The sequence below is a fragment of the Fulvia fulva genome, chromosome 10 (genome assembly GCF_020509005.1).
Source record: "Fulvia fulva chromosome 10, complete sequence".
Classification (NCBI taxonomy): Eukaryota; Fungi; Ascomycota; class Dothideomycetes; order Mycosphaerellales; family Mycosphaerellaceae; genus Fulvia; species Fulvia fulva.
The window spans coordinates 287,047-563,798 of record NC_063021.1 but is presented as its reverse complement, the minus strand read 5'-3'; the positions used below and the strand labels follow the sequence as shown (position 1 = coordinate 563,798).

Below are 276,752 nucleotides of genomic sequence, written 5' to 3'. Positions count from 1 at the left end.
CTTCTAGTAGCTCTACTAGTAGTACTTCCTCGTATCGTATCTTCTCCTCTTCGTGTCTACTACTTATTACGCTTAAATAGCGGACTAGGCATTTTCCGCCGGAAGTATAACGGTAGTACCACTAGCGTTAGTACTAGGTCGTACTAGTATCTCGTATTTAAAGAGTTCGTAAGTCCGGTACTATAGACGGTAACCGGGCTTACGACATTTCTTATAGAGGTTCTTACGTATATAACGAGTATTCTTAGCTTCGTCTATAGTCTCGCCGAGATTACTCTTAAAAGGTTTAGGACGGGTAGACTAGGCCTTACGGGTTAGCTTATTAGAGCCTAAGCCCGAGCCTAGGCCTACTAGCTTATCGTCCTTATCCTTACCGTCCTTATTCTTATTATCCTTCTTATCGTTCTTTAGCTTCTCGGAGCGCGGGTATAGGGCGTCGAGGATCTTAAAGTCTTCGTCTACTTAATAGAGGTTATTAATTATCTTAGTTATTATTAAGGGTCGGAAGTTAAGATACTTATTAAGGTAGCGGATAGTTAGCTTACGTTATAGATTATCTATTACATCTTTACCCTTAAGGCCTAGGATGTTAGTATCCTAGCGCTACTTAGGGAAGAAGGCCTAGAAGCTGTCCTTATTATCTATCTTAAGATTGTTTAGGTAGTTACGAGCCCTACCGACTAGGTTACGGTCTCTATATCGCTTACCGAGTTCCTTAATTAGGACGTTAAGGCCCTTATACGTCTTCTTACTACTAGCTAGGCTACCTAAGATAGTAGGGATCTTAGGTCTAACTAACTCCTAGGCGTTACCTAGCGAGGCTAGTAAGTCGTATACGAACTTAAGTACTACCTTCTTATCGCGGAAGACTATATAGTCGATAATAGTCTCTAACTCGGAGAAGAACTTCTCGAGAGAGGGTCTAGATAGCTTACTATTAATAGTACCGACAAACTTCTTAGGCTTGTCTATACTACACTACGTCTTAAAGGGCTAGCTAAGGTCTAGATTATACTTAACTAGAGACTCGAAGTCGTAGACTAGCTTCTTCTTAGAAGAGCGGCGATAAGTACGAGTATCGCTATCCGACTCCGAGGCCTCCTCTTACTTATTAGATAATAGATCGGAGTCATTACTATTATCTAGCTTACGTATAGACTTCTTAGCTTTCTTTCTAGTAGTACGGCGAGCTGCCTTATCCTCTACTTATTACCGCGGTCCTTATTACTAGCTCTACTATTATTATTCTTATCCTTAAATAGGGTTCGGCCGTTTTATAGGGCACGGCGCTATAATATAGCGCGAGATAGTAAGGATCGTACTCGAGAGCGGCCTCGGCGGTCGTCGAGTTACTTCTTAAGGTTATCTACCTAAGTTTACTACGACTTATTAAGCTAATCGATATCGCTCTAATAGGTCTAGGCTTCTATCTTATATATATTAAGGTCAAATTCGAGGGCCTTGATCTTCGAGTCGTTATTAGATAACTACTAAAGTGCCTCCTTCGCTTACTTCTTTAGGGTATCGTTCTTTATAGTAAGCGAGCTAATCTCGGTAGTCATTACTATACTTAAGGATATTCTAGGTTAGGCCTTTAGGTTATTAAGTTCCTACTAGACCTAAGTAAGCTATTACTTAGCCTAATCTATTTCTCCTTATACCGTACCTAGGTCCTTCTAGAAAGCGTTACGGTACTTAATAGTATCCTCCTTCTATATCTTCTATATATCGCGGTCCTTAACTAGTATGTCGTACTCGTTACGTATCTACTAATCGTGACTCTTCTATCTCCTAAGCTCTTACCCTACTTTGCCTAATTACTCGTAGAGTATAGTCGCTATTTATATTACATTCCTATACTCTTACTCGGTACGTCGTAGGGTAAAGTAGATAGCCGCGGCCCTCTCGGGCTCCTATACGAGCTTGACGAGTCGATCGGTATCAAGTTATAGGAGGTCGTTAACGGGGATTCGGAGGGTCTTCGCGACTTATTATTATATCTTGCCTTCCTCTCCTTCGCCTTCTTTAGTAGCGCCGTCGTCGTCGTAGTTAACTACCGCCGTAGCTATACTATTAATATTCTAGATCTCGTTATCGGAAAGAAGGTCGTATAGGTTAAACTTAGGCGGTAGGTCGGTAACTAGTCGCTATAAGCTCTTGAGTTTATACTATAAGGCGTCGTTAGTAGTTTACTACTACTACTATATCTATCCTTAAGTCTATATATTATATATAGACTCGCGCTATACTACTAGTCGTATAGCTAGTAGCGAGCCTCGCTATCCTTAAGGGCGTACTATATTAGGTACTACTTAGCCTAGGGTAGTAGTCTCTTATACCGAGTCGTACGTTTTTTCTAACGTACGCCGTAATGTCTTATTACTATTATTAATAATCGATACTCGATCGATCTCTACGCTAAAACACGACACATTCGAAAGCTCTTATTAAGGCTATTCTAACGATATAAAAAGCAGGCCACTGCCCCTAGGACTAAGGGAGTTCTACCTCATTTAATCTGGATAGCTTGAAGCTCTCTTCACCCTGTTTCTTCAGCTCTAAACGCCGCGGAGGTGCCTAGCTACATTAGGCAACTCCTAGGCAATAGTAGCCTAGGCTACGGCACTAACGGCGCCTACGGCCCTATAGGCGAAGCCCCCCTAAGACAACTAGTAGCAACTTATAGAGGACGCAAAAAGTATAGAAACTAACGATTAGCTCCCTTACCGGTCTCTATAGGTAATGATCACTTAGCTACGCACGGCGCTTATACTGTCGTATTACCGAGGGTAACAAGAAATAAGGACGACGTCCTAGGCGATTAGTAAGGCCACCCGGAATTAACACCCCTATAGCTAGGCATCGGTCGCGGTATCGATACTAGGCCCCCGCCTAACGTACGATATAGTTACGATCCGTATTATAGTAAAGGAAGACTAGGCCGAAGTTACGAAGCTATCGAACAAGGAGCTCGCCTAACGTATTAACTAACTAGGGGTAGTCGTAGTGAACTAATAGTCTAACGGCACTCTATAGATCTATACTAGCTCTACTACTGCTAGGAGGCACCTAGAGGCACAGCTATAGTAGGTATCTAAGGTTACGGCATTAGCGAAGGTCTTAACGAAACAATTTACGATCCTAGTCCACGATATGCCTAAGGAGTTTGACCTAACTAACTAGGGTCACCTACGCGCTCTCTAAGAGGACAACCCGGTCACTCTTAACTCTCTAATCTAGAAGGCGACTTGGCTCTATAGGAAATGGCTAGAAGGCAAGAAGGCCTCGGCGCTAATAGTATAGCTATAAGACGCGAAAGCGGCGGATCTAGCGATAGAACAAGGCCTAGTCTAGCAATATAGCCTCAAGACAGTAGAAAAGCACTCCTTATCCTTTCGTGTCCTCTAATGCTTCAAATGCTAACAGTATAGACACTAAACCTACACGTGTACAAACAAGTAGGCCTGCTCGAACTATATAGGAGACTATATATCTAGGGACTATATATCGACTACGAGACGGTACGCGAACTGTCCGGGGCACTACCTATCGTATAGTACGGAATGCCTATAGCGGAAACTAGCGAAAAACAAGGCAATTACAAACAGAACCGTCGCCCTAAGATTCTACGGCGACCGTAAGGCTAGCCTATACCGGAACTAACTAGCGGCGGTCGGGCATAAGCGCCCTAGGGCCGAGAACGATATAAAGGATACGTAGCCTAGGGCGTACGGGAGGCCACGTGCTCTGCTAGCTACGGCGAGGGAATCTAACTAGGCCCGGCTCCCCTTTAGTATATAGCCGATAGGCGTAGACTAGGACGTATAGGGTAGTAGGACATAGGACGATATAGAGGAAATGATTATCGATACCGATAACTAGCCTCGACACGCTTAGTATTATCTAGTATAACGTTAACTATAGCAAGGATATAGTCTAGAACCATTTCCTATACGAGGCGGACCCGCGCGTCTACTACGTCCTTATAATCTAGGAGCTATAGATTAACCCGTACTATAAGAGACTAACGACCTACAAGTCACTAGGCTATACGATATACCTACGAGGCGACGGTAGACCCCGTACGTGCTTCTATATTAGTAAGGACATACTAGAATCCGACTAGGAGGTAGTCTACTACGTAGACGAAGAAGGCGGGGGCGATATTACCTCCCTCTACGTAGGTAGCACCTCGATATACAACCTATATATATAACCGCTAGCCTCGAGGTCTAGCCGCGACCTAGGGGTCTATAGATACCTAGACAGTGCGCTTAAGAGACAAGGGTACCACATCGTAGTAGGAGACTTCAATATACACTACCGTTCCTAGGAAAGCCTTATATAGCCGCACCCTATAGCCGACGAAGTACTCGACTTAATAGCGAGTAACGTAATTGCCCTTAATACCCCGAAGGACCTAGGTACCTAGAAGAGAGGGGGACTCTAAGGCACGATCGACCTCTCCTAGATCTTAGATAGCTACTACTACACGGTAACCTACTATAGGATCGAACATAAACTCGAGGCGTCGTTAGACTATATACTAGTCAGGACCTCTATTACGACATAGATACAACGCACACTAGCGAGAACCCCTAAGCCAAACTAGGGAAAGGCCTACTAGGCTAACATCTAGGCGTACCTCGATGACTCTAAGAGGCTAGTCTAGATCGCGTAGTAGCAATACAACAGTAAAGACGAGATAGACGAAGCAGTCTAGGGGTTGATAGACGAAATAAGAAAAGCGACCTCACTTCACGTTCCGCTTGCCTAACTAACGATATAGTCCAAACTATACTAGACGCCGGAGTGCACTACGGTAGTAAGAGAAGCAAGGAGAGCCCGCCGGGTATAGACGAGCAGCTATAGCGAGGAGGCCTAGAACGTATATAGGGAGGTATACTAATAGAAGAAGGCTATAATACGGAGGGAGAAAGTAGTCGGCTAGAGGGCTATAGTAGAAGAAATTGCCGGCAAGCTAGCGAGGATATAGAAGCTAGCGAAATAGGCCCGATAGGACCCTATATAGGGCCCCTCCTTCTCTATCCTAGCGCTATAATCGCCTAGTAGCCCGGTTAGCAACCCCGACGCCAAGGCGCGTCTACTAGCTAGTAAGTTCTTCCCGTCCCTAGTCGAGGCTGATCTAAGCGACATAAACAGCTCTGCTCCCCTAGCCCCTAGTATCGCGGTCTAATAGGAGGTGTCCGAGGGAGAAGTTGCCGCTATACTAAGGAAGTTACCGGCGAAGAAAGCCCCGGGGCCGGATAGGATCCTAAACGAGCTACTAAAGAAGTATAGAGATTAACTAGCCCTAGTAGTTATAGCGATATTTAACGCCTGCCTATAGACCGGATACTACCCGATAGCTTTTAAACAATCGACGACAGTAGTCCTACGTAAGCCGTAAAAGGAAGACTATACGTAGGTGAAGTCGTACCGCCTAATTACGCTCCTTAGTACTCTTAGGAAGGCGCTTAAGAAGCTAGTTATAACGAGACTCTCCGAGGCGGTAGAGGAACACTCCCTACTCCCGGACACCTAGATAGGTACGCGCCTATAGCGATCGACGCTATCCGCGATAGAACTTATTACCTCTTAGGTAAAGGCTATCTAGTATAAGAATAGGGACAAGGTAGCTTCCTTACTTAGCCTAGACATATCGGGAGCCTTCGACTACGTGTTATACCCGCGGCTACTCTATATCCTAAGGTCGAAAGGACTCCCTAAGTAGCTTATTAACTTCGTACGGTCCTACCTCTAAAACCGTAGTACGTCGATCCTAGTCGGCTAGTATAGAAGCCTATTTCAAGCAGTCTATACTAGAATCCCGTAAGGCTTAACGCTAGTACCTATTCTGTTCCTCTTCTTTATAGCGACGCTACTCCTAGCCCTAGAATCCTAGAACACCGCTACGAGCGGCTTCGTAGACGACATAAACATCCTAGCGTAGTCTTCCTCGACTAAGGAGAACTATAGGCTACTAGAAGAGAAGTATAAGATCTACGAGGACTAGGCTAGGAGGCACGGGGCTCGGTTTGCCCTAGAAAAGTATAATCTAATACACCTTATACGCCGGCCACGGTTCTATAATATATAAGCTTCTATCTAGATATAGGGGCACACGACTAACCCTACAAATCAGCTCAGGATCCTCGGACTATAGGTGGACCCGGCGCTACGGTAGAGGAAGTACGTATAGGTAATATTACGGAAAGCTAAACAGAATATAGTATTATACTAGAGGCTCACTACGTCTATATAGGGGGCGGACTTCCGGTAGTCACGACTTCTATATACGGCTATTATACGGCCAGTCCTTACCTATAGTAGCTAAGTATAGTCCTTAGGCGAGAGGGCCTACCTATCGAAGGGACTCGTCGCGCCGCTAGCGAAGATCTAAAACTAATGCCTAAGGAAGATCACCGGGGTATATAAGTCGATACTAACGAGGATACTTAAGTACGAGACCGCTATACCGCCGATCGACCTATATATCTAGGGACTACGGACCTCCTACTTAGGCAAGTCGGTATAGTACCTAGTATAGAAGGTCATCGCTAGTATAGTCGTAAGGGCCCGCGAATTAGTACTAGCGTATAAGGGCATTCGACCCGGAAACGAGCCGAACTACCGGGTAAGGGACGAATAGCTAGTAATATAATAGGAAGGTAAGAAATCGTTTATAGAGCAACTATAGAAAGAGAGGTGGAACAACTAGGTTGTAGGGTATAGTAGACGCCCTTAGCTAGCGGGACAACCTAAGGAATAGTTAGCTATAAAATCCGCGGTCAAGTACCCCCCGAAGCTTATCTACTACCGCCTTACGAGGGTATAGAGTAGTATAGTAACCTAACTACGAAGCGAACATATCGGCCTCTAGGGGTACCTATTATAGAGGAAGGTTCTAGGATATACGAATACTAGCTACCCCTACGGCTATCGCTCCTAGAACGTACGGTACGCACTCCTCGTCTGTCCGAGGTAGTCGCTAGGAAGGGGGGAGTAGATAGTAAAGGCGAGGAACCGGACGATTAGGGCACTTCTTAATAACGCTAAGGACCTACGGCGTATTACGAACTAGATACTAGAGAAGGGCTAGCTAGAACAGTACCGCCTAGTAGGAGTAGTATAGGAAGAGAGGACACGACGTAGCGCGACGAGACCGGCTAGGAGCGGGGGCTAACGGGGTAGTGATATAGACTACGTACGTTTAGAGGGAAAGCTAAACTAGATAAGGAGTAGTCGGGGGCGGGAAGGGTTTTCACCTATTCGGGTTTCCCTTTATATATAACAATAGATATATATCTATATAGGCCGGATAGGGTCCTAGAACAGGGGAATGACAAATCTATCTATATACTACTAGATCGATATATTTGTCTCCGCTAATCTAGATTTACCTACGATCCTTAGCCGCCCTTAGTATAGGAAGGTACGACTAATAGGCCGTAACTACGACGATAGATTATAGGAGAGAACAATCGCTAGGAGGAAAGGTAAAAGTATAATATTTACGGCTATTATAGGTACTAACAAGTACAAAACTCTTTAAGAACTTCTATAGTCCTTAGAAAAATACGAACGCGGGTTAATTTACGGTAGTTGACCCGCTATAAGCATTAGAAGTCCGGTTTTAAAACAAGTCCGCTTTTCGAGTCTAGTCGGGGAGACCTTAGTAAATATATTAGGGGCGGAGTGTTCTAACAATACGGCGTATCGACATCGATAAGAAGGCATAACGAAGCTAAAACCTAAGCCTATAGATACGACTGTCTTCGACTACTTAAGAACTACGGCGGCTCCGTATTATAACAAAGAGAAAATGTCCTCGACCTTAGCCCGTATTCGAAGAAATTACTAGAACTACTCGGGAACCGCTAATACTTAAGCGCTAAGGTCACTACTAACGCTCTAGGAGAGTAGGTCATTATAAATATATACTCCGTATAGGGCAACTAGTGTACGGAGATCCTGAAATAGGGCCAGATTAATAGGTAGGCTTAGAAACGAGACGTAGGGTTATATAGACCCGGTATTAGGATACCGTATATATTTACTATATATAAGCGAAAAGCTAACAAGAAAAGACCTATTAATACGAGCGTTTACGAGAGGCCTTAGTCGAAAGTAGATAGTAATATAGATTAGAAGCGGAAGGCCCTTTACTAGGAATCTCTAATACTAGTAGGGTAAGGCCCTTTCGATAGGAGGTGTCTTATTAAAAAGGTCTCTAGTATCGAGCGCGGCTCGAGGATTATACCTAAAAGGCTCGCTAGTATTAAGGTTAGTATCGCTCTCTCGGCTAAGGAAAGACAGCTATTTAATAAAATACTCTTTAACTAAGAAGGTGTCCTAGCGTAGGATTTTAGCTATATACGGTAGATTAGACATAATATTATACCTCCTTAGAAGATCACGACGATTACGTATAAACCGTAGTAGGCGCGGAACATTCGGTTATACCTAAGCTTACGAGCGATTATAGAATAGATAATCCGCGCTCGAATTAAGAATAGAATTCTTAAGTATAGTTAAGGTGCTTATACGAATACTTAGTTCTTAGTAGCGAAGAAGGTCGAGCTAAATAGCGAAGCTATACTATACAGGTTGATCGACTCCGCTATACTCTTAAACGAGGTAACGATAAGGGATACGAACATTCCCCTAGATACGGACGGGTTCTCGGAAGACTATACTAGGTATAGAGTAGCCTCTTTAGTAGACTTGTTTTCGGCGTACGACTAGATTACGCTTAACGAAAGTAGCCGGGATTTGACGGCCTTTATAACGCGTCTTAGGCTTATACGGTATATAACGTTACTATAGGGTACGACGAACTTAGTTACTTAGTTCGTACGGGCAGTAACTACGGTGTTAATAGACTATAATTCTTACTGAGCAAAACTATTTCTTAACGATATTAGCGTAAAAGGTCCTACTAAGGACTATAGTAACGCTAAGGTAGAGCCTAGCCTTCGACGATAGGTCGTAGAATATATTATATCCCTTAATCTTGTTCTTACGGACCTAGAGAGGGCCGTAGCGGTAGTCGTAGGGAAGAAGTCGTAGTGGCTTTATAAGACCCTAAAGAGCGTAGGCTATATTACTAGCCCGAGCGGCCGCTATCTAGATCCTAAGGTACTAGCTAAGATCTTAGACTAGCTAACCCTAAAGTACGTAAAGGACGTTCGAGTTTATATTAGGATCTATATTTACTTCCGGATTTAGGTCCCCTAGTTCGTAATCGTCGCTCGGCTAATATATAAGCTTTTAAGGAAGGACGTCGAGTTTGTCTAGACTAAGAATAAGTAGTTCTCGAAAGAGAACCTAGTAAGATTCTTAGTAATAGTACTATTGTTAGTGACTATCTCCTACGTCCTAGGAGCTAGTAGGATCTTCGTTTCTATTAACGCGAGTAGTATTAGGTAGGGTTATCTAATATCGTAGAAATTACTAGATAATACTCGACAAAGACACCTCGTAAGGTATAAGAGTAGTACCTAGAACGTAAACGAGGCTAAGTACGATATAGGAAAGCGGGAGTACCTCGGAGTACTAGAGGGCCTTAAGAAGGTATAGCGCTACCTCGTAGGAGTAGACTTTATCCTCAAAGTTAATACTAAAACGCTAGTATAGTAGTCAAATCGGCTAGTATCCGATATTCTAAACTCTATAATAGTAAGGTAGGTTACTTAGATCCGGCTATTTACCTTTAAAGTTAGGTATATCGATAGGAAGAAGTACTCCGGACCGGATATACTATCTCGTAAACTACCTATAGCTAAGGAGCTTACGGAACCTAACGATAATATTAATAAGATAATTAACGATAAATTCTTCCGTTACGCCGAGCTAGTTAATACTTTCCCCGTTATTCTAGAGCGTAAACGACTCCTCGAACTCTAGTATAGTAACAATTCCGAGCTTATAGCTTATATTCTAGTATATCGAACACGACCGGAAGGGGTTACCCGGGCTAAGTATCGAAACCTCGTTAAGAAGAGTCCTCGGTACTACTTAAGAGACAAGCTATTGTTTTATTAGCGGCGAAGGGGTACACCGATGTAGCTAGTAGTAGACAATAATAATGCTTAGAAAGAGATCGTAATACACTATTATAAAAAGTATAGTTATCGGAGTATAGAGCTAGTATATAATCTTATTACTAGCCGGTATTACTAGGAGGGCTACTTCTCCGACGTATCGAATTAGGTAAGGACTTGTACTCCTTATAACTTTCGCGAAGGTAACTAGAGAGTAGGAGAAATATACTTATCGACTTAGTAGGTTGTAGGAGAGAGGTAGTACTACGATCCCGTCTACGTATATAGAAACGGGTACTTACTTATCGCCCGAGAAGCTCTAAGTAGGTAGATTAAGGCGAAGGTCGTACGGAAGCCTCTAAATTCGCGGGCGATTACTAAATTTCTATACGAGATAGTGTTTAGCCGGTATAGATACTACTATAAGATTGTGCTTAATAACGCTAGTATTAACGAAGGGGAGGTAGAGAGGATACTTATTAGTATAGGTATTAAGTATATCCGGATCTTACCCTACTATCCGTAGTTAAATATAACTATAGAAGTAGGATATCGACCTATACTAGCTATATTAGCTAAGCTTACTAAGAACACCTATAAGTCCTAGGAACGATAGATTACTACGGTACTTTAGGCTAATAGAACTACGGTACCTAGAATTACGGGTATAACGCCGGCGGAGGTCCTATATAGCTATCGTACTATTCTCCTGATCAAGGTAGAATACCCGATACAGGCGAACTATAAATAGGGATCTATTAGATCAACGGAGGAGCTATTAGCTATTCGGGCGCGTTAATTATAGGTACGGGACATAAGTCTTTAGGAGTTATAGTTACGAAGAGTAAGGCTTCGTACCCTAAGTAAGAAATACTTCGATACTTAACGTAGTATTAACTTTATAGGGTTCTAGGTCGGGGATCTTATAGTTAAGTTTGACAAGCTGTATAAGGATGACCTGTCTAGAAAGATTAGTTACCGCTAGCTTAGGCCGTATTATATAGCTAAGGTATACTCGGGGTTTAGTATATACGTCCTCGAAGAGCTTAATAGTACGAGGTTAAAGGGTATATAAGCCCGAGAGAACCTAAAGCTAATCCTATAGTTAAGACCGGACCCGGCGCTTAATCTTCCTAAAGCTAAAGACATTATAGTACTAGAGGATAGGGTTAATATTACGAATGTCGAAAAAGGCGATCTTCCGAACGAGAACAGACCTACTACGTCTAAATCTAACGACAAAGAAGATGACGATATACTTCTAATAGGTATTAATAGAGCTACTATACTTTAGGAACTAGAATCTAAGCCGACGAGACTATAGGTACGGCCTTATAACCTTACTACGGAGGAGATAGCTAAATTTACTAGAATTTAGGTTAAAGGAGGGATAGGATTTCATTGTTTCTTTTTCTTAGGCGTAAGGAGTTTACTAACTTATAGTTCACTAGTACTTTAGATATATAATAGCCTTTAGAAAATGCTTAGAAGGAGGCTCTTACTTCCTAGTCGTACCTCCTTTACTAAGAAAATCACTTAGTAGTTTTAGTTTCTAACCTTGATTTGACTAGCTTCTAGTTCTAGTACCTAGTTTCTAGCGTACCTAACTAATTTCTAGGCTATATCCTTGATTTGAGAGCAAGCTTACTACGAAGACTAGACTTTAACTTAGCCTCCTTAGCCCCTTATAGAATAAGCTTACGATCTCCTTAATGTTTATAGACTAACTACTTAACTAGACGCCGGATCCGCCTTCCTTACGTATAACTTATAGGTATAGTTTCTTAGTTTATATTAGGCGTAGTAGAGGTGAAACTAGGGACAGTTTCGTAATAGAGGAGAATATATTAACGAGTCGAGGGCCCCTTTAGACCCTAAAATTTACGCGTCGAATCTCGTTAACCTTTAATAGTTAATTACGTAGTAGGGGTATATAGGGGTACTACTAAGACATATATAGCTAGGAGGCGACCTTAGTAGGAAGCTAGGATTTACGAAGAATCTCTCTATAAGGTAAAATACGGGGATCTAAAAATTTCAGATTTTATCTTTTTTTAGGATCACTATATATATTTTACGGCCCGGGGACCGACAAGTATATATACCTACGCGTAAGCTATCCTAGGGTCACTAGGCGCGCCCTTACTTACTAGGGTAGTTAGTTATCTATACTACGACTACCCCTAGTTAGTTGATTTGTTAGGCGAGCTCCTTATTTAATAGCTTCGTAACTTCGGCCTAGTCTTCCTTTACTATAATACGGATCGTAACTATATCGTACGTTAGGCGGGGGCCTAGTATCGATAACGCGACCGATACCTAGCTATAGGGGTATTAATTCCGGGTGGCCTTATTAATCGCCTAAGACGTCGTCCTTATTTCTTATTACCTATAAGGGCGTACGTACTACAGGGTCCGAGAGAGATAGTTATTGTTCTATAAAGCTACGAAAGAGGAGCGCGAGGCGCGGCGAAGTTATATAGTTATACTAAGCCGCGCTAACCCGATATAGAAGGTCCGCGGAATAGCCGGGCCGACGCTTCGGTAGTAAAGGGTCGCGAGTAGCCTATAATAGTACCCCCGCTCTTAAAAGTCGTCTTAGTCCTCTAAGCGTCTATATTCACTCGTACGCCTACCGTCTTATACGGCCACTTACTCGTTAAACTCTATACCCTTATAAAAGCCTAGTTATCCTCTAGATCTTACTCTATCTACCGTATAGCCTCCTTATCTTTAGCCTTTACCGTTTACAAAACACGTTACTTAGTTAGCTAGTACGCCCTAGGCCTAAGCCTATCTTCGGCGAACACTCGCGTATAATCCTTATAACTACGGTTAGGTATTATTATAGGCCCTATAGATCCTACTCAAGTATAGATATAACTGCCGTTACGGTCGTAGAGCTAAGGGCGGCGAGTTTTACTTATACCGGTAACCCTAGTTACGAGAGTAGGCTTTCCCGTAACCTGACTTATATAGCGGTACGTAGTAAATATATACGGATCAGATTCTATTAAAGGTAAGGCTCGAGTCGACTTATTCGTAACGGTGTCTCTATTAATCCTAATCGTATTAAGTCCGAGTACCTTAGCGTCTAGCGGTAACTAGTTAGATAGAGCTACGAAACCTATAGGCGTAGATAACTCCGGCCGGTTATAGTAAAAGTCTATAATAGCGGCGGCTACCCTCGTAAATAGGTCCTTAGTAGGTTACTAAGTTTTACTATCCTCTATATCCTAATATCCGACCTATCGCACCTTATACTATATGTCGACCTTACGCTTATACCCCTTCTTTACCTTCCTAGTACGCTTCCTCGTATATATATCTAAGATCTTATCTACCTCGTACTCGATCGCTACGGGTACCGCTATAATATCGGCCTCGGTATTAGCTTCCGTCGTATTAGGAACTATAATTACGGGTAGCGGCGGTATAAGGTACTGTCCCTCTAGCGGCGGTAGGTTAGTATCGTCGGCGCGCTATAGTAGCGACGTATAGAAATAGTTATCGAGTCTAGCTAACGTATCGGAGAGCTTTAGCTTATAGGAGAGCTTCGAGGGCATAAATTTTACGATCTAGTATAGTCTAGTATATCGTCGATCTAGTTTCTTAGAAGGGCGTGTCGTACGGATATTCTTCGTACTAAGGAATACCTAATCGCCTACCTTATAGTCGGGCGAGATACGGCGATATCGGTTAGCGGCCTTAGCTTATAAGGCTTAGGACATTCTTATGTTCTCTTAGAGGAACTAATATAGCTCGTAAAGGCGTCGGGCGAATACTTCGGCGGATTTGCTATCGAGTCGCTAAAGAGTCGTTATCTAGCGGCAATCCCCGCCTACCTATAAGTCGATACGTTCCGTAAACTCGGGGTTATATCTAAGGTTTACGTAGAAAGGTAAGACACCGGTAGTCTCTAATACGTAGTTATTAATAGCAAACTAAGCTAGGTATAGCTATTTAGCCTAGTCGCTCTATACCTTATTAACGTAGGCGCGTAAGTACTATTCTATATTCTAATTAGTACGCTTAGACTAACTATCCGTCTCGGGGTGATATAATAAACTTAGCTTACGTTAAATCCGTAGTATCTTATATAGCTACTTCTAGAAAGTTACGATGAACTATTTCCCTCTATTAGAGGTAATCGTATCCGGGAGCCTACGTCGACTAAATACGTGCTTTAAGAATAGGCGCGCTATATTCTTCGCCGTTATAGCTCTAATAGGAATAAGTTCTACTTCTTTTATTAGGCGGTCCGTAACGGTTATAATATTATTATAAGTCATGCCGTCGAGTTCGCTATCTAGTAAGTCTACTACAAAGTCGACTAATATATAGCGCTAAGGTCGTTCTAGTATAGAAAGTGGATGTAATAATCTAGGTGGCTAGGTATATAGAGATTTCGTCGTACGGTATACTCGGTAATTTACGGTATATCTACGTACTAATCTTACTAAGCTAGGCTAGTAGAATTCACGTACTACGAGCTTATATATACGGGCTCTACTAGGATGGCCTACTACTAGTACGTCGTAGTTTATCTTTACTATTCGAGTCCGTAGCTTCTAGTTATCCGGTACCTATAAGCTCTAGTCGCCGTACTAATTACGGACGTAGAGTATATCTCCTTCTACCTTATAGTATACTAGGTATACCTTCGCCTTTTAAAGAAGTAGCGGGATTACGTCACCTTTCTATAGCATCTTAATTGCTACCTTAAGCTCCTAGTCAACGGCGTACGCTATTACTATTCGATACTCGAGTTTAGCCTCGTAATTAGCCTCTATCGTAGGCTTTAATATAGTAGTAGCTTCTACCGGTATAGCGGCTTCGGCTAGTATAAATTCTATTACTTCTAGGTTTAGCGGAGTTTCCGTCTCTTTAGTAACATCTTCTATAGTTACGCGTATAGAGTCGATCTTAAGGAATCGCTTAGACGGTAGTAACGTCTAGTACTAATACTAATTACGCGGATCGTCTACCCCTACGGAAGGTCCTAGCTACGTCTCGTTAGACTATCTAGCTTTATACCTTAAATACCGGGCCTATAGACGATACGGAAGTTGAACTAAGAGAGGAACTTAGCCTACCTCGCCTAACGTTAATTGAGCTACTTCGTCGTTATAAAGTACTCTAGGTTCTTATAATCTATAAACACTTTAACCGGTTCGATAGTGTTATTATCTACTTCGTAGGCCAATTTAGGCCTCTACTCTTCAAACGCCTTAATAATAGCTAATAGCTCCTTATCGTAGATCTTATAGTTATACTCTTATAGACTTAACTTCTTAGAGTAAAACGCTACCGGGTATAGGACGCCTTCTTCGTTATATTAGGAGAGGACGCCGGTATTAACGAAATATAATAAGTCCGTCTTAACGACTATCTACCTTCCCGGTACGTAATATACTAATATGCCCGCTTTACTAAATACTACCTTTAATACGTTAAACGCCTTCTAGTACTCTAGTGTCTAATCGATTCTTCTGTTCTTATAGTTACTAGGGCCATCGGACTTGGTCAAGTTGGTTAGCGGCAATATAAGTCGCGAGAACGCTTCGATAAACCGTCTATAGAAGTTAGCGAAGCCTAGGAACGCTTATATATCCTTTAGGTTAGTTAGAGCCTCCTAGCTTTAGATATATTCTAGCTTATCGGGGTCTATTTTAATGCCTTCTAGTGTAATAATTAGGCCTAGGTATTTGACTCTCTACTAATAGAATTCGTATTTGTTAATATCTACGGTTAACCCGGTATCGCGTAGTTTTATTAAAACCTTCGTTATGTACTCGATATACTCTTCGAGTATATCGCTAAAAATTAGCATATTATCTAGGTATACCGACACGAAGTCGTTAAGGTGTTCCTATAGCATACTATTGATATATAACTAAAACGATACCGGGCCGTTATATAGACTAAACGGTAAGACTAGACATTCGTATACTCTGTACCGCGTAGCGAACGCTATTAGCTATTTATGCCCCTCGGTAATACGAAGCTTATTTAAGGCTACGACGATGTCTAGCTTCGTAAAGTACTTCTTACTATACATCCTATTAAGGGTTTCCTAGATTAAAGGTATAGGGTACCTGTTCTTAATAGTTATTATATTTAGCCCTCGATAGTTAATATATACTCGGAGTCCTCCTCCTAGCTTACGTACTACTAGAATAGGAGCTAGGGACTAGCTTGTCTTCTAACTAGCTTTACGGACTTTCCCTTCGCTCTCTTACTTAGTGACCTATTTCTTGACTACTTTATTCCCTTACGGTACAAGCCTATAGGGTTTGCGGTAAGGAGGCTCTTATAGGCCGTCGGGCTTAATATAGATTTTATAGTTAATGCCCGGCCTATAAGGCGGGAGCCCTTTATAGTCTTTAGCTAAGAACGCGTCCGTAATGTAGTAGTACTCGGGCGGAAGCTTCTCCTTCGGGTTGTAGTTAAATTGCTTGTTTAGGAACTGATTAAGGTCGTTAGCTAATATTACGCTTAGCTTTAACTCGCCGTTACTATCCGTTTCGCTAGACTCGTTACTAGTAGGTAGAATATAGAAGTACTTAGCCCTAGGCCGGTACGTATATATCTCCTAAGCGTAACGACTAACGCCTTAATAGTCTACTTTCTTATCGTCGTCTATATATAAGGACGAGACGTTCAACTCCGCCCCTCCTACCGTAAATCCCGGCGACTCCCCGGTAAAGGGCTCTAGTCCGTATTTCGTACGTTACCGGTATTAGTAGTTTAGGGACTGAACTGTTATCGAAGTCTTCCTACGAAGACAGTGACTAAAGTAGTAGTCTGATCTAAGGGCCACTTCGCCGGTTTCCTAGAAGATGTTAGGGTTATACTAGCTTGACTAAGGTAGGCCGAGGACGATCTCGTATTCGAGGTCGGTTACGTAGTATATTATTTGCTCGTAATAATGACCGCCGATAATAATGCCGACTAAGGCTACGTATATAATACGCCTAGTACTCGCCTTCCTATCGCCTAGTATCAAGTTCTTACTCTAAACTAGGGGTATTAGAGGGATATTATTTTTACGTATATATTTCTAATCGAGAAAGAGAGAGGTTAAAGTAGAATCTAGTAGGCCTCGTGCCTTTCTATTTTATATTATTATAGGTAGTACTATATAAGGGTATATATCTAGTAACTATAGTTCTAATATATAGGCCGATATCTTAAGTTCTCCGCTATAGTCCGTCTCTTACATTCTATACCTCTCGATCTTATACCCTTTCTAATTCTTATTCTAACTACTGTCTACTATACTTAGGCAGTAGCCCCGGCATTTCCCTACTCGGTAGCGAGGGCGCTTAAGTTCGGAGTTACGTTACGTAGTCGAGGTAGGCGGTAGTCGCCGTCGTAGCCGTATATCTCGTACTCGGGGTTACTAGTAATATATAGTCCGGTACGGTAACGGAAGTACTTACCCTACTTCTTTAGATCTTCGCGACCCTTACGGTTAAGCGGTAGTAGATTCTAAAGGTATACTAGCAAGTCTTCCTTCTTCTTAATGCCTAAGTACTATAGTAGGCGCTATACGATCGCGCCGGTCGCGCTAGCTACGGTAGCTATAGTAGTTATTACGTTACTAGTAGGGCCTAGGTTCTAGTTACCTTCTCCGCCGCTACTACGAGGGCGATTATTGTCCTACTAAGGGTATAGCTACTCGGTCTCGTAGAAGGTCTCGTCTAACTCGGTATACTCCTTAATGATATCCTATATACTATCTAGGCGACGGTTAACCTCTCGGTCGCCGAATATCTTAATAAAGTACTTACGGTTTAGGTAGTTACGGAAAAGTATTAGCTCGGTATTATCCCCCTAGTCTATCTAGGTACGTAACTTCGAGTAACGTACAAAGAATACGACAAAGGATTCCTTCTACTACTACTTATAGGTTATAATATCGACTATAGCCTTTATAGCTTCGTTCCGGGTACCGTAATACCGAGTTATCTAGTCTAGTAGCTCCTCGCCGGTACTAAACTCGTTATATAAGTAATGTCCTAGGATAGGAATACGTAGCTTAATAGTAGTCTAGATTTTACTATTAGTCTATCTATATAGGAAGCGGAGGGTATCCTACTCGGTACGGAAGGTCGCTACTATAAGCTTTAGTAGGATACTCGTATACTAACTATCGAAAGATAGGTCGGTATCGTTCTTAAACTTCTTAGGATCTAGTACTCCCTTGCCGATCTCTATACTACGCTCTAAGGTACGGTCGATATTAATAAGACGCTCGGCGAGGTCTACTAGCGGTATCTATATACGATTAGTACGTCCTCCTCTAGTACGTACCGTCTCTTAGCGCTCGTTACGGCGGCGATTATCGCGGCCTCGATCCTTATCCTTGTCGCTACGGCCTAGGCCGTCATTATTATCGTCATCTCTACTACTACCCCTACCGCCCCCGGTAGCGGCTTTACGATATATACGCTAAAGCTTCTTAAGGGAGGTCTCTCGCGAGTAAGAGCGCGAGCGTAACGGACTACGGCCTCGACGCCTATTACCGTTAGTAGTATTATCCTCTATAGCTTAGAGTCGAGTCTTTAAGTCATCGATCTCCTTCTATAACGCCTAGTTTATACTCTTAGTATCTTATGCCTTCTTCTTAGCCTCTTATACCTTCTTCTTCTCCTTTTCGCTAAGATCGTAAAATTGCTTATATAGATTATTAGCTTGCTTATACTTGTCCTAGACCTCCTTTATCTTAGCTAGGTCTAGTACGTTCTTAAGATCCTATACTATCTTCTATAAGGCGGACTTCTCGGTTCTAAGTATCTAATAGATACGGTCGTATTCGGCGTAGAGGTTACGGTACTAGCCGTTCTAGAGGGCGTTTATACGTTATAAGACGTCGACTTACTTAGTAGCGGTCTACGCGGTGTTAAATCCTCGTAGGATAAAGTCGTATAAAGTCTTAGGATAGTCTCGGACTAACTCGGCGAGGTCGTTCGCGTCGACGTTCTAGAAATCGCTAGCGGCGATATGTTCGGCTTCGTCGAGGGAGTAGTAAATAGGTAGTATGTCGTCGCTACCCTTCTCCTAGTACTCCTTTAGCTCGTAGAGTTCTATAAAGTTAATAGCGCCTCTCTATTCCCTATCGAGTACCTTCTCCTATACTATATCTAACTCTTACTAAAGAGCGACGCCGGTATTAATCGTGACACGCCGGTCGTTATCTTAAGTCTAGGACTATAGAAAAGATAAGAGATCTAGGAAAAGAGATATACGCTTGCCTAAGGGCTTTACCGGTAGTAGTATACCGTTCTAGGTCTATAAGTCCTACTAACTCGTTATAGTGTCGGTATTAACGCGACCTATCGCTATCGCTAAGGTCTTCGCGGTATTAACTTCTCTAGGTATCTACGTACTCGACGCCTTACCGTGTTCTACTACACGCTCGTAGTCGCGTATTCTTTAGTTCTATAAGTCTGTTCCTATTATTACGCGTCCCTTACCTAAATTTATAATCTAGGGAGGGAGGTAGAATAAACTATAAGGGCGCGCGTACTATAGGGTCCGAGAGAGATAGTTATTATTCTACGAAGCTACGAAAGAGGAGCGCGAGGCGCGGCGAAGTTATATAGTTATACTAAGCCGCGCTAACCCGATACGGAAGGTCCGCGGAATAGCCGGGCCGACGCTTCGGTAGTAAAGGGTCACGGGTAGCCCGTAATATTACCCTCGGTAATATAATAGTATAAGCGCCGTACGTAGCTAAGTAATCATTACCTATAGAGACCGGTATAGGAGCTAATCGTTAGTTTCTATACTTTTTACGTCCTCTATAAGTTACTACTAGTTATCTTAGGGGAGCTTCGTCTATAGAGCCGTAGACGCCGGTAGTACCGTAGCCTAGACTACTATTACCTAGGAGTTACCTAATATAGCTAGGCACCTCTACAGCGTTTAGAGCTAAAGAAATAAAGTAAAGAGAACTTTAAGCTATCTAAATTAAATAAGGTAGAACTCCCTTAATTCTAGGGGTAGTAGCCTACTTTATAGATCGTTAGAATAGCCTTAATAAGAGCTTTCGAATATATCGTATTTAGCGATATAAGGCGAAAATCTAATCTTTAAGGATATATTAGTAGTGTTATATACTAACTACTATATATTATCTTAGGATAGTAAACGTAATATTTGATATAGCGTAGCACTTTTAGTCTTATTTATAGGAATAGGAAGCTACGTTATATAAGGTCTGACCTACTATCCCCCGTAGATTCTAGAGGGGATTTTACGCGGCGGAATGTAGACGATATAGCGACGACGACGGTAGTAGACGACCGAGAGTAAGGGGGAGACGAGTAGAGGACGCTCTATAAGAAGGCGGAAGAGATAGTAGCGGTAGAAGAAGGGAGATTTCTAGAGAGAGTACTAAAAGGAGTAATAAGCGAACTACTCGGGAGACTAAACGATAAATAAGCACTACGATCAATAGGGCAATCGAGGTAGTAATACGAGACGCGAGAAACAACCCTTAAAGAGACCCGAGATAGACCTAGGGCCTAACGACCTAGGTAATAATCGCGAGCTAACCTACCCCCCCCTACAGTATAGTACTACGAGTCTATATTACGGACTAGAAAGAGAAGGAAGAGATAGGAAAGATAACCGGGAGGGAGATAGTCGAGAAGATCGGAGTAAAGGGCATAGTAGGAGTAAGGGTAGATAATAAAGGGGTCAAGCTGTTTATAGTATACGTATAGGATAAGAAGGCCCTCGAAATAAATAAGGAGTAGATACTAAATATCGGGAGTATAGCGAAAGTCTCCTATTAATAGTATATAGTAATTACGTATAGGGTCCTACGAACCTTGAATATATAAATAGATATACTAAACCTCTAGAGGCAAAACTAGGTAATAGTACTAGGACTATAGATCATAAAGATAGCGTAGGTTAAGAAGGAGCTAGAGGAGGGTAAGAGGGCCTCCTCGCTAATCTTATAGGTTATAATACTAGAGTAAGCGAACAAGGTCTTAGACTAAGGGTTATACTAGGACTTTAAGAGGCTAGATATAGAAATCTATTAGAGTAACTATAGAATTCTTTAATATTTTAACTATTAATAGTACGGACATATTGCCCTAAAGTATAGTAAAGCTATACTAGTCTACTCCTACTATAAGGGCGCGCGTATTATAGGGTCCGAACGAGATAGTTGTTGTTCTACGAAGCTACGAAAGAGGAGCGCGAGGCGCGGCGAAGTTATAAAGTAAAGCTAAGCCGCGCTAACCCGATACGGAAGGTCCGCGGTTTAGCCGGGCCGACGTAGCTATAGTAGGGGGTCGCGGGCTGCCCGTAATAGTATCCCCCCTCCTAAAACACGCCTTAGTCCTCTAAGCGTTATCTACCTTATAAGGCTACTTGCCTATCGAGCTCTATAATCGCGCGAACGCCTCATTATCCTCTAGTGCCCTATCGTCATCCGATAACATCGCATTCGCTCTATTAAGACTATCCTCGACCGGCTTCCTTCGAGAAACATATTGCCTAGTTAGCTAGCTTGCCCTAGACCTACGTCTGTCTTCGGCTAGCACTCGCGTATAATCCTTATAACCAAAGTTAGGTATTATTATAGGCTCTATAGGCTCTACTCGAGTATCGAATATGTACGGAGCAGATTCTATTAGAGGTAAGGCTCGAGGCGACTTATTCGTAACGGTGTCTTTCGGAATGACCCTAATCGTATTAAGCCCGAGCACCTTAGTAGCTAGTAGGGACTAGTTAGATAGAGCTACGAAGCCTATAGGCGTAGACAACTCCGGCCGGTTATAGTAAAAGTCTATAATAGCGGCGGCCGCGTGTTTAAGTATGTCCTCTATAGGTTACTAGGTCTCACTATCCTCCTCGTTCTAATATCTAGCCTATTTCACCTTATACTATATATCTACCTTACGCTTATGCCCCTTCTTTACCTTACCTACCCGCTTACGGGTATATATGTTAAGGATCTTTCCTACCTCGTATATATACGTAGGTGCTACTACTATATCGGCTACTATATTAGCCTCGGTAGTGTTAGGTTCGATAGTTATCGGTAGTAGCGGCGCTAGATACTACCCTTTAAGTAGTAGGAAATTAGGGTAGTCGGCTCGTTATAGTAGTAAAGTATAGAAGCAGTTATTAAGTCCTACTAGAGCGTCTAATAGTTTTAGTCGATAAGAGAGTCTAGCCGGCATAACTTCCGTAATCTAGTAAGGGCCGGCATATTTCCTATCTAGCTTCTTAGATAGTCGAGTCGTACGGATGTTCTTAGTACTAAGATATACCTAATTACCTACCTTATAGTCTAGAGGAATGCTTCGGTAGCGGTTTGCTACTTCTACTTAGAGAGCTTATAACATTCGTATATTCTCTTAAAGGTGCTTATAAAGCTCGTAAATTCGACGTATAAAGGTTTCTACTGATCGCGTATCTAGTCGCTAGAGAGTAGTTAGTCCTCCCTCCTTTCTAGCGTTTAGGTCAACTCGCTCTATAAACTTAGGGTTATAGCCTAAGGTAGCGTAGAACGGCGATATACTAGTAGCCTCGGATAGGTAATTATTGATCGCGAACTGAGCAAGGTATAGCCATTCTACCTAGTCATCCTATGCCTTATTAGTAATTATACGAAGATACTATTCTATCGCCTAGTTAGTACGTTCTGACTGTCTATTAGTTTCTAGGTAATACGAAGAACTTAGCTTACGATTTATACGGAGTATCTTATAGTGTTTCTTCTAGAAGGTAGTAACCTACTACTTACTACGGTCTGATATAATAGTGTTAGGAAACCCGCGCCGACAGAACATATATTTAAGGAAAAGCCTTGCCGTATTCTATACTGTTATTACGCTAATAGGGATCAGCTCGACTTCCTTAGTAAGCCTATTAGTAACGGTCATAATGTTGTTATAGACTATACCGTCAAGAGTACTATCTAGGAGTCCGATAACGAAGTCGACTACAATATGTTTCTAAGGCCGATCTAGAATAGGAAGTAGCTATAATAATCCTAGTAGCTAGGAGTGTAGAGATTTTGTTATATAGTAGGTACGGCAATTCGCGGTATATCTACGTACGGATCTCGCTAATCTAGGCTAGTAGAATTTACGTGCTACGAGTTTATAAGTACGAGCTCGTCCTAGATAGCCTACTACTAGAGCGTTATAGTTTATCTTAATTATCCTAGTCTATAAGGCTTGGTCATTTAGTACCTATAAGCTCTAGCCGTCGTATTAATTTCGAATATATAGTAGGTCGCTATCTACTTTATAGTGTACTAGGTAAATCTTCGCTCTCTATAGTAGTATAGGAGTACGGTCTTTCTATAGGTCCTTGATCGCGGTCTTAAGCTCGTTATCGGTTACGTACGCCGTCGACATTTAATACTCGAGTTCGGCTTCCCGTTAACTTTTACGCGTCGCCGGTTATTTAGTAGGCGTATCTCGTTCTATAGGTATAAACTCTTTAGCTTTAGGGTCTAGCTATACTAGTTCCTCTTCTTCCGGCATATCTTCTACTATTGCCTATAGTAAGGCGATCTTAAGGAATCGCTTAGGAGGTAGTAATGTCTAATGCTAATACTAGTTCCGAGGGTCGTTTACCCCCTACGGAAGGTCCTAGCTACGTCTCGTTAGGCTGTCTAGCTTTGTACCTTAAAGTCCTAGACGGTATATTATCTTAAAGTTAAACTATAACAAGAACCTAGCCTAACGCGCTTGTCGCCGATTTAGCTACTTTGTCTTTATAAAGTATTCTAGGTTCTTATAGTCGGTATAAATCTTGACTAGCTATAAGTCCTTATTATCTACTTCGTAGGCGAGCTCGGGTCTCTATTCCTTAAAAGCCTTAATAATAGCTAACAGTTCCTTGTTATAGATTTCATAATTACACTCCTATAGACTCAACTTCTTCGAGTAGAAGGCTACAGGATGTAGCACACCCTTCTCGTTATACTACGAAAGCACGCCGGCGTTTACAAAATCTAAAGAATCTGTCTCTACTACCGTTTCCCTACCTAGTACATAATGTACGAGCATACCGGCTTTACTAAACGTAGCTTTCAAATTGTCAAAGGCTCGTTAGCAATCTAGTGACTATTGAATCCTTCTGTTCTTATGATTACTTAGTCCGTCCGACTTGGTCAGGTTTGTAAGAGGAGTAGCTATACGCGAAAATGCTTCGATAAACCGCCTATAGAAGTTAGTAAATCTAAGGAAGGCCTAGACATCCTTCAGGTTCTTAGGAGCTTCCTATATCTAAATACATTCGAGTTTCTCGGGGTCTATCTCGATACCGTTAGGGGTTATAATTAGCCTAAGATACCTCACCTTCTATTAGTAGAATTCGCTTTTATCGATGTCTACTATAAGTCCTACATCGCGTAGCTTAGTAAGAACCTTCCGCACGTGTTCAATGTGCTCCTCTAAGGTGTTACTAAAGATAAGTACGTTATCTAGGTAGGCCGACACAAAGTCGTCTAGGTGTTCTTATAAGACCTTATTAATATATAATTAGAACGATGCTAGTCCGTTATATAAGCCGAATAGCAGCACTAGATACTCGTAGATGCCGTATCGTGTCGCAAACGCCGTTAACTACTCGTACCCTTTAGCTATCCGTAACTTGTTAAAGGCTACTATAATGTCTAGCTTCGTAAAGTACTTCTTACCGTATATACGGTTAAGCGTCTCTTATATTAAGGGAATCGGATACCGGTTCTTGATAGTAATCGCATTTAATCCTCTATAGTCGATATAAACACGTAGCCTACCTCTAGGCTTACGTACTACTAGTACTAGTATAGGAGACTAGCTCGTCTTTTGCCCTACTTTCCGTACCTTCCCTTTAGATGTTTACTCGTCTAGCCATTTCTTAACTGCCTCGTTCTCCTTCTTAGCTAGGCCGTAGGGCTTGCGGTATAGTAGCTCTTATAGACTATTAGGCTTAATATAAATCTTATAATCTACGCCTAGTCGGTAAGGTAGGAGTCCTTTATAATCCTTAGCTAAGAAAGCGTCCGTAATATCGTAGTATATCGGCGGTAACTTCTCCTTCGGGTTGTGATTAAACTGCTTGTTTAAGAATTGGTCCAGATCATTAGTAGCCATTACACTTAGCTTAAGCTCTCCGTCGTCGCTCTTACGCCTAGTAGGCATAATGTAGAAGCACTTAGCCCTAGGCCGGTGCGCGTACATTCCCTACGCGCGTTAAGAAACGCCCTAGTAGTCCACTTCTTCATCGTCTATGTCTTCTAGGTCATATAATAAGACGTTTAGCTCCGCCCCTCCTACTATAAAGCTCGCTACTTCTCTAGTAAAGGGCTCTAGTCCGTACCGTACCAGTGCCTACTTCTTCTTCTCGCGATAGTTTAGGGATTATACTATTATCGATGTCTTATTCTGTAGATAGTAACCAAAATAGTAATCCAATCTGAATACCACCTCGCCTATCTCCTAGAAGATGTTTAGGTTATACGCTATAAGCTACGGTAGGCTAAAGACGATATTATATTCGAGGTCGGTAACGTAGTATAACATTTACTCGTAATAATCGCCGATAACTACGTCTATAAGGGCCGCGTATATAATCTACCGTATAGTAGCCGTTCTATCTCCTAGTATTAGTCGTCGGCTTTACGTCAAAGGGATTAGGGTTGTTATATATTTACGTATAAATTTCTAGTCAAGAAAGAGAGAGGTAGAAGCAGAATCTATAAGGCCGCGAGCCTTTCTATATTATATTATTACGGGTAATAATATATAAGGGTGTATAGCTAGCTATTATTTATCTAGTACGTATACCGATATCTTAAGCTCCTTACTATAGTCTATTACCGTCTCTTACATTCCGTGTCTCTTAATCTTATACTCTTTCTGTCCTAGGAAGTTCGGGTGACCGCTATCTACTACGCTTAGGTAGCGGTCGTACTATTTCCCTACTACGGATCGGCGGCTAGGGAACTAAGGTTCGCGTTCGGATTCGGCGTAGTATTACGTAGACGCGGTAGGCGATAGTCGCTATCGTACCTATATATTAGGCATTTAGGGTTAGTCGATACGTAAGAACCTATACGGTAGCGGTAGTACTTACCCTACTTCTTAAGGTCTTCGCGCTACTTACGGTGAAGCGTAGGTAGGTTCTATAGATATAGCGGTAGATCCTCCTTCTTCTTAGTACTAGCGTACTATAGTAGGCGCTATACTAAGGCACCTACTATACCGGTAGCGGTACTAGTAACTACGTTACCGTTGTTCTAGTTATTCTAGCCGCTATTACCGTTCGAGTTACTATTACTACGGGGGCGCTCCTTCTACGGGTATAGTCGATCTGTCTCGTAGAAGCTCTCGTCTAGTACGGTATACTCCTCGATAACGTCTTATATACTATCTAGGCGGCGGTCGACTTCGCGGTCGCCGAAGGTCTTAATAAAGTACTTACGGTTTAGTCGGTTACGGAATAGTATAAGCTCGGTCTTATCGGTCTATAACATCTAGGCGCGTAACTTCGAGTAGCGTGTATAGAAGGCTATAAAGGTTTCGCCTTGTTCTTACTTATAGGTAGCAATGTTAACTATAGCCTTAGTTCCTTTATTACGTATACTATATTAGCGTATTATCTAATCTAATAACTCTTCTCTAGTCTTGAACTCGTTAAAGGACTACTATCTAGGCATAGGGATCCTCGGCTTAATACTTCGCTAAGGATCACCTTACGTCTACCTATATACGAAGCGTAGACTATCTACCTTAGTACGGAAGGTTACTATAGTTAGCTTTAGGAGAACACTACTATACTAGCTATCGAAATTAGGGTCATTATTGTTCTTAAAGTGCTTAGGGTCAGGCACACCCTTGCCGATCTCTATACCGCGAGTAAGGGTGCGGTCAATAGTAAAGAGACGTTCTAGAAGGTTAACTAGTAGTATCTAGGTACGGGTGTTACGTATTCTCGAGTTACGACTATTATTAGGTCCTAGTCGCGGACGGTCGTTATTACATCCTCGGCTATTATTACTACGGTTATAGTCGTCTCTATTATGATTACTACTACCGCTACCGCTACCTCTACTAGTAGCTTCGCGATACCTACGTAATAGCTACTCGAGTAAGGTCTCGCGTAGGCGGGAACGAGAGGGTCGGCGGCCTAAGCGGCCCCTACCTCCGTTCTATATAGTATCTCCTACCTTAAGCCGAGCCTTTAGGTTATCGACTTCTTGTTATAGGGCCTAGTTCTTCACCTTAGCATCTTGTGCCTTCTTCTTCTCCTTCTCGTAGATCTCGCTAAACTGCTTATATAGGTTATTAGCTTCCTTATATTTCTTCTCTAGCTCTTATAACTTAGCTAGGTCGTAATCCTTCTTACTCTTAAGATCTGCTACTATTTTCTATATAACAAGCTCTTTACTTCGTAGCATCTTATAGATGCGGTCGTATTCGGTATATAGCGTAGTGTACTAGGTGTTCTAGAGGTCGTTAGCTCGCTCTATTATATCGAGTTGTCTACCCTTAGTAATCGCCGTATTAACTACTTATAGTACGAAGTCGTAGGTAGTCTTCGGGTGTTAGGATATAAGGGTCGTAAGGTTATCTAGGGTAACATTCTAGTATTCGGATACGAGAATATGTTCTACCTCGTCGAGTAATAGATACACCTCGTCTAGGTCGCCGCCTAGGTTCTCTTCGAGCTTGAACTCGAATAGTTCTATAAAGTCAATCTTACTACCTTCTTCTCGCTCGAAGGCCTTCTAGTAAGCTTAATTAATCTCTTATTATAGCGCGACACCGGTGTCTACTATAACCCGCCGGTTATCGTCCTATGTCTAACTCTAAGAGAAAGAGGAGAGGTCGGGGAAAAGAGATATACGCTACTTGCTTTTGCCCTTAGGCTTAGGTAGCGGTAGTATGCCGCCGTTCGCTATTTATAAAGTCATGTTGTCTAGGTTCGGGGGAGGCGTAACGGTGCCTATATCCTAACTGTCTACAAGCGCGCGACTACCTACTAATAATGTCGCTACGTTACGTTCTCTAGGCATCTACGCGCTATACGCCTTACCGTGTTCTATATTATGATACGACTCTACGCGTTCTCGAGTTCTACGGTTCTGTCTATTCCTATTATTACGCGCCCCTTACCTAGATACGCGATCTAGGTAGGGTAGTAGAACAAACTATAAGGGCGCGCGTATTATAGGGTCCGAACGAGATAGTTATTGTTCTACGAAGCTACGAAAGAGGAGCGCGAGGCGCGGCAAAGTTATAAAGCAAAGCTAAGCCGCGCTAACCCGATACGGAAGGTCCGCGGTTTAGCCGGGCCGACGTAGCGATAGTAGGGGGTCGCGGGCTACCTATAACACCTACTATACTAGTAATTACGTAACCTAAGAGTACTAAAAACGGAAGGAGGACATAAGATACGTAGTATATAGAAGAAAACACCCGGTATAGTTAAATTAATGCCTAGTTAGACTATTAGCTTGGTAGAGAGCGCGAGAAGTAAGGGTAATAATAGATAGATAGATTTGTTATTCCCCTATTCTAGGGCCCTATTCGGCCTATATAGGTATATATCTATTGTTATATACAAAGGGAAACCCGAATAGGTAAAAACCCTTCCCGCCCCCGACTACTCCTTATCTAGATTAGCTTTCCCCCTAAACGTACGTAGTCTATATTACTACCCCGTTAGCCCCCGCTCCTAGCCGGTCTTCTCGCGCTACGTCGTACCCTCTCTTCCTACACTATTCCTACTAGGCGGTACTATTCTAGCTAGCCCTTCTCTAGTATCTAGTTCGTAATACGCCGTAGGTCCTTAGCGTTATTAAGAAGTACCCTAATCGTCCGGTTCCTCGCCTTTACTATCTACTCCCCCCTTCCTAGCGACTACCTCGGATAGACGAGCAGTACGTACCGTACGTTCTAGGAGCGATAGCCGTAGGGGTAGCTAGTATTCGTATATCCTAGAACCTTCCTCTATAATAGGTACCCCTAGAGGCCGATGTGTTCGCTTCGTAGTTAGGTTACTATACTACTCTATACCCTCGTAAGGCGGTAGTAGATAAGCTTAAGGGGGTGCTTAACCGCGGATTTTATAGCTAACTATCCCTTAGGTTGTCCCGCTAGCTAAGGGCGTCTACTATGCCCTACACCCTAGTTGTCCTACCTCTCTTTCTATAGTTACTCTATAAACGACTTCTTACCTTCCTACCGTATTACTAGCTATTCGTCCCTTACCCGGTAGTTCGGCTCGTTTCCGGGTCGAATGCCCTTATACGCTAGTACTAATTCGCGGGCTCTTACGACTATACTAGCGATGACCTTCTATACTAGGTACTATGCCGACTTACCTAAGTAGGAGGTCCGTAGTCCCTAGATATATAGGTCGATCGGCGGTATAGCGGTCTCGTACTTAAGTATCCTCGTTAGTATCGACTTATATACGCCGGTAACCTTCCTTAGGCATTGGTTTTAGATCTTCGCTAGCGGCGCGACGAGTCCCTTCGATAGGTAGGCCCTCTCGCCTAAGGACTATACTTAGCTACTATAGGTAAGGACTAGCCGTATAATAGCCGTATATAGAAGTCGTGACTACCGGAAGTCCGCCCCCTATATAGACGTAGTGAGCCTCTAGTATAATGCTATATTCTGTTTAGCTTTCCGTAATATTGCCTATACGTACTTCCTCTACCGTAGCGCCGGGTCTACCTATAGTCCGAGGATCCTAAGCTGATTTGCCGGGTTAGTCGTATACCCCTATATCTAGATAGAAGCTTATATATTATAGAACCGTAGCCGGCGCGTAAAGTGTATTAGATTGTACTTTTCTAGGGCAAACCGAGCCCCGTACCTCCTAGCCTAGTCCTCGTAGATCTTGTGCTTCTCTTCTAGTAGCCTATAGTTCTCCTTAGTCGAGGAAGACTACGCTAGGATATTCGTATCGTCTACGAAGCCGCTCGTAGCGGTGTTCTAGGATTCTAGGGCTAGGAGTAGCGTCGCTATAAAGAAGAGGAATAGAATAGGTACTAATTTTAAGCCTTATAGGATTCTAGTATAGACTGCTTAAAATGGGCTTCTATACTAGCCGACTAGGATCGACGTACTACGGTTTTAGAGGTAGGACCGTACGAAGTTAATAAGCTACTTAGGGAGTCCTTTCGACCTTAGGATATAGAGTAGCCGCGGGTATAACACGTAGTCGAAGGCTCCCGATATGTCTAGGCTAAGTAAGGAAGCTACCTTGTCCCTATTCTTATACTAGATAGCCTTTACCTAAGAGGTGATAAGTTCTATCGCGGATAGCGTCGATCGCTATAGGCGCGTACCTATCTGGGTGTCCGGGAGTAGGGAGTGTTCCTCTACCGCCTCGGAGAGTCTCGTTATAACTAGCTTCTTAAGCGCCTTCCTAAGAGTACTAAGGAGCGTAATTAGGCGGTACGACTTTACCTACGTATAGTCTTCCTTTTACGGCTTACGTAGGACCACTATCGTCGATTGTTTAAAAGCTATCGGGTAGTATCCGGTCTATAGGTAGGCGTTAAAGATCGCTATAACTACTAGGGCTAGTTGATCTCTACACTTCTTTAGTAGCTCGTTTAGGATCCTATCCGGCCCCGGGGCTTTCTTCGCCGGTAACTTCCTTAGTATAGCGGTAACTTCTCCCTCGGACACCTCCTATTAGACCGCGATACTAGGGGCTAGGGGAGTAGAGCTATTTATGTCGCTTAGATTAGCCTCGACTAGGGGCGGGAAGAACTTACTAGCTAGTAGACGCGCCTTAGCCTCGGGGTCGCTAACCGGGCTACTAGGCGATTATAGCGCTAGGATAGAGAAGGAGGGGCCCTATATAGGGTCCTATCGGGCCTGTTTCGCTAGCTTCTACATCCTCGCTAGCTTGCCGGCGATTTCTTCTACTATAGCCCTCTAGCCGACTACTTTCTCCCTCCGTATTATAGCTTTCTTCTATTAGTATACCTCCCTATATACGTTCTAGGCCTCCTCGCTATAGCTGCTCGTCTATACCCGGCGGGCTCTCCTTACTTCTCTTACTACCGTAGTACACTCCGGCGTCTAGTATAGTTTAGACTATATCATTAGTTAGGTAAGCGGAACGTAAAGTAAGGTCGCTTTTCTTATTTCGTCTATTAACTCCTAGACTGCTTCGTCTATCTCGTCTTTACTGTTATATTGCTACTACGCGATCTGGACTAGCCTCTTAGAGTCATCGAGGTACGCCTAGATGTTAGCCTAGTGGGCCTTTCCCTAGTTTAGCTTAGGGGTTCTCGCTAGTATACGTTATATCTATATCGTAATAGAGGTCCTAACTAGTATATAGTCTAACGACGCCTCGAGTTTATATTCGATCCTATAGTAGGTTACCGTATAGTAGTAGCTATCTAAGATCTAGGAGAGGCCGATCGTGCCTTAGAGTCCCCCTCTCTTCTAGGTACCTAGGTCCTTCGGGGTATTAAGGGCAATTACGTTACTCGCTATTAAGTCGAGTACTTCGTCGGCTATAGGGTACGGCTATATAAGGCTTTCCTAGGAAGGGTAGTATATATTAAAGTCTCCTACTACGATGTAGCACCCTTGTCTCTTAAGCGCACTGTCTAGGTGTCTATAGACCCCTAGGTCGCGGCTAGACCTCGAGGCTAGCGGTTATATATATAGGTTGTGTATCTAGGTACTACCTACGTAGAGGGAGGTAATATCGCCCCCGCCTTCTTCGTCTACGTAGTATACTACCTCCTAGTCGGATTCTAGTATGTCCTTACTAACATAGAAGCACGTACGGGGTCTACCGTCGCCTCGTAGGTATATCGTATAGCCTAGTAACTTGTAGGTCGTTTGTCTCTTATAGTACGGGTTAATCTATAGCTCCTAGATTATAAGGACGTAGTGGACGCGCGGGTCCGCCTCGTATAGGAAATGGTTCTAGACTATATCCTTACTATAGTTAACGTTATACTAGATAATACTAAGCGTGTCGAGGCTAGTTATCGGCATCGATAATCATTTCCTCTATATCGTCCTATGTCCTACTACCCTATACGTCCTAGTCTACGCCTATCGGCTATATACTAAAGGGGAGCCGGGCCTAGTTAGATTCCCTCGCCGTAGCTAGTAGAGTACGTAGCGTCCCGTACGCCCTAGGTTACGTATCCTTTATATCGTTCTCGGCCCTAGGGCGCTTATACCTAACCGCCGCTAGTTAGTTCCGGTATAGGCTAGCCTTACGATCGCCGTAGAATCTTAGGGCGACGGTTCTGTTTATAATTGCCTTGTTTTTCGCTAGTTTCCGCTATAGGCATTCCGTACTATACGATAGATAGTACCCCGGACAGTTCGCGTACCGTCTCGTGGTCGATATATAGTCCCTAGACATATAGTCTCCTATATAGTTCGAGTAGGCCTACTTGTTTATATACGTATAGGTTTAGTGTCTATACTATTAGCATTTGAAGCATTAGAGGACACAAAAGGATAAGGAGTACTTTTCTACTATCTTAAGGCTATATTACTAGACTAGGCCTTGTTCTATCGCTAGATCCGCCGCTTTCGCGTCTTATAGCTATACTATTAGCGCCGAGGCCTTCTTGCCTTCTAGCCATTTCCTATAGAGCCAAGTCGCCTTCTAGATTAGAGAGTTTAGGGTGACCGGGTTGTCCTCTTAGAGAGTACGTAGGTAACCTTAGTTAGTTAGGTCGAACTCCTTAGGTATATCGTAGTAAGGAAGGAATCGTATTTAGTAAGCTAGCTACAAGATAAGGTAACAAGTCTTAACCGCGCTTTCCTACTTATCTAGTACTACCGTATAGCCTCGTTTCGAGAGGTTAGCCCGGAGTAAAAGCTTCTCTCTACGCCCTCCCTCCCTATTTGCTCCTTAAGCTAATATCTACCTCTATAGGCCTAAGCCCTTTAGTACTCTCTATTGACCGACATACGTATCCGTCCTCTCGGGCTATATAGATAGTATTAGCCGTCGCTACTAGTATATACTACGCCCTAGGTTTTAACGCCCTTCGCGTTACCGTATCCTATCTCTAGAAAGCGGCCGTCTATACCTCGTAGGTTTGCTCGGGGCACACACTACGCCGGGCAGCGTACTCCTTACGTTTCTACCTACTAACCAATATAAAGTTCCTTATTACCCTGCCCTTGATCCTCCCTAATTACAGAACTAATCTACTTGTATTATACGTCTTTTCCCCGTCCTAATAGCCGTCTTTTCCTTACTTAGGCTATCGTCTTTTCCTCGTCGTAATCTACTATATTAGACTAGGTACGTTATGTAGCGGGATAGGTAGTACCTTAGGCAAAACCCTCGTTCCTATACCGGGTGTTTAATAGGCCCTTATAGGCTTCGTCGCGTATCTACCTACCTACCGTATTACCCGCTAGTAAACACTAGATTGTTTCGTAGTCCGCTCGACGCCGTCGTAAAGTCCGCTTAGTTATTGTTCTATAGTCCGCTCGTCTAATGTTCGTCGCTTAGCCCGCTCGGTTTATAGTCTCGGGAGGTGAAAATTCTATACTTATACTAGAGGTGTCCTATCGAGCGTATAGGCCACGGTTCCGCGCCCTTCTTATACGTAGAAAGAGGAGGGACTCGCTCCCGATACGAGTATACGCTCGTCAGATAGTTTCTATACCCGTTTTGCTAGTAGTCCTCTATTCGCCGCGGCTTCGCCTACGTTACGCGCCCGTCGCGCCTACGACGCTCTAGCGTAAGAATACTTAGCTCTCTCGTAGTAAGACGAGAGGTTCGTAGCCGACACTACGTATAGGTAATTCTCGTCGTCGACTATACGTAGTATATAGGAGAACATACCCGGTATAGTCAAACTAATGCCTAGTTAGACTATTAGCCTAGTAGAGAGCGCGGGAAGCAAGGGTAATAATACTAACTAGGTTCCTAGTAGGTAAATAGAAACAACTAGAAAGAACTACCTACCCGTATAAGAGACCCCGGCTATAAGAGGAGCTATAAATAGTGCTAGTAATAGGGAGACTAACGTTCTTATATAAGGTAGCGTAGAGCAATAGATAAATAAGAATTAACTAAATGATAGGGAGCTAACCCTAAAGGGAAGAATAGGAGGAGGGACGGGAAAACTAATAGTAAGACTAATAGTAAGACCAAACGGACCTAGACACAAACATATCCTAATGCCTCACACTAATAGACTATCAATAATTCAGTATAATATAAACAGAAGTAAAGACAAGGTCTAAAGGAGCTTTCTACAAGCCTTAGACCCGGAGGAATACTACATTATAGCAATATAGGAACTATAGATCAACCTATACTCTAGGATTCTATTAACTATACGAGACCCGAGATACTACGTAGTAATAAACAGAACTAAGGGAGTCCTACGAACATATATCTATATTAGTAAGAAGGTACTAGTAGAGGACTAGTAGGCCTAGCCGAGAACCGATAGGGATATCACTATAGTATAGCTTAAAACAACTCAAGACTAGGTCCTAATCTATAGCGTATATAACCTACCTCTAGAGTCTAGAAGTAGCACATGACTATATACGCTAGGAAGGCTCCCGGAAGTAATAGACTAACAAAACCATAATATCGTAATAGGAGATTTCAACCTCTACTACCTAAAGTAGGGATCGGACTTTACCCTAGTATACTACTTCTTAGTAGGGAGGCTTATTAGTTAGATAGAAACAGCCTAAATAGACTTGATCACGCTAAAGGGAACAGAAACTTAGGCTAGAAATAATAGTTCTAGCACACTAGACCTATACTTTATGTCCTACGCCTTAATACGACGGGTAGAAAGCTATATAGTTAATAACTAACTAGAGTCCTTATCAGACCACTATCTAATCCAAACCGACATCTAACTTATAGTTAAGGAGGAGAGGGAACCTAAGAGGAGGCTCTACTAGAAGTAGGCCGAGTGGACACTAGTATAGTAGCGGCTAGAAGGCGAACTAGAACAGGTGAATATTAACAATATATATATATAACGGAGGGGATCGACTAAGTAGTAGAGTAGCTAATAGAAGCTATATAAAGGGTAGCCTAGGCCTATATACCTAAGAAGAGATAGTCGCTATACTAAAAGCTATACTAGACACTAGAGTATATAGCTAAAGTCAAGGAGGTAAGGAGAGTAAGAAGGAGATAGGAGTAACGACGTACCTAAGCAAACTATAAAGCCTATAATAACGCGTATAAAGCAAAGAAGGCGTAGATTAGAAGAGACAAGACGTAGGAGTAGAGGTCAACTATAGGGGTGATTATAGAACACCCGGAACAAATCTAGAGACTAGTAAAATAGGCTAGGAAACTAGACGAGGAACGACACTCCCCGCCCTAGTTTCCCTTAATATAGGACTAAGACGGGGAAACGTAAACCACTCCGATAGGGAAAGCGAAAGCATTCGTAGAATACTTCTTCGGGACTTAGGTAGAGGTAGACCTAAGTAACATCCTAGGAACATATATTCCTCCGCTAAGGGAGGCTAACTAGTAAGTGTCTACTATAGAGATCGGAAACATTATTAAGAAACTAAAGGGCAATAAAGCCCTAGGCCTAGACAAGATCCCTAACTATTACCTAAAAGCTAGTAGTAGCCTCATTACTCTAGTGCTTACGCTAATCTTCACCTAGTATATAAAGTAGGGGTATTACCTAAAGGCCTTTAGGCAATTACTAACTTACGTCCTAAGGAAACCCTAAAAGGAAGACTATACTAAGTTGAAGTCATATAGACCAATTGCGTTACTAAACATACTAGGGAAGCTCCTAGAGAAGGTCGTAGCTATAAGGCTCACCGGAATAGTAGAAGAATATAACCTCCTCCCGGTAACGTAAATAGGGGGGAGACAAAAGAGATCTACCCTTTTAGTAGTCGAACTGATTATAGAGCAAATTAGACATATCTAGTACTATAGTAATAATAAGGTAGCCTTACTACTTTTACTAGACATATTAGGGGCTTTCAATAACGTGTCTTACGTAAGGCTCCTATATATCCTTGGAATAAAAAGTATCCTAGCCTAGATAGTATACTTTATATAGTTATTCCTTAAGGACAGAACAACCTAGATCCTCCTAGGGTCCTTTAAAGCCCCGTAGACCCTAATTACGAACACGGGTATCCTATAGGGCTCTATACTCTCCCTAATTCTGTTCCTCCTCTTTATAGCCGACCTGACCCTACTCCTAGAAATAGTAAATACCTTAGTATCGGGGTTTGTAGATAATATAAATATCCTAGCGTAGTCGGGATCTATAGAGGAAAACTGCGTACTCCTAGAGGAGAGATATAGATAATACGAAAAGTAGGTAAGAGAGTATAGGGCAAAATTCGTACCGGATAAGTACTAACTTATCTATTTTAGTAAGGTAAAGACAAAACATAACTTAGTAGCACTAGTAAATATCTAGGGGTTCGAGACCTATCCTATAAGGGAACTTAGAGTCCTTAGGATATAGCTAGACCCGAAACTTAGCTAGGGACTATAAGTAAAGAAGGCGTAAGCGAGAGCGGACACTAACAGACAATCAATCGAGAGACTTACTACGTTAACCTAGGGGGCGACCTTTATAAAGGCCTAGACTATATATAAGGCTATTATTAAGCCCGTAATATAATATAGAGTAGCAATTTAGGTAGCGGAAAAACATATCCTAAAGAGAATTAAGGACCCCCTTAATAGAGCGTAGGTAGCTTACCTAAAGAGAGTACTAGGGGTATATAAGTCAACCCCTTATAGGACAATAGAAATGGAATTAAGTACAGCCCCTATTAGGGAGTACCTCTAGGGCATAAGGTGTTAATACGTAGAGAAGACATTAGTATACCTAGCCTAGGAAACTATCTAAGTAGCTACTTAAAGGATAAGAACCTAGTAGGAGAGGGAGAGAAGACCTAACCGGCTATATATAATCCTATAGAAGGAAGCAGACCTAAAAACATTATAGGAAATTCTAGTAGCCCTTGAACAGAGAGAAGCTCTAAGGGAGTAAGCTAATATAGGGGACAAAGGGAAAAAGAAGCAAAGCTAAGTAGAAAGGATCGTAGGTTACCTATAGGAAACGTATTAGAACCAAAAACCAGGAAGACTAGGAGCCCTACTAGCGGCTAGGACCTTTAGGAGGTATAACTACCTTATCTATAAAGACCTAAAAAGAGCGGAAGCAAGTATAGCTATCTAGATTTACTCTAAGTACATTAGGCTAAGAGTATACTTATACTAAAGAAGAGTCCTAGGATACGATTCTAAACGTTATCCCTATAGCTACCTATCCTAAAGCCCGGAGTATATAGTGCTGAACTATACTTAGTAGGTAAAAGGGAGAAGCTAGTAGAGGGCGAAGGTAAGAGATAGGTAATACTAGGCTATTATCTAGAACAGACAAGATATAAGGAGAGTAATAAGATAGATCCTTAACGAGGGCTACCTAGAGCAATTCTCCCTAGTAGTAGAAACGGAAAGGTGGATAGAGAGGAGGGAGAGAGAGAGAAGAGCCGGGGAAATAGAAGGGAGAAAGGGAATCGAGAGGAGGACATTACTAGAGTTACGGGCAAGGTAGTTATAGGGTAATAACTATAACACTAGCGTACCCTAAAGGAAGGAGAATGAAAGGACAAGATAGGAAAGAACGAGGAGGGTAAAGACGAGGAGGTTTTTATCCGTTAATCGGGTTGCCTACCTATATAAATAGACCTAAATAGCGAGAGACCTATATAGACTATAGGGCACTAAAATAGGCGAATGAATAATCTATCTATTTATATACTATCTTAAGTTACGTAGTCTATTATATACTCGATTTGCTAGTCCGGGGACTAGTAAATATATATAGAGTTCTCTACGCTCTTATTAGCTACTAAGAACTCTACGGAGTTAACCTAGTCGTATAGACTAGTAGCTACTACTATATCTTTTATCGATAGCTAATTAGGTAGCCGGAAACTACTATTAGAAAGTTAAGGTTCACTAAACCCTATCTTAGAAATAGCTAGATTCTAGTTATATATTACTAACCGGTATTCCGGCTAGTATAGTTCTTACCTAAGGAGTTTCTAGTAGGCGTTACGAGGTTATTAGGTATACGGCTACTATTAAGCCTATTCTTCTACCCTCTCGGCCTATACTACATCTTACTCGTAATAAGTAATATATAGGTCGTAGTATTATTTAGGCTCTATAGCCGGTTCTACTATTACGATATTTTCGATAGGGGTCGTATACCCTACTACTAGTATAGACGACTAACTACCCTAGTAAGTAAGGGCGCGTCTAGTAACCTTAGAATAGCTTACGCGTAGATATATAGATAGATAGATAGATATTTTATTAAGCTGTTATAGTGCCCTATAGCCTATATAGCTATACTATCTTGTTTACTATATATAAAGGGGAAACTATATCGGTAAAAACCCCTACTCTCTCCTATAGGTCCTATCTCTCGTCCCTATACCTTACGCTTTTCTTATTAAGGGTACGCTAGTGTTATAGGCCTGCCCTAATAGCTACCCTATCTATAACCCCTCTAGCTTCCGCCTCTTATCTATCTACTCTTCTGTCTCCTTTACTAGGCTAAATTATTAGAAGAAACCTTATCGTAGTATCTACCGTATAATCCGGGGGATATTACCTTTATCTTCGATAAGGGACTTATAGTCCCTTCTCTCTACTTAATGTCTCTACGTATCCTTACCGCTTACCTACTATAGGTATCGTAGTAGTATATACTCCGGGCTTTATAATAGGTAGCTATATTAGTAAGCTAAGCTCTCGATATCTAGTATATGTCTCCTAAATAGGTAGGCCTTTAACCCGATATATTCGGACCTAATTTAGATTACTATACTTACTTCGGCCCTAGTAAGGCCCTTATATAGTTAGTAGTTATGTCTCTAGAAGGTTCGAAGTACTATTAGGCCTATTGTCTTAGGGTATCACGGTTTATAGTCGTGTTGATATAAAGTAGCTAGGTACGTAGGAAAGAGGAGCGCGAGGTACGCCGAGGCTATATATAAGCCGAGGTGCTACGCTAGTGCGCGCGGTCACGTGACCTACGTACTAGCTAGACATTCGCTAGGCCTAGGGCCGTAACACTACCCCCCCTCCCTTTAAAATCGCGCTTAGTCCCTTAAGCTCGTAATATAGCCGCTACAAACGCGGCGTTATCCTCTATATTATCCTCTATACCGTCGATCTTATCTATCTTCGTTAGTCTAGTATCGTATTTATTAATCTTAGTATTATCGTATCCTCCGCGGTAGCTAACCTAGCCTATACGAGTCGTAATTTCGTTTCTGTTATAGCGATATACAAACTCTACGAAGGAGTCCGTTATAGTAGCTATTACTTAAGTCGAGGAAGAGCTACGGTACCTATTACTAGCTTAAGCTAGCGGTATATCCGTAGTTACCGAGTTAAGGGAAGTATACTACTTATATTAACGTATATCCGGTACTTACCTACTAACGGTTATCTTTCTTAAAGTAGCCGCCTACGGGCTATTATAAGTACTAGTGTTAGGTTCGTAATACGTAACTACCGGAAGAGCTATAGGTACCTACGCGAATAACTTACGTAGCCTACCTATAGTTACCGGGTTAGACGTAACTATTAACAAAGCGTTTACGGCTAAAGCGTTTATTACTTCGCCGATTATAACGTCTTCGGGTATATCCTTATTAGGAATCTACCCTATTAGCGGCGTAAAGCTAGCTAGCCTATCCTTCGTAGGATAGTTATAGTAGAAGTCCGCGATAGAGGCGGTAGTAGTATCTATTAACTCCTTAGCGGGCTCCTAGGTAGGCTTACTATAACCTACCTATTATATAAGGTATTGATACCTTCGTTCCTTCCTCCTACCGCGTAGCGCTAGGCCTAGCGGTAATGTACTCTTTACGTTAAGTACTATATCTAGAAGCTAATACGTACTTATGTCTCCGTTATTATCTTCTACCTCGATCGGGGCCGGAGGTAGCTATACTTATCCTAGTATTAGTACGTATATAGGCATTAGTAAGTTAGCGTAAAAGCCGTTATAGAGGTTACTTAGGGACCGAGAAAGGTCTAGACGGTACGTATTATATAGTAGCACCTTAGTGACTACGTATAGTCTAGTATAGCGGTAATTAAGTTTCTTTAATAGGCGCTTAGTACGCTAGTTACGTATACTAAGGTATACTAGGTCTCCGACTTTATATCGTAGTATAATCGTTCTATACTTATTAGTATATTTAGCTTACGATACTTATACTATTACTATAGAGTCTCGTAGCTTATACCTAAGATCTATTATACGTTATACGAATTTATTTATAGACTCTACGTCTAATCGCTATTTATACGGAAGTAGTTATATAGGGAGATTAAGTTCAGTATCTAGATAATATAGGTTCTTACTAATGTTCGCTATAAAAGGACTTACGCTAGTCGTTTCGGAGACGTAGTCGTTTGTAGTAAACTCTATAAGTAGGAGCTAGTCGACGACGAGAATTACCTATACGTAGTGTCGGCTACGAACCTCTCGTCTAGCTACGAGAGAGCTAAGTATTCTTACGCTAGAGCGTCGTAGGCGCGACGGGCGCGTAACGTAGGCGAAGCCGCGGCGAATAGAGGACTACTAGCAAAACGGGTATAAAAACTATCCGACGAGCGTGTACTCGTGTCGGGAGCGAGTCCCTCTTCTTTCTACGTATAAGAAGGGCGCGGAACCGTAGCCTATACGCTCGATAGGACACCTCTAGTATAAGTATAGAATTTTCACCTCCGGAGACCGTAAACCGAGCGGGCTAAGCGACGAACATTAGACGAGCGGACTATAGAACAACAACTGAGCGGACTATGTAACGGCGTCGAGCGGACTACGAAACAATCTAGTGTTTACTAGCGGGCAATGCGGTGGGTAGGTAGACACGCGACGAAGCCTATAAGGGCCTATTAAACACCCGGTATAGGAACGAGGGTTTTGCCTTAGGCACTACCTATCCCGCTACACAACGTACCTAGTCTAACATAGTAGATTGCGACGAGGAAAAGACGATAGCCTGAGCAAGGAAAAGACGGCTATTAGGACGGGGAAAAGACGTATAATACAAGTAGATTAGTTCTGTGATCGGGGAGGATCAAGGGCAGGGTAATAAGGAACTTTATATTGGTTAGTAGGTAGAAACGTAAGGAGTACGCTGCCCGGCGTGGTGTGTGCCCCGAGCAAACCTACGAGGCATAGACGGCCGCTTTCTAGAGATAGGCTACGGTAACGCGAAGGGCGTCAAAACCTAGGGCGTGGTGTACACTAGTAGCGACGGCTGACACTGTCTATACAGCCCGAGAGGACGGATGCGCATGTCGGTCAATAGAGAGCACTAAAGGGCTTAGGCCTATAGAGGTGGATATTGGCTTAAGGAGCAAACAGGGAGGGAGGGCGTAGAGGGAAGCTTTTGCTCCGGGCTAACCTCTCGAAACGAGGCTACACGGTGGTGCTAGATGAGTGGGAAAGCGCGGTTAAGACTTGTCACCTTATCTCGTAGCTAGCTTGCTAAATACGATTCCTTCCTTGCCAACACCACTAGAGCAATCCTGCACAGTGGGAGAGGGAGAGATCAAGAGCATCATTAAGAGACTCTCAGGAAACAAGGCCCCAGGACCAGATGGGATTCCAAACTTGTTCATTAAGACATGCAAGGACCAGATCTCCCCTGCACTGTCAAACATCTTTTCACAGTGCATGGCCCAAGGACACTGCCCTAAACACTTCAAGGAGTCACTGACTGTGGTCTTGAGAAAACCACAGAAAGAGGACTACACAAAGCTAAAGGCATACAGACCTATTGCCTTGCTCAACACACTAGGCAAACTCCTGGAAAAGATCATAGCAGAAAGGCTGACAAACCTAGCTGAAGAATATAGAATCCTTCCTGAAGAACAGATAGGAGGCAGGAAACAAAGATCAACACTAACAGCTGTGGAACTTATTACAGAGCAGATCAAGACCCTGTGGCACTTTAGGAACAATAAAGCAGCCACACTCCTCTCACTAGACATATCAGGAGCCTTTGACAATGTCTCACACCAGAGGCTGATCCACATCCTGAAACAGAAGGCTATCCCTAACTGGACAGTCCAGTTTATCCAGTCCTTCCTCAGAGGCAGAACCACAAGACTACGACTGGGCAGATACAAATCTGACAGCATGCCTACAGAGACAGGAATCCCACAGGGATCAACAATGTCTCCAATCCTGTTTCTCCTCTTTATGGCAGACCTGCCAGCAAAGCTAAACTCCAGAAACACATCAGCCTCAGGGTTTGTAGATGACACAAACATCCTAGCCTGGTCAGACAGCACAGAAGAGAACTGCAGAATCTTGCAGAAGAAACACAAGGAATGTGAGGAATGGGCCAGGAAACATGGAGCCAGATTTGCCCCAGAGAAGTATCAACTCATCCACTTCAGTAGAGCCAGAAACAGACACAATATGCAAGCCCTAATCACCATTCAGGGACACACAACAGAACCCTCAAGTGAATTAAGGGTGCTAGGAATATGGATGGATCCAAAGCTCAGCTGGGGACCACAGGTCAAGAAAGCACAGGCAAGAGCAGACAACAACAGGCAATCAATCGACAGGCTTACAGCGTCCACATGGGGAGCCACATTTGCGAAAGCAAAGGTTATGTACAAGGCCATTGTGAAGCCAGCCATGCTATATGGAGCCCAGATCTGGTCAGCCCAAGACAAGATCCCAAAGAGAATTGCAGATCCCATCAGCAGAGCCCAAGCCTCCTGTCTGAAAAAGGTGCTTGGAGCATACAAGTCAACTCCAACAAGGGTGGTCGAAATGGAGTCTGGCTCCCCACCAGTCAAGCTCTACCTTCAAGGGTTGAGATACTAGTATGCAGGAAAGACGTCTGCATACCTAGCCTAGCTAGTAATCCAGAAGGTAGTCAACAACATGAGGAGCCAGTGCACAAGAAGGCACAGACAAGTAAGACCCAATCTAGCCCCACAGAAGCAGCAGGACCTACAGAAGTTCAAAGAACTAACAGAACAGCTGCACCTAGCCCAGCAGGAACAGGACAGAAGGGCTCAAGGGAGAGGATCAGCAGCCAGCCAAGGGAAGAAGCAACAGTCTCTAGCTGAAAGGATGGCAGGACTCCTCTGGAAGACTGAATGGACAAGAACCCCACAGAGGCCAGGAACCCCAAAGGCACTCCAACAGTTTGGTAGCCACAACTACCTACTGTACTCAGACCTGACCAGGTCAGAAGCAAGCATAGCAATACAAATCCGCTCTGAACACATCGGAGTCAGGGCATACCTGCATCAGAGAAAAGTCCCAGGTATATAAGACAAGAGTTGCCCATGCGGCTACCTGTCCTAGAATGTCGAACATAGACTTCTGGTTTGCAAAGAATGGAGTACAGGGAGAGGTGAATGGAGGGCAAGGGCAAGGAACAGAAACTTCCAAGCCATGATCAGCAATAAGGGAGACCCCCAGAGAATTACAAGGTGGATCATCCACCAAGGATTTTTGGAGCAGTTCTCTCTTACTAGGGAAACAGAGAGATGGATTGAGGAGAGAAAGAAGGAGGAGGAGAGCAGGAAGAGGGGGACAACTCTAGGGTTGCAGACAAGGTAGTCAGAGGCTAACCACCATGACACTAGTGCACCCTAATGGAAGGAAAACTGAGAACTCATGGCAAGGAAGCTATTAGAGAAGGAGAGGAGGTTTTTACCTAGGAATAGGTTTCCTACCTTATGTAGTAACATATATAGACATAAACCCGCATAGGCCGGAGGGCACTATAACGGGTAAATGAATCATCTATCTATCTATAAGTAGGAGCTAATCTAGCTAGTTATCCTAAGCGTAACTAGTAAACGTACGTAGGTACTATTCTATTATCTTATTAGTATTCTCGCTTTGACTATTAGTCTTAGGGTAATAGCCGGTTAAGATCTTACGCTTGATTTATAGCAACTCGTAGAGGCGTCCCTAGAAGGCTAATACCTATTAAGGACTACGATCCGACGTAATTATCTTTAGTAGACTATATCGGGAGAAGATATACTTTACGTAGATATATACGATATACTCCGCTATTATTTCTAATACTAGAATATAATGCCGCTCCTTACCTAAACGGTCTATAACTATAAGTACGTTCTTATAGTACTAACTATCTACCGTATACTTGGCCCTTAGTAGTTCGATAACGAAGTCTAAGGTAACGTCGTCCTACGTATCGAATAGGACTAGTAGTAGAGCAAGTAGTCTATATTAAGGTTCGTTAATACTACGGCTATTACGGTATATACGGTATACTCGTACGAAAGATCTAATAAACCGTGTTATTCGTAGCTATATATAGTAACGTAATACTAACCGGCTCGTAGTTGTCTTACCGGGGTGCCCTATAGCGGGTATATCGTAGAAGGCCTTAACGATATGTATACGTATAGTGTTTCCCTTATCTTCGGTAGGTAGGATAAAGAGACTATAACCGCTATATCTATTCTTAATATAGATTATCCTATCGACTAGTATCGCGTACTTATCCTTAATCTTGTTCTTTCGTAGCAGTTTAATAGGTTCGCCTACTACTAACTAGGTCGTAGCTTCGATTATATCGTCCTGTTCGTATAGCTTACTAATGTCGGCTAATAGCGCTTCGTCTATTACTACTCCTTCGACTTCGGATACGCTTAGCCGTAGGATTTGGCTAGCGCTAATAGATAAGACGTGTTCTAGTTTAAGTAGTATACGATCCTACTATACGTACCGCGGATCTGATTTGTTATATAGAATCGCGTCCTATAAACGTCTAGTAAGGCTGTCTAGTTTAGCTCCTTAAATACCTAGACGATATATAATCTTAAAGAAGAATTGTAAGAGGAACTCGGCCTATCTTACTTATCGTCTGTTTAGTTACTTAGAAGTTATAAAGTATTCGAGGTTCTTATAGTTGCTATATACTAGTACTAGGTAGCCGCTTAGATTAGTAAAGTTCTTAAAGACTAGTTCGTCGATATCGCTAGCTATAAGTTCGGGCTTCTACTCTTTAAATGCTTTGACGATAGTAAGTAGTTCCTTGTTATAAATGTCGTAATTATACTCCTACGGGCTTATCTTCTTAGACAGGTATACGATTGGCCTTAGGATGTTGTCCTTATCGTATTACGATAGGACCGTAGCCGTAATAAAGTCACTCGTATCCGTTTTAAGTACTATTCTACGTCCTAGGACAAACATCGCTAATATAGTGCCTTTAGTATCGGTAAAAGCTTACTTTAGTCCGTCGAATGCCTTCTAACATTACTCTATCTATTGCCAAGGGCATTCCTTCTTAGTTAGCTTTACTATAGGTAATACTATCTTACTATAGTCCTTAATAAAGCGCCGATAGAACCCGGAGAACCTATTAAACGCAAGGACATCTTTTACGTTTACTAGTATTCCCTATTCCCTTATAGCTTATACCTTAGCTAGGTCTATTAAGACTCCGTCCTTACCGATAATAAGGCCTAGGTATTTAGTAGATTAGGTATAAAACTTATATTTAGTAATGTCGAGTTATAGGCCGGCTTTACTATATTTACGAAGTACCTTCTTAATATGCTCTATATACTCCTTAAGAGTGTCGCTAAAGATGAGTATATTATCTAGGTATGCCGACGCAAAGTCGTTAAGGAACTCTCGTAGTATATTGTTAATATAAGACTAGAAAGTACTAGGGGCATTACATAACCCGAATAGTATTACTAGGCATTCAAACTGTCTATATCGTATTATAAATGCGGTTAGCCATTCGGAGCCCTCTACTATTCTAATACGATTGAAAGCGGTAATGATATCTAGCTTAGTAAAGTACTTCTTACTAGTAATACGATTAAGTATGTCTTATATCAAGGGTATAGGATACCTAGACTTGATCGTGCGTTCGTTAACTTGTCTATAGTCAATATAGACTCTCAATCCACCTCCTAGTTTCTTAATAATAAGCACGGGTAATGAAGTATCTACTATACCTTCGTATCTACGAATGCCCTTCTAGGCTAACTACTCTTAGACCTAGTACGCGATAACTTCGTCCTCCTGGTTTAATATCCGGTAGGGCCTACTAAAAGGCGGTGTAGTTCCTAGCTTTAGCTTGATCTCGTAGTTAATACTAGGCCTATATAGTAGAAGCTCCTTCGTATCTTATTTAGAGAAGTAATATACGAATTCGTGATATATAGGGAGAAGGTGGTCCTTTAGATCGATAGTCTCCTCCTTCTTACGTATAAATTTGTCTATATCGGCTTATATATATATCTTATAGGTAGAGAGAGTCGGACTAACGCGTTACGCTACTAGTACGAACGCCGCTACACGTATATTAAGTCGCTCGATAGTCTTGTTATTAGAAAGTATCCTATAGCCGGTATTAGGTAAGTATATTGCTATATTGCGTATATTACGGGCGCTTATAGCGTAGGTAGTAAGTAGGTCTATAGTACGTATATCGCTAGGTTACTATAGCTCGTTCTTATTAAAGATAAACATTATATATACCTCTACTCCTTTCCGCCTTACTATCTTCTTAATTGCCTCCGCGCTAACTTCCTAGATATTGACATCCGGTAGTATCGACGTAGCTAGTTTCTTTTCGAATAATAGATAGATAGATAGATTATTCATTCGCCTGTTTTAGTGCCCTATAGCCTATGTAGGTCTCTCGCTATTTAGGTCTATTTGTGTAGGTAGGAAACCCGATTAACGGATGAAAACCTCCTCGTCTTTGCCCTCCTCGTTCTTTCCTGTCTTGTCCTTTCGTTCTCCTTCCTTTAGGGTACGCTAGTGTTATGGTTGTTACCCTATAACTACCTTGCCCGTAACCCTAGTGATGTCCTCCTCTCGATTCCCTTTCTCCCTTCTGTTTCCCCGGCTCTTCTCTCTCTCTCCCTCCTCTCTATCCACCTTTCCGTTTCTACTACTAGGGAGAATTGCTCTAGGTAGCCCTCGTTAAGGATCTATCTTGTCACTCTCCTTATATCTTGTCTGTCCTAGATGATGGCCTAGTATTGCCTGTCTCTTGCCTTCGCCCTCCACTAGCTTCTCCCTTTTACCTACTTAGTACAGTTCAGCACCATGTGCTCCGGGTTTTAGGATAGGTAGCTATAGGGGCAACGTTTAGAATCGTATCCTAGGACTCTTCTTTAGTACAAGTATGCTCTTAGCCTAATGTACTCAGAGCGAATCTGGATAGCTATGCTTACTTCCGCCCTCTTCAGGTCTTTGTAGATAAGGTAGTTATACCTCCCGAAGGTCCTGGCCGCTAGTAGGGCTCCTAGTCTCACCGGTTTTTGGTTCTAACGCGTTTCCTATAGGTGACCTACGATCCTTTCTACTTGGCTTTGCTTCTTTTTCCCTTTGTCCCCTATGTTAGCTTGCTCCCTTAGAGCTTCTCTCTGTTTAAGGGCTACTAGGATTTCCTATGATGTTTTTAGGTCTACTTCCTTCTGTAGGATCATATATAGCCGGTTAGGTCTTCTCCTCCTCTGCTACTAGGTTCTTATCCTTTGAGTAGCTGCTTAGATAGTTCCCTAGGCTGGGTATACTAATGTCTTCTCTACGTATTGACACCTCATGCCCTAGAGGTACTCCCTAATAGGGGCTGTACCTGATTCCATTTCTATTGTCCTATAAGGGGTTGACTTGTATGCCCCTAGTACTCTCTTTAGGTAGGCTGCCTACGCTCTGTTAAGGGGGTCCTCAATTCTCTTCGGGATGTGTTTTTCCGCTGCCCAAATTGCTGCTCTATATAGCATTACGGGCTTGACAATGGCCTTGTACATAGTCTAGGCCTTTATAAAGGTCGCCCCCTAGGTTAACGTAGTAAGTCTCTCGATTGATTGTCTGTTAGTGTCCGCTCTCGCTTACGCCTTCTTTACTTATAGTCCCTAGCTAAGTTTCGGGTCTAGCTATATCCTAAGGACTCTAAGTTCCCTTATAGGATAGGTCTCGAACCCCTAGATTTTTACTAGTACTACTAAGTTGTGTTTTGTCTTTGCCTTACTAAAATGGATAAGTTAGTACTTGTCCGGTGCGAATTTTGCCCTATACTCTCTTACCTACTTTTCGCATTGTCTATGTCTCTCCTCTAGGAGTGCGTAGTTTTCCTCTATAGACCCCGACTACGGTAGGATATTTATGTTATCTACGAACCCCGATACTAAGGTGTTTACTATTTCTAGGAGTAGGGTCAGGTCGGCTATAAAGAGGAGGAACAGAATTAGGGAGAGTGTAGAGCCCTATAGGATGCCCGTGTTTGTAATTAGGGTCTACGGGGCTTTGAAGGACCCTAGGAGGATCTAGGTTGTTCTGTCCTTAAGGAATGACTATACAAAGTGTACTATCTAGGCTAGGATACTTTTCATTCTAAGGATATATAGGAGCCTTACGTAGGACACATTGTCGAAAGCCCCTAATATGTCTAGTGAAAGCAGTAAGGCTACCTTGTTGTTACTATAGTACTAGATATGTCTGATTTGCTCTATGATCAGTTCGACTGCTATGAGGGTAGATCTCTTTTGTCTCCCCCCTATTTACGTTACCGGGAGGAGGTTGTGTTCTTCTACTATTCCGGTGAGCCTTATAGCTACGACCTTCTCTAGGAGCTTCCCTAGTATGTTCAGCAACGCAATTGGTCTATATGACTTCAACTTAGTATAGTCTTCCTTTTAGGGTTTCCTTAGGACGTAAGTTAGTGATTGCCTAAAGGCCTTTAGGCAATACCCCTACTTTATACACTAGGTAAAGATTAGCGTAAGTACTAGAGTGATAAGGCTACTACTAGCTTTTAGGTAATAGTTAGGGATCTTGTCTAGGCCTAGGGCTTTGTTGCCCTTTAGTTTCTTGATAATGTTTCCGATCTCTATAGTAGATACTTACTAGTTAGCCTCCCTTAGCGGAGAAATGTGTGTTCCTAGGATGTTGCTTAGGTCTGCCTCTACCTAAGTCCCGAAGAAGTAGTCTACGAATGCTTTCGCTTTCCCTATCGGAGTGGTTTACGTTTCCCCGTCTTGGTCCTATATTAAGGGAAACTAGGGCGGGGAGTTTCGTTCCTCGTCTAGTTTCCTAGCCCATTCTACTAGTCTCTAGATTTGTTCCGGGTGTTCTGTGATCATCCCTATAGTTAACCTCTACTCCTACGTCTTGTCTCTTCTGATCTACGCCTTCTTTGCTTTGTACGCGTTGTTATAGGCTTCCTAGTTTGCTTAGGTGCGTCGTTACTCCTATCTCCTTCTTGCTCTCCTTACCTCCTTGACTTTGGCTATGTACTCTAGTGTCTAGTATAGCTTCTAGTATAGCGACCATCTCTTCTTAGGTATATAGGCCTAGGCTGCCCTTTGTATAGCTTCTATTAGCTGCTCCACTACTTGGTCAATCCCCTCCGTTATATATATATTGTTAATGTTCACCTGTTCTAGTTCGCCTTCTAGCCGCTGCTATACTAGTGTCCACTCGGCCTGCTTCTAGTAGAGCCTCCTCTTAGGTTCCCTCTCCTCCTTAACTATAAGTTAGATGTCGGTTTGGATTGGATAGTAGTCTAATAAGGACTCTAGTTAGTCATTGACTATATAGCTTTCTACCCGTCGTGTTAAGGCGTAGGACATAAAGCATAGGTCTAGCGTGCTAGAACTGTTGTTTCTAGCCCAAGTTTCTGTTCCCTTTAGCGTGATCAAGTCCATTTAGGCTGTTTCTATCTAACTAATGAGCCTCCCTACTAAGAAGTAGTGTGCTAGGGTGAAGTCCGATCCCTACTTTAGGTAGTAGAGGTTGAAATCTCCTATTACGATGTTGTGGTTTTGTTGGTCTATTACTTCCGGGAGCCTTCCTAGCGTATATAGTCGTGTGCTGCTTCTGGACTCTAGAGGTAGGTTATATACGCTATAGATTAGGACTTGGCCTTGAGTTATTTTAAGCTATACTATAGTGATATCCCTATCGGTTCTCGGCTAGGCCTACTAGTCCTCTACTAGTACCTTCTTACTAATATAGATATATGTTCGTAGGACTCCCTCGGTTCTGTTTATTACTACGTAGTATCTCGGGTCTCGCATAGTTAATAGAATCCTAGAGTATAGGTTGATCTATAGTTCCTATATTGCTATAATATAGTGTTCCTCCGGGTCTAAGGCTTATAGAAAGCTCCTTTGGACCTTGTCTTTGCTTCTGTTCACATTATACTAAATGATTAATAGTCTATTAGTGTAAGGCATTAGGACATGTTTGTGTCTAGGTCCGTTTAGTCTTGCTGTTGGTCTTACTATTAGTTTTCCCGTCCCTCCTCTTGTTCTTCCCTTTAGGGTTAGCTCCCTATCATTTGGTTGATTCTTATTTGTCTATTGCTCTACGCTGCCTTGTATAAGAACGTTGGTCTCCCTATTACTAGTACTATTTGTGGCTCCTCTTATGGCCGGGGTCTCTTATTTAGGTAGGTGGTTCTCTCTAGTTGTTTCTGTTCACCTACTAGGAACCTAGTTAGTGTTGTTACCCTTACTTCCCGCGCTCTCTACTAGGCTAATAGTCTAACTAGGCATTAGTTTGACCATGCCGGGTGTTTTCTCCTATATACTACGCATCTTATGTCCTCCTTCCGTTTTTGGCACTCTTAGGTCGCGTGATCACTAGTACAGTATAAGCAGACTAGTGTGGCTTTGCTACACTTTAGGGCAATATGTCCGTACTGTTAACAGTTGAAACATTAAAGGATTCTATAGTTGCTCTAATAGATTTCTACATCCAGCCTCTTAAAGTCCTAGTATAACCCTTAGTCTAAGACCTTGTTCGCTTGCTCTAGTGTTACAACCTATAAGATTAGCGAGGAGGCCCTCTTACCCTCCTCTATCTTCTTCTTGACCTACGCTGTCTTTGTGATCTATAGTCCTAGTACTATTACCTAGTTTTGCCTCTAGAGGTTTAGTGTATCCCTTTGTATATCAAAGGTTCGTAGGACCCTATACGTAATTACTATATACTATTGATAGGAGACTTTCGCTATACTCCCGATCTTTAGTGTCCACTCCTTATTTATTTCGAGGGCCTTCTTATCCTATACGTGTGCTATAAACAGCTTGACCCCTTTGTTGTCTACCCTTACCCCTACTATTCCCTTTACTCCGATCTTCTCGACTATCTCCCTCCCGGTCATCTTTCCTATCTCTTCCTTCTCTTTCTAGTCCGTAATATAGACTCGTAGTACTATACTTTAAGGGGGGGTAGGTTGGCTCACGATTGTTACCTAGGTCGTTAGGCCCTAGGTCTGTCTCGGGTCTCTTTAAGGGTTGTTTCTTGCGTTTCGTGTTGCTGCCTCGATTGCTATGTTGATCGTAGTGCTTGTTTGTCGTTTGAGCGCCTTTAGTCCCCCGAGTAGTTCGCTTATTACTCCTTTTAGTGCTCTCTCCGGAAACCTCCCTTCTTCTGCCGCTACCATCTCTTCCGCCTTCTTATAGAGCGTCCTCCACTCGTCTCCCCCTTACTCTCGGTCGTCTACTGCCGTCGTCGTCGCCATTTTTCAATCCGTTAAGTCCTTTTTGAATAATAGTTTAGCGGTTCGCGGGCGTTCCTTTATAATTATATTAGAGGTTATAGTCTAGACAAAATCTCTATCGTCGTCTTCTTCGACAGTGGCTTAATACGCTAGTCGGGTCTTTAGGGTAGGTTCGAAGGTCTACTTAGTAATTACCGGTTCCTACTTATTGTTAACACTCTATACCTAGACTAGCTCGCTATCCTATAGGCAATACTCCTTATAGTGCTCCGAGTCGAGGGTTATAGTACCTAACGTAAAGTAGATACCTAGCTAGTGTTTATTATACTAGGGCCTACCTAGTACGATGTTATACTCTAGATATATAACCTAGAAGGTTCTAGTCTCCTTGTGACTATTGCCGAGTGTAAGTTCTAGGCTTATACGGTATTCTATTATTTCCGCGGCTATCGAGCCGTTTACTAATCTAAGGGCTAGTAGGTTATTAAGCTTAATTAAGGGTAGATTATGTTTTTACGTATAGGAGAAGTCGATATACTTAGAATTAGCACCGTTATTAAGGAAAGTAAATGCATTTTGCCTATTAGCTATTCCTAGTATTACGAGGTATAAGCCGATAATAGGGTTATGTTATATTTCTACTATCCTAAGAATATATAACGATAGCTTAAGCCCTTCGGGTAGCTTTACTAGTAGTACCTCTTTGTTATGTCTTATATTCTCCTTTTTATGTCTACTAGTTATTACGCTTAAGTAGTAGACTAGGCATTTTCCGCCGGTAGTATAACGGTAGTACCGCTAGCGTTAGTACCTAGACGTACTAGTATCTCGTACTCGAACAGCTCGTAAGTACGCTACTATAGGCGGTGACTAGGCTTACGACACTTCTTATAGAGGCTCTTACGTATATAGCGAGTGTTCTTAGCTTCGTCTATAGTCTTACTAAGGCTACTCTTAAATAGTTTAGGTCGGGTAGACTAAGCCTTACGGGTCGGCTTATTAGAGCCTAAACCTACTAGCTTGTCGTCCTTATTATCCTTATTGCCGTCCTTCTTATCGTTCTTTAGCTTCTCGGAGCGTAGGTAGAGAGCGTCGAGGATCCTAAAGTCCTTATCTACCTAATAGAGATTGTCGATTATTTCTTATAACGATTCGGGACGGAAGTTAAGATACTTATTAAGATAGCGGACAGTTAGCTTACGTTATAGGTTATTTATCGTATCTTTACCCTTAAGGCCTAGGATGTTAGCATTCTAGCGCTACTTAGGGAAGAAGGTCTAGAAGCTGTCCTTATTGTCTATCTTAAGGTTACTTAGGCGATTACGAGCCCTACTAATTAGGTTACGGTCTCCGTATCGCTTAGCGAGTTCCTTAATAAGGTCGTTAATGCCCTTATACGTCTTCTTACTACTAGTTAGGCTACCCGAGATAGTAGGGATCTTAGGTCTAACTAGTTCCTAAGTATTACCTAGTAAGGCTAGTAAGTCGTATACGAACTTAAGTACTACCTTCTTGCCGCGAAAGACCGTATAGTCGATAATAGTCTCTAACTCGGAGAAGAACTTCTTAAGGGAGGGTCTAGATAGCTTACTATCGATAGTACCGACGAACTTCTCTAGCTTATATATACTACACTAAGTCTTAAAGGGCTAGCTAAGGTCTAGATCGTACTTAACTAGAGACTCGAAGTCGTAGACTAGCTTCTTCTTCTTAGAAGAGCGGCGATAAGTACGAGCATCGCTATCCGACTCCGAGTCCTTCTCTAACTCCTTAGATAATAGATCGGAGTCGTTACTATTATCCTTACGTATAGACTTCTTAGCCTTCTTTCTAGTAGTACGGCGAGCTGCCTTGTCCTCCTCGTCCTTATTACTAGCTCTATTATTATCCTTATTGTTGTCCTTAGATAGGGTTCGGCCGTTCTATAGGGCACGACGCTATAATATAGCGCGAGATAGTAAGGATCGTACTCGAGAGCGGCCTCGGCGGTCTTCGAGTTACTTCTTAAGATTATCTACCTAAGTCTACTACGACTTGTTAAGATACTTAATGTCGTTCTAGTAGGTTTAAGCTTCTATCTTATACGTATCGAGATCGAATTCGAGGGTCTTAATCTTCGAGTTATTATTAGATAACTACTAAAGTACCTCCTTAGCTTACTTCTTTAGGGTGTCGTTCTTCGCGGTAAGTATACTAATCTCTACGGACATTACTATATTCGATAATACCTTAGGTCAGGCCTTTAGGTTATCGAGTTCCTTAACTAGGGTGTCGTATTTATTACGTATCTATTAGTCGTAACTCTTCTATCTCCTAAGCTCTTACCCTACTTTGCCTAACTACTCGTAGAGGATAGTCGCTATCTATATTACGTTCCTATACTCTTACTCGGCGCGTCGTAGGATAAAGTAGATAGCCGCGGCGGTCTCGGGCTCTACTAGGAGCTTGACGAGCTAGTCAATATCGAGTTAAAGGAGGTCGTTCGCGGGAATTCGGAGGGTTTTTACGACTTATTATATGTCCTCGCCCTTACCTTCCTCGGTCGCGCCGTCGTCGTCGTAGTCGACTACCGCTATAGTAACGCCGTTCTCGTCTTAGATCTCGTCGTCGTTTAGAAGGTCGTACAAGTTGAACTTACTAGGTAGGTTAGTGACTAGGCGCTATAAGTTCTCGAGTTTCTACTATATAGCGTCGTCGGTAGTCTACTACTACTCTTACGTTTGTCCTTAAGTCTATATATTAAATATAGACTCGCGCTATACTACTAGTCGTATAGCTAGTAGCGAGCCTCGCTGTCCTTAGGGTCGTACTATATTAGGTACTACTTAGCCTATAGTAGTCTCTTATACCGAGTCGCGCGTTTTTTATCGTACGCCGTAATCTCTTATTACGGTTATTATTAATAATCTACGCTCTTATAGATCCCGTCGTAGCTCTTCTACGGATATAGAGACCTAGCTAAGTATAACGGTTTATAGTCGTGTTGATATAAAGTAGCTAGGTACGTAGGAAAGAGGAGCGCGAGGTACGCCGAGGCTATATATAAGCCGAGGTACTACGCTAGTACGCGCGGTCACGTGACCCACGTACTAGCTAGACATTCGCTAGGCCTAGGGCCGTGACATAGGGGGTCTCTTTTTCTATTCCTACTTCTATAGGTAGCTCGCTACTTATTCTACGAGGCTCTAGGTCTTTACCTTACTTCTATAGGCCTAGCGGACTCTCTACTCCTCTAATTTCCGCTCCTACTATTTAGTACTTACCTATACGGCTACGAAGGTCTTAAGGTCGTCCTCCTTTTAGCTTATCTTATATCCGGGTCCTCTCTAGTAGCGGTTCGTAATCTTCCTCTTTACCTCTTAGATAGTAGTCTATACTAGATAGTTACTTATCTTCGCGGCGTACTAGATTCTTATTCCCCTTATATATTAGGCTATCGGGGGTGTTCCGGTCTCTATCTCTACCGTATCCGTCGGTATTGTCCTATAAGTCCCTAGTATCCGTCGTAGGTTACCCGCCTACGCGCGGTTAAGGGGTTACTCTATCCGCCTCGGGATTAGTTTACCTACTCCGCCCGTAGCCTATATCTACGCCCCGTAAAGTATTACCGGGTTTACTATTCCCTTATATATTACCTTCGCCTTCTCGAACGTCGCCCCCTAGGTAGATACTATTAGTCTCTTTACTAAAGCCTCGTTAGTCCGAGCTCGGTCTAGGGCCTTCTTAATCTATAGGTTCTAGCTTAGCTTTAGGTCGAGCTAGATCCCTAGAACCCTAAGCTCGCTAGAAGGTTTTGTCTCGTATTCCTAGTTATTTACTACTACCTCTATATTATAGTACGTCTTTGCCTTACTAAAGTAAATAAGCTAGTATTTCTCTAGAGCGAACCGGGCGCTATATTTCCTTACCTACTCCTCGTACTATTAGTATCTCTCCTCGAGTAGGCGGTAGTTCTCCTCTATAGAGTTAGACTAGGCGAGGATATTAGTATTATTAACAAATCCCGATACTAAGGTCTACGGGGAGGTTAGTAGTAGGATAAGGTCCGCTATAAAGGTAAGGAATAGGATAGGGGAGAGAGTAGATCCTTAAGGAATCCTAGTCGTTACTTTTACTGAATCGGATCTATACCTTCCGAGAAGGATAATCGTCGTCCGGTCTTAGAGGAAGGAGTAGATAAATTCTATAGCCTAGAGGGGGATACCTTTCTATTATAGGATATAGATAAGCCTTTAGTATAAGATATTATTAAACGCTCCTAAGATATCGAGAGAGAGTAGTAACGCTACCCGGTTCCTACCGTAGTACTAGAGGGTTTAGATCTATTCCGTAATTAGTTCTATCGCCGTTAGCGTTAACCGTTAGCTCCGTCCGCCTATCTATATTACTAGGAGTAGGTAGTTATTCTTAACTATTCGCGTAATCCTCTAGGCTACTATCTTCTCGAGGACCTTACTTATTATATTAAGGAGCATAATCGGTCGGTATAACTTAAGTCGAGTATAGTCCTCCTTCTATAGCTTCCTAAGTACTACTGTTATCGATTCTCTATACGGCTTCGGGTAGTATCCTTATCGTAGGTATACGGTAAAAAGGGCTACTAGGCTCGGGGCGATTTCCTTCTTATACTCTTTTAGTAGGAGGTTAGGTATCTTGTCTAGCCCCGGGGCTTTTCGTCCCTTAAGCTTACCTATAACTCCCTCTACTATCTCTAGGGTAACCGCCTAGTCTATTTCTGATAGCTCCGGGTACGTTATCGAGTCTATATCGGTAAGGTCCGCCTCTACGTATATCGAGAAGAAGTGATCGGCTAAGGCTCTAGCTTTATCTCTAGGCGTAGTCTAGGTAACCCCTTTACGGTTTATAATCGGGAGAGAAGTAGGGAGCCCTTTCTTCTCGGAGTGATCTTACCTATTTAGCGAGTCTCTATATTTACTCTAGGTACTCTATAACTATCCCTACTATCGCGTTCTGATCTTATAGTTTGTCGCGCCGTATCTATACCTTCTTATCCTATACCGCGCGGTAGTATCGATCCTATACTTCTTAAGTATATTCTTCTATCTATTATCTCCTTGCCTTCCTTACTTCCTTTACCTTCGTAGTACATTCCTAGGTCTAGTAAGGCTTCTAGTAGATCGAGGGTTCGAGTAGCGATATATATCGTTCTACTACTTACTAGATTATAGTAGTGACTTGTTCTACTATATAGTCTAACTAGGTTATTATCTCGAGGGTCTAGTTCTATAGTAGGTTTACTATAAGATATTACCGTATTTTATCCTATCGAGCTTTCTTCTAATTACGGCAGGGTTCTCCTATAGGCTCCTCTATAGCTTTTACGTCGAGCGTTATCTATATAGGGATATAGTTAGAGGATACTTCTAGTACGTAGTTTAGCCGGTAGTTAACTAGTCTTTCCTTAAGTTCCTATAATAGGAAGTATAGGTCGATTATACTCGTACTTATACGTAGCTTCTACGTCTCTATTCCCTATAGGGTTACTAGAGCTATTCCGTATCGTATAGTTATATCGAGTAGCTATCCTCCTAGGAACGTATATAGGGGAGTGAAGTCGAGCCCCTATTAGGGGTAGTAGAGGTTAAGGTCGCCTAAGAGTACGTATTATACTCCTTAGTATAGGGCCTTCTCTAGGTAGATAAGGGTCCCTATTTCCTTACTCGTACGGCTCTACGGTAGTAGGTAATAGACGCTATAGATCTAGATAGGTCCTTAGGATATAGCGATCTAGATTAATATTAAGTCGCCTCGTCTTCCTTACTATAATTATAGTATAGTCTCCTATATAGATAGATAGATGATTCATTTACCCGTTGTGGTGCCCTCCGGCCTATACGGGTTTATGTCTATATATGTTGCTACATAAGGTAGGAAACTTGTTCCTAGGTAAAAACCTCCTCTCCTTCTCTAATAGCTTCTTTGCCATGAGTTCTCAGTTTTCCTTCCATTAGGGTGCACTAGTGTCATGGTGGTTAGCCTCTGACTACCTTGTCTACAACCCTGGAGTTGTCCACCTCTTCCTGCTCTCCTCCTCCTTCTTTCTCTCCTCAATCCATCTCTCTGTTTCCCTAGTAAGAGAGAACTGCTCCAAAAATCCTTAGTAGATGATCCACCTTGTAATTCTCTAGAGGTCTCCCTTATTGCTGATCATGGCTTAGAAGTTTCTGTTCCTTGCCCTTGCCCTCCATTCACCTCTCCCTGTACTCCATTCTTTGCAAACCAGAAGTCTATGTTCGACATTCTGGGACAGGTAGCCGCATGGGCAACTCTTGTCTTATATACCTGGGACTTTTCTCTGATGCAGGTATGCCCTGACTCCGATGTGTTCAGAGCGGATTTGTATTGCTATGCTTGCTTCTGACCTGGTCAGGTCTGAGTACAGTAGGTAGTTGTGGCTACCAAACTGTTGGAGTGCCTTTAGGGTTCCTAGCCTCTATAGGGTTCTTGTCCATTCAGTCTTCTAGAGGAGTCCTGCCATCCTTTCAGCTAGAGACTGTTGCTTCTTCCCTTAGCTAGCTACTGATCCTCTCCCTTGAGCCCTTCTGTCCTGTTCCTGCTGGGCTAGGTGCAGCTGTTCTGTTAGTTCTTTGAACTTCTGTAGGTCCTGCTGCTTCTGTGGGGCTAGATTGGGTCTTGCTTGTCTGTGCCTTCTTGTGCACTGGCTCCTCATGTTGTTGACTACCTTCTGGATTACTAGCTAGGCTAGGTATGCAGACGTCTTTCCTGCATACTAGTATCTCAACCCTTGAAGGTAGAGCTTGGCTAGTGGGGAGCCAGACTCCATTTCGACCACCCTTGTTAGAGTTGACTTGTATGCTCTAAGCACCTTTTTTAGACAGGAGGCTTGGGCTCTGCTGATGGGATCTGCAATTCTCTTTAGGATCTTGTCTTGGGCTGACTAGATCTGGGCTCCATATAGCATGGCTGGCTTCACAATAGCCTTGTAAATAACCTTTGCTTTCGCAAATGTGGCTCCCTATATGGAGGCTGTAAGCCTGTCGATTGATTGCCTGTTGTTGTCTGCTCTTGCCTGTGCTTTCTTGACCTGTGGTCCCCAGCTGAGCTTTGGATCCATCCATATTCCTAGCACCCTTAATTCACTTGAGGGTTCTGTTGTGTGTCCCTGAATGGTGATTAGGGCTTGCATATTGTGTCTGTTTCTGGCTCTACTGAAGTGGATGACTTGATACTTCTCTGGGGCAAATCTGGCTCCATGTTTCCTGGCCCATTCCTCACATTCCTTGTGTTTCTTCTGCAAGATTCTGCAGTTCTCTTCTGTGCTGTCTGACCAGGCTAGGATGTTTGTGTCATCTACAAACCCTGAGGCTGATGTGTTTCTGGAGTTTAGCTTTGCTGGCAGGTCTGCCATAAAGAGGAGAAACAGGATTGGAGACATTGTTGATCCCTGTGGGATTCCTGTCTCTGTAGGCATGCTGTCAGATTTGTATCTGCCCAGTCGTAGTCTTGTGGTTCTGCCTCTGAGGAAGGACTGGATAAACTGGACTGTCCAGTTAGGGATAGCCTTCTGTTTCAGGATGTGGATCAGCCTCTGGTGTGAGACATTGTCAAAGGCTCCTGATATGTCTAGTGAGAGGAGTGTGGCTGCTTTATTGTTCCTAAAGTGCCACAGGGTCTTGATCTGCTCTGTAATAAGTTCCACAGCTGTTAGTGTTGATCTTTGTTTCCTGCCTCCTATCTGTTCTTCAGGAAGGATTCTATATTCTTCAGCTAGGTTTGTCAGCCTTTCTGCTATGATCTTTTCCAGGAGTTTGCCTAGTGTGTTGAGCAAGGCAATAGGTCTGTATGCCTTTAGCTTTGTGTAGTCCTCTTTCTGTGGTTTTCTCAAGACCACAGTCAGTGACTCCTTGAAGTGTTTAGGGCAGTGTCCTTAGGCCATACACTATGAAAAGATGTTTGACAGTGCAGGGGAGATCTGGTCCTTGCATGTCTTGATGAACAAGTTTGGAATCCCATCTGGTCCTGGGGCCTTGTTTCCTAAGAGTCTCTTAATGATGCTCTTGATCTCTCCCTCTCCCACTGTGCAGGATTGCTCTAGTGGTGTTGGATACACACTGCCCTCCAGATCCTGCAGGTCAGCTTCTACCTGTGTGCCAAAGAAATGTTTCCCCAATGCCTGTGCCTTTCCTGGGAGAGTGTGTTGGATTACTCCTTCCTGGTCTTCAATGTTTGGAAACTGGGGCAGCATGTTTCTGTCCTGTGTGGGTTGTCTTGCCCACTTTGCTAGTTTCCACATCTTCTCAGGATTCTGGGTAATGGATCCAACTGTTGACCTCCACTCCAGCATCTTGTCCCTCTTGATCTGGGCCTTCTTGTCTCTGGTTGCCTGGTTGTATCTGTCCTATGCTTCCTGGGAGTGACTCTGGGTAAGGGCTCTCCTGGCCTGCCTGGCTGCCTTGACCTTCTCTGAGCATTCCTTTGTCCAGAATGGCTTCTGGTACAGTGACTGTTTCTTTTCTCTGGTGTGGGCTGCCACAGTTTCCTGCATTGTTCTAACCAGTTCTGCCACTGCTTGGTCTATGTCTAAGGCTGTTTCCAGTCTCCTGGTCTCTAGTCCAGCTAGCTTCTGTTCCAGGTCTTGTCTGATCTGTTCCCAGTTGGCTGCCTTCCAGGCCAGCTGAGGTTCTAGGTCTCCTTCCTGCTGTGTCTGTGTTTCAAACTCCACCTGAATTGGGAGGTGATCTGATGAGGACTCCAAGTCCTGGTTAACCCAGCATCTGGTGACCTTCTGCTACAGGTCATGTGATGCAAAGCACAGGTCAATGGTGCTTGAGCTTGCTCTCTGTGACCAGGTAGTTAGGCCCTTTGGGGTAACTAGGTGCATGTTGTTGCTTTGGGTAGTAGAGAGGAGTCTGTTAGCTAGGAAGTGATGGGCAGGTGCAAAGTCTGATCCCCATGTAGGATGGTGCAAGTTGAAGTCTCCCAGCACGATGTGTTGGGAGTCACTCTGCAGGATGTCTGGCAGCTGTTGTAGTGTGCCCAGCTGGGTGCTGCTTCTGGAGCTGGGGGGTGGGTTGTATACACTGTGGATGTGGATGCTGCCTTGGTTGGTGTTGAGTCTGACTGAGGTGATGTCTCCCCCTTCCTGTTGGATTTGTTCCCAGCTGTCTGTTGCCATCTCTTTGCTGATGTACATGCATGTTCTAGGGGTGCCTTGTTTGGCTAGGAGTGTGTGATACCTTGGGTCGTTAGCAGTAGATGGTCTGTTAGATTTGCTGTTGATCCAAGGTTCCTGGACTGCAATAACTAGGTGTTTCTTTGGGTCCAGTGCTTGGAGAAAGCTTCTCTGGACCTTGTGCTGGCTTTTGTTGACGTTGTACTGGATAGTGGTAAGATTAGGTGTCTCGATCATGACTCATCCATGCTGGTCTCCTGCTGGTCTTCTCGTGCTTCCTGCTGCTGGCTGCTATTTGGGATTGTGGTAAGGTTGAGCCTGCTTTGTGACGGGTCTCTTCCTGCAACCACAATTGATTTTGGTCTACCCATAGCAGGGTGGCCTTGGGCCTGTGTGGTCTCTTCTGTTCTGCCTCTTTTCAGAGGGTTGTAGACAGTCCTTAGGGGTTCTTGGGTGATTGTCCCTGTCTGGAATCTGATAGGGGTGTTGATCCTGGCTTCTCTTGCCCTCCTCTTTGCCTTAATCCTAGCTGTGCAGTCTTAGGACCAGGAAGGGTGTTTCTTTCCACGGCATGCACATCTAGCTTCACTCTTTAGGGCTGTGCAATTCTGTACTTTGTGGCTACTAGCACAGTGGGAACAAGCGTCCTTTTGGCTTAGGTATCTAGTAGAGATATGACCATACTATTGGCACTTGAAACATTGCAGTAGTCTGTAGGTGCTTCTATAGATTTCTGTGTCCATTCTTTCACATTCCTAGATGATGCCCTTGTCAAGCACGGTGTTTGCCTGTTCTATAGTGCCTATCCAGAGCACTAGAGAAGACTCTCTCTTTGTGTCCTTTGTCTTTCTGTTGACCTATGCTGCTTTTGTGATCTGTAGCCCTAGGCATACAGCCTAGTTCTGGTCCTACAGCCTCTTAAGGTCTCCTTCAATGTCAAACTTTATGGTCATCCTATAGGCAATAACCATATTTTGTTGGTGTGAGACCTTAGCCGTCTTGCCTAGTTTGACTGTCCACTCCTTCTGTGTCTCTAGCCTCTTCCTATCTTGCTCCTGTGCTATGAACAGCTTAAGGACACCTCCCTTCTCTTTCCTAGCTCTAATGATGCCTTGTATCCCAATCTTCTGTATGATCTCCTTGCCTAACAGGCCCTCAATCTCTTTCTACTCTTGCTAGTCGGAAATGTAGACCTTGATAGCTGTTTTCTAGGGGGGAGGGTTTTGGGATGCAACTGCTGCCCAGGTTAGTTGGCTTAGTTTCTGGCCTTCCTGTGACCTCTTCTTTGCTACTACTGCTACTGTCCTGTTAATGATCTGTCCTGTTTGGCTCCTTAGTGCCTTTAGCCCTCTAAGGAGCTCCAAAATCATCCCCTTAAGTACTCTTTCTAGGTGCTCGCCATCTCCTGCCATTGCCATTGTTTCTGCCTTCCTATAGACCTCCTTCTACTCGTTAGTCTCCTGCTCCTGGTCGTTTCCTACGATCGCTATCATCGTGTCTTCAACCCTATGTCTCCTATATATCGAGGTCTATTGTCTTACTAACGTAGATATATATCCTTAGCGTTACTCCCCGTTCGCACGTAATAACTATATAGTATCTCTTCTTATTATACGTAGCTAGGGACTCTATATATAGGTTGATCTATAGTTCTTATATTACGATAACGTAGTACTATAGTAGGTCGAGCTCCTATAGGAAGTAGCGTTATACCTTATCCTTACTCTTATTTACGTTATACTATATAACGTGCTTTACTACCGAGCGGGCTATACTACCGAGCGGGCCACTTTTACTAAGAACTATACTACTTCTACTTTAATTACGACGGTATCTTAATACGACGACATCCTATAGAATTGTTACTAGGAGGACAATTCCTCTTTAGATTCTTCGCTATCTAGCGAGTCTACTTAATAGGTACGTACGTTATGCCCCGACTCGCTATATCGCTTATAGCGTCGTAGCCTTAGTACTAGCTAAACACTATCTAGCGACTCTCTACTTACTTCCTACCTTCTAGTATCCTCTAGAGGTATTAATTACGACGCCTTATCGAAGGTTAGAGAGCCTCTAGACTAAATATAGATAGATAGATAGATTTGTTATTCCCCTATTCTAGGACCCTATCCGGCCTATATAGGTATATATCTATTGTTATATACAAAGGGAAACCCGAATAGGTGAAAACCCTTCCCGCCCCCGACTACTCCTTATCTAGTTTAGCTTTCCCTCTGAACGTACGTAGTCTATATCACTACCCCGTTAGCCCCCGCTCCTAGCCGGTCTCGTCGCGCTATGTCGTGTCCTCTCTTCCTATACTACTCCTACTAGGCGGTACTGTTCTAGCTAGCCCTTCTCTAGTATCTAGTTCGTAATACGCCGTAGGTCCTTAGCGTTATTAAGAAGTGCCCTAATCGTCCGGTTCCTCGCCTTTACTATCTACTCCCCCCTTCCTAGCGACCACCTCGGATAGACGAGGAGTACGTGCCGTACGCTCTAGGAGCAATAGCCGTAGGGGTAGCTAGTATTCGTGTATCCTAGAACCTTCCTCTATAATAGGTACCCCTAGAGGCCGATATGTTCGCTTCGTAGTTAGGTTGCTATACTACTCTATACCCTCGTAAGGCGGTAGTAGATAAGCTTCGGGGGGTGCTTAACCGCGGATTTTATAGCTAACTATTCCTTAGGTTGTCCCGCTAGCTAAGGGCGTCTACTATACCCTATAACCTAGTTGTTCTACCTCTCTTTCTATAGTTACTCTATAAACGATTTCTTACCTTCCTATTATATTACTAGCTATTCGTCCCTTGCCCGGTAGTTCGGCTCGTTTCCGGGTCGAATGCCCTTATACGCTAGTACTAATTCGCGGGCCCTTACGACTATACTAGCGATGACCTTCTATACTAGGTACTATGCCGACTTGCCTAAGAAGGAGGTCCGTAGTCCCTAGATATATAGGTCGATCGGCGGTATAGCGGTCTCGTACTTAAGTATCCTCGTTAGTATCGACTTATATACCCCGGTGACCTTCCTTAGGCATTGGTTTTAGATCTTCGCTAGCGGCGCGACGAGTCCCTTCGATAGGTAGGCCCTCTCGCCTAAGGACTACACTTAGCTACTATAGGTAAGGACTAGCCGTATAATAGCCGTATATAGAAGTCGTAACTACCGGAAGTCCGCCCCCTATATAGACGTAGTAAGCCTCTAGTATAATGCTATATTCTGTTTAGCTTTCCGTAATATTGCCTATACGTACTTCCTCTACCGTAGCGCCGGGTCTACCTATAGTCCGAGGATCCTAAGCTGATTTGCCGGGTTAGTCGTATACCCCTATATCTAGATAGAAGCTTATATATTATAGAACCGTAGCCGGCGCGTAAAGTGTATTAGATTGTACTTTTCTAGGGCAAACCGAGCCCCGTACCTCCTAGCCTAGTCCTCGTAGATCTTGTGCTTCTCTTCTAGTAGCCTATAGTTCTCCTTAGTCGAGGAAGACTACGCTAGGATGTTTATGTCGTCTACGAAGCCGCTCGTAGCGGTGTTCTAGGATTCTAGGGCTAGGAGTAGCGTCGCTATAAAGAAGAGGAATAGAATAGGTACTAGCGTTAAGCCTTACGGGATTCTAGTATAGACTACTTGAAATAGACTTCTATACTAGCCGACTAGGATCGACGTACTACGGTTTTAGAGGTAGGACCGTACGAAGTTAATAAGCTACTTAGGGAGTCCTTTCGACCTTAGGATATAGAGTAGCCGCGGGTATAACACGTAGTCGAAGGCTCCCGATATATCTAGGCTAAGTAAGGAAGCTACCTTGTCCCTATTCTTATACTAGATAGCCTTTACCTAAGAGGTGATAAGTTCTATCGCGGATAGCGTCGATCGCTATAGGCGCGCACCTATCTAGGTGTCCGGGAGTAGGGAGTGTTCCTCTACCGCCTCGGAGAGTCTCGTTATAACTAGCTTCTTAAGCGCCTTCCTAAGAGTATTAAGGAGCGCAATTAGGCGGTACGACTTTACCTACGTATAGTCTTCCTTCTACGGCTTACGTAGGACCACTATCGTCGATTGTTTAAAAGCTATCGGGTAGTATCCGGTCTATAGGTAGGCGTTAAATATCGCTATAACTACTAGGGCTAGTTGATCTCTATACTTCTTTAGTAGCTCGTTTAGGATCCTATCCGGCCCCGGGGCTTTCTTCGCCGGTAACTTCCTTAGTATAGCGGTAACTTCTCCCTCGGACACCTCCTATTAGACCGCGATACTAGGGGCTAGGGGAGTAGAGCTATTTATGTCGCTTAGATTAGCCTCGACTAGGGGCGGGAAGAACTTACTAGCTAGTAGACGCGCCTTAGCCTCGGGGTCGCTAACCGGGCTACTAGGCGATTATAGCGCTAGGATAGAGAAGGAGGGGCCCTATATAGGGTCCTATCGGGCCCATTTTGCTAGCTTCTACATCCTCTCTAGCTTACCGGCGATTTCTTCTACTATAGCCCTCTAGCCGACTACTTTCTCCCTCCGTATTATAGCTTTCTTCTATTAGTATACCTCCCTATATACGTTCTAGGCCTCCTCGCTATAGCTGCTTATCTATACCCGGCGGGCTCTCCTTACTTCTCTTACTACCGTAGTATACTCCGGCGTCTAGTATAGTTTAGACTATATTGTTAGTTAGGTAAGCGGAACGTAAAGTAAGGTCGCTTTTCTTATTTCGTCTATTAACCCCTAGACTGCTTCGTCTATCTCGTCTTTACTGTTATATTGCTACTGCGCGATCTGGACTAGCCTCTTAGAGTCATCGAGGTACGCCTAGATATTGGCCTAGTGGGCCTTTCCCTAGTTTAGCTTAGGGGTTCTCGCTAGTGTGCGTTGTATCTATGTCGTAATAGAGGTCCTGACTAGTATATAGTCTAACGACGCCTCGAGTTTATATTCGATCCTATAGTAGGTTACCGTGTAGTAGTAGCTATCTAAGATCTAGGAGAGGTCGATCGTGCCTTAGAGTCCCCCTCTCTTCTAGGTACCTAGGTCCTTCGGGGTATTAAGGGCAATTACGTTACTCGCTATTAAGTCGAGTACTTCGTCGGCTATAGGGTGCGGCTATATAAGGCTTTCCTAGGAACGGTAGTGTATATTAAAGTCTCCTACTACGATATGGCACCCTTGTCTCTTAAGCGCACTGTCTAGGTATCTATAGACCCCTAGGTCGCGGCTAGACCTCGAGGCTAGCGGTTATATATATAGGTTGTATATCTAGGTGCTACCTACGTAGAGGGAGGTAATATCGCCCCCGCCTTCTTCGTCTACGTAGTAGACTACCTCCTAGTCGGATTCTAGTATGTCCTTGCTAATATAGAAGTACGTACGGGGTCTGCCGTCGCCTCGTAGGTATATCGTATAGCCTAGTAACTTGTAGGTCGTTAGTCTCTTATAGTACGGGTTAATCTATAGCTCCTAGATTACTAGGACGTAGTAGACGCGCGGGTCCGCCTCGTATAGGAAATGGTTCTAGACTATATCCTTGCTATAGTTGACGTTATACTAGATAATACTAAGCGTATCGAGGCTAGTTATTAGCATCGACAATTATTTCCTCTATATCGTCCTATGTCCTACTACCCTATACGTCCTAGTCTACGCCTATCGGCTATATACTAAAGGGGAGCCGGGCCTAGTTAGATTCCCTCGCCGTAGCTAGTAGAGCACGTAGCCTCCCGTACGCCCTAGGTTACGTATCCTTTATATCGTTCTCGGCCCTAGGGCGCTTATACCCGACCGCCGCTAGTTAGTTCCGGTATAGGCTAGCCTTACGGTCGCCGTAGAATCTTAGGGCGACGGTTCTATTTATAATTGCCTTGTTTTTCGCTAGTTTCCGCTATAGGCATTCCGTACTATACGATAGGTAGTACCCCGGACAGTTCGCGTACCGTCTCGTAGTCGATGTATAGTCTCTAGATATATAGTCTCCTATATAGTTCGAGTAGGCCTACTTGTTTATGTACGTGTAGGTTTGGTATCTATACTATTAGCATTTAAAGTATTAGAGGACACGAAAGGATAAGGAGTGCTTTTCTACTATCTTAAGGCTATATTACTAGACTAGGCCTTGTTCTATCGCTAGATCCGCCGCTTTCGCGTCTTATAGCTATACTATTAGCGCCGAGGCCTTCTTACCTTCTAGCTATTTCCTATAGAGCCAAGTCGCCTTCTAGATTAGAGAGTTCAGGGTGACCGGGTTATCCTCTTAGAGAGTACGTAGGTAACCTTAGTTAGTTAAGTCAAACTCCTTAGGTATATCGTAGACTAGGATCGTAAATTGTTTCGTTAAGACCTTCGCTAATACCGCAACCTTAGATACCTACTATAGCTATGCCTCTAGGTGCCTCCTAGTAGTAGCAGAGCTAGTATAGATCTATAGAGTGCCGTTAGACTATTAGTTCACTACGACTACCCCTAGTTAGTTAATTCGTTAGGCGAGCTCCTTGTTCGATAGCTTCGTAACTTCGGCCTAGTCTTCCTTTACTACAATACGGATCGTAACTACATCGTACGTTAGGCGGGGGCCTAGTATTAATGCCGCGACCGATACCTAGCTATAGGGGTGTTGATTCCGGGTGGCCTTACTAATTACCTAGGACGTCGTCCTCATTTCTTATTACCCTCGGTAATACGATAGTATAAGCGCCGTACGTAGCTAAGTAATTATTACCTATAGAGACCGGTAAGGGAGCTGATCGTTAGTTTCTATACTTTTTACGTCCTCTACAAGTTGCTACTAGTTGTCTTAGGGGGGCTTCGCCTATAGGGCCGTAGGCGCCGTTAGTGCCGTAGCCTAGGCTACTATTACCTAGGAGTTACCTAATGTAGCTAGGCACCTCCGCGGCGTTTGGAGCTGAAGAAACAGGGTGAAGAGAGCTTTAAGCTATCTAGATTAAATAAGGTAGAACTCCCTTAGTCCTAGGGGCAGTAGCCTGCTTTATATATCGTTAGAATAGCCTTAATAAGAGCTTTCGAATGTGTCGTGTTTTTCTAGACTAAATATACTTACGCTTTCGTGCTTTCTACTATATAAGGGCCTCGTTAGACTTACGTAGCTTACTAATCTCGCTTCGTATTAGAGCTATCTAATACGCTATCTCTCTACTCCCTCTCTATTACCCTATTAAACGACCTTCCTCTTTCTACTACGCCTTTCTGAGCCCGTAACGACGCTCTAAGACGTAATAACACCTATTATAAACCCTATCTCGTCGAAGTTATAGGTGTCCTAGTTAAGGATACTATACTTCTCCTTTATATTACGTATAAGTAAGAACTACTTCTCGATAACGTCTAGATCTTCTATTAGGGCTCGCTAACGATTATATCTACGTGTTATACAAACCTTTAGCTTACGATACCGCCTAATAAACCTGTCTATCTAATTAAGACTAGCGGGTTTAAGACCCTTCTCTTATAGTAATAAATTGGCTATTACTCGTATACTAGCCTTTAATAGCGGGAAACCTCTAAGATCTAGCTCGAGTATATACTTAAGTATCACCCTCTCTTCTAGCTCTATAAGCTTCTTCGAATTAGGCTCGTAGTTACCCCGAGGAGGTCGTCTATTCAATCGATACCCTAGTATAGTTCGAGACGCGTCGTATACCTTTATAGTAAGTCGATTTGTGATTGTCGCGTCGCGTTTCGTAGCCTAGATAGCGAAGGTCAGTTTGGCCTCGTTTAAAGATAATATACGCTATAATAGTAGTTATATAGCTATATCTATAGAAGTGGTATAGTTCTTAGTAAAAGTAGCCCGCTCGGTAGTATAGCCCGCTCGGTAGTAAAGTACGTTATAGTATATTAGTATATAAAGTACTACTACTAGACGAGTCGAATAGTATTACGCTCCTATTAGATAAGAACGATACGCTAGGGCTAGAGGCTAAATACTACGGCCTATAATCCTCGGTATACTATACTAGCGGTATTATACGCCTTCGAAACTACGCTATACGTATTACTAAATCTATATATAAGCGATACGACCTATTATTAGATACGAGAGTATATTAGTATAGCGACTACGTCGCCGACTTAAATATCTATAGCTAGGACTATCGATAGACCTTATACTCTAAACTACTAAGTAATACCTATAATACCTTATATCGGCCTTACTATATATCGGAAGGATCCTATAGGTTATCTAGTACGTCTAATAAGTCTAAATTTAACGTAGTATTACCCTTATTATCCGATTCTTTACGATTCTCTTCTACGGCTTCTTATATAGTAGCTATACGCGTATAACGCTACGACAATAGCCGTATACTATCTTCTAGGCCTCCTCTTCCTACTAGTTCTATTATATTCCTAGATATCGCGCGGAATTTACCTAATGTATACTACTATCGTTTGATTATAAGCTCTTAAAGGCGCTATCCTTACCTAAGCCTATATAGTATTACATAAATATCTCTTTATAGAGCAATAGCGCCGACCTGTACGCGTAGAACAGTATATTATTAGTCGTAAACGGGTACGTAGTCGTAGAGGAGTAGTCGCTATAGTCTATATACTAAAATAGGATATAGAAATATATCGTAGTAAGATCCCTAAGGCTTTTACTATAGTATAGCTATTAATAAGCGGTTTATAGAAGGTTATAGAGGGGACTTATGTATATAGAACTATATACTTATAACTTAGAAAATATATCTTAATACCGCTATCGTTGCGTATAAGTTAGAGTAATTAGATATTAACTATAAGCTATTATAGTATAAAATAGGCACGCGTCTACGTAGCGATAGCGCTTTTCGCGACTTACGCCCTTAGACCACCTACGCTTTAGTAGCCTAGACTTGTTTCTATTAGGTAACGAAGCGAGCTTGCGTTAGGGGTTCTGATAGGCTGAGATTAGTGTACGGTGTTGGACGTCGGGATCTCGCGAGCGGGCTGTTCCGTGTTTGGCCGTCTGAGGTCTCCAAAACAACATTGAACTGATGGCACTTGCGTCAGATCAACGCGCCCAACAAGTGAGAATCACCCACCGACGACAACTGCGACACGACGACTACTCGACGACAACACTGGCGACTTCTTGGACGATGCATAGCTAGCCCTCACCTACTGCATTGCAACTCTTGGACGCCATCTTGGCAGCATTGAATTGGAGTAAACAACGCGCATAATCAACACACCACACCCTTCGACCATGGCGACACGGACTAAGGCGCCGCCCGTCGGGTCGTCAGGATGGATCGAGAACGAGAGAGAACAGGCCGACGAGTTTGTCGGACAAGAGGTGGACGAGTTCAGCTTCAGTGTCAGGAACGAGCTGGAATGGCTGAACGAGCATATGCACGACATATTTACCCCATCACAAACGTATGTCGCCGCAAGTGAGGGGAAGTGGACGATGACACATACTGATATATCGTAGTAACTTCGCCGACATGTTCAAGACGCCCGGCAAGCTACGCGGAAAGACACCACGAACTGCGCGTAAGGTCAACGCTCTGCCACCCCGGCAACCACTAACCGACATCTTCGCACCCAATGCACAACCCGCGCCTGCATATGCGACTAAGACAGCGTTCTACGACAAAGTCGCGCAGTTCCAGATCGCCGAGGATGTCGAGAATCGCATACCCCTCAACAAGCCCGTCAGCCGGGCAACGAGTCCCAATCGTGCTGCCAAAGCGTATATCGACTCTGGCTACCATGGCATGATGACGGATGATGAAATGGAGCTCGACGCGCAAACCCAGCTGGAAAGCATTGCGACATCATCACAAGCCGGAGAGACTGTGAAGGTCCCGCTGCGAGACGACCAGCCACCTGCACAACGTGTAGTGAAAGACGGAAAGGAGGACGAGACTGGCGCTAGTGACGACTCTTTCGTGTCCGCCAAGGAGACAGAGAACGATGCGCCCGCTGTCACAGACGAAATTATGGCCGATGCGGATGGAGATGACCAGCCAGCGGAGATCGAAGAAGAAGTTCAGGACGAGAATGTCGCGCCCGTCCAGGAACAGGTGCTGCAGCGTGAAGAGGAGGTCAAGGTATCGGAGGCTGAGCCAGAACACGATGTGGATACTGACATGGAGAACGGCTCGCCCGAGTCTGACCATTCCAGCCCACAGAAGCTCCTTCAGCGAAAGAGCAGTTTCACATTCTCTGCACTTCCTGCGCGAGAGCCACTCGGTGCAAAGCGCAGCATGGGACCGCTCGATCGTGCGCGGAGCAGCTTTTTCAGCAAGTCGGTCAGCAAGCCGGCGGACGTCGATGACGATGAGGATGAGACCATGCAAGAGAAGGCGACGGAGGCACGAGCGCATAGCAAGACATCTACACAATTGCTGCACGAGCGACTGAACATGCTGGGCAAGACGAAGGAGCCCAGGCCATCGAAGAGCATCCACAACATCACACAGACTACTTCCCAGCCGTTTTATCCTCAGCTGCCAGGTGCTGAGCCTGCGGGTTCGCAAGCGACAGACGTGTTCGACCAACAGGCACTGGCAGATCAGTTGACTGCTGCACCTGTCGAGGACGAGGACGATGACTGGATAGCACCTACTAAGCCAGCGCAGGTGTTGAAGTCGAAAGCATCAGAGGCCACAATTCAGCAAGTGACGGTAGATGCTGTGTCTCCGGCACGACCAACGATGCACCAAAAGTCGCTCTCAACTATGACCATAATGTCACCAGAGAAGGCGAATGCCACTGCTGAATCGCGACACCAGAAAGCGACATCAGTCTCACATCCAAACCTGGCAGAAGCGCTGGACTCTACGACACCTGCTGGCTCGCCCATGGGCAAGAGCCAGCGAGATGGTCCATTGAGTGCCTCGAAGAACAGGCTCTGGTCTGCATTGAAGTCTGCTAAGAGTATCTTTGCTTCATCTGCTAGCGCCAGTGCTGCTGCCAAGTTGGAGGCACACAACAACTCGCCAGCACCACATCGATCACCAAAGCGGGACTCCGGCGACCACAAAATCTTCAATATGCCAGGTGCTCTGTTTTCGCAAAATGATGTCAGGGCGAGCCCAGCTAGGAACAACTCGATCATCTCGTTCAGTCCCAGCAGAAAGACGAGGAGCAGTACCGAGAGCGACAAGCGCAAGGAGAAGGAGCTCAAGGCACAGCAAAAGGCCGCAGATCAGCTCGAGAAGGAGCGTCACAAAGAGGCTCAGAAGGCTGCTAAGCAGCAGGCAGAAGAGCTGGCGAAAGCTGAGAAAGCCGAGAAGGCTGAAGCTGCTCGTTTGGAGAAAGAGAGAAAGCAAGCTGAAAAGCAGGCTGCTTCACAACCCGGGCGACCAGGGACCGCTGGAACCGAGACTGCTTCTGAGAACGAGATGCCACCTCCGCCACCACCGAAGGGTAGTATGCTTCCGTCTGGCAAGCTGAGGGCACCCGGGAGACTCGCCAGGCCAACACGAGAGCCCACAAAGCCGGCACCAATGTCGATCAAGGTTGCTTCCCAATCGCAGAGGCTCGGCTCTTCTGCTCTTGGCAAGTCGCAGTATGAGAGTTCTGCACCACCAACAGCATCGAAGATGCCACCACGGACGTCTTCTGCTCAAGGCCACCGACCTGGATCTGCCCAGCCAACGAACTCTCGTGTACGAGCACTCGAGGCTGCTCAGCGCAAGAAGGAAGCGGATGAGAGGGCAGCTGCCGAGAAGCTCGAGAAGAAGCGAGAACTTGAGCGTAAACGTGCTGCGAAGGCGGAAGAGGAGAAGCGTGCCGAAGAAGAGCGAAAAGCTGCTGAGCAACAGCGTGTGCACGAGATCAAGCTCGCAGCCCAACGCAGAGCCGCTGAAAAGCAGGCTGCGGAAGTGCGCAAGCGTGAGCAAGATCGACAAGACCTTCAGAGACGGGAGCACGAACACCAGGAGCAACGGCGACGTGAGCAGGAGCACATTGCTCAGCAACGCCGTGAGCAAGAGCAGCTTCGACAACAGGAAGATGCTCGCAAGGCGAGGGAAGCTCACGAGCTGGCTGAGGCCATCCGACGAGAGCGTGCTCAACAAGCACAAGCGCACCCACGAGGTGACCTTCCTGGCACGTTGAGACAACTCACGAAAAACACTGTTCCTCAGCCGAACCCTGCTAAGCCTGCGAAGAGAATGCTGCCCACCGATGAGGATGACAATCCCGCTGCTACAGCGCATCGACCGGGCATGATTCGTGGTCCTCCATCATACCAGCAAGCTGATGCCAAACGACGAAGGACCAACGAGGAGCAAGAAGAAAAGGGCGAGCGGCGATCAGTCATGGCTCCACCTAAGCGGCCATCAACTTTGCGCAAGGTATGTTGCATCCATCGGGCGGCGAATACAGTTACTAACATCTCACAGGAGACACTACCCAAGTTCTCAGGCTACAGCCATGCCCCACCCCCTGCAGCTCACCACAGCAATATCTACAAGGCCGCCGTCACGTCCCAGCACCACAATCAACACAAGCCCACACATCCCAGCCAGCTTGCACAGATGTCAAATGCCCGCATACCATTTGGCGAGAACCAGAATCCACCTGCAGCACACCACGCATCTAGTTCGCAGATGCACCCAGGGTACGAGAATGCTCACCCAAGCAAGTTCAAGACGCCATCACGACCCGCGCAGGCACCGAAGTCTGCCAAGTCAACACCACACTACCCACAAGGCGACAACATCGAGCTTCCAGACATCGCCACCGACTCCGAGGACGAGAGCGACGAGGAAGAGGCCGGCGGCGGCTTCCGTGCTCCGTCATGGGTGGCAAGTCCTGCTCTTCGGGACCTCCTCACACAACAACAACTCGTCGATCCCGAGACGGTGTTTGGACCTATCGGCGAGCTGAAAATGGACGAAGTCTTCAAGAACAGCAAGAACCAGGAACGTCTCAAGCGTTTCCGTGATCGCGGCAGCAGTGCTATGTGGCATGAGACTGGCGATGCCGTGACGAGTGCGGAGAAGAGGAGGGATATGGAGATGAGGGAGAGGGTTGTGAGGGATGGTGGCTGGAGGTATGAACCTGGTGCTTGAGAGTGCTGTTGGGTATGGATAGGGTAGGGTTGATGTTGAAGTATGATCATGATGACTTGGGTGGATGGGCTCTTCGGAGGCATTGGCGTTACTTTGGGTGTGAAGGGCTGTGGGTATAGTACCCGCCGATTTCTTGTTTGGAACCATTCTTGTTGCGGCTGAGCGAGCGACTTGTTGCTGCTTGGAGGCTTGCATATAAACTCTCTCGTACTTTTGGCAATGGTATTGTCACTGCTGGGTCCTTGACTTGTACGGCTCATGAGTAGTGAAAGATGCAAGGTCAATAGTGCGCTTCAGTAACGCAAAGCAAGCGTTGGGGTCTCAACTTAACGGAGATCTCTACGGTTCAAGGGAGTATTGACACATCTCGGCGTTGTAAAGTGCTGACCGCAGCACGAGGGTCAAGTCAAAGGCGTCTCGTGGCCTTAGGGTCTTGAGTTGGACGGTTTAGCTCGCCGTCGAAGTGTGTCAGCAAAAATGGTGTGCACACAGGGGAAGTTGATGGAGGAATGCTTCCAAAATTACAAACTCCAAAGTGTGGATCGTTCAGTGTATCGTAAGCCCTGAAGACTAAGCACACATTGTATGTAATCGGTAAAGACTGCATTCAGGTGTTTCTGTTGTTTTCAGTCCCAAGAGTGAGTGTGTTGCCGTCGTCCCATGACTTTACCCGGCACAAACCTAAGCGCTAGTTCTAACCTACAGCCTCAGGCATCAAAGCTCAGACGCGGCCTTTTCAACCAATCGCAACGCGCCAATGAGAACAACGACTCTCATCTCCTTCCTTCGCATCACATCAGAACAACACCGATACCCAAAACCACATCCACCGCAACAATGGCCAACTTCTTCGGCGCCGTCAACCGCTTCATCTCGCGTCTCGACTCTGACCCGAACGCAGCAGCCCAAAGCGGCGGCAACAAGCCCACCTCACAGAACCATTATGGCTTCCAGGTCCTGCGCAACACGAACCCGGACATCACTGTAGAGCCCTGGTTCGACTTCATCATCGGTATCAATGGCCATAATATCGACAATCCGGATCCGCAGTTGTTCATGACAGAGATCAAGAATTGTGCTGGTAATGTCGTCTCCCTCGGTGTGTACGGCGCGAAAGGAAGTCAGATTCGTGAGATTTATGTCAACGTCCCTACAGACGGAGGTAGTCTGGGTCTTGCACTGCAATGGAGTCCGCTAAATGTTGTGGACGATGTATGGCATATCTTGGACGTCATGCCGAACTCACCTGCCGATGTTGCTGGACTTCTGCCGTACAGCGACTATGTCATTGGCAGTCCGGAGGGCCCTTTGAGAGGTGACGCGGGGATTGGGGAGATTGTGGAGGCGTTCTTGAATCGGCCGTTGAGGTTGTTTGTGTATAATCAGGAGTATGATGTGACGAGGATGGTGACGATCACGCCGGCGAAGAATTGGGGTGGAGATGGAGCGTTGGGGTGCACGTTGGGCTATGGGGCGCTGCATCGGATTCCTGCGCCTTTGACGGAGCCGGCGCAGGCGCCTGGGGAGACGTTGTTCGAAGCTGGTGGGGGACAAGGCCAGGATATGCCAGTGTACCAGGCGCCTACTGCTGGGGAGACTTATGGCGCGCCACCGCCGCCGGCGGATTTCTTGGTGCCTGCGAATATGCCGATTGCTGGACAAGGGGCTACACCGCCTCCGCCATCTGGAGGTCCACCAAAGGGAGGGAAGACGAAGAAGGCACGGGCTCATCATGCACCCGCTGCGGCATTGGATGACTACTTTGCTGAAGGAGAGCAGAAGAGTCGTGAGCTGGAGGGAAATTCTACACCCAAGCCGTCAGGTGATGGGTTACCACCTCCACCACCCAAAGCAGGAGCTGGACCGCCAAAGGCCGCTTCTCCGGCACCGCCAGCAGAAGATGACGGTGAGAAGACCGAGGAAGGCTGATAATGGAGCGATTCAGGTCGAAATAAGCGTCTCGTATGGCAGAAGGGCGGGCTCATCGTTTTGATTGAAGCATGGAGCTCTTCAAGTCCGTACGAGTGCCGGTATTGAACGATCCAAGTCCGCGATCGATCTGCCATCCACGTCCAGAGTTGATCATACGAAGTCATCACGAAGCTGTGAAGTCACGTTCACGATCACGGTACAGTCGGCTTGTGGACCACTTGCAATTCTTTCTCAAGAACATCCCGAGCTCCAGCAAGAATGCTGCTAACAGATCTATTCTTGAAGTGTCACGCTGTACATCAACGCATCGCTTCGCCACGGTGCTATCTAGTAAACGCACTCTGAACCACACCGTCGCCGCTTTCCCGAAGATCTTTCAAAACTACACAATGACATCGTCGTCGATCCACACTCTACTCCACCAAAGCGCCCTAATTTTAGGGACCCTGCAGATCTGTGCGAAGTTCATCTAGAGGTCGGCGCAGCACCCTAAAGTGTTACTCTAACCTTGCATCACGAGGTGGGATCTACTTCCACTCTATACAAGTGCCTTTAGCCAGAGTTCTACACGGCAAGATCGCCGTTCGGAGGACATGGCCCGACCAGTATGCAGTTATGCTGCGCCAAGCCATGCCGACGGCTGCCGGCTACACAACGCTTGACCCGACGCCACTGTTCCCGCATCATGCCAAGGTCAATACGAGGTCGTCTATACAGCACAGCGCGCAGAGTATTGTGACAAGTCTCGTATCGTTCGGTCGAATGTTCCGAGAAAGCCCTTGTGCTACTTTACTCGACGTCATAGCGGTTGCTATTCACAGAAGCTATGGATATCAATATTGAAGATCTTCGTAGAGTGGTATCGAAGGTGGATGTCCAAGTGCAGTTGGGATGGAGATATAAGGACGAGGTAGGTGCCATGGGAATCCTTCTCATTATCACAACAACACAATACAAACACATCATCTCAACACCTCAAACACCAACAACCAAACTTCAATACCAACAACCACCACTCCCAACCATCAAAATGAAGTCCTTCATCGCCGCAGCATCCCTCGCCGCCCTCGCAGCCGCCTCCCCAGTTCCCCAAGCCGGCACAACAGAGCCCCTCCGCTTCGGCGGCCTGGCCCTCCGCTCCGCCTCCCCCATCCACTTCGGCTCCATCAACGCCAACAGCGGCGCCTTGTACATCGGCAAGAACACCACAACCTACTGCCCCGAAGACTCCGTCGCCGGCTCCACAGGCGCCTGCACATCCGCCAACACCAACCAGACCATCTTCTCCTACCTCAACGGCCAGGGAACCCTCTCGCTCTCCACGATGGTGCCAGGCGGTCAGCAGGTTTATGTCACTGTGGGAGACGAGGCGACGGGTCAGCTTGCCGGGCAGTTGAAGTTTACACCGGCGCACTCTGCGATGACATCCGGTCCAGCACTTACGGAGGGATTCGCGATCGCATACGACGCGAAGTTCCAGTTTGAGGGCCAGGATTGGTTTGCTTGCCCGGTGGATGAGTTCAACTCTGGGTACGGGATCTGGTCTGTTGCGAGAGTTGGGGGTAGCAACGCTGGCGAGGGCTGCTTGGGTTTTACCTGGAGAGTTGTGCAGGTTGGTGATGAGACTGCTTCGGCTTGGCAGTACCAGTAAGCGATTCGATCACAGATGACGAGATCGCCGAGAGAATGGACTGTACAGTACGAGAATCATATAGCATTGGCATTGGTATTGGTATAGCGAGATTGCGAGCATGGTTGTACATATCACATAACGGCCGAAAGAACGATTCCTGAGATTCAGATTAAGACTGCGCCTGACTTCAACTCACTGAGTTCTGTCATTACATGCTGTGTGAGGCATTTCCCAGTGCAACGTCGCTGGCTTCATGTGACGCGACGTAAACTGCGCGCTCGAGCGAGGGCAGGTGACAAAGTTGGTTGCTATCATTGAAGCTAAGGCCCTTGCTTGAACACGCTGGCGTGCAGCTAAGCAGCAAGGCCGTACCGATGTAGTCGAGCTTGCAGCGCGTCGCCGTATGTGTCTTTGGCGGCTATGCGCCCATTGAACAGCATTCCAAGAAGAAGTAAAGTCGAGACCCAAGCCGGCAACGTACTTTGTCACTAGCCCTTGGAGACTCTGAGCTCGGAGCTCGTGGGCGACCGGCATCACGACCAGCGCGAGACGTGCTTCACGATTACCAAAACGAAGTCGTGCTCTTATGAAATATAGAGGCCTCCATCAGGTTGAGGGACGAACATTTGCTTTGCGTTATTGAAGCGCACTGTTCAGTCTGCATCTTTCATTGCTCATACATCATCGTATATTTTCATTCAGATCTCAAATTCCCCCTTTGCTCTAACACTTTCATCATATATTCCACGAAGCCACGGTACTCTCACCCCTGCCAAAGCCACACAGATCGTCACGATTGGCTACTCCTCCCCCCATCAGTCACATTATCCGGACACAGCGTCTGCTCCGACACAATCACATGCAGCGGCACATTGATGACCTCTGCGCTACGTTCACGGAGTGCCTCACAATTTCCGGACCGTGGTTTCGTCTGGCCCACATCTCGAAACGAGACCTTCGCTTGTCTAATCCGCTCCGGCAATGGAACCCTACCATCAAGATCGTCGTCATCGAAATCGGTGTCGGTACTAGCTCCCCGAGACAGCCGGAAGATTGTCGAAAAGTTGTTGCTGAACGAGGCTTTGCGGACAATGACTGAGGCTAGCCCCAAGCCCACAATCATGGCAGAAGCACCTATGGCGACGCCATATGCCAATGCAAGCTTTTGTGGAGAGTATGCATAAATGTCGTTCCTCATTTCGAACTTTACCTGTGTCGGCGGCGGATAGAATGCAGAGGAAGTGTTGTACCTTAGTTCTGTCAGTATTTATGTATACCCGGGTCACCTGATATACTTGTACTCACTGCAACTCCGGAGAACTCATCAGACTGATGGTAATGTTGATAAACAGCCTTTCCATCGCATCCTTCAGTGATCGTCTCCTATGTTGTGACATTTGATGGACTATGCCAGCGAAGGGCCGCTCAGACCAAGTCTGCGCGAGGTCGAAAAGCGAATCAGGATGGCTTACAGTACGATAGTCCTCGAGAAAGTCCAGCTCCGGGGTGCTTGTGAGCACTGTGTTGGCGACGGACGAATTAGACGCAAAAACAAGGTCCCACTCGTTCCGGCGACAGACCAGACCTGATAGTAACTCCGATAGAGAGTCCATCATGGCCTGGTAGGAGAGCGTTCTCAGAAGAGAGGCGTCGAAGAAGCAGGGTGGTGCTGCTAGCATAGTACCGTTCTGTGTTGGTGGTTCGCATGCTGCACCGGGCGCGCTCTCTTGCGACTCTGAAAGTATCTGAACACCTGGCTGACCGATAACTGCTGCTTCGCTTATATGGGATGTGTGCACGGTTACCTGCTGCGTGCCATCAACGAATGAGAACTCCGTATGGTACGTTGCATTGTGCACTTCGCACTTCAGCATTGTTGAGGAATTGAAGTGATCGAGGATGCCTTCCACTGAACCTTGAGACCCATCATCTGGGCATAGCCGGTCGATCAGCGACCATCCAGTGGCAGCGATGAAGAGACCAGACTGCTCACTGCCACTTAAATAGCGTTGATCATTGTAGGGTCTATCATCGAAGAAGATAGTGCCATTGCCGTTCTGTCGCTTGAAAGGGAGTATGTCCTGAACACTTGACTCCGCGCTGAGATTGTAAGGATGCCATGCCATAAAGCCTGGCGTATGAGCACAGCCCATTTGATCTGGAGGGAGCATGTATTCCAGCATGCTCGCTCCAATGGCTCGCTTTGTTGTCGACGTAAGATCACGGCATTGCAAGACTGGCGCGGCAAACGTGAAGCTCCAAGAAGAGTTTGCAGCGGGTGCTTGGACGGGTAAGATTGCGCCCTGAGCAGCAGTGGCAAATACGATCCGCCTGACAGCACTGCTTGGGCCATTGTAATAGAAGAGCTGATTTTCCAGGGTCGAGTTGGCCACGCGGAACATGTCCGACAACATGTTCAGACTGGCGAGCCCGATGTGAGGCACATCGAGGAGTTGCGAAGGCGGAAATGCGGTACCGACTGACAGTGTTGCTGGCGTAATGATCGAAGCCAGGGGAAGGAACCTGTGCGGTCAGTCACAAAGTCGTGAAAATATCTGGAAGTGTACACACCAAGCTACAGCGGCTACAACGAAGAGTAGCGGACGTTGCCGCCACAAAGCAGGATGTCCAAGGGTAAAGATGTTTTCTAGCGCAGAGAAGAGGACATCAAGATGTCCGACTTTAGTTCGCGTGTCGCCCGATCCCATCATAGCCCGCATAACCAGCTGGAAGTAAGACAACGAAATTGCAAAGCCTAGAAGGGACCGGACGAGAAATGCAAAGGTCGTGCCGATCGCCGTATTGAACTGCTGATGGGAGACCTCCATCCCGGCGATCTTCATGTTGTCGAACAATGTTGGCGCGGGCCTGCCATCAAGGCTAAGGTAGAAGTAGTGATGCCCAACGGCGCAAAGAATGCCGAAAAGCAAACATCCGACCGTCAGTGTTGGAGCGAGATAGTGGAACCCCAACATGGCGTGTCCGTGAGCTCAGGAGCTTTGGCGACCTGAACGAGACGGTGTCCGTGGTGCCGGTTTATGCTTTCCGATCTATCTTCAGAGCTGGGCTAAAGCGCAACGTTGAGCCTCAATCCGGTGAGTCCGATGAGTAGAATATGTCGTTCATGCTGCCTTTGTTCTTGTGTAAAAGTTGGTGTCCATTCCGATCAGCGAAGCAGATCGTTATACGAGCCATCCGAAGCTCGGCGCAGTCGAATGTGGTGTGTTGCACAGGCGCAGCAAGTCTCCATGCGAAGCCTCTCGCGGCCATTTTTAGCCCCCACTGGGCTGCATCAGTCGAAAGTCCTGCGAAACGCAGATGAATCAAGCTCGGCAACTTTCTGGTTATAGCTCAGCTGACTCTTGACACCAAATGAGGGTGACGCTTCGGCTTCACCAAGCGAGATCATGAGCGCCCGGTCCATAGGCATTGCAGGCAAAGTTGGGGGTAGGGGTCAAGGCTTGGCCATGTGCCTGCTCAGATGGCCATGATCGGCTGATAGAATCTACTATCTTGACTATTGGCACCGCGACCTCATTGTGAACCATTTCTTATACACCGTTCGTCACGAGTGGATGCTGGAGCACTGGTCGTTGCGGAAGTCATGGCGTGGCAAGCGCGTCTCGGAAGCGAAGCATGGTATGTGAGCTCCACCGCGACTGGTGGCTACACTCCATTGGTTTAGGGCCGCATGTCCTGCTATGCGTTTCAAATAGTCGGGCTTGCGTGGGTCTGGTATGTGCGTGCCGCTGGAGACCCTTCCAAGGGCTGGTGACAAAGTATGTTGCCGGCCTAGGTGTCGACTGTGCTTCCGAAATGCTGTCCAAAGGGTGCGTAGTCGTGAATCAGACATATGACGACGCGGTTTAAGCTCGACCGTATATGTACGACCTCACTAACCAGCTACACGCCAGCGTGTTCAAGTAGAGGCCTTTGCTTCAATAATCAGTCGAAGCGCTCGGCGGCCATCAGCTTTGTCACCTGCCCTCGTTCCGATTCTTTGAGAATCGTTCTATGGCTCGGTGGAACCACCAGCAAGCAGTGTTCAGATGATGGGATGCAGGGCTCGGCCGATCATGATGACACCTCCAGCTTTGAGCACTGCAACATGGCTGCTGCAGTCATCAGGCTGCCATGCGATACCTATCTGCTGTGCGAGCCATCTGCCAAATGGTTCGGATCTTACTCGAACACCCAAAGCATCTGCTAGACAGCTTCCAAAACCCGAGACATCGTTGGCGAGTTGGTCCCAAGCGTGATGTAGATTTAGTGCCGTGTGCTGCCTCATCACCTCCAGCCACAGCTCTTCGACAGTCAAGGAGTAGTCCGCTTTCAGCCAAAGCGCTGGTCTGAGCGCAACGGTTCCAGGGTCGCTCAACATGGCAAAGACTCTGTCTCGAGGATCGGAGCAGGAGCTGGATTCGTAGGCTGTAATGACCACGTTGAGTTGGAACGGCGATGATAACGCAATCTTAGGCAAATCGGAGAAACGGCGAAGATGGGAGCATAGTAAGAGTTCGTGTCTGTTCCGTAGAGCGCTGGAGGTCATGCTTAGCCATGCTTGCATAGCTCGTTGAGGGAAGTACGAAGAGCCGCAAGCGAGGACAATCTTACGGGCCTGCATGATCTCGGGGATGACCCAGGTCCTGGTGAAGTACGGCCGAGAAAGGATAGCACCGATTCCTCTTTCGACAATTGCTTCGTCAACTTCAGTCGTCTCGTTTCCAGCCTTTGTCCAGGCATCGAACAAAGCCTTCGTGTCGTGGTCATCCGGTCCAAGCCATGAGACGACGCGAACAGCGCCGCTGAATATGCGCCACATCTGCTGGACCTGGGAGTTTCTCTCGTTGATGTCATGCTGATTGATGCAGATTGCGTCAATCCAATACGCATGCTTTGGTCCCAGCCAAGCTGAAAGCGCAGTCAAAGCCTCGAGCAGGCTTGAGGTCACCATGAATGATTGGTCATCGAGAGTAATTCGCTTCTGAACTCTCGCATCGCCCCAGCAGTAGGACAAGGCATAGTACGGGATTTCCATGCCCCTTGGCCTGTGCTCGGACAATAGACGCAGGTCATCTCGCGAGGCCTCTGTGTCGAACTTGACGATCCTGATGTCCTCTTCGTGGAGTGGCTTGTACTTGTACGATACATTATCAGGGCCGTGGCTGAAAGCCGTGTGCTGAGCAGATCCGGACATGTTGACACTCCAGAGAGGCAACAGATGGCGATGATCTTGTCCTGCAGTGAGCGGCGAGCTAAAGCTGGCCGTAAGTTAGGAAGGGCTGAAATCTAGCGCCAGCAGCTGCAGACAAGGCGAAGTTCGCGCCACAAGCAGTAGCACCCTGCGTGCGCCACCACCTCGGCCACAGCAGTTCGTCTGCTCACCAATCGATCGTACGTCGTACAGAGGCTTGGTCGTTGGACTGGCAACTGGCGTCATCTTGAGAGCCACACCGGCAAGGGGCAGACTTGGCGATGCGGACAGAGAGTCTACGCAAGCAGCAGGTGGTTATGGTCCGGTGTAGATCCTGCATCGTCGAGCTGATCATACAGTCGCTGAGAAAGTGGTCGAACGGACATCCAGCGCGGCACAAACAGTGTGGAAGGTGCAAGGGCAGCGGACAAAGTTCGTTGCCGCCGAGCGCATCGTCGTCTTCGCCCCAGACCTCGTTGCTTGAACCAGCCAGCGTGCTAGAGCGATGCGTAGATCGTGGCATCTGAACGAGGCGCTCGCGTACTGCCGCATTCTTATTGGATCTAAAGCCGTCTTACCTAGCAGATTTGGGTTGCAGAGACCACTCGTTGCAATGGCCCGGGCGGCATTAGAGTCTGGCAACTGCTTCTGATGGTCCACTGTGAAGTATGAGAAAGTTCGGATCGGCAGGAGCACACAGACACTCCCAAATGATCCTTCTGTCCGGCCTGTGAAGGCCATAGTAGTGCGAAGTCGTAGGTGCACCAAGTGGAATTGGGCTACCATGAAAAGCGCGTGCTCATACCGTGGTCTATGTCGTTCAGGCGCACACTATCCACCCGCAATTCGCTAACACGCTGCCAAGATACCAACAATTCCCAGGCTAGCCACTTCCTTACGCTTTCCTCCTTGTCCGCAGCGTCCTTTGCCCTTCTACCTGCACGCCTTTGCTGCCGTCCGCCAGTGTGACCCTCTGCGTGTTGATGTCCTCACTGCTCGCAATCGCCCCATCCATCGCTGCCTCAGCTCTTTGTCTTGCAGCCTTGACACTACCCTTGCCGCTCGAAGTGACGGGCTGGCTCGCGTTCGGGTCGAGTCTTTGCGCAGCGCTTGTGTTGTAGGCTTTCTCCTTCTTGACCTTCTCCTTTGGCTCATAACCAGAGTATTCTTCTCCTTTGCTTTTCGTGCCGAGTGGTGGGTCGAACCTCTTGCGAATCGTCTCGATCATCTTGCCGAACCAGAAGATGTTGAGGGAGTTCAGCGTCAGGTTGCTGGCGAGGTAGACCAAGCCGAGCCAGATTGGGACTTTGTAGCCTCCTGAAAATGCTAGCCTTTGTCCTTGCTCATCTCCATAGATAGTGAGCAGATCGTCAGCGGAGTAGTGCTTTGGTGCTCCGGTGTCGGTGTTCGTGATGCTCGTGCTGCCTTTTTGGATCGCGTGGAAGATATCGTAGAAGACCCAGAAAGAGCTGATGTTACCCCAGACCAGTCTGCAAGCGAAGAAGGTTCCCGTCAGGAAGACTCCGTTGATAGCCTGGTAGATCGATCCGGTGAGTTCGAGCTTATCACAGAACCAGTGGATGTTCAAGAACGGGCTACTGAGTTCGTACAGCAGGAAGATGGGCGCATAGAAGTGGATGAAAGGTCTGTACCCAAGGGCGAAGACACTGAAAGCTGAAATCGCGTGTGCCAACATTCCCCAGCCAAAGATCTCAACGTGCCAGGCGCATTTGTAGAAGTCCCACATGAAGTAGCCCAATGCGAAGGACTGGCAGAGGCCGGAGACGCCCGTGTATTCCCAGATTCGTTCCTCCCATCTTCCTCGTGGTCGAAGGGCTGCTCGCTCCTCGTCGTAGAAGATAACGTACAGTGACAGCGCGCTGATCAATACCGACTGGAAGAATGAGACGACATGCACATCCCAGTTGAGTCGAGTCCGCTTGTTAAGCTTGTTGTAGGTGCCCGGGCATAGTCTGCTGGATAAGATCGGCGAGACGACAGTATCGATGAATATGTACAGCCCGAACGCAAAGAGCACCTCGTGAGCGTGCAATGCCAGAGAGGGCAGACCCAAGGGATCGGCAATAGGCTTCACCAGCTCAATGAGAGCCGTCGGAGGTGCGATGGGGAACGGGTCTTTCATGGTGATTTGTGTAGATGTGAGGATATGGTCGTTGTTGAAGGTCACCGCATGGTAGGAGGTTATGTGTGAAGCGGTTCCAAAGGACAGCGTGGTCGTGTGGTGGCTTGTATGGGACAATATGTCACTAGGTCCTCGCCATCGTTATCGTATCATCCGGGCGATCATCCGGTCGAGAGGTCGGATAGTGTTGACGACCTTTGGCCGTGTCAGAAAGCTGTGCTCTGGTCGCGCCTGCTAAGCGAGAAACGCGAGCTTCTGGAAAAATAGCAAGGTGGGTAGGCACGACACCAAACAGGAAGCAGCGAACGCAACATACACACTTCTACGAGCAGGCACGATCAACAGCAGACGTCAGATACATCGATCCAGGCGTATTGAAGTTATATCCCCCATCAAAAGCGCAGTGAGCGCCGCAATACCGCAAAGATGCAGGCCCCAGTGGTGGTGATGAGTAGGCATGTCGAAACACTCGATGCATACAGCTACTAATATGTATAACAGACACAGCGACAGGTGATCGCAAGACGGGCAGACAAGCACAACTATCCAATATCACAGCAGCAAAGACAGTCGCCGACATCATCCGATCATGTTTGGGACCAAAGGCTATGCTGAAGATGCTCTTGGATCCCATGGGCGGCATCGTGCTCACCAACGACGGCCACGCAATCCTCCGAGAGATCGAAGTCGCACATCCCGCAGCCAAGAGCATGATTGAGCTGGCACGAACACAGGACGAGGAAGTGGGAGACGGAACCACGACTGTCATCATCCTCGCGGGAGAGATCCTTGCCCTGTCATTACCACAACTCGAGCGCAACATCCACCCGGTCGTCATCATCCAGGCCTTCAAGCGAGCCCTGAGTGACGCTCTCAACATTGTACAAGACGTCTCGATACCCGTCGACGTCAACGACAACGAAGTCATGCGCAACCTCATCTCCACATCAATCGGCACAAAGTTCACATCCCGCTACTCAGATCTCATGTGCGATCTCGCATTACAAGCAGTACGCACCGTCAGCCACGATGCGGGAGGCGGCAAGCAGGAGGTGGACATTAAGAGATATGCTCGTGTTGAGAAGGTGCCCGGTGGAGAGATCGAGGACAGCACAGTATTGGACGGTGTTATGCTGAACAAGGACATTACACACCCAAAGATGAGGCGGCGGATAGAGAACCCACGCATTGTCCTCCTCGACTGCACATTGGAGTACAAGAAGGGTGAATCGCAAACGAACATCGAAATCAGCAAAGAGGAAGACTGGAACCGCATTTTGCAGATCGAGGAGGAGCAGGTGAAGGCCATGTGTGACGCGATTCTTGCAGTCAAGCCAGACATTGTCATCACCGAGAAGGGTGTATCAGATCTGGCTCAGCACTTCCTTGTCAAGCACAACGTCACAGCACTGCGAAGAGTACGAAAGACCGACAACAACCGTATTGCACGAGCTACTGGTGCGACCATCGTCAACTCTGTCTACGACCTCACAGAGCGCGATGTCGGTACACAGTGCGGGCTGTTCGAGATTGAGAAGATCGGCGACGAGTACTTCACATTCCTGACCAAATGCAAGAACCCCAAGGCTTGCACCATCCTGCTTCGCGGACCCTCAAAAGACATCCTCAACGAGATCGACCGAAATCTGCTCGATGCGATGAGTGTTGCGAGGAACGTCTTCTTCCACCCCTACCTTTCACCTGGCGGTGGTGCTACAGAGATGGCAGTAGCAGTGCGGTTATCACAGAACGCCAAGGGTGTCGAGGGCGTGCAACAATGGCCATACAAGGCTATTGCGGATGCCATGGAGGTCATCCCACGAACGCTCGTCCAAAATGCCGGTGCATCGCCCATCAGAATCCTAACACAACTGCGAGCCAAGCACAGCGAGGGAGGCTCGACATTTGGTATTGATGGCGATGCTGGTAAGGTTGTCGATATGAAGGACTTTGGGATTTGGGAGCCACAGGCGATCAAGCTGCAAAGCATCAAGACTGCCATCGAGAGCGCTTGCTTGCTGCTGAGAGTCGACGATATCGTCGGTGCGAAGCAAGCGAAGACTGGTGGTGGCGGTATGGGTGGTGATGACTAGATGTACTCACGTCAATGACTGTGAAGAAAGTTATGCAGACTTGGTAGATGCACAAAAGACGTCTACAATTCTGGCCACTTGGCATGGCTTCGACTGACCAACGCGATTGCCCCTCCAAGCATATCAATTCTCTCTGAAGGCTCGGAAGTCTCCTCCAGAGGCCTGGCCGCTCGACCATGGTAGTATTGCTGCGCGCGGTCAAGTTCTCGGCTCCATCTGGATGTGCACATCCTGGCTGATCAGAGGATGATGGGTGAGAAGAAGCAGCGTTCACCGCCAGGCGCACGATTTTCTTGTGAATTGTGGAACCACAACAAAGTCTCCAGCAATGGCCATCTTTTTCGTGCAATGCCGATGTAGGTATTACTCGCAATCTGGATCTGTTCAGCCATGGCCTTTACAAGGACAATCTCCATTACCGGAATTCTGAAAAACGCAGCTCGGGTCTCGAGAAGCAAGACCGTCTTGCGATACACAAGTTGCTCCTTCTCCTCATCCTCACAAACCAGAATTTCGAATCCATATCCATCGGCTCACGGCCCGATCAGACGACTTCTCTCCCTGTCGGCAACTGCAAGCACGATATCGACCGGGGTCAGCTTGCCCGAGCCCACACGCTAACAGCCTTGGCCTCCATCACCAGATCCTTGTGCCTGACGATCGAACCTCCACCTTACTCGAAACATTTCTAGAGCTGTGCGGCTTCACGTCGGTGAGCTCGAGTCGAGGCGTTCGTACTCCAGTAACACCACACGGCTCCTACCGGACCATGTACAAACCCCACGGGGGAAGTCTTTAGGCGAGATGGTGTCAATCAGCCTGTTCCTGCAGCACAGCTCTATGGCGATGGCGCGAAGAGTAGTTCATGTATAAGTACTGCTGGTCCGCCGGCCTCTGCTAGAGATATCGAGTTTGTCATCCCGCCAAGACAGATCGAGCAAGATGAAGGCAATCGCAGCGAGCGCCGGAGCTCTGCTTTCGATAGCTTCAAGCGCAAATGCATTGAGCTACACAAACGCGTCTGAGGTGCATCTATATGGCCAGAGCCCGCCGGTGTACCCAACCCGTAAGTATAGAATAGGACCTGGGAAGTTACAGATCTGACAGAATATAGCCGAGGGCAATGGCGGCGTTGATGCTGCATGGCAGGATGCATACGACAAAGCCCGCGCTTTGGTCGAGCAGATGACCTTGATCGAGAAAGTGAACATGACACGAGGGCACACAGGCACCTGCGTTGGCAACACACCGGCCATCGACCGCCTCGGGATCAACGCACTCTGCTTCGCTGATGCTCCGGATGGCATTCGCGGACAAGAATCGTCTCGTCGTTCCCAGCACAGCTCACTGTCGGAGCGACCTTCGATCGAGACTTGATGCATCGTTATGGCGTTGCTCTTGGCGAGGAATACCGCGGCAAGGGAATCAACATTGCACTTCTCCCCGTCGCCGGTCCTCTCGGCCGCAAAGCCCGTGGTGGACGTAATTGGGAAGGTTTCGGAGCTGATCCATTCCTCTCCTCTATTGGTATGGGTGAGGTCACGACCGGTCTGCAAGAGCAAGGTGTCATAGCACAAATGAAGCACTGGCTGTTGAACGAGCAAGAGTGGCGACGGAATCCTGGTATTCCCCAGGACATTGGCGAGGCGATGTCTTCCAATGCGGATGATCGCACGATCCATGAGCTATATGCTTTCCCATTCATGGACTCGCTCAAAGCCGGTGCGGCTTCCGCTATGTGCTCGTATCAACGAGTGAACAACAGCTACGGATGCCAGAATTCGAAGTTGCTTAACGGGATTCTCAAGACTGAGCTCGGGTTTCAGGGCTTTGTAACTTCGGATTGGGCTGCTCAACACGCTGGTGTGGCCTCGGCGAACGCAGGTCTCGATCTGGTCATGCCTGACGGAGGCTACTGGGGTGACAACCTAACACAAGCTGTGACCAACGGATCTGTAGCAAAGAGCCGTCTCGATGACATGGTAACTCGCATTCTGGCTGCATGGTACCATCTCGGCCAGGATCAGGACTTCCCGGAAGTGGGTGTCTACAACTATGATCAGCAGCATGCTATCATCGACGTGCGTGGTGATCATGCCTCACTGATCCGTGAGATCGGTGCAGCCGGTGCCGTACTGGTCATGAACGAGAACAATGCTCTGCCACTGCAAAAGCCAAGATTTCTTAACATCTACGGTTATGATGCCAAGACTCCAGACTCACCTTGGACCACGCCAGCACGGTTTGGTGGTGGCTACGATGTCAACTTCGGCTGGGAGATTCTCAACGGCACTCTTGTCACAGGCGGTGGATCAGGCTCAAACACTCCATCATACCTCATCAGCCCCTTCGAAGCGATTCAGCGGAGAGTGATTGAAGATCGTGGAATGGTTCGCTGGGACTTCGCCAGTGTCAACCCGACTGTCTATGCCAATGCCGACGCCTGTCTCGTCTTCATCAACGCTTACGCCTCTGAGTCTTTTGACCGCACTTCTCTCACCCACGACTGGAGCGATCAGCTGGTCAAGAATATGGCAACGAACTGCTCCAACACAATCGTCGTGATCCACTCAGCCGGCATCAGAGTCGTGGACGAATGGATCGATCATCCGAACGTCACTGCTGTCATCTATGGCCTCCTCCCAGGCCAAGATACCGGCAACTCCATCGTCGACATCCTCTACGGTGACGTCTCCCCTTCAGGTCGACTTCCCTTCACAGTCGCCAAGAAGGAGAAAGATTACGGTGACCTCTTGAACTCCACCATCAGCTCTGGCCCCTTCCCACAAGATAACTTCACAGAAGGTCTCTACATCGACTACCGCCACTTCGACAAATACAACATCACACCACGCTACGAATTCGGCTTCGGTCTCAGTTACAGTGACTTCTCTTACTCCGACCTCGTCATCACAAAGACCAGCAACGCCACGTCCGAATACCCGGCTATCTCATCTCCAATCCCGCAAGGTGGTCACGCCGCTCTCTGGGACGTAATCATCGAGGTCTCCGTCAATATCACGAACACAGGCGCCGTCGCTGCCGCCGAGGTACCGCAATTATACGTTGAGATCCCAGACGCACCGAAGAACCAGCTGAGGGGGTTTGAGAGAGTCAAGCTAGAAGTTGCAGAGAGCAAGACTGCTACGTTCCAGCTCAAGAGGAGGGATCTGAGTATTTGGGAAGTTGTGGCTCAGGAGTGGAAGTTGCAGAGTGGGAGGTATCCGATTTGTGTGGGTGCTAGTAGTAGGGATGTTAAGTTGATGGGTCAGTTTGAGATTTAGGTATCGAATGGCCTTCCTTCGGGGTCTCATGATGATGGAGCTTTCGGTCACGGCCGAGTCGATTCAATGAGAAGACGCTGCAAGTGGATGGATGAGCGCACATCCTTTACTACCATACAGGACGACACGTCGAACACACGCCGACGGTGACTACACATCGAGGCGAGCTCCCAGTCTCTTCACCGCATGGAAGACAACTCCGCCGCTTCGGCACTGCTACGTGATCAAGTCTGCCCGAACAGGCGGAGTACTCGGTCGTTGGGTTGGACAGCGCGGGCCAGTTCGAAGCATGGTGGCGCTGAGGTCGCTGTACGCCTGCGCGAGCGTCATCTCATTTTCATCACTGCGGCATATGCACCTCGGCTGCGCCCGCGCCTAATGCCTGTTCGCGGTACGCACAGGCCAGCTGAAAAACATATACCTTCTTTCTTAACCTGTTCTACAACTTCATCCACCAAGCCTCCATTACCAAACTAGGACGCCAAAACGACCAAGTCAGCCATCAACCGCGCAACGATAGTCCTCCCGGCTCGAAGGAACTTTCCAGGGCCTCACTGTTGGCAATCACGGGAGCCTCTCTTGTTCTGCCTAATGCTTACAGGACAATATTCACTTATAACATCCTAGAGCCCACCCAGCTCTTAGTTGTTAGACTAGCATTGGAAAGAACTTTCCAGGACGACAGTCTTGAGCACTCGCTGCACCTACATCTAACCACGCGCACACTCTGGTAATGCCAACATCAACTGCGCCTTCGGTGAGTGACTCAAACTGGCTCGACATGGCCATCGACTGACTCAAGGCCTACAGCGTGCGTCGAGGCCGCCGACTCGTGCGATCTCGCCTGGCGATAGAGCAGATTTAAGTGGCTTCATGAACGAGACAGGGACCGAGATCCTCATTGCAGCATACTTAGGCTTCCAGACGACCGGCGAACTCCGCAAGTTCATTCTGTCGAGCCACTTCTTGCAGTACTTCCGGCTATACGATGAGGGAGGTGTCAATAGTGTCCACCAAAAGGCAACCCTGGCCAGTATTCGTAATTACTGGCTAGATCAGCGTGCGGCGCACATGCGCCCACTGGTTAACGACATCGAGCAAACCCACCCAGGAGAGAGGCCAGATGGCAGAGACAGACGAAAGATGGAGCAGCATAGACGAAAGCAAGCTACACATCTGGCTCGGATCGTCATTCTGATGGTTGAAGACGGAATGCAGAAGTCTGGAAAAGCGAGCGTCGACCTGCAGGATCAGCGAAGAGCCGTGGACAAGCTATGCTTGGCGAGACCTCATTGCGCCCCGATACCTGGGATCTACAAGGTCTCCGAGATCGTGATTCCCGGATTCTCGCCAGCAGGCGCAGACGAGAGTGACCTCGAACCATACAACCGTGGCCTTGTCTTACTCAAGGCCGCTCAGTATATACTGAGTCCATCGGCTGTACTAAGACGCTTCGCCAAGGCGGCCTGGGAAATCGGCGAGCCTGCGCAGGAGTTCGTACCACTGTGGATGCGGTCAGATCGCCAGCGCGCTGTCGCTGCTCCCGAAGAGGCCCCGTCGACTACTCGCATTCACGTTCCAAGATCGTCTCAGAGATCTTTACCACGAACAAGCAAACCTTCGAGGAATAGTCAGTCAGCGCGTTCAGATAGCGCGATGTACATGATGTCAGACGACGAAGACGACGAGGAAGCCTTGCCGGTGAAGGAGGAAATAGAGGTACCTCAGGTCGTCGAGCAGGAAGAAGTCCAGAAAGAGCCAGATGCCATGGACGTAGACACCAACAACCAGATCCCCACCGCAGTCGCGACCCAGGCACGCCCAGAGACCGAAAAACATGTGGTAGACCTCGTGTCTGATGACGAAGACAACGCCCAACCACAGGCTCCCAAAGCTAAGTCAATGAAACGAGAGCGACCGTCCGAAATGGAGGTAGAGGACGAGGATGACCAAGAGGAAGAAGAGGACCTCGAGCTAGAGCTTCGCAAGATCGAGATCCAGCAGCGACTGCGACAGCTACGCAAGAAGCGCAAGGCGGCCTAGCGGGGAAGGTCTCTACAGGGCTGCTGCTGCACGAGGAGCAATCTAAGGCTACAAAGCCTGATCCAAGGCTTGGGGTATTGGCGAGGGGTAGCTACTGGAAAGATGTTTCCAGGGGGTCTAGTATAGAGCTGGTATAGAGTAGGGCGCAGTGGCGTACAGAGCGCCTTGTCCAAGCATGCGGCAAACCACGCTGCTCGTGGGAGCGGAGCAGCTTCGAGGAGCCTGGTCGTGGTCTGTAACGTAGCATCAATTATGTCGTAACGAAGTTTCGCCTTTGGTAGGTTCTCCCGCAGCTCTATTCTCGTGGGATGCTATGTAGACGTGCCACGAGAAATACGCTGCACTACATGCATCGCACTATATCACCAACAAAAGAAAAGCGCTCCTTGACATTTCCAAAGGTCTTGCTCTCCACAGAGCGTGAAGCCAGAACATGATGTACTCTGCATTACACTAGCATTCATGCATCATCTATCTAATTAAGCTATATTCATAAGGTCGATTCCATGTCATGCATCGTCACCTTCAATTTCCTCCCATCATGTGACAGACGTTATCGTCCAAGAGATCGTCAAGAAAGTCATTATCTTCGTGTATTTAGAGCATCATCTGCCGTTACCACATTTTTCTTTGCCGTCTACGGGTATCAATCACAGCAAAAGCTTAGTTATACTGAGCCGGTGGAGCAGCGTACGGCTTAGGCTGCTCGTACGATGGTGGTTGCTCGTAAGTCGGGGGTGGGGCTGAGTAGGCTGGAGCGTGTGGTGGGTAGCTTGGTGCAGGGTGGTAGGGCTTGTTCTCGGTTGTTGTTGTTGTGGTGGTGGTGTAGGGCTTTGGCGTGTGGTACTCTGGAGGCGGCTGCGAGTAGACTGGATGAGTGTAGGCAGGTGGAGGTGGGCCGTAGCTCTTGGAATGAGTAGGGTAGCTCTGTGGTGGTGGTCCGTAGCTCTTGGGGTGAGTTGGGTATGACTTGGGTGGGTGCTCGTAGCTCTTGGACTGGGTAGGATAGCTCTGTGGTGGTGGTCCGTAGCTCTTGGGGTGAGTTGGGTATGACTTGGGTGGGTGCTCGTAGCTCTTGGACTGGGTAGGGTAGCTCTGTGGCGGAGGTCCGTAGCTCTTGGGGTGAGTTGGGTATGACTTGGGTGGTTGCGAGGGTTGCGAAGGGTGCGAAGGGTATGACTTTGGAGGATGCGATGGGTATGATTGAACTGGGTGCGACGGGTACGATGCTGGATGCGAGGGGTATGACGTCGCAGGCTTCGATTGTTGGTGCACAGGAGGCTTTGGGTATGTCGTTGGCATGCTGACCGGAGGCGCAGGGTGTGGGTAGGTCATTGGCTGACTAGGAGTTGGCTTGGAGACAGTAACCGGTGGTTGAGGGTGTGTCATCGGCTTGCTTGGCTGTTGCACTGGGACACTTGGCTGCTGCACTGGGACAGTGGGCTTGCCTGGCGAGCCTGGAGTCGTGTACGAGGATGGGGCCTTCGGTGGCGATGGTGGCGCGCTAGACGAAGGAGCCTTGGGTGGCAAAGGCGCGACTGGAGGAGTTCCAGGCTGTGTTGGCTCTGGTGGGACTGGAGCAGAGCTCTGTGGGGGTGGTACCATCGAGCCGTAAGTTGGGCAGTACGAAACTGGGGTCTGAGCACTGTAGTAGATGGTCGAGGTCGAGCATGCTGGGCAGACCTGGCTGTAGTGGACAGTCTCGGTCTTGGTCTCGTACTTGGTCTCGGTGTAGGTGACTGCAGGCGCTGCGGGCGGGCAAACAGCTGGAGCGGTGGGCATCGGTGGCGACCCAGGAGTGCTCTGCTTTGGCATCGATTGCTGTGGCATCGACGCTGGAGAGCTTGGCTTCGACTGCTGTGGCATCGATGCTGGAGAGCTTGGCTTCGTCAAGGTGATGACAGTCTCCGACGTGACAGTAGTCTTGTAAGACTTGTTGACCGTCTTGGTAGTCGGCTGCGAGGCATACGATCCAGGTTGGCTGGGCTTTGGCACATATGGCGGGGGCGCATAGCTTCCAGATGGTTTTGGCTTTGGCACGTATGGTGGAAGCGCATACGATGGGTGTGGTGCGTACGACCAGGATGCCGTTGGATGACTGGCCGGTGGGTGTGGTGCGTAGCTTGGCTTGTAAGAAGGAGCGGGCTTGTGCGATGGCTCAGGTTTGTATGAAGGCGCAGGCTTGCGCGATGGCTCCGGCTTGTATGATGGAGCTGGCTTGTGCGATGGGGCCGGCTTATATGATGGAGGTCCATAGCTCGGTGGCTCATGGTAAGCATGTGGCTGTCCCTCATCACCGTATCCGTTGCCATAACCCTCAGGTTGCTCACCTGGCACAGCATACGCCGTGCCGAGCAGTGCCAACAACGTGATCTTCGACAGCATCTTGTCCACTGGGAATGCTCAACAGCAAAAACGAAGGTAGGGGTGCCGCGGAAGATGGGTGGAGAGGCTGCACGACGGGTGTTATGCAAGAATCAAGATGTGGTCAAAGCGAATGTGGACCAACACAGCTAATAATGTAGGATCGAATCCTTGCAGGAAACGTTGAGAGACAGCCAGTCAACGGCGACGTTGATTTGTTTGGGAGAGTGGAAGAGGACTGTTGCTTTGGCTGGCGCCGGCAGGCTCATATAGAAAGTGAAGATCGTCGCCACTTTGACGCCATTTTCGGATCGTGGTATGCAAACGAGCTATGCTGGATGGGTCCTGGATACGAGGCTGTTCTTTCGATGTGGCAGACAAGACGGTCGTCGCTCCAGCCTACCGCGGTGCTGTGCTATCGCCCTGTGGCGATCGGGAACACAGTGCATGGCGAGGAAAGCTTGCTTCGCTTGCTACCCGGTCTGGTTGCTGACAGAGGATGTGCCCGAGTGCGCCGTCGACCAATTGGCGATTGCGGTGTCTGGCTGTGTCTCAATTCGAAAGGATCTCGCCGAATGGAAGCTTTCATAGTGCTGTGGCCCTAAGCTCCAAGCAGGCAAGGATGTCAGCAGAATTGCCCTTCTTGGTAGGAAGCCCAGGTGAAGTCCATCGATTGAGTCAAGGTTCGAAGCGATCCGCGGCGCGGCTAGCCACTTTGACCGCATCGCCCAACTAACCACTTCCTGCCCCTTTCGCCGTCCAACAAATTGTTGTTGAGAGACCAACGCGTGTCTGATGTCATATCGCTTTGGAGAAGCATAAACTAAGAGATCATTGGTGAGAAGGCTTGGCGGAACTGCCAGATACTGATGAGGATGGAGGGTATGATGTCTCGATCTGCCAGCTGCTGCCTTCGACTGTCTCTCAGCTTGTCTACTGCAACGGCAGGCATATCGCTTTTGGTGCGGCGACTTCCATGCGCCGCAATCATATCGTCTTCAAGCCCCGAGGCAGCGCAGTCAAAGTCCGACTACTTTGCGAGCCACGCGAGATGCCACACGTTTCAAAGGGTTGGTTCTGCCTGCAGGAAGAGGGGCTCAAGATCAGCCACAACCGACAGCCGAGGCACCGTTCCTGACGGTTTGGAGGCGGGAGCTCCATAACATCGCCTCCGCATATGCAGCGGGCCTGATGATCTGGGGAGAGCTTCGTCGAGCAACACGAGCACGGCGGCAGGTACATGTAAGAAACCAGGCTCATAGATGTCAGAAGTGCATTCAATGGCAGTTATGTCTGTCTGGCGATGCTTCTTGCGCAGTTGCGCACCTGATGAAAGACTGCATCGCACGGCCAGCTGCTTTCGTGCTGCGCCGAGCATGTGAAAGTGGTTGGCACGGCCCACCGTAGCTTCTCTGCCGTCTTGCTGAAGAGTCATCTTGGCGCAACAAGGCTCTTGGAGTCTTCGTAGTCGATAGATGCATGGATCTTTGCAGCATGTAGCAGCGCATCAGCTTTGGAGAGTGCAGAAAGGATGACACACCTTAGCTTCTCTCGAGAGCGTCTGTCTCAAGCTGAAGGTGTCGACGAAAGCAGCGCCCCAGTGAGGCAGCCGTTGACCGATGGGATGCTTGCTTAGTCGAGAGAGAAGGATGTGAAGTCAATTCGACAGGCCGGGAGGGAGCATCCAATCGGAACACTCGTCACTCGTCGATACATTGCTCGGCTAGCAAGACTTGCCGGTATTATCTCCAATGCTCATCGCGACTTCATTGAACTTCATCAGGCACAGCAATAGAACTATCGTCCTCCTGCAAGCAGACCATTCGATGGCGACTTCATTCTTCAGATGCAGTGCGAATAAGATAACCGTTGGACTCTCCCACAGCCACCGGGTAGTAGTGAGCACCGGCTTCTCAACCGACTTCTCAACCGGCAAGGATTTGGCCGAGCGCCTCTCGTATCCTTTGAGTTTCGACAACCCAACTATTCTGACTTTCACTTCACACCCACTGACACCATACCGACGCCCAGCAGTCGTCGCGTAACGTCCTCACAGCACCGCTGATCCTAAGGTGTGAAACGGCCACGACGTCGACAGCGTGGTCTATTTCAAGACTTCCACAAGACTCCCGCCACATGAACGACATCGAGGCACGCGAGGCCTCCATCAGTGCAGAATTGTTGTTGGAGCAGAGGAAGAAGCTGCTTGTTGGAGGTCTCTTTCTTTTGCGAGAGCTCCATCACCGCAAGAGAGATGTTCGACTGATAAGCATCACGGCTAACGGCATTGACGCTTACGTTGATCTGGTATCCGTTTTCAGTTGTACCTGTGTAACCGCAGGACATCTCCAACTGGCAGCCCGCGCCGTGTCTATCAATCTGACGCAGGCATGCCACTACAGCTGCAGAGACCGTGGAGACTTCAATAGATGGGTACGACTCTCCAGAAGTCGCTCAGTGCTCAGCGAATGGCCGCAGACACAGTGAGCGCGACATCAGCGATTGCATTGCAGCAATCGCAATGAAACGGCAACGCGGCTCTGATATGGAACAGCTGTGAGACTTTATTGTATTGGCCTTTCTGGCAGCAGTGATGCTTTGATCCGGAGCAAGGAAGCAGCCTGCTCTGAGAGCACCTCATCATGCATGTCTGACATTTGTCTCAATGTTGGGTCTCGGATGAGGTCGATGAAGCTTTGTGGCAGACATTGACGTTGCTGAGCCACGGTAACGTGTGACGGAGGTCTCATGTCAACGCAGACATTGGGGAGTCATGCTCATCGTCGGTGCTGCAAAGATGATCATCGTTCTTGCCTGATCTAATGTTGCATCTTGAAGTACTGTTGATGTCCATCGAGATGCTGTCCCAGCAGTAGTTTCGGCACGCAACCCCAAACCCTAGCATGGCCAAGCTTCCGGTCGCTCCTGCTTATCTCTATCTCGGCCACGACGTTCTTCCCGACATCGCGCCATCAACTTCACCACTGTCTTCCATCTTTCATGCACTGACAGTGAACAACACACGAGTCTCGACCCGGTCGGGCTGCGTTGGTGATTTCCAACTCCCCGATATTTACCCAGTCGATGACCTTCCTGTTCGGTCGGGCAGCGTCAACAGACATGTGGTATGTTGGGAAAGCGCGAAACCGGATTTTACTAAATCGCTGCTTTCCGTCAGCAAGTTTACTACAGAATGCTCTCGAGAGACTTTTTGCGACGGGAGTATCGTAGCAGTATCGCCTTTCTTCCCCACGAGATCCGACACCACAGAAGATCAACACCTCTCGACACCACACATCATGCGCATGGAACACCCGGCGGTCTGTCCTACAACGATGCCCGATCTGACCTTTCTGCCCAAACGAGTCTCAGCCTAAGAATGAAAAGCGAAAGATCCCTCCATGAAGACCAGCAGATCATCCTGTACCAACACCTGGACATGCGACCATCTTCCCCGAAAGGCATGTGGACTGAAGTAGCCACAATGGAGTCTTCGGAGGGCGCACGAATGCTTTCATTCATCCTCAAGACATGTCATGCGATTTTTCGAAGGCTAGTATCATGACAACAGGAACCTGCTACTTTTCCTCCGGTCATTGCCACGCGACGACTAACACTAGAGCAAAAATGAGGTTGAGTAACTTGTGAGTATAATTTCGTTCGCGAGTTACAATGGACAGTCGCTGACATCCCTTATTTCACGGAGTTTGAGTTATCCGCGCACGACCAAGGAGCTGTGCGGTCCGACGAGTTGATGATTCCAACGACTGCGCCGTATGTCCCAGCAATCATGACGAAAGTTCCAGCAGTGATGATGAAGACAACCCAGGCAAATTGGCCATACCACTTCGCGTCGCGTTCCGAGACACTGCGCTTGTAGTTGTCGTACAGCCACATGCAACCCATCGGCTGGAATGACATGAATGTGGCCAGCAGTGCACCGATAAGGGAGATCAGTCCATCGAAAACTGGAATACCACTGCCGATCAGATAGGCAACGATAACGACACCACCGGTGCAGCTCAACCAGGTCAACCAATGGACGGCAGTGTTCGCGGTCAAATGCTTGGAGCCGCGCATCACGCGCATGAAGATGCTCTTGGCAGGCAACTACTTATGGTCAGCTAACAGGTCAAGTATTGAACTGTGGAGAGGGAATGCTCACGTGGACGAAAAGCATGCAGCTTGCTATGAGACCGGGCAGCGCAATACCGTAGCACACGCGCTTCATCAACGGACCAGCTGAGCCAAGCGCGGGCGATGCGACGTAAGAACCACAGTAGTAGTACACCACGATTCCGATCACGAGGTACACAAGCGTGACACCTGCCTGGGCGATGATGAGCGACTTGGTGTAATCCTTTGGATTCCTCATCTCCGAGATAATCGAGAAGAAAGCCGGACTTCCTGCGAAAGCAAAAACGATTGTCGCGACAGCAGAGATAGCCTCTTCGAAAGTCGGGTCGCTAATCACGTTGAACCGGGAATCGCTCTTGTATGGGCCAGTTTGAGGAGCATCCGAAGGACGATCTTGCACACCGACCGCAATCGTGAGTGCGAATACTGCTTCGTGTTAGCGATGCCCATGGTCCAGTGAACGCCATATGTCTTACCTGCAGTCAGGATACCACCAACGCCAGCCCATGCGATCCAGGAGACCTTTCCGAGAGTTCGGATACTGCCGAAGAGCATACCGATTATGGCTGCGACTGCTACGAAGATAGCCGTGCAAGCACCATGGACTGACAAGGCGTTGAAGCCGATCGAAATACCAAGCATAGCTGAGGCAGAGAGGAAGAGGAAGTCTGCCGACTGTCAGTGGACGATTTCACCTGGCTGGATGCACTGGACTCACAGATGACAAAGCCAAACCACAGGATCTCCCGGCCGATGCGTCCACCAAAGATCGCACCAGCATCGTCGATACCATAGACGTGCGGATGTAACAGCTTGAATTTGCCAACCATGTAACCACTCCAAGTGGTCATACATGCAACAACAATCAGGATGATGACGCCCGGAACCATGCCAAGTGTATGCAGTGCTGATGGAATACCGAGCACACCCAGACCGATCTGTGTCTTCATCATGAGGATGACGGTACCCATCCAGCCAACGTCGCGGTAGTTGGGACCATCCTCATTGATCTCTCCGAAGACGGCATCGTGCGTGGCATCCGTCTTTGGGTAGTCCTGGACGTCGCCGAAGTCTGTTGTTGGCACTGGCGCCAGCTCTTCGCCCACTTTCTTCTCTTCGTACATCTTGGCGAGGGGTCGTCGTCGACTGCGTTCGAGATCGAGTGGCCTGTCTCGGGTCTTGTCGGATTGCCTGGTGGAGGTATGACCTTGTCCTGGCCTTGAAACTTTTCAAATGGCTTGTTTGTCCAACACAAAAACACAAGGCGAACTCCAACACCGCACGAGCAATGACAAGAGGCGAAAGAGCCGACTATTAATGAGTGACGACCGTTGAGTGGAGCTCTGCAAGGCCAAGCATACAGTGGGCTCTTCAACTGATCTGTTACTTAATAGTTATTACCAGCCCATGGGGTTCAAAGTCACGCACAAACCACTAAGATACGCAGGTACCAGCAAGAAAGAGGACCGCCTGGACCGCCTCTAGGACTACATGTTCCTGACCAACGAAACTCGTCGAGTTCCGGACCGGTTCTGTTGACCCACGCCTGGCGTCGCTATGCCGTGGTGAAACCGAGATCTTTGCGCACCTTTCTCCATAGTCGGCGTCGCAGGTAGCGAACCCGCGCTGATAAGAGGCACGTGAGCAGGTGAGACATTATCGACTCGTTCGAGAAGACGAGGATGTTCCTACAGTCTGCTTCCACGTCCGATCGTTACCCACTTTCAACCCTGTAACGTCCAGAAGTAGGCAAGAGGACGACAGAAACACCGTAAAAGCACTCTAATCCCCGGCTAAGCGCAGTTTCATGGCATCCGGAAGCACTATCGATGCTGGTTATGCTTCTTTCTTGACGTGGGTAACGATCGGAGGTGAACAGAGACTGTATCAGATTGGCATCCTTCTGGATGTTCTCATTGGAGTCTAGGCGACGGGTGGCGGCGGTCCTTCTGGAAGGTTTCTAGTGCGGTGCGCTCTTTTTTTGACGGCACTTGGTGTGCAGGGTAGGATGCAACCATGGGCGGACCGGGAGCCCTTCCTACGACTACTACTTGCGGACATTTGGTTGTTTTTGCTGGCGTTTGCAATTGCAAACCACCTATCATTGACTCTTGCGACGGCATGTCGCGGGTCAGGAAGGTTGCGGCATTCATCTGCTGATGAACACTGTCGCGACAGGACATGCGCCAAGCACACGCGAGGAATTCACGCCTCCAGAGACTCAGCATGATGCACACAGTCCAGACTGCTTCACTGTTCAGCGGAATTCGATCGGATCTTGGCTCGCTCTTGCCCAGCAGACACCGCCACAGCCGTCAGTCGGCGACCCGGCCGGCAGCTCAAGGCTGCCGAGACCAAGACACACCGAACGAGCACATCGTCCGGTCTGTATCACAAAGCATTTTCAGTCAACCTTTTGAGACGGCACTGAAAATAGCGCGGCAATGTCGCAGATATCGGGGTAATATCTGCTGTAGAGATTGGTTAGTGATACGACTCGACTCTGCGAGATAGGTAGGGTACGTTGGTGGTGGTGAGATGTGCGCGATTTTGTGAGGGCTTTGGGTTCAACTAGGTGAGTTTATTGGGTATTGGCACAGCATGCCACATGTTACAGAAATGGTGGTCAGAGTATGGGTCTTTCGTACGGTTGAGCGCGGTCTTGTACGTCTCGCGAGGTCGGAGAGAAGCTTTTGTTGCCCAGCGATGCGGCATATTGGCGGTGCGTGCATTCACCCTGGCTTGGCAGGAGAGGGATGAACAAAGTCAGAATGCATGTTGCGTCCATATGTGTACGCAGTACTGGTTCAAGTACACGAGCACTGCGCACTGAGTCACTCCCACAAACAGGTCCGAGCAGATATGGAATGCAATGCATCGCTCAACGCCGTCATCCATTACATCTTATCACATTATCACTACTGCTGCGTAACTATGCCTAAAGAATGTCCTCGCGAAGAAGAAATACATACACACACACACGCACAGACGTAACAACTCCTCCCACGAAAGCACGCATGCATGCAGACATTACGCCATAATAATCATTAGGGTATCTCATCTCATCTCACTTCACTCTTGCCAACGCTTCCTGAATCAGCATCACTGCGCATGACCCAAAAACCTCGACCCAGCCACATCCGCCAACGCATTCAACGAATCGCCCCCATCCCCCTCCTCCTTCACCACCGCGTCCTGTCCCGCGCCTCCGTAGGCTTGTCCTTCAGGTGGGCCGAGGGTGGGTTGGTAGGTGGGATCATAGCCAGCGTGGTAGCCCTCGAAGACGCCGGAGTCGTGCGCGTCGTTCGGGTAGGAGCTGGCGCCGGCTGAGAGTTGCGAGTCGAAGGTGGTGGTGTAGGAGTCGGTCCAGGGCTGCGTAAAGTCTTGCGTGTACCCTGGCTGTGTGTGAGGCTGAGGTTGTGTGTGGGAGTAGTCGGCGGCGGCGGGTTGGGAGAATTCTGGTTGAGAGTATTCCTGGCTTCCTTGTCCATACTCCTGCACAGTACTCGTTTGAGAGTATTCTCCCAATGCCGGGTCGGTGCCGAATTCCGCGCCTGTCGTTCCTGGGATGGAGTCTGAAACGGTGACATCGAAGGCTGTGCTGTCGAAGTTACCGAAATCCAAGGTTGGGTCGTAGGAGAGGTTGATGTTCCCACCGTCGAAGTCGAAAGCGTGGTCGGGGAAGTTGCCGTCGATGGCGCTGTGGGGTGCTGTGTTGGTTTCGTCCATAGAGGGCCAGGTAGCGGATGTGAGAGCTGAGCCACTGCCGGAGGTGCTGTCGTATTCGAAGGGTGATTGCAACGCAGGCTGAGATGTCGAGGCAGAGGCGTATGGAGTGGGATCAGTGTAGGTAAGGCTGTAATCGTAAACGGAGTCATTGCGGTTTGTTTTGGGCCGAGGATCCCCGTAATGTTGTTCTTCTTCTGACGACGTGGATGACGATGAGGATTGCGGCAGGATGAGACGCCTCCAATAAGCCCTCCCTCGCTCCGCATTCGAAAGTCGGAATTTCCAGTGGATAACGAGCAGACGCTCATGGCCCGTCTCAGTTCTCACCGCGACTTCCTGCGCCGCTGTGATGCCCGCTATGTGATCCCGTACTTCCTGTCTCGGATCTCTGGACGACGTGGCAGGTGCGTTTACAGACCCAGCGAGGGTCGCGAGCGTCTTGGCCCAAAAGTTACTACCGAATTTCAGCTGCGTCTCCACACTTGTCCGATCGGACGACTCCGTTAGCTGGACCTGCGCACGGCCGCTGTGGTCTTTGAGGTGGCGCATGTTGTGGTAGAAATTGGTTGAGCAGGTAATGTGGGCGTCGACGGGGAGGTGGCGGCTGTTGCATAAGAAGGAGATTCCCAGTTCGACGCCGGGGAGGGATTTGCCGTCTTCGCCTTTGAAGCTGCGGGTGGGGAAGGCTAGGGATGCTTCTGCGAGGAGGACGTTGCAGTCTAGAGGTCGGACGGCGTGGATTGAGGCCAGGAGGGGGGAGCGTTGGAGGGAGTGCCAGTCTGGGAGGTGCTCGTCGTCGGGTTGTTTGGGGTCGGAGATGGATTGGGTGTAGGTGTGTAGGCGGTTGACACTGTCGTCTTTGAATTTTTGCTGGACGAACATTTGGAATTCTAGTGGTTCGAAGACTTCGAGGAGCGATTTGGCCTTCTGGATCATGTGGGCGTCGATCGGTACTGTGGCTGCTGCGGAGGGGGCGTGCGGGATCATGCCAGGGTATGTTGACGTCCGTCTTGTGTCGTGGTGATAAGATGCCGCCCTTCCACCGCCGCGGTACAGCTGGCCGCCAGGTCCGCAGAGGTCTTCCTTTGATAGCATCCTCATGATGAAGGGATCGCCTTCGACGAATGGCTTCAACACCTGAATGTGACTTGACACCTGTTTCCTCGTTCGTGCTTCGCCCGTCACTTCTTCGATGTAATCAGCAATCAGCTCGTTGCGGCCTCGTTGCTTGTCCTTGTGCATCATCTTGCGACGACCCATTGGTGGCCAGCGGACAAGAGCTGAATGATATGATCAGTATGGGCTTCATGTCAACGGTGGTGTCTACACACCTTCAAAGAACGCGAGCTCGAGACGGTCTGGCCATTTCTGTTCTCCTTGGTTGCCCTTGTCGTCCTTGTGCTGTCGACCACGATACTTCATGTACTGTTCCGAGTTTCGAAAGCGATGATATAGAATAGCGGCGGCCTTCTTGATGCGTGTGATATCGTCCCCGCCCATGTAGTGTCGTCCATGGCCATGTCGATAGTGGTGCCTTTGCAGCGGCGTCTGTCGATAATGATGCAATGGTTGTGAGATCTGCTGACCAGTATAAACATTCTCCGTCAGTAGTGATGCTGGGTATTTCTGCTCAGAAGGGTTGCCATAAGAATAGTCGTGATGCTGTCTGTTGCCTGAGTGTTCCTGCAACACTCTTGACGAGTGACTATTCTCAGTATCGGCAAGAGGCGGCGCATTCGAGGGCAGTACCCGTGCCGGTTGGATCATTGAGTGTGAGTATGAGCAATCCAGCCAGCCTCGAGGCACGCAGCGAAAGAATGCTTCAGTGAAGAATGTCTAAGGGACCAGGTGGCGGAGAGGCCGTGATTCGTCGACAGACGAGATATGTTGTAAAGGAACGTAAGCAGTTGGAGAATGTTGTTGGGTGGTTTGCAAAGGAATGACTAGGTTGAATGACAAAAAGAGCGTCAGCACCCAGGTAGAAGGGACTGGGATATGCCGTCAATGCTAGTACATGAAGAGGGTATATACGCGGATCATCTTCGACAAACCTACAGTCTGGACAGGAAGGGTGTACTGCTGACTTAGCCTTGTGTGTCACCAACAGGGACCCAGGAGGAGAGCGTGCAATCTCGGCCCTGCCTGCTCAAGCAGTGTGGAAAGGTGGACCGGCTGGTCTGCCGATTGACTGCACCAGGCTGCACTGATAGCGCAGTAGTGACAGTCGAGGCGAACTCATCCAATCCAGTGCAAGGGCACGGCAGGTGACGTTACGGTGTCGGTTGCGAGGTTCGATTGAGGAAGGGATGCATCAATGCTTGGCGTGGTGGCAATCTCCAACTGTCTCAATTCCAATGGAAAGCAGGAATGCGGCAATGAGGGCGGCGGAATGTAAGCATTGTTGGACCGCGTCGTGAGGCCATATAGCCAGTGGCCTCAGCCGAGTTTCGTGCGTTTCTCTTTTGCAGACGACATCGTACTTTGAGGATCTGCAATCGTTACCAAGACGCAGGTCGGTCGCACGAGGCCGCAGGCCGCAAAGTGGTTGCATCAGATGAAGCAAGGAGGTAAAACTGTAACTTCAGCCCTCTTGAGTCATACACGTGATCATCTTCTTGAGATCAAAAGCGACTGATCTTTGAGCAACTGACGGCGCTCGCGAGTACAGATGTACGACAGCACGCACAACGCCAGACTGGTAGCACAGCAACAGGTCTTCTTGCGGGGATGCAAGTGCACGCGAGCTCAATCCACCTCTTCATCACCACCTGATGTTGTAAACTTCTTTCTCCCGCCACTGGTGAGCTTCTGCAGTGCAACCTTGTTGACTTGTGCGCCGACCTTCTGTTGCATCTTCTCGATGGCGGCCTCGGCATCTTCAGTCTCCTCGGCCGCAAAGTCAAGAACAAGTCGACGACCGAGCAAATGCGTATCGCGGAGCGCGTCCATGGCACTTTGCGCTTCTTTCGAAGTAGTAAACTCGGCAAACGCGAAGCCTCTTGCAGCGCGGTCGATCTTCTTGGGTACACGGACGCTTCGAAGTTGACCGTATGCGCCGAAAAGGGCGCGCACATCCTTCTTCGTCGTCTCGAAGGGCAAGTTCTTGATGATGATCTTGGTGCTTCGTGCTGCGGACCGCTTCGCCGCATCGGCCTTTCTGCGCTCTTCGGCGGCGTCAGCTCCTTTGTGACTGGCACGCACCTGAAGTTTGTGGCCCTCAAGAGTGTAGCCATCCATGGTCTCGAGAGCCGCCTGAGCTTCTTTGGTCGTTCGAAACTCCGCAAACCCAAAGCCCATGCTTAGGGTGCCACGCTTAGGATCCTCCCTCGTCTTGACACGAGCGGATAAGAAGCCAGCGAGCGGTGTGAACGCCTCAGTAAGCACCTTCGTCGTTGTACTGAAGTTCAGGTTTCGCACGAAAAGTGTGACTGTACCAGTCGTCTCCGGCACGGTCTGATCTGCGTCTTTCAAATCTGCTGTGTTGACCTTGCTTACACCTTGAGGTTCTTCTTCACCAGAGACCGGCTTGGCAGTGAAGAGATCCTTTGGTGCTTTCTCCAAGAACAGCATTGAGCTCTTAACACGGCGGTACGCGAGCGTGCCAAACGCAGCCTTGCATTGGGCTGCGTTATCGAATTCCACAATCGCGATAGTGCCGGCTGGAGGCATGAGAAATCTCTTGACATCTCCTTGCTCCTCAAAGAGGCGCTTTAGCTCGTCTTTGCTGCAATCAGCTGGAATGTTCTTGACCAGTATTGCTGTATCACCACGATGACTCTTCTTGAAGGAGTCCAGATCCACACCCTGTTGCCGGAAGTAGGCCTTCGTCTCTTGAATGATGTGAGTTTCGGCATGAGCCTGCTTCACCGCGGCATCGCTGCTTGTGGGATCAAGGACTTCGGACTAAGGAGCGCGTCTGTCAGTATGCTTCGAGGCGCAATGCGGCCAATCGCGCTTCGCAGCGCAAATGGTGGGTGGGGAGCGCTGAGCGTCGACATACCTTTGCGAGCCCAAGTCGACGAGCGACGCTCGAAATCACGGCATCAGTATTCATATAGAGTGCGTTCCAGTTGAAAACGGAGCTTGCTGCCTCTCTCTTGCGCTTGATTTCGTTCTGCTTCTTTAGAGGGAGCTTGGACACGTCGAAATCGTTCAATTTATCCTCGCGTTTAGCTGTTCCCGGTAGGATGTGGATAAGTCGACCTTGAAAAGTCTGTCCATCCCGGTCGATGAACGCTTGTTCCGCCGAGTCCGGGTCGCTGTATTGGATAAAAGCGAAACCTTTCGCCGTGCCAGTCTTCTTATCAAGAGCAATATGAACCTGAATCCCCACAGTCAGCCACTGGTCGCATAGCCACATCATTTACATTCAAGAGCGACCGTTCTTTTTGGTTTCAGACGACAGAAGCATCTACTACAATCTTCGTACCAGGTCGCATCAGATGCCGTAGCATAAGCTGTCCCTATCTGGATGTTCATCACGTAAAAGGTGTTGTTGGGAAGAGATGAAAAAAATGCTTGCTTACTTCTTCAAGATTGCCAAAACGCTCGAATTCGGTCTCCAGGTCCTCTTTCCGGGCGTCGTATGGTAGGTTTCGGACGAAGAGACGCATGCTTTTGCGGACTGCTTCCACGTCTGCGTCGACTGGCTCTGCTGCTGTAGCTTCGTCCTGTTGATTCGAATTGTCGTCGGCTGGGGGAGTGGGTATTGATGACACAGGCTCTTCGACAGGCTTTGAGCTCTTCGTGATCGTCTCTTCTCCCTCGTCTTCGTCGTCTGTACCACTGGGGCGGCTGTGAACAGCTTCCTCCTCCTCGTCGTCTAATAAACCGAGCAGCCTGCTAGTCCTTGAGCGTGCCCAATCTGCATCTGATACTGGTGCCGCTCCTTCCACAGCCGGTGATTCGTTTTGGTCATTGATCTCTTTGCTCACTTCCTCGGCCGTAGGTAATGCTGTGGAGAGCGTTTCGTCGACCTTCGGCGCGTCTACCTTGGCGTGCCTCGCCTTCTTTGGCACCTGTTCGTATTCGTCGTCGCTTTCCGCAGTAGGTATCTCGACAGTAGCCTCTTCGTGCACAGCACCATCTCCAACATCCTGCATCAAGGCATCTTCCGCTTCCTTCTTCTTGCTCTTGCTCTTGTAAGCCTCGAGGAACTCCTTCAGCTTCGGATCATCCTGCTTGTCAGTCGCTTCGCTCTCACGCTTGCGTTTGGCGAGTGCTGGAGGCGCTTCGGTGGCATGGACAGTGCCTCGCCTCGCAGTGGGTGGTGGCGCGCGCTCTTCGATGGGTCTGGCCAATTCCACACCAATGCGGCTCATTCGCACGTACGTCCTGTTGAAGTACTTGACAACCGCTTGAGCGTCTTCAGGTGTCTTGAATCCAACATATCCGAAGCGCCTGTCAGGGAAGTACTTAATGTCGGTGATGGCCCTTCCGTTCTGGGAGAAGTGCTTCCGTAGCTCAGCTTCGGAGAACTTGGGTGGGAGGCCCTTTACGAAAATGCGCGTCGAGCTGTCCATCCCCCGGTTTTGATCAAGCGCGTTGGGGGCCTGGCACGATGACTCGCAGGTGAAAGGTGCAACAGAAGTCGAAGCAAAACAGCAATTCCTGCAAGGTCGAAAATATCTCGCTGATGGCTCCACTTTCTGCTGCTCGCTTACTGCCGGAAGCTTAAAACAGAAACACGCGCCTCTTGCCAAACTTCTGCCGGATATCACAACACGTGCACTCTCTGTCTCTCTGTCTACCACAACACGCCACACCAAGCAATTCCACGCGCCTGAGCGAGAGTCTCTGCCGCTCAGTCTTCTCGACTTCTTCACGCCCTCTCAATTTCTCGTCTCTCCCAACACCCACCAGCTACAAACACCCGCAATGGCGGACCTCAAGGACAACTCGAGCATGAAGCCGGAGAAGCTTGACGGTAAAGACATCTTCTGCTCAGGCGCCACAAAGACGTGCACGGCTGATCACGACATAGCCCAGATCAAGTCTGTCGATATGGTATGTTCTTCTCGCCAGGGGACATGCAAAGTTCAGTGGACGGGAGTAGCCGCGTCTAACTTGGCCCGTAGAGTGAGGATATGCAGCAGGAGGCTATTGAAGTTGGTGAGTATTTGACATGACCAGTGGTGCAGCTTGATGCTGATAGTTTGTAGCACAAGAGGCAATGGACAAGTTCACGATCGAGAAGGTACGTTTTGGTGAGATGCGTAATGGCAAACGGCGGGCTGACAGCCATGATAGGAGATCGCACACCACATCAAGCGAACAGTATGTCTTGTTGTTTGCGAAGGTACATCGACTCGGAGACTCACACAGTACAGTTCGACGAGCGAAAGGGCGCGACCTGGCACTGCATTGTTGGCAGGAACTTTGGCAGCTTCGTCACCCATGGTCTGTCTACATCATCGCCACTCCGCCTCACCCCATAGCTAACCTCCCTACAGAGACGAAGCACTTCATCTACTTCTACCTCGGCCACTGCGCGATACTGCTGTTCAAGACCCAATAGACGCGCCTTCAAGCGTGCAGGGCTTTGTCCTGTTTCATCAGCTGTACGAATCACATGCGATATGTACAGCACAGTAGGGCAGGGGCCTCTACTACGGGCTCTCATAGCAGCCTTCTTACCTTCGATACCCTCTACACAAGCTCGTGCATTCCTTCTCTTCACGCACGCGAGCATATTGACTTCACCTGCAGCATCGATCCCCCCGGCCCGACACGACGGAACCTGACCAGCGTTACCCCGGATGGGGTAAGCGACAATTCCGCCGAGCATCCAAGCCCTCTCGCCGCGCAACGCCTGCATCTCGAATACGTCGACATTGCCATCTTCCTGGTGTAGTCTTTCCTTCACACTCAACACCACCTGAACACACCACCAGTTAGAAACCACATCCAAACCACGCGACCATGGCCTTCATCTTCACTTGCGGCACCCACACGTAAGTCCTGCCAGCCACGTGCGACTGCGCGCAAGCCCAGACGCGACCCAGATTATGAGCAAGCTCCGGCTAACGTCACGATAGCTTCCAATCCCTACTAGCCGGCTACGAGAATATCACAGTGCAATGTCAGAACTGCGGTAACTTCAGCGGCAAAGTCACGAAGCGATGGTGAGCTCCCATATAATAACCTTACCATCAAGGTCGACAAGCTAACGCGCTGCTCTTCAGGGAATGGTTCACCTTCTGCTTCGTACGCCCATCACGCTCCACCATGCGACTCACAACTAACACCGTCCTACCTAGGTCCCCATCATCCCCTTCTCCCTCAAGCCCTGGCACGAAGTCAACTGCCACATCTGTCGATTTCACCAAGACATCAAGCATCGACCCGACGTACAGCAGCAGATGAATAGCGGAGCAGGTGCAGGAGGTGGACAGCAGATACCGTTGCAGAACCAGTCGGGGCAGGCGCCGCCGCAGGGTTGGAATTCTGGGAACCCGTATCAGCAGCAGAGCCAGCCGCAGTATAAGTAGAGGGTAAAAGCGTGGGTGGCATTGAGGCGTTGGGGCAGGGGGCGTTTGTGATCCTGAGATACCATATTTGCTTCCTGGGGTTCCAGCGTAGGGGGCTGGGCAGTGATGCAATTTGAAGCTTTGCTTTCGTGGTCGCCTATGAGCACCGGCACGGCAATTCATCTTTGCTCGACATCTGTGAGATGATCGCTTCCCCGTATGCAAGCACACACCCACAGGCAAGACTGTGCTATCAGATCATGCCGCACACCGTCGCGCCAGCGCGGAGATGCTAATATGTTGACGCGCCACGTGCTAAAGGAGCATAGATTCATCTCGAGGAGTGGACGTGTATCGCAGCCCCAAAGGTCGCGACCAAGAGCAATCATACGACTCGAACCCCGTTGATGTGCCAGCCAAAATCGAGATTCACCACATACCGTTCAATCTACAGCTTCGCAGCAACCACTTTTTGGGCCCCCATTGGCCAGTATAGTCTCTGCTGGCCTTGCGTTCGTGCTCGCCAGCTTGTTGACGTACGATGACGCTGTCCCCACGATTCTGAGGGACGGTAGGACTGCTGTGGGAAGCGAGGTAAGCGCTGCAAGGTAAGTGCGAGGGCATAGGCCTTTGCCGAGGGAGCTCGCCAATTCCATTTTCGGCGAGTGATGGTATGCGGAAAAGGGTGAAGCGTGGTACGGAAGATGATGATGATGCGTCGAATGTGAATGACAGATCGAGAGATGGGCCTCGGGCGAAAGTGCTTTGATGGTCACATGGAGACGATATGGTCAGAGCATCGCCCGTCACCTCAGGATTGCTATGGGATTCGCTATGTCTTCAGCAGGACACTAAACAGTGGAGCTTACGGTAGTGTGCCATCACACTACCTACGAGGGCTTTGACCACCGAGCGCTCGGAGGTCACATCGACGCAAACGGGTTTGATTACGTCTGAGGAAGCGCGATTCCGTTGCAGCGACAGTGGCGCGCAGTGTGAAGGTGTACTCGCAGCATTGTATACACGCCACCATATGGTCGCTCGAGTTGACATCTCTCAAGTCCCGATTATGGCTAATACTCTGCTCGATTCCGGAGCTCTCTCACTTCCGGCCCTCCTCGACAATTCTACCCTCCCAAAGACGGGCTCCCTTCGCAAAGACTTCCAATACGTCAGTACTTCTCTAAACCTTCTTCTAGCGATATAAATATACCACTGCACAACCGTCCCAATAATCGAGAACAAGCAAGGCGTCGAGCCGTCACATTTACTCGAACAAGTACATGTATCGCCACAACGGGTGTGGCAGAGGTTGCTGCCGGTGTCGCATTGCTACCAACGTAATCAGTACGACTATGCAGCGGATCGGGGCCGGTGGAATTGGCGCACCCCTTGGCAGATGTACTGATTCATCTGGCGCTCTACGAGATTCTCATTCTCGGATCGGGTCGAAGGGCTGTAGGAAGATGGCGCAGCGGCTACGCAGGCTGCTAGGGCCGTGGAGAGGAGGAGTGTTAACTGCATCTTGATTATACGAGAGATATGAATACTGTAGCTTGCATCTGGGTCGAATTCAGTGGCAGGGACTTTGGTAGTCTTTATCGTGTACTCAAGCCTACATGAAGGAGCGATCTACTAGTACATGTAGCCGACCAACACAACAAGCATGCACCGGCCTGCATTGGTACGCACTCCCATGATGCTGGTGGCGTGCAATTGAAGTCACTAGACTACCCCTGGAATACCACGGTCGTTGGTGCCGTTGATTACTGTAAGCAAGATTATGAGCAACTTCGTAGACGAGATGACGAGTGGTATAGCATTTAGCTTGGCAATGGACAGAGAATGTTATTGAGGAGAAGTATACCGCTCGCATTCGCAAAGTTTAGGATGGAGCTTCGGGTTGCGTGGGTGGGTGGCAAGAACTGGAAAGATTGAAGTCTTCTTGTGAGGATCATGTGTACACTATCTTGGCTGTCCTTCGGTACCACATCATCCGCCTACACACCACAGCGCTCGAGCATGGCCGTAACTACTTGGCAAGGACAGACCACGGACTCTTCCATCATTACAAATTGTTGCTGATGGGGTGTCTTGGTATATCCGGTGAGCGAAGTAAGCCACCTCGCGAGTGAAGGTATAGAAAGGAGAGCAGGTATCGCCAGTTTGTCTCAACAACGTCAACACCAACCACTCACTCCACCTCCTCTATCCTCGCCCATCCTCTCTCCTGACGCCAGACCTCACCATGTTCAGCACCACCACCTTCTTCTCCCTCATAGCAGCAACAGCCTTGCTCCCAAGCGTACTAGCCATGCCTCAGGGCGAGAATGCAGTCGAGATTGGAACATGTACAACAACCGGCAACCCTTATGCAGGAGCGTGCAAACTTGGCAACGGCAGAGTGCTGTTGTGCGATTACGGGTCGGTGCGTGGAGACCTTGACCCAGCTTCTTCTCACCTACAGGATAAGGCCTTACAGAGTTCTACCACTAGTGCCTCGATGCTCAGCTCCAGCCCTTGCCGGGACAGTGCACGTATAATGATCTGGCAGCGGATGGGACGCAGGTTTCGTGTCCTTCTGCGGACGAGCGAGTGGCACATTGATGTAGTCGGGGTCGGGAGAGAATCGGTATGTTCCTGGGAAGATTCACGCACTGAAGCGTCTGGGGCTGCCACGGGCACGGCGATAGGGCTCGATGATGATAGGGGGATATGAAGTATGATGACACCTATACTGGCTGGACAGCCACGGTGAGCAGTGATGTGGACCGCAGGAGGGTGAACAAGCAGTGGAGTTGGGATGGTCTAGACAAGTGGTATCCAACTGTCATTACCTGAGAGATCAAACATACACGCACATCAACAACAACTCTCACCACCCTCTCCGCTTTCATAATGCTTGTGGCATGCCATTGATGGTTGCACGTGGAGGACTACGTGTCGTTGGTGCGGTTGCTTACTGTAAGCAAGATCGTAAGCAACGTCTTGAACGAAGACAGCGACGGGCTGTACAAAATTTCTGACCAGAGCGATTGCTAACCACGATCGGATGGTAAAAGAGCATCATGCTGACAATGGTCCAGCGTGTGATCCAAATTTGTGGCCCTTCGGGTGTCCTGGAAACATTGGGATGATTCCAGTGTCTAGGGACGATCATATGCAAGCCATCTTGGCTGTCATTCGAAGCTGCATGAGGGACATGTCCATGAGAGGAGTGGCGTTCGTTCGTAGCGGACTTGTTGGCAGGCATATCGTGGGCATTCTCATGCCTGTGATTGGCATATTGGTCATGCTGGATGAGGAGGTTCCATGACTAAGACTACGTTTCTGATGCGTTGTGATGCTTTGTGCTGGAATCCTTCAACATGAGGGGCTCGTTTGAAAGCTTAAATGGCGCTTCTTCTTGATTGCACTCCATGAATGCGGCGGTAAGCAACTGCTGCGACGAGGACATCAATATCGTGCATCGGCTTTGGCTTGGACATTAGTGCTCGAATCCTTAGCCTCAATTTTATCCGACAAGATTCAACATTCTCAGCTTCTGCCATCGCTTCTATCTGGGTCGAGATTGTCCTTAACGCTAGGCTCCAGGACTCCAGACCCAAGATGAAGCACGTTCTCCTTATTGCGGCCGCATTGTCCTTCCAGCAAGTCGCAGGTGCAGTGCATAGGCTGCCGGTCAAATACGTAGTCCAGCCGCAACAAAAGGTATGGGGCGGTGGTATGCTGGACGCAGCGCGATGCTGCCGGCGACAGTGTTCTAGCTGACCAGTGTGTAGGTCGACGGAGCCCAAAGTCACAATCGCTTCTTCAAGCAGACCGATCCAGACATTGCTTTCCAGCGCGACTCATCGGTACCCCTCATTGACTCCAAGACTGGCCATCTCTTCGTCAATATCACCATAGGAGATCCGCCGAAACAGTATGAAGTCGTTCTTGATACCAGAAGCTCCCTACTGTGGCTTCCAGACGTCGAGTGTAGTTCCTCTGCGGGACTGAGCTGCGAGGACACATTCCACATCGCAGATCTTCAGGTCAGAGATCAGAAGTTTGTGGGTGCTGGAGATATCCCTGCTCAACTCGGCTTCGATGGAGTACTTGGCCTTGGTTACAGTGATGCCTCCAACGATGAAGCCCTGAGTCCGTTGGAGAACATGATCGCGCAAGGACTCCTTGACGAGCCTCTCTTCAGCTTATATCTGGCCTCCGACGATGATGGCCAGAGTGAAGTGCTCCGAGGCGGCATAGATGAGACCAAGTTCTCGGAATCGCTGGTCAATCTGCCCGTGACTGGTAAGAACAGCTGGGAGGTGATAGTCGACACCGTCGAGCTCGGCTCGGGCTCATTCGATTCGAAGTCAATGTCAGCTATTCTCGACAGCGGCACACCCTTCATCGTCCTTCCAACAGAGATGGCTGAGACCATCAATAAGCAGATATATCACGTTGGCTGTGAGAAGCTGGGCCCGCTACCGGATCTGACATTCAAGTTAGCTGGTCGTGACTTTGAGATAAGTCCGCGAGACTACATCGACCAGGATGGCGATGAGTGCAAGGGCGGCATCGTGGGCATCGACTTCGACTGGTTTGATAATGCGATCATTTTGCTTGGTGATGTGTTCTTGAAGAGATGGTACTCGGTCTTTGATCACGGGAATGCTTCGGTCAGCCTCGCGAGAGCCAAGTGAGAGGTGCTCCGGACGATATCGCCATTCGGCACAGGCGTCACGGGAGAGGCGGTCCCTGAGCACCAGGTTCTGATGTACTTATTGACTTTGATATGTCCATGTTAGTGCGATGTCTGGAAATGGAGTACCGCGTGAGATGTTGTTGTTGATGCGTCGGGACGAGAAGCCGGTGGCAAAAGTGGCACCACGACTTTGTTCTTTCCACTTCACGTCCTTCTTTCTCATAGCACCGCGTCAATGTTCATCTTTTTACATCAATATATCGGGTTTCCAACGATCAGATACGATGGCAGCAACAACATCTGCTGCAAATGCCACTTCTGGTATAGTGATGGTTCGTTTCAGTCCCTTGCATGATGCAGAGCACGCAATGTGGAGGGACCTGGGTTGAACAGGGAAGCATCCTGTTGTTGAACCGGACGTGCATCTCGGACGACTCGGTGTTATGAATACCTCCAAGGTCAGATACAGTACATCATTGTGGTCCGCAGGAGCCTCTATCTACCTCGTTCGGCATCACTGAACAGTAGGTCTCTGTTCACATCAACGACAACATACCCATGATGTTCCCCCGTGGCCTTTGGACTGTAGTTGCTGCTCTAACGGCTCTCACCGCGGCGCAAGGCGCGACAGACAGTCCATCAGTGCTTCCCAATGGCAAATACGAGATCTCGAGCGAAGGCATCAGAGCGCAATTCATCCCATACGCAGCCTCGATCACGAACTTGTTCATCGAAGACGTTCATGGCGTAGAGCGCGACATTGTGCTTGGCTTCGATAACGCCACATACTACAGCATCTCGAAGCTGCATCCGCATCTGAATGGCGTGCCTGGACGATATGCGAACAGGATCAAGAACTCGACTTTCACCATCGACGGGATTACTCACCATACTGATCCCAACGACAATAAGGGTCTTGATACTCTCCACGGCGGCAGTAATGGCTGGGACTACCGGAACTGGACGCTTGTTACTCACACCTCGGACTCGGTCACTTTTTCCCTTGCTGATGGAGATGGCGAAATGGGCTTCCCTGGTGAGGTCGTTGCACATGTCACCTATACTGTCACGCCTCATCAATGGCATCTGAGGATGACGGCGCTGTCTACCACCAAGAAAACTCCGATTATGCTGAGTAGCCACGACTACTGGAACCTGGACGGCTACCAGAATCCTGAGACAGATCTCGTATTGAATCACACTCTACACATGCCGTATGGCGGTCAGCGTATTGCAATCGATGGCATCTCGATCCCTACTGGTGACATCTTAGCCAACGCAAAGTATGGTCTCAACGACTTCTGGTCAACGCCCAAGCAGCTGGGAGCCAACCTGACAAATCCTGAACTGCTTGGCAATTGTGGCACGAACTGCACCGGGTACGACAACTGCTACTTAACAAACCGTGATCAACTTGGACCATACGACTGGCGCGAGAAGCCTGTCGCCACACTCGCCAGCCCATTCTCCGGAATTCAAGTAGATGTATACACAGACCAGCAAGCTCTGCAGGTCTATACTTGCAACAACATGAATGGTACGTCTTCGACCAATCTATCTGTGCTTCGCTAACACCTTCTAGGCACCTTCGCCCTCAAAGAGACTCAGGGTCTGTACGATGACCCATCTCGCCCACGAGTGTCAAACAAGTACGGCTGCGTTGTCTTGGAAGTGCAAGACTGGATCGATGGCATGAATCATCCCGAATGGGGCAGGGAGAAGAGACAGATTTTCGGACCTGCTGATGATCCGTATGTCCTTCAAGCGACGTACGAGTTCTCGCTGAACCGTGAGCTGGCAGGGCCGAGCAATAGTACGACCACGGGATATGGTTGTTGATGAGAGTCGAAGGGAGCAACAGCATTATCAAACCCCAAAAACCCTGACCGCAGGTATTTCGATCAGCTCGGTCAAAATGAGACCTGCAAGGAGGATCAACCCCCGGCTACTGAATCTCTATGGCCCGCATCGATTTCTGCCGGGGACAGGTGGGTGTACAGTCGGTCAAGGTCTCGTGAACGAAAGCCATTCACGCTAGGTCCAGCCATCGCAAGCCGCATTGCCATCCATCCGTCCCACTTCGCCACACTCACGTCTATCTCGGTCCCTCCCTCACGCCGACCACAACCAGGGAGCAACATCCTGTGCTGATGCACCAGCTCGCTTACATCGCAATCGTCTAGGTTAAGAAGCACCGTAAGCTGCTCCTTCACGGTCGCGTGGCGGGCTGCGTCGTCAAGACGCTCCAGCACCCTGGATTTCACGGGGCATGAGTTAGTGCCGAGAACAATATGCACGGTACGGTGGCGGCGGATGCCTCGCAATTTATCTTACATTTTCCTCGTGTACCAAGTTGTGCATTCAAGCTTGATCTGTCCCAGGAAACTCCCAGCTAAGATTCCGAACGAGTCCTCTCGGTTGTGAGCTGAGTGCCTCTTGCTCCAACCCCCTCGGGCATCGATCAATTTGTAGGTAAGACGGTCTGGATTGGTAGGTCCCTGACCACGCTCGAGGGTGAGATTCGTGATATGAGCCAAGTCCTCATCGCGGAGATGGGTGATGGACCAGTCTTCTTTCTGCAGCTCGTCGGGACGGTTCAGCTCGAAGCGGGCTGAGGACCAGAAGTGGCGGAATGAGGTTCTGTAAAGGAAGGATGCTTCGCAGTGGAGTTGGTGGCATGTTTGAGTGATTGCTTTGGGAGTTGGGGAGCATTTGGCGAGGTGGTAGGTCTGGGTTTGGTCGAAGGCGAAGAGGTGGGTGTAGATGTTGTTGCGGAGTTCGGGTGGGAGTTTGTCGAGGAGGGGACAGGGTTGGGGAGATGGAGTGGACATGTCGTAGTGAGTTCGAGGGACGGCTGAACTTCTGGTGTATGTTGTACTCCAGATGATGGGGGTGGCGAGGTGAGTGTGTTGAAAGGGCTCTCTCGTGATAGCTGAGAGTCCCTGCAACTGATCATTGTTCATCGTTACACAAACTGAGGGCACAACGGGAGCTTACCCCATGTCATCTCCGTTCCTATCCCAACACCTGCATATGCAAGACACCATCTATCTGCAACCACCACGGAGCTCCCTCTGCCATACCCTTCTGCCACTCACCCCTTCACGGCAGTCTTTCCGATAACCTCCAAATACTGCTGCACCACATCCACAACCTGCTCCTCAAAACTCTGCAGTCTAAACCCAAAAGCCTTCTGCACCTTCTCGCTATCACACCTCAACTCAAAAGTCGGCGCATCCCCATCACTCGGCAACGCTTCCCCCTGCACTGCGATTGGAAAGTGCTTCGCCACAATATCCTTGACATCATTCCACTTCGTCCCATCGTGTCCAGAGCTGGATATGATGAAGCTCTGATTTCCAGTGATTTTCGGGTCTAGAGCTCGAACGTGCACCCAAGCGGCGTCGTGGACTGAGGCCGTGGTGCAGCAGTTTGGCCGTGCTTTTTCGCCCAAAGCGGGGCCTAGGATGAGCCAATTTGTCCCTTACCTGAGGTCTTCGACGGTCGTGGCGGCATCTTTGCGGCCTTCGATATAGGACGGGTGGATGTGGATCAGGTCGAAGCTTGGGGAGTGCTCTTTCATCCAGGCTTCGGCACGGTTCAGGGCTGTGACTTTAGATGCCCAGTAGGCGTGCAGACCCATGGAGTAGGGGCCGCTTGGCGTAGGGACACGATCTTCGGCTATGATGACGCCGTCGTAGTGGCCTGCGAGGAGTACGTCCCAGGGTGTGATGGATATGGAGGAGGAGGTGATCACGACACGCTTGACGGTGCCGCTCTTCTTGGCTGCTTCGAGGATTCTGAGAGTGCCTTGAACGGCCGGCTGGATGAATCCAGCTTCGTAGTCGTCGCCTTCGATGGACATTGCTAATGGTGATGCGATGTGGATGACATAGCTGACGTCTTTGATGGCTTCGCAGTATGCATCTGGAGCTGTGATGTCTGGCACCACGGCGAACGACAGTTCAGGGTTGGCTTTCAGCTCGACCAGGGCTGAATTCGAGAGCACGGATTTGGCCTGTCATCTGTCAATTTTGTTTGATGGTCGCTCAATCAATCTTCTTACCTTCGTCTCGCTCCTGACAGCAGCACGAACACGATAGCCATGCTCGAGCGCATAGCGAAGCGCACGGAAGCCAAGATGGCCTGTGACGCCAGTGATCAGGACAAGTTCGCCGGCCATGATGAGTCTGCTGTATGTGGTCGACTAAGACGGGGGTGGATGGAGGAACTGGGAGGAAGATGTGTATTTTTGGTAAGCACCATGTTGTTATATATCGATCTTCATCCTCTACAGTGAGATAGACAGAGTCGGCGTGATAGTTGACGCGATCCTGCTGTGTACCATCCGAGCTGAAAGTGTGAGTAATCATCTGGTTTCGCTAGCGTGCCCTCTTCGAGTCTTGGTTAAGCGTAGCGACCGAGCGCTAGCCCCACCGGAGTACGAGCTTGCGAGTACGTAGGTGAGGCGTCAGCGAGGTAGTGCAGCTCTATACCAGCCCCGGACGAGCCTTGGCGCCCGCTGTGATTGGTCAGCTTTCAAGTTTTAGGGTCACGTGATCTACCGCACTGTGCCTGTTGGCGAACTCGCAAACAATATACTCGTCGCTGACGCCTATGTCGTCGTATAATAAGCACTGTACGTCGGGTAGCGGTAGCGTGAGTCGCACGCTACTTTGCAGTCTAGAAGGGTTGGTAGAGAGCTCCACTCCGCTACGCTTACCTTTGGAGGTTCACAACCGCCAACAGCACATTTTTTGATAAGATTAGATTGTTATGCAGTGGCCCCCATGGTGCTAGTATCTCACCCACTGCATTATCTGCATACGAGAGCTCGCTTAAAACTTGGCTCGATAGAAGCAGACTTTATGCAGAGACACTCACATGGTTGCTTGGATGCTGCGTCATCACCGAGATGGATTACTGAACCATTTCCTCCCAGCCCGACAGTCGTGGTACCCGCCTCCGAGAGCTCCTGACGAAAGAGGTGAAGCGTTGCACGACGCGCCTCTCTCTACCACGTTGCTTAGGCCGGCACTGCCCGAAGCGACTCGCATAAGTTCCGATTTTGGTCGCCATTTGCAATGTTGTATGGCAACATCCTGCTTATACATCCTCCTGAGCAATCATGCTTTCCAATTCCTTCTTTAATTCTTGGTACTTGGCACACTTTTCCGCCATCTTGGTCGCCACATCTATATACGCCAATGCAGCATCAAAGGATACGGCCGCGATCGTGAGCACACGAATGTCCGTCAGTCGCTCTTCGGCACGAGGGTGTTTCTTATTGCGCATGATCAGAATGGCCAGCGCTTCTTCGATCAATCGATGCTTCTCCATCATCTCTCCTGATGAACCATTGGCGCCATGCCAATCGGATCCGCTCGTGCTCGTCGACGAGACTGCTTCCACTAGAAGGAGTGCGAGTCGTTTCCATCCCTCACAGGCAAAGTCGTGCACGTGGCTATCCCGTGATAGCTTCTCTGTTTTCCAACCCTCATAGGCAGAGCCTGGTATGAGGCGAACCGAGGATGACTTCTGTGAGTGTATCTTGGCAACCCACTGCGCTTCGTTGCACCCTCGTGCTACGCCGTTGATGCAAAGGACAAAGCCCTTGGACTCAGAGCTCGGGTAGTGGGTTATGTACTCAAGGCCGAGCAGAATTTCGCGGTATTTGGCGTGTCCGGTTGCCGGGAATGCAGCGTTCCAGACATGACTGCACTCGACTCGGGTAGATAGTTCTAGGGCGTCGGATCTTGGCGGGTGCACTGTCCTGCCAGAACGTGTCCCGAAGGTTGCTTTCAGGCTCAATCAAGCTATCGTGGCTGACCAAGTAATCGATATCTTCCCTGAGCTGGCGGCATACTCGGTGAAGGGAAGGCGGAGGGCATCGATAAGTGATGGCCTTTTTGCCCCTCATGCGCTGGACGTATGGCTGGTACGCATGCTCATAGATCATGTCGCGGATCTCTTGTGGTAAGGTCACGAAGCAAGGCTTTGCTTCCTGCGGTGCTGACACGGAGGCCATGTCGATGGCTTGGTCTGCTTTAAGGGAATGGGTAGCTGGAGGGAGTCCTGATGACTTTGAGGTGGCCTGAAGATCTCCTGAAGTTTTCGTCGATGTTGATGGTGGTCGTGGTGGAAGCTTGCTTTGAGAAAGATTCCAGACAGACTTGTGGTGATGTGAAAGATGCAAAATCTGCAAGGTAGAAGGGCGGATTATATCTGGTCTCGCTGTTGTCCTCATAGTCAAATCCGTAGAGCGGTATCCACCCTGTCCTCAAAGCTGACCAAAAGGTGCCCGAGAAGCGATCCTTTGTTTCAACAGTGCTTGGCAAAAGTGAGAACTTTCGATGGGATAGTGCACGGCTGCTGCTTGAGCTAGGTCATCACTATCATGCACCGTGTGCGATGGATATCTCGTAGAGTGGCAGTGCGTGACGCGAGGCCCTCAATCGCTGTTCGATGATCCATGCTAATTGCAGCGAATCGCAGACGTCGTTCTTGCTGTCGTTTCAGAGCGAAGGAGCGCTCATCTATTTCGAATGGAATCAAGATACTGCTCAAAAAGCTTCGCATCGTCCTCTGCCCTTGTTACCCTTACACAGTCCAGAACACCTGCCCGAGAGGATTTATCGAAATCGCACAAGATGCGAAGTGTCTCATGTAAGATTGCACGCTTGTCCCCCATGCTTTTGATCAACTCTCCTCCGTCCATACAATCTTTGAAAGTCATCATCCAGAGTCTGGCCACAAGGTCCTGGTATCGCTTGGTGGCGTTCCTCGTGTCGGCAACCAAGTTCTTGACTTGCCAATTCATGAAGCGAACATGACGTCTGATCCTGATAAGTGGCTGGACATCCAGACTCCCTGGAGCCCCGTTGGCTCCTGATATCAGCAAGCTGAAGTTTTCAGGACGATCGGCCTTTCCGCTGCGGCAACGATACGCTGCATGCACCTCCAACAAGGCGGTATGAAACCCTGGTGACCATACGATAGGGAGCGCTGTATGCCAGACCCGCAGCTCGGTGCGTTGAATCGATGGCAGAGCATTTGGCGCGAGTTCTGCAACGTATTCGCAAGAGAAGTCCTCCCAGAAATTTCGCCACGTGCTGTAGCACACTTCATCCCTTGCCTGGATTCTCCTGGGTCCGATGCGTATTTTGCTCGTCTCTGCGTACATTTGCCTGCACACTAGTTCCAAAGACGGAGGGAGAGTGTGATAGATCTGGAGAGCGCCACTGCGCCTATAGTGCGTGTGAGGTAGGTACGCATACTCGTAGATGATGTGCCGCAGTTCTTCTGGCAGGCCAAGGATTCCACTAGCGGCAGACATCTTGTTGTTGTGCTGGTAGTCTTGTGCAGTCTTTGCGATGAGTGTTGTTGGATTTTGTACTATTCTCGCAGACGGAAGGTTCTTATGGAAGAATATGTATGCTCGTCCTCAGTCGTCGAAAAGGATGCTCAGTCATCCGCTATCCATGGTCCCTCGTTGGTCAAATGTTTGTGGTCAGATTTGAGCAGAGTACTACTCATCAAGAGTCTACTGGGCGTTGTCTGCCAAAAGTGGATCATGATGCTGCGCACTTCGCTTCCACCGTATTTTCAGGTGCGATGGTACTGGTGGTACTTCACGGTGATCGAAACGGCTCCCATCAACTGGCGATTCGGTCAAGTCTGCTCCTGTGCTATCGATGTCTCTAGCTCCTCGATATTTCGGCAAAGCTCTGAACCTCTCCCTGGTACTCTCCGAGATGCCACAACTCACGTAGCTGACTCGTACCTGATAACACCTCAAACCACTGATAATCCGCGACGAGGTGTTCCCAGCCGGAGATCACATAAGCCTCTGCCCACCGTTTCCAATCGCCGAGCTTGAAGTCCAGGTCGGGAGCAGCTAATATCTTTGAATGCAATTCCAATACGTCTTCCATGTTGTCATCCACGAGTCCATGATGAATAGCTCTCCTCCGTGCATCGTTGAGGCCACGGAATTCGCCATTGACTGCCTCCTCCCTTCGCTCCAGTTTCCGGAGGTAACAGATGGCGGTCTCCAGCAACACCTCAATCATGCAATCAGTCCGCCACGATATGATCTTGTCCCGCGGGATAATATCGAATGTCGCGGGGCCCGACTTCAAGTCCTGATCCTGGCCAGTAAGGACGAGCAGAACGCTGCGCTGTTGTGTCATGTGGTCCCTGCCTAGCATGAAGACGGCACGGCGTGTAGGCGTAAAGGGAGCAAGCAACGGCTGCGATTTCTGCGAAAGCCTCTTGTCATACGCGAGGGATTTCATATGCTTGTGGTCTTCGTCCGTAACCGTCGCGTTAGCGCGAGCCTGTAGAAGATCGCAGTTGCGCAAGTGCCACGAGATCAACTGCTGCATATCCGACTCAGAAACTGAGTCTGGTTCCTTACCAAGACCAAGCCACTGATCGAAGCGCGCATCGTCCTGCCTGGACAAGCGCACGGGGGCGATCACAAAGCGAGCATCGTAGCGCTCGTGCTCGCGACACTGTCGAGTCCACATCTCCCAGATGTCGCCCATCCAGTCCGGGGGCCCGACCGGGAAGGTCTCAATATTGATGCGCCATGATTTGTTCCAGTCGCCGCCAAAGATGGTGTAGAAAGTCGTCGTCTTGCCAAGAAAGTGGTCGGCATAATATGTGTCTACTTTCTCAGGCAGCGCCAAGTCGCGTAGAGTGCCATCCATAGAGTATAGCCAGACATGTCGAGCCATCAAGAAATATGTAAGAAACCGGCGTGGCCACTCTTCCCGTTCAGCGTCGCTCGCGTATCGGACCAGATTTTCGCCAAAGCGCTCGTACCAGTCGCGCGGAAGCCGCTCAACAACCAGCGAGGAATTGACTTGGTCCATGTCTGGGACTCCTTACCTGCATGGTACATCCCAAGCCAATACCTTCCAGAACCTGGTAGCCTATCCATTGCGCACTGGTACTATTCTGGTCGAGGGTGTACATCAGGCCAGCGCCAATTGTGACCATTGTACAGCCAATGAGGACCAGTAGCTGGTAGTCGCGCGTGAGAGTTATGACCATGCCGACGACAATCGAGAAGACTCCAGCTCCGGCGACTAGCGGTATGGTTCGGACGCCTGAGTCGGCAGCATTCATTCCTGAGACTGACTGAAAGTAGATTGGCAGGTAGTATAGGAATGAAAAGAAGCATCCAGTTAGGTCTGTCTGGTATACCATCGCTAGTGCCACCGTCTTCTGCCTGACGATTCGTGGTATCAGCGCGGCTCGTTCACCCAGGTAGATTTCGAGCGCGGTAAAGGCCACAAGCAGAAGGCCAGATCCGGTGAGTGTGCCTATGACTGTAGAGTCTTGCCAAGATTTGGTTATGCCGCCCCACTGTAGTCCCAGTAAGAAGCATGTGACTGCCCCAGGGATGAGCGCTGCACCGCCGAGGTCCATCTGCAGGATCTTCTCTCCCAAAGAAGCCTCTGCTGACTTGGCGTGTGGTGGAGTTGTGTAGTAGAAGAATATGACGGCTGCTGCCACTCCGCCAATCGGCAAGTTGACTGAATGATTGTTAGTATGACTCAGTGTCACATGGAGGGAGTGTGACTTACTGTAGAGGCACCATCGCCAAGAGAGATGCTCCGTGAAGACACCGCCAAGTAGTGGCCCAACCACACGAGCTATTGCAAAGCTGGCCCCTACGATACCAAGCAACAATGGCGCGCGCGACGGCCGACAACTCAGCCCGACGATGAGATGCACTCCTCCAGATACGCCTCCTGCACCCAGTCCCGCAATGGCGCGGCCAATGATCAAAGTTTTGGAGTCTTGAGAAACAGCGCAAATGAGGCTACCGACCTCAAAGATGAGGACGGCTAGCAAGAAAGTAGGCTTTGCGAAGCTCGTGTGCTGGCTACGGAGGTCAGTCCGCTGGTCCATGGATAGTAATGTGATGCCCCTGCAACTTTCGGTGGCACTCACTGGGGTCAATGGTGAGCCAGCGTGCAAGATCGATGCATGGAAAAGCCGTGCCCGGCCATGTTGAATGCCTTGGCCTGACCCTGTGGTTGCGTTGCGCGAGATACGACCTTTTATATCGTCGCCCTCGGAGCAAGATGACGCCGCTCAAGATGCTCGACACTCGACTCTCCGGAGGGGCCAACTCGCTTCCATTCCGCTGTCAGCGTGATGCAGTCCATGTCTGCATAAAGTCGCCGGCCCCAACGGACGATGAGTTGAGATTCCATCAGCTCCTGATGCGCAGACACCAGCATTACAATCCACGTCGACTGTCTGGATCATGTTCGATCCTGGTATGTCGCTTCGTCGCGGTCGTTGTCATGGGAAGACGCCGCGTCGAGCTGCGATTTGGCTCGCGTCTGATCCTTCTCGGCCGGACCTGCATACGTCCGCGGCTTCGCACGAGTCGACCGTCGTCCGTATGCCCTGGAGTTGTCTGCCTGTAAGTGAAATTGTCGGGTTGTTTTGACATCCTTCATTTGCCTCCTTCCCGACCTCCATCAACCTCGTCAGACATGGTTTTCTCCATCATGCTGCATGCTGACATGTGCAGTGTCGACGACGAAAGATACGGTGCTCTGGCCGAGGAAATGATGGAAGCACCTGCCCGGAATGCAGCGCTCGTGGGGAGCGATGTGCCGCCCAAGGTGTTGTGCCCGAAGACGCGGCAACAGCGAACATACGCCTGAAAGATCGTGTACTACATCTTGGAGAATTACTCCGGCAACTAACTCGGGCGAGGCAAGGTCATGAGGCTGCAGGCGATATCGAAGATTCGCCCTCTGCAGCCCTTGGGCGCCTCGTATCAGAGGTCCATGAGCATGACCCCACGATCAGCGACAACGATCGCGAGGAAGAAGAGATCGAGACCGCCTGAGCGCCTCTGATGCGACTGCTGAACAGCTCAGTTATAGCCGGATCCGAGCATGGCGACGGTCGTGAACGTAGCGAGGCGACAAATCGAGGAAGCGATGCCAAGCTGGAGGCCGACCGCAACAGCCAGAGATACATCACTGCCATCCGTGAGCTGTGCGCATGTATGCCTTCCGAAGCTGAGATGTCCGATATCTTCAAGAAACGCAGCTCTTGGTGGGCATTATATCGCGAGACGCTCGGCCTTGTTTGGACAGATCCAGACCGCGACACACTCAAGTCCTTTGCTCTCCAAGCACTGAAAGATGGCCATCCCACTCAGATTGGTCTCCTATTGGTCAGCTTTGCGATCAGTACTGGAGATGCACAGAAATATTTGCCACCCGTGGAGCGACATATCCTACACAGCAACGACTGGGCTGGAAGCGAATATGGCATGAGCTGCCTCGTAGCACTTGGACTGTGCTATATGAGCTCCCTCCAGCCTCGCAGGGCGTGGATGGTGTATCGACGGGCGATCAGTCTGCTGCAGTTGAATGGTCTCCACATCAGACGAAAGACGGAGAAGCAAGAGCTGCTCTTCTGGCAACTCTTTCATGCCGACAGATGGGTCAGTCTGATGATCGGCTTGCCGTATATGGTCCCAGATCACTTCTGTGATGCGACTGTGGCCCCATTGTCGCAGCTAGGACCCTCCATATGGTCGTACAGGAAGCTCGGCTTGGTGACTGCGCGAGTCATTGACTGTCTTCAGGCTGTCAAAGGACCGATGCTCTCGGTCGCCCTCCAGATCGAAGATGAGCTGGAAGAGATCCAAGCTCAGCTGCCTGCTCAGTACCTGGATCTGGCTGACATCAAAGCCTGTGCGGACAGTGATGACAAGCTGACCAGACTCTATCGAGTGATTCACTACTACCAGCTGAAGATATACATCCACCTCCCTTTTCTCCTCCGATCGGCCCATGAGGCGAAGTACGAATACAGTCGCAAGAGCTGCATAGACGATTCCAGGAAGCTTGTGGAAGCATATCTGGAAATCTTCGACGCCTCGCCGAGCGCTGCGTTCGATGGACTTGTGCTGAACTTCGTCGCTTTCACTGCCACTGTCGTCGTGCTGCTGGGTCTTACCGGCTATGGTCGTTCTGAGGGATCGCAGTATGTGCTCCCGCAAGCTCAAGTGGAACACGACTGGCAGATCATATATCGAGTTGAGACTGCACTCGAGGAGGGTGCACATACTGAGCCTGCTCAGCTTTTATGCAAGAAGTGCTTCACTGCACTTGATTCTCTGATGCTAAGCGCTCTTGGCCAGGGTGGCAAAAATCCTCGACAAGTTATCATACCATACTTCGGGACACTCTCGCTCACGCGCACGAATTTGAGCAGCACGTTGACCCCATCCAACGGGCACAATGTCCACCCTGCCGTCAGACCAGACAATACCGGTGCCCGAGCGAAGATTCACATCGAGAGGACAGCAGCAACAAGCCAGATCCCGCAAGCTCCCGTACCTGACTCGAACATGACGTTCGCATATAACGGTCCGTTTATATCCAACAGCTACCAGTCACGCTCCACACTGACCAAACCGCCCCAAACAACTGGTGGGATTATGTTCATTTCTGAAGGTGTTGTTCTATCTCTCTATTCACATCCACACCACCTTGTTCTTCGTTCTGCTGCGTCTATAGTCACAATGTGTATCTACTGCGTTCTTCTGACCCCTGCTGTGGTAGTTCTCAAGCAGCCGTTCACACCGGTCCAAGTCCTCCTTGGATAAGAGCTGATCTGGTCCGGAAGGTGGAGGTTCTGGAAGGTGATATGGCTGTCTTGAGCCTGCAGTATCCAGAGCATTGCGCACCTGATGCCTTGTGGGTGCGAAGAGCGGTTTGAAGGTCTTAACAAGGTCTCTTTGCGAGCACTTGATGCCCTTAAGTCTGCAGTAGTGATAGGCTCCTACTATCTGATTCTTTTGAGGTGTTGAAAGGTGTTTGGTCATCTTGCAGGAGCTTCTCCAATCCAAGAAACAGGTGAAAAGTTTGCGACGGTAGCATGCGACAACAACACCACATATAGCCAATCCAAGCACGACAATTTGTTCAGTGATGTATCCAGATACGTATATAAATTTGCTGGTTGCAATGGGCCTGATATTGGATAAAGAAAACACGATTGAAGATGTGGTGTTGTTTTTTTGGTGGAGGTGGGCGCTTTGGTCCGTATGACGCGTGCCAGTCTACGTGGATGCCTGGAGACGCTTTCGGAGGTCTTGACTGGTACAACGATTTCCATGTGAATACCGACTGGAGCTGGCTGGCAGCGGATTTGCCACCCAACACAACCCTGTAGCTGAAGCTCATGTCCAGGACGCAATGGCGCCAGCAGAGAGCTCGTACAGAAGTCCCTACGTGTACAGCAGCTCCTACGTAACACATATCCTGCCGATCATGCGGAAAGCTATACATTGCTCGGTGCACTCGCAATCCCAGGCGTGTGATGCAATTGGAACCCCTTCCTTAGCTGTTCATCTCGTCAAGTAGACCGACACGATGCCGCATGTTGCCCATCTTCGTGTCGGTATCTTCTGCTTGTAGCTCGAGTCGCACGGCAGTGTCTGAGAGGACGCCAATCTCTGTGGTAAGGTCGGCGCCACTCGAAGACGCGCTGACATTACTCGCTTACGATGGCGCAAATCTTGTCAAAGTTTGCTGGCCAGCACCCACAGTGATACACTGTTCGAGATCGAGCAGATCAGCATAAGAGCAGCGAAGCACAGGACTACCGAGTAGTGCGAGTCCTGGATGGAGAGATCTTGCAGCATCTGCTTCTGCGCTAGCACCTTAGCAGGCTCGTGGATCGTCATGTTCGGGGTGCCGTCATGTGTCTCGCCAGATTCCCTGTTGTCTACTGGACCCTCAGGGCTTCTCGAGAGATCAATGTCGATCATCCCATGTTTTCCTGAATGATTGATGTTCTCCGACATTTTGTCTCTTGATCCTGATAACAAGACCTCTGTCGAGCTTGTACTTCCTTGCACCTTTTTCGCCTCTTTGACAACCAGCGTGACCTTTCCCGATGTTGACGCCTTGGTGGAGCCATCCAGCTTTTTGGCTGCCTTTTTCACAGACTTGCATAGCTTACGCACTGCTTTGTCTGACAACGAGTTCTCGACTGGCGCTTTTACAATCTCTTCTGGCTGATACCCTTGATTTTCGATGTAGGCTTCCTCCTCCTCCCAAACGCGATCGATCTCGCGATTCACGCATGTCTGGAGTGCAGTGACATTCTTGTGCCACTGTGCCACCTCCTCGTCAGTCTGGGCCAGAGAGATGACGTTGGGTTCTGCTGGGACTACCTCGACTCGCTCGATCGTCGCGATATCGAGAATATCTTGGACCATCTTCATAGTGAAGAAATCATCGTCCTTGAAGTCATGCACGAAGCAGAGACGGTCCTCAAACATGTCGAAGACACGGTCAGAGACCACGATGCGCAGTTTGCGAAGCTTTGCGCACAACTTGAGCTCCGCGCATCGGTCTAGGCGACGTTGCCATTCAAAACCAAAGCTCACAATGTTGCGCTGTATAAGTTTCGAAGCTCGAATGAGATTTCCATGGTCAAAGTCGCTGCACTCGATGCTGCGGACTCGGAACCAGGTAGATGCAGCCTCTTCGTAGAACCGGTGGCACACCATCATGCCGTTGAGTGCGCAGATCTTGGGAATCGCGATGGTCGACTTGAAAGTGAGCATGTCAGTGTGTGTAACAACCATGAAAGTGCTAGGACTGCAGTACTCACAGGCGGTCGTATGGATCTTCTCAACTCGCGCTGGTTTGTCATGATAGCTGCGATGGTGCCGATCTTAGTGACATCTCCCCCAACGGGACCTTACGCAAGCTCATAGATCTCATCTCGAAGCTCTTGTGGTAAGCGAAAGAAGCCTGGCGTATTAGGCGTCGATGCGTCCAATCCCTGAGACGGCGCCTGGTTTGGCGAAGCCTTTGCTTCAACAACACTCGCTTCGGCTTCATCGCGCTGGTGAATGGATGTCATTGTGATCATGGCACTTTGTGAGCACCAAGTAGCGATGAATGTTGTGAGTTGGAGCGACTTTTGTTTGTTAAGACAACTTGTGCGTACAGCAGGCCGGAGCTAGGGGAAATTGCGAGAGTGCGTCACATGCAAACGCCGCTCTTGGCAATGTTTGGGCTTGACCTCAGCCGCAGGAACCCGTGCTCCTGACGAAGCGATTGGACTATGAGGAGTCGACTCGCTCTTACTCGCCATGGTAGAGGTGGCATCATGGAGTGACCATGTCGAGGGTAAGCGCGTCACATCCATTTTGTTGGACTACACTGGACAGATCAAAGCTTACGAAGGAATCATACGGGCAAGTATGATCAATAATCTCTACTGGCCATACTGGTGTCTATCGAGTCTATCAGAGCTGCTGAAATGAATCACATGTCCGTGCAGTCGATCCTGGATAACCTTACCCATGGATTGATGATAATAACTTCGCAGCCAGCAGAAACCACGGCACGCTGATGACCACCAAGAAAACAAGCACAATAGCTCCCAAGCACAGGTTGACGGGATACCACAGGTACCTATGCCATGATATCTGCCTGCTCGAAGCCTCCCTTTTTGCCTTCTTCTCCTCCGAAATGCTGTTCGCGGGTTTCACCGCCTGAATTCTTGGATGTCCCTGGGATCCCCGCAAGATTGCTCTGGTCTTGAGCTCGGCGTTCAAGAAGATTTCGAATGCCGCCACGTTATGCTTCCACTTGTTCTGCTCCTGTTGGGTGATTGCCAGCTCACTGACTTTCGGTTCGAGCTTGATCTTCTCCAGCGTCTCGATGTTGAGGATCTCGACTGGGAAGGTGACTTGTTCGAAGTCCCTTGGCTGCAAATCGTGGAACCAACACAGTCTACACTTCACGTCATCGAAGCAATAGTCTCCAATCAAGAGTGAGAATGTGCGCAGATTTGAGAGGTGCTTAAAGACTGGTGAAATCTCAGGAATCAGAAAATTTCCTCCAGCGCGGTAAGCCAGACCAGTGAGATGTGCTCGGACTGCAGACGATCTCATGAATGCCTCGATGCTTTCGAGGTTATCGCCACATATAATGGTGTGGCTTCGGAGCCAGGCTGAAGCAGCTTCGTCGAAGAACTGCTTGCAGACTCGCATACGCTCTAGTGGACAGCCTGGTACTGTGTCGGGTGTCATGCGCGCCTGATAAAGTTAGCGTACGCCAGGGTCGACAGTCGAGACGGAAAACTCACTGCGATGGTGCGTGTTGTCGAGTTGCTCATCGAATGAGGGACACGGAGTTGATATCGACGACGTTCTTCTCGGATACGTTGCATGAGATAGGCGAGTGATGTGACCTTGAACATCCTCCGGTCTTGATTGAAGGCTAGGTGATAGATCTCGTCCCGGATTTCGCGTGGCATGAGGAAGAATTGCGGCTGTTCAGGTGTAGCATCTGTAAAATTCTGAGTCCGTGCTGTTGACGGTGGTACTGGATCAGATGTGGCTTGCAACTGGGCCAGAATGCGCTGTACACCCTGCGTGATGTACCTTTGCTCGGCCAGTTGATCGCTAAGTGATCGCGCTGACATGCTGTTTTCAGGTCACTGATGCACTGTGTGGTAGCTGTACTGTAGGAGTGAAGTCCATCAGATTAGCCTTGGAAATTTTGAAGGGAAAGCGGGTACGAGAAGGAGATGCTGACAAGCTTTGATGACAGAATTGGCACAAGTCACATGCTGACCCGCAAGGGCTTGGCATTCACTACCGCGTGGCACGAAGACTTTGCACAGTTCGTTACGGCCAAGTGCGTCCTCGCCTTCGCTGAAATCATCGTTGTTTCGATCTACGGGTGTGCTAAAGCGATGCTAGGTTGTAGCGACATTCGCGAAGCGCTCGAGCATCGCGGCAACGATCTTCGCAGTGGCCCTAGCGACAACAGATTTCTTCAACAGCCCTTGGAAGGATACTGTTATGGCAAACGATCTCATACGTCCTGGAGCTCATCATGTCATGTCTATGAACATTCGATGCTGCTCGTCGAGAGGCTGGTGACTAGCTCCGTTGCCCCTATATAGAGTTGATGAGATATTCTAAATCTGCTTCGTGTTGGCGCTACGCACCGTGGACTTTCGCATCAATTGGAGAGTGATGAGAGAGTGGTCGTAAAGGCCGGAAAAATCTTGCGTTTCGACTTCTGGAAGTCCCACATGATGGCGCAAGAGCTCGACAGCCTAGAGCTGGGTTCAGAGTACAATGTGCCCGCGAACGCAAGCCGCAACGACACCGCCCCAAAGCTCAAGCTGACCCTTGCCACCGTCGGTATGGGTGTGTCAGTTTCTGGCGGTGCACGGACCCTCTTACATCACGACTCGCTATAGCCTCGTGCAAGTCATTAAAATCTCCGCTATGTAGCGGTGTACCGGCAGGTCCAAGCAGATGCACTCACTTCAAAGGTACGGCGAAGCGCTCGGCGGCAATGAGCTTTGCCATCAGCATTTCGTCGGGTCAGTACCCCATGAGTAAATCTGCTTCCGTGTCAACATATGGTGGAGAAGATGTTTGAGAAGACGAAGTGAGCGCACCGTGAGAGGCCTATCATTGGCAAACGGGTCCAGCTCGAGTTGTACTCGCCGTGAGACCTTTGCGTGGTACCATGGCATTGGTAGAAGTACAGGTACGCAACGCTCCATCCTATCCTATGTGAAAGCTAGTCACACTGCGGGAACAATCTCCTCGTCCTTTCTACTTCCGCCGTTCGGTATCGCTAAGCTGAATGCCAGTCCTGCAAACCTGACACTAGCATTCGCAAGGCTCTCCAGTCTACAAGTCGCTCTCATCTATGCCTAATGTCTGTAGCATGTGAGAGCGGCACCGGTCCTCAGCAGCATCAACCCCATCTCGAACGGGGCCTGCTAAACGCCAGAGCGCTCCTCCATCGTCCGGATCCGGTCCTGCAGCGACTCGAACTTGTCATGGAGCTCCGCCAGCTGATTGCCAATAGTGCAAGCCTGAGTCTTCAACTCTCGAAGCTCTTCAGCGTCAGAACGTTCTGTATCTGCCACCATCTGCTTGCCGGCCTTGAGCTTGATGGTCAGCTTCGTCTTATTCTTCTTCTCCTTTCTGCCGTCCAATTCATCCTCTGCGCCGCGCTTAGTGCCTCGAGGAGGCGACTCCTCACTGATGTCCTCGACCTGCTCATTGTCCCGGGCCTCCTTGAGGACGCTGTTGATGTAGTTCTCAAGCGCAGTGACGTTGTGCTGCCAGTGCATCTCCTCTTCCTTTGTCGACGCGAGAGCGCTAGCCTTTGGCGTCAGCTTAACATTTTGGAGCGAGGGCATGCTGCACATCCGACGAACGTTATCCAGCTGTGCGAAGTCCTCGTCTGTGTAGGTATCAGAGCAGGCGAAACGTGTCGTGAATGCTGCGAAGACCTCATCGTCGACTTCGAGTCGGAGCTCACGTACGCCAGTCCATTTGCTGATGTGCTTGAAAACTGATGGACCTCGATCGCGACCGATTTGCCCGATAGTGTCATTCTTCCATTCGGCATTGAGCTTGGTGAGGTAGGTCTTGATCAATGGGCAGTAGTCGCTCAGACCGCCGAAGCGAAAGATGAGGTAGTTGTACTCGAAGCGGCCGTAATGCACAGTGTTGCAGCGAAAGTAGGTCTCCATAGCCTCCTGATAGAACTGTTTATTGACGAGCATGGCGAATAGCGGGCATAGTGGTGGGGACAGCTGAGACAGTGGTAGAAGGGGTGGCTGTGCTGGTAGAGGAGCGAGATATGGCATAGATGCCTTCTTTATGGTTAGCACCTATGTTTGGCAACTGGTCTCCTTTGCACATACCATCAGGTCTTTTTCGCGCTTGACCGCAGCTCGTTGGTCCCTAGCCTTAGCGCACCAGGCTTTCAACGACGTGATCTTGATTTCTTCGTCTCCATCCGCAATGTACGCCAACTCGTAGACATGATCTCGAATCTCGCGCGCAAGGTGGAAGAAAGTAGTCTTCGGAGTCGACATGGTGGGCGTCGGCATTGACGGTCAAAGACTCGGGTGTTGCCTTTTTGTGTTGATTGAGAAAGGTGAAGTTCAGTTCGGAAGAGAAGGGCAAGGCGAGCTAGGTACACGCTAAGTACGTCAGCAACGGGAACACCCTCGGAACTTGCCGGTGAAGTGAATGAACAGTACTCGGTAGCATGCACAAAATCGGCATTTGTTTTCCCACTGCTAATGCTCTATGCTCACCGCATGTATCAACGAAGTTCATGCGGTCAAATCGACCAGCCGCCAGTGCTTGCGATTGACCCGCTACAGTGTGAACGCTGCGTCCACGCTGCTGGCACACTCTTTCGCCATGTAACCCCTGCAATCCCTCTGTGTAATGCCACGCGCGATGCCTCAGACCCACTCATACATCTCTTGCTTCAGTTTTGATTCGCGCCTCGACATCCTTGATGCCCTCCTGCAAGGCCGAAAACTTCTTAGTCAATGCAGCCATTTGCTCCGATATATCCAGAGCCTGCGATTTCAGCGAATCCAGGTGCTTCGACTGGCTACCCTCTTCTTCCTGAATATCATATTGGCAAGCTTGCCGCAGACTTCGATGGCTAGCAGCTGCGCCTGTGCTATTTCGCTGCTGGAGTCGCTCGTTGATGTATGTCTCAAGCACGGCAATGTTCCTGGCCCAAATCTTCTCTTCCTCTGGAATTATTGCCATACTACAGTAGCCGGCCGTCAGCTCCACCTTCTGTAGAGAGGGAAAGCGTAAGAGCTCCTTCACGTCTTGGAAATGCGCGAAGTCACTGCCGTTGAACTCATCAATACAAATATGCTTGTGGGTGACGGTGTCGAAAGTGTCATCGTCGATGTACAGCGTGAGCCGCTTCAGGTTGGGCATCTCGGGCAAGACAGGTCGTCCTTCTCGTTCGTCCATAGATCTCCAGTCGCCGGAGAATTTGATGACGCGTGTCTGGAGTGATGGTACTAAGGCAAATAGTTCAGTGGAGACACCTTTCTCGCGGTCCTCGTCCACTAAAGCCGTAGTCTCGAAGTACACCTGTGCGGCCTCGGAGTAGTACTGCTTATTGACAATCATGGCATTGAGTGGGCACTCCGGTATGCAAGGTACGGGTGGCGACGATGTTGGCTCGGGCTGTGAAAAGCATTAATGACGGCATACAAGACGCGAACTTACAAGGCGACCACGTACTCTGTATCCTCCGATCGCTCTTCGAAGGGTTCTGAAGGTTTTCAGCACTTGTACGTGCGGTTGAGGGCACAGCCATCGGCTGTTAGGTGGGTATGCTAGACGGTAGATCTCATCTCTTATCTCCCGCGCCAGCCTGGAGAACGGAGGTGGCTGTTGCGCCATGGTGGCGTTGTCGGTGGTAACGCTGACCGATGAAGGAAGTGAGTAAGCGGAAGCTCCAACTACGAAGTGAGCAAGAGCTCTCACTCTGCGCAGACCATGTGCAGACGCAGGGCTTGGCATCAACCGCCTGTGAACTTGCAGGGATCGGTGATAACTTGGAACGCCCCTTGAAGGAAATGACCCTCGTCCAGCTTATCATTTGCAGGTCTCCAGCAAGGGTTTCGACCAGAGCGTTGAAAGGAAGGCCTGCAGATCGTACGGGGGCCGATGACAAAATTGCCTTGCCACCGAGCGCTTCGACTCCCTATCGAAGCGGAGGCCGTTACTTTGACACGCTGGCGTATAGCTAAGTAGCGAGGTCCCATTGATGTAGTCGAGGGTACAGCGCGTCGACGTATAGTGGATTTACGGATATGCGATCCTTTAGCAGCTCCATAAAAGTGAAGCCAACAAATGTAGCGGCGGCAACGTACTTTGTCACCAGTCCTTGGCATAGCACAGAATGGAAAGTCGGCTTATGAGTATGCGCAATTCTGACCGATGCTGCAGAAGAACGATATCTTACTTGCATGCCTCATAGCCCGTCTTCCATGCTCACGCCTTAATGCTTCACATCTACTGTCCCGACGCATCAACAGCATCGGGCACAGCCTCATCGCCTTCCTTCTCCTTATCGTCCCCAACCGGCTTCCCATCCACATCAGCAACCACCACATCCCCATCCTCATCCCTCGCCTTCAACCCCTTCTCCCTATGCATGGCCTCTTTCAACCTCCCCACCGCCTTATCCACGTCCTTCGGATCCTGCCCCGGCGCACCCGGCTCTCCCATGCCCTCCATCTCCTCATCCTCATTCACATCACCAACAACAGGAGGCTGCGGACTCCTCCCCCTTCCAACCGCAGCCTGCATATCCAACACCGCACCCGCACCCGCGGCATTCCCCGCCGGCTGCGGCCCCATATCTTCCATCCCGATCGTCTCCGGACCTCTAGCATGTGGCTGCTCTTCATCAACAGTGACCTCTTGCTGTCCTCCTGTAGTGGGGTTAGGCACATCCCTCCCAACAGCAGCTGCGCCTCCAGAGATTAGTGTTCTGCGCGGTGTCAAGGGGTGGCCGTGCGGGTTGACTGGGACAACTCCGGCCTCTTGCTCTTGACGGAGCAACTCACCCTGCGTTACACCTCCTTGTTCGCGGAGGCTCGCTTCTGTGGCTGACGCCGATGCTTCAGACGAGGTACTAGCGTCGCTTTGCTCGGAGAGGGTTGGAGAGGCGATGGGGGAGGAGGAGGGCTGGACGCCGGATGGGGTTGTGGTGCTGGAGATACCGTTGACGGTCACGGAGACTGTCTCGATGCTGCCGGCGCCGTGGGGGCCTTCGATTGTTTCGGTGCTTTCGCTGTGGAGTTCGCCTTCTGTACCGGTGCCGGAGGCGGGTGTGGGTGTCAAGACGTTGGCTTGGTTGCGGAGCCAGGGAATCGGTGTGAGTAGTGCTCCACCTAAGCTCTCGTCGCTGCCCAATCCCTCTCTTTCGCTGATGCCGTTGACTTGGACTTCGCCATTCGAGAGGAAGCCGCCATTGAGCGAATTGTGTAGCGATGGCAGAGGGAAGTCGGAGACCGGTGAGCTCACTGCGACGACGCGATCGAGGGCGCGAAGATATGCAGGCAGGTATCGGTAGTGTCGCTTCGGCCGTAGTACCAACTCTGCCAATCGTTGCACAGTGTACGGTGGACTTGCTGAGAACTGTTCCTCGAGCACGCGCCGCGACATCTGATATGAGCTGAGGAGATCCGGCGGTAGAGTTCCAGGAGGCGCTTCGACTTCATCGTTTGGTATAGCTGGTGGTGGCATCTCTTCTGTTCGCTGTGAATCGCTGATCTCAGGCGGCCGTCCTAGCAATGTGTCAGTCCACATCTCCTCCGCTCGCTAGACATCTGTTCCAATCCTCACCAGCCACCATCTCCGTCGGCGCATCAGGCACATTCTCCTTCTGACTACTCGACGACACCTCACACTCTTTCCCCTCCGCAGTCAAACCCTGCTCCTCACTCTTCTCAATCTGCGGCGGCGTCGACGCAACCACCTCCGGATCAATCTCAGCCGTCACCGGCGCCTCTACCGGCAGAGGGATCGAAGGGATCGGAAACTCGGTATGCACAATCTGTCACCCTGTCAATTGACCTGATCCTCTGATCTAATCTTGACGATACTCGGTGGCAGTCGCGTACGTCGTGGAGTCGCTGCAGGATCTCCTGCAAGGAGTTTGCCCAGTCGTCGAGGGAGATGGAGCCATCGTGCGCCGCTTTCTCGAGTATCTGGTCGGTGGAGATCATGGTGGGTGAGGTGTGTGTTCCGGCGCAAATATTGTTGGATGCGTTGCAGAATGCTCAACTCAAAGGGAACGCGTGGTGCGTCATTCTCGGCTGGCCGAAGCTGAAACGGAGGAAGCGCCATCACGTGAAGCGGCATTGCGCCTGCTGTGCCACACTCTGTGTGATTTGGCATCTGGATAGGCACATCTCTGGGGGAGAGAACGAGCTACCTGACACCACCGCAGGGCAAATGTGCAGGAAATGCTGGTGGAATGCAACGCGCTTCAAGCAGGAATCAGGACCCCTCTCTCGATCATGACAGTGAGGGGTCGAGCAACAGAAAGTGGTACTGCATATGAGCATACCGCATAGCCTGCTTATTAGAAGTCCTCTATCGATGCTAAACAAACAAGACCACCGCTGAAGTGCTAGTCAATCGAATCCTAACCCTGCCCCGACTCCAACGCAATGCAATATGGTCCCGTCCCCGACTTTCCCATCAAGGGTAAGATCGTTGCCATTACCGGTAAGCATGATCAAGAACTCCTCCTCCAAAAAGAAATAGTGCTGATTAAGATCGTAGGCGGCGGTTCTGGCATCGGCTTGGCTCTTGCGAAGCAGTGCCACGAGCGAGGAGTGAAGGTACTGATCGGCGACCTGAAGCTGGTCCCAGAAGCGGAGTTCATCACCCAAGTCCCGGCAGGTGAAGTGGTAAACACCCACTGTGATGTGACATCCTGGAGGTCGCTTCACGACCTCATCACAACAAGCGTCGAGAAGGTTGGAGATGTTCCAGATGTGTATGTTGCATCTGCCGGTGTTTTTGAGCCGCCGTGGTCGAATTTGTAAGTTTCGCTTGAATTTCGAGAATACTGCCATGCTGACTACCCTCCAGCTGGGATGATAATGAGGAAGAGTCATACAAGATGATTCAGATCAATGTCAGTCATCCCGTCAAACTGACCCGCCTAGCCATGCGAGCTCTTGCCGGCGCAAAGAAGCAAGGTGTGGTGGCACTTCTCGCATCGTCTGCTGGCATCCGAGGCAACTATCTCGCCAGCTTATACGTCACTTCCAAGCATGCTATTGTCGGCTTCACCAAGTCCATGGGCCAGGCCGATATCGAAGAAGGTGTGAAGATAGTATGCATCATGCCAGGAATGGTGCAGAGTCCACTTTGGGAAGATCGAGCCGATGAAGTTGCTACTGCCACCCAGTATTATGAGCGGCTGAAGACGGCCCTGCAGCCTGCCGATATTGCTGATAATCTGATTCGCATGATTGAGAGTAAGGGGTATGGCGGGGGAAGTTGCGTCCTCAAGACCAAGACCGAGGAACGCATTGTCGAGGAGGGACATGCGAAGAGTCTGGGAAAGTATGATCCATCGCCACGTCCAGAACCCGACCTGGATCGTATCAAGAAGTTGTTAGAAGAAGAGAGAGGCAAGCCGTGGTCGTGATGGGAGCCGCCTGATCAAGTGTGATTACTTGTCAATAGTCGATAGCCATGCCTCGAAAGCGCATACTCTCCGTTTTGGCTGCGCAGTTACAGCCACCCAATCTCCTCCATACCCAATTTCTCATAATCACCACACCACATGGTGGTGTTCATTCAAATGAGTCGCTACCTCCCTCGACAGCGGTGCGCAAGCATGTGAGTCTTTCAAGCGTTCTGCCGCCGCCCTGATCCTCGAGTGTTCTCGTCACCACACGGGATCTGGAGAGCTTTCAGCATCTTGAGTAGCTCCGCCTGCTTACCTTCCTCCTTCATGCGCTTCGCTCTCCGCCTCAGATCCGCGCACACTTTCGATGGCGGCGTCGGACCAGAATATTGCCACTTCGGCTGAGGTCGATGCTGGTCCGCACGCATATGAAGCCACTTCCGCATGCTCTCCATCATCCTGGGAGGCTGCTGCATGGTGGTGTGAAATGCAATAGTGAGATTGTCGTTCTTGGTGAGGACTCGCTCTTCGTGCGGTGGGACCCGGGACATCCACTCGAGTAGGCCATCGAAGACGAAGTCGGTGACATTGCACAGGATTGGACAGGTGGCATGTATGATGGGCAACACTTCATGCCGGACTTGGCGGGTTGTCAATGTTAGGGGATGTGGTCGCTTGCGAGACTTGTCTGCGGTGGCGGGCAAGATTTGTAGCCGCACGCTCTCGAGTGTCAACTTGTAGATTTCGACGCGCAGTTCGGCGGGCAGATCATAGAAGGTGACTCGATGCTGCTGGACTGGTGGCGCTTTCGGTGGTGCTGGAGCGATAGCTATCGGCCGCAGAGGCCGGTGCGGCATTGCCATGGTGTTGTCGGGGTGCTGGTGTGATGTTGTGGAAAGTGAAGAAGGTGGAAGTCTTTGAGGATGCGGCCAGCGCGAGCGACATCCGGATTATTCCAGTGGTACAGGGCACGCCACGCTTCTGCGCCGCCAAGTTGGTGTTCCAGAAACGGGGTGAGGCTCGTCGCGAATGGATCCGTGGTAATAAGCAAGTCTGGAGCACAAGCGGCGTCGCAGATGTGTGCGGCGGACTGCGGTGGGATGTTAGCACGACATGACGGAGGCACAGAAGATTCTGCCAGGTACATGTAGATGAGGCGTGGCGGGTGTTTGTCGGTTTGCGGTGGCACGGGTGGCTGCTGGGTGCTGACGAAAGGCAAGAAGGAGAGACGTGATCGTCGGATGTGAAGTCTTGACTTCGAGCTTCCGCCTGGCAATCCACCCTTTCCTGATTTAGACGCGGCAGGCGCCGCGATCCCGCGAGGGCAGTGACGCTCGCCGCTCGCCGACCGACAAGGTTTCTCCTTCTCCCTCACCAGTGCATCACAACAACACTGACTCGCCAGATTGAAAGACATTTCATTACTCTAGTGAGACATGCGAAAGGCTACGGGAGAGTATCATCTTGACCGCCATCACTAGCAAAACACGCCGGTCGTCATCCTCCGCACCGTCTCGCAGAGACCAGACGCGTGTTGCGAAACCACCGGCCACCTGACCTGACAACAAGATCCAGCGCGTCCATCACGAGACACGAGACCCACCAGCTCAGACTCGACTACCGCATCTACTCGTCTTGCGCCCATCGTGACTCAGCGATGTCATACAGCTCCTTGTACTCCTTGTAATCCTCCTCGTACTTCTTCATCCCGGCCGGACCCTCCCTCACGGCGTCGATATGAGCTGAAGTGCCGGCTTCTCTGGTCAGCAGACGCTGCTTGCCCCAGATCAGATGCACCACACTCTTGCACACGAGTCTGGACCGGAAGCCATGGGAACTCGGGTCTGGAATTTCCTCAACCCCATTGCGCACCCGATATGCTCGGGCACGGCGTACATCGTCAGGCTCTCTGATGGTTCCGCGACTCTGCTCGGCTTCGATCTCCTTCCCGCCTGTTCCACCACCATATTGACGGTAGGCGACTAGACCGGGAAAGCAGACGATCTGGACGATGGCTTCGGTATTGTCGTCCTTGTGACCCTCCCTCACAATGGCACGCTCGATGCCCTGGACTTTCGTCTTCTCGTAGGGCGACTTCAGTATCATGTCTTTCAGGTTGAAGACCTCCATCCTTGATGGCTCAAACTCCTCGTCCTTGAAGGTCGGCGGCCAGTAGTAGACGACATCGGGTGCCTGGCGCATAATGCGGCTCAGTCTGCCAGCAAAGTAGACGATGTCGTAGAGTCCTTTCTGGCGTTCTTCTGCTTTGCCAGGCTTCTTCGGATCCAGGAATGGCTTGAGCATCGTGTCCAGACTAAGCGCAACCTTTGCGCAGCCAGTCTCCAGTTCACACTTGTTGGCAGACTCTTCCTTCTGAGTCACGAATGCCTTCACCACTTCAGCTCGCTTTTCAGTACGCGAGAAACCTGGTATTGTTAGCTAACGCGAATCTCAGCCAGACCATGCGACTCACCATCAAGATTCCCAAACGCCTCATCTTTCTCGAGCTTGTCCAGTTTCGCCACTTGGGCACTCCTTCCACCGAACCACAGCTCCGCGAAGACATGCTCCTTCAGTCCGCGACCAAGCACGCCAACCGCAAGAGCCTCACGAGTGGGTTCTTCAGTCAGCAGCTTCACCCAAGACTTCTCTCCTTGGTTCCCAGCAATGGCCAAGCAACCCAAATAACGGAGCAAGTGCTTGTTATCTTGTGTCAAGAGCTCATCAAAGAACGCCTTCCTCTTATTGGCAGCTATCTCATTCTTGAAATACTTCCCAGCAAACGCAATCACTCCACCGACCAAGATGCTCATGTTATGAGCCAGGACCTCATCCTTGTCAACCTCTGGACTTGCTGCCTTGGATGCAAATATCTTCTTCAAAAGGCCGGGCTTGTCCTGGGGTCCTTTGATAAAGCTCAGGGCGGGAAGTCCACCGCCGACCGACTCGCCTGCGGGTTGTGTCGAAGTGAAGGTAGGCGCCGGTACGGCTTTTGGAACTCTGGTAGGCTCCGAAACATAACCACCGCGTGTACTGGTCGCCCCGCCAGACTTTGTAGTAGTGCTGGACCTGGAGGGACCCTGGCCTCCGGAATCTCCGAATGCGTTCCTTGCAGGCTGGACGACAGTTGTCGAAGAAGCATCAGCGGTCAATTGATACTTCTCGGCGTCAGAATTGTAGCTTCCTTCGCTGGGAGTCTCGTCGTCATATACATCTCTCTCAATGTACTCATCAACGCGACTCCTTCCCTGGCGTCTGGTCGAGTGGCTTCTAGCGTTGTCTTCGACGACATCTTCGAGTTCGGCTTTCCTTCTACTTAGGGCAGCGATCGTTTCATTCAATTGTTGCAACTCTGTTTGCGGCTCGTCGGCGTGGTTGTCCTCTGGTGGCTGGCTTCTGCCGCGGCTGACAGAGCGGCCAGATCGCATTGCGGTTTTTGCTGGGCTTGGTTCTCTGTGGTCGCGAGGTTGACGGTGTTTCGGTTGGGCATCTTCGAGGTCATCGCGCCAGGAGACAGATGTCTGACGTTCGGACGCATCTGGGGATCCACGTTGTGCGCGCTTGCGACTTTTTGGAGCAGTGTCTGCTGAGGGAGCGCGTTTCTTGGAGCTGCCTGGGGTGGCGCGTTTGGGAGGCATCGTGATGATACTGGCTTTTGGTGTGAAGTTTGGAAGCCAATGTAACAGAAGTGCCGGAGCACTATGTCTTGATGACGATACACAAAACAAAGGACGCGAAAGTGTGTTTGCGACGTCGCAATAACATGACAAGACAGGGCAAGCGGATGCGCTTTGCATTGTTTGCTGCCCTGAAGCAAGGAGGAATGCACGAAGCAGCTTTGGCATGCAGTTGGCTTTGGGACGGGTATATGCATTCCTGGTAATTTGCCGTGGTAACAGCACCTCACTTCATCTCATCGCAGCTCATCTCACCCCATGCGGTCTGCTACTGATGGTGAGTGGCCTACCTCAATCGTGCCGAACCCTTTGGCGCAGGCACACATGAAGTTGTGAGCGAAACGTCGAGATACGCCGCGACCATGGATGGATGGGACGTGGTTGGTGTTGGCGAGTGACCAGGTTGTGATTTGATGCTTGTTGGCATCGATGAGGGTGCGTTGTGAAGGTATTACCGCCGTCACTGGTAATCCGAGGAGCCAGTACGGCATCGCTGATTCTTCGCATCCTGGCGACCACTCTGCTGCCATAGAGTCTGCGCACCTGAGCTGGACTTCGATGATGATCCACTCTCGCTCATCACTTGTACTGCTTGTCTCAGGTAAGCGTATATGCCTAAGTTTAATCCTCTCGTAATCTTTCGCTTCGAACTTCAAGTCCAATGAATTGCCATCATTGCCCTGAAGATCCAGATAGCTGAGCTCATACTGCATCGACAGCGTCTCGGGGTATTCAAGCCAGGCGTAGAGATTCCTTGCGAGATGTGCCTCCCAGTAAAGTGGCAAGATGCTTTCTTCCTCGCGAGAAAAGTCCTCGGAGAAGTTGAACGGTGGCGAGGCTGGGTTGTCGTTGTTCAGCAGTGGTGGTAGAAGTGGAAATGGCTGCTGGACTTTGAAGCGTGACGCGGCATAGCTTTCTGACATCTCGATATCGTCCATGCCATCTGTCTGCGCGTTGTACGGGATGCTCCCGGGTGGTATCTCCAGCTCGAGTCCAGAACGCGCGCGCACATCCTGCGGGATGAGATTGAAGTTGCTCCGCCGCTTCGATTGTCTTGGAGCAGCTGGAAGATGCCAGACTTGCACTGCTACATCATTTAGATACCGAGTACCCTGTTCAAGCTCCAAGGCACTGTGCAGAAGAGTTGAGGCGGCTTGCACATCGAGGATCTTGGATGAGTAGCAGTGGTCGAGGTATTCGGATTCGTGGTAGGCTTCGATGGAGGTGCGTCTCATTGTTATGAGTGCTGGGTCGGGGATCGTGTTGAGGGTTAGGTGGTGCTGTTAGAGGCTGTGAGATAGTGGTGTGGTGCCAGTGTGGTATGCTATAGAAGTGAGAGTTGTGGTGAAGTTCTCAGGATCACATGTCAATGTTTCCATCCCTCGTCAGACGCCTTCAACGAGGCGCACATGAGAGCGTTTCCTATACTGGTAGAAGGTCTCTGTACGGTAGGGTCCTCTGTACAAGTAGAGTCCACTGTTGCTCTGTACGGCTAGAGGTCATACTGGTATAGTTCTCTGTACTGATAAATTATATCCCTGTCACATTCATCCATCTCTTCCTGCCTTGCTCTTATATACAAATCCTTATCTCTGCTGCATGTTGCCACATTCGCCAAATGCCAAGAGCTCCCTCCTCAATCTCTCAGCCTTTTGCGCTTCGTGCTCCCAGACTTGCCTTTCTAGTCCCTGCAACCGCCCTGCCCTATTGAGCAGCTTATAGATAGAAGGCCGCCACAGTAGCAACACTAGCAGCCAACATCCACGCATTCAGCATCGTGTTCGAAGCAGCACCTTGCTCGGAAGCGCCATTGCTCTGTCCAGTCGCTTTTATGGAGGTGTCTACACGCATGCAAAGGGGAGTGAGGATGTTGCCTACAAAGAAAAGATCATGTCGGCAAAAAGCGCAGGGCGACGCTTGCCTTCTTTTTCGCCACTCACCGGAATCAATCACGACCATCTGCAGTCTGCTACCCTCCTGCTCGATGTACGTCTGGTTGTCGCCGTTGTATGCCTCCGTAGTGACGTGAGCGAAGCCAGTTCCGCTTTGGAGTGGGAAGGAGCCGTTGGCTGCGTCGGTCTGGTTTGCGAGGAGGTCTAGTAGATGCGTCAGTCAGTGGACCTGCAAAGCTCATAAATTGCAATGCCGAGATTGGACATGAACATACCATAAGTCTGCGCGGAGTACCCATCGATAGCCCAGTCGCACTGGTGGACACTGTTCAGATCGACGTTTGGACCACGGCAGCCACTCGCGTCAGGTGCAGCCTCGCGCCAATGCTCAAGGATGGCGTCGACACATCGCTTTCGAAGTGCAGAGACGCAGCTGTTCTCGGTGAAGTCGTCTGGGTTGCTTTCGTTGCCGTCGTCGTAGTCGTTGGTTGAGTCCCAGCGGAGAATGGATGTTAGATTTGACTCGATGGCAGCGAGATTGCTTCAGAGATGGGTGTGAAGTGTGGTGCAGCGCATGTCTTGAGCACTTGGTGGCTTTCTTGACTACCGTCCAGTGCTTGGGGATTGTGAAGTAACGTACCTGTGGAAACAAGCTATCCACAACCGTCACACAGAAGCTATTGGTGCTCGTCTGGCCAGCATTGGTAGCAACAGCCTGCTGAAGGCTGCCACCATTCGGCCACTCGAACACGTACTCGGTGTTCAGAGCTTGAGCATTGGGGATGTCGCTGTCAGGTACCGCGGCTGTGTTCAATGGAAGTCAGTACACCCGCCGAAAGGTCATGCGTCTACGAAACTCACGATCCATGTCCACTCTGGTGCCTGAGCATCCTCCGGCGATGGGTAGTACAAGCTGAAGGGCACCGACTTGCTCGCAGCTTGGTTGGCATTCTGGAACAAGCTCTCGTTCGCATAAGGTCCCACACCGAGCTCTCCTGTGGCATTGGCCTGAGCATAAGCTGAAGCTGCGAAGAGCGCAGGTAGCGCTGCGTAAGTGACCTTCATGGTGTTGAGCTATTGTCTGTCGCAACGAAAAGTCTGATGAAGACGACGCAACGGGAACAATGAGGATGACGAGACTCACGAGACACTTATTCCGCCGCGCGCATCATTCGTTATGTAGGCGGAAGGTTCGGCTGACGTGCATACTACCAGTGCTGACTGAGGGCTGAGGTTCCGCTGCATCCGGCGCTGCAGAAGTATGGCTTGAGTCGGCGGTTCTGCACGACGATACGATGAGGGACTTTGAGCATTGGTTGCGGCCACGAGATGAGAAGTATCGGCCCGTTGATCAGTACGTGCCTCATTGGCAGGGGAAATTGTATGCACAGAGCTCCTTCTTGGGCAGATCTTGTGCCATGCTTGGCTGAAGTATGCGTCGCGTCTTCAAGATTGCCTCTGCTATTCACCAGTACAGTCAATTTTTCTGCTTCTGAGCGCAGAGTCTGTGGCATTCGATCTTCGCTGTATCCCACGGTACTGGTGTATAGCTCATGTGCAACGCGTCGTGCGCTGGAGCTGCTGATGAGCTGTCCAATGCTGCTGTTAGGCTTGCACGAACCATTGCCACGCTACTTCACGTTTCTTGCGGGGCAAGGCCGAACTTGGCAATGGCTGCGTGAAGCAATCGCTCACGCGAGTGGAATCGTTCGCGCTGTGAAACTTTCGCGATAGTCTGCAGCATGTAGTCGTGCCGTACTTCCAGGTGCGCACCGGTACTTGTTGTTGCTCGTGCGCGACATTTCGTCTCGTCGTCGACCTGATGGACTCGCGAGTGCGACATTGATAGACTTCTGGCAGGTCTTGCGTTGTAGTCTTGGGACTTGGAAGCGCATTTGATTGCGCGTTTGGCGCGACGCCCAGAAAGTTTCCAACGTCAAGCCGCGGGAGCCAATGCGAGAACAATCAACGCTTAAGGATGACCTGCATGGATGAGATGTCTCAAAGGCAAAGGTATCCAGCGGTACAAGAACTTGAAATAACTTGCTTGCTGCAGGAACAGTAGTGCATGAGACGGCCTTCCGGTCAACAGAAGCGTCCTTGGGAGAAAATCATCCATGCGTCAGACAGATAGCCAGGTCCGAAGGACGTTGAAGTGCTTTGCCGTATCATGGTCGATTTCGATCTTAAGCTCTTGATGAGGGCCACGAGGGTAGTCTCGCCAATATGCGTGATCAAGGGAGCAGCGAGAGACAACCCTGCCGCATCCTGCAAATGCGCAAAAGCGTCATGCTTCAGTGGCAGGGCGAGACAATGTTGCTGCTGTAGGGTTCTGAGCGTACCTTTTCAAAGCAAGGGCAAGTGTATATACCTGGCTAGGCGTTGATGCATAGATCGAGCATCAGCGAATCCAGGAGCCGCTCAAGCCAGTGTGTTGAGGAGCACAGCGTGTCGCGGGATGTTGCGCTCTTCAAACACGCCATCACTTCACCCAATGCCACCAGTATTCCCAGGACTGCCTCTCATACCAACAGTATAGTAGCACAACCATTGCCCAGCAATCTTGCGCCACCCAAGCTCGTTCATCGCATGAAGTACAACGTCCGAGAGTCCCGTGACCTCCATGTTCATATAGACCGTCGCTGCAGTGAGCTTTCCATTGCGGGTCGATGTGGGCAAGCAGTTCTTGGGCGGAAGGACTGCTGAAGGTGAAGTCGCGGGCGTTGATTGCGGTGACGATGGCGGAGGAGATGCGTTCGAGTTTGCCGGCGATTGGCTCTTCGGTCTTGGAGTCGCTCTGGGGAGTAGGGTAGGTGGTGTTGGAAGACATAGTGGGAGGGGAAATGGATGCAGGAAGTATGTGTCAACTTGCCTGCGACATTCTGGCCGAACCAATGCCTCGTGTGAGTTCAATATCATGCCACTGTAGCACGATCACAGTGGTAGTTGGTAACGTTAATGGTGAGAAAGAAGATACCACAGCTCCAGGTTGTTGATCGAAGAACTCTTGAAGTTGCCGAACTTCTGAAACAGCTTGGCGATCAGCACCACATCTCACGTCGTCTGCCAGATGTAACTTTCACTACATTCCAATCCTGGAGACTGCCATCGCGCCAGACAGCATCACAATCTTGACCGCTGTGCGAATACGAGACTCCTGATCTCGGTTGAACATCATTTGGAGGCGCCGAAGGGTTGATGCCCACTCGTGCCACTCGACCATACCCGGCAAGCTGGCTCACAGACACTAGCATTCAGCAAGTCAATTGTTGGACTCTCATGATTCGCTAAACGCACAGAACAGATCGTTCGGCGACCAGCCACTGCCAGCATTGTGCCCTTCGGCCAATGCTACCGATATACCCGCAGTGTATCCGGGAGCCCCAACATCTCCCAACGTCATTCTTTGCTTTCAGCGCGTCTCGTAAACGTCAACCAGACTCGTATCTCCGTATCTCAACTCCAACTTTCGGCCTTGAAGAGCTCCATTCTCTGCAAAAGAGGTTCGTTGGAGTCGTTGACTAATGCTATATTCGTTAGTAATGACGCCTGTGCCGATTACCGGGCGTGCGGTGAGTGACTTTCAAAGAGATCTCTTATGTTTTCCAGGTAGTACTCTTTCATTGCCACCGGGCTTTGATTAACGATTGCACATTGCCGTTGTCTAGCGTTTGCACCTACAGGCAACATGCAATCAATACTACAGTACCGGCGCTTCAAGCGCACACTGGAAGTCCAATTGGAAAGAGACCAGGCCAAAGCAGATGCTCTCCGACGAGGCCAGTACACGAGCAATCAGCCAGACTCACCGACGCCTGCGTCGGTAGACGAGGAGAAGAAATCATTCGAGCAGGACATTGAGCGCGCCGACTTTACCAACACAGCATCACACGCGACCCGACCGGCTGGAGCTTCATCGCAAGTTGGTGCTCACCCTGCGACCAGCTCTGAGAAAGAGGACAGGAGACGGCAAGAACCTGCAGAAGAGCCGGAAGAAGAGGAGGAGGAAGAGGACGATGATGATGACTATATGCTCTATGCGAACCGAACGTTATCCCGAACGACAACACACCACAGCACCGGCACAGCGCTAGGCACTGTGTTGACCGGCATACAAATTAGGAAGCGGACCACGAGAGAAGGAGGAGATGGACATGTCTTTGTGGTCGCGGGTATGAAGGAGAGAACGACCCACAGGATCCGCACAATTGGCCGCTTTAGAAGCGCATACGATGCACCTTCTTGGTTGCAAGCATCGGTTGTGTCGTCGGTCTTGCTTCTTCTATCGATAGCAGTGCTCTGCCTCAAGCCGCTGCAGAGTTCGGCGTTGCTGAGGTAGTGGAGAGCATGGCTACCGGCCTCTTTCTGGTTGGCTTTGGCTTAGGTGCACTCTTTGCTGGCCCGATTAGCGAGACTGTTGGCCGCAATCCGGTCTACATTACGACATTAGTGTTGTACATGATCTTCATCATGGCATCTGCTCTTGCGCCAATCATTGGGGCCCAGCTGGCATTTCGATTCTTGGCTGGACTCTTTGGTAGCACGCCTCTCACCTGTGCAGGCGGTAGCATCAGCGATCTGTGGAATCCTCTGGAGCGTGTCTTCGCCTTCCCGGTCTTCGCCAATGCTGCGTCCACGGGACCCTTACTCGGGCCCATCATTGGTGGCTATATCGCACAATCGTCGTTGCTATCGTGGCGGTGGACTGAGTGGATCACTCTGATCATCTCTGGCCTTGTGCTTTTCGCTGTGGTGCTTTTCCAGCCTGAGACGTATCCGCAGACCTTGCTCAAATGGAAAGCACAGCATTTGCGATCCATCACTGGAGACGACAGATATCGAGCAGCGATCGAAATCCGCCAGGAGACACTTTTCGTCCGGCTGCGGCGAGCCCTGTACCGACCAATCTTTCTCACAGTGCGAGAGCCGATCATCATCCTGCTCGCGTTGTACCTCACAGTCATCTACATTGTCCTCTTCACCTTCCTGGACGGCTACACCTACATCTTCCAGGAAACCTACGGCATCTCCCAAGGTCTAACCGGAATCTGCTTCCTCAACATCGTCGTAGGCCTCTTCGGCGCATCAGCACTGGTCCCTATCATCTACAAATGGGCCAAGCGCGACATCAAAAAGATCCAAGAACAAGGCGGAGACCGCCTCCCACCCGAGTTCCGACTCTGGTTCTCCATGCTCGGCGGCTCCATCGCAATCCCCATCTCCCTCTTCTGGATGGCCTGGACAGCATACCCCCACATCAGCATCTGGTCCCCCCTCGCAGCTGGCGTCCTCTTCGGCTACGGCATCCTGTGCGTCTTCATTACCTGCTACCAGTACATCATCGACAGCTACGAGAGCTTTGCGGCCAGTGCTCTGGCGTCTATCACGTTGATTAGGTATGTGGCGGCGGGTGGGATGACGGTTGTGGGGGTTCCTTTCTATGAGAATTTGGGGGTGCATTATACGATGACGATTTTGGCGTGTATTTCGGTGCCGTTGGTGCCGGTGCCGTATGTGTTTTATAGGTATGGGCCATGGATTAGGGAGAGGAGTAGGTATGCGATTCAGACTACGACTGAGGTGAAGACGGGGAAGCGGCAGAAAGTGTGAGGGAGGCGTATACAGTGTGATGCGTTTGATGGAAGTGGGAAGCGAGGGTGTTCGGCGCAGTAGCATGATACCACTTTGCATAGAGTATAATATGGACAGTTCCCTGGCATCATAGGCAGCATGGCGTGCATGGATTGTATTTACGCTTCCTCGACAGCACGGAGCCTGGACTGATATCGCGAGCTCCACCAACATCAAGCTTCAGCAAAGAAGCCGGAGTCGGTCCGCATTCGGTAGCTCCACCTCCACATGGTATTGAACCAGGAAGGAAGCTGTTCGTCATGAGTGAAAGGTCTTTCCTGACCTCACTTCCCCTCAACATCGAAAGACAGAACAACAACACAGCAACAACCACTGGAGGATCAGGGCAGCGAAAATGTCGAACCCAGCATACACCCTCGTCGTCCACCTCTACGCCAAGGACGACCAAGAAGCTATCAAGAAGTTGTCTGCTAAACTTCAGGAAGCGAGCCAGGTTTACAGTAATGATAAGGAGACGTTAGGATGGTTCGTCGTAACAGTTCCATACAGCACCTTATGCCGTGGACTAATCTTCTCTTCCAGGTCCGTCATGCAAGACACCAAGGACCCAAGAGCCTTCACCATCGTCGAGCGATATGCCAATGAGGGGAGCCAGAAGTATCATCACCCCATCACATAGGCTCTTACCTGATCAATGCGATGCTGATGCGATGACTAGATACCATCTCGAGAACCCCTACTGGCAGACCTTCGACAAATACGTCATCCCACTTCTGGATCGCGAGATGGATCTCAGGAGACTGAATGAACTGGACACGAGCAAGCCGGTCAGGGTTGAGAATGATGAGGGGCTTTGGGAGAGGGTCAAGAAGCATCAGACTTACTGAATTGCCTCTAGCAGAGATGGAACCGCCGAGGTGAGTGTTGGCTGTGGCAAGGGATGAGACCGCGCCTGTATGCAGATGTTCCACCAGAAGGACGCGGGTCGCCAGCAGCTAGGCAGCCATATGCAAGGAAGTGGCACAGCATATCGTGTGGGGTATATATATCCACCACTTGGCGCAGTTCTTTCTCCTTTTCTCCCGAATCCCTCCCTGCTACCCACAGACTAGCGATGTGTCCTCCCGGCGTCGACCAAACCGAGCGGTCCCTCCAACAATGGGCATTACTGACACCACGACTGGAGCAGATTATCAATCTACCATATCCACGCGGCTACTCCGAGCGGAAAATCCATTCTCCAGCGTCTTATGTTAGTAATTCATGGTCCTTCAGTGCTTTTCAGATGCTATCTGGAGTGGCTGTCGACCGATACATCCCGGAATGCCTCGCCACTGCAAGAATTGCGACACAGCTCTCTCTCGTCGAAAGCCTCCCCGCCGAGCTCCTTATGTCGATACTCGAACACGATCTCGCGAGAGAGGATATTATGGCTGTCGGGTTATGCTCTTCAACGCTCTGGACGCACGTTCTCAACCACATTGCTCGCGACTTGCGCGATACAGTTTCAAACTGGGCAGGGACTCCTCTGATTTGCGCGGGGACGTATCTGAAAGACTTGCCACCGGCGTTGCAAGAGTTCGTCCCAGGCTACGCGGAGCAGCAACGCGTCTACCTTGACAGGACGCTGAACCGTCGGAAGGGAATGCCGATGCTTCGGAACAAAATGCCTCCAGCGAGACGCTACAACTGGGATGCTCGGAGCTCCTTCGAGCATGTTCCAGACAGACAGCATGCGGTGCATTCGTGGATGATGATCTTCTGTCACGTGTGCAACGAGGAAGAGCCTATGAAGACCGCATTGACATCCAGCCTGCGCAGAGCTTTGCGATGGCGGCAACATGACCAGGGTGGTGCCTGGCTGCTGAGAAACCTGACATCCAAGGAGTTCGTGGCGCTTGATGTGAAGGACGATGGAGTGCATCATATTGAGGCCACGGTGAAAGCCGAAGCCTGGCTGAGTCTTGACAGAGCTCTGCTGCAGAGGATATGCTGGTCGCGCTTCTCCCCGGACCTTTTTGAGGATCAATGTGAAGATGAAAGGGAGGTTCAAGAACGATGCCACCGTGGTGTGTGGGCAGGTCATTGCTTCGATGTTGTTCGTGAGGCAAAGGTCTCTACTGAGGAGTGGATCGATGTTCGAGAAGTACTCATAGAAGAGGCGAAGGCGGCTCAAGCGCCGAAAATCGAGCTTGATTCTACGGAAGATGAGGAGGGCGAAGAATAGGAGGACGCGCGAGAGAGGACTCTGGGTAGGATCCGATGGCGTGGGTTGGCGCTGAAGCACTCGAGTAGTGCATGGTCCTTGCGAGAGCCACAGTGAGGCATTATGTTGACTGATTGCAAGAAGGCACCTATGTGGACGTCAAAGAGCTCCTTCCTCGACTGCTTGCACTCGGACTTTGATCGGCAAAGTCTGGCTTGGCTCCAATCGATCAGTCAAGTGGATGTATATATGAGGAAGGTTGCTTCCATCATTGCTGTTTTGACCGTCCCAACACAGTCCAGAACTGCAATGACAATGTCATCTTCCATGGTAGTGATCGGTCTAGGGGAGCTCGGAGCAGAAGTCGTCAAAAGCCTCGCCACCCACCCACAAAGATGCAACACACAACTCGCAGTCCCTGCTTCGATCCAAGAAACCAGAACACCTACAAAAGCTCGACGCCTGGAAAGCTGAAGCTGTCATTGGCGATGTCGTCCAGGACTCGCAAGAGAATCTGACCAAGATCTTTGCCGACTACGACACTGTCATTTGCTGCACCGGCATGTACGCACCTCCCGAGACACAGATGAAAATCGTCAAAGCAGCACTCGCCGCCGGCGTCAAGAGGTACTTCCCATGGCAGTTCGGCATCAACTACAATGCTGTTGGACGCAACAGCTCGCAGGACCTCTCCGACAGTCAACTAGACGTGCGAGGGCTACTTCGTGGCCAGTCAAAGACCGCTTGGGTGATCGTGTCGACGGGCATGTTCATATCGTTCTTGTTCGAGCCAGCGTTTGGCCTGGTCAATGCGGAGCGTAGTGTGGTGACGGGTATTGGCAGCTGGGAGAACGAGATTACTGTGACGTCGCCGGAAGACATTGGACGGCTTACACCGAGCTCGCGCTGGTGTGTCCCGACGCTCAGAGCGTTGCCTATATTGCTGGTGACACGATATCGATGAGTCGATTGGCGGATGTTGTGGAGAAGGTTATTGGCAGGCAGGTCGCCCGGAAGCTCAAGACGGTTCCTGGTCTGAAAGCTGAGCTTGCTGAAGACCCTTCGGATGGGATGCGGAAGTACCGAGTTGTGTTTGGCGAGGGTAAGGGTGTAGCGTGGAGTAAGGAGAAGTCGTTCAATGGCGTGCATGGCATCCCCACTCAGACTGTCGAGGCATGGGCAACGCAGAACATGAAATAGGATACTTGTGGTCTGTCCGAGAGGAACGCAATGCTGCACAAACCCAAGGGCAATCCGAGCGCAGGGACTTCTCTCTCGACCTAAGATCATGGGTAAAGTAAAAAGTACTGAGGAAGCGCAAACTCCAGATAGCGCTACTCCACTCTGTACTTCTTGAATTGCCTTGTGCCCACACCTCTCGAGAACATGATATCCAGCTCTTCGTAAGTTCTTCCCTTCGTCTCAGGCACTCTGAAGTACACCCAGACGAGACTGATCGCCGATAGTCCACCATAGAAGAAGCCAATCTTGCCTCTCATATTCCCCTGATCCGGATTGATCATATATGGTATGGCCACGGTCATGCCGATAGCAAGGAGAGCCTGCGACGCAGTAGCCACACCAATCGTCTTGCTTCGTACTTTGGTCGCTGACACTTCGCAGAGGATGACGAAGCATACAGGTCCCACCGAGAAGTCGTAGCAGAAGTTCCAGATTAGCATGAGGCTTGACTGTGCCCAGATCACGCCGTGTTTCTGCTCGTAGTTTGGGACGCAGTCGAGGATGCCGATGAGAAGCATTAGGATGACTAGAAGTAGTAGGCCGATGCTGTATATTGTCCTTCGTCCGCATTTTATCAGCAAGAACCAGGAGAAGACTGTACCGAGGAAGCCGAGAGCCAGGAAACCGAGACTCATGTTGAAAGCTTGTTGTGTGGGTAGGCCTGCGAGTTCGAAGAAGTAGGTTGCATAACCGACGAGGTAGACTCCAGAGATGACCTGAATGCAATAGACGCCCGTTGCGATTTCAGTGCGCCTCAAGTTGATCTTCTTGAAGCAGTCGCTGTAGGTGGATCCTGCTTCCAGCTCTTGCTCCAGGCGATCTGTCTCAATGATCATCGCAAGTGTAGGCTTAACATCGACCTTCTCCGATGCTAAGCGTGTCAGCGCATTCTCCGCGGCCTCCAGCTTCCCCTTCCTGACCAGCCACCACGGCGACTCCGGCGCAAATGGTAATCCCACCAGAATAATCAGCGGCCAGACCCACTGCGCAGCGAAAGGTCCACTGTACGCCCAGCGAGAATCAAGCTGACTCGTCCCAGCGATGACTCCGTTCGCAATCAGTTGTCCAATCACAAAACACATGTTGACATAACTCGTCAACACACCCCTCAACGCCACGGGACACACCTCACTGGCATAAGCCGGCGCAATCACCGCATACGTCCCCAACACTAACCCGCCCAGCAACTCTCCCGCCAGCAGCACTTTCAAAGATCTCGCAAAGAACTGAATGAAAATGAACCCCGCCGTCAACACCACGCAGGCTCCAAACGTCTTCTTCCGCCCATACCACTCCATCGGATAGGCTGCGAAGAACGCACCAACGACTTGACCAATGGGATTTCCCATTGATAGTCCTGTCTGCCATGGTGCGGAGATGATGTAAGAGCCCTCGTAGAGATAGCCAAAGTCTCGCTGGAAGGCAGGGGTGGCGTACAAGTTGCCAAGCAGTTGGGGGTCGAAAGCGGTCATTATTACGCCGAGAGAGAAGAAGATGGACCAGAAGACGGCTTGGGGGTAAAGTCTTAGGGCTTCGAGGAAGGAGAGGTTGTGTTCATGTTCGAGGGCTTGACGAGCTTCGTCGCCGGCGATGGAGCCGATTGTTATGTCGCCTTTGAGGACGTCGTGGGTGGTGGCATCTTCTTCTGGGTCGATAGGTGGTGTCATGTTGGTCTTCTTCTGCTTGAGTAGAGGTCTCGGTAGTAGCGGACGTCTCTCATCCGGATTGAGATCGAAACGCAACGAACGATCAGCCGTATGCCTTTGTCTCTTGAGGTGGAGACATACTTCGTCCACAACACGATGTTCAGCAGCGGATGAGGACGAGGTCGAGGACGCAGCCATGATAGCCACGCGACATCTCGGCAGATGCTTGTCCTAGCTTATCGATGCAGCTCTCAAGGGAACCGCATACAGGGTGGTGCACAACCAATGGTTTCGATGCCGGTATCGAAGGAGCGTTGGCCGTGAGGAGGCGAAGAGGAGTCGAACAGAGTTTCGGCCAGAGCAGCCCCACTTGCCGAGGCCCTTCGTTCGACATCACGCATGCAGATGGGCCCTGCATGTACGAGTCTATGGAAGATGTGCTGGAACAAGGGCTGTCGATGAAGTCGATAGGCCATTGGAACGACTAGCCTTTGAAACGTAGTTCAGAGAGTCTCAGGCACGATGGGCATTGTGCAATGCGCGAGCGCCTCTCGTACGCCACTGTATCCAAGCACTGCTGCAGCCCGCTAGTAGGTCCAAGCAGCGAAGTACATAGCAAAAGCAACGACGCGCTCAGTGTGAGCACAACTTGTAAAGGTCAATGTCCACAAGAGCTTCCATTGATCATGTGTCCATCCAGTGCCCGCCCACCTCCCAAGCCTTCGCAGCCTTGAAAATACTTGCTTCATCGAACCTTTTGGCGATCACTTGCATACCAATAGGCAATCGCCCTGATCCATCCTTGACTCTACACCACCCCACCGGCATAGACATCGCAGGGTGTCCAGTCACATGAAAGGGCGATGTGTTCAGAGTGTTGCCGATCGCAGGTTCGAACAGGTCCATGATGCGCTCACTTCGGCCATGAGGATTGTCACCAGTCTTGACAGCACTCGGTGGAATTGGCGGCCCTGGTGTTGGGTTGATGGGTGTCAGCAATACGTCCACCTCTTCGAAAGCCCTGTCGTAAGCTGCTCGAAGTGCATGTGAGCTTTGCGTACAAGTGCTGGGCCGTATTTGTGTTCGATGTGTGCTGCATTCATGAGTACATTGACGACAGCAGGATTGTGATTCGAAAGGATGTCGTAAAAGGTCTGATCGACTGGTGCGGGATCTGAACCAGGCAGGGGATGCGAGAGAAGGTCTCCGGGCCTGTTGCCAATGTAATGCGGCATGAAAGATCGTGTCGCAATTGTCCAGATCGCGGGACCATATTTGTGCATTGGTATCGAGATCTCTTTGACATCGGCTCCTAGAGCAACGAAGCGATCGGCAGCTGAGCTGACTGTTGCTGCCACAGCTGCGTCAAGGCCGGCAACCTCGAACGACTCTTTTAGCACGCCGGCGCGAAGACCTTTCGCCGCCGAGTCAAGTGTCCACTCGTGTGCAGTATCTTTTTGAGATATCCAAGCTTTCAGGTCACCAAGGTAGTCTGAAACTTGCGAAGGCATCGGTGATTCTGGTGTCATGCGAGGGTCGATGCCGTCATATCCTGCGAGCACGGTCAGATGTAAAGCCACATCTTCAATTATCCTTGCCATTGGGCCAGTATGATCAATCATAGGACACAGTGGTGGTGCAATGCTAGTATATGGTACAAGACCGTAGGTAGGCTTGAGTCCGAAGATCCCGCTGTAGCTAGCAGGCAGTCTGATACTCCCTCCTTGATCACCACCTATTGTCATATCGACACCTTCACCCAGCGCATATGTCCTGAGATCTTTCGCGCTCTTTCGTGCCTGCTCGACATCACCCACGCTGACCAACGCACCGCAGCCACTGCTGCAGCCTCCAGTCGCATAGCCGGGCAACCACGCATTGTGAACAACACCAGAGTCCGATGTGAAGCTGAGGGCGAATGCCGAGAAAATCTCACAGGTTGCAGTGCCCCTGACGATTCCTCTTGCTGCTAGAACCCTGCTTACAACTGTTGCGTCGATGGTGCTGATTGGGTGCTTCCCGTCTTTGAAATGTTTTGGTGAGCACCCCAATCCAAGTGGCAGACCGCCCACAGAGACGTTGTCCTTGAACACGACTGTCCGGTCAGCGAGAAGAGAACTCTTAGCATTGACGGTCGTCAACGTTGTCTTATGCGCCCTTCCCCCCCATTCAGTGGATTTTCCTCTTGGCTTGGTCGACAGTACGAACGCTTCCCACCATCCACTGGTATCGGACAGAGACGCGGATCTTCATACTCTGGCAAGTCCTGAATCGTCTGGCACACAGCATCGAAACTGTTCGCGAAGAGGAGGAACGCGGTCTCGTCCAGACTTCCATGCTCGAGGGAGGAATTGTTCGCGTCGCAGATGGTTCGGAGGTCATCGAGGGTGCACGTAGGCTCGCCGGAGGAAAGAGCTATGATGGACATAGTGGGCTAGATGCTCTGAGGTCAGTCGAACGATGGAGGAGTACCTACATCATGGCTGTGGTAGCCATCGTTCAATGCCTATCGAGCCCTGGTCTCGACGACACGGCGTGTCAGGAGACTGCCGACACAGCTGTCATCCATTACAAGAGCTCGCCTGGTTGCCTTGTCACTGACTGCCATAGCCCACTGATAGGCGAGAGATAGAGCATCATGCATGTGAAAGAGGTGGATTTCGGATGTGTGGGACGGAAGGACGGCAACAATCATCTCACGTGCTCTGACCTCACTGAGGTACAATGTAAACAGTCTTACATATACATGTACCTTACCTCTTCAGCGATGAACCTCCTAACCGACTTGCCAACCGAACTCTTGCTTCACATATGCCACTTTCTCCAGAGCTCACACCTGCGATGCATAGCTCCTACGAATAGTCGGTTCAAAAGCGCTGCCGCGCCTTCCCTGTTCGCGGCGCTTGCTATCAACGCGTCGAATGCTCAAGCATGTGCTCGTCTAATACACCAGAACTCCTACGCAAAGCACGTTCGCACACTGACCGTAAAGGACACCGATACGGAGGCTGTAGGAGATCCGGATGAAGACCCGACAGTACTGGCTGAAGTTCATGCGGACCATCAGCGAACGCAGTCAACTTACGCACAAGACGCAACATGGCAGGCAGTCGCAAGCTTAATTCGGAATCTACCTGCTCTGACCGACCTCATCTGGCTGTGTCGTGAGCAATTTCCATGGTCATATCCGAGAGATGTTGACCAAGTGTGCACTCGACCTGGTCCTTGCCAAGTCCATTTATTCAAAGCTTGTTGAAGCAAAACCGGACCGCTCCTATTCGTTTGATCAGATACGTATCGAACCCTGTGGCGGCGGAGACTTTGGTTCGTGCGGCTTGACACCGTTCTGGCCAAGTCAGATCACGACAGTGACCAAAGAGCTCCAGAGCTGCTGGCAATTCCAAACTGAATGGGATCCTGCCCAGCTTGGCGAGGTCAAGATAACGAAAGTGGACAAGACAATGGAGTTCAGCTATGACTTCTGGGAAGAAGGCATTGGCCCTGTGGTAAAAGATACATTACAGCGTTTGTGGCCAGTAGTGAAGGATGCTAAAGACTGGCGTGACAGTTGGCAGTCCCTCCCCTTGCACCAAGAGGCCTGAGTTTCCATTGCCCATCTGTTCCATGTCTAAAGCGATCGTCCAAGCGATCGAAAGTGCTGCCACAAGCTTCGCCGCACCCCAGTGACTTTTTATCATCAACACCACCAATATTGCTCATATCAACTTGATTCTTTTCCCAATGTGTTCGCAGCTATCTGTTTCCATATTCTGCATACTCATATCGCGTAAAAACACGTTGTGTTGCCGAGAGGTTGGTGTTGACGCTTCGGCATGGGATTTTGGTGAGAGCCCCACCAAAGCTTCATGCGCCCGTGTCGAGATTCACGCGTTTCTTGCTTTCTCACCACCTCACCACATACAACAACACACCATGGAGCCCACTATAGTGCCCACAGGCTCTCAAATTCTGTATTCGCGATGCTATTCTGAGCAACTTGAGCTACATATCGTGTATTTTGAGCGTGTGTGGCAATTGATACAAGCCAGCAACACCATGTGTCGGAACGCGAGAATCCGAGCTGGGGTGCGGCGATTGCTGGGGTGCGGCGAAGCTTGTGGCGAAAGTGCTTGATCCGATTTTCGGTCAATGCTCGGATGTGGGAGAACGCGTCGATCTTCCTCATTCTTCCCTTATTATCAAACCACCAAGAACACCTCCACTTTTCAATTCTGCAGCTAACAACATCTTACAGGCATTGCTGATATCGTTTAGCATCCACTATGCTGCAGAAGCGATGTTCGCCAGGCCTGAGGCTTGGCCGTGTCTATCCTGCCTATCGAGACGCGGGCAGCGACTGAACGTGACACTAAAGCAATGTGAACACAAGACGCGATAGGGTGGAGAACGGGAGCACCTCAATAGGTAAGTACCTCGGAGTCGCAAGCGTGGATCTTTGGTTCTTACGCCCCAACATGGCTTCTACCACAGACACCTACCGACTGGGAGTTGATGTAGGCGGTACCTTCACAGACGCATGCGTCTTTTCTCCTGAAGGCAAGGTCTACCGAGCGAAGGTTCCTTCTACTCCGGAGGACCAATCGATTGGTGTCAAGAACAGCATAGACAAAGTCAGGCCAATCTTGGAGAAAGCAGAAGGCTTCACTGGCAGCTTTGGAGCCCTTCATCATGGCTCGACTGTTGCGACGAATGCGTTACTGGAGGGCAAGGGCGTTCCGACTGCGCTTATCGTGACGGATGGCCATAAGGATGTCCTTGTCGCCAGACGTTCCCAGATACCTGGGGGCCTGGCGAGCTGGATCAATTGGGACCCTCCAGCACCACTGATCCCGTTGGAGAGGACTCTGCAGGTTCCCGAAAGAATCGATGTAGAAGGGAACGAGGTCAAACCCGTGGATTCGGATTCTTTGCGGAAACAGCTTCTTACTGTCAAAGGCAAAGTCCAGGCCGTGACTGTTAGTCTGCTGAACTCTTGGGTATCCGGCGAGCACGAAAAGCTGGTGGCTGAAGTCGTCAAGGAAGTTCTTGGCGAAGACGTCGAGGTATCGCTCTCGCACGAAGTACTTCCTGAGCTTGGCGAGTACGAGCGCACTGTCACGGCCGCCGCTAATGCCGTGGTCAAACCAGAGGTCAAGAGGTACATGAAAGGCTTGAGCGACAAGCTGACAGACGATACCTCTACCGTTCGAATCTTGAAGAGCGATGGTGGCCTCACCAATCTCCAGCTGGCGGGAGAATTGCCCGTGAACATTCTCATGTCCGGCCCAGCAGGAGGCGTTCGAGGCATCACCAGTATAATAGCCAATGCAACGGAGCACAAGAATCTCATCACAATCGATATGGGCGGCACATCCACTGATGTTGCTCTCATCACTAACGCTCAGCCATCACTGCGAAGAGAGACTATGGTTGGCGATCTTGCAGTCCGCTCGCCTTCAGTTGATGTCCGGACGATCGGTGCTGGCGGAGGCAGCTTAGCATTCTACTCGAAACTAACCAACACTCTTCGGGTCGGGCCAGAATCTTCTGGAGCTGTGCCCGGACCTGCATGTTATGATCGTGGTGGCACACAGGCGACAGTCACGGATGCCAACGTTGTGCTCGGCTATCTACCAGAGACCCTTCTTGGTGGCGACTTTAAGCTCGATGTTGCAGCAGCACGTGCGGCAGTCGGCAGGCTTGCCGAAGATATGGGCAAGCCGCTATACGAAACTGCAGAGGCCATCATTGATCTAGCTAATGAAGCTATCTACGGCGCCCTACGTCTGGTGTCGGTAGAGCGTGGCCACAATCCTGCTGACTTTGCACTTGTGGCCATTGGTGGTGCGGGTCCGATGTGTGCCAATGGAGTGGGCAAGCTGCTCGGAGCATGGCCTGTTATCATTCCCGCAGCGCCAGGCATTCTATGCGCACAAGGCGATGCGACGACGAAGATGAGCCACGAGCTGTCGGCGTCTTTCATCCATCTGTTGTCTAGCACCACAATGGAAACACTCCGAAGCGAATGGCACAGCCTCGAGGAAAGATGTGTAACCACACTACGCGAAGCCCTTGACTCAGCAGACATTCCCATCGAAGTGACATACACCGCTGCTTTGCGATACAAGGGGCAGGCTCTGGAGCTAGGGATTGCTTTCTCCAAAGACGACTTGAGCCAGGCCATGGAGGAATTTACCAAGATCGCGCACCAGAAATTTGACATCGTCCATGAACAGCAGTTTAGCTACACTCTCGAGAACTTCCCTCTGGAGCTGACACGTTTGACTGTCAGTGCTGCCGATGCATCGCCAGACATGGAGATTCCTCGCATTGCCGAGGCCGATACAAGTTCGCCGCCAGAGTCAGCAGCACTGCAGAAGAAGACCATCGTCGTGCAGGGCGAGGGACATGAGGCGACACTGTGGGATCGAGCTAGCATTACTCGAGCTGAGTACAAAATCCAAGGCCCAGCGATCATCACGGAAATGGACAGCAACACTCTCATCGCACCCGGCTTCGAAGGCACGATCGATTCAGTCGGGAACATCTGCATAGCGCCAATGCCTGGAAATGAGCTTCCGACGTTCAAGTCGAGGTTTGAAAGCAGTGTCTCTGACAAGACTCAAGCACAGAAAGAAGAAGAAGCTCGGAAGACTGTGGAAGATATTCCTACTGTGCCAACCCTCATCAGCAGTTCACTGGCATCAATTCGTCAGGAGATGGATACATTGATGCTCAGGTGCTCTATGTCACCCGCAATCCGCGAGCAGCAGGATGAGTTCAATGTCATCACTGATGCTGCTGGTAAGATGTTGATTGGACAGTTCGGCTCATTCATCGGTCAGTTCTTGAAAATCTGGAACCACAAGCTTGCGAAGGGGGAGGTTGATGATATCGAGGAAGGCGATGTCTTCATCACAAACGATGTCTACGAAGTCGAGGGAGCTGTATCTCATCTCAACGATGTCATCGTGCTCTTGCCCATCTTCTACGAGCATAAGCTGGTCGGTTGGGCAGCAAATTTCGGACACATGACAGATGTGCAAGGACAAGTGCCGGGCTCCATGTCTATCAATGCTCAGACAATCTTCGACGACGGACTGCAGATCCCGACAATGAAGCTTTTCGAGCGCGGCAAGATGAATCGCTCTATTGTGGAGCTGATTTGCCGTAACAGTCGACAACCCAAGTGGCTCCGCTCGGACTTGCTTGCTCTGATTTCTGCTTGCCGGACAGCAGCGACCAGAGTGTGTGAGCTATGTTCGAGATTCGGACCAGAAGTTTACGCTGCCTCGACCGATATATTGCTCGAGCGCACCAGGACTGCCATCAGTAAGATTATCGAGGAGCATATGACCGATGAGGAATCGACCTTCGTTGACTTTGTCGATGATGACGGCCATGGTAAGGGTCCATTTGCGTTGAAGTGCACGCTGAGTAAACCTTCAAAGAACCGCCTGAAGTTCGACTGGAATGGCACAAGTCCGCAGGCTAGTAGTAGCATCAACTACTACCTCAGCGAAACTATGTTCAAGGTATGTGTACTATGCCTACCATTCGTAGGTTTTACTAACATAACCTATCATAGATGTTCATCGGCTACTATCTCCTGACGGTCCACGCACCATACACCATCCCCAACGATGGCTTCCAGGATCTTGTCGACGTCGAGATCCCACTAGGCAGTCTGCTTAAGCCCGTGCGGCCAGCAGCTCTGTCATGCCGCACGCATTTCCTCGGACGGACCATGGACATCATGCAAGCTCTCTTCGGCCAAAAGAACTCTGCCTTCATGACTGCCGCTGGCTTCAGCGATTCTCCTCACTTCTTCTACTCAGGCTTCAAGCCGAATGGAGAGTGGTACCAGCTGTATCAAATAGCCTTCGGCGGTGTCCCGGCACGACCTAAGGGAGATGGTCCCGATTGTCACTGCCTGTTCCCAGCTATCAAGTCTGTGCCCACAGAGTCCATCGAGCTCAACTTCCCGGTCAGACTGGAAGTCAATGAGGCTGTCGCTGATACTGGAGGCGCGGGTTTCCATCGAGGTGGAAATGCTCAGAAGACGATGTACCGATTTTTATCTGCGGGAGAGTTCAGCTTACATGATGATCGATGGCTCACCAAGCCTTGGGGCGTTCGTGGAGGGAAACCAGGGAGTCGTAGTAGGAAGGCCATTCACAGGGTTGATGGTTCTGTTGAGCTGTTGCCCTCGAAGTGTGATCACGTTAAAGTGAAACCTGGGTAAGTATAGATCAAATCACCCTGTGGAAGCACCTACCAACCCATATACAGAGACCTTCTCGAATGGCAGACCTGGGGCGGCGGTGGCCTGGGCGACCCTCTAACCCGACCTGCCGAAACAGTCGCGCTCGAAGTTCGCCGCAAGCTGGTCACCATCGAAGGCGCAAAGCGTAACTACGGCGTCATCGTCGACCCCGAAACGCTCGAGCTCGACATTACCAAGACAGAAATCCTACGAGCCGACATCGAACGCTCTGAAGCTGGCAAGGAGGCTCCACTGTATGATCGTGGTGGTTTGATGGCAGAGCTCGTCGCCAATTGCAAGCAAGGGACTGGCTTTGAGCCTCCAACGCCGCAGTGGGATGAAGAGGTCTACGGACCTCATTTTGCGCTTCCGTATGTGCAGGACTGGTATAAGACGGGGCGACAGGCCGGGTATGGTGTCTGGGGTGTATGAGCAGTGTCCGAGACGTGCCGTGTGATTGAGGATATGTATGCACGAGGCTGTGTAAGCTGCTGATCACTTATAGATGTCCTTTCGGCCGAAGCCAAGCAAAATCTTTCTTCTGCTGAGTATCAAGTAGTATTCGAATCTCTCCGATCACGATAGCGATACGTTAATCCGACGTGTCTTTCTCTCCGCAGTGGAAAAGAAGCAGATGCCCAGAGTCTTGTGCACACGCCGGAATGCTCTGCCAGCCGAAGCCGAGACATGGTATGACCGGACTACTGCGGGTTCTTGGTTTCGCATGATCACCGCGTTTTCGCACATGTGCAGGAGATCTGCCGCCTATTCGAGAACGAAGCTGTCGCAAAACATATGACAGGAGTCATAGTATTGACTGTAAGGCCAATCGAACATGTGGCAGAGCTGCATCCTACCGGACTTTGCTCCTACCTTTGGGATTCCGGTTACGATTGGTAATGACTGAGAGGTCTGACAGTCGATGCTGACTGCACACCAATAGGTATGGTCCTCTCAAGCTCGAGAGAATCTGCAATGTTGTCTGGAACCCGCGCTTACGAGTTCTTGCAGGACCATGCAGGGTTCGCTTGGTCAGATCCGACTTCACTTGGTCGGTGGCTTGCATCTTACCTCTTCCACGCCGTACATCCAGCGGACATGCAGTCACACTACACAGATCTGACGTGGTTCCGATATGACCCTACGGAAATTCAACAAGGGTGCAGTGGAAAGCACCCGGTTCGTTGTTCAATTCTTTCCGGCCTGATGCGGTATCTTTGTGAGCGCTGACACATACCTCTCGTAGCAGCCCGACGACCATGTACCGAACGTACCGAGACACCGCAAGTTTGGGGCAGAGTTATAATAGGTTGATGATAGCTTCTCCGCCTCTGGGACTGCTGGGGTGGTCGTGTCGTTTGTTGTATGACTGGAAGGTCACGCTACCTTCTCACTACTGGGAGATTTTGATATGTCTTCCTCACCAGCATCCACACCCTCGACCTCACGGTCCAACTCTGCTCCATCCTCACTCGCCACCGCTCTAACAGAATCAAAAGCTTCCACACCTTCACCCTCAAGGTCCGCTTCCAACTTCAGCTCTACCACAACCTCCCCCACCACCACTCCCACAAAATAATCCCCAACCCACAGCTGGGAAGCCCACTTCCTCGCTAAATTCCTCCAAGCAACCCACTCCCGCCCCTCCTCGCCCACCCCAAATGACAAGGCGCCGACCCAACCTCCACCTCGATCTCACAGACCTCAACAGTCCTTCCCCCCCACCTCCCATTCCCCAACTCAGCCAGGACCAGGACCAGGACCACGACCTCCCCCAGTACCAACCAGACGAACCCAGGCCCCGGGATGAATTGGGCCAGACGTACTACGACCCCTCCGCCGAGGCAGAAATCTCGAGCATAGAAGTTGAGACCCCGGATGGGGATGTGGAGGGCGACTCGCCGAGTCGGGGGAGTTATTATGTGGAGAGTGGGGAGAGACATGTTAGTTGGACGGCCGAGTTGGTTGGGAGTGTCGTGGTGAGGCTGCAGGAAGGGGGTTCGTCGCTGAGGAGTTCGGCGAGGATTATCGGGAGGATTTTGGCTCCTTTTCGGAGGGGGAGTGAGGGGGTCTCAGTCGAAGCTCGGAGTGGGGGATCCGAGCCTGTGCAGGTACAGCCGGAGAGGAGGTATTTTACTCTTAAGAAGAGGGGGTAGGGGTAAGACGTGAAGTGGTAGCGGACGGGTCCCACTCGCCGCGAAGGAGGAACATCAATGACCATGTCCTGACAGGATGATGGTTCGATTGATACACAGGAAAACGGTACTGGCTCCACACCATACGATCAAACCCGAAGGACCTCGATCGACCCACCCATCCATGTCGACATACAAGAGCACAAGCGGAGAGCGATGTCAGCCTAGCCCTGCAGCAAGTCTTTACCTCACACCCAAAGTCACCATCACAGCGCACTGGCTGGCCTATGGCAAAAGCGGCGCGCGTGCTGAGTCGTGCTTGAAGGCACAGCAGGTGTGCGACCTAGAACAAGCCCATGACGATGTATGAGTGCGACTACGACCGCACGTGTATGTATCGTAGTGGCAAGCCAATATTGCGCCGGTTGTTATACTGGAGATGTGCGATGGCTACCGTAGCTTTAGAAGAAAGGCATCTTGGAGATGCTAGAACACGTTAACCTTACCCACTCGCTGTGAGACACAATCGTGGCAATTTGAGCTCGTTTGTAGGATTTCTTTCTTGGTTGTCATCTCTAGCCTTAATCTTGCCTACCCTACCCATTCCATCTGACTGGTGCTATAACATCAGCTTCAGCTCCGATGAAGGGAAAGCTGCATAGCCTGCATGTCCTCATCATATCGAAACAAAGTAATATCCCCCCACACGATCACTCCATCTTCGCCGGCCAACGCCGAGCTCTCAAAAGTGCCCTGTACTGTTGCATTGCCCTAAAGTCCATAGATTTCCTTGCATTCAGCGGGATAGTCGTACTCGTAACAATGCCGTTGTAATGTCGCAGCCAGTGCATCACGCTTGTCCTCAATGTCTCCCGTTCTGAGCATTTTAGCTTGAGCCCTGGTTGCGTGGATCGTCGCGACGCATGATGCTCTCAACTGGTCCAAGAAGTCTCTGGAAGCCGTCCTTCTCAAGTGTAGCCACCTTAACCTCCGTCTTGCTCAGCACGCTCGCGGCACGTGGTCTGTCCTCCAGCAAAGCCAGCTCACCAAAGTAGTCGCCATGTTTGTAAGTCTTCAATGGTCTGTTCTCCTGACCACGCTTCGCTGCGTATGCCTCGCCGGACTCCAGGATGAAGAATCTGTCTCCCACATCACCCTCTCTGATGATCTCGCTGCCAGCTGGGTATTTTGTGCTTTCGAGGGCATCTGCAATCTTGCTGCGCTCGTATGGTGTCAACCCCTTGAGGAGGGGTACCTCTTCCAAGAACGACTCGTACATACGGCGGCGCTGGAAGGCGGAGTCCATGAGAATGCGGCGGAAGGTGATGCGATCGAGCTGCCAAAGCGTGCTGGGCTCAGTGCTGACTACTGTGGCCGCACGAGGAGCATTGTACATCAAGGCCAGCTCACCGAATGATGTGCCTGGGCCTGAGACTGCCACCTTCGAGCCCATGCCGTCTGGACCTGCCTCCACCTTGCCCGTCTTCGAAACGTAAATGTCGAAGCTGCCTTGTTCCACAACGTAGAAGAAGTCGCCGGCATCGCCTTGCACGATGACACGAACATCCTTCGCAGGTATCTTCCTCTCTTGAAGGGCATCGAGTACTTGCGATGACTGCTCGTCGTCAAGGTGGGAGAACAGAAAGTTGTGAGACACGGCCTCGCGGAGGCGATCAACCTGCTCTTGTGTCTTGGGGTAGACGGGTGCCTTCCAGTTGTTGTCGTCTGCTGATGCTGGGGCTAGCGACTCAGCTGAGACAGATGTACGGCGGCCCATGTTGTAGTTGTTTGGAAAAGACTGTGGCTGCTCCATGCTGCCGGCTGCACCTAGTGCGTTCGAGCGAGAATCGTTGGAAGCGCCGAAGCCAAAGTTACCCAATGTGCCTCCTGGTGCGGTGTTGGCGTTGGCGGAGGATCCTGGGGAGGTGTCGCGGACGTGTGGTGGGAAGGAGGAGGCGGTGGGCGATTGAAAGTCGTGTTCTTCTTCCTCGGCAACGGAATGCATGCCGCCGGCGCCTTGCTGCTGGTTCTGTGCTGTTGACGTCGTACCGAAGGGATTGGAGCCCGGGAAGTTGCTTTCGGCCATTCCCGGTTGCCTGGAATGCCGCTGCGAGAGGAGGAACTCTGCGCGCTGCGACTCTAGGCGTCGGTGGAAGAAGTTGGCGCAGTATTGGAGGATGTCCTTGGGCTGCTCTTTCAGGACTTGGCGGGAGAGTGCGTTAATTTCGTTGGTGAAGTCGGATGGGAGTGACATTGGGAGGGCCACAGCTGTGTGAAGTGGGCTGCGGCTGGTGGGTGGGTGGTGACGATCAGGCGCAGGCTCCGGGCGGCCTGACAGTCGTGAGGAGGATGTTTCGAATGGGTTAGGGATGTCGCTGTGGCCAGTGAAAGAGTGGGCTGTTCGCTATGCAGGGAAGGTGCAACAGTGGAGCGTGACGTTGTTGCAAGGATGCACGACTGGAGTCGCTGCTGCTGCTGCTGCTGCTGCTTGGGATGGGTGTGTGCGACGACGCCTGTCGTGCTGGCGTTGGCGTTGGCCGGATGTGCGTTATGCAGGAAGCTGTAGCTGTAGCTGTAGCTGTAGGCAGGTCAGGACGTGGTGCAGGTGGCAGGCTTCTAGAAGGATGGAAGAAGTCTGAAGGGAGTGGGAACTTGGAAGAGAGCATGCGATGATGCAGTCTGGCTGGCGGTAAACAGCTGGTCGTGGTGTGCCAGGGCTGTGTTTGGTCGACGATGTCGGACGATCAGAGCTGCGCCGTCAAGGCTCGGCACGCGGCGGGGTCGCGAGCTTGGGCAGTTTGCTATGTGCGACAGCGACGACGACAAAGATCATGTCAGACATGATGTTAAGGCATGTCTTATGCGAACCGCCAGTTGGCATCTGTCGACAGCAAACCTTACATTGCGGCAGTATCACAACATCTGTCTAATCCCGCTTGCTGGGAACGAACACCCAAGCTACCCTTGAGCAAGCAGGCTACCTCCAGGATGTATGTTGTGGTGTGCACTCCATCTCTTTGTATGATATGTCTCAGAGACTTCTTGACCAAGCCGGAGCTCACGGCCTGTCTTCCATTTCAAGCCATCGTGACAGCCATAGTGGCATTTGACCGGGGCAAAGAACTATAGCGCTCCAGCCCCCTAGTGTTGACTTTGCTGTGGCTATGGTTCTTTGCACTTCATTTCCGCCCAGACCAACGACGACTGCGCTTCACTGCTCGCATACAGGGTCATCCGTGACCTCCCACCACCAACAGTCTACGCAGCAGACTACGCTGTGTTGGATGGCCCCGGGCAAGATGAATCTGCGTGACACATCACGTCTCGACCACCCAAAACCACGAGCGGCGCCATGACGCTACGTTCTGTGCCTCGAAAGGCAATGCGGCAGTCGGTGGATTGCAAGAGCAGCAGATGTTATCCATACCATCACATGAAGTTCATGCAGAAGGGCGGAATTGATTCGTGCATCATGTTCCCAGGCCAGATGCAGAGCGACCCACTTTCGACGTCAGCCGTCAGCCGTCAGCCGTCAGCCGTTGAAGCTTCGGCTGCACTGGAGAGCTCCCAGCGACCAGCCACCCACGCCACCTTCTCTGAAGCAGGCCTAGAACGAGATGTCAAGCACCGAGTCGGCAGTTTGGTAGCACAGATACAAACATCTTCTCAGATCCATTCATCTCCACAGATACACCGCGCACGATCGCTATCATATCAGCGCATATAGCACGCGAGAAACGTTTCGCACAGGCTCGATATTCGGCATTCATCACCCCACTGAGCGCTAATCGCGGACGAGAGTTGGGCAGCGCAACTCGCTTCCCTGCTCTTGTGCTCTGCCTGTCCGGCCTGCTGACTGTCGCAACAACCTGGAAGCCTGCAAACACTCCGTCCTTTACAGCCCACTGCTGCGTCATCTGACTGCCGACAACGCCCCTGCTCTCCGCGCCTCAAAATGGGATCATACACCTTTAGATGGGATCACTCAGCTGAGGAGGTCTATGTCACCGGCACATTCGACAACTGGGCAAAGACAATCCGACTCGACAAGACATTCTACGGCTTTGAAAGAGACGTGCACCTTCCCGACACGACCCAGAAGATCCTGTACAAGGTATGTTGAACACACGGGCTGTGCAGCTGAGCGCGCACATGATGGCCGCGCAATGCGCATCGTGAAGCCTGTCATCACATCTGACGCTCGTGAATCTAGTTCGTGGCGGACGGCGTATGGAAGCACGATCACACCGGCAAGACAGAGACCGACCACGAAGGAAACATTAATAACGTCCTCTACCCCGAAGACATCAAACCTCCGAACTCGATGGCATACCACTTCAGCAATTCCTCGGTAGCACCAGGCGCGACGACCACAGAGCTTGCAGGACAACAACCGCTTGAGAAACAGACTTCGAATACAATGCCAGGTGGCTTCCCAGAGACGCCCGCCGTCGGCGATGCTAAAGATACAGAGGACAAAGGTGGTCTGTCTGGCGCGGCGGCAGGCGTAGCTGCTGGTGCCAGTGCTGTCGCCGCATCTGCTGCTGCTGCTGTTGGACTCTCGTCGGACAAGACCAAGGAGAATGAGAAGGAGCAACAGTTCTCCGTCAACCCAATTCCAGGTAAGTCAAATTTCGAGCGATCTCGACAAAGAACGTGGGGCCCGCACTGTCCAAGAACCATGGGCATATCGATCTTCGCGCAGTGCGTTCAGCAGCTTCGACTTCAAGGCTATAGGCGAAGCGAGGCGCGCTTACTGCAATACTTCTACTGTGCTGTCACGACCATGGCGGGTACAGTATGCTTGCGGTCCTGGGTTGGCGACCGCCCTTTAGTCCCCTGCCTTTGCTCAATATGCATGGCGACTCAGTACTTGAGACAAGATCGACATAGAGGCGGAGAAGCAATGCAAATGCGCTCCGAAGCTTTCGCAATGATAGCACATCCCCGCTAACGTATATATCTAGCTTCGGCAGGTGCGGCCAACCCAATCCAACTTGCGCCAGGTGAGAAGGTGCCAGATCCGTCGACTATCAATAACAACACCGTATCCTCTACAGCGCGTGAGGACCCATCGTTGAAGACAAACGCAGCAGAGCAGACATTCGGCGTCGCTCCCATTCCCGCAACTGGCGGAATTGGAAACCCAGTACATCTGCAGCCAGGCGAGAAGGTCCCAGACTCGAGCAGTCTTACTAGCAACACCATCACCAGCAACGTCAAGCTTGACCAAGCGTCCTACGAGAAGAGCGACTCAGGTGCACCACAGCTCCCACCAGTCGTCAGTCCAGCAAGCGAAGGCTCTTCATTGGGTGGTGCTGCACTCTTTGGCGGACTCGGACCTCAGACCAGCAACATGATTCCTGAATCAAGCATGGGCATGGGCAAGGACGCACCGCCACCGATCGATCGAGCTTTCAGCGAAGACGACTCGGCAGGACCTACTCTGTCATCTGTAGCTCCATCCAGCACAACGGCTGCGTTGGCTGGTCAGGTGCCCAAGGAGCCACGAGGCGTGCCCGAGGTCGTGACCGACAGCCAGAAAGAGGCACATGTTGCCCCAGAGGCTGCTGCGAATCCTGAAGCTGTCGTAGAGAAAAGGCAGGTGGAGAACGAGCTGAAGAAGACAGTGCCAGAAGAGCCCGCGGCAAAGAGTGAAAGCAACCCTAGCGCAGTTGCCGGCGGCCTAGTAGGTGGTGCTGCTGCCGGAGGCCTCGGGGCCGCTGCAATATCCTCAGTGTCACCGACCAGCACTACCAACGGCCTCGCTGGTCACGTGCCAAAGGAGCCACGAGGCGTACCAGAGGTTGTTGCCGAAAGTCAAGAAAAAGCACATGTTGGCCCAGAAGCAGCTGCAAACCCAGAAGCAGTCCAGGACAAGAAGGAGATGGAGAGCGAGCTCAAGGCCAAGGTACCGGAGGAGCCAGCGAGCACCAGCGACAACAAGGGCGTGACCGGTGCTGTCGCAGGCGGTCTTGCGGCTGCTGGAGCGGCTGCGGCTGGTGGTGCCGCATATGTTGTGAACAAGACTCATGAGACGACTGGAACGGACCCAACCAAGGTATTGCCAGTATCGATACAGCAAAAGATCGATGAGCAGAATTCCCAGTCGGGTTCCCGCTCAGGACTTACCTCAGGTGTGACTTCGGGCACAACTGTAACGTCATCTTCCATCCCGGCTCAGAAGGCTGCAGGTGAGGGCATTACACCCATCTCCAACGGCACAGGCACCAAGACTACAGATGCTGTCCCAGCTGAGGTCCAAGCGTCGCAGAAGGAGGCCCACGTCGGTCCAGAGGCTGCCGCGAATGCAGAGGCAGTGCACGAAAAGAGCGATGTCGAGAAGGAGCTACTGCAGAAGGTGCCAGAAACGCAAGCAACTGGCGAGCCTGCACCTACTGTTGCCGCTGCCACAAGCGCTACCGCACCAGCCGCGACATCAGGCACATCATCATCTGGTGCTCCCCAGCTTGGTGCTGTCGGCGGCATAGCGCCTATCAGCATGGACGAGAAGCCAAAGGACGGCCTCAACGCATCGGCAAGCTCACAAGCACAAGCGCCATCCGCACAGACCAACACAGTCCATGACAGCCGCGACGTCAGCCCAATGTCCAAACCCAACCCTACCATCGCTGACCAGACCAAGCCAGTCGTCACGACCGGTGTTGGCTCCAGCGAAGCACCAAAGACATCTGGAAAGGATGCCGCTACCGCTGCCGCTCAGACAGCGGCCAGCAAGCCCATCGGCACACCTCGCAACTCACAAGCCAACCCAAGCACACCTCAAAAGCGCAACTCTATCATGGGCAGGTTTGGGAAGAGTACCCCAGACTCTTCGCACGGCACATCCGATAGCACTGGCGAAGGCCATGCGAAGAAGAAGGGTCTCTTCAGCCGAATCAAGGAGAAGCTCAAGAACTAGATGTCGAGGCCACAGACGGCGTGCAACTGGGCGGCGAAGCCCCTTCACGATGACATGGCTCTGAATGATACGGTGGCATACATTGAGCAGAATGGGGTGAAGCCTGCAGGCATGTGTTGATGAGATCGGGAAATTTGAAAAGGGGTGCCGCGGTTTTTTGTTCCTTATATCCTTTTGTTCTTTTTGGGGATACCACTTTTGCGTGTTGATGTTGATGCGGGATGGGGTAGTTGTGACTTTTTAGCAATAGTAGTAGCAATAGCATTGGAAATTGATGGTAATGTTTGGTTATAGCATGAGCCGTCGTGTATTGTTTGAATGTGCGGGTGTGTGTACTATTCGTATGTTGGGGTATACGGCAGTACTCTCGCTTATGAAGAGATGGAGTCTTGGAGACTGGAGACGATGTGAAATAGTGTGGTGTGGTATGTACAGCATGTGGCCATCCAAAAAAGAAAATCCATGTGGTCAAGAAGAGCACATCATGACAGTGTTTTGCGCTGGGGAAGATACGATAGGAACGGGTCCACGGAGCGCTTGACTCAACCTCACCGGTTCTGCCTGGCGACCCAGAAGTTCTCTGGAGGGTGATGGCGTTGTTTGCTCCTTCGTAGTAGGAGACGCGATGTCTAGAGCCCGCGGAGAGAGAGAGAGAGACTCGGCATCGGGGTGTTTGCGTTGCCACTTGACAGCATTCTAGATTTCTCGCCGCTAAGAAGCGCCTATGGGTATCCCAATGCTACATTTTCGACGAGTCGCTGTTGAAGGCTACGAGTGAGCTAGCGGCTCCTCCCAGCATACAGGGCATTGAAGACATGCGCACTTGCTCCTCGAGGTGCGCGCGCTTTTGGGAACTCCCATACTGACTGAATGGAGTCGATGGGTACGCCGTGGTGTTCGGCAATTTTCGCGTGCAGCCAGCAGTCTTGCTCGAGGCAGTACTCGTCTACATGGGCACATGGAAGGGCAGACATAAGCCACCAACACCGGCGCAGACTCGTAGGGAATTCGAGCGCGTACTGAAAATCGTGTACGCGGTGAAGTACAAGCTGACAGCAAACAGCATTCGCCTTTTTGACAAGGAAGTGGAGAACGCTGGCACGGTGGTTGAGATGCCACAGGAAGAGCGCATCAATCCCATCACCGACGTACCCAACAAGGTCGAAATCACCGTTGCTGTTCATAGTGACTGGACGACCAAAGCGTGATCGAGTTTACCCCACAATTGTCCTAGCGTTCCCGGACGAGGACAAGTGCGTCGCGGCGATGCTGAAGCCGGCCCTTCCCTTTGTAGGCATGATAATCGTTTGTGCCTTGACTGTCCGACCTCGAGTCGGTTCGCAGGCGGATGGTCCGGGTCGAAGAATCTGTCGCACGAATCGCTATGCTTCAAAAATACAGCGAGGAAACTCTGGACGAAAAGCCAGAGTGTCAAAGCCAATGCAAGGCGACATGTCGTGCCTATATAGACCTACCAGATCCAATAGTGCTGGCATAATGAACACTCTCACACTGCATTACGCCACGTTCCTGATCGCGATTGGCTCAGCCGCAACGAGCTGCATGTGCCTTGTGGGAGCCGACGAACGCAGGACCTTCTCTGCAGGAAATAGAAGTCGTTCGTTGAATGCCGCGCACTCCTTCATGTACGTTGAGTGAGCATGGAGCAACGCTGGAACACTCGAGCATCGAAGTCGCAGCCAAGCGTCTGGACGCATACTTGCGCAAGAGCAGCGAGGAAGAACGTAGGACGTGGGCGGACCCTTTGGGAGAGCTGTTGAGGCCTGACAGGGGCAACCAGGGTGTTCGTTCTGAAGTGATCGGCGGGTGAGTTGGCGTAGGCAGCGGTGTAGTGCCACAGATGTGGTGATCGAGCGCGCGTTCTTGGACAGGACGGTGGTACTGTACCGCGAAGCTATCACCCCAGCATTGCTTTGTTGATGGGGAGTGTGGTGTTCTTCACAGTGAAAGTGGCTGCAGTGGAAACGCGGGACGGGAGCGGCATCGCGGCAAACCAGGATCGCGTGTGCTTGGCTGGCGATCGCAGCAACAGCCAACACGTCACGAGCAGCACATCCAACAGCACCAGTTCTCTGCACGTTGGCGGGAAGTGCTTCAGCTGCAGCCAGAACGCACACGGCTTCACTCTGCCAATACTGCCGTCCTCTTCACACTGTCGTTGTGCCAACAGCTTCTTCTGCGCGACGTGAGAAAGTGAGCGGAGACACAGCTCACCGCCGGCTGTGCTACCACTTTCTTCACCATCGAGACCATTCACTTCAGATCTTGGACCCTCTGTCAGATACCCCACCGCTTCACAACGACGCTTGGTTTCTTCCCGCGCGCGCACCACGTGCATCTCACATCGGACCTCCTGTCATCCAACATCGAGACATCAACACTGCGATCGCATCGACTCGACCAACACGTTTACTTCGCCGCCACGACGACTCGAAGGCACACGCGCTGTCTGAGCCACATCGGCACCTGCGGCTAGTTCACATGCCTTCCTGCCGTGACACCACCACCGCTCGCTGCTCGTACATGCAGTCTGCACCCCAACAAAATCCTTGAGGAGTCGTGATTTGTTGTCAGCATTGTCAACATGGTCAAGCCCGACCCAAAGCATAACTGTACGTACATGTAGTCTGTGGGTGAGAGGAGCGCACGCCCTAACGAGTTCCGTGTAGACTATGCCGACCTCGATCTACCTACTACCGCCTCTGTCGACGATGTCCGAAAAGCCTACCGAAAGCTAGCCCTACAGTACCACCCCGATCGCAATGCAGGCAAAGAGGAAGAATGCGTGCCTCGTTTCCAGGCAATACAGGCAGCAAATGAAGTGCTGAGCGACGCCACAACCAAAGCAAAGTATGACCAAGACCGGCGAACGACAGGTCTATATCCCGCCTTCAAGACCGCTGGGCCTACACCAGGCAACCCATATGCCGCCACCTCAGCATACCCACCGCCGCCTCGGCGAACACAACCAGGAACATGGCAACGACCTGCTCCTGCTGCCGGTCAGCCCACAGGTGCCGATCGTTTCACAAACTTTCCACGTCCAGCGAACGCCATGCCTCGCGGGAAAGACTCAGCAGACAGGACACAGCAGTTCCGCGCGTGGCAGAACATGAACAGCGGACCTACACCAGAAAAGCCTCGATACCCGAATCCAGGACCCCCACCGCCGCCTCGATCTCCAAACCCACAGACACAGCAGCAAAACGCTGCTCGACCGAGAATGAACAGGGCAGACACGAAGATACCACCAGAGGAGAAGATCAGGGCAGGCTTCAGGTATGGTGGAAGTGCTGCACCGGCGGCGGAGCAACAAACGGCATGGCACGCTTTCCAGACAGCGAACGCAGGGAAGCCGGGTATGAACAGTAAGAGGCCACAAGGCAGAGCCCCAACTACACCACGAAGACCTGGTGGCTTCGACCCAAATGCGCCTGGCTCAGACGAGCGGCCAGCTCCACCATCTACTGGTCACTACGTGCACCGGCATAAGTCGGAAGATTTCACTGCCGATGGTTTCCCACCCCCTCCACCTGGTCCGCCCCCAACGTCTGCACCACACTCTCCGACACCACCACAGAATTTGAGACCGTTCCCACCACGACAGCCATCTTCCAGAGGTCGAACACCGAATGATGAGGTTCCTTATGCGGAAGGCAACAGGGTCAGCACTCCGTACGCGTCCTTCATCGGCGAGAAGCTTCAATTTGGCGACGGCCTCCGCCGCTCGGCAAGTACCCGGGACACGACTAGACTACAACCAGAGAGTAACAGTCCCAGTTCCAGCCGGGCCAGGAGCAGCAGCCCACCTTTACGCCAGACCAAAACCGCCGACGGTACCACGAATGGTCGTAAGCAGGGTTTTGCGCCAGGTGTATCCAGCGAATCAAGCGACGGCAGCGAAGAGTCATCCGAGTTCAACCCCGATCAGACCGAGTCGCCAGAAGAGAAATCTGACAGCAGTGCAACCAATGGCAGATCGCAACACACTCCTCGAGCACCAGAGGACAGGCCGAAGAAGGTGCCACGAGCACCGAGCTCACGGCTCAACGGATCGAACCTGTCTGCTGATGGACCATCACTTGATAGTGGCCATCAGTCTGACAGCGGGCGTCCACCCAGCATGGAGCAGCGACCAAGCAGCAACAACATGTATGCAAACCCCTCTCCTTCTGCTAACACCCCTTCTGCACGTACCGCCAGCACTCCTTTCAGTCGCACAAAATGGATATCGGATGCGTTTGGGTCTCTATCATTCGGAGTGTCCAACGCAGCCAAATCTGCCATACCGAAATGGGCTGTCCCTAGCTCTGTGTCGCCAAGCGCCTCTTCCTCGACTTTGAAGCGCAAAGACAGTGGCATTGAGACTGCTGCGTCGTCGAGTCCGACACTCGCTTCTGCTCAAGACTTCGAGCATGCCAACAAAGATCCATTGTGGTATCAAGCTTCCAGCGCGACACGGCAGGCATACCTCAACTTCCGCACACAGCTCAGAGCACTCTGCGACAAGGATGAAGATCTCAACTTGCTCAATGTGGAGGTGTTTCTGAGGTTGACCGCCACAGTACGCGACGGCAAGTCCGTTGGGGATATGTCCTGCGACCGTTTGCTCAAGGATGCGATCTATCGCTTCCCCTCTGTTGGTCTTGAACCAGTGTCAAGAAGCATTACTGACAAGCAGTCTTCTGCGAACAGTTTCCACTTTCCTGTCAATGGCGATACATTCAACCCTACAAAGAGCCGCAGCTTCGATAATATCAACACGAAGTTTTCTCCTGATGGCTTCAGCGGGACATTCATGGGATCACCAGGTACTGCCCAACAACCCGACTACTTCACTGCAGCCGGACGTCGACCATCCCCCGGTCGCCGAGGACAAGCTCGTCGTGCTGATCGTGCGAATACTCACGACGGTGGTCCAGCGAGCAACGGCAGCACACCAGGCAGTATGGGTCCGCCACCACGACCAGACGAGACACAGGCTCAGCCAACGACTTTCACTTCTCCTACTGATGTCAAGTTCGACGAGCAACAGTGGAAGAGCACATTCCGCGATCCCTCTTGGACATGGAAGCCGGAAGTACGAAATGAATCCCAGAACGGGTCGAGGTCGAAGACACCTAGCAGGAAAGGCAGTCGGCTGCACACGAACAGCCAGACTGCAACGACGGGTACGCAAGAGCAACCACATATCATGGTCGACGAACCGGATACTGCCAGTCATGTTGACCCAGCCGCCACGACTACCGGCGATGCGGACGCAATGGACATTGACACAGAACCGCCTGTAAGCTCGATTCCGCCGAATGCCGAACAGGAGACAGCTACACAGCCGACGTCCACGAAGGGCCCACGCTATGTGTCGGTGGAGCCATCGACGTGGCGGAAGCAACAAGAAGCAGAGCAGCGTAGCCCGAGTGCAGCACGACATAGTCGAAATGCCACGGAACCACAGCTGAAGACGAATCTCGACGACCTGTCTCATGTCGAGCCGATCGCGAAGAGCGCAGATGGTCTCAAGAATCTGGCAGACCTGAGCTCAACTTTACCGTTCCAGTCATCAGCAGCGGCCTCCACGAGCACGCAGTCTTTACGACCACAGAAACTCGTGACTCCCAATGTGCCCAAGGCGCCACAGGCACCTACGAAGTTGACGAAGCAGAGTTGGCATGTGTACGCACTTGCTTTCGGCACCTATCTGGAGCATTTCCATGGCTTCAACAAGACCATGCTGGCACATTTCGACACTCGTCAGAAGCAGGCTGACACACGTATGGTGAACGGCACTGCATGGCTGGAAGCGACCGGAGATCCGACATCGCAGATGGGCTGGGGTCATTACCTCAAAGGTGTACTGGAGGACGAGGCAGTCCGCACAGTCTGGGATCTTGGATGTGAGCGACATCTGGAGGCCGTGAAGAAGTTTCAGGACTTGCGAGAGAGGGTTAGGAAGCTTGTTTCGCAGGGCGCCTTGGTGGATGCATGAATACCATATTCTGGCATGAGGAGCGGGATTGACTAGATTTTGCGAGGCGTCGGGGAGGAGAGTGCCGCCGAGCGACATGTGAGCCCGGAGGCAACTTTGTGTGAAGCATGGAGTGGAGTACTGGACGATGATGATGGGCATAGGCATGTTGTTACACTCGGCTTAGCTTGTTGTTTTATACCCCGTTCCTTGCAGGTTTGGAGCAAGTGAATAGAACAGGCAGAATGGTACTTATTAGCCAGCGAGCGAGTTGAAGAAATCAAATGGACTGCTCTGACAGCGCGACGCGCTACACCCTCTCTCCCCACCACTAGACGATCGCTCTCCATAGCGGCAGTGCAAAGTAGCAGCACAGCATGTCAACACGCAGTGTATGGAATAGGTGCGCTTCGACTTCTTCCGGGTACACAGCAGGTCGTAACGGATCCCATGTGACGGTAGTGACCCTTACCTCGGACGTAGTAGTCGATCTACAATGTAGTTACTGCTTCGAAAGCTGGTGCTATGCACAAGCGAGTGTACGGGCGTGTACGACAGATAGAGTTTGGATGAAAGAGGAGATCTTGGACATCACGAGCCAATGATGGGGGGAGCCAAGTAAAATGGACGGTACCATGTTGTAGACATAAGATGGGTATGGACGTAGGGTTTGAGCCTCACATCGACGACTACAGCTTAACGACAATCTTGCATACGGCTTTCACAGTGATTGAACAGCACAGGATACAGCATATCATCACAGCACCAAGACCGCAATGCAACTCCTCACCCTCTTCCTCACGATCCTGACCCTCGCCACCGCAGCTCCGACTGTCGATGTCGAAGAGAGGCAACTCAATGGTGTCCTCCTCTGTCCTTTAACAGGATCTCCGACGTGTGAGTTGCAATGTCAACTCCTTACGCAGACTTGTGGGCAGTGTGCGCCGAATAAGTGAGTCAAAGTCACCATCAAGGTGAAGGAGGGAGTGGATGGAAGGGAAGGAGAGAGCAGGGCTAATGTGATGATGATGTAGGAAATGTTATTGTTGTGATGGGACTACTGTTTTGGAGTAGGGGATGATGGGAGCGCGTGGTCACTTTGCGGAGGGTGGAGAGACTTCCTAAGGGGGCAGGGACGGGCGAGAGGTGGATTGAGGTAGCAAGGGACTCGAAGCGCTATGTCAACGACGGGTTCCCAGAACGAGGGAGCCGTACCGCGCATAGGATGTATACTGCGTCCGCATAGAGACAAGACAGCTCATTTGGATGCCCTCGACATCGTCTGAGATGCCTGTGTGGGTCTCGAAGTAGTTGTGCTTGTCAATCGTTGAATACATATTCGTACACCGCGCGAACTTCTTTCCAGCTTATCAAAGCCTTCTATATCGCGGAAGAACACAAGTCTGCTCGGCTCGGCAAGGTTGTAGAGTTTGTATTCGAGGAAGTGCACACAGAGCGCGTCGTTCGGGTTTACCGTGTGCATGGATTATGGGGGAATTCGCGTAGCTCTTGAGATGGTGGTGTGTGCTGCGGTCGATGTAGAGTGCGCAATGTTGGTGTATAGCCTGCCGGAATATCTCATATCTTATGCTGCCGAGTTGTGCTCCGCTCTTTGATCACCGCGAAGCCGCGCGTGGGCGCTGTCACCTGCTTCAGGTGAAATTGTCACATGCACTTTTCACGGGCTCTACTCTCAATCTGTCTGCATGTACTTCTGCGTCCGTACATGACTCTGCATAGTCATACTTCAACGTACATACCAATGCACGGATCGGCCATCTAGACGACTTTACCAGCAACAGCATAGCCGATCCCGAATCCTCGGGAGGTGATGTTGTCTCGATCGACAAGGAAGCGCGTCGATACTTACCGCTGGATGAGCTCAGCGATAATGCTCGAGAGTCCTATAGCTTGGCGTAGAAGTTGCAATAAGTCTGAAGGCGACGATGCGGTAGCAGTATGTTGCGAAGCGCATCACGATATTTGACTCCATTCAGTGCTGACGTTCATGCTGCTGGGCACGTTGGCCCACTCTAGGGCTGGAAGTTGTATTGACGTAATGCTCGCGCTGACCTTCGTCGACGATTGGAGAGTTTCACATGCTTTGATTGCTGTCATGTGAATTAGACATTAGCATGTGATCTACGCTCTCAGAATAACGTACATACATACCAATGTACGTATCCCTATGTCCCGACGAGTCTCAACAACGAGAGCATCTGCAATCCAAATTCACCGGGAGTAAACGTCTCTCCTCTGAGACAGCGCGTGAATGCCCTATCTCTCCCGGATCTCATCGTCCCTCCTCGAAGGTCTGCGGTAATAGCACAGAACGAGCTTGTGAGCGAAGGCGCGGTGGTCTGGAGCGCTTTGATGTTGGCCGACATGTGTTGTCTGTTCTGGTCTTGATGAGCCGTTGTGTCAATCCTTCACGTTAAGGGAAGGAAGTGGTGGTCATTGTCATGGTCATACTCATACTATCCACCGCAATGCTACGCCAATGCTGGTATCATCTCTATCATTCATTGCACGTCGCTTGCACTCTTTATTCGAGCTTGCTGACCTGCAGCACAGCCTTTCCAAAGTTCTTGCCCGCCAACATACCAATCAACCCCTCCGCCGCATTATCCATACCCTCCGTCACACTCATCTCCGCCTTAAACTTGCCCTCGTGTATCCACTTCTGCACATTCTTCTGGTGCTCCTCGGCGTACTTCGGGCCCATGTTCTCGTCCATCACAATGAACCCCTGCATCTTTATCCTCTTAGCCACAAGCTGCATCAAATTCTTGATCGGGTATTGCTCCTCTGGCTTGAGGTTGTATTGCGACACCATTCCGCAAGCGATGATGCGGCCGAAGGGGTGGATATGCGTGATGGCGGCTTCGAGGTGCTCGCCGCCGACGTTCTCGTAGTAGATATCGATACCGTCGGGTGCGAGGCGCTTCAGGGCGTCGAGGGGGGCTTCTTTCTTGTAGTTGAAGCCGGCGTCGAATTGGAGATGTTTGGTGATGAAGTCGAGTTTCTTGTCGTCGCCGACGCTGCCGATGACGGTCAGGCCTTCGTGTTTGGCGAGTTGGCCGACGATTTGGCCTACTGCGCCGGAGGCGGCGGAGATGAAGATGGTCTCGCCCTTCTTGGGCTGACCGATCTCGTAGAAGGAGCTGTAGGCTGTGAGGCCGGGCATGCCCAGGGCGCCGATGAAGAGTTTGGGGTCGAGGTTGTAGGGGTTCTCGAGGACTCGGAAGCTGTTGGCTAGGTCTGCGTCGATGGCGCTGTACTCTTCTGTCCATGTGCGTGGGGCGAAGAGGAGCTGGCCGCTCTTGAACTTGTCGTTGTCGCTCTTGAGGACTGTGAGGATGGCGGCGTTGGTGATGGGCTTGCCGAGCTCGAAGGGTGGTGCGTAGGACTTGACTTCGGGGGCCCTCATGCGGCCACGCTGGTATGGGTCGAAGGAGACATAGTGGACCTTGACGGTCACGCCGCCCTTTGGTGGTTGCTGCTCGGTGTCGAAGTCGCGGTTCTCGATCTTGAGGTGCTTGCCGGATTCGGGCCAGCCTGTTGGCACCTCTGCGAAGATGAGAGCCTTGTTTTGGACCATGTTGGATGCTGTGGTGGAGTGTGAGTGTGCTGTGTGTTGGTGGTGAGAGAGCAATGTGTGTTACTGGAGGGGATGTGCCTGAGCTTGCCTCGACTTATGTAGGAGAGATGCTGTGCATTGAGAGACTAACGAGCAGACATATCAACACGGCTTACAAAGCTCTTTTGGTGGCATGATGCTACGGCCGAGCCTTAGGTCAAAGCGGCTCTTGTGCAAGAGATGTGCGGTAGAAAGACAGACAGTTCGATGTGGCGGGGTGGTTGTACAGGCTTGTACATGGGTGCACGCTCGGGATGCTGTCATCAACGCTGCAACAGCCTCGGACGAGTGTGTCCCTTTGCACAGTTTGAGCCGATTGTTGTTCTGGAGAATGCTCCACGAACGACCAGACACGACGTGCGGGTGGCGCTCGTGCTGTCGTTCTTTTTCCTTGCAGTTGCGCGTCTCTTGGCGAATATGCCCCTCAGCGGGGGAACTGCGGCATAGAGGCCGCTCTCCGTACAGTACGAGCCAGTCTTGCGCAATGGATGATACACAGACGGCCATTGCTCGGCGTCGGTAATCGATGAGTCAAGTCCATATGTCAGCGAGATGGTATGCTCGGTCTCGTAAGCAGTAAGAAAGATGGCATTGCAATGCCGCTGAGTCGTGCGCCGAGTCGGCGGTTTCGGTCGCCGTGCATGCATGTGGAACGGTGACATGGTTGTTTAAGACAAAGTAACGCGCGTAGTCGGCCATTCAACACCATCTTCACACCACATCCGTGACAAAGCAACATGGCAGACCAGAAAGTGCCATTGGACGCACCGCCAGCCTACACAGACAATCCACAGCCTGCCACCAATGCCTCCGCCCCTCCCAGACAAGGCGTGCCCGTCCCGCCACGGCCATTGGATCTGCCAGCCTTGTCGATGATCCGTGGACGAAGAGTGATATTGGCATCGGCTTCACCTCGTAGACGCCAACTCCTCGCACAGGTAGGACATCATCCCCCCAGCACAACTATCACAGAGTGCTGAGTGGCTGAAAAGCCGCCCTCAACAGATCGGCTTGACACAACTCGAAATCATCCCCTCCACCCTCCCCGAAGACAAAGACAAATCCCTCGCACCCTTCGAATATGTCCTCCAAACAGCCGAGCAGAAAGCACGCAACGTCTACCAACAGGAGATCGACTCCACAAAGGGCGAGCCAGCCCTTGTTCTCGCCGCGGATACGGTCGTCTGCACCCACATGGGCCAAATTCTGGAGAAGCCCCGAAATGAGAAGGAGCACTTTGCAACACTGAAGATGCTACGCGATCAGAACAACGGCTGGCACAAAGTATACACGGGCGTCGTGTGCATGGCGCCGTTGGAGAGTCTGATGGATCCGGGCTATGCTATTGAGACGCATGTGGAAGAGACGCACGTCAAGTTCGATCAGGATGTCACCGATGACTTGATGAAGAGCTATGTCAAAACGAGGGAAGGTGCAGACAAGGCTGGTGGGTATGGTATCCAGGGATTGGGAAGTATACTGGTGGAGAAGATTGATGGCACGTTCGATAATGTGGTAGGACTGCCGTTGAGGGCGACCCTGCAGTTGATTGAGAAAGTGGTCGTGGAGCCTGGTGTGCCGGAAGAGGTGGATCAAGCGATATAACTCGGTCGTTGAGATGGATGTGAACATGGCTGGCGGATTTGAGGGTGCCGCGGTGCATAAAAGTTGATGTGTAGTATGAAGCGCTTACATGACTATAGAGACCGTTTTACATTACGAGCATAAAAGCATCATGATCATACACAACCGTCCGCTTACATCAAGATACGCCACCCTACTTTGATCTACAATGGCAGCAACGACACCAGGATCACACTTGGCGAGACTCGCTGATACTGCGGCATAGCATGTACTGCTCATTTAGATGTGAGACAAGCGCTCAGATACCCATGCACCCCCCATCGGCGAGACAACTTCACGCGTCGAGCGCGCCGGTCCATCAATCCAACATCCCAAGCATCCAACATGCTTCTTCCCTCATTCCTCGGAACAGTAGTCGCCCTCGCAGCCACCGCCGCCGCATTCGCAGGCTGCACCGACTGCTCCAACAATTCTACAGAACCCTACATCGACGTCCCAGCACCATGGACCCTCAAAGGCACAGTGTACTCGACCTTCCTCCTGCCAGGCTTGGGGATCCCGCTCGATGGCAAATTGCCCGAGAAAGCATTCCCGCCACGGGAACGCCAGTTCCCGGAGTCGATTGAAGGCAATTATACTGGCAAAATCGGCATCATCCAGGTCGTACACTATAGCGAGAGTCCAGTGGGGCCATATGATGAGATGTTCATCATTCCGGGGTTCTTTGAACATGAAAAGGGTGGCAAAGTCGTGGAGAATTTGAGGGCTAGTAGGATTCATGTTAGTCATAAGTATGTGACTTGGACAAGTAGGAGGAGTGAGTCGTCCCGTCTTCGCCCATGTGCATCTATCAAGCATCGCTGCTAACGTGCTGTCCCTTCTTTGCAGATTGGAACCAACCCAAACACATCGCCCGCTTCGACTGGACGAGCAGCCAAGACGGCTCCGAAAGCGTCAAGATCTACCCCTTCGACACCACCGGCGACTCATCGGAATCACACCCCTCGAAGAAACCTTGGTTCCGGATGACATTCTCCCCCCTCCTCCTCGAGAACCTCCTAGGCCTCAACCTAAACCTCCTCAGCCTCCTCTCCCTCGAAGGCCTCAACCCGAAAATCCCCTTCAACTTCGACCTGATAGATTCCCTCGGAATCGACTTGACGCTCGTACAACCTCCTGTCCCCCACGGCAACGATACCTTTGGCGCCATTGTGGAAGGAGGTAAAACGTGGAAGAGTGTTGTGCCGGGACAGAAGAGTGCGAAGACGAGTGTAGGGACGATGGATCTGGATCAGAGTGGTGGTGATGGAGAGGATGAGGGGGAGAATGCGGTGGGGGATGAGTTTGAGCGGAATTTCTGGCCGGGGATGGGGAGGTATAGTGTGGGGTTGAAGATGGAGGAGACGGAGTTGGGGTTTGGTGAGGCGGAAGTTTGGGAGTAGGGACATTTGTTTCGGGAGAATGCGAAAAGGTGAGAATGGGTAAAGAGGGCAAGGTACGAAGCGCAGCGCCGTAAGATCTGAGAAGCATAAATGGACTGGTAGCTGAGTTAGTGGCGCGGTAGTAGGTTTTTGGTAGAAGCATCGATGCATCAGGCGCTTCCCAGCATCTTTCTACCAACTTTCTTTAGGCTGCCTTGACCCCTATGTACGTACAACATACAGCCAGTCTGATCTAGGAAGCTATGTGAGCTCAGTGAGAAGTCTGGCAACGATACAGCCTGCATCGAAAGTTGTTGTAATGCTTTCGCTGGGAGGGTGGGAATTCGCCGCGATTCTGCTGACGATTCACTCGCGATTCGCGCTCATTGGCGATTCGCCGACGATTCGTGCTCGCTGGACGATTCGCTGGCGAATTCAAGACCGCACTCTTCCATCTAAGTAGCAACACAATCGCTATCATCGACTTTGCATAGGATGTATACTGCCTTTGCACAAGGGAAGAATGCATCGACCTCAAGCCTTGGAGGCGCCTTGTAATCATGTTGTCCATCACATGCCCACCTTCCACCAGACTCTCTTCCTGAGCCCCGTAGCAGATGCTTTCTCTGTATAATCACATGTCGACGTACATTCGAATGTACGTATCCTCTATCCAGTCGAGCTACGTATGACATCGGACATTTCGCTGTACGTATCCGTGGTCCGGACAACTTTCGCCCCAAAAGTATGACCGATCCCAGTTCGTTGGGAGTGAATGCTTCTCGACTGAAGAGCGCGTGGACGCTCATCTCGGGGATATTCTAGCTTCCATCTTCGAGAGCTCGTAGGAGTGGCCTGAAAGGTCCTCATCTACAAAATCAATGTCGCGTGAGAGGATCGTAGACGCGCTTTCTTGAATTGTCCACTCCGTCTAGCGTTTGCATCCATGCTACTGAGCACGGCGCTACACAGTTAGACCTGTGCTGGTGTGGAGGTAGTAGTACTAAGGCACGTCGAAGACAAGTTCACAAGCTTCGCTCACGAATCCCGTGAATTGAGTCTAGCATGTGAATCTGTGTTTTGATGTGATCTGAGCATGTGGTTGCAATACTCAAGATCATACTCACAAGACTCCTCCAAAGGCTATAGTATGTCCATCCTGGAATCTCAGGCAGAGACAAAGGATCGATGGCTTTGTGCCCCGGCCACGATGCTCTTGAGCAGAATATCCATTCCGCGCAATCTTCGTCGCCGCCAGAGAAGCCCATCATGACAAGACCCACAACGCTGTATCACGCGCTCCACCTGCCCTCCACTGCACCATCCCCCTCTTCAACCTAACCCCTCCTCACCCGTCCCCATGTCTCGCCTCCCCCCTCCTTCTCCCACCCCCTCAACCTCGCCCGTTGACTCTCCTCAATCCTCCCATTCTCCCTCCAAATCGCCTCCCTCGCCCCTTCCCATCTCCTCCTCTTCCCCGTCTCAAAGAGCCTAAACATCGCCGGACTCGAAAAGTCATTCAAACAAGCCCGATACAACTCCGGCTCCCTCCACCAAAACTTCAGTGCCGTGGGACTTGTCCACCGGGAAATGTAGCCAAAGTGCTGACGCATCCCGAGACCGGCGGTTTTATCGTACCAATCCGCCATGTCCGAGAAGGGGAGGATGGCGGTGTAGAAGGTTTCGCGCGCGTTGTATTTTTTGATGAGGTGGTTTCGCCAGGCGAGGAAAGTTGCATGCCAGTGGAGCATTGTGGCGTGAGTGGGCAGGGAGCTGTTTCCGAGCCATATTTGCGAAATGGAGAGGATTTGGACTTCGAATTGGGAGAAGCCGGGGTATGGGATTGCTGCTTGGCCTTGGAAGGCTAGGGAGGCGCGGATCTTGAGGTCGGGGTGCAGGGGGAAGATGTTACGGTATAGGTTTGCGGGTTGGCCGAGGGTTGGGTATGGGTTTAGGTCTGGTGGGGAGAAGGAGAGGGGGATGTAGAAGTGGTAGCCTGTGCAGTAGATTATTGCGTCGATGTCGGGTAGGACTTGGCCGGAGGTTAGTTCGACGGTCTTTGGGCCTGTGATCCGCGCGACGGATGCGACGGGTTCGCAGGTCCCGGCTGAGAGATGGGGGTATAGTTCCTCGACGATGAGGGGTGTGGTGACGGCGATGGAGCGGGCTTTGCTTACGCCCCAGCTCTCGGGGACGTTTGGGTACGCTTTCTTCGACATTCCAACGAGAAGCTGGTCCAGGATCCAGAAGAAGGCTGCAGGGAACCAGGCGGAGAGGTATAGACTGAAGAGGATGAACCAGAAGGGAGGGAGTTTGTCGAAGGGTGCGCCGTCGGATGTGTACCGAGGTGTGAAGACTACGCCAGAGCGGTGGGAGATCCACACCTTTTTGGCGTGAGAGGCGAGGCCGCAGGCAGCGTCGCAGGCTGAGGCGTGGAGGCCTACGAGGAGGACGGTTTTGCCGGCGTATTGGGATGGGTCGTGATGGTTCACGACGTGAGTTGTACTCCCGGCGAACTTTTCGATGCCTTCAAGTTTCGGAAACTTTGGCTTCGCGAAAGGACCTGTCGCTACGCAGACCTTGTCGAAATACTCAGCATGAGTGGCAGCGTCATCTGAATCCTTGCCAGGATCAAAAATAACGACAGCCCATCGATCTTCCTCTCTTCGCACTGCCGACACTTTGGTCTTCAAGTTGATATGCGGCCACAGCTGAAAGTGATCACAGTAGTCGTTCCAGTACTTATACAGCTGAGCTGAAGTCGGGAAATCGTCAAAATCATCGGGCATGGGAAAGTCGGTAGCAGCTGCACGATACTTGCTGGTGTTGAAGATGGTGTTCTCCGCTGCGGAGAGGCCGTTGTCTGTGGAGACCTTCCAGAGCCCGCCCACCCAGTCACGACTTTCGTACAGGACCGCATCAAAGCCGTCTTCGCGGAAGATCTTGAGCGCCATGAGGCCCGTTGGGCTGTAGCCTCGTGTCAGTGTGATACCATATCGTTGCGATTGTTACCTTACCCTCCACCGATGACTGCCACGCGCTTAGCCATACTGCTGCACTGCGTCTTGCGTGAATAGCACAGCGGCTGTCTACCTTGGACAGAACACCATCTCTGATGGAAGCGATCCTCTTGTAGTCCTCGGTCGATAGCAGTGCGGCAGCCGGCGAAAGAAGGATTTAGGGTATGGAGTGCTGTACGAGGGTGAGACCGGCACGAACCGAGCTGAGAATCCTCTGATGAACTCGCATCCTACGAGTTGCGTGTGCCTTCCCAGTGATGGTCGTACGGCACGCGTTCTGGCTCGATGGATGACCAATGATGATTTGTAGTCTGTGTAAGCATGCTCTTGCGACACTCTTACCTCGGCTTCGCTAGCGAATGCGTGCCCCAAGACGGCGCGTACCACGGGTAACATGTGCCAAGGGCCATTTCGCATCCTCAGCATCTCGCAAGCGTGCGGGTAAATCCTCTCACGACCAGGATGTGTTTGCTGTCAGAGCGGCGGATTTGCCGGCACGCTTGCGAGATGCTGAGGATGCGAAATGGCCCTGGCAGATGTTAGCTGTTCTGATAGGATCCGGTGACCACAGGATCTTGGTGGTACACACTTTCGGGCCCGGAGATGGGAATACAGCAGCCTCCCACGGCTACTGGTGGGATTGGTTTCGCAGGATGGAGCGAGCGAGACCAGGATCCAGAATGGTACGCTGTGCGAGTGCGAGCCGGGACGGTCGTATGAAGTAGCAGAGAAGGCTCGCGATGAGAGTATACCTACACGAAAGGATCAGCTCGCCTAAACATTCGGTGGGCCTCCAAGGATACGCCAAGGTGCATGAACAATGAATAATACGCTCGAGCCGATATTCCTCCAGTGGATGATCAGCCAACTGGAGCTGCCCTCTTCTATGCTGGCAGTAGATCGAAAAGGATGAAAAGGTAGAACGAAGCGCTGTCCAATGTAATTCTGGGTATCACATATTAGCATTATCTTCGAGACAGCTATGGATAGCTTGCGCCTCAAAAGCAAACAGGATCTGGCCGTCACCCAGCCGATCATCATTCCTGTCGGTACCATTCGTGTACTCCGTAACGCCTGCGATCCTCAGTATCGTTCAGAGTCGCTTTCCTGGGACAAAGATGAAAAGACAAAGGACAGCAACATCAATGATGAGGATGTACATCAAACTCATCAGAGCTCGTTTTATCAGAAGTCTCCTGAGAATAGTCAGTATCTACCGCAGCCACGAAGGCAATGGAGGACATACCTGATGAATGGCTCCTTTATCCGCGCGAAGCTGAAGAAGGTATATTCGCTCAAACCGAGCAAAGCAAGGAGGGGATCCAGCATGTACTGGTGTGACGCAAGGAGATATATGCCGACTGTGAAGGGTAGGATCAACCAGCATCGGGTGGCTCTGTTCTTGTCCAGGAAGATGAGGATGAAGGCAGCCCAGAATGCTGCAAACATCGAGACTAGGCCGACAATCAGACGCAGCATCAACGAAGGCTGCACAATGTTGCCCAGTGCCTTCTGCCTGAGGAAGCCTGGGAATGCGTCGCGTTCCATGGCTTGAAAGACGTAGTCCTTAGCTCCGTCAAACACCTCTGGATCGTCACGGCCTTCGCGCTCGATTGCGTGAGTGATGTCGTTGAGAATTCCTTGTGGTAGAATGATCTCACGTTCTGCGCCGGGCAGAAGGAAAGTGTACAGGATCTTCTCGGCAGAGGCTCGAATGTCGGCACGCGCGACTCGGTTCTCGGGACTGTTGTTGCTGTTTACGATGGGAGAATTCGACAGTCCGGTCATGAAGCTGGGTCTCGGTGGCTGCTCGCTGCCGGGAGTGTTGCCCTCCGACTGTCTGCTTCCTGTGCTGTTCTGTGGGCTGTGACCACTGCCATTGTCGTTCCTCAAGAAAGCAGACAGTCGCTGATCCGGTGTTTGCCTGTCGTTCGACTTCTCGCGGATGTAGGCACCGCTCGGGCCCTGCTCGGAGGAGGTTCGCTCGAGGCCGTTGCCATTGTAGTTGTCGAGAACCTGCGATGACCGCTTCGAGCCGGATTTGTCGAGTTCGGGTGTGGATATGAGGACTGATCGGCGTAATTCGCGGACGTAGTGTCGGCATAGCGACATGTGTTGGGAGACATCGAGCCTGTGATAAGATGTAAGCTGCCATCGATGTCGCTCATGCGTCCTGCTGGTCACTATTTCCCGCTGCCATTTGCTCTGCTCGCTGCCATCTGCTTTCGCGCCTGCCATTTGCTCTGCTCGCTGCCATTTGCTCTGCCCGTCGCCATTTGCCCTGCCTGCCGCCGCTCGCGCCTCCGTCCACCAAGATCATATCATACGTACCAGAAGTCAAGGTAATCGACGCTGCGTTGGACATCGCGCATGTAAATGTAGAAGGAGAAAAGATCGACCTGTTTCCGTCAGTTCACACTCGAGTCCGCAGTCGTGCTTGGGTGTCTGGTGGTCGTACTGGAGCGAGTGTACGGCGCGACAGCACCTCGAAGAGATTCGGCAGCCTCTGGCGGTTCTCATGGTTCGGCGTGGGCGATCGCGCCTCGTCCATGATGGCGGTGGTGCTGCACGCAATGGCAGGCGCGCGGTGGTGGCCGTGGACGAGGGTGGTCGTCGCTGCCGTCGCTGTGGACAGGAGTTGCTGCGCATTCGAGCTGGCGCGAAATTGCCGACGTGCTCACGAGCCAATCGTGTGACGCAAAACCACGACATCCTTGCAGAACTTCCACTTTGCCGAAAGCTACATGTAGTGTGAATCCTGCCACTTCGACTCAATTACACCCTAATGACATCCTCGAGTCGTCAGCAGCTCTTCTGAAACGTGGTCGACACCTACGCCGGCACCATGCTTTGCCACCAGTCGTTGTTCTACCTAGTCACAAGGTTTGGGGCTTGGGCAAGCAAATCTGAATCTCATCGGCTACTTCTCCTGGCGCTCTCCTGGCCGTCCAGAAATGCAACGAGTGCAATAATGAGTGCACCTGTCGATTGTTAGCATAGACTACCATCATGACTTCTCGGCGAATCTACCGGCGGTGACAATGAAAGAAGCCACGGTGAATGCGGTTTGGACTGCCACCTGTGCATCCACCTCGTACCTGGCTGCAGAAACCGCGATCCATACGACCGCAAAGATCAACGATATCAGTAGAGGCATCATCACAACCATAGAAATCGCATAGCCGTCCCACTGGCGGACGAACTCAACACCAATCGCCATTGGGTCTTCGGTTATGGCCTGGGTCACTTCATGCTGTTGCGGATCGATCTCATCGGCATGGTCCAGTAACGCCGCACGATTCTTTCCACGCCTGCCAAGACCCAGAGTCCTCACGCGTTGGCCAACTATAGCAGCGCCGGTGTCGACACCAGAAATCTGCCTGGCTGTTAGTGCCCCTTGGTAGACTCAGGCTTAGTATGGTGTGCGATTCACCCTCACAAGATCGATGCGAACTAGCCGCTTCGGCAGCACTATTTCCTGCAGCCCTCTCTTGGTCTCTAGCCACGAATACCACATATGCAATCTGGCGACTGTCTGCTGATCGTTGCCGCCGGCTGCACCACCATTGATCAGTATTGGCACACGTATGGTCTGCTCCTCGAAGATGAGATAGACCTGTGAGGCGAGACCAAGTCGGCGCGATCTGCTGGTCCAGGCTTCAATGTAGAGCTTTTCGAATGCATCCCGCGGGCTGAAATGCAGCAGAAGCTCCCACAATAACCGCAGGCTCCGTGCTTTGGTGCCATCCCGGTCCGGGTTGAACTTCAAGCGGTCCTTTGAATACCGCACCATAGCTCTCCCGAGCCCTTCCAGTACGTCGCTGATCTCTGCGTGTAGACCCGGCTGGAAGACCTTGTAGGTCCAGAGCAAGAATTGAAATTGCCACAACAATACCTGAGAAGGTACCGAGCCAAGCTCCAACAAGGTAGTGGTCAACAGCACTTGTCGCCAACTTCGCTCATAGAATACGTCGGCAACCGGAATGCCCACTCCCGGCTTTGTGCTTTCATCGAATTGAATTCTGCTGCCACCCAACTTCAGGAATGGATAGAAGAAAATCACACCTGGCAGGAAAATTAGCTCAGCCATACTGATAAATACCAGTGAAGTTGTTCAATCTGTGGTTCAAAACCAGACGAGACGGTACTTTCAGGTCGGATGATTTCAGCCCACACCGGCCCCACGATTGCATGCAGCTCGCTAATGAAGACGCTTAGCGTGATGCATCGAGCTCGATGCAACTCCCGCGTAGGAGACCGCGCCATCTGTCGGTTCATCTGTATCGCTGTAGCACGCCGTCGGCCAGCGATCATGGCTAGTCGAGCTGGCAGAGATGGCTATCAGCTTACTCCCACCACTCCAACCATGCGCTATTGTCGAGTCAATCGAGCGTTCAACACCATGATCAGCACATCGCTTCCCATCCGGCAAGTCATCTCCGCTGAGCCAATGGCAGCAAAAGATCTGCCTGTCTATGTCGTCGACCAAGACGAGGAGGGTATTGAGATTCTCGGCGGCGACAGCGGCAATGATCCGTGTTCTTATCTCACATCAGACTTGAGAAACAAGGCACTCGAATTTGTCAAGCAGGAACACTGACATGGCGGGCGCTGGGGTGGTCACGTACGTCAACATCGGGCGGGAGGTCAACCTAGCCACTGTGCGGCACTGCTCTCTCCGCGAAATCGCAAAGGAGGACCACAACATCTCGCGCACAGATTGGTTGCACTGCTGAATAGTGACGACGATTTGATACAGATATTATTGCATAAGACAAGGTGGTGTAGCATCGAGGGCAGAGAATATCTCAAGAAGCAGTCGTCCATCCCACTTGAGAGCATGTACACAAGCGCCTGTTCGTACGGGCCACTTCTTACTACTGCATACCTAACATCGACACGCTCCTCGGCCGTAGATTAACGACTGGCCTCCTCGGGCTGCAGGTGTGAACGTTGTTGCTTTTCTCGCTCGCTTGACTCGGCTTTGAGCTTCCCAGTACTTACATGATCGCCTTTAGTTCCGGATGGAACTCATCGTCCTCCGCTCGTACGTCAGAGAGCGTACAACATGATAGGTATGATCTGATTGTCAGCTTTTGCTCCAGCTTCGGGAGAAGCACTACGAATGAGCCCCATCGGGGTAGAAGTCACCGACAAGGCATTCCTGCGGTGAGCTAGTAAGGGGTGCAAGAACGGGTCAACAAGACGGCCTATGCGGAACCGTAGGCTATGGAGACAATGAAGCCTGCACAGCACCGGGGCAAGACAAATGGTATAGCGCTAGCAAACATGACGGGGTGGTATATCATTCCCACGCGCCTTGGGCTCATTGGTAATACACAGCGGATTTTATACATCATGCTTACTGCCGAGTCTCTGTTGACGGCCGCTGCGGAGCATGACGAGACAGCATTGTTCATCGCGCACATGATAATCGTGTTACGTTTCTGTATACCTTAATTTTTGTTGCAGTACTCACATATATCCGACTTACTAATGTTCGGTCTTCGCTTTGATGGCCTCGAGTCGTCCACATACTTACGTACGTACGAATGCAAGTGAATGAAGTTGGAAGCATGAGCTGATTTTCTCGTTAGCGTCCCGGCCCGAGCGCCTTGAGATGGAGAACAAAAATATTAATTGCTTCTTTGCATCTTCTTCTTCTTCTCCTTATTCTTTATCACGACTCGTTCTGTGTTGAAGGCTTCTTCCTCGCCACACGCCCTTTCCCAATAACACCTCGAAGAAGCAGACTCGATCGAGACAAGATGGCACCATCCAGCGTGCTTGCTGCCACCAAAACCGCTGCCGTCGCCCAGAACAGCTCCGCAGAGCCGATGCTGGATCACTCCGACTACAAGCAGACCTAGGCTATGTACGGCCTCGAGTCTCCGTACAAGATGGGACCTGGAGGAATGACTATGATTAAGGTGGGTCCCAAACTGTCGTGTGCATCTTCTCTGCGAGTAGGATACTAATGCAAAAGCAGCAACGATTCTACCACTGGCCTGACCTACCAGCTGAGCTGCGGCTCAACGCCTACGATATCGCCCTAGTCGACCACTACGGCGTGGGCAGCGTCAATCTCAGATTCTTCACCATGCCGACACTCGCCTATCTTAACCAAGAAGCTCGCAATTATCTGCTACCAGTCATCTTCGACAAGACGCAGTACCATCTCAACATCGACTCGAACCTCGTCGACAGATTCCTCCAGCGCAAACAACTCCGCCTCACCAACACCTGGAACTCATCCATCCGTCAATGCGGTCTGACCTGGTTCAAGCTGAAGAAGAGGAAGTTGATCCTTGCTATAGGCAAGCAGGCAATCTTTAAGCAAGTGACTATCAACATCATGTCGACCGAGTGGGGCTTTGTGCATCGCAACATCACCAAGGCCGACGAGATCGTTGCGAGCCTTGAGCTTCGCGTCGTCGGTAAGGTGCTCGGCATCGAGGTGAAGACGGGCGAGTACCACCCTGATAACACTGCTCGCTTCCCACTTGGGTTCAATGGACGCTTTGCGAAGGAGGATGTCGATGCTACTGTTGCGGGCATGCGGGAGGTTGCTGTTAAGCTTGGAGGGCGTGAGGGTTTCGCTGGACTGAGCTTGGAGGATCTCGATAAGATCGTCAAGCCAGCTCGGCATGTTGTCAGTCAGTCAGCCTTTTGGAGGCCACGGTGCGATTGGGAAATAGGCGAGAGGTCGAAGATGAAACGAAAGGTGAAAACGATACAAGATTTTCGCCAAGGCCTTTCACATGAATGCGCGCCGAATATGCCGCCATCCGGCGACGGAGGGCTTGCGATAGACAGACCAGGGATCGATGGTGAGTGTAGCTGAAGGTCTCAATCGAAGTTGCCGTCGCTTCAAGCTTGTGTCTCTGCTCGATGCACGTCTGACTTGCACAACTTTCGTTTTGTCCCGTAGCACATTCCATAGTAGAATTTTGACTGACATGCATAAAGAGCGACCTATGCCTCCTGACATGTCATCTATGTGTGGCGATTGATCGCCCCGAGAACAGGCTTGATCTATCCTGGGGCTACTCAAGCGTTGCTTCATTCTCTGCTTCCCGTCTCTTGATCTTCTTCGACTGGGTCACGATGCTCTTGCTCGTTTCTTCAGCCGCCACCGCAGAATGACAGCTGTCAACGCCTTCCATATTACTTGCCAACCACCATGGAAAGTGCAAACACATTAGTCCGCTAACTTCCGTGACTCGACACGCTCGCTTAGTTCCACCTCGATCGCCTGCGGTCTTGAAGGGATGCCAAGAAACAGCTAAGGTATCGACCATCTCAGCGAGAGAGTCTCATCTGCTGAATGCCATGCAGGAACCGCCTTCGTTGACGTACAATGCTGTCAGCTCCAGCAGACTGAAGTGGTCGGCGAGTGAGGTTGCGCTTTACGGCGTACTGCAGGATGCACTTTGCCATAAACGTCTGCCAGAACCTGGAAGCGACGCGCTACCGACCAAGATCCAACAACACTTGCAGATGGATGCACTCGCAACTCGTCTCCATGTCCAATCGATGAGCAGCCGCTCTGACGTAGGACGAGGTGGGTGTACGTGGACGCCTCGCTTGTGCTGCGGTGATGGCATCAGGCAAGCAAGCTGTGTATGTCCGCCGCGATTTGGTCTTCAGTGAAGAACGCTGAGAGCGGCAGAGGGTTGTGCTGTGCTGTGTTCACGATTGACTGACATTTCTTCCACTTTCTCTTCTTGTGCCCGGAGCCATTGCGATAGTGACCCGAAGCAGAACGACGGCGACCATGCTACGCCCGTCACCGCTCTTCAACCTCGCCCTTAACCTCCTCTTCGCATCGACAGCCATATGCCAGACCTCCACCGCGATCCTCACAACGACCGAGACCGCGTCCGTGGCAATAGGAGGTCCTTGCGCTGATTTCGTTGGCGCTTGTGTAGTGTATGGAGCGCCTGGTGCGGTGCCTTGTACAACCACCGTTTATGCTGGGAACAGTCCTCCACCGACGACGACTACGAAGTTCACTTATGCGCCGGCAGAGTCTGGAGTCGCCTCCGCGTGCGATGGCTACACTGGAGCTTGCATCGTCTATGGCACGGATACGATGGGGAGTGAGGTGTACACGAGCACGGTCTATGGTGGGGATGCACAGAGTAGCAGTATTAGGAATGCGGATGGGTACATTGGACCGAAGGGAAGTGGAGATGGGTATATCGGCGCGGCGGCAAGGGTGGGCATGGGGCTGTTGAGGGCGTTGGCCTGTTTCCTGGTGTGCAGTGCTGTGTTGGTGTTTTTCATGTGATTGGGCATGGGAGCGAACTCCTGCTTTACACCAAGGGCTGATGACACAGTATCTTGCCGGCTTGGGTATCGACTTAACATCTGATCGCTGTTCAAAGGGCGCATGGCTATGAATCAGACACACGGCGACGCGCTGCAAGCTCGACTACATCGACAGGACCTTGCTACTTAGCAGTACGCCCGCGTGTTCAAGCAAAGGCCTTTAATTTGATAATAAGTCGAAGCGCTCGACGGCAATCAAATCTGTCACCTGCCCTCGCATGCTCAATGCCAGGAATGAAACCGAGAAGAACACAATGAGTGGTGTTCGGACGACTCGACAAAGAGAGCATACTCGATCCGGACTTGGGAACTTAGTAGGTTGGCTTTGTTCTCTGGCCTGACTTACTACTAATGTCGGCCGCAGGCTGATGCTCTACTACGGCCCAGCACAACACGAGGGCTGTTAGAATCAACCATGGCACCCTCGATGCCCAATGGAAAGCTCGATGATTTCATCCAATTCGCCGTGGAGCGAATGATCGGAGGTCAGGCTGTCAAAGGTATGAGGATCGAAGAGTCACCTATGTGGACTCTGCAACAGCCAAGTCTCTGACCTGGCACAGATCGGGAAATTTCCTTGCTCACCACCGAATACCTGGCCCAGCCCTCGGCGCATTTGGCAATTCTAGATGAGACCGTCATCGCCGTCAATGATGCAGAAAGGCACTACTACCACCAGCTACAGACCGCCGAAGATGGAAGCGACTACATTCGGAGAAATCCAGACCGGACTATCGTTCAGAGAGCCAACCGGTTAGACAAAGTGCACGGTGCCGCGTTGCTGTTGGTGGAAACATGCCATATTGCCTTTGAAGCCCTCGGACGTGCCTCACGGGCTCATCAGGCCCATTTGGACAGAACTACCAGGTCACCGATTTTGATAGCTCTGGGTAGATGGTTAACGGAGTACAACACAAGGCTGCAGGATGCTGTTCAAAGCAAGTACGAGGTGAAAGACGAGTTTGACGATGCTGTGCGAGTGTGTCCGGGCAGGAAGGTGCCTTGGCCTATGAGTAAATTGCACCCGCAAGTTAGAGATCAGATCCAACGAGTGGCCATCGAAGAGGTGAAGAAGATCCCAGCATTCGAGCCACTACCCTCCGTGTTTGACGACACGATCAAGTGGGCGCCAGTTCATCATTTCCAAGGCGGTATGAGCAAAGCTACACTCATGGTTGGCGTGGACTCTACCACTCGAATGATCAAGATGAGGATGGTGCGGAAAGATACATTGCAGTCTGATCGACAATGGGGCAATGTCAAATTCTGGAGAGGAGACCTGCGGAACGGTCATAACATGCTGCCAACCGAGTATGTGTCGCATCGTCTGGTTGGAGGAGCGCCAGGATCACGCTTCGTCCCAAAAATCTTGGCTGATGTTGAGCTCAACCCTCATCAGCTTAGCTACCACATGATGATGGAGTTTGCTGCCAATGGAGATTTGTGGGATGTCTTTGATGCGCACAGGAAGGCGAGAATTGCGGTGCCGGAGCTGTTTCTATGGTTGGTGTTCCAGGCTCTGATAGAGGCTGCCGTGGTCATGAAGCGAGGGAACTCGGATCAAGATGTCGCATCGAGAGCGGACTGGATGGAGATTGTGCACTGCGACCTCAAACCGCGCAACGTCTTCTTGGATCTACCGCATGAGGAGCACTTTAAGCTGTATCCACGACCCAAGTATGTCTGGACTTCATGTATCTTATGCGAGTAAATACTGACGATACTTCACAGACTTGGCGACTTTGGCTGCGCTTTCCTCACCACCCCGAAAGACACTGTGAACCCGCTACTCTGGTGCCACGGCGGAGGTACACGCGGCTTCCTCGCCCCCGAGCAAGACGCTCATGCCGACGGAGTCACCGGAAAACTCGTCGACGACTTTCCCCTCATATCACATACCAACGTCTGGGGCATCTGAGCTGTTATGTACCAGCTCATGACCCTGAAAGATATCAACAAAGGCACCCAACCTCCCAGCACTGGAACTCGACTAGAATACGACCTGGAAGCGGATCTACCTGCGAACGCGAACTATGATCCGACGTTGAAAACTATGGTGCAATCGTGTTTGAGCTTCAAGCCGAAGAATCGGCCGAATGTGGATTTCCTGAAGGATTGGGTCGAACAGCAGATGTTGGCAGATCCCACGCGACATACAGCTAGTGAGGGAGGCAATGTTTTTGGAGGCCATTTGTTGCATAAGATGGAGATGGCGAGGGCGAAGATCAATGTGAAGTTTGTGGGTGCGTTGCCTGGGGTGATGTTGAACAATGGAGGCGGCAGTAATGGGAGGTGAGGGTGTTGCGATATCTTTGACAAGATGTGATGCCCTGCGCAATGATTTTGCCAACGATTTTTCAACACGATTGATGAACGACCTCTTGTCTCCAGCTCTTTTTGTGTTCGCCAAGTGGCAGGAATCAGCTATACCTTTGTCCAAGCCGACAAAGGAACTCTCAAATCCGGCATCGTCCCACGAACAAAGGACATGGCCTCGAGTCTGGCACGCGAAAATGTGCCATGGACGATTCGGTCTCTGCGCTCAACTTGGTAAACACCCCGGGAAAGTACTCAGTCAATCATGGCCCAGAATTTCGAGGCGATCCTCGAGGAAGATTTCGCCGGCTTCTGCATTAAGTGGGTCAGACCGGAGCATAGACAGCATCTTCGAGCAGCACTGCATCAAGAATGGATGGGTATGTCCACAGATGGACAAAATGTCGTCTTAGAGCAGATTAGCCAGATGCGTGGTGCCGCTGGCCACCGAACAGAATACGAGAATGCCATTGCGGCCCAGGTGTATGACTTGAACCGACCTCCTAAGAACGCTCATGCCGCACGACTGCAGCTTCTGGACAACCTGGACGACTGGGCCATCGGCAGTCGGGAGCAAATTCAAAGACTCCTGGCGATGCTTGGGGTGTTGAAGACAGATCTGCAGCAATGGTCCTTCCCGCCGCTGGCATTTATTGCTTGTGTGGACAGCTGGCGACTCGTTGCAAACCAGTGGTCACAGCCTCAGAAGCACCATCAGGCGAGACGGGACGAGCTTCACAAATTGCTTCGTAACACGCCTGGACGCAAGGTTGAGGCGGAAGAATTGACGGGTGTCGATGAACTGTTCGATGAAGCCGCGAGGCAAGCCAGCCAACATCCGACTATACCAAATCCATCAACACCGCCACTATTTCGATATATCGAAGATTCCCAGGATGTGAATATTCGGTGGGAGTTGAAGTATTTCAACGACAAAGGGGGCCAGAATTCCGGCGTCGCTCTGATGTGCGGCGTTGATCAACATGGTACTATCATCACAAGAGCAGTGCAGAAGAGGATTAGACCAAGAAGGATGGATGATCCGAGGGACTGGGTCGGTGATCTGGTGTCTGGCGATACGTTGCCGGTCTTGAAAGAATATGCCACTCAGGTCGTGGCATCTGAGGCCAATGACGCGAGATTTATTCTCAAGACGCTGGCTGAGCCGGCAGATTCTGGCAACGGAGAGCACCGACTGTACTTGGAGTAGGTACTGCAGGTCTCGGTTACATGGATCGAACTAATTTAATCGTGACAGGTACGCACCACACGGCGACCTCGACACCGTGGTGGATGCCCACATGGGGCAAGGCACAAAGGTACCGGAGGCTTTCGCATGGCTATTGTTCCAAGCTCTGATCGAGAGCGCCCTTATCTTGAAGAAAGGTGTTCTTCATGGGGCTGCTCCAGACGACTGGCGACAAATCGTGCATCGAGACTGGAAACTGGGTAACGTGGTCCTTGGGCTTAAAGCTGATGACCACTTCCCGCAGTACCCGCGACCCCGGTATGTAAGAATGATTCGCAAATGCTTCCTATACTGACGCTCAAGAAGGGTCTCGGACTTTGGCTTTGCAATATTCACCGGCGAGGACGATCCTCTCAATCCTAACTTTTGGGTTGGCGATGGGACTAATGGATGGTACCCACCTGAAGGAATGAAGTATATCGACTCGGAGACGGGCAAGGTGGTTGATAATTGGAAGATGCTCTCAGCTTGTAACGGTGAGTGCTTCTTCTCGGACAGATGGCGTCTTGCTGACATCTGTAGTATGGGGCATCGGCATAGTCATGTATGGTATAATGACACAAAGATGGCTGAATGAGTGGACGCAGATCAAGTCGGCCTGGGAGACCAAGATGCAGGGGATGACCTACCCGAAGATGACGACTCCGAGGACAACGAAAACTTTAGCTACAAACTCTACCCACACCTCGCGGGAGACTACAGTGTGAGACTCTGTGAAGCGGTGCAAGATTGCTTGGCGTTCCACCCTGGTAAGCGACCATCTATCGAGAATCTGAAGAACTGGATCGATGGAGTGTTCAGCGAGCCTGGCTCGGATCTTCGACAGTTGAATCGTGGGATCATGACGGCATATGCCAAGACCGTGTTGTATAAGCTGGAGAAAGATCGGTATAAGATTCACATGGTCTGGAATGATGCGGCGAATCGGGGTGAGCCGGATAGTTCGGATTTTGAGGAGGATGAGGAGGAAGGGGAGATGGAGGAAGGGGAGATGGAGGAGGATAGTAACAATGGCAGTGAGGATATGGATATCGATGATGTGTGATGGTCGGCGAGGTGATACTTTGAAGGTATAGCATTTTGACCCTTGAAGGCTTATACAGTTACCAGAATCCTACTTTGATCAACGTGCCGCACAACGCTCAAGAAGCTCTGAACAAAGCCATGGTGTGTCTGCCATCTTGACAAAGGAGCGCTTGGCGTTTGGCCTGATCCGGTCATCACCGGGATGCACAAAGCAGGACTTGACCTCGAACCGCTGAGCGGTGATTTTGCTCCTCGCGCCATTTTGCTGGGCTTCATGACTGTGTGAAGGCACGACGCGATTTGCGATTTCGGAAGACCCCAAAAGCAACGACGAAGATAAACTAGCAGGAAAACCAGAAGAAGAGAACGAAGAGGCAGAAGACCTCATGGGCTTGGGAATCGACAAGGAGCCAGGAGAAGATTTCCTTCGGTTCGTGATCGGGGATGATGCTACAGGAGCCCAAGATGTTGCGGCAGCACAAGAGTGGTGGGGCAGAACTCGTGATGAGGAAGCAGCCATTGACAAATGCATGTCATGGATCTCGGTTGTCTCACCTACGCGGAGCACTGTGGCTGGACGTCTCCAAATCGACCGACAGAACGTCAAGAAGACTGTGAACTCGACGTTGAATGATCGCTTGTGGAATCTTGATGTCTATGACAACGACTTGAGCCAACAGCTACTCACGTACAAGGAGTATGTCTCAGGAATCAACGACCTCGAACGAACATACGCTCTTATGGCTCCTCCGGGCTCTTTCCTACTCCGAGGCATTCGATATTTGCAGAAGACTGCCAAAGCTGGACAGAAAGATCTGGAGGATGAAGCAGCCAAAATACGAGAGACCGTTCACAGCTTGAAGCGTAGATCCCCAGGAAGGAAAGCACCCAGGAAGCACACCAGGGGCGAGTTCGATAGAATGAAACGTCAGGCCTATGAGCAGCAACGCAGTATGCCTGGTCCTGCCCTACGACACCCGTGCACTCCAATACACCCAGATGTTGTAAAATGGCATCATATCATTTTGGACAATACTGGCTGCCAGAACGAAGGGACAGAAGTGTGTCTTGGTGTTGCCTGGGATGGTAGGATAGTGGACAGAAGGGTACAGAAAATTGTGCACCATGAAGGTGAAAATTGGGGCTCGCCGCATAAGTGGTGGTACTTTCAGAACGATGAACTCTACCCTATGGAGTACGTCACGCAGACGACAGTTGGTCAGTCGGCAGAAGCACGGTTTGCTCTGCAGACCACGTCTGAGCCGGTGTTGCAGACGGATCGACAGATGTTCCATCTGTATCTTGAGTACGTATTGTCTTGCTCAGATGGAGGGAGGAGTTGACTTGCTGATTTGAACTAGATTTGCACCTTGCGGTGACCTCGAGAAGGTCATAGACGCCCACATAGAGACAGGACATCCCATACCCGAAACCTTCATCATGCTTGTCTTCCAAAGCCTGATCGAGACAGCTATGATCATGAAGAAGAACTTCACGCATCCCAAAGCCCGAGCACCATCCAATTGGCTAGAAATCGTACATAAAGACCTGAAGCCGGCGAATATCTTCCTCACGCTCCCGAACGAAAACCACTTCCCATGCTTCCCAACACCGAAACTCGCAGACTACGGCTTGGCGACTTTGACACACAAGGATGATCCACTCAATCCATCGTTCTACAACACCGTCGGAACCTCAGGCTATGATGCCCCCGAGCAATCCAGCATGTATGACCCGGTGACCAACAAGCCAGTCGATAACTTCCCTATCCTCTCACCCTGCAACATCTGGGCCATTGGTGCCGTCATGTACACCATGATGACGCTCAACGACCTCTCGCTGTACGAAGTCGAAGCGCTCCCTTACTATGTCAACGCAGGTAAAGAGAAAGCGAAGGGGGACGAATTCGAGCGGAACCTCGATGACGATCTCAGAAAACGATGGGGCCATCTCAGGACTTACAATGCTGCGTTGAGACATGCGGTGCAGAGTTGTATGAACTTTCTGCCAGAGGCGAGGCCTGCGGTTGAGGAGTTGAAAGAGTGGATTGATACTGAGATGAGGGATAATGAGGGGTTCAAGAACGCGAGCAGGGGGTGGGCCTTTGAAGGAGGGTTATGCTGGGAACAGGAGCGGGAGGAGTGGAAGTTAGGGATGTGTTGGCCGCCGAAGGTTGGGCTGGGCCTTGGGCGTGGGAGGAGGTGAGATATTTCGCAGATTGAAGCGGGTAGGGATGACTGCAACGAGCGCTTCAATCAAGCTTCCTCGATTGACCGCTTCGATGTATACACAACGCAAAGTGATGACTTCAGTGTACCGGAGTGATCGAGCAACGTATGGCCTGAAGCGGGTTGTTTGCGGTACAAGTGACGCTTCGATTGCTACAGACTCACTAGCAATTGTGCAACACCTCTAGGAATGTAGCGGTAGCGAGTTAGTCTCGCTTCGAAGCAGGAGGACGACATGAATAAGAGTCTGAAGGGGCTGGATGGATCCAACTGCCGCTAGACACATGTCACGCTTGGATTTCTGACTGGACATCCATATTTTTCTTGCTCAGCTAACACTGCACATAGCAAACGAAGCCGTTTAACCCCCATGACTTTATCCAGGCTGATAGATCAAACCCAGACGATACGCTTGCGTCTCCGGCTTGTGCAGCACCCGCCTCGGCGGCTTATCTCGCGGTATACCACTGAACAAGTCGTTGAGCAGCCTTGACTTGGCGAACCTGATCTGACAGATTTCCAGTAGTTCGTCAGCCGTATACCTATCACGCACTTGGAATCTCAAGCATCGCTGCACATAGTGCATCAGCTCGACGCTGTACGGAAGGCCTGGCCACTTGGCGTCGACCTTGGATCGTAAATCGAGTTCGAACTCTCTGCCAGTCGGAGGATCTGTTGTTACGTGGTACGGTAGCTGACGGTCAGGTGTGCTCGAGTCCAGTGTGGTCAATGTCATCAGTGCATACATGACCGCTCCGATGGCCCAGACTGGGAGGCTTTAGTTAGTGCAATGCAGCAGTGCTTCGTGGAGCGAACTTACTATTACATGGGTACAACATCTCATCATCATCCACGTATTTGGTGCTGACGGGATCATGAAAGAGTTTCTGCTCTGGTGCAAGATATCCTTGAGTACTGGCGCCGACGTACAGATAGGGGTTGCAGGTGTCATCCTCGGAGGTCAGAATGGACAGTCCAAAGTCAGAGAGTCTGTGAAGCGTCAGCCTGGGGACTCTTGAAAGGTCGTAGGAATGAATTACTTCGGTCTCGGATACATGTTGAAATGGCCGGAGTCGTTGGTGCTCAGTAGGATGTTTGAAGGCTTGAGATCTCGATGCACTATCTCAAGCCAGTCCTTCGGCTTGCTTTTCTTGTCCAAGGAGCCGTACTTCATGATGAAAGCAGATTCGATAAGAGCGCGGAAGACTACCCAGAGGAAGGGCTCAGTTACACGCCTTTGAGCTTGTTGGTGCAGTTTTAGGAGGTCGTGGAGATCGCCATGTGGTGCGTACCTGGATCTCGTGGTAAGCAAGGCCGACAATCTCACTGGTATTGCAGCTAAATCACGTCAATACTTACTCCATGTAGATTCTGGCAATCCTCGTCTCCTCGGTGTATCGGTATGCAGCGACGTTCTTGATCACGTATTGCGCATCTTCGTGACTCATCAACCGCTGTGCGACGTACTCCTGCGGCAGTATCCTCCCCTCTCCTCCCAGGTCCCCTCGCCAAGATCTTGGATCGGTCTTCACAGGCTGTTGGATGTGCTTTCTTGCCATCCGTTCCACGATTGTCTGGTGTTGATCTAGGCCCATCAAGACATGAACACCCCGGTTCATTGCACCCTATTGAATCGTCTCAGCACACTTCCACGTGCGTCGCAAACTCAATGTACCAGTCTTCGTCGATGATGACTTGCGAACTGTCTTCCTCATCCACGTCCATCTCATTGTCTGTGTCATTATTATCGCCTGAGTTATTACCTTCATCCACATCCATAGCGTCGTCTGAGATATCGTCGTCCATGATGTTGTACTAGTGGCTGCGGATAGTATGGCTCTGACAGTTTTGCTCTGGTGCTACAGATATGTGCCAACACGCGACAGATCATCACGAAGTCCGTCTGGACTCGGGAACGAAAGTCTCTTTGTTCAGTCCAGCGCAAGTCCGGATTCGGTAGGCTCTCTTATTGTGCTTTGTGCTTTGTCTTTTGACTGCCTACAACGTTGTACATCGGCGACATAATCCACAACCGCCATCCATCCAAGCACCCCATCAGCCCCCACTAAACCTCCACCACATTCCCCTCCGAATCCCTCCACACCGGCGGACAGACCATCTGATCCCTATACGCCGCCCTCTCCTCCAAAGTCCTCAACTTCGGCGTAACATCATCCCCCACCCGCTGTCCAGCATTCAATCTATAATACGGATACCGATTGATTTGATCCTTAATAGTCTCCTTCCAAGTCTCGATGCTTCCCCTCTTCTCCGGATCGAAGTCCAGACACGTTTGCACGATGTCTATGAGAGGCTTCGTGTATGCGCCGGCACCCCATTTTTTTGTCACGTCGCCGGCAACGGCGTAGGTGAAGGGGCCGAAGTCGGGTGCGGTGGCGGTTGTGCAGTAGGGGAGTTGATGCTCCGGGGGTGGGGCGTCGTCGAGGGATTGGAGGGTCATGAGAGCGTAGAGGATTGCGCCGATGCCCCAGACTGGGGGTTGTTAGTGATGTGTTGTCTTTACAGGAGGGCTGGGAGCTGGAGAGGGAGTGACGTACCATTACAAGGTGAGAGGATCTGGTTGTGATCGTCAACCCGTTTTTCGTTCACAGGATCAATGAACCGGATTGTCTCAGGTGGCTGGTAGCCTGGAGTGCCACCGCCAGTGGTGACCTTGGGATTGCAGGGGTCGTCGGCGTTAGTGAGAAGGCATAGGCCATAGTCAGCGACTCTGTAGGGCGTCAGCATTCAATCGTGTCTGGTCGGGGCAGCGGGGAGTACGGACTTGGGCCTTGGGTACATTGGGAAATGCCCGGGATCTCTCTGGTCCAGGAACACATTGCCTGGCTTTAGATCGCGGTGTACGATCTCGAGCCAATTCTGCGGTTTCTTCTGACCGTCTTTGAGGTAGCCGTATTTCATGATGTACACGGTCTCGACGAGCGCCTGCAAGAGCAGCCAGAGGAACGCTTCAGGCATCTTAGTGTTGACTGCTTGATGCAGTCGCAGAGCATCGTCAAGGTCGCCGTGCAGAGCATATCTGGAAAATGTCAGCAGCTATCGACGCAAAGCTTCAGGTACTGTACTCACTCCATGTATATCTGCACAACCTCGTCAATGCCATCGTAACGCGGCCGGCCTACTGCCTTGACCACAAATCTCGCTTCCTTCTGGCTCATCAGTCGCTGCGCCAGGTACTCTCGCGGGTAAAGCTCGTCCGGATCTCCTTCAAAGTCTCCATGCCAGAATTTGGGAGTTTTCCATTCGTCCACCATCGAAATATGCTTGCGGACTTTGCGCTCAACGATTCTTCCGGAAGCGTCCACTCCGAGCAGAATGTCGACGCCTATGTTTTGCCCTCCAACCTGTCCTATGCGATCGACGCAAGTCCAATGCACGGCGGCCATGTCACCAAGTGGAAATATTATGGGCGGCAGTGTAGGGATAATCGTCGCCCTGGCTTCCGAGCGATCTTTGTATTCGTCAAATTCTTCTTCGGGTACGGCGCCATCATCTTGCTTGCGACCTGGAGTCTTGCGTTTCGCGGGATACAGCTTCTCGCGCCGAAAGATGAGCATATCAGCGTACATGGTGAATCTCTTTCCGCGCCACAGGTCATTGTGCCAGCGGAGGTTTTCGAGGAAAACGGAGTTTGGTTTGTTGTTGTACCAGTCGATGAGTTCTACGACAAGTTCCGTGAAATTGTCGCAAGCGATAATTGCATCGTGTAAGGCAGTGTCGTAGAGGTCGAGATATTTTAGCCAGTTGGTATCTTTCTCTGCTAAGTCAATCCATTTGGCTCTACATGTGTCGACGGTCGAGCAGGCTTCATCTAGCAACCGTTGTAGGTCCAGCAGATTGGACATTTCTGGACCGAAATACGTCCTGTCTTCTTCTTGGAAGGAGTCCCACTCCCCGTTGAGCAGCTCGGATTGCTCTGCTGTACTTAGCGTAACGTATCTTTCAATGGGCTGACCGATGTAGACTCCGTTCATGAGATGTGCGGTTCCAAATTCAATGAATATCCTTCGGTTCTGGATCTCTCTTTCTTGTCGCGCCTGCTCCTCACGCTCCTCTTGCTTACGTCTCTTCTCCTCGCGCCTCGTTCTCCTGTCATTCTCCTCGTCGCGACTGGCGTTCTTACGCTTTCTGCCTCTGCGTTGATCCCCGCCATTGTTGTAGTCCAAGTCCATGGGGTCGTCGTCCATATTGCCTGTTATCGCTCGTCCTGGAGAGGTACAATTGACTGCGGATACTGTTCACAGCTACGGATTTTTTCTTCGCGGGAGACGTTCTACCTGTGACTCGGGCTATGGATTCCTTTGTTGTTCTGGCAGCGCCGGATCTGGTGACAGCCATTATTGTGTGTCGTGCTTTGTTCTGCGACGTCTGCGACAAGGCATCGTTCAGATACACATAGAATGCTGACGAGACCCATCACTGTTCTGCGATTCATCCATCCGCTGTTCTTCGGCCAAGGTCCGACCGCATCGACATCTCAACATGTGTCGGGAGTGCAATGATACCGGAAACCTGTCTTTACGGGACCACGCCGTGTCTAGATGTCCTCGATGCGGCGCACGACGATGAAGCCATTGCGAAGTACTACGGCGTTCCGCTATCCTGGCAATCCGGAAAGCCGCACATCTTTGTAGCGGGGTCGACGGCGGTGCGGAAACGTGGCAGCATCAACGCTGTACTGCCATTGAATATACGGGGGGACGAAGGTGAATGGCAGCATGTCCCATATGATGGTGATGATGATGATGATGATGATGATGATGATGATGATGATGATGATGATGATGAAGGTAAAATCCCTGCCGAATCGCGGTCGCGTCGGTTGACATGCCCATTTGAGGACTGCGTTTGAAGACTTCCACGACTGCCTGCTGCCCTGCCCTACATCAACACCGTCCGCCACGTCTCGTCTCTCGTACCACACGTCAACACCCATTGCCGCGACCGACGAGCATATATCCGCCGTCGACAGCTGTCGTGACTGCTCTGGTGCGATATCGGATATCGGGTGCAACCACCACCGCCTTGACCTGCCAGTGTTGCCGCAGATTCCCTCGTTCGCCCCGCTGCCTGCACGACATGCGCTAGAACCTGCATCGCACACACCGTACACCTCACCGCCGCCCCGCTGAGGCACAGAGGCGCCTTCGCATCTTCTCACTTGCACCGTCGACATCACCTCATCATGGAACTGGAATACCAGACCGAGCAGGAGATCGAGGAGGAAATCGCTTTTCAACGCATCCTCCAAGAGACTCTGGACCCCGGCGCCGATGATTACCACGCCAATCTCCAACGCATCGAAGCAGACATGGCCCACTTCCAGAGCCAACTTGACGCCATGCGATCCGGATCGCGTCCACATAGTCACGGCAGCAGCAGCAGTACTCACGATGCACATCCTGGCTCCGCTCAACAGACTCACGATGGCTGGTGGCAAACTGCTATGGACGGCCGGCCGCAGAGCAACCACAGCAACGTCGGTGTCATGAGCAATCCACCCATGGACAACTCCCACGCCATGTCATCTCCTCGCGCCGACTCATACCAACATGGCATCGGAAACAGCAGTGGCACGAAACGCGCGCGCACACAGTCGGCCTTTATGCATCCCTTCGAACACGCCTCCAAGCGGCCTACGCCCGAGCCATCCAACGCCGGCACACCTGCTTCCTCGGACGGCTCATATGACTTTGCTGACAGACCAGTCGATCGCATGCGAGCATCACAGGCGGCGAGTTTTGCCGCAGCACAACGACGGCGAGACCAGCAGCAGAGAGATGAGGCATTTGCGCGACAAATGTCGCAGTCGGCGCCTTCATCACATGCTTTCGCCTCTTCATCCACGCGGCCGAACGTGCAGACTACGCTAAACTACAACGGAAGCTATCAACGACCGCCGCCTGCGCAAGCAGAGTCTTCTTCCTCTGCCGCTCACAGCTACCTGCCTGCCCCACCCACGGGGTACCACCATGCTCATCAGCCACAAGCAGAGCATGACCCACCACACGCTCTAAAGTCCGAGTTTGGCTCTGCAGCACAGCTACAACTGCCGCAACGCTCGAGGCAGCACACTGCACTGGTCGACCTCACTGGTAGTGACAGCGAGGATGACGAGATCACTGAAATTGCACCTACCCGATTCACGCCAAGCAGCAATAATCTCCGCTCTTTACATCAGTACACACAGCCGCAGACTACGATGCAAATGCCAACTACAATGCAAATGCCTGGCACATTCCCAGCTCCGAATCAGGCTAACAACCAATTCGTGTACGGCAATGGCTCGGTCAACAACAACCCCAGCACTTCGTGGTTGCAGAACGTTGTCGGCAGCATGCAAGGCGGACTGGACGAGCTCAGCAACCTCGTCTATGGCTCTAACAGCACGCGGCCACTCGAGCTCGACAGTGATGATGATGACGACGATGAAGTGGTGTTCGGGGGAATACGACAAATACCAGGCATGTACTCCAATAACCAAGATCTGTACAACTCACGCTACGACATGTTCTCGAATTACGACCCTGGCAAGTCCAAGGAGGAGATTCAGGCCATGCTCGAGAACATCCGACCTGACGAAGAGATGCCTGCACACCTCAGAGTCCGTACACCTGAGGACATGAATGTGGAGCTACACAAGTACCAGGAACTCGGCTTAACATGGCTGCAGAAGTGCGAGGAAGGCACGAACAAAGGTGGCATTTTGGCCGATGACATGGGTCTCGGGAAGACTATCCAGATGTTGTCCTTGATCGTCACTCGGAAGTCGCAGGATCTACGATGCAAGACAACATTGATCGTCGCTCCAGTCGCTCTCATGAGACAATGGAAGCAAGAGATCCAGAACAGGCTTAAACTTGGTCGGTATCAGCTCACCGTCTTCACCCACCACGGCCAGAAGAAAGCAAAAAGCTTCCACGATCTGCGCGCTTACGACGTAGTCCTTACTACTTACGGTAGTATTGCCTCGGAATTGAAGAAGATGGAGAAGTTTCGCCTTCGTCAGAGAGCAGACCCAGGTGCTCGGCCATATCCGGCCGAGAGATGCGTATTCCTCGACCCAGAAGCTAAGTGGTACCGCATCATCCTGGACGAAGCTCAATGCATTAAGAACCGCAGCACGCAGACTTCCAAAGCTGCCAGCATGATCAACGCAACGTATCGTTTCTGCGTCACTGGCACACCGATGATGAACAACGTTGAAGAATTTTACTCGCTGCTCAAATTCTTGCGCGTCAAGCCCTACTGCCAGTGGGAGAAGTTCAGATTGGAGATCAACATGCCTCTGCGCCAACAGAACGAAAACACCCGCAACAAGGCAATGCGCATGCTTCAAGCGGTGTGCAAGTCTGTCATGTTGCGCCGCACCAAGAAAAGCACCTTTGAAGGCAAGCCGATCTTGGTCTTGCCGGAGAAGTACGTGCTCATCGACAACCCAGAGTTCGATGAAGAAGAACGTACCTTCTATAGGTCAATCGAAGAGAGGACTCAACTTCAATTCAACAAGTACCTCAGGAAAGGTACTGTCGGCACACAGTATTCTGCAATCCTTGTACTGTTGCTTCGTCTGCGCCAGGCATGTTGTCACCCGCATCTTCTCAAGGACTTCGGCGTTGCGGCTGCTGCCGACCTTGGAGTAGATCAGCTGGTTGAGCTTGCGAAGCAGCTAGCAGATCCAGTCGTGGCGCGGATCAAGGAATCGGATGGCAATTTTGAGTGCCCAGTGTGCTATGATGTTACCACTAACCCCGCGATATTCATACCATGTGGGCATGACACTTGCTCAGAGTGTTTCTCGAAGATCGCAGATCCGGCCAACGCCGTGCAACATGGCGACGAGGGTCGGGGTGCACGATGTCCGACGTGTCGAGGTCAGATTGATGCGAAGCGTCTCACAGATTTCAACAGCTTCAAGCGCGTACACTGGCCCGAGATGCTTACCGAGGCCGAACGCGAGGCAGAGGGCGCACATGATCATAATGAGAGCGAGACAGAGGACGACAGTGACACTGAGGTCGAGTCAGATGGCGACGATGACGGTGCGGATCTGAAAGATTTCATTGTCGACGATGACGAAGAGCCTGAACAGGCAGATGATGACGACGAAACGGATGATGACTTGGATGTTAAGCCTGTGAAGAAAGAGAGCACGAATCAAGAAGGAGATGTTGCTGGACCATCGTCGAAAGCCAAGGGGAAGAATAAGGACAAGAAAGGAAAAGGCAAGGCCAAGAAGAAGGGCAAGAAGATCAAGTCGACCGTGACTCTAGCCGAGCTCAAGAAGCAAGCGACACGGAACAAGGCAGCCAAGAAGAAGTATCTGCGTCGTCTAAGGAAAGACTGGCAAAGCTCAGCCAAGATCGACAAGACGATGGAAATCCTCAGCGAGATTATGGATGACAAGGAGGGAGAGCAGGTCCTCATCTTCAGTCAGTGGACATCGTTGCTGGATCTTCTCGAGGTACCCATCGATCAAGCTGGCATTGGCTACCGCCGATACGACGGAAGCATGTCAGCGGCGATGCGAGGCGATGCGGTTGATGACTTCCGTGACCCACGCAAGAACGTTCGCGTCATGCTGGTCTCGCTCAAGGCTGGAAACGCGGGTCTGAACCTCAACATGGCCAGCCAAGTCATCATCCTCGATCCTTTCTGGAATCCTTACATCGAGGAACAAGCCATTGATCGCGCTCACCGTCTCGGCCAGCGTCGCGAGGTCAAGGTGCACCGCCTCTTGATCAAGGACACAGTCGAAGATCGCATCATCGCTCTGCAGGAAAAGAAGCGAGCGCTCATCTCCGAGGCACTCGACGAGCAGCAGGCTGCACAGCTGGGTCGTCTCGGTGTTCAAGAATTGGCATACCTCTTCGGTGTCACTCATGATCCCTCGCAGCACATCAACTACACAGCACAACGTCGGCGTTAGTCCGATGTTAGACGTTCGATTTAGGAAGGAAAGGAGCAGAAATCGGCGCAATGTATCATTATCACGGGCGAACACAGGCGCATATCAAAAGGAGGAACATGGCTCACGGCTATTCGGTATGAGGCATTCACCATGGGTTTCATGAGATGGGTGGTGATGGCGTTGTAGGTGGAACAGGACAAACATAGTGATACCCCAGGAAGCACAAACGCGATGCGCCTTTTATGCTACATAGCTGGTATGATGATTCTTGCCTTGACGATGTTCCTTGGTCAGCTTGCCGAGATTGCGCTGTTGCTGATGGCTGTCACGCTTGGCTGTTTGTCACTGTGTGTGTAGTCACATATCATGAGACAGACGTGGGCCATCGCCATCGCCATCGATGTTCTTTCCGTGGGAGATTTCGTCGGCTCTCGGCAAGTCCCACCCTTAGATTTAGACTTCTTATCCCTGCTGTTTCTCTACGAACTCTTGGCCCTCGGCGGAAAGATCTTCCCTCCAAAAAAGTTCTGGGTTTCCCAGCATTGTCGCAGCATTATGTGCAGCATGTCTTCCTTGTCGCATCTCTATCCGCACAACCTCACAATGTCCAAAGAATTCATCTCCGACTCGACGCAGAAGCGAAAGCGAAAGCATAGCAATAAGCCTGCCCTGATGTCTGGCGCGCTACCATCACCCGAGGCCGACGAGGCGGAGGACCAAGAGGTTGAGGCGCAGGCGAGGAAGAAAGCGAAGAAGGAGCATAAAAAGCGCAAGCAGGTGGATGTGGCGGAGGAGGATGATAAACCTGAGGTGCAGTCGTCGAAGGCGCCGAAGGCGAACAAGGTGAAGGCGGAGGTGGGGGCGGAAACGAATGGTGTGGAGGTGGATGAGAGGGAAGAGCCGAAGAAGAAGAAGTCGAAGAAGGATAAGAAGGACAAGAAAGAGCGCAGGAAGGAGAAAGAGCAGGTCGAAGAAGAAGAGCCGCAAGAAGCACACGAAGAAGAGATTGGCGCCGAAGAGCAGGTCAATCAGGAACTGAAAGATGCGGCTGCTGGCGCGGAGGCGGAAGTAGTAGAAGACGACTTCACAGGCTTCGAGTCTGAGAATGAAGATGGCGGCGACGATGTGAAAGTCAACGGCGACGCCGAAGAGCAAGACGACGAGAAGGATGATGCCGCAGAAACACACACCAATGGCGACCTGGGCGCACCTTCCGACCTACCCTCAGCGTTGGGCGTCTCTCTGCCAGAAACGAAAGCCGAACCGCAAAAGTTCACCGAGCTGAACCTCTCCGAGCGAACGATGAAGGCCATCACCGACATGCCATTCGACACCATGACCGAGATCCAGCGACGAGGTATTCCACCGCTTTTAGCTGGCAGAGACGTGCTTGGAGCGGCCAAAACGGGCTCTGGAAAGACGTTGGCATTCTTGATACCCGCAGTGGAAATGCTGCACTCGCTGCGTTTCAAGCCGCGAAATGGCACTGGTGTGATTGTGGTGTCGCCTACGAGAGAGCTTGCGCTGCAGATCTTTGGTGTGGCACGAGAGTTGATGGAGCATCACTCGCAGACGTTTGGCATTGTCATTGGTGGTGCGAATCGAAGAGCAGAGGCTGAGAAGCTCGCGAAGGGTGTGAATTTGCTCATTGCGACACCTGGACGGCTACTTGATCATTTGCAGAACACACAAGGGTTCGTGTTCAAGAACGTCAAGGCACTTGTCATCGATGAGGCGGACCGCATCCTGGAGGTTGGGTTCGAAGATGAGATGCGCCAGATTGTGAAGATTCTGCCCAAAGAAGATCGACAGACAATGCTTTTCTCTGCGACACAGACTACGAAGGTCGAGGATCTGGCACGGATATCGTTACGACCGGGACCACTTTTCATCAACGTCGACCACGCAGAAGAGCACAGTACCGTGGCCGGACTCGAGCAGGGATATGTCATGTGCGACTCCGACATGCGATTCCGTCTCCTCTTCACCTTTTTGAAACGCCACCCGAACAAGAAGATCATCGTCTTCTTTAGCAGTTGCAACTGCGTCAAGTACTACTCGGAACTCCTCAACTACATCGACCTACCAGTACTCGATTTACACGGCAAGCAGAAACAACAAAAGCGCACCAACACATTCTTCGAATTCTGCAACGCGAAGCACGGCACCCTGATCTGCACAGACGTCGCAGCACGAGGTCTTGACATTCCCGCCGTGGACTGGATCGTGCAGTTCGACCCACCTGATGACCCGCGAGACTATATCCACCGTGTCGGACGAACAGCACGGGGCGCCAATGCGAAGGGCAAGTCGTTGATGTTCCTCCAGCCGAGCGAGGTTGGGTTCTTGAATCATTTGAAGGAAGCCAAGGTCCCGCTGGTGGAGTTCGAGATCCCGCCGAAGAAGATTTTGGATATTCAGAGTCAGCTCGAGATGTTGATTGGCAAGAACTACTATCTCAACAAGGTATGTCCACGTCGCACTCATCCTGCTTAGAAACAAACGCTAACATCGCCCTCACAGTCCGCCAAAGATGGCTACCGCTCATACCTCCAAGCCTACGCATCACATTCTCTCCGCTCCGTCTTCAATATCTACAGCCTCGATCTGAAGAAGGTCGCGAAGGGATTTGGGTTTGCCGTGCCGCCGAAGGTCGATATTAACCTGGGAGCAAGCATGAAGAAGCCGGATCAGGCGAGGAGGGCGTATGGAAGTCAGCCGAAGCAGAAGTTTAGTCAGGGGAAGAGGAGGCAGTGAGGTGGATGGTGATGTGGTCGGGGTGTGTTGATGGATGGCGCGCGCGGTGGTGGGGTGGTGTGTGAAGTATTGTACATCGACGATGATTATAGTGGTAGGGATTGCTGGTCGCGAGACTGCCATGAACGTCGAGAATTTTGCTTCAAGATCACTCATCGGGCTGAGGAGACGGTCTCGGCAGTTGCGATCATTGATGGATTGGTAGGTGCCTGCAACGTCAAACCTTTCACATTTCCAGCCTTTCGACAGCATCCCGAGGTCGAGACGCGGGAGATCGAGACATTCGTCTCTATGGATGCATCGATCTTACTTCGCTCAAGCTGGACATATTCTCCGCCGGTAGATTCGATATGAAACCCGAAGAGGTCATTAGAAGACTTTGACTTTACAAAGCTCGGGTTCAAATCCATGCACTACGGACAGAGTCCGTCGTGTCCGTCGTGTCCAACTGTGTACCTTGCATGATCGTATCGATTGGGAAAGTGTGGTGCAGCCCCACTCGCGGCCGCGTTGTATCGTTCAACCTTGAATGTCTGCATCGAACCACGTTGGAAAGAGTTGTGACGTTCTTATCCGAACACACCGCCGGCTTGGCGCTCAGCTTTGTATTTAGAGTTTTCTCAGGTAGCTTTCCTATATCTCAGATTCACACTCGCCAAGGTTCTCACATCTGGTAGCTTCCCTTCCTTTCAGCCTTTCTATTAGGTTAAATCAGCCTATAAGTGAGTCTCCTAAGCTATAAGTCTCTAACTTACGCCTTAGTCGGACCTTAGTACTAAAGCTAAGCGAGGTAACCTTACTAACCTTATCTCAGCTCCTACGAACGGGGCGGGCTACTCAAACCTTTAGTATAGAGGACACTAACTAATACCCTAATCAAGGCGGTTATTACCTACCGGATTAGTAAGGTTTCGCTACTTATCTAGTCAGAGAGGGCCTAGCCTATAGTCGCGCCCTAGGTAATAACTACGCGGCTTAGCCTACTAGCCTAAACGATACCTTTAGGGCCACTTAGGCTATACCCCTAGCTACTCGGTCGTACCGCCGCCCTAACCGCGATAGCGACGCGGAGATAGATAGGGCGGACTACCTAGACGAAGATAACTTCGGCCTATATAACGAGCTAGCTAGTAGAGGCAAGGCGCCTAGGATAGGGGATCCCCCTATTCTAAAGTCTAACGCTTAGAACGACGAGTACCTTAACTAGATATCGTCTATTAGAGCCTAGATTAGCCTAAATAAGAAATAGATTATTAAACGACGCCTTTCCGACCTAGAGAAACTAGAGCTCGTTAGTAGCTTCGTCGGTAGCGACTTTAACTAGTTATAGTTTAAAGCTATTAAAGAAACGCGCCTAAAGCCCCCTTATCTTAGGCACGGCGATTTCGACGACATAATTACGTAGATCTCTAACTTTATAGTCGACCTAGACTATTAGGAGCAGATCTAGCGTAGGTAGGAGACTACCCGTTAAACTAGGAGTATTAGGACCTTTATTAGGTCGCTTAGGCTAACTAGGAGCCGTATAACTCCCCTACTAGATAACTTTACCTACCTACGTATTAAGAATATATAGGCCGTAGGACAAGTATATAGGTATAGGTGTGTTATATAACTAGATTACGTAACTAGGGTTTACTAGCCTATAGGCTAGTAAACATCCGGACACCTAGTATCTACCTATACTAATACTAGCGATACTATATATAGATATACGCTATCCTATTAGGTCCTTCTTTGTCTTTCGTATAATCCGCTGTCTTCTACTACTACGTAACTCGTACCTATTTAATAGGTTATAAGCCCGGGTTAGTAACTCGGTATTTTACCCTCGATAAAGTCGTATTAGAGTTATTCCTCTTTAGAACAAAAGGAAGGCAGACTAGAGGCCGTACCCGTATTATATAGGAAGCTATAGCCGTACTATAGGTATATATAAGACGTAAAAGAGCCTAGTAAGGCACTATTAGACTCCGAGTTAGGGAGCCTATACTAATATCCTAGACAAGTAGGCGAGCTTACTAAGAAGAGTCGCTCTCCGGACATCGCGTTCGTATCGACTAACTATTTATTCTAAGAGAGCCGTAGTGTCTTAGAAACCCCCTCTACTAAGAGAGTTACGCTATAGTGTCTTAGTACTAATACGATCCTTTAACTTTCCTCCCCTTCCCGGCGGATAGCTATCCTCTCCGCTATTAACCTCGCGTTCGTTTTATCCTATTTCGATCTAATCGCGTACGACCGAATATATCCTTTTACCTAAGGGTAGCTAACCTGTCCCTTAACTTACAAAAAATAGAGAACGAGACTAGGTTTATAAGAAAGAGAGTAGCACCTATTCTAATAAGAGAGAACTACAAAACATAGTTCAAGCTAATAAGAATACACCTAGTATTAAAGTAGGTTAACTAGGTCCTCGAAGACATTATTACGGACATTACCGCTATAACCCTATCTATAGCGACACCCTCTATATTATCGGAGTCATCCCTTCCTTTAGATCAAGCGATAAGGAAGGCATTATATAGACGGCACAGTGTAACGGCCCTATATAAGATATATATCTGTCTGTCGACAGATGACTAAGAGATAATATACGAGATCCGGTATACGAAGGAGTTATAGGAATAGGCTAAAGCTAAATATAAGAGAAGACTTCTCGCTACTAGAAGAAGTTTGCTTTAGCAATATACTAATTTCGTGATAATAGAGGACCAGTTAATAGATAACGCCTAGTAGGAGCTTAGCTTAATTATAAGGAGGGCTATTTCAATCTCGCCTTAGTTCTAAGACATTAAGACTAAGGACAGAAAGATCCAGCAACTCTTAGTAGCTCTACTAGACTCATTTGGCTTAATTCGCGATGCAATTGATGCCTAGGTGAATCTCTTACTATAAGACATTCTTGTAATTCTTAGGGAGAAGCAAGAATCAATGATTTATTAAGGGACAGTGTTGAAACAGGTACGGGTGGATGGCAGCGGAGTGGAGTAAGAGATCAATCTTCAACTGACTAATAGCACGAGCATGTAGCAATATATCAGGAACCAATATGTTGATTGTGTTAGATGTCTATCTAAGCTAAAGGGGAGAGAAGGTATCTCCCTACAAGCTGAGTCATTGTGGATGCCTCAGGCTGCCAGATCACTTCCTGATTGTTGACTTCCTTTGAGATGCTACATCTTAACAGACAGCTATATTCGCTAAGAAGGGTTTCTAGGGCAAGCTTACGTACTATCTCTACGGTGGTGACCATTTTATAAGTAAGTGCCTATACCTTTCTATAGCTTAGTAGGCTATTAGGAACAAGGACAAACTAGCTAGGATTACCTACCCTACTAAGAGATAACCGTTACTACCTCGTAGGAGGTTATTATTACTAAACCTTCGTGATGTCCTTAAGGTAATAACGGACCTTATAAAGTAGATAAAGGAGAGCCGCAAGCCAAAGGCCTCCTCTAGTAAGCCTATAAGGGTCTATACGACCTAGGAAGACGTATTAGACCCTAAGATACTATTAGAAGATAATGATGTTAATGAGGTTGCCTATTCTACTATAGAAGCCAAAGGTAAGTACCCCTCGTCCGAGTGGTTACTTGACTCTTATATATCATTATATATAACTGACTAAGATTCACTATTTAGGACACTAAAGCCTCTTTAAAAGAGGATGTAGATCAAGGCTAGGGGTGGCTATCTACAAGCTACATATATAGGAAGTGTAGTAATAGGTGGTCCTTCTAGAAAGTAAATTGTCTTAGAAAATGTCCTGTTTGTTCCTAGCCTTAGAGTTAGTCTTGTTTCGTAGAATTAGTTTAGCTAACAGTTTGCTATCTAACTACCTAGTCTCACCCTAAAACCCTTGTCTAGTAAACCCGTTGTCTAGACTAAACTTCGAGGAGGAGTACCGTTTATCTACTCGATCTCGGAAATTCTTAAGCTATAGTATGCTAGTATACTCTCTTAAGAACGTGACGGTACCGCTATAGCTAATACTAAGTCCGAAGATTAGTAGGAGCTATAGTATAGAAGATATATACACCTTAGTAAGGGACTACTAAGAAACCTATATAGAGTTACTAATAAGAAAGATCCTATTCCTGTTCCTTCTAAACACTAGAATTATAAGGTCTGCTCCCTTATAAACATAAGGAAGTTTAAAGGACCTACTATAGAGAGGAAAGGGGAGAGGCTAGCCCTTATCTCTATTGACATCTATAGGCCTTTTTAGGGCGTAGTCTCTAGGCTAGGATACAAATATTAGTGTCAGGGCGAGAGCCTGGCCTGTGAGATGTAAGGGTGAAAGCGAGAATGCAGGTGCGAAGTGCAGATGCAAAAGGGTATGGTATGATTGCTACACAAAACAAAAGACGAAGAAAGCAAGAGAGGCCTGGGGAAGGCCAGATATTTATACGCGACCCTCGCGAGTGCGTGTCCCCGCATCAACAGGGCTAACCCGTGCGAAGCCGCGCTCAGCAGCTTTGCTCAAAACCTTATTCCAACCTGCCCTACGTTCCGAGTCTTCCACGTGCTTCAAAGTTTGGTAGAGGGGTGAATTTGGAGGGCTGGGTCCCGTAGTGAATGTTGCGGGGCATGTGATTCTTGGCGCTCACACACCAAGCTGGACTGTCACTTCTTGACGACTTCTGAGCGCTCTGAGGCTCTTCTGTCCCCACCTTCTGTACACTCTGTGGGGAGACCATGACAGTAGCCCCCCCGAACAAAGCTGAGTTCCTACGAAGCCGTAGTAGTTCCACATATCGAGGATGTTCAGCTTCAGTACCAGGCCTAGGCCTGATGTCATGGTCGATACACCATTGGTAAGCCCCGTCGAAGAGCTCAGATTCGAAGAGCCTGCCGATGTTGACTTCTGGGCCGTCTGCGCGGGCGTGGTATTCTTCGATTGCTTGACGATTGAAGATGATATGTTGGATAGGTTCCCATGAGGTATCCCACTCAGGGCAACCTTGCCATTCGACTTCATACTTGATCGGCGGTAGTCCTTCAACGTCGTTAGGCTCTGCGCGGATTCCCCGGATCTTGCGGACGGCATAGTCGTCAGAAGGTAGGTTAATAGGCTCGTCGACTTCTACTTCATCGGGAGGACCTAGCATGTCTTGGTTTTGGTTCGGGAATGGGTCCTCAGCCGACGGCCGAAGGCGTACGGGATGGAAGACGTCGTGGATCTTCATGTTCGCAGGAAGAGCTAGACGGTAGGCGTGTGAACTGATACGCTCGGTGATCTCAAAAGGACCTAGGTTCTTCCAGTTCAGCTTCTTGGAGGGGCGGTCCGTCTTGATGTTCTTAGAGTTGAGGTAGACCATATCGCCTACTTGGTAGTCGGGAGCTGGCTGGCGACGACGATTGGCTTGATCCTCGTAGATTGCTTGTGCGTACACCATCTCGTCGTGAACTTCTTCATGGATCTGTGAGAGCATAGTAGCGAACGCGTCTGCTGCTTGCTCGTTTGCGTCTTCGGTAGGCGGGAGAGGTTCTTCTGGTTCCATGCCTGTACGAGGGTGGTAACCTCTCGTAGTATAGAAGGGAGAGTAGCCAGTAGTCTCCGAGTCCCAGTTACGAGTAGCGAACTCCACCGCAGGGATATGCTGAGGCCAATCCTTCTGGTGGTAGTCGACGAAGCAACGAAGGACCTGCTCGAGGATAGCGTTCGTAATTTCGGTCTGGCCGTCGGTCTGTGGCTGAAAACTGGTCGAGAGGTTATGCTTGATGCCCAGGATAGCACACAGACGCTTCCAGAAGTGCGAGATGAACTGGGTGCCTCTGTCAGAGGTGATGCTATCCGGGAGGCCTTGAAAGCGCCAGACGAATTCGTAGAACAAGCGAGCAGTCTCCTTTGCGGTCATGCTCCAGCACGGGATCATGTACCGGTCCTTGGAGTGACGGTCCACGATCACTAGAAGGGCCTTTGCTTTCACGCCGCTAAAGGTCTTGCCGTGAGGAAGATCGGTGATAAAGTCCATAGTGATGTGCTTCCACGGACGATCAGGAGCCGGGAGAGGGTGCAAGAGACCGTGGGGACGGTGGCGGTTAGCTTTGGCTCTTCGGCAAGTAGCGCAGTTCAGCACGTAGCGGCGGACGTCCTTCCAGGAATGCGGCCACCAGTAACACCTAGCGAGGAGCTTGTGGGTCTTGGCTACGCCTGGGTGACCCCCAGAGGCGGAGTCGTGGATGATTTGAAGAATCTCAGCTCGGATATTAGAGCCTTCGGGCTGCGGTACGTAAAGCTTCTTACGGAAGTAGACGACACCTTCCTGGAGCTCGCACTCGGACAGCGAGAAGCCCGGGAATGTCCTCGCGCCAGATCCAAGGGCCTGAACTAACTCTTGGGCGTCTATGTCGGCATCGTACGCTGTTCGTACTCGTGCCATAATGCCTTCGGGCTGCTCCTCATTATCAAACCCCTCAAAGTCTGATTCGGATGAGCCGTCGGTCGTTACTGAGCCCTCTTCATCGTCGTTCAAGTCCTCAGCGTCCGAGGCGTATTCTTCAGGCTCGGATTCATCGTCACTCTCGTCAAGGTAGGCAGGAGCGAGCACGAGAGTAGCAAAGGAAGCGGCGAGCGTAGGCTGGCCGTTCGATAGGTACTCTCGAAGCTCGGAAGAGAGGTTGTGCTCTTTGATGACTTGTTGCCCTGCGATTTGCCGGCCCCCTCTTCGATCAACTGGAGAGTCACCAGGGCGGCGGGTAGGGGCGTCGGCCATCGAGTTGGCCTTGCCGGGCGTGTACGAGATCACGAAGTTGAACCGGGAGAGGAACTCGCTCCAGCGGGCCTGGCGACGATTGAGCAGCTTGCTCTTCATAAAGTAGACGAGGTTCTTATGGTCGGAGCTTACTTGGACGGGCATAGCAGAGCCTTCGAGCTCGGGGCGCCACTCTTCGAAAGCTTTGACGATGGCGAGAAGCTCCTTGTCGTAGATCTCGTAGTTACACTCCGTAGCGGTCATCTTCTTGGAGAGGAAGGCGACAGGTAACCAGGGGGATTCAGGCGAGCGGCGTTGTAGCAGGACACCGCCCACCACGCCGTCGGATGCGTCGGTCTCTACACGGGTCTCCAGTTCGAAATCGAAGTGCCGTAGAAGCGGGTTCTTAACAAACTTCGCTTTGAGCAAGTCAAAAGCCTCCTGGCATTCGTCGGTCCAGGCGAACTTCTCACCCTTGCGCGTGAGCTTCGTCAAAGGGCGTACCACGCCCGAAAATGCGTGGATGAAGCGGCGGTAGAAGTTGGCAAAGCCTAGGAAACCCTGGACCTCTTTGACGTTCGTAGGAGAATCCCATTCGACGATAGCGTCGATCTTCTCTTGGTCCATCTTGATGCCGTCTGCGGTAATGATCAAACCAAGGAACTTGACTTCGGTCTTCTCAAACTCGCACTTGTCGATGTCGAGCTGCAAGCCGGCGTCTGCGAGCTTCTGAAGGACCTTACAGACGTGCTCGCGGTGCTCCTCCTTGGTCTCGCTGTAGACTAGGATGTCGTCGATGTAGGCAGTGCAGAACTGATCGAGGAACTCCTGAAGGATGTCGTTAATGAAGTTCTGGAAGGTACTAGGCCCGTTACAAACGCCGAAGGGCATAACGAGCGACTCGAACAGCCCGTAGCGAGTACGGAAGGCTGTGAGATACTCGTGTCCTTCTGCCATTCGTAACTTGTTGAACGCAGCGATGACATCGAGCTTGGTGAAGTACTTGGCCTTAGAGAGGCGCTCGAGCGTCTCCTGAATCAACGGTATTGGGTAGCGGTTCTTCTTTGTAACAGCGTTCAAGCCTCGGTAGTCTACGCAGAAGCGTAGACCACCGCCGGGCTTCTTGACGAACATGACGGGACTGCCAGCGCTGGAACGGCTCGCTCGAATAAACCCCTTCTTTAGGTTCTCTTCGAGGTATCTCTTGAGGACGATAAGCTCTTCTCGGGACATGGAATATAACGGTCCGAACGGTGTCTCTGCACCTTCTTCTAGCTCAATCTTGTGGTCGTGAGGGCGATGAGGAGGCAGCTCGTCTGCGGCTTTAGCATCGAATACGTGGAGGATGTGGTGTGCCCAAGGAGGGACCTTCGTAGCAGGGTCGGTAGGTGTACGCTTCTTGTCGAGCTTCTCGAGGGCGATGTCGATATCGCGGAGAGGGGCGGCGAAGACTTGAGCTTTGGGCTGCTTAGCAGCAGTGGTGAAGGCAGCGGCGTTCACCTGGAAGATCTTGGTATACTCAGGACCGCGCTGAGGCGGCGGAGAAGGCGGAGGTGCCGGAGGAACTTCTGGAGGGAAGCTGACAGTAAGGGAAGTCCAGTCGATGATAGGTCGGTGTCGTCTGAACCAGGGGAGGCCGAGGATAAACTTCTGATGCGGTAGGGACGTAAGGAAGCTGGTGATCGACATACGCTTGCCTCCGAGGGTGATTGACGTGTGTACAACATGAGTAATCTTACCAGTGGTAGTCTCCGTGCCGTCAAAGAGTTCAAGGGTGCGAGGGTACTTCAGTTCCTGGGGTTCGAGGTTGAGAGAGGTCGCGAGTTTATAGTCCATAAAAGACTCGCCTAGTGCGCCAGTGTCCATGAGAGTGAGATTGGAAGAAGAGAGTTTCTTTGAGCCGATATTTACATTCGTGACGAACGGTTTGCAAGCGTGGTCCTTGCCCGTCTCGTCGTACAGGTCTAGCTGTGCTGTATTGATCCTCAACTTCTTTCCTCTCTTCACTTTCGGTAAACGTTGTTCTTGGTCTTCATCGCGTCGATGAGGAAGACCTAGGCTTTTTCCTGCTCAGCGGGAGCAGCAGGAGCAGGCTCGATAGCGCCGACAGCGCCGCGAACCGGGTTGCGGGCGTTACGGGCAGCGAGCTGCGGACAGTTGGCTGCGATGTGGCCTGGACCGCCGCAGTAGGTGCAGAGTCCGGCCTGGCGACGGCGAAGCTTCTCTTCGGGAGTGAGCTTACCGTTGACGAGGCCCTGGACTCGAGGGACGGCGGCACCAGCGCTGAGATCCATAGCGTCACCTACAGAGACGGGAGGGAGAGCCGTAGGAGCGGCGGCGCCTAGTGGAGCAGCGAAGTGGCTTCCGGGACCACGAGGCTGACGACCTTGAGAACGGGAAGCGAGGAGAGAGGCGGTGTGTTTCATGTTGGAGTCGAGGCGCTGGCAGGTCTCGACGAGCTCACGGAAGCTCATAGCACCGACGTCCTTGTCCTCGAGGGCTCGAAGAAGCTCTGCTGACAAACCACGGCGGAGAGTGCTCTTCTTGGTCTCTTCGTTGTAGCCGGTGAACCCGATGTCGCGGTTGAAGGCCGCGAGGTACTCGGCGAAGCTCTTGTTCTTCTGGAGGAGGTTGTGGATGGCGTTCTGGGCGGTGGCTCTACGGTCTGGATCACCAAAGGCAGCACGGAGGTCCTGCATCAAGGTGAGGACGTCCGGGCAGCCGATAGTCTGCGTAGCGTTGTCGATGTAGTGTTGTACCTGAGCCGCGGCGTCTCCCCGAAGGAGGGAGAAGACGTACGTGACTTTGTCCTTCTCTTGCGGAAAGTGGTCGGCATTAGCCAACAGCTTGATGGTGAGCTGTGTCTCAAATGCCTCAAACTTGCTCTTGTTGCCGTCGAACTCGTCTGGGTCGTTGACCTTCTTGGAGAAGTGCTGGCGGCGGTTGTCGTCGGCGTGCGGGGCGAGGTCCTGGAAGGTGTTCACAATACCTTGAAGGTATGTTGCTTGGTTGTTTGCTTGCTCGACCTGCTGGGCGGTCTCGCGGAAAGAGGAGACGGTGCGGTTGATGAGAGCGTAGGCGGTGTCGGGGTTGGCGTTTGCCCAGGCACCGAAGGCAGCGGCGTTCGAGAAGGGGATGTCAGTCCACTCACTGAAGTGGAATGGAGTGTCTTGGTTGTCGAGGTTGACACCTCTATCGGTGGCGTGGTCACCCATGAGGATGACTCGAGTGGTTGACGGTTTGTTGGTCTTTTGTGATGTCAGGGCGAGAGCCTGGCCTGTGAGATGCAAGGGTGAAAGCGAGAATGCAGGTGCGAAGTGCAGATGCAAAAGGGTATGGTATGATTGCTACACAAAACAAAAGACGAAGAAAGCAAGAGAGGCCTGGGGAAGGCCAGATATTTATACGCGACCCTCGCGAGTGCGTGTCCCCGCATCAACAGGGCTAACCCGTGCGAAGCCGCGCTCAGCAGCTTTGCTCAAAACCTTATTCCAACCTGCCCTACGTTCCGAGTCTTCCACGTGCTTCAAAGTTTGGTAGAGGGGTGAATTTGGAGGGCTGGGTCCCGTAGTGAATGTTGCGGGGCATGTGATTCTTGGCGCTCACACACCAAGCTGGACTGTCACTTCTTGACGACTTCTGAGCGCTCTGAGGCTCTTCTGTCCCCGGCTTCTGTACACTCTGTGGGGAGACCATGACAATTAGCTTAAGATTGTAGACAACTTCTCTAGGAAGAAGTAGGTAATCCCTTTGAAGGCTAGGAGCGACGCTCCTACAGCCCTACGGGATTAGAAGGTCTAGGTAGAACGGTAGTCAAGGTGCTTTCTGTCTACGATCCGTAGTAATAGTATAAAGGAAATTCTCGCCTTACTAAAAGAGTAGGAGAAGGAGTTTAGTACTTAGATAGACATAACTGATGCCTACAACTCTCTTTAAAATAGACCTATAGAAAGGTCAATTTAAGCCTCTAAGAATATAGTCCGGGCTATACTTAAAGACTCTAGTATACTAGTTGAGTTCTAGCTAGAAGCTTTATAAGCACAGACTATGATCAGAAATAGACTGCCTAATAGTCCGATCATTAGTAGTATTGCTCTTTTACTAGAAGAAGCCTTTACTAGCTAAGTACCGTTAGTCGACCATTTCCGCGTCTAGGGATACAAAGCTATAGTCTATATAGACCTAAGAGCCTAACCTTAAGGCTTAAGGAGAGACAAGTTAATGAACCGAGGAAAAGAAGCCGTGTTTATAGGCTACTTAGAAAACACTACAAAACAATAGCTGTTCTAGGATCCCGACATAAAAGCTATAAAAGCGTGTAGTCACGTCGACTAGTTTAAGAATAAGAAGGGGGGGATATAGATCTTAGTATCACCTTTACTAACTAGCCGAGTCGAGCGCTATAGCGTAATCCTATTAGGAGGAAGCCCTTTAGGGCGAAATTTTCCGATAGGGGATTATTAGAGACACCGTTACGAAGGCTAGGAGAAAATATTAAGGCGGTTTTAACACTATCGAAGGCCGATAACGGTGGATCTAGGCCGATAACGGTAGATCTATACAGAACCTACCTAAGTCATTAATACTATAGCAACCGCTATTTATATAACTTCCCTCTCCCCTAAAGGATATTAGGGAATACTAGAAGTTTAGAGATTAGGGTACTCTAATAAAAGAAAAAGAAGATATCGTTCAGTTCGACCTATCCGAACACCTAGCGCTACCTTAGGTTGTAGGTAACAAGAGGTTAAGGGGGGACGGAGATAATAACTTTAAAGAGTATAAGGCTAAACACTATAAGGCTCTTATTACCTAGATGTTCTATCTAGATCCTACAATAAGCTAGGTAGAGGAGATTCTAAACGACGTAGAAGAATATACATTTGCTACTATTAGGCAGGCCATAGCCTATTAGTAGGAAGTGCTCATCCTAAAGTCCTATAAGGTAGCCGTAGGAGACCCCGAATAGGGATATATATAGAGAGAGGCAATCGAGAACGAACTTATTACCTTAGTAAGTAACAACACCTAGGAAGTAGTTGTACCGCCAAAGGGTGCGAATCTAATTACTTCTAGTTAGGTCTTTGATATAAAAAGAATGATTAGTAGAGCTATTAAGAAGTTCAAGGCAAGACTAGTTATAAGAGGGTTTTTATAGAAATATAGGGTTGACTTCGAAGAGACCTTTACACCTACTATTAGACATAATACTCTCCGAGTATTTATAGTAGTAGTGTATAAGAGAGATCACGAGATGCACCTAGTAGATGTGAATAATGCTTTTACCTAAAGTAGCCTTCTTAAAGACATCTATTAAATAGGTACGGGTGGATAGTAGCGGAGTAGAATAAGAGATCAATCTTCAACTGACTAATAGCACGAGCATGCAGCAATATATCAGGAACCAATATGTTGATTGTGTTGAATGTCTATCTAAGCTAAAGGGGAGAGAAGGTATCTCCCTATAAGCTAAGTCATCGTGGATGCCTTAGGCTACTAGATCACTTCCTAATTGTTGACTCCCTTTGAGATGCTACATCTTAACACTCCCACTCATCTCGTATAGGAGGTTATAGTCTGCTCACTTCCTGTCAATAGTACTTGGACCTTTTTATGACAGGTTTAGCTAGCTTACAAATCTCTAGAAGTGTGGACCAGTCTTTGGTTTTGTAAACCCGTCTGCAACTATCTCAGAGGTTAGGGTGTACTCAACAGCAATAAGCATCCTCTACCAAAGTTTCCTAACAGCGTTATAGGCAATGTCAATGTGCTTCGACTTGTCATAAACATGTGCATCTTTCACTAGGGTGAGGGCAGCTTGATTGTCACCTCTTAATTAGACTGGTCTCAAATTTGATACAGTCTCCTGGTTTCTAGTGATTCTTGGTTGATGGGAACAGTCTCCTACTAAATCTAGACAATCCATTTCCCTTAGCAGTGAAGCTAGGAATTGGGACTGCTTCGCACATGTATTCATAGCCATGTATTCAGCCTCTATTGTGGATGTTGCTACAGACTTTTGCTTCTTGCTTATCCAAGAAACTGGTGCCCTATAGAGGAAGAAGACCTACCTAAGGATTGAGACTCTGTCTGCTTTGTCTATTGTATAATCAGAATCACAGTATCTAATAAGGTGTCCTTTTCTAGACTTTGAGAACTGAAGCCCTAGATCAGGGTATGATCTTAGGTACCTAGTGATCTTCTTCAAAGCCTTCATGTGGTAGGTGGATAGGTCACTCACAAATGAGCTCATCCTTCCTAGGGCAAAAGCAATGTCTAGCCTTGTGATTGTTGCTAGCCACATCCAAGTACCATTAATACTCTGGTACTCTGCCTTGTCACACCTCTCATCCATATGGCTTGAAGGTTTGAGGGCCTCATAGCTGTCTATGGGTGAGTGTGTAGGTGCTGCCTTCTCATAGTTCATTCCTATCTTGGCTAGGCTGTCCCTAACAAAGTGTCCTTGGTCAAGTTTCAGGATTCCTCTCTTCCTGTCCCTTGTAACTCTCATACTAAGGATCTTTTCAGGTTCACCTAGATCTTTGATCTTGAAGATCTTGCCAAGTTCTCTTTTGAACTAGAGAACATCTGTTAACTTTAGTGTAGCAATTAGAATGTCATCCACATGTATAAGGATTATGATCTCCCTCTTCTTATAGATAAGTAGGCATAGGTCCACTTCTGACTGTATGAATCCAACCTCTCTGAGCTTTGACACACAGAGTTGATTCCAATCTCTAGCTACTTGCTTAAGTCCATACAAGCTTTTGAGGATTTTGAACACTATGTTTGGTAGAAGCTCAACTCCTAGTGGTGGTAATATAAAGATGTCTTCATAGAGGGTGCTTTCTGTAAATGCATTGTTCACATCCACTTGGTGAAGATGAAGATCCTTCTTACACACAATAGCCATAAACACCCTAAGGGTGTCCTGTCTTACTATAGGGGCAAATGTCTCTATAAAGTCAACACCAAACTTCTGTAAGAAGCCCCTTGTAACTAGTCTAGCCTTGAACTTTTCAATAGCTCCACTAATGCTTCTCTTAATATCAAAGACCTATCTTGATGTAACCAGATTTGCTCCTTTTGGTGGAACAGAATTTTCCTAGGTGTTGTTACTCTATAGAGCATCTAGTTCCCTTTGGATTGCCTCCTTCCAAAGATATCCCTATTTCTTGTTATTCATAGCATCCTTGTAGGATTTTGGAATTAGGACCTCTTACTTATATGCAATAGCTTCTACAGTTGCTATAAAGGCCATTTCCTCAACTTCTTCTAGGAATTCGCTATCCTATAGTATTGAACTGTCTACTGATTACATAGCTACAAAGAAAGCTTAGTAAAAAGCAGCAAGGTTCTCTAAGAGGTCTATTGCTTCTCCCACTTTAGTAGTTAGTTCGGGCTTAGGGACTATAGATTTTGGGGCTTTCTGTTTTATATCATAGCCCTCAACATCATAGTCAGCCTTTCTCTTTCTAAGGGATGGTTTAGGGACCGTCACTTATGACCTAGTAACGTCTATTTCCTAGGGATCTAGGGAGCTTCTCTTAATTAGCTGATCGATTTTCCGAAATTCCCCTACGTTCTCCGGAGGCTAGTAAAGTTACACAAACAGCTTTCTCGGCTAAGCGACTTTAGGGCTCTTAATTGGCTGATCTATTTCGGGGGGGGGCTCTAATAGACGCCTAAATGGTAGGTAGATTGTCCTAAGGATTCGTTCTTCCTCGGCCTTCCTAAGGGCTTCCTAGCTAGTACACTGCTTAGTAGACTTAATATTAGAACATTGAGACCTATATCACCTCTAGGCTAGTCCTTAAAGAAGTCTGTATATGTGTGTTGTTTAACAGCTCTTATGTCTAGTTCCTAAAAGAGCTAGGCTTTAGCTATGTTTTTAATATACCTAATAAACACTGCTTCTTTACCCCTATTTATTAGCTTGTCACTTCTTGCCTATTGAGGTTAGGATCTTGTGTCTGTATAGACAACAGCTTTGCATCCCCAAACTTTCAAATAGTTAATGGTCGGTTTGATACTATCAAAAGCCTCATCTAGTGAAACCTTGAACCTATCGTAATCTAGGCCATTTAGCAGTTTGTTCCTTATATAAGTTTAGGCCTCTAGTGCTTTAGGCCAAAATTCAACCGGCATTTTAGCCTCTTCAAGCATTGCCCTTATAGAGTCCTCTGAGGTTTGTATTGACCTCTCAACTAGTCCATTCTATAGAGAGTTGTATGCCTTAGTCGGCTCGAGCCCAATCCCTAAATCCTTCTCCTACTGCTTTACTAATGCAATAAGTTCTTTTGCATTGTCAAGTCTTACTGCTTTTAGCTACGCTAATGATATCCTCTCTGCTTTGATCTTCTAGTTCTGGAGAGCAACTAGAGCATCTTCTCTTTTCCTAAGAGGAAAGGTCCACTTCTTCCTAGAGAAGTTATTAACAATCTCAAGCCAGTATTTGAATCCTAGTCTTGAGATTAGTAGTGGGCTATATATGTCAATAGATACAAGGGCAACTCTTTCAGGTCTCCTCTCTATAACTTTGCCTTTATACTTCTTTATCTTTGCTATTAAGCATACTCTGCACTAGTGAAAGCCATCCTTAGGGATAGGAATGGGTTCTTTCAAGTCTGTTACCTTATGAAGATTCTAGAGCAAATTCTTCCCAAAGTATGCAAATCTTCTATACTAAAGCTCCCACTGCTTCAGGTCGGTCTCTGATTGAGCAGTCACAAAGGCATTCTCTATTAGTAGTGCACATAATAAGTAATGTGCCCGTTCTTATAGGAGAGGAGAAATCTCATTAATGAATGGAACCCCCCTAAGGAGCTTTGTCTAGACAACAGTCTCACTAGAGGGGGAAACAAGAGAAAATGATAGAGGTTGCACACCAAACTGCTTACTAAACTGGTTCTATGAAACTAGGTTCACTCCTAGCTTAGGTACAAGCAGGACATCTTCCAAAACAACTTTTCTGCTAGCTCTCCTACTCATCTCTACATTCCTAATATGAGTGGCCAATAAAAACCCACCTTCTACTTTGATCCATTTCTTCCTTGTTAAGGGAGTCATAGATCTAAAGAGGCAGCTTTAGTCAGTCATATAGGATGAAGCACAGGAGTTAAGTAACCACTCTGACGAGGGGAACTTGCCTTAGACTTCTGCAGTTGAGTAAGCCACTTCATCATACTCATCATTATCAGACATTGTTCCTAGGGATGAGCTGTATAGTGACTCTTAGGCGAAGAAACCTTTTCTAGTCTTCTTTGCTTTAGAGGTATAAGACTAGGCCTGGTTCTTCTAGAGTGACAGTATGTCAGAGCTGAGTTTCTTCACCATTTTCTTAAGTTCTTCTATAGAGGACTTCTCTCTTGGTGTCCTCCTTGAAGTGGGTGGTGGAGTTCTCTTCTTCTTGACATGTGTTGTATTCTAGGAAGATGGTGGTTAGGAATGAGATCTAAGGACCTTTCTTGCCTCAGGCAAACTAGGGCAGTCCTTGATCAGATGATCCTTCTTATAGAGAAGGCAGGAGAGTGGTCTTGCTAGACCTAAGGGCTTGACCTAGGTGGCTGCTATACTATACCTAGCCTTAGAGGGATCTAACCTGGCTTCTTAAGCTTTAAGGATCTTTAAGGTCCTTTCATGATCTATCTTTGGCTAAGCTATAATAGTATCCCTAGCTACATAGTAGTCAGGTGGCAGTGAGCTTAAGAGCTAGGTCATCCTTACATCAGCTTTCCTATAATGCTGACCCTCTAGGTCAACATTAGCAATCCTTTTTCTAAGAGAAACTAGGTGTGTCTATACAGATCTGATGGTGAACTCTTTACTCATCTCAAAGGTCACAATTCGCTTTATGAGCTTATGTATATAGGTTAGTAGCACCTGGCTATACTTATTCTAGAGATATACCCACTTCTTAGCAGCTCTTCCAGATTCACATAAGCCCTTAAGCTCAAATTCATCTTCTTCTATAATCCTACTAAGGATACTGAAGTTATATACTACATTGTACCTTGTCTATGTTAGCGTATTGAGGATCTCTTTGGTTATAGCCTCTTCTTAGAGTTTTAGAGTCTTGCCCTTAATGTTGTCAAAAGACACTTCTATTAGGTCATCAATTGCAAAGAATACTGATTGGCTCTCTATCTTATATCTCTAAAGGTTGAACTATCTCTTCTAATTGTCCCTCCTAAGAATTGGGATTTTGCCTCCCTTCTCCTCTATCTTCTCTTAGTATAGATCTATAATAAATTGGATGTAATGAAACAAGGTGTGTATGTTCCAAAGTGGTGGCTCAGATTCTGCTAAGGCTTCTAGTATAGAATAGGAAAGTTCGTAGGTATAGATACTAAGGCCTACTTAGTAAAGTAAAGGAGCGGTATAAGGTCTCGGGGCTAGGACATAGGTCTGTCTCTCCTAGTAGAGCTTCAAATGACTTACTTAAAGTCCTTCTTAATAGTATCTCGATGCAGTTCTGCCTATAGAGTATCTTTAAGGTATTGGCTTTAAGTAAGCCGTATAGAGTCCTTGTCTAGGTTACCTATTACTTAGTATCGAACTAAGCTCCTTAATAGAATAGACGGGGTAGACTTCTAATTCCTAGATGTTTTCTGCTACGATAGCAAGGGATATAAGTAACCTATACTAATATAGGTTGCTCTTATTCCTACATAAACCTAGGCTTATAACCTGTTAAATACGTACGGGTAGATAGTAGCGGAGTGGAGTAAGAGATCAATCTTCAACTAACTAATAGCACGAGTATATAGCAATATATTAGGAACTAATATGTTGATTGTGTTAGATGTCTATCTAAGCTAAAGGAGAGAGAAGGTATCTCCCTACAAGCTAAGTCATCGTGGATGCCTTAGGCTACCAGATCACTTCCTAATTGTTAAGTCCCTTTGAGATACTACATCTTAACAACATCTATATAATCCCACCCCTAGGAGTTAAAGCACCTCTAAACATAGTGTTCAAGGTCCTACGAAGCCTTTATAGGCTTAAGTAAGCAGCTAGAGACTAGAACAAGCTCTATATTACGAAGCTAGAGAAGATTAGATTTACCTAGTCCTAGGTAGATCTATACCTACTTATCTATACGGATAGAGACCTTATAGTCGTTACCTATATAGATGATATACCTATTATAGCTCCGAAGCTATTAGATGTTTAGTAGTTTAAGGCTAAGCTTAGAAAAGTGTTTAAGATTAAAGATCTTAGTGAACCTACGAAGATCCTTAGAATAAAGATTATAAGAGACAGGTCCTAAGGCACTTTAACGCTTGATCAAGGACACTATGTCTACGCTAACTTAGCTAAGATAAATATAGCTAGAGAGAGGGCTACGCTAACCTACTTACCTATAGAGAGCTACGAGTATTTAGTACCTACGGCACCTATTATTAGTTTATAAGCTTTATATAGCTACTTAGCAAGATATACTATTATAAAGCGGTAGACTATCAAATCCGATAGATTCTAACAACCCGTAAGCTCCTAGTACCGCTAGGATCGTACGGAAATGCTTGTCTAGGCCGTAATAGGCTAGCGCCGGACTACCGGCTTATAATATCTTTAGAACTAGCGATGTTCTACTTATAATAAAATCTAAAACGCTCTAGGTAGTCTAGAAGACAAGCTATAGAATTTAATAGAATCTACGAGATATAACTTCTTACAAATCCGCTTCTTATTATAAATATACTACGTAATAGATTACGTAGTATAGAAGGTTCTAGGAGTCTATAATCGAATATAAATAAGAGTAAAATAAGCCCTCTAGATAGGATAAGCAATAAAGCAAGTCTACTACTCTTAACTACTATAACCTCGACTATTATACTCGACTCATTACGACTATCTACGAACATCCTATGGCTAGCTTCCGCTACGAACACCTTTTAATAGGTTATAAGCCCGGATCAGCTCTTAGCCTACGGAACCTAGTCGCCCCTACCGATTAGGAACGATAACTACGCCCTATATATACGACAAGCGGCGTAGCGACCGAAGAAACCCGAGGAAACAAACGAGAAACGGCAAAAATCGCGCGAATCTACTAGAAGGTCCGACACGGACAGGGATTCCCCGCGTTACAAATAAGCGGGCTATACTAAAAAGGGAAACACCCCGGATATCCTAACATCCCGGCGAAAAATCAGCGCTAGTCTCGGCAAACCTTCCGTTTACGGAAGTACCCCGCATTTCGAAGCTACGAAGATTATGACCTACTATAATTATTACAACTTCGTAAATTCGATAACTCGACAACCCTACGACCTCAAAACTCAAACCAACCCGTTTCCGGATCGGGAATATACGACGAATCTAACTATAGAGAGCCTGTGGCGTTACAAAGTCCCTTCGGAGCGCTATCCTCAGTAATTAGGAATTTTAGCGTTACTAGTAGTATAAAATCCTTACGAGGAACCTACTAGCAATCCGTATACTAATACGCTAGGACGAAAAATAGCGAAATCTAAGGGCGGGAGCCTGCGAAAGTAGCTAAAGTATTGTGCCTATCTCTCTATAAAAGGAAAGAGCGATTTTTAAATAAAGCTCTTTACTTTCTAAAGGACGCTTTTTTTAAGATGTCTTTAAACAATAAGACATTTAATATTACGCATCTAAGGGGCCAATCTAATTATGAATTTTGGGCCCTAAAGATAAAAGCGTACCTTACGAAAGAAGGCCTAAATAGGGCTATAGAGGAACCTATTACGGATAATGAAGAAATTAAAAACAAAGCGCTCGCCGTTATTAGGTTATCTATCGAGGACGGGCTTCTTCTATAAATTCAAAATAAGAATACGGCCCTAGAAGCGTAGAATTCCTTAGAGGACTTATATAGTCCTAAAGGATTTAATTCCTCGTTCTTACTTTTAAGAGAGCTATTTAATACTACGCTCTCTAAGAGTAATAACTCGGTAGAAAAATATACGACTACGATTTGCCGTCTATACGACGACCTTAAATCTAAAGGCGTCGAGTTGCCTAAGACCGCTATAGTAGCGTAGACTTTAAATAATCTCACGGACGAATACGAGTCGTTTGTTACCTCTATTAGTCAAAGCCTAAGAGCTAATATAGAGGCTTATTCTCTCGAAGAATTGTTTAGTAATTTGCTAGACGAATCGCAAAGATATAGCGCTAAAGATAAGGAAGATTACGCTTTATTCGTCGGCAATTCTTCTAAAGGAAAGCCCAAGAGATACGGGCCTAAACGGCCGGGAAATAAAGGTCCTAAACACGCTAATTCGAATAAAGTATGTTCCTATTACAATAAAAAGGGACATATCGAATCTACGTGTTTTAGAAAGAATCCTAATCTAAGAAATAAGACTTTGAAGAAAAAGGATAAGGATTCTAAGGAGGATAGCGACGCGCTATTCACTAACTCTAACAAAGTTAGCAAAGTCGAAGTACTATTCTCTAATATAGAGGACTTAGGCGGCGAAGAATGAAATAATACCGCCGTTTTAAGCGCAAATAGCAATAATAGTCGCGATAAAAGCGCTAGAAGTACCGAGTTCATTCTAGATTCGGGCGCTTCCCGGCATATTATAGTAAACAGAGACTATTTCACTACATTCCGGGATACTACTACCGTATTACGGTGGGGTAACGCCGGGAAAATAGTCTCCTACGGGCAAGGAGATATAAAAATGCGCTTTAAAGACACTAATAAGGTAGTTCTTCTTAAGGATTGCCTTTATACACCCGAGTTTGCCGTAAATCTTATAAGTCTAGCGCAATTAGATGCTCGTAGTTGCTATGCCGGTCTTAAGAACGGCGTTATAGATTTGTATAGCGAAAATAATGCCCTTATAACGCGGGCTAATAAAGACAAATCGCTATATAAGTTAGCCGTTTATTCTCCGAATAATAGCCTACCTAAAGACTCGAAAGACGAAGAGGGTACGTTCTATACCCTATCTAGTAGCGAGAATAATTCGCTAATTTGGCATAAAAGACTAGGACATATAAATCCTAACGCCTTAGAAAAATGAGGCGTAAAGGTAGACAAAAACGATCCTAGGCTCGTAAATTACGACGTTTACCTTAGGGCAAAATTTACGCGCAAAATTAATAAAATAAGTAATACGAGCACGAAAGCTAAAGCCTTCCTAGATAAAGTTAGTTTCGATATCTACGGTCCTATAGAGTCTAGGACTAATCGCGGACTTCGTTATTTTATTAGCTTTATTGATCATTACTCTAGGTTTATAGAGGGGGATATAATTAAGTCCAAGTCCGACGCTTTTCGTTCTTTTTATACCTATATATTACGTACCGAGAATTCTTCGTCTAATAGCGTAGCCGATAATAAAAGGCCTAAGCTTAAGATCCTTAAATCGGATAATGCTCTCGAATTTCTAACTAAAGAATTCGAAGAACTAGTACGGAATAGCGGTATTATACGCGAGCTAATCGCGCCGTATTGTCCGGAGCAAAACGCTAAAATAGAAAGGCCTAATCGTACTATAATGTCTAAAGTACGAGCTATGTTATACGAGTCTAGGCTACCTAAATATTTTTGGGGAGAAGCCGTTTTAGTGGCGATTTTTATCTATAATCGTACGCCGCATTCTAGCTTAGGCTTTAAATCTCCGTACAAAGTTAGGTACGGGACTAAACCCGACCTTAATGATATTAAAATTTTCGGATCTATCGCCTATTATCGTAATCCGAGTCCTAAGAAACTCGAAACTAGGGCGAAAAAGGCTATTCTATTAGGTTATACTGACTACGGTAACTATAAACTATTAGATCTAGACTCTAGAAAAGTAGTCTTTTCTAGAGACGTAAGAGTCTTAGAAGGAACCTTTTTAGATAGTCCTCAATCCGAAGAACCCGCTATAGTTAGCGAATTCGAGGTAACCAATAATTTAAGAATTAGCGAGGATATTAAAGCTTCTAGCGAGCGAAATAAAATAGCTACGAAGCAAAACGAGCCGAGTAATAAGAGACTACGCTTAGATACATCTAGGAGAAATACTTCCGGAAGCGTAGAGGCTCTTAGTCCCGCTATCAACCTCGATAATAGCAATTTTAGCGCTACTCCTTCTATAAATTCGCAAAATAGGGCTGATACTACTCATTCTAGTCCTCTAGAAAATATGAACAACGACGTAGACCCTATATCTATAGAGGCGAATAAGGAATTAGACGGCCCGTTGATTTCTAATCACCTATTAATTTCTAATAATCCGTTAGAATCTAATAGTTCTAAGACTTTAGAAGACGACGGATTAGAGGACGAGCTAGCGCTACTCGCTAATTATAGCGGGCAGACCGCCAATCCTATTACTTATAAAGACGCGATTACTAGTCCTAATAGAGTCAAATGGCTAGAGTCTATGAAATCCGAAATAGGCGACTTAAATAAGCCAAAAACTTGGGACTTAGTTAACCTTCCTAAGGATCGCGTAGCCCTTAAAGGACGGTGGGTTTATAAGACTAAAACCGACGCTAAAGGCAATATAATTAAATATAAGAGTCGGTGGGTCGTAAAGGGCTTTAAACAAATATTCGGAGTAGACTACGACGAGACATTTAGTAATACTTATCGACCCGAAACTTGGCGTTTGTTATTCTATTTTACGGCTTACAATAATTTGGAAATAAAGCAATAGGACGTTAAACTAGCTTTCCCTAATAGCCCTATAGATAAAGAATTATATATCGAACAGCCCTTAGGTTTTGAGGATAATACTCCGAGAGATTGCCGTCTAAATACGGCATTATACGGCTTAAAACAAGCCTCTAGACAATAGTACTGATACCTTAAGTCTATACTTCAAAAGCTAGGCTTTGTTCCGCTTAAGAAAGACGAGGCAGCGTTAAAAAACGCTAATACGGGCATTATAATAACGTGCTAAGTAGACAGTATGCTTGAATTTAGTCCTAACGAAGGACTAGTTAGGGAACTTAATGATAACCTCTCTAAGTCGCTAGAACTAAGTGATTTAGGCGACGTAAACTACTATCTAGGGATTGAAGTAACGCGTAATCGCGAAAATAAGTCTATTACTCTAAGTCAAAAAGGGTATTTAGATAAGATCCTTACTAGATTTAATAAGAGAGGTCTTAATCCGGTTAGTAGCCCTATAGAAAATAGCCTACGTCTAGAAAAGAATAAGGAACAAGCTAGTTTAGAGGATACTCGGCTATTTCAAGCCGAAGTAGGGTTCTTAATTTATCTAGCTACTAAAATAAGGCTAGATATAGGCTACGCCGTAGGGCAAGTAGCTAAATTTGCCTCTAATCCCGATAGCTTACATTTTAAAGCCCTAAATAGGATTTGGAAATACTTGAACGATCCTAAGGCTTACGAGCTAAAACTAGTCTATAAAGCGCAATTGTCACCCCTATTATTAGGCTATAGCAATGCCGATTGGGGGGGGGGGCGTGATCTTACGACTAGAAAAAGTACTACGGGATATATTTTTACTATAGGACCTAAAGCGCCTATAAGTTGGCGTAGTATCCTATAAAACTCGGTCGCGCTATCGAGTTACGAAGCCGAATATATGGCCCTAAAAGAGACTATAAAAGAGTTCTTATTCTTAGGAGATATATATCTCGAGAGAGGAATTAGTACGGGCCTTAATACTATTCTTACGGATTCTAAATCCGCGATAGAACTAGCTCATAATCCCGAACACTACGCCAAGACAAAGCATATCGATATACAATATCACTTAGTTCGAGAGTGCGTTCAAGAAAAAAGTGATAAGTCTAGAGTATATCCCTACGAATGAAGAAATAGCGGATATTTTAACTAAAGCTCTAGACTCGCCGAATTTTAAGAGGCTACAGGACCTTATTTACGGCTAGTTCTTATATCATACTAGTACTCTTTTATCCCATTTAGGTTGTGATCCCTATCTAGGTTTTTAACGAGACTAGTTAGTTTAGAAAACCTTCGTACTCTTTTTCCTTTATAAAAGGTTTTTCAACGAGACGAAGTACTCTATAAGGCGTTAATCGGCGTAAAACGGCCCTTAATTATGGAGCTATGTATAGGCCTTAATCCTAGAACTTAGTTAGGGGTAATAGTAATTAGTTGGTACTTTCATTGTTTTTCTCTAGAGAGACGCCTTTAGAGAAAGTCATAATTTTCAAATTTTAGAAACTCGATTATAAAATAACGGCTAATCCTACTACTATCAACCGAGATTTAGGATACTTTACTTAAGTATACCTAAAAGGTTTTGTAGTCTAGTAGGGTAAAGAGCTGTTATTAACCCTGAAATAAGCCGTTTTTAACGTATTACTTTTATAAAGTGATATTAAGAGGCAATTCGAGCTAAAGTACTATTATGTACTTAAGAGCTTAGAATTATCCAGAAATAGCGAAGTACGTACCTACCTTATAGTGATAGGAATACTGAAACGTTTTAGGTTTTAAGGCGTAAAGTTGCTAAAACGGTAGGGTTACCCCTATAAAAAGTACCTTAATCCTAAAAAATTAGGAACGACGTTTTAAGTCTATAAGGAATAACTATAGCGAAGCTTTACTATAGTTAAGAAGAGGTCTTTAACCTAGCTTAAGGATTATATCCGACTAGGAGGACGGTATATCCTATAGACTCTCTTAAAATCGCGCGTACTTAATATCTTATCGCTATCTATACTTCAGAAAAGAGTATAGGAAATAGGCTATTTACCTAAAGAAGGAGAGAGTCGTCTCTTTAGCCTCAAAACCCCTTAGTAGAAAGGTATTCTCGCCTTAATAGGTAGTATCGATATAAAGCTTATAGGGGTGTATTAGTTTATAAGCTTTATATAGCTACTTAGCGAGATATACTATTATAAAGCGGTAGACTATCAAATCCGATAGATTCTAACAACCCGTAAGCTCCTAGTATCGCTAGGATCGTACGGAAATGCTTGTCTAGGCCGTAATAGGCTAGCGCCGGACTATTAGTTTATAAGCTTTATATAGCTACTTAGCAAGATATACTATTATCAAGCGGTAGACTATTAAATCCGATAGATTCTAACAACCTGTAAGCTCCTAGCATTGCTAGGATCATACAGAAATGCTTGTCTAGGCCGTAATAGGCTAGCGCCGGACTACCGGCTTATAATATCTTTAGAACTAGCGATGTTCTACTTATAATAAAATCTAAAACGCTCTAGGTAGTCTAGAAGACAAGCTATAGAATTTAATAGAATCTACGAGATATAACTTCTTACAAATCCGCTTCTTATTATAAATATACTACGTAATAGATTACGTAGTATAGAAGGTTCTAGGAGTCTATAATCGAAAATAAATAAGAGTAGAATAAGCCCTCTAGATAGGATAAGCAATAAAGCAAGTCTACTACTCTTAACTACTACAGCCTCGACTATTATACTCGGCTTATTACGACTATCTACGAATATCCTAAGGCTAGCTTCCGCCACAAGCACCTTTTAATAAATACGGTAGTAGTATCCCGGAATGTAGTGAAATAGTCTCTATTTGCTATAATATGCCGGGAAGCGCCCGAGTCTAGAATGAACTCGGTACTTCTAGCGCTTTCATCGCGATTATTATCGCTATTTACGCTTAAAACGGCGGTATTATTTAATTCTTCGCCGACCAAGTCCTCTATATTAGAGAATAGTACTTCGACTTCGCTAACTTCGTTAGAGTTAGTGAATAGCGCGTCGCTATCCTCCTGAGAATCCTTATCCTTTTTCTTCAAAGTCTTATTTCTTAGATTAGGATTCTTTCTAAAACACGTAGATTCGATATGTCCCTTTTTATTGTAATAGGAACATACTTTATTCGAATTAGCGTGTTTAGGACCTTTATTTCCCGGCCGTTTCGGCCCGTATCTCTTAGGCTTTTCTTTAGAAGAATTGCCGACAAATAAAGCGTAATCTTCCTTATCTTTAGCGCTATATCTTTGCGATTCGTCTAGCAAATTACTAAACAATTCTTCGAGAGAATAAGCCTCTATATTAGCTCTTAGGCTTTGACTAATAGAGGTAACAAACGACTCGTATTCGTCCGTGAGATTATTTAAAGTCTACGCTACTATAGCGGTCTTAGGCAACTCGACGCCTTTAGATTTAAGGTCGTCGTATAGACGGCAAATCGTAGTCGTATATTTTTCTACCGAGTTATTACTCTTAGAGAGCGTAGTATTAAATAGCTCTCTTAAAAGTAAGAACGAGGAATTAAATCCTTTAGGACTATATAAGTCCTCTAAGGAATTCTACGCTTCTAGGGCCGTATTCTTATTTTGAATTTATAGAAGAAGCCCGTCCTCGATAGATAACCTAATAACGGCGAGCGCTTTGTTTTTAATTTCTTCATCATCCGTAATAGGTTCCTCTATAGCCCTATTTAGGCCTTCTTTCGTAAGGTACGCTTTTATCTTTAGGGCCCAAAATTCATAATTAGATTGGCCCCTTAGATGCGTAATATTAAATGTCTTATTGTTTAAAGACATCTTAAAAAAAGCGTCCTTTAGAAAGTAAAGAGCTTTATTTAAAAATCGCTCTTTCCTTTTATAGAGAGATAGGCACAATACTTTAGCTACTTTCGCAGGCTCCCGCCCTTAGATTTCGCTATTTTTCGTCCCAGCGTATTAGTATACGGATTGCTAGTAGGTTCCTCGTAAGGATTTTATACTACTAGTAACGCTAAAATTCCTAATTACTGAGGATAGCGCTCCGAAGGGACTTTGTAACGCCACAGGCTCTCTATAGTTAGATTCGTCGTATATTCCCGATCCGGAAACGGGTTGGTTTGAATTTTGAGGTCGTAGGGTTGTCGAGTTATCGAATTTACGAAGTTGTAATAATTATAGTAGGTCATAATCCTCGTAGCTTCGAAATGCGGGGTACTTCCGTAAACGGAAGGTTTGCCGAGACTAGCGCTGATTTTTCGCCGGGATGTTAGGATATCCGGGGTGTTTCCCTTTTTAGTATAGCCCGCTTATTTGTAACGCGGGGAATCCCTGTCCGTGTCGGACCTTCTAGTAGATTCGCGCGATTTTTGCCGTTTCTCGTTTGTTTCCTCGGGTTTCTTCGGTCGCTACGCCGCTTGTCGTATATATAGGGCGTAGTTATCGTTCCTAATCGGTAGGGGCGACTAGGTTCCGTAGGCTAAGAGCTGATCCGGGCTTATAACCTATTAAAAGGTGTTCGTAGCGGAAGCTAGCCTTAGGATATTCGTAGATAGTCGTAATGAGTCGAGTATAATAGTCGAGGCTATAGTAGTTAAGAGTAGTAGACTTGCTTTGCTGCTTATCCTATCTAGAGGGCTTATTCTACTCTTATTTATTTTCGATTATAGACTCCTAGAACCTTCTATACTACGTAATCTATTACGTAGTATATTTATAATAAGAAGCGGATTTGTAAGAAGTTATATCTTATAGATTCTATTAAATTCTATAGCTTGTCTTCTAGATAACCTAGAGCGTTCTAGATTTTAATATAATTAGAACATAGCTAGTTCTAAAGATTCTATAAGCCGGTAGTCCGGCGCTAGCCTATTACGGCCTAGACAAGTATTTCCGTATAATCCTAGCGATGCTAGGAGCTTACGGGTTATTAGAATCTATCGGATTTGATAGTCTACCGCTTTATAGTAGTATATCTCGCTAAGTAGCTATATAAAGCTTATAAACTAATAGCGCCTTCCGGATATACCTACCGGATAGTTAGCCGGTTAGTAGACTTGGCTCTACGCCTTCTAGTTTAAAGTCTAGTTCTCTCGCGACGTTATTAAGCTAGACGATTAGATCGCGCTATAGTTAGCCCGTATCGCGCGCTAGTATCTAAGGATTGACGGAGGATCTAGATTCTTTAAGATAATTTTCATACTCCCTTTACGCTATAGCCGCTTCTAGTTTAGCGGCGTTCTAAAGCTAGTAGCCGTATTAGACTCCGACTTCGACGTCTTCGAAGAGGTCCCTAAGGGCGGTATTCTAAGGTAGCCTATCGCTTTTAGACTATATACCGTATAAATTAGGCTAGCGGCGATCGTCTTTAGCTACTATAGCGGCCGCTCTAGATCTACGCGATACGTATAAAGCTACCGTTCTAAGGGCGATACCGAGCGTCCGCTAGGAACCTTTACTAAGTACTAGTAACTTAGCCTACTGAGTAGTAAGCTAGAGAAATGCGACTAGGAGGATCCTAAGCCTAATATTATAGTCGACTTTACCTTTATCGAGCGCGGCGGCTATACTAATTATTTCTAGACTAGTAAGTACTCTACCTACGACCGTAGCCGGTCTTATACTAAGTTTAGCTATACTAAGCGGTCTTCCCGGTCAAAGGACTCTAAGCGCCTATTTACCCCTAGTAAGGTAGCTGACTTCTCTAATATTCCCTAGGCCTACGATATTACTTAGGTTACGGAGTCTAGTTAGTTCTAGAACACTAAGTTTAAGTATCGTAATCTAGCTTAGATTAACGCCCCGACCCTAGCTATATATAGTCTAGTCTTCTAGGTTAGTCGTAAGCCTTATACTACCCGCGACGCCGCTAGCCGCCTAAAGGCCGCGTTAAAGGCTAACTTAGCTTACGTCCGCGCCTTTATTTACGAGAACGCCGAGACTAATACGGATAGACCTAGCTAGGAGGAGAACACCTTAGATAAGGAGGACGACGGCTTATTTATATTACTAACTAAGCCTAGTAAGTCCGCTAGTATACCTAAGGTACCTAGGAAGCCTCCTAGTAAGAAGCCCGTATCTTTAGCTAGTAAGATACCCGCGGCCTTAGCTAAGAAGAAGTCGGCTCCTAGGACTCGGCGTGGCCCTAGGTAGATATCGCTACGCTATACCCTAGACCGTAACGAGCCGTAGGAGGGTCTAAGCGATACCTCCGACTACGTTAGGTAGCTCCGCGAGATTCCGGTATAGACGCCTCTCCTAGAAGACTCTAAGAGTAAGGGCGAGGCGGACGTGACCTCACCTACGGTCTACAGTCGTATAGCTAGTCCTCCCGTTCTTCTAGTAGCTAAGCGGTTTAGGCGGTTAATTACGACTAGACGTACTTTACGGTTCGGCTCGATTACCGAGAGGCCGAGAGGGGCTATAGTTCTATCTAGCTCCTTAGCTCGTTCGTCTATACTAATAGTAGAGGATAATAATAGAGAGGATCTAGAGGTAGTACCCCGTAATTTCCGGTTCCTAGGTTAGAAGTAAGGCTCTAAGAGCCTAGATAATAATAAGCCCGAGACTACTTTATAATTGAGTACTACGTTCTTATTTTATACGAGTTATAGGTAGCCGAGTAGCCTAACTTAAGAGTACTATAGACTAATAACCCTAATTAATGATTCTTACGACCTAACTCCCTTAGCGCCGCTTTAGTAACTAGGCTTACTCCTATAGTTTCTTCTTCGTTATCCGCTACCTTAGTCCCTTTAGGCGAGCGGTCTTAGCTACTACCTCGGCTTCTTGAAGTAGCTACTACGATAGGTTAGCTTATCTAACCCCCGGGTCTACTAAGTCCGCTATATCTATATCTAAAAGGCTATTAGCCGCTTTAGGTTTAGCTATAACTTCGTCCGCTATGCTTAATCTAAGTAATATTCCCTAAGGTAGGGCTAACTCTTTTTCGTCGGCCTAGGGATAGAGCGTCGAGCTAAATACTTTAATCTCTATAACCGGTATCTCCTACGGGACCTTAGCGGGTTTAGCTAGAGTAGGGATAGCTTCCTAAGGACTTTCTTATTATAGAGGCTAACGATCTTCCTAAGTGTCCTTCTCGAGTAGTAGGGAATGTACCTAATCTTACTCCTCGCCTACTCTTCTTAACTTAATCTAATAATAAGATCGCCTTTAAGACCTAAGTGCTTTAGCTAAAGTCTTTTGCTCGCTTCTTTTCCTCTAAGCATTCTTCGTAACTCTTAGGTCTCGCTAAACTTGCTCTAGTAAGTCAGCTTCTCTTCTTTAACCTTCCTCCCCTACTAAGAACCCTCGCGCTCCTACGTAAGGTTAGCTACGTTCTTTCGTAGTCTAGAGTTTAACTTGTTTCTTTAACTACTTAGCCTCCGGTATAGTTAAAAGGTCCTTTAGATCAAGACTCGTATCTTAACTAGTACCTAGAACTTCCTTAAGTTCTAGCTTATCTTCTAAAACACCGGACCTATCTAGAAGTGTCCTAGCTAGATACCGATACTAGAATTTAGCTAGATCCTTATACACGGCTAATATAAGCCTATTCCTATAGACGAGATACCTTAGAATCCTACCCGTAGGGGTCTAAAGTATATACGTCCCTAGGAGCTCGCTTTACGGATCTTATAGGATCTCAAATACTTAGGTTCTAGCTTACGCGGATCTAGGTTTATTAGTAAGTATTAAATAGGTACGGGTAGATAGTAGCGGAGTAGAGTAAGAGATTAATCTTTAACTAACTAATAGTACGAGTATATAGTAATATATTAGGAACTAATATGTTGATTATATTAGATGTCTATCTAAGCTAAAGGGGAGAGAAGGTATCTCCCTATAAGCTAAGTTCTCGTAGATACCTTAGGCTACTAGATCACTTCCTAATTATTAACTCCCTTTGAGATACTATATCTTAACACTCCTACTTATCTCGTATAGGAGGTTATAGTCTGCTCACTTCCTATCAATAGTACTTAGACCCTTTTATGACAGGTTAAGCTAGCTTATAAACCTCTAGAAGTATAGACTAGTCTTTGGTTTTATGAACCCGTCTATAACTATCTTAGAGGTTAGGGTGTACTTAATAGTAATAAGCCTCCTCTACTAAAGTTTCCTAATAGCGTTATAGGCAATATCAATGTGCTTCGACTTGTTATAAACATGTGTATCTTTTACTAGGGTAAGGGCAGCTTAATTGTCACCTCTTAATTAGACTAGTCTCAAATTTGATACAGTCGCCTAGTTTCTAGTAATTCTTAGTTAATAGGAACAGTCTCCTACTAACTCTAGACAATCTATTTCTCTTAGTAGTGAAGCTAGGAATTAGGACTGCTTTGTATATATATTTATAGCTATATATTCAGCCTCTATTCTAGATGTTACTACAGACTTTTGCTTCTTACTTATCTAAGAAACTAGTGCCCTATAGCGGAAGAAGATATACCTAAGGATTGAGACTCTGTCTACTTTATCTATAGTATAATCAGAATTATAGTATCTAATAAGGTGTCCTTTTCTAGACTTTGAGAACTAAAGTCCTAGATCAGGGTATAATCTTAGGTACCTAGTGATCTTCTTCAAAGCCTTTATATAGTACGTGGATAGGTCACTCACAAATAAGCTTATCCTTCCTAGGGCAAAAGCAATGTCTGGCCTTATAATTATTACTAGCCATATCTAAGTACTATTAATACTCTAGTACTCTGCCTTGTCACACCTCTTATCTATATGGCTTGAAGGTTTAAGGGCCTTATAGCTGTCTATAGGTGAGTGTATAGGTGCTGCCTTCTTATAGTTCATTCCTATCTTAGCTAGGCTATCCCTAATAAAGTGTCCTTAGTCAAGTTTTAGGATTCCTCTCTTCCTGTCCCTTATAACTCTTATACTAAGGATCTTTTTAGGTTCACCTAGATCTTTGATCTTGAAGATCTTGCCAAGTTCTCTTTTGAACTAGAGAACATCTGTTAACTTTAGTATAGTAATTAGAATGTCATCTATATATATAAGGTTTATGATCTCCCTCTTCTTATAGATAAGTAGGTATAGATCTACTTCTGACTGTGTAATTCTAATCTCTCTAAGCTTTGACACATAGAGTTGATTCCAATCTCTAGCTACTTACTTAAGTCTATATAAGCTTTTAAGGATTTTGAACACTATGTTTAGTAGAAGCTTAACTGATAGTAGTAGTAATATAAAGATATCTTTATAGAGGGTGCTTTCTATAAATGTATTGTTTATATCCACTTAGTAAAGATGAAGATCCTTCTTATACACAATAGCTATAAACACCCTAAGGGTGTTCTATCTTACTATAGGTGTAAATGTCTCTATAGAGTCAATACTAAACTTCTATAAGAAGCCCCTTATAACTAGTCTAGCCTTGAACTTTTTAATAGCTCTACTAATACTTCTCTTAATATTAAAGACCTATCTTAATGTAATCAGATTTGCTCCTTTTAGTAGAACATAATTTTCCTAGGTGTTATTACTCTATAGAGTATCTAGTTCCTTTTGGATTGCTTCCTTCTAAAGATGTCCTATTAGGGCGAGAGCCTAGCCTATAAGATATAAGGGTGAAAGCGAGAATATAGGTACGAAGTGTAGATACAAAAGGGTATAGTATAATTGCTATACAAAACAAAAGACGAAGGAAGCAAGAGAGGCCTAGGGAAGGCTAGATATTTATACGCGACCCTCGCGAGTGCGTGTCCCCGTATTAATAGGGCTAACCCGTACGAAGCCGCGCTTAGTAGCTTTGCTCAAAACCTTATTCCAACCTGCCCTACGTTCCGAGTCTTCTACGTGCTTCTTCTAGGGTCTAGCGTAGTCGCGGGTACTCGCGGGAGTGCCGTAAGTTATATAGTTACGAGCCGAAGTAAATCTATTAAGGTTTAGTAGAGGGGTGAATTTAGAGGGCTAGGTCCCGTAGTAAATGTTACGGGGTATATAATTCTTAGCGCTTATACACTAAGCTAGACTGTCACTTCTTAACGACTTCTAAGCACTCTAAGGCTCTTCTATCCCTACCTTCTGTACTCTCTATAGGGAGACTATAATAGTAGCCCCCCCGAACAAAGCTAAGTTCCTACGAAGCCGTAGTAGTTCTATATATCGAGGATGTTCAGCTTTAGTACTAGGCCTAGGCCTAATATTATAGTCGATATACTATTAGTAAGCCCCGTCGAAGAGCTTAGATTCGAAGAGCCTACCGATATTGACTTCTAGGCCGTCTACGCGGGCGTAGTATTCTTCGATTACTTGACGATTAAAGATAATATATTAGATAGGTTCCTATAAGGTATCCTACTTAGGGCAACCTTACTATTCGACTTTATACTTGATCGGCGGTAGTCCTTTAACGTCGTTAGGCTCTACGCGGATTCCCCGGATCTTACGGACGGTATAGTCGTCAGAAGGTAGGTTAATAGGCTCGTCGACTTCTACTTCATCGGGAGGACCTAGTATGTCTTGGTTTTGGTTCGGGAATAGGTCCTTAGCCGACGGCCGAAGGCGTACGGGATAGAAGACGTCGTGGATCTTTATGTTCGTAGGAAGAGCTAGACGGTAGGCGTATGAACTAATACGCTCGGTGATCTCAAAAGGACCTAGGTTCTTCTAGTTTAGCTTCTTAGAGGGGCGGTCTGTCTTAATGTTCTTAGAGTTAAGGTAGACTATATCGCCTACTTAGTAGTCGGGAGCTAGCTAGCGACGACGATTAGCTTGATCCTCGTAGATTGCTTATACGTATACTATCTCGTCGTGAACTTCTTTATAGATCTATAAGAGTATAGTAGCGAACTCGTCTACTACTTACTCGTTTACGTCTTCGGTAGGCGGGAGAGGTTCTTCTAGTTCTATACCTATACGAGGGTAGTAACCTCTCGTAGTATAGAAGGGAGAGTAGCTAGTAGTCTCCGAGTCCTAGTTACGAGTAGCGAACTCTACCGTAGGGATATACTAAGGCCAATCCTTCTAGTAGTAGTCGACGAAGTAACGGAGGACCTACTCGAGGATAGCGTTCGTAATTTCGGTCTAGCCGTCGGTCTATAGCTAAAAACTGGTCGAGAGGTTATACTTAATGCCTAGGATAGTATATAGACGCTTCTAGAAGTACGAGATAAACTAGGTGCCTCTATTAGAGGTAATGCTATCCGGGAGGCCTTAAAAGCGCTAGACGAATTCGTAGAACAAGCGAGTAGTCTCCTTTACGGTTATACTCTAGTACGGGATTATATACCGGTCCTTAGAGTAACGGTCTACGATCACTAGAAGGGCCTTTGCTTTTACGCCGCTAAAGGTCTTACCGTAAGGAAGATCGGTAATAAAGTCTATAGTAATGTGCTTCTACGGACGATTAGGAGCCGGGAGAGGGTGTAAGAGACCGTAGGGACGGTAGCGGTTAGCTTTAGCTCTTCGGTAAGTAGCGTAGTTTAGTACGTAGCGGCGGACGTCCTTCTAGGAATACGGCTACTAGTAATACCTAGCGAGGAGCTTATAGGTCTTAGCTACGCCTAGGTAACCCCTAGAGGCGGAGTCGTGGATAATTTAAAGAATCTTAGCTCGGATATTAGAGCCTTCGGGCTACGGTACGTAAAGCTTCTTACGGAAGTAGACGACACCTTCCTAGAGCTCGTACTCGGATAGCGAGAAGCCCGGGAATGTCCTCGCGCTAGATTTAAGGGCCTAAACTAACTCTTAGGCGTCTATGTCGGTATCGTACGCTATTCGTACTCGTGCTATAATGCCTTCGGGCTGCTCCTTATTATTAAACCCCTTAAAGTCTAATTCGGATAAGCCGTCGGTTATTACTAAGCCCTCTTTATCGTCGTTCAAGTCCTTAGCGTCCGAGGCGTATTCTTTAGGCTCGGATTCATCGTTACTCTCGTTAAGGTAGGTAGGAGCGAGTACGAGAGTAGTAAAGGAAGCGGCGAGCGTAGGCTAGCCGTTCGATAGGTACTCTCGAAGCTCGGAAGAGAGGTTATACTCTTTAATGACTTATTACCCTACGAATTGCCGGCCCCCTCTTCGATTAACTAGAGAGTTACTAGGGCGGCGGGTAAGGGCGTCGGCTATCGAGTTAGCCTTACCGGGCGTATACGAGATTACGAAGTTAAACCGGGAGAGGAACTCGCTCTAGCGGGCCTAGCGACGATTAAGTAGCTTGCTCTTTATAAAGTAGACGAGGTTCTTATAGTCGGAGCTTACTTAGACGGGCATAGTAGAGCCTTCGAGCTCGGGGCGCTACTCTTCGAAAGCTTTAACGATAGCGAGAAGCTCCTTATCGTAGATCTCGTAGTTATACTCCGTAGCGGTTATCTTCTTAGAGAGGAAGGCGATAGGTAACTAGGGGGATTTAGGCGAGCGGCGTTATAGCAGGACACCGCCTACTACGCCGTCGGATACGTCGGTCTCTATACGGGTCTCTAGTTCGAAATCGAAGTGCCGTAGAAGCGGGTTCTTAATAAACTTCGCTTTAAGTAAGTCAAAAGCCTCCTAGTATTCGTCGGTCTAGGCGAACTTCTTACCCTTACGCGTAAGCTTCGTCAAAGGGCGTACTACGCCCGAAAATACGTAGATAAAGCGGCGGTAGAAGTTAGTAAAGCCTAGGAAACCCTAGACCTCTTTGACGTTCGTAGGAGTATCCTATTCGACGATAGCGTCGATCTTCTCTTAGTCTATCTTAATACCGTCTACGGTAATAATTAAACTAAGGAACTTGACTTCGGTCTTCTTAAACTCGTACTTATCGATATCGAGCTATAAGCCGGCGTCTACGAGCTTCTAAAGGACCTTATAGACGTGCTCGCGGTACTCCTCCTTAGTCTCGCTATAGACTAGGATATCGTCGATATAGGTAGTATAGAACTGATCGAGGAACTCCTAAAGGATATCGTTAATAAAGTTCTAGAAGGTACTAGGCCCGTTATAAACGCCGAAGGGCATAACGAGCGACTCGAATAGCCCGTAGCGAGTACGGAAGGCTATAAGATACTCGTGTCCTTCTACTATTCGTAACTTATTAAACGTAGCGATGACATCGAGCTTAGTAAAGTACTTGGCCTTAGAGAGGCGCTCGAGCGTCTCCTAAATCAACGGTATTAGGTAGCGGTTCTTCTTTATAATAGCGTTTAAGCCTCGGTAGTCTACGTAGAAGCGTAGACTACCGCCGGGCTTCTTAACGAACATAACGGGACTACTAGCGCTAGAACGGCTCGCTCGAATAAACCCCTTCTTTAGGTTCTCTTCGAGGTATCTCTTAAGGACGATAAGCTCTTCTCGGGACATAGAATATAACGGTCCGAACGGTATCTCTACACCTTCTTCTAGCTTAATCTTATAGTCGTAAGGGCGATAAGGAGGTAGCTCGTCTACGGCTTTAGTATCGAATACGTAGAGGATGTAGTGTGCCTAAGGAGGGACCTTCGTAGTAGGGTCGGTAGGTATACGCTTCTTATCGAGCTTCTCGAGGGCGATGTCGATATCGCGGAGAGAGACGGCGAAGACTTAAGCTTTAGGCTACTTAGTAGTAGTAGTAAAGGCAGCGGCGTTTACCTAGAAGATCTTAGTATACTTAGGACCGCGCTAAGGCGGCGGAGAAGGCGGAGGTGCCGGAGGAACTTCTAGAGGGAAGCTGATAGTAAGGGAAGTCTAGTCGATAATAGGTCGGTATCGTCTAAACTAGGGGAGGCCGAGGATAAACTTCTAATACGGTAGGGACGTAAGGAAGCTAGTAATCGATATACGCTTGCCTCCGAGGGTGATTAACGTGTATATAATATAAGTAATCTTACTAGTAGTAGTCTCCGTACCGTTAAAGAGTTCAAGGGTACGAGGGTACTTTAGTTCCTAGGGTTCGAGGTTAAGAGAGGTCGCGAGTTTATAGTCTATAAAAGACTCGCCTAGTACGCTAGTGTCTATAAGAGTAAGATTAGAAGAAGAGAGTTTCTTTAAGCCGATATTTACATTCGTAACGAACGGTTTATAAGCGTAGTCCTTACCCGTCTCGTCGTATAGGTCTAGCTATACTATATTGATCCTTAACTTCTTTCCTCTCTTCACTTTCGGTAAACGTTGTTCTTAGTCTTCATCGCGTCGATAAGGAAGACCTAGGCTTTTTCCTACTTAGCGGGAGTAGTAGGAGTAGGCTCGATAGCGCCGATAGCGCCGCGAACCGGGTTACGGGCCTTACGGGTAGCGAGCTACGGACAGTTAGCTACGATATAGCCTAGACCGCCGTAGTAGGTATAGAGTCCGGCCTAGCGACGGCGAAGCTTCTCTTCGGGAGTAAGCTTACCGTTAACGAGGCCCTAGACTCGAGGGACGGCGGTACTAGCGCTAAGATCTATAGCGTTACCTATAGAGACGGGAGGGAGAGCCGTAGGAGCGGCGGCGCCTAGTAGAGTAGCGAAGTGGCTTCCGGGACTACGAGGCTAACGACCTTAAGAACGGGAAGCGAGGAGAGAGGCGGTGTGTTTTATATTAGAGTCGAGGCGCTAGTAGGTCTCGACGAGCTTACGGAAGCTTATAGTACCGACGTCCTTGTCCTCGAGGGCTCGAAGAAGCTCTACTAACAAACCACGGCGGAGAGTACTCTTCTTAGTCTCTTCGTTATAGCCGGTAAACCCGATATCGCGGTTAAAGGCCGCGAGGTACTCGGCGAAGCTCTTATTCTTCTAGAGGAGGTTATAGATAGCGTTCTAGGCGGTAGCTCTACGGTCTAGATTACTAAAGGCAGTACGGAGGTCCTATATTAAGGTGAGGACGTCCGGGTAGCCGATAGTCTACGTAGCGTTATCGATATAGTATTATACCTAAGCCGCGGCGTCTCCCCGAAGGAGGGAGAAGACGTACGTAACTTTGTCCTTCTCTTACGGAAAGTGGTCGGTATTAGCTAATAGCTTAATAGTAAGCTATGTCTTAAATGCCTTAAACTTACTCTTATTACCGTCGAACTCGTCTAGGTTATTAACCTTCTTAGAGAAGTACTAGCGGCGGTTGTCGTCGGCGTACGGGGCGAGGTTCTAGAAGGTGTTTATAATACCTTAAAGGTATGTTACTTAGTTATTTGCTTGCTCGACCTACTAGGCGGTCTCGCGGAAAGAGGAGACGGTACGGTTAATAAGAGCGTAGGCGGTGTCGGGGTTAGCGTTTGCCTAGGCACCGAAGGTAGCGGCGTTCGAGAAGGGGATATTAGTCTACTTACTAAAGTGGAATAGAGTGTCTTAGTTGTCGAGGTTGACACCTCTATCGGTAGCGTAGTCACCTATAAGGATGACTCGAGTAGTTAACGGTTTGTTAGTCTTTTATAATATTAGGGCGAGAGCCTAGCCTATAAGATATAAGGGTAAAAGCGAGAATGTAGGTGCGAAGTATAGATACAAAAGGGTATAGTATAATTGCTATATAAAACAAAAGACGAAGGAAGTAAGAGAGGCCTAGGGAAGGCTAGATATTTATACGCGACCCTCGCGAGTACGTGTCCCCGTATTAATAGGGCTAACCCGTACGAAGCCGCGCTTAGTAGCTTTGCTCAAAACCTCATTCCAACCTGCCCTACGTTCCGAGTCTTCTACGTACTTCTTCTAGGGTCTAGCGTAGTCGCGGGTACTCGCGGGAGTGCCGTGAGTCATATAGTTACGAGCCGAAGTGAATCTATTAAGGTTTGGTAGAGGGGTGAATTTGGAGGGCTAGGTCCCGTAGTAAATATTACGGGGCATATAATTCTTAGCGCTTATACACTAAGCTAGACTATCACTTCTTGACGACTTCTAAGCACTCTAAGGCTCTTCTGTCCCTACCTTCTGTACTCTCTATAGGGAGACTATAACATGTCCCTATTTCTTATTATTTATAGTATCCTTATAGGATTTTAGAATTAGGACCTCTTGCTTATATATAATAGCTTCTATAGTTGCTATAAAGGCCATTTTCTTAACTTCTTCTAGGAATTCGCTATCCTATAGTATTGAACTGTCTACTAATTATATAGCTATAAAGAAAGCTTAGTAAAAAGTAGCAAGGTTCTCTAAGAGGTCTATTACTTCTCCTACTTTAGTAGTTAGTTCGGGCTTAGGGACTATAGATTCTAGGGCTTTCTGTTTTGTATTATAGCCCTTAATATTATAGTTAGCCTTTCCCTTTCTAAGGGATAATTTAGGGACCGTTACTTATAACCTAGTAACGTCTATTTCCTAGGGATCTAGGGAGCTTCTTATTAAGAATATGTAGGTCATAGGGTCAACATTAGGTGCTTAGGGGGATTAGTAATCAGGGCTTACTAGTCAAGCCCTAAGTATAGCTGTCCCTCCTAAAACACCTACACTAATACCGGCGATACTATATATAGATACACGCTATCCTATTAGGTCCTTCTTCGTCTTTCGTATAATCCGCCGTCTTCTACTACTACGCAACTCGTACCTATTTAATAGGTTATGAGCCCGGGTTAGTAACTCGGTGTTTCACCCTCGATAAAGTCGTATTAGAGTTATTCCTCTTTAGAACAAAAGGAAGGCAGACTAGAGGCCGCACCCGCCTTATATAGGAAGCTATAGCCGTGCTATAGGTGTATATAAGACGTAAAAGAGCCTAGTAAGGCACTGTTAGACTCCGAGTTAGGGAGCCTATACTAATACCTTAGACAAGTAGGCGAGCTTACTAAGAAGAGTCGCTCTCCGGACATCGCGTTCGTATCGACTAACTGTTTATTCTAAGAGAGCCGTAGTGTCTTAGAAACCCCCTCTACTAAGAGAGTTACGCTATAGTGTCTTAGTACTAATACGATCCTTCGACTTTCCTCCCCTTCCCGGCGGATAGCTATCCTCTCCGCTATTAACCTCGCGTTCGTTTTATCCTATTTCGATCCGATCGCGTACGACCGAATACATCCTTTTACCTAAGGGTAGCCAACCTGTCCCTTAACTTACAAAAAATAGAGAACGAGACTAGGTTTATAAGAAAGAGAGTAGCACCTGTTCTAATAAGAGAGAACTACGAAACATAGTTCAAGCTAATAAGAATACACCTAGTATTAAAGTAGGTTGACTAGGTCCTCGAAGACATTATTACGGACATTCCCGCTATAACCCTATCTATAGCGACACCCTCTACATCATCGGAGTCATCCCTTCCTTTAGATCAAGCGATAAGGAAGGCATCGTATAGACGGCACAATATAACGGCCCTATATAAGATATACATCTGTCTGTCGACAGATAACTAAGAGATAATATACGAAATCCGGTATACGAAGGAGTTGTAGGAATAGGCTGAAGCTAAATATAAGAGAAGACTTCTCGCTACTAGAAGAAGTTTACTTTAGCAATACACCAATTTCGTGATAACAGAGGACCAGTCAATAGATAACGCCTAGTAGGAGCTTAGCTTAATTGTAAGGAGGGCTGTTTTAATCTCGCCTTAGTTCTAAGACATTAAGACTGAGGACAGAAAGATCTAGCAACTCTTAGTAGCTCTGCTAGACTTATTTAGCTCAATTCGCGATACAATTAATGCCTAGGTGAATCTCTCACCACAAGACATTCTTGCAATCCTTAGGGAGAAGCAAGAATCAATGATTCATTAAGGGACAGCTATGTTCGCTAAGAAGGGTTTCTAGGGTAAGCTTACGTACCATCTCTGCAATGGTGACCATTTTATAAGCAAGTGCCCACACCTTTCTACAGCTTAGCAGGCTGTTAGGAACAAGGACAAACTAGCTAGGGTTACCTACCCTACTAAGAGACAACCGTCACCACCTCGTAGGAGGTCATCATCACCAAACCTTCGTGATGTCCTTAAGGTGATGACGGACCTTGCAAAGCAGATGAAGGAGAGCCGCAAGCCAGAGGCCTCCTCTAGTAAGAAGCCTGCAAGGGCCCATGCGACCCAGGAAGACGCATCAGACTCTGAGATACCATCAGAAGATGATGATGTTGATGAGGTTGCCCATTCCACTGTAGAAGCCAAGGGCAAGTACCCCTCGTCCGAGTGGTTGCTTGACTCTTGTGCTTCATCACATATGACTGACCAAGATTCACTATTCAGGACACTGAAGCCTCTTCAAAAGAGGAAGTGGATCAAGGTTGGGGGTGGCTATCTACAAGCTACACATATGGGAAGTGCAGTAATGGGTGGTCCTTCTGGAAAGCAAATCGTCTTAGAAAATGTCTTGTTTGTTCCTGGCCTTGGAGTTAGTCTTGTTTCTTGGAATCAGTTCAGCCAACAATTTGCTGTCCAACCACCCAGTTTCACCCTTAAACCCCTTTCTGGAAAACCTGTTGTCCAGACAAAACTAAGAGGGGGTGTTCCATTCATTCAAAGTGTTTCAGAGCAGCTTGAAGCTATGCCTCAAGCATATGCCTCTCTACAGGAGCATGACTTGGATCTGTCCAAGTTAGGTACACATTTTGAGTGTGAATTGGAACAGGCTATGACTGCCACTGAGTCCCAGGACCAGTAGGAGCTATAGCATAGAAGATGTGCACACCTTAGCAAGGGACTGCTAAGAAACCTGCATAGAGTCACTGACAAGAAAGATCCCATTCCTGTTCCTTCTGAACACCAGAACTGCAAGATCTGCTCCCTTGCAAACATGAGGAAGTTCAAAGGACCTGCGACAGAGAGGAAAGGAGAGAGGCTGGCCCTCATCTCTATTGACATCTGTGGGCCTTTTCAAGGGGCAGTCTCAAGACTTGGCTTCAAGTACTGGCTTGAGATTGTAGACAACTTCTTGAGGAAGAAGTAGGTAATCCCTTTGAAGGCTAGGAGTGATGCTCCTACAGCTCTAAAGGAATGGAAGGTTCAGGTAGAGAACAGCTCAAGGTGTTTTCTATCTGCAATCCGTAGTGATGGTGCAAGGGAAATTCTTTCCTTGCTAAAACAGTGGGAGAAGGAGTTTGGCATTCAGATGGACACATCGATGCCTACAACTCACTTCAGAATGGACCTGTGGAAAGGTCAATCCAAGCCTCTGAGAATACAGTGAGAGCTATGCTTAAGGACTCGAGTATGCCAGTTGAGTTCTAGCTAGAGGCCCTTATTGCTCAAACTGTGGTCAGAAACAGACCTCCAAATGGACCAATAATAGATGGTACTACTCTTTTACTAGAAGAGGCCTTCACTGGCCAGGTACCATCAGTTGACCATTTGAGAGTCTAGGGATGTAAAGCAGTGGTCTGTGTAGACCCGAGATCCCAACCTCAAGGCTTGAGAAGTGACGAGCTCATGAATAGGGGTAAAGAAGTTGTCTTTGTTGGCTATGTGGAGGACACTACAAAGCAATGGCTCTTCTGGGAGCTTGACATGAAAGCCATCAAAACACACGGGCAAGTTGACTGGTTTGAGAATGAGAAGGGGGGTGATATGGATCTTGGCATCACCTTCACAAACCAGTTAAGCAGAGCCCTGAAGAGAAACCCCGTTGGAAGACCTCCTGCTCAGGTCTCCAGTTCATCAATGCAGCCACAGCAGCTCCAGGCAAAGCCTCTGTTTGTGCAACTTCCCCAACCTCCAAAAGACATTAGAGTGTACCAGAAGAGTGGAGTAGAGGGGACTCCAAGAAAAGAAAAGGAAGAGGAACTTGTTTAGGAGGATCAACCTCAACAGCCACCTCAGCTTGCAGGCAACAAGAGGTCAAGGGAGGATGAAGATGATGGCTTTGCTGAGCATGAAGCCAATCATTATAGGGCATTGATTGCTCAGATGTTTCATCTTGATCCAACTATGAGCTGGGTTGAGGAAATCCTGAATGATGTGGAGGGATATGCATTTGCTGCTGTTAGGCAGGCCATAGCCTACCAGCAGGAAGTGCCAATCCTAAAGTCCTATAAGGAGGCAGTGGGAGGCCCCAATTAGGGACATATGTGGAAAGAGGCAATCCAGAAAGAACTTATTGCCTTAGGAAGCAACAACACCTTGGATCCAGTTGTACCACCAAGGGGTGCAAGCCTGGTTACATCTAAGTAGGTTTTTGATATGAAAAGAATGATCAGTGGAGCCATTGAAGAGTTCAAGGCAAGACTGGTTACAAGAGGGTTTTCACAGAAATATGGTGTTGACTTTGAAGAGACCTTTGCACCTACTGTTAGGCATGATACCCTTAGGGTCTTCATGGCTGTAGTATGTGAGAGAGATCTTGAGATACACTAGGTGGATGTGAACAATGCTTTCACCGAAAGCAGCCTTCTTGAAGACATCTACATGATCCCACCCCTAGGTGTTGAAATTCCACCAAATATGGTCTTCAAGGTCCTTAGAAGCCTGTATGGACTGAAGCAAGCAGCTAGAGATTGGAACAAGCTCTGTGTTGCCAAGCTAGAACAGATTGGATCCACCTAGTCCCAGGTGGATCCATGCCTACTCATCTACAGAGGAAGAGACCTCATGGTCCTTACCTATGTGGATGACATCCCCATTGCAGCTCCAAAGCTGTCAGATGTTCAGTGGTTTAAGGCTGAGCTTGGAAAAGTGTTTAAGATTAAAGATCTTGGTGAACCTACGAAGATCCTTGGAATGAGGATTATAAGAGACAGGTCCCAAGGCACTGTAAAGCTTGATCAAGGACACTACATCCAAACTAACCTTGCCAAGATAGGCATCTCTCCAGGGAAGGCCACACCCACACTCTCACCTATAGACAGCTATGAGGATCTGAGACCTTTAGCTACTATGGATGAGAGGTGCAACAAACAGGAGTACCAGGGTTGCAATGGTACCTAGATGTGGCCAATAACAATGACAAGGCCAGATCTTGCTTTCCCCCTTGGAAGAATCAGCTCATATGTTGCTGACCCTCTAAAGCAACATCTTAGAGCTTTGAAGAAACTCTCTAGGTATCTGAGATCATACCCGGACCTGGGCTTGATGTACAGAAGAGGAGGAGGTATTCTCTAGGGATACTCAGATTCTAGTTATACTATAGACAAGGCAGACAGAGTCTTAATCCTTAGACATATATAGTTCCTTTGTGGATCACCTATGCCCTAGATGAGTAGGAAGCAGAAGTCTGTTGCCACATCAACAATAGAGGCTGAGTTCATGGCTATGAATGTAGTAGCCAAGTAGTCACAGTTTCTTGCTACAGTCCTTAGGGAGATGAGGTGTCCTGACCTGGTTAGAGAGTGTTCATTCCAACCTAGGATCAAGGCAAGCAGTACTGTTGATGAGCTGAGACCCGTAGAGCTTATAGGTAACAACTAAGCAGCTTTGACCTTTGTCAAAGATGCCCATGTCTATGACAGGTCAAAGCATATTGATGTTGCATACCACTATGTCAGGAATCTCTCGTGGCAAAGGAAGATTATAGTAGATTACTACTATATAAAGGACATAGTTACTAATAGGTTGGCTAAGCCCCTTAATAGCCAGCAGTTTCAAAACTTTATAAGGTAGCTCTAGCTTGTATAAGGGATTGTTTGAGACCTTCTGACCTAAGTGGGAGTGTTGAGAATATACAGGTTATAGGGTCAACATTAGGTACTTAGGGGGATTAGTAATCAGGGCTTGCTAGTCAAGTCCTAAGTACAGCTGTCCCTCCTAAAACACCTATACTAACACCGGCGATACTATATATAGATACACGCTATCCTATTAGGTCCTTCTTCGTCTTTCGTATAATCCGCCGTCTTCTACTACTACGTAACTCGTACCTATTTAACACTTCTCTCAATTAGCTAATCGATTTTCTGAAATTCCCCTACGTTCTCCGGAGGTTAGGGAAGTTATATAAACAGCTTTCTCGGCTAAGCAACTTTAGGGCTCTCAATTAGCTAATCTATTTCGGGGGTGCTTTAATAGACACCTAAATAGTAGGTAGATTATCCTAAGGATACGTTCTTCCTCGGCCTTCCTAAGGGCTTCCTAGCTAGTACGCTACTTAGTAGATTTAATGTTAGAATATTAAGACCTATATTACCTCTAGGCTAGTCCTAAAAGAAGTCTATATATATATTGTTCAACAGCTCTTATATCTAGTTCCTAAAAGAGCTAGGCTTTAGCTATGTTTTTAATATACCTAATAAATACTGCTTCTTTACCCCTATTTATTAGCTTATTACTTCTTACCTATTAAGGTTAGGATCTTGTGTCTATATAGACAATAGCTTTGCATCCCTAAACTTTCAAATAGCTGATAGTCGGTTTAATACTATTAAAAGCCTTATCTAGTGAAACCTTAAACCTATTGTAATCTAGGCTATTTAGTAGTTTGTTCCTTATATAAGTTTAGGCCTCTAGTACTTTAGGCCAAAATTCAACCGGCATTTTAGCCTCTTTAAGCATTGCCCTTATAGAGTCCTCTAAGGTTTGTATTGACCTCTTAACTAGTCTATTCTGTAGAGAGTTGTATGCCTTAGTCGGCTCGAGCCTAATCCCTAAATCCTTCTCGTACTACTATACTAATATAATAAGTTCTTTTGTATTGTCAAGCCTTACTACTTTCAACTATACTAATGATTTCCTCTCTACTTTGATCTTCTAGTTCTAGAGAGCAACTAGAGCATCTTCTCTTTTCCTAAGAGGAAAGGTCCACTTCTTCCTAGAGAAGTTGTTAACAATCTCAAGCTAGTATTTGAATCCTAGTCTTAAGATTAGTAGTAGGCTATATATGTCAATAGATACGAGGGCAAGTCTTTTAGGTCTTCTCTCTATAACTTTGCCTTTATACTTCTTTATCTTTACTATTGAACATACTCTATACTAGTGAAAGCTATCCTTAGGGATAGGAATAGGTTCTTTTAAGTCTATTACCTTATAAAGATTCTAGAGCAAATTCTTCCTAAAGTATACAAATCTTCTATACTAAAGCTCATACTGCTTTAGGTCGGTCTCTAATTAAGCAGTCACAAAGGCATTCTCTATTAGTAGTGTATATAATGAGTAATGTACCCGTTCTTATAGGAGAGGAGAAATCTTATTAATAAATAGAATCTCCCCTAAGGAGCTTTGTCTAGATAACAGTCTTACTAGAGGGGGAAATAAGAGAAAATAATAGAGGTTAAACACTAAACTGCTTACTAAACTAGCTCTATAAAACCAGGTTTACTCTAAGCTTAGGTATAAGTAGGACATCTTCTAAAACAACTTTTCTACTAGCTCTCCTACTCATTTCTATATTCCTAATATAAGTAGCTAATAAAAACCCACCTCCTACTTTGATCTATTTCTTCCTTATTAAGGGAGTTATAGATCTAAAGAGGTAGCTTTAGTTAGTTATATAGGATGAAGTATAGGAGTCAAGTAACTACTCTAACGAGGGGAACTTGCCTTAGACTTCTATAGTTAAGTAAGCTACTTTATCATACTTATTATTATCAGACATTGTCTCTAGGGATGAGCTGTATAAGTCACGTGACTCTTAGGCGGAAAAACCTTTTCTAGTCTTCTTTGCTTTAGAGGTATAAGACTAGGCCTAGTTCTTCTAGAGCGATAGTATGTTAGAGCTGAGTTTCTTTACTATTTTCTTAAGTTCTTCTATAGAGGACTTCTCTCTTAGTGTCCTCCTTAAAGTGGGTAGTAGAGTTCTCTTCTTCTTGACATATATTATATTCTAGGAAGATAGTAGTTAGGAATAAGATCTAAGGACCTTTCTTATCTTAGGTAGACTAGGGCAGTCCTTAATTAGATGATCCTTTTTATAGAGAAGGTAGGAGAGTAGTCTTACTAGACCTAGGGGCTTGACCTAGGTAGCTACTATACTATACTTAGCCTTAGAGGGATCTAACCTAGCTTCTTAAGCTTTAAGGATCCTTAAGGTCCTTTTATAATCTATCTTTAGCTAAGCTATAATAATATCCCTAGCTATATAGTAGTTAGGTAGTAGTGAGCTTAAGAGCTAGGTCATCCTTATATTAGCTTTCCTATAATACTGACCCTCTAGGTCAACATTAGCAATCCTTTTTCTAAGAGAAACTAGGTATGTCTATACAGATCTAATAGTGAACTCTTTACTCATCTTAAAGGTCACAAATTGCTTTGTAAGCTTATATATATAGGTTGGTAGCACCTAGCTATACTTGTTCTAGAGATATACCTACTTCTTAGTAGCTCTTCTAGATTTATATAAGCCCTTAAGCTCAAATTCATCTTCTTCTATAATCCTACTAAGGATACTGAAGTTGTACACTATATTATGTCTTGTCTATATTAGCGTATTAAGGATCTCTTTAATTATAGCCTCTTCTTAGAGTTTTAGAGTCTTGCCCTTAATATTGTTAAAAGATACTTCTATTAGGTCATTAATTACAAAGTATACTAATTAGCTCTCTATCTTATATCTCTAAAGGTTGAACTATCTCTTCTAATTCCCTAGGCCTAGACAAGATCCCTAACTGTTACCTAAAAGCTAGTAGTAGCCTTATTACTCTAGTGCTTACGCTAATCTTTACCTAGTATATAAAGTAGGGGTATTACCTAAAGGCCTTTAGGCAATTACTAACTTACGTCCTAAGGAAACCCTAAAAGGAAGACTATACTAAGTTGAAGTTATATAGACCAATTACGTTGCTAAATATACTAGGGAAGCTCCTAGAGAAGGTTATAGCTATAAGGCTTACCGGAATAGTAGAAGAACATAACCTCCTCCCGGTAACGTAAATAGGGGGGAGACAAAAGAGATCTACCCTTATAGTAGTCGAACTAATTATAGAGCAAATCAGAAACATCTAGTACTATAGTAACAACAAGGTAGCCTTACTACTTTTACTAGATATATTAGGGGCTTTCGACAACGTGTCCTACGTAAGGCTCCTATATATCCTTAGAATGAAAAGTATCCTAGCCTAGATAGTACACTTTGTATAGTCATTCCTTAAGGACAGAACAACCTAGATCCTCCTAGGGTCCTTTAAAGCCCCGTAGACCCTAATTATAAACATAGGCATCCTATAGGGCTCTATACTCTCCCCAATTCTGTTCCTCCTCTTTATAGCCGACTTGACCCTACTCCTAGAAATAGTAAACACCTTAGTATCGGGGTTCGTAGATAATATAAATATCCTAGCGTAGTCGGGGTCTATAGAGGAAAACTACGTACTCCTAGAGGAGAGATATAGATAATACGAAAAGTAGGTAAGAGAGTATAGGGCAAAATTCGTACCGGACAAGTACTAACTTATCTATTTTAGTAAGGCAAAGACAAAACACAACTTAGTAGCACTAGTAAAAATCTAGGGGTTCGAGACCTATCCTATAAGGGAACTTAGAGTCTATAGGATATAGCTAGACCCGAAGCTTAGCTAGGGACTATAAGTAAAGAAGGCGTAAGCGAGAGCGGACACTAATAGACAATTAATCGAGAGACTTACTACGTTAACCTAGGGGACGACCTTCACAAAGGCCTAGACTATATACAAGGCTATTATTAAGCCCGTAATGCTATATAGAGTAGCAATTTAGGTAGCGGAAAAATACATCCCGAAGAGAATTAAGGACCCCCTTAATAGAGCGTAGGTAGCCTACCTAAAGAGAGTACTAGCGGTATATAAGTCAACCCCTTATAGGACAATAGAAATGGAATCAGGTATAGCCCCTATTAGGGAGTACCTCTAGGGTATAAGGTGTTAATACGTAGAGAAGACATTAGCATACCTAGCCTAGGGAACTATCTAAGTAGCTACTTAAAGGATAAGAACCTAGTAGGAGAGGAGGAGAAGACCTAACCGGCTATATATAATCCTATAGAAGGAAGTAGACCTAAAAACATTATAGGAAATCCTAGTAGCCCTTGAACAGAGAGAAGCTCTAAGGGAGCAAGCTAATATAGGGGACAAAGGGGAAAAGAAGCAAAGCCAAGTAGAAAGGATTGTAGGTCACCTATAGGAAACGCGTTAGAACTAAAAACCGGTGAGGCTAGGAGCCCTACTAGCGGCTAGGACCTTCGGGAGGTATAACTACCTTATCTACAAAGACCTAAAGAGGGCGGAAGCAAGTATAGCTATCTAGATTTGCTCTAAGCACATTAGGCTAAGAGTATACTTGTACTAAAGAAGAGTCCTAGGATACAATTCTAAACGTTGCCCCTATAGCTACCTATCCTAAAACCCGGAGTATATAGTACTAAACTATACTAAGTAGGTAAAAGGGAGAAGCTAGTAGAGGGCGAAGGTAAGAGATAGGCAATACTAGGCCATTATCTAGAATAGACAAGATATAAGGAGAGTGACAAGATAGATCCTTAACGAGGACTACCTAGAGTAATTCTCCCTAGTAGTAGAAACGGAAAGGTAGATAGAGAGGAGGGAGAGAGAGAGAAGAGCCGGGGAAACAGAAGGGAGAAAGGGAATCGAGAGGAGGACATCACTAGGGTTACGGGCAAGGTAGTTATAGGGTAACAACTATAACACTAGCGTACCCTAAAGGAAGGAGAACGAAAGGACAAGATAGGAAAGAACGAGGAGGGTAAAGACGAGGAGGCTTTTATCCGTTAATCGGGTTTCCTACCTATACAAATAGACCTAAATAGCGAGAGACCTATATAGGCCAAAGGGTACTAAAACAGGCGAATGAATAATCTATCTATCAATCTCTTCTAATTATCCCTCCTAAGAATTGGGATTTTGCCTCCCTTCTCCTCTATCTTCTTTTAGTATAAATCTATAATAGATTAGATATAATAAAACAAGGTGTGTATATTCTAAAGTAGTGGCTTAGATCCTGCTAAGGCTTCTAGTATAGAATAGGAAAGTTCGTAGGTATAGATACTAAGGCCTACTTAGTAAAGTAAAGAAGGAGCAGTATAAGGTCTTAGGGCTAGGACATAGGTCTATCTCTCCTAGTAGAGCTTCAAATGACTTACTTAAAGTCCTTCTTAATAGTATCTCGATATAGTTCTACCTATAGAGTATCTTTAAGGTATTGGCTTTAAGTAAGCCGTATAGAGTCCTTGTCTAGGTTACCTATTACTTAGTATCGAACTAAGCTCCTTAATAGGATAGACGGGGTAGGCTTCTAATTCCTAGATGTTTTCTGCTACGATAGTAAGGGATATAAGTAACCTATACTAATATAGGTTACTCTTATTCCTATACAAACCCGGGCTTATAACCTATGAAATAGGTACGGGTAGATAGTAGCGGAGTAGAGTAAGAGATCAATCTTCAACTAACTAATAGTACGAGTATATAGTAATATATTAGGAACTAATATGTTGATTGTATTAGATGTCTATCTAAGCTAAAGGGGAGAGAAGGTATCTCCCTATAAGCTAAGTTATCGCAGATGCCTTAGGCTACTAGATTACTTCCTAATTGTTAACTCCCTTTAAGATACTACATCTTAATAGTAAGACCTATTCTCCGACTTTACGTCTTAGCTATACCTCCGGCGGAAGTAACTTTAGACTTATTAGGTTCCTAGTCTAAGCTCGAGAAAGTAGTCTTTTATTTACGAGCTAACGCGTATAGCGGACGCGGACGATACGCTTCCTATAGTCGTTAACTAAGACATTCTTAGCTCGTAGCTCGTTCTCGTCTTCTAGGATTCGTAGGTATTAGCTATATATTAGGTAGAAGGGGCTAAGGTAGGTTATTATATACTAGCGGTATCTAGTATAGTAGATCGCTTTAGGTAGGAAGGTATCCTATAGCCTAATATTATTACTAATATGTAGTTTCGTTAGTATCGATCCTAGTATACCGTTTAGGTTTTCTACCTTCCTATTTATTATAGGATAATATAGGGATACTAGACAATAATTAGCCTTAAACTACTTTATTAGGTAGCTTATAACTCTACTTAGGAAGTTCTTACTATTATCTAAGAGGAGCTCGCGGGGTAGCCCGTAGTCCTAATAGATTCTCTTGTATAGGAATACTATAGTCGCTTTAGTATCCGTACGCGGAACGGCCTAAGCGACTAGCTAACCCGTAGCGTTATCTATCGCCGTAATAATATACTCGTTTCCTAGTAGACTCTTCGGTAAAGGCCCTACGATATTAATCGCCTATCTCTTAAAGGGCCTAAGCTTATCGTTAACCTAGTAAAACCGCGGCTCGCGTATTTTAGGCTTATTAGGCTTCTTTTTCTACGTTAGCTAGTATCTAGGGTAGGATTCGATAAACTTTCGTACGTCCTTTCTTATACTAGGCTACTAGGCTCTTATCTCGAGCTAACCTATTAGCTAGGTTCGGAGGGCTTTCTTAATTACTAGGCGCTCCTTTTCGTAAACTAGGTAATTTAGCTCGGCTCCCTTAAGCTTCCTTCTAGAGAAGGCTTTAGGGTATAGCTAGTTATTAGCTCCTACTTAATAGAGAGTAGCGCGTATAGCCTATTTAGATATATTAGTCTTAATCGTAAAGGGCTTCTTAGGGTTAGGTAGGATTAGTATAGACCCTAAGGTTAGCGCGAGCTTTAGGCTCTTAAAAGCGTATACGTACTAGGCGTTCTATCGTACTAGGCGACGCTTTTTCCGCCTAAGGGACTCGTCGCTTTCCTTAAGAAGACCTAAGAGGGGTACTACGAGTTTTGTAAAGCCCTTAATAAAGCGGCGGTAGTAGCCTACGAGGCTAAGGAACTACCTAATCTACTATATATTAGTAGGCGTAGGCTAACTATAAATCGCGTCGATCTTGTCTTATAGTAGCCTAATCGAATTCTTCTCGATCTAATACCTATAGAAGGTGACTAACTTGACTCTAATGTCGTACTTCTTAGGGGAGTAGAATAGTTTAGCTTTCTTTAGGCGGTCGAAGACCTCCTTTAGGTCTTTTTCGTACTATTCCTTAGAGTCTAAGAAGACTAGGATGTCGTCGAGGTATACGACGACCTTCTTCTAAAGTAGATCTCTTAGGATCTCGTTTATTATAGACTAAAACGAGGCTAGGGCGTTTGTTAGCCTAAAGGGTATAACGAGGAACTCGTACTTCCTATCCCTAGTATTAAACGTAGTCTTATACGTGTCGGCTAAGTCGATTAGTAGCTACTAGTACCCTAAGACTAGGTCTAGTTTACTAAAGTATTTAGCCTTTACGACCGTGTCTAGGTACTCCTAGATACGTAGGAGGGGGAAGCCGTTTTTAGTAGTTACGGCGTTTAGGGCGCGATAGTCGATATATATACGCTACTAGCCGTCTAGCTTAGGGACAAAGAGGACTAGGGATCCCTAGGGTAAGGACGAGACCTTAATCAGTCCGCGATTAAGGAGTATCTAGATCTAGCGAGCCTGTTCTCGAAGCTAACTAGGGTTTAGACGGTATACGGGCTAGTTAATAGGTCGAGCGTTACTAGTAGGGATAGTATAGTCGAAAGCTCTCTTCCGTAGGAGTCTAGCCGGGAGCTAAGCTCTCTAGATCTCTAGGAAGAGATTAACTAACGTCTAGAAGACCTAGTTACCTACCTATAGTAGCTAAGACTCGTCGTCTAGGTCCCCTACTATAGCTATAAGGCGTTCGTATACCTTATCTAAGCCGTGTTCCTCGAAGTCGATATTAACTAGGGCATCGTTAGGGAGTCGCCTAAGCGAGTTGAAGAGCTAGGGTCCTTCGTATTATATAGTAAAGTCTACTAAATATATAGAGTTAAACATTTCTAGCTCGCCTTCGTCGTCCTTTAGGTCGAATACCTTAGAGTACGACCTAATTATATAGTACCGGCTACGCCGGTCTCGTAGTCTAGTAGAGCTAGACTACTAGTTTACGTTAGGTTTGACTTCCTAGAACTACTTAAGGCCTAGGATAAGGTCAAATCCTTCTATATTGATGACTCTAGCGAGGACTATGTCCTACTAGGTACTAATCTAATATAGTAGAAGGACACCCTAAGTAGAAATAATCTCCTTACCGTTTAGGAGAATAATCCTTACTAGCGGTAAGTCCCTAAAAAGCGATCGAGGGAGTTGCTTCGATTTTCGGGCTAAGAGGTATACTTTAGAGGCTACGTAGTCTAGGGTAACCTTAGCCCGAACCTAATTAGGTCCTAGGCGGGCATCGATAGTAAAGAGCCCTCCGCCTATCGCTATTAGCCTCTCTATTATATAGTCGACCTCCTCTTTAGTCTCCGACTCGGGTTCTTTAGATAAAGACAATATACTATCCTCTTCTACTTATGTCTACTAAGCCTTACCCTTAGTAGCTAGGGTCGTCCTGTCCTAGTAGGATTCTCTAGGTAGGGGTATAGAGGCGTCTAATAATCCTAAGTACGCCTGCCTTAAAAGACGTCTTAGGCTCTATTTTTTAGCTTAGAGTAGTCGCGCGCGAAGTGGCCTATCTTACTATAGTTATAGTATTCGTCTAAGCGCCCGGAGGGGTCTCTACGATTACCTCGCCCGCGTCTACGTCCGCCGCGGCCTCTACCGCGACCTCTACTACGCGCCGAGCTACCTAAGTCGCTCCGGAGAGCTATAAAGGCTTTAGTATCCCCGTCTACGAACTTCTCGACGGCTAATATAATTACGGCTAGCTTCTAATCTCTTCCGCGGCTAAGTTAGAGTCGCTAGTTAGCTATAATAGCCTACTAGAAGTAGACGCGGATATTTGTATTAGTCGCTCGGAAGTTACGATTATCTAGTTTAGCTAGTATATCGGGCTTTAGGCCGGCTAAAAACTTACGTAGGTAGGTAAAGTTATCTAGTAGGGGAGTTATACGGCTCCTAGTTAGCCTAAGCGACCTAACAAAGGTCCTAATACTCCTAGTTTAGCGAGTAGTCTCCTACTTACGCTAGATCTACTCCTAATAGTCTAGGTCGACTATAAAGTTAGAGATCTACGTGATTATATCGTCGAAATCGCCGTGCCTAAGATAAGGGGGCTTTAGGCGCGTTTCTTCGATAGCTTTAAACTATAACTAGTTAAAGTCGCTACCGATAAAGCTACTAACGAGCGCTAGTTTCTCTAGGTCGGAAAGGCGTTGTTTAATAATCTATTTCTTATTTAGGCTAATCTAGGCTCTAATAGACGATATATAGTCAAGGTACTCGTCGTTCTAAACGTTAGACTTTAGAATAGGGGGATCCCCTATCCTAGGCGCCTTGCCTCTACTAGCTAGCTCGTTATATAGGCCGAAGTTATCTTCGTCTAGGTAGTCCGCCCTATCTATCTCCGCGTCGCTATTATAGTTAGGGCGGCGGTACGACCGAGTAGCTAGGGGTATAGCCTAAGTAGCCCTAAAGGTATTATTTAGGCTAGTAGGCTAAGCCGCGTAGTTATTACCTAGGGCGCGACTATAGGCTAGGCCCTCTCCGACTAGATAAGTAGCGAAACCTTACTAATCCGGTAGGTAATAACCGTCTTAATTAGGGTGTTAGTTAGTGTCCTCTATACTAAAGGTTTAAGTAGCCCGCCCCGTTCGTAGGAGCTAAGATAAGGTTAGTAAGGTTACCTCGCTTAGCTTTTAGTACTAAGGTCCGACTAAGGCGTAAGTTAGAGACTTATAGCTTAGGAGATTCACTTATAGGCTAATTTAACCTAATAGAAAGGCTAAAAGGAGGGGAAGCTACTAGATATAAGAACCTTAGTAAGTATAAATCTAAGATATAGAAAAGCTACCTAAGAAAACTCTAAATATAAAGCTAAGCGCTAAGCCGGCGGTATGTTTAGATAAGAACGTTATACTATATATTGTCTTGAGTCACGTGATCTGTTACGTACTCGATTTACCGGTCCTTTTAGTTATATATTACTAATTCGCGGTATTACGGCTAGTATCGTTCTTACCTAAGGAGCTTTTAGTAGGCGTCTCGAGGTTATTAGGTATACGGCTACTAAGCCTATTCTTCTACCCCCTCGGCCTATACTATATCTTACTCGTAATAAGCGATATATAGGTCGTAGTATTATTTAGGCTCTTTAGCCGGTTCCGCTATTACGATATTCTCGATATAGGTCGTATACCCTACTATTAGGCGTAATAGATTATAGAACGTAGTCTTATCGAAGAGGACGTCCTTGACTTATATAACCCTATCTTTTAATAGGTCCTATACGCGGTAAATATTAGTAGAGTTATATCCTATAAGGTAGCCTATAAGCGCTCTCTCTTAGAGTTTCTTGCTCCTACTAGGCTAATCTAGTCTATAGATAAACACGTATATAAGGGAGCTATATACTACTATATAACCTACGTTTAGAATTCGTCCTATTACTAATTCGAATAGGGTCTTCTAGCCCTTTAACTAGATAGGGGATCGCTAGAGGATATATACCGCTACTATAGTATATTCTAACTAAAGCTTTTCCGGTAATCGTACGTAGATACGAATAGTTCTACTTATAGTAATAATTAGAGCTCTAGCTCTTTCTATTACGTCCTATATAGGCGCGTATTCCGCGGTTATATACTATTTAATCTTAGTGTTATTAATAACTAAGCGAAACACCTTCCTAATAGCGGGCTTATTATTGCTATAGAAGTATACGAACCTACGACTAATAAAGTTAATAAAGCTTAGTAGGCTATTAAAGTAAGCTAATACTAATTACTAATCCCTATTCTTAATAGTGAACTAGAAGTGTCTATAGGTATCTAGATTATAGAAGTGGACGAGGTACCTATAACCGTTATAGGCGACAGTAAATTCTACTAAGTCTATAGCTATATAGCCGTATAGGGTCATTACCCTAATAGGCTAAGACAGATTATATACCTTATAAGCTTTACTAAGCCTATATACTCTATAATATATAGTAAGGGGTACGCTTAGACTATTGTTAATAATCACCCCCTTAACTCTAAGCGGTAACTACTTAATACGTTTAGCGCTAATATAACTAAAGATTTAATACTACTAGCGGCTAGAGAGCTTTCGGTATTTAATAAGGGGTCCTACTAGACGTAGCTATACCTTTAGTACCCCTAGTACTATTTATAATTACGAGAACGGTACGGTTACTATCCTCTTAAGTAGTTAGAGAAACTACGCTATTAGTAGGTTTATCGCCGATGTTTATACCCCTACTAATAGTACTAATAAAGTACGCGTTACGTATCTTCTTAGTAACCTTCGGTAGTACTAGGCCCTCTTTTATAGGCTATTAGTAAATAATAGGTGACTTAGGTAGTATAACCACCTTAAGGAAAGGCATTGTACTAGTAGGGCGGTATAGGTCTATCAATTTAGTGTTATTATACTATATTGAATTACTACGTCCGTACTACTAGAGTCTAGCCGTTTCTATACGTATATAAGAGATAACGTTTATATAAAAGCCTAGGTAGTAAGCTCTATCTAGTAAGGTGAATAAATGGCCCCTAATTGATATATAAATACGCCCTAACGCTATAAGTAGAAAGGTGGTTATTCTAGCCTAGATTTCTAAGGTAGTAAGGCGCTCTATAATAAACTCTATACCCTCCTAGTTATAATAATTGATTATATAAGTGTCTAAACAGTTATTATATACCTAGTAATCCCTAAAGTTAACGCTCAACTTACTAATTAAGCTAGAAAGAACAGTAAGGCTAATAAAGCCCTTATTGCTTAGTAATACCTTCTTCGTATTAGTAATAGCCTTGTTACGTTCCTAGTCCTTACGATTGTTACGATTTAATACGCTAAGTAGACGCTCGCCGTCGTCACTTAAGTAGTAGTTAATAAAGTTCCTCTAGTACTTCTTCTACTACTCTAAGCGTTAATCCTTTACTAGGCGCTTATTATAGTTAATTATATCGTATAAGAACAGGCCCTTATAATAAGTATACTTAGGCTCGCCGGTAATATTCTAGTAGCCGCTTAGCCTATTATTATCCCTATCTTTGTTCTTATTACCGCGGCTACTACTATAACCCTTATTACCGTAGCTATTACTACCGTTATTGTTTCTACGGCTACTACTACGGTCACCCTCCTATTAACTAGTACCTATAGGTACTATTTTATTCTCTACTAAGGTTTTTCCGGAGAAGGTTACGAAGACTAATCGACCGTTAGTTATTACTAGTACGGTATTACGTATCTATTCGAGGTAACGCTTAGTAAGCTTTTATAGTAACATTTTATTACGCTTCTACTTATTATATAGAGAAGTACCGTAGGCTAGAGCCTACTTCTACTAAATAGTAAGTAGGAAGTGTCTACTAAGGTCGTCGTACTCGGCGTAGTTATACTTAAGTATCTTAGTCTATAAAACTAACTAGTCTAAGTACTAGTTATTAGTTCTACGTACGCTAGCCTTCTAAAGCCTAGATAGCTTAAGCGTAAGCTACCGCTTACGTAGTATATTATCTAGACTATACGAATTCTTAAGAGCCTAGTATTTTGCTCTAAGGGTATTCTAGCCGTACATTAGCTCTTACCCTAGCTCTATTGTCGTACGGATAAGGTAGGTAATAAGCTTTAATTACGTAATAGTAAAGATGTCGTATATCCGTTACTTTCGGTCTACGTCTATTTATCGTAGCTTAATAAGGTCTCTTAATATAGCGTCTCCTACCGTATACGCTTATTAGATTTCCTTAAACATTAAGTAAGTAGGCTCTATTAGCTCGTTACTTAGTTAGTAAGGACCTATATACTTCTAGACATTTAAAGACTCTACGTAGAGCTCTAGCTAACGGTCAAACTTGTCCTATTAGTTATAGCTCTTTAGAACTACGGTACCCTAAGGTAGGGTACTAGTAGTTACCGGGGTCTCGGTAGTAGCTATAACTACAAAATAGGTTATAGGCTAGTAAAAGTTCTACGTAGGTTTACTAGGCCTAGGGGATACTACTGTACTAGTTATAGTAGTAGTACTATAACGATATAAACTCTACTTTAGGGCTTCCTTATCGTAGCGAATATTAGTAAGCGCTAATCGGGCTTATAACTATTACGTTAGAAGTGTAGGAAGTTGTTATACGGGCTTATATAGGGTGTTTTAAAAGTAGGTTATGTATCATATATGTCTATCTAGAATAGACAAGCGTTGCTCTTAAAGAGGCTATAGGTAACCAATTAGTTACCTAATTCTTAGCGTACGTAGCATTAAGTTTTAATGACAGGATGTTGCCTATATATACGCTCGGATTACGATAACGATAACCGGTAAGTTCGATATAAACCTACTATTAAAAGGTGTTCGTAGCGGAAGCTAGCCTTAGGATATTCGTAGATAGTTGTAATGAATCGAGTATAATAGTCGAGGTAATAGTAGTTAAGAGTAGTAGACTTACTTTGTTGCTTATCCTATCTAGAGGGCTTATTCTACTCTTAGTTATATTCGATTATAGACTCCTAGAACCTTCTATACTACGTAATCTATTACGTAGTATATTTATAATAAGAAGCAGATTTATAAGAAGTTATATCTCGTAGATTCTATGAAATTCTATAGCTTGTCTTCTAGACTACCTAGAGCGTTCTGGATTTTTATATAGTTAGAACATAGCTAGTTCTAAGGATATTATAAGCCGGTAGTCCGGCGCTAACCTTTTACGGCCTAGACAAGTATTTCCGTACGATCCTAGCAATACTAGGAGCTTACGGGTTATTAGAATCTATCGGATTTGATAGCCTACCGCTTTATAATAGTATATCTCGCTAAGTAGCTATTTAAAGCTTATAAACTAATACTTTATTCTTCGAAATATAATCGAACGGAACAAACGAAGAGGATATAAGACGATAACGCTATTCCTCGACGTAAAAGGCGCCTCCGACTACGTCGTAAAGAACTAACTCCTTACGGTTATATAAAAACACCGGCTTCCTACCTCGCTAATAGCGTAGACGGACTTATTCCTATCCGACCGATAGCTACGCCTACGATTTAATTCGGATATAGAATAATTTAGTCCGGTAGAGATAGGTATTCTATAAGGGAGCCTAATTTTACCTATCCTATTTCTCCTCTATACGAGAGATATATACGACACCTTCGGCGAAGACATACGCTTACTTTTATTTATCGACAACGTAGTACTTATTATAGGATTGACAAGCCTACGGAAAAATATAAAAACACTCGAAAAAGTAGTACAAAAAATCTACGACCTTAGAAAAGACAAAGTAATCGAATTTGACCTTACTAAAACCGAACTAATCTACTCTACGAAAGGAAAGGACTCGGATATAGGTATATAACTACCGGGAGATAACTACTTTTTACTAAAAGCGATTATAAAATAGTTAGGGTTTTATTTTGACTAAACACTCTCGTTCAAAAATCATATCGTAACCCGATCGCTATAAGTAAAGTAAGCCTTAGAAAGAATATCCCGCTTCGCTAGTAAAGGCCTCGGACTACTAGTAAACTCTCTAAGGAGAATTTACTGTACGTACGTAGTTAGTATAGCCAACTACGGATCACTAGTTTAGATAAATAGTAAGAACTCGAAAGGGAAAACGAAACTACTATAAGGACTATAGAACGCTATAACCAAAAAAATCCTTCGGGTATTAAAAACGGCCTCTACGTAAGCCTACGAAGTTAAAAGCGCTTTACTCCCCCGGAACTACGCCTAGAAGAATTAGCGCTCCTTTACGCTGTATAAATAAGGAGCCTTCGAAGAAACTACCCGGTCTTACTCGAACTACGGCGACTACCTTACTTACCTCGATAGATATACGCCGGGACTACGGCTTTCTTTATAAAAATCGAAGCGTATTTACGAGGAGACAAACGTAGCGAACTTATAGCTACGCGCCCGCGCGATTGCGCGCGTAATTGCCCTCGAAAGAGACCTAGAAACACGGCGGTCAAAGAAAGGGGAAGACCCTAAAATTTGCGGCGACCTTCCCCTTTAGGAAGGAAGCAATACTAATAGATATCGACACTACCCCGTCCTCCCTAGGCCTACTCTCGTAATAACTAAGGACCCCGATATAACTATAGCGTAACAAACGCCCGATTATATATAGTAATACACCCGTCCGCCTAAGTCTTATTAAAAGGTGTTCGTAGCGGAAGCTAGCCTTAGGATATTCGTAGATAGTTATAATAAGTCGAGTATAATAGTCGAGGTTATAGTAGTTAAGAGTAGTAGACTTGCTTTTTTGCTTGTCCTATCTAGAGGGCTTATTCTACTCTTATTTATATTCGATTATAGACTCCTAGAACCTTCTATACTACGTAATCTATTACGTAGTATATCTATAATAAGAAGCGGATTTGTAAGAAGTTGTATCTCGTAGATTCTATTAAATTCTATAGCTTGTCTTCTAGACCACCTAGAGCGTTCTAGATTTTAATATAATTAGAACATAGCTAGTTCTAAAGATATTATGGGCCGGTAGTCCGGCGCTAGCCTATTACGGCCTAGACAAGCATTTCCGTACGATCTTAGCAATACTAGGAGCTTACGGGTTATTAGAATCTATCGGACCTAATAGTCTACCGCTTTATAATAGTATATCTCGCTAAGTAGCTATATAAAGCTTCGAAACTAATACTAGGCGCTTTAGATCCTATAGTAAAAATATATCCCGTAATACTTTTCTAGTCGTAAAATCACCCCCCTAATTAGTATCGCTATAGCCTAATAATAGGGGTGACGATTACGCTTTATAGACTAGTCTCAGCTCGTAAGCCTTAGGATTGTTTAAGTATTTCTAAATCCTATTTAGGGCTTTAAAATGTGAGCTATCAAGATTAGAGGCAAATTTAGCTACGCCGCGAGGATAGGAAGCCTTCGACAAAATCACCCTATCCGATAAGAATTACGAAGTAACCCTAGAAGGAGAAAAGAAACCCTTCTAGAAAAATCGACGCTAGTCCTCGCTACCTACGTTAATAAGGACGAAATCGAAAAAAAGAATACCTTCTTACCCCGTAGGATAATACCCCCTTTAACGTTACTATAATAGAGAGCTAAAGCGAAGGCCCTCGGAGAACAAAAGAAGAGATAAAAGAATCATCTAAGAACACGCCGAAAAGAAATAGTACGTAGCTATAGATAGAGAAAAGCCCTCGAAGTATTTACGTATATTCGAAAGACAAACCGCCGAAGAGCTCCAAAAGGAGATAGGGAAGACAGAAGCTAAAAGGGTAAGTACAAGTGCCTTCTTCTAGATCAAAATCGGACATAGCTATATCTAAAGCTACCTCTAAAGATTCGGCCTTACGATAATAGATAGATGCCGCTATAGGTAGCGCGAAACCCCTAAATGCCTTCTCCTTTACTACGAGAAATATAAAACCTAAAGGTAAACCCTTAAAAAAATATTCGAACTATATACCCTTATAATCTAACTACTACTCTATATAGAAAAAGGGATAACGTTTACTCTACCCTTCCTAAGGAATATAGGAATAGCGACCCGAAAGAAATACCTTAAGAGAAGGAGAGAAGAAGAAGAAAAAGAAGACGAAGACGAAGAGGAGGAGGAGGAGGAGGAGGAGGAGGAGGAGGAGGAGGAAAACTAGCCTTTACGGCTTATAAATTTAAAAAACAAAGAGTTTTGTTACGAACTAGAATACCTCGAATAGGGGACACTATAACGAGAAGGATACGATTGTTACTACTACGTAGTACCGTATTATATAGTCCCTAACTTTTATATAGTACGAAGATAGAACAAATAAACAAACAAACAAACGGCGACTACCTAGAAGAAAATAGGAAACCCTCCTCGAAAAATCGATTAGCGCGCTAGCTACGTACGTCGACGAAGATAAGATAGAAAAACAAGAATACCTTCTACGACCGTAGGATAACAACCCGTTCAACTAAACCCTCCCGAAATACGAAGCCGAGGGAATTCGAAAGAGTAAGAAAGAAATAAAAAAAACAATCGAATAATATACGGTAAAAGATAGTACGAAGCTACAAAGCGACAAAAGCCCTTAATATACACCCGTATATTCGAGAAACGAACGGCTCTATCGCTATTAAATAGATAGATAGATAGATTATTCATTCGCCTGTTTTAGTGCCCTATAGCCTATACAGGTCTCTCGCTATTTAGGTCTATTTATGTAGGTAGGAAACCCGATTAACGGATGAAAACCTCCTCGTCTTTGCCCTCCTCGTTCTTTCCTGTCTTGTCCTTTCGTTCTCCTTCCTTTAGGGTACGCTAGTGTTATAGTTGTTACCCTATAACTACCTTGCCCGTAACCCTAGTGATGTCCTCCTCTCGATTCCCTTTCTCCCTTCTGTTTCCCCGGCTCTTCTCTCTCTCTCCCTCCTCTCTATCTACCTTTCCGTTTCTACTACTAGGGAGAATTGCTCTAGGTAGTCCTCGTTAAAGATCTATCTTGTCACTCTCCTTATATCTTGTCTGTCCTAGATAATAGCCTAGTATTGCCTATCTCTTGCCTTCGCCCTCTACTAGCTTCTCCCTTTTACCTACTTAGTACAGTTTAGTACTATATGCTCCGGGTTTTAGGCAAGGAAGGAATCGTATTTAGTAAGCTAGCTACGAGATAAGGTAACAAGTCTTAACCGCGCTTTCCTACTTATCTAGTACTACCGTATAGCCTCGTTTCGAGAGGTTAGCCCGGAGCAAAAGCTTCCCTCTACGCCCTCCCTCCCTATTTGCTCCTTAAGCTAATATCTACCTCTATAGGCCTAAGCCCTTTAGTGCTCTCTATTAACCGATATACGTATCCGTCCTCTCGGGCTATATAGACAGTATTAGCCGTCGCTACTAGTATATACTACGCCCTAGGTTTTGACGCCCTTCGCGTTACCGTAGCCTATCTCTAGAAAGCGGCCGTCTATACCTCGTAGGTTTGCTCGGGGCATACACTACGCCGGGTAGCGTACTCCTTACGTTTCTACCTACTAACTAATATAAAGTTCCTTATTACCCTACCCTCGATCCTCCCCGATTATAGAACTAATCTACTTATATTATACGTCTTTTCCCCGTCCTAATAGCCGTCTTTTCCTTACTTAGGCTATCGTCTTTTCCTCGTCGTAATCTACTATATTAGACTAGGTACGTCGTGT

General features: G+C 48.5%; 62 protein-coding genes across 62 annotated transcripts; 32 read left to right on the top strand and 30 right to left on the bottom strand.

The window, feature by feature from the left end:
• Positions 1 to 69,957: 69,957 nt before the first annotated feature.
• CLAFUR5_11792 (uncharacterized protein) lies at positions 69,958 to 73,780 on the top strand (the record flags this gene model as incomplete). The annotated part of the gene is made up of 3 exons (XM_047910940.1): positions 69,958 to 70,130; positions 70,186 to 73,060; positions 73,109 to 73,780. The coding sequence occupies 3 exons, from the start codon at positions 69,958 to 69,960 to the stop codon at positions 73,778 to 73,780; spliced, it is 3,720 nt and encodes a 1,239-aa protein (XP_047767601.1).
• Positions 73,781 to 74,617: 837 nt separating this feature from the next.
• Positions 74,618 to 75,709, top strand: CLAFUR5_11791 (uncharacterized protein; the record flags this gene model as incomplete). The annotated part of the gene is made up of 1 exon (XM_047910939.1): positions 74,618 to 75,709. The coding sequence occupies one exon, from the start codon at positions 74,618 to 74,620 to the stop codon at positions 75,707 to 75,709; it is 1,092 nt and encodes a 363-aa protein (XP_047767600.1).
• Positions 75,710 to 76,742: 1,033 nt separating this feature from the next.
• CLAFUR5_11790 (uncharacterized protein) lies at positions 76,743 to 77,363 on the top strand (the record flags this gene model as incomplete). Its single annotated transcript, XM_047910938.1, has 1 exon — positions 76,743 to 77,363. The coding sequence occupies one exon, from the start codon at positions 76,743 to 76,745 to the stop codon at positions 77,361 to 77,363; it is 621 nt and encodes a 206-aa protein (XP_047766940.1).
• A 772-nt stretch (positions 77,364 to 78,135) lies between these two features.
• CLAFUR5_11789 (uncharacterized protein) lies at positions 78,136 to 80,320 on the bottom strand (the record flags this gene model as incomplete). Its single annotated transcript, XM_047910937.1, has 3 exons — positions 78,136 to 78,595; positions 78,651 to 79,868; positions 79,917 to 80,320. 3 exons carry the CDS (start codon positions 80,318 to 80,320, stop codon positions 78,136 to 78,138), a joined length of 2,082 nt encoding a protein of 693 aa, XP_047767191.1.
• A 1,070-nt stretch (positions 80,321 to 81,390) lies between these two features.
• CLAFUR5_11788 (Heterokaryon incompatibility protein 6, OR allele) lies at positions 81,391 to 82,542 on the bottom strand (the record flags this gene model as incomplete). Its single annotated transcript, XM_047910936.1, has 1 exon — positions 81,391 to 82,542. One exon carries the CDS (start codon positions 82,540 to 82,542, stop codon positions 81,391 to 81,393), a length of 1,152 nt encoding a protein of 383 aa, XP_047767417.1.
• Positions 82,543 to 83,434: 892 nt separating this feature from the next.
• Positions 83,435 to 84,682, bottom strand: CLAFUR5_11787 (uncharacterized protein; the record flags this gene model as incomplete). Its single annotated transcript, XM_047910935.1, has 1 exon — positions 83,435 to 84,682. One exon carries the CDS (start codon positions 84,680 to 84,682, stop codon positions 83,435 to 83,437), a length of 1,248 nt encoding a protein of 415 aa, XP_047767195.1.
• A 426-nt stretch (positions 84,683 to 85,108) lies between these two features.
• Positions 85,109 to 86,775, top strand: CLAFUR5_11786 (T-complex protein 1 subunit gamma; the record flags this gene model as incomplete). Its single annotated transcript, XM_047910934.1, has 2 exons — positions 85,109 to 85,133; positions 85,184 to 86,775. 2 exons carry the CDS (start codon positions 85,109 to 85,111, stop codon positions 86,773 to 86,775), a joined length of 1,617 nt encoding a protein of 538 aa, XP_047767196.1.
• Positions 86,776 to 87,717: 942 nt separating this feature from the next.
• On the top strand, positions 87,718 to 90,059 carry CLAFUR5_11785 (putative beta-glucosidase M; the record flags this gene model as incomplete). Its single annotated transcript, XM_047910933.1, has 3 exons — positions 87,718 to 87,841; positions 87,890 to 88,102; positions 88,132 to 90,059. 3 exons carry the CDS (start codon positions 87,718 to 87,720, stop codon positions 90,057 to 90,059), a joined length of 2,265 nt encoding a protein of 754 aa, XP_047767520.1.
• Positions 90,060 to 90,792: 733 nt separating this feature from the next.
• On the top strand, positions 90,793 to 92,102 carry CLAFUR5_11784 (uncharacterized protein; the record flags this gene model as incomplete). Its single annotated transcript, XM_047910932.1, has 3 exons — positions 90,793 to 90,816; positions 90,870 to 91,098; positions 91,267 to 92,102. 3 exons carry the CDS (start codon positions 90,793 to 90,795, stop codon positions 92,100 to 92,102), a joined length of 1,089 nt encoding a protein of 362 aa, XP_047767521.1.
• Positions 92,103 to 92,765: 663 nt separating this feature from the next.
• Positions 92,766 to 94,487, bottom strand: CLAFUR5_11783 (uncharacterized protein; the record flags this gene model as incomplete). Its single annotated transcript, XM_047910931.1, has 1 exon — positions 92,766 to 94,487. The coding sequence occupies one exon, from the start codon at positions 94,485 to 94,487 to the stop codon at positions 92,766 to 92,768; it is 1,722 nt and encodes a 573-aa protein (XP_047767516.1).
• A 3,672-nt stretch (positions 94,488 to 98,159) lies between these two features.
• Positions 98,160 to 99,727, bottom strand: CLAFUR5_11782 (N amino acid transport system protein; the record flags this gene model as incomplete). The annotated part of the gene is made up of 4 exons (XM_047910930.1): positions 98,160 to 98,576; positions 98,632 to 99,029; positions 99,080 to 99,271; positions 99,322 to 99,727. The coding sequence occupies 4 exons, from the start codon at positions 99,725 to 99,727 to the stop codon at positions 98,160 to 98,162; spliced, it is 1,413 nt and encodes a 470-aa protein (XP_047767517.1).
• A 1,978-nt stretch (positions 99,728 to 101,705) lies between these two features.
• CLAFUR5_11781 (Conidiophore development regulator abaA) lies at positions 101,706 to 104,099 on the bottom strand (the record flags this gene model as incomplete). The annotated part of the gene is made up of 2 exons (XM_047910929.1): positions 101,706 to 103,612; positions 103,664 to 104,099. 2 exons carry the CDS (start codon positions 104,097 to 104,099, stop codon positions 101,706 to 101,708), a joined length of 2,343 nt encoding a protein of 780 aa, XP_047767518.1.
• Positions 104,100 to 105,077: 978 nt separating this feature from the next.
• Positions 105,078 to 107,854, bottom strand: CLAFUR5_11780 (Multiple RNA-binding domain-containing protein 1; the record flags this gene model as incomplete). Its single annotated transcript, XM_047910928.1, has 3 exons — positions 105,078 to 106,235; positions 106,333 to 106,653; positions 106,859 to 107,854. The coding sequence occupies 3 exons, from the start codon at positions 107,852 to 107,854 to the stop codon at positions 105,078 to 105,080; spliced, it is 2,475 nt and encodes an 824-aa protein (XP_047767519.1).
• A 355-nt stretch (positions 107,855 to 108,209) lies between these two features.
• On the top strand, positions 108,210 to 108,849 carry CLAFUR5_11779 (Dynein light chain, cytoplasmic; the record flags this gene model as incomplete). Its single annotated transcript, XM_047910927.1, has 7 exons — positions 108,210 to 108,258; positions 108,316 to 108,338; positions 108,410 to 108,443; positions 108,494 to 108,528; positions 108,582 to 108,608; positions 108,662 to 108,731; positions 108,785 to 108,849. 7 exons carry the CDS (start codon positions 108,210 to 108,212, stop codon positions 108,847 to 108,849), a joined length of 303 nt encoding a protein of 100 aa, XP_047767257.1.
• A 404-nt stretch (positions 108,850 to 109,253) lies between these two features.
• On the top strand, positions 109,254 to 109,822 carry CLAFUR5_11778 (uncharacterized protein; the record flags this gene model as incomplete). Its single annotated transcript, XM_047910926.1, has 4 exons — positions 109,254 to 109,285; positions 109,370 to 109,456; positions 109,517 to 109,538; positions 109,592 to 109,822. 4 exons carry the CDS (start codon positions 109,254 to 109,256, stop codon positions 109,820 to 109,822), a joined length of 372 nt encoding a protein of 123 aa, XP_047767256.1.
• A 3,588-nt stretch (positions 109,823 to 113,410) lies between these two features.
• Positions 113,411 to 114,492, top strand: CLAFUR5_11777 (Vacuolar protease A; the record flags this gene model as incomplete). Its single annotated transcript, XM_047910925.1, has 2 exons — positions 113,411 to 113,512; positions 113,584 to 114,492. 2 exons carry the CDS (start codon positions 113,411 to 113,413, stop codon positions 114,490 to 114,492), a joined length of 1,011 nt encoding a protein of 336 aa, XP_047767263.1.
• A 560-nt stretch (positions 114,493 to 115,052) lies between these two features.
• CLAFUR5_11776 (putative aldose 1-epimerase) lies at positions 115,053 to 116,333 on the top strand (the record flags this gene model as incomplete). Its single annotated transcript, XM_047910924.1, has 2 exons — positions 115,053 to 116,031; positions 116,077 to 116,333. 2 exons carry the CDS (start codon positions 115,053 to 115,055, stop codon positions 116,331 to 116,333), a joined length of 1,236 nt encoding a protein of 411 aa, XP_047767262.1.
• A 491-nt stretch (positions 116,334 to 116,824) lies between these two features.
• CLAFUR5_11775 (uncharacterized protein) lies at positions 116,825 to 117,325 on the bottom strand (the record flags this gene model as incomplete). The annotated part of the gene is made up of 1 exon (XM_047910923.1): positions 116,825 to 117,325. The coding sequence occupies one exon, from the start codon at positions 117,323 to 117,325 to the stop codon at positions 116,825 to 116,827; it is 501 nt and encodes a 166-aa protein (XP_047767265.1).
• Positions 117,326 to 117,978: 653 nt separating this feature from the next.
• Positions 117,979 to 118,677, bottom strand: CLAFUR5_11774 (Ketoreductase CTB6; the record flags this gene model as incomplete). Its single annotated transcript, XM_047910922.1, has 2 exons — positions 117,979 to 118,512; positions 118,561 to 118,677. 2 exons carry the CDS (start codon positions 118,675 to 118,677, stop codon positions 117,979 to 117,981), a joined length of 651 nt encoding a protein of 216 aa, XP_047767264.1.
• A 923-nt stretch (positions 118,678 to 119,600) lies between these two features.
• Positions 119,601 to 120,522, bottom strand: CLAFUR5_11773 (uncharacterized protein; the record flags this gene model as incomplete). Its single annotated transcript, XM_047910921.1, has 2 exons — positions 119,601 to 120,215; positions 120,361 to 120,522. The coding sequence occupies 2 exons, from the start codon at positions 120,520 to 120,522 to the stop codon at positions 119,601 to 119,603; spliced, it is 777 nt and encodes a 258-aa protein (XP_047767259.1).
• Positions 120,523 to 123,341: 2,819 nt separating this feature from the next.
• On the bottom strand, positions 123,342 to 124,418 carry CLAFUR5_11772 (MFS gliotoxin efflux transporter gliA; the record flags this gene model as incomplete). The annotated part of the gene is made up of 2 exons (XM_047910920.1): positions 123,342 to 124,039; positions 124,091 to 124,418. The coding sequence occupies 2 exons, from the start codon at positions 124,416 to 124,418 to the stop codon at positions 123,342 to 123,344; spliced, it is 1,026 nt and encodes a 341-aa protein (XP_047767258.1).
• A 1,138-nt stretch (positions 124,419 to 125,556) lies between these two features.
• Positions 125,557 to 127,869, top strand: CLAFUR5_11771 (Transcription factor sdnS; the record flags this gene model as incomplete). The annotated part of the gene is made up of 2 exons (XM_047910919.1): positions 125,557 to 126,879; positions 127,792 to 127,869. The coding sequence occupies 2 exons, from the start codon at positions 125,557 to 125,559 to the stop codon at positions 127,867 to 127,869; spliced, it is 1,401 nt and encodes a 466-aa protein (XP_047767261.1).
• A 201-nt stretch (positions 127,870 to 128,070) lies between these two features.
• On the bottom strand, positions 128,071 to 129,212 carry CLAFUR5_11770 (uncharacterized protein; the record flags this gene model as incomplete). Its single annotated transcript, XM_047910918.1, has 2 exons — positions 128,071 to 129,108; positions 129,171 to 129,212. 2 exons carry the CDS (start codon positions 129,210 to 129,212, stop codon positions 128,071 to 128,073), a joined length of 1,080 nt encoding a protein of 359 aa, XP_047767260.1.
• A 652-nt stretch (positions 129,213 to 129,864) lies between these two features.
• Positions 129,865 to 130,997, bottom strand: CLAFUR5_11769 (uncharacterized protein; the record flags this gene model as incomplete). The annotated part of the gene is made up of 2 exons (XM_047910917.1): positions 129,865 to 130,608; positions 130,659 to 130,997. 2 exons carry the CDS (start codon positions 130,995 to 130,997, stop codon positions 129,865 to 129,867), a joined length of 1,083 nt encoding a protein of 360 aa, XP_047766811.1.
• A 1,323-nt stretch (positions 130,998 to 132,320) lies between these two features.
• CLAFUR5_11768 (uncharacterized protein) lies at positions 132,321 to 133,430 on the bottom strand (the record flags this gene model as incomplete). Its single annotated transcript, XM_047910916.1, has 2 exons — positions 132,321 to 133,205; positions 133,257 to 133,430. 2 exons carry the CDS (start codon positions 133,428 to 133,430, stop codon positions 132,321 to 132,323), a joined length of 1,059 nt encoding a protein of 352 aa, XP_047766812.1.
• Positions 133,431 to 133,818: 388 nt separating this feature from the next.
• On the bottom strand, positions 133,819 to 134,901 carry CLAFUR5_11767 (uncharacterized protein; the record flags this gene model as incomplete). Its single annotated transcript, XM_047910915.1, has 2 exons — positions 133,819 to 134,562; positions 134,620 to 134,901. 2 exons carry the CDS (start codon positions 134,899 to 134,901, stop codon positions 133,819 to 133,821), a joined length of 1,026 nt encoding a protein of 341 aa, XP_047766819.1.
• Positions 134,902 to 135,396: 495 nt separating this feature from the next.
• CLAFUR5_11766 (uncharacterized protein) lies at positions 135,397 to 137,117 on the bottom strand (the record flags this gene model as incomplete). Its single annotated transcript, XM_047910914.1, has 3 exons — positions 135,397 to 136,676; positions 136,735 to 136,945; positions 137,013 to 137,117. The coding sequence occupies 3 exons, from the start codon at positions 137,115 to 137,117 to the stop codon at positions 135,397 to 135,399; spliced, it is 1,596 nt and encodes a 531-aa protein (XP_047766820.1).
• A 447-nt stretch (positions 137,118 to 137,564) lies between these two features.
• CLAFUR5_11765 (Momilactone A synthase) lies at positions 137,565 to 138,556 on the top strand (the record flags this gene model as incomplete). The annotated part of the gene is made up of 3 exons (XM_047910913.1): positions 137,565 to 137,622; positions 137,680 to 137,941; positions 137,992 to 138,556. The coding sequence occupies 3 exons, from the start codon at positions 137,565 to 137,567 to the stop codon at positions 138,554 to 138,556; spliced, it is 885 nt and encodes a 294-aa protein (XP_047766817.1).
• Positions 138,557 to 138,759: 203 nt separating this feature from the next.
• On the bottom strand, positions 138,760 to 139,401 carry CLAFUR5_11764 (uncharacterized protein; the record flags this gene model as incomplete). Its single annotated transcript, XM_047910912.1, has 1 exon — positions 138,760 to 139,401. One exon carries the CDS (start codon positions 139,399 to 139,401, stop codon positions 138,760 to 138,762), a length of 642 nt encoding a protein of 213 aa, XP_047766818.1.
• Positions 139,402 to 140,164: 763 nt separating this feature from the next.
• On the bottom strand, positions 140,165 to 141,966 carry CLAFUR5_11763 (uncharacterized protein; the record flags this gene model as incomplete). The annotated part of the gene is made up of 2 exons (XM_047910911.1): positions 140,165 to 140,964; positions 141,012 to 141,966. The coding sequence occupies 2 exons, from the start codon at positions 141,964 to 141,966 to the stop codon at positions 140,165 to 140,167; spliced, it is 1,755 nt and encodes a 584-aa protein (XP_047766815.1).
• Positions 141,967 to 142,466: 500 nt separating this feature from the next.
• CLAFUR5_11762 (uncharacterized protein) lies at positions 142,467 to 143,450 on the bottom strand (the record flags this gene model as incomplete). Its single annotated transcript, XM_047910910.1, has 1 exon — positions 142,467 to 143,450. One exon carries the CDS (start codon positions 143,448 to 143,450, stop codon positions 142,467 to 142,469), a length of 984 nt encoding a protein of 327 aa, XP_047766816.1.
• Positions 143,451 to 143,931: 481 nt separating this feature from the next.
• Positions 143,932 to 145,172, bottom strand: CLAFUR5_11761 (uncharacterized protein; the record flags this gene model as incomplete). The annotated part of the gene is made up of 5 exons (XM_047910909.1): positions 143,932 to 144,089; positions 144,156 to 144,311; positions 144,383 to 144,629; positions 144,748 to 144,918; positions 144,969 to 145,172. 5 exons carry the CDS (start codon positions 145,170 to 145,172, stop codon positions 143,932 to 143,934), a joined length of 936 nt encoding a protein of 311 aa, XP_047766813.1.
• Positions 145,173 to 146,594: 1,422 nt separating this feature from the next.
• CLAFUR5_11760 (uncharacterized protein) lies at positions 146,595 to 146,988 on the bottom strand (the record flags this gene model as incomplete). Its single annotated transcript, XM_047910908.1, has 2 exons — positions 146,595 to 146,806; positions 146,976 to 146,988. 2 exons carry the CDS (start codon positions 146,986 to 146,988, stop codon positions 146,595 to 146,597), a joined length of 225 nt encoding a protein of 74 aa, XP_047766814.1.
• An 807-nt stretch (positions 146,989 to 147,795) lies between these two features.
• On the top strand, positions 147,796 to 148,446 carry CLAFUR5_11759 (uncharacterized protein; the record flags this gene model as incomplete). Its single annotated transcript, XM_047910907.1, has 2 exons — positions 147,796 to 148,033; positions 148,202 to 148,446. The coding sequence occupies 2 exons, from the start codon at positions 147,796 to 147,798 to the stop codon at positions 148,444 to 148,446; spliced, it is 483 nt and encodes a 160-aa protein (XP_047767309.1).
• Positions 148,447 to 148,454: 8 nt separating this feature from the next.
• CLAFUR5_11758 (putative efflux pump kojT) lies at positions 148,455 to 149,717 on the top strand (the record flags this gene model as incomplete). Its single annotated transcript, XM_047910906.1, has 2 exons — positions 148,455 to 149,201; positions 149,442 to 149,717. 2 exons carry the CDS (start codon positions 148,455 to 148,457, stop codon positions 149,715 to 149,717), a joined length of 1,023 nt encoding a protein of 340 aa, XP_047767308.1.
• A 376-nt stretch (positions 149,718 to 150,093) lies between these two features.
• On the top strand, positions 150,094 to 150,586 carry CLAFUR5_11757 (uncharacterized protein; the record flags this gene model as incomplete). The annotated part of the gene is made up of 3 exons (XM_047910905.1): positions 150,094 to 150,224; positions 150,282 to 150,356; positions 150,418 to 150,586. 3 exons carry the CDS (start codon positions 150,094 to 150,096, stop codon positions 150,584 to 150,586), a joined length of 375 nt encoding a protein of 124 aa, XP_047767307.1.
• A 227-nt stretch (positions 150,587 to 150,813) lies between these two features.
• Positions 150,814 to 151,926, top strand: CLAFUR5_11756 (uncharacterized protein; the record flags this gene model as incomplete). Its single annotated transcript, XM_047910904.1, has 1 exon — positions 150,814 to 151,926. One exon carries the CDS (start codon positions 150,814 to 150,816, stop codon positions 151,924 to 151,926), a length of 1,113 nt encoding a protein of 370 aa, XP_047767306.1.
• A 294-nt stretch (positions 151,927 to 152,220) lies between these two features.
• Positions 152,221 to 153,105, top strand: CLAFUR5_11755 (uncharacterized protein; the record flags this gene model as incomplete). The annotated part of the gene is made up of 3 exons (XM_047910903.1): positions 152,221 to 152,319; positions 152,360 to 152,767; positions 152,806 to 153,105. The coding sequence occupies 3 exons, from the start codon at positions 152,221 to 152,223 to the stop codon at positions 153,103 to 153,105; spliced, it is 807 nt and encodes a 268-aa protein (XP_047767305.1).
• A 134-nt stretch (positions 153,106 to 153,239) lies between these two features.
• On the bottom strand, positions 153,240 to 154,991 carry CLAFUR5_11754 (Maltose permease MAL31; the record flags this gene model as incomplete). Its single annotated transcript, XM_047910902.1, has 1 exon — positions 153,240 to 154,991. The coding sequence occupies one exon, from the start codon at positions 154,989 to 154,991 to the stop codon at positions 153,240 to 153,242; it is 1,752 nt and encodes a 583-aa protein (XP_047767304.1).
• Positions 154,992 to 155,785: 794 nt separating this feature from the next.
• Positions 155,786 to 157,221, bottom strand: CLAFUR5_11753 (Amidase; the record flags this gene model as incomplete). Its single annotated transcript, XM_047910901.1, has 2 exons — positions 155,786 to 157,016; positions 157,049 to 157,221. The coding sequence occupies 2 exons, from the start codon at positions 157,219 to 157,221 to the stop codon at positions 155,786 to 155,788; spliced, it is 1,404 nt and encodes a 467-aa protein (XP_047767303.1).
• Positions 157,222 to 159,268: 2,047 nt separating this feature from the next.
• On the top strand, positions 159,269 to 163,491 carry CLAFUR5_11752 (Putative D-/L-hydantoinase subunit A; the record flags this gene model as incomplete). Its single annotated transcript, XM_047910900.1, has 3 exons — positions 159,269 to 162,328; positions 162,382 to 163,034; positions 163,086 to 163,491. The coding sequence occupies 3 exons, from the start codon at positions 159,269 to 159,271 to the stop codon at positions 163,489 to 163,491; spliced, it is 4,119 nt and encodes a 1,372-aa protein (XP_047767192.1).
• Positions 163,492 to 164,720: 1,229 nt separating this feature from the next.
• CLAFUR5_20195 (uncharacterized protein) lies at positions 164,721 to 165,215 on the top strand (the record flags this gene model as incomplete). Its single annotated transcript, XM_059463032.1, has 1 exon — positions 164,721 to 165,215. One exon carries the CDS (start codon positions 164,721 to 164,723, stop codon positions 165,213 to 165,215), a length of 495 nt encoding a protein of 164 aa, XP_059319124.1.
• An 865-nt stretch (positions 165,216 to 166,080) lies between these two features.
• Positions 166,081 to 167,448, bottom strand: CLAFUR5_11751 (cAMP-dependent protein kinase regulatory subunit; the record flags this gene model as incomplete). Its single annotated transcript, XM_047910899.1, has 1 exon — positions 166,081 to 167,448. The coding sequence occupies one exon, from the start codon at positions 167,446 to 167,448 to the stop codon at positions 166,081 to 166,083; it is 1,368 nt and encodes a 455-aa protein (XP_047767302.1).
• Positions 167,449 to 169,149: 1,701 nt separating this feature from the next.
• CLAFUR5_11750 (uncharacterized protein) lies at positions 169,150 to 172,116 on the top strand (the record flags this gene model as incomplete). The annotated part of the gene is made up of 3 exons (XM_047910898.1): positions 169,150 to 169,308; positions 169,408 to 169,816; positions 170,162 to 172,116. 3 exons carry the CDS (start codon positions 169,150 to 169,152, stop codon positions 172,114 to 172,116), a joined length of 2,523 nt encoding a protein of 840 aa, XP_047767301.1.
• A 950-nt stretch (positions 172,117 to 173,066) lies between these two features.
• Positions 173,067 to 173,324, top strand: CLAFUR5_11749 (uncharacterized protein; the record flags this gene model as incomplete). The annotated part of the gene is made up of 1 exon (XM_047910897.1): positions 173,067 to 173,324. One exon carries the CDS (start codon positions 173,067 to 173,069, stop codon positions 173,322 to 173,324), a length of 258 nt encoding a protein of 85 aa, XP_047766864.1.
• Positions 173,325 to 174,721: 1,397 nt separating this feature from the next.
• Positions 174,722 to 178,123, top strand: CLAFUR5_11748 (uncharacterized protein; the record flags this gene model as incomplete). The annotated part of the gene is made up of 2 exons (XM_047910896.1): positions 174,722 to 174,749; positions 174,807 to 178,123. 2 exons carry the CDS (start codon positions 174,722 to 174,724, stop codon positions 178,121 to 178,123), a joined length of 3,345 nt encoding a protein of 1,114 aa, XP_047767106.1.
• Positions 178,124 to 178,878: 755 nt separating this feature from the next.
• On the top strand, positions 178,879 to 179,176 carry CLAFUR5_20041 (uncharacterized protein; the record flags this gene model as incomplete). The annotated part of the gene is made up of 2 exons (XM_059462893.1): positions 178,879 to 179,054; positions 179,137 to 179,176. The coding sequence occupies 2 exons, from the start codon at positions 178,879 to 178,881 to the stop codon at positions 179,174 to 179,176; spliced, it is 216 nt and encodes a 71-aa protein (XP_059319123.1).
• Positions 179,177 to 180,647: 1,471 nt separating this feature from the next.
• CLAFUR5_11747 (NADP-dependent oxidoreductase RED1) lies at positions 180,648 to 181,703 on the bottom strand (the record flags this gene model as incomplete). Its single annotated transcript, XM_047910895.1, has 1 exon — positions 180,648 to 181,703. One exon carries the CDS (start codon positions 181,701 to 181,703, stop codon positions 180,648 to 180,650), a length of 1,056 nt encoding a protein of 351 aa, XP_047766857.1.
• A 776-nt stretch (positions 181,704 to 182,479) lies between these two features.
• On the top strand, positions 182,480 to 183,347 carry CLAFUR5_11746 (dTTP/UTP pyrophosphatase; the record flags this gene model as incomplete). The annotated part of the gene is made up of 2 exons (XM_047910894.1): positions 182,480 to 182,680; positions 182,748 to 183,347. The coding sequence occupies 2 exons, from the start codon at positions 182,480 to 182,482 to the stop codon at positions 183,345 to 183,347; spliced, it is 801 nt and encodes a 266-aa protein (XP_047766858.1).
• Positions 183,348 to 183,710: 363 nt separating this feature from the next.
• CLAFUR5_11745 (uncharacterized protein) lies at positions 183,711 to 184,768 on the top strand (the record flags this gene model as incomplete). Its single annotated transcript, XM_047910893.1, has 2 exons — positions 183,711 to 184,143; positions 184,215 to 184,768. 2 exons carry the CDS (start codon positions 183,711 to 183,713, stop codon positions 184,766 to 184,768), a joined length of 987 nt encoding a protein of 328 aa, XP_047766859.1.
• A 1,316-nt stretch (positions 184,769 to 186,084) lies between these two features.
• CLAFUR5_11744 (Monooxygenase aurF) lies at positions 186,085 to 187,796 on the bottom strand (the record flags this gene model as incomplete). The annotated part of the gene is made up of 2 exons (XM_047910892.1): positions 186,085 to 187,714; positions 187,765 to 187,796. The coding sequence occupies 2 exons, from the start codon at positions 187,794 to 187,796 to the stop codon at positions 186,085 to 186,087; spliced, it is 1,662 nt and encodes a 553-aa protein (XP_047767105.1).
• A 1,064-nt stretch (positions 187,797 to 188,860) lies between these two features.
• Positions 188,861 to 190,318, bottom strand: CLAFUR5_11743 (uncharacterized protein; the record flags this gene model as incomplete). The annotated part of the gene is made up of 4 exons (XM_047910891.1): positions 188,861 to 188,963; positions 189,014 to 189,898; positions 190,099 to 190,166; positions 190,226 to 190,318. The coding sequence occupies 4 exons, from the start codon at positions 190,316 to 190,318 to the stop codon at positions 188,861 to 188,863; spliced, it is 1,149 nt and encodes a 382-aa protein (XP_047766860.1).
• A 362-nt stretch (positions 190,319 to 190,680) lies between these two features.
• CLAFUR5_11742 (uncharacterized protein) lies at positions 190,681 to 191,857 on the bottom strand (the record flags this gene model as incomplete). Its single annotated transcript, XM_047910890.1, has 3 exons — positions 190,681 to 190,748; positions 190,798 to 191,143; positions 191,201 to 191,857. The coding sequence occupies 3 exons, from the start codon at positions 191,855 to 191,857 to the stop codon at positions 190,681 to 190,683; spliced, it is 1,071 nt and encodes a 356-aa protein (XP_047766861.1).
• Positions 191,858 to 192,079: 222 nt separating this feature from the next.
• CLAFUR5_11741 (uncharacterized protein) lies at positions 192,080 to 192,367 on the top strand (the record flags this gene model as incomplete). Its single annotated transcript, XM_047910889.1, has 1 exon — positions 192,080 to 192,367. The coding sequence occupies one exon, from the start codon at positions 192,080 to 192,082 to the stop codon at positions 192,365 to 192,367; it is 288 nt and encodes a 95-aa protein (XP_047766862.1).
• A 1,273-nt stretch (positions 192,368 to 193,640) lies between these two features.
• CLAFUR5_11740 (uncharacterized protein) lies at positions 193,641 to 194,780 on the top strand (the record flags this gene model as incomplete). The annotated part of the gene is made up of 3 exons (XM_047910888.1): positions 193,641 to 193,697; positions 193,757 to 194,597; positions 194,737 to 194,780. 3 exons carry the CDS (start codon positions 193,641 to 193,643, stop codon positions 194,778 to 194,780), a joined length of 942 nt encoding a protein of 313 aa, XP_047766863.1.
• A 764-nt stretch (positions 194,781 to 195,544) lies between these two features.
• On the top strand, positions 195,545 to 196,060 carry CLAFUR5_11739 (uncharacterized protein; the record flags this gene model as incomplete). The annotated part of the gene is made up of 1 exon (XM_047910887.1): positions 195,545 to 196,060. One exon carries the CDS (start codon positions 195,545 to 195,547, stop codon positions 196,058 to 196,060), a length of 516 nt encoding a protein of 171 aa, XP_047767194.1.
• Positions 196,061 to 196,319: 259 nt separating this feature from the next.
• CLAFUR5_11738 (uncharacterized protein) lies at positions 196,320 to 198,019 on the top strand (the record flags this gene model as incomplete). Its single annotated transcript, XM_047910886.1, has 4 exons — positions 196,320 to 196,415; positions 196,466 to 196,601; positions 196,665 to 197,778; positions 197,833 to 198,019. The coding sequence occupies 4 exons, from the start codon at positions 196,320 to 196,322 to the stop codon at positions 198,017 to 198,019; spliced, it is 1,533 nt and encodes a 510-aa protein (XP_047767193.1).
• A 663-nt stretch (positions 198,020 to 198,682) lies between these two features.
• CLAFUR5_11737 (uncharacterized protein) lies at positions 198,683 to 202,897 on the top strand (the record flags this gene model as incomplete). The annotated part of the gene is made up of 7 exons (XM_047910885.1): positions 198,683 to 199,623; positions 199,676 to 199,924; positions 199,973 to 200,142; positions 200,189 to 200,215; positions 200,254 to 200,682; positions 200,981 to 201,998; positions 202,054 to 202,897. The coding sequence occupies 7 exons, from the start codon at positions 198,683 to 198,685 to the stop codon at positions 202,895 to 202,897; spliced, it is 3,678 nt and encodes a 1,225-aa protein (XP_047767509.1).
• A 399-nt stretch (positions 202,898 to 203,296) lies between these two features.
• CLAFUR5_11736 (G2-specific protein kinase nimA) lies at positions 203,297 to 204,539 on the bottom strand (the record flags this gene model as incomplete). Its single annotated transcript, XM_047910884.1, has 4 exons — positions 203,297 to 203,688; positions 203,741 to 203,910; positions 203,961 to 204,212; positions 204,280 to 204,539. 4 exons carry the CDS (start codon positions 204,537 to 204,539, stop codon positions 203,297 to 203,299), a joined length of 1,074 nt encoding a protein of 357 aa, XP_047767508.1.
• Positions 204,540 to 204,985: 446 nt separating this feature from the next.
• On the bottom strand, positions 204,986 to 207,128 carry CLAFUR5_11735 (uncharacterized protein; the record flags this gene model as incomplete). Its single annotated transcript, XM_047910883.1, has 4 exons — positions 204,986 to 205,413; positions 205,479 to 205,651; positions 205,706 to 205,960; positions 206,011 to 207,128. 4 exons carry the CDS (start codon positions 207,126 to 207,128, stop codon positions 204,986 to 204,988), a joined length of 1,974 nt encoding a protein of 657 aa, XP_047767511.1.
• A 998-nt stretch (positions 207,129 to 208,126) lies between these two features.
• On the top strand, positions 208,127 to 211,870 carry CLAFUR5_11734 (uncharacterized protein; the record flags this gene model as incomplete). Its single annotated transcript, XM_047910882.1, has 1 exon — positions 208,127 to 211,870. The coding sequence occupies one exon, from the start codon at positions 208,127 to 208,129 to the stop codon at positions 211,868 to 211,870; it is 3,744 nt and encodes a 1,247-aa protein (XP_047767510.1).
• Positions 211,871 to 212,407: 537 nt separating this feature from the next.
• CLAFUR5_11733 (ATP-dependent RNA helicase HAS1) lies at positions 212,408 to 214,609 on the top strand (the record flags this gene model as incomplete). The annotated part of the gene is made up of 2 exons (XM_047910881.1): positions 212,408 to 214,318; positions 214,376 to 214,609. The coding sequence occupies 2 exons, from the start codon at positions 212,408 to 212,410 to the stop codon at positions 214,607 to 214,609; spliced, it is 2,145 nt and encodes a 714-aa protein (XP_047767513.1).
• Positions 214,610 to 276,752: the final 62,143 nt, after the last annotated feature.